This window comes from Urocitellus parryii, chromosome 8, assembly GCF_045843805.1.
Source record: "Urocitellus parryii isolate mUroPar1 chromosome 8, mUroPar1.hap1, whole genome shotgun sequence".
Taxonomy (NCBI): domain Eukaryota; kingdom Metazoa; phylum Chordata; class Mammalia; order Rodentia; family Sciuridae; genus Urocitellus; species Urocitellus parryii.
Genome location: NC_135538.1, coordinates 89,074,278 through 89,362,635, shown reverse-complemented (window position 1 = coordinate 89,362,635; position 288,358 = coordinate 89,074,278).

Genomic DNA, 288,358 nt, shown 5'->3' with positions numbered 1-288,358 from the left:
GTGTGAAAGGGAAAAAAATAATAAAGAAAAAAAGAGGGAGGTAAATATAGATTTAATTATACAGACAAAATGCCATCAATACTCTGCAGAAGACATTGGATTTGATGATAGGGAAAGGAGTCAAGAGCTCAGGAACAGCTGCACAATCAGAGGTGGGAGTCAGGTAGGGTAGAAATGAAGGAAACTAATTCTCTCCTAAAGTTTCTAGAAGCAGTGCTGCTTTACCAACACACTGACCTTCTGCCCAAGGAAATTGATTTTGGCTTTTGAATACTAGAGCTGTAGGATGATAAATCTGTGTTGTTTTAAGCTATTTGTTATAATTAGTTACATCAACAATGCAAACTTAAGGTGGAGTCCTTGCTATCTGTAGGTGAGCAATTTCTTATAAAATTCAGGACAAATTGAAATAATTTATAAAATAAAAGCAAATCATTTACGTTTTTGTATCTCTTTTGGAGGAGGGTTACATTAATCTAAGTGACTGATATTAATAAATAGCTAATACATAGTATATATTCAATAAACCTTTGATAAACTGAAATGGAGTTTAGTTTTTTAATTATATGTATTAAGAAGGGATTCGAATCTCCTTTTCCATAACTTGAATTGGAAATTGAATCATATGTCTGTTGCTTTGAAGTTCTTCAGGTATATATCAGGAAGTAACTTTTTAATTTTATTTTTAGTTGTTGATAGACTTTTATTTTTTATTTATTTGTATGTGGTGCTGAGTATTGAACCCAGTGCCTCACAAATGCCAGGCAAGTGTGCTACTGCTGAGCCACAGCTTCAGCCCCAGGGAAATAATTTAAATGTAACTGATATGATACAAGAAGTTAAAATGCTTTGGGGAATATATATGATCATATCAAACTGACCAAATTTCTAACATTTGTTTTTTCGAGTCTGAAAAATTATCACATCTTTCAATGAATTCCAAAGGAAAGTGCATTTATATTACTGATTTAAGTTTGTGTGCAATCGAAATATATTGATATAAGTGTAGTAAGTTGATATAGACTTGATTCTTATTCTAAGATAAATTATTTTCTTTCTGATCTGATCTACATAAAATACAAAAATACGTAACTAACATGTTTCATGTTAAAAACAATTGACAATTGGACATTTATGTTCAGCAATTGTTTTACTCAGTTATTTTAAGTGTGCAGTTGATTCTGAATAATTTCCTAATTGTGAGACTCCTTTTACAACTACATATTATAGTGAATCTTAAGCTATAAAGATATGAGAAATCTAATGCAATATTAAAATGAAGATTTGTTGGTTTTGATCCTGCAGCTTGTGATGAGAAAGTATGGGTAAAATGGAGAAATCTATATGTAAATAATCTCTCCATATTATCCCTACACAGGTAGTCTCAAACATTTAAGACCCGTGCATTCATAAACAGTTTGCATAACAATTAAGAGACAGTTTGAGTTAGTCATTGTACTCCAATATATTTTGTTTTAGTGAAAAATTTTGTGAACTTCATAATAAATAGTGTTATAATTGGATGAATTTCATTCTTTAAACAATCGAATCTATATTCATAGTCTCCTATATAGACAACTTTATTTGAGAGAGAATTCCCAGGGTGAAACATTAAGGACCATCTGTCATCTTTGCAGAACCTCATAAAACAAGGGGCACTGCAAGTTTTAGTAAATGGATTATGCTACATAAAACACTGAGAAAGCACCTTCATGCATTGAAACACCATACAGTGGATTTTACAGTCTTCTAGTACTAAAAAGTGGTTACTATTATACTACAATCTGCATGATAAACTTTCAGAGACTTGCTGGGAGAAACAAAGTGTCTAGGTGACTACAATGAAAAATCATAATATTCTATTTCAGAGTATATTTAATCACTAGATAAATTATTTAAAATATGCAAAGCTGGATTTAATGGCACATGATTATCATCCCAGCAACATGGAAGGCCAAGGCAGGAATGCAAACAGGAGTGCAAGTCCAGGGTCAGCCTCAGCAAGTTTGAGGACAGCTGAGACAACTTTGTGAGATCCCATCTCAAAATAAAAATGATGAAAAGGCTGAGGCTACAGCTCAGTGATAAATTACCCCTGGTGTTCAATCCTGGTATAACACACACACACACACACACACACACACACACACACACAAACACACACACAAAAATAAATAATAATAATAATTTGAGTATGTGCAGTTCAAATCAAAATAAGAAGCTGTGTAAGAACCAAATTATTATTGGCTTCATCTTAAAATATATATTTCATTGTTTTTGTAGTTAAGATAAAATATTCCTGATGCATAAGCTAGCAATGAATAGAAACTTTGTGGTAAAAAGTAAGAGACAATATTTATTTTCTTCTTACTGTTTTTCAGTCACTGTGCCCAAAATATTTAAGTCACATGACAGAGTTAATATATTAATGAGTGTTCTCTAGAAGAAATGAAACAGTCATGTGCTATGGAACAACATTTCAACCAGTAATAGACTGTGTAGGTGCTGGTGGGCCCATAAAATCATATATTGTAGTAGTGTCAGAGCCATCTTTTCTGTATGAGTATACTCTATGATGTTTGTAAAATGATGAAGTCAACTAATGAGTCATTTCACAGCATATATCCCTATTGTTAACAACACATGGTTGTGTATGTGTGTTGTGTATTGTGTGTGTGTGTGTGTAAGCACACATATCTATATTTTAATATACATACGGATAGAAGTAAATAGAGATTTATTTTATGGAACTGCTTCATTTGGTTGTGGGTCAGGCTATAATCTCCATGGCTTACCATCAGGCTGGGAATTTCCACAGAGGTTGAAAATTGCACTGTTGATCTAAAGACAGTACAAAGACAGATGGATTCTTCTTTGGGAACCTCAGTCTTTTTCTTAGATTCACATCAAAACTGGTTAAGATCTGCTCTCATATGGAGCACAGTCAAAGTCTACCAATTTAGATGTTAAACACATTGGCTACGTAGGCTCATGACAATATCTACAGTAGTATCTGGCCAAATAATTGGGCACCATAACATAGTCAAGCTGAAACAGAAAACTGGTCCTCACAGGTTAACATGATTTTTATTTCATTTTACAGAGGAATGAACTGAAGAAAAGAGAAATTGCAAAGATTTATAATATCATAAAATGTATAAAACATGTCCAGGACTCAATGCCAAGAGGTGGAACACCTGAACACACAGCACACAGATCTCTCTTCAAGAGAAGACTTGATGCACATTTGAGAAATTTGATGAGTGGCACAGTATGGGACAAGCAATTTATGGGTTGTTTTGGATGGAACTGGACTATAGAAAACACTCTCTATGTAGAGGTAATCGTCTTCTCCTGCTCTTCCTCCCTACCCCATTTTGAGTCACCCCCCTTATATCAGAGAAGATATTTGGCATTTGTTTTTTGGGGGGATTGGCTAACTTCACTTAGCATAATCTGCTCTAATGCCATCCATTTCCCTGCAAATTCCATGATATTATATTTTTAGTGCTGAGTAATACTCCATTGTGTATATATGCCACATTTTTTTAATCCATTCATCCATTGAAGGGTATCTAGGTTGGCTCCACAGTCTAGCTATTGTGAATTTTGCTGCTATAAACATTGATGTGTATGATATGTCAAGGTTATTGTACTGTTATATGTAACTAAATAAAACAAATAAAAAATACAAAAAGAAAAGAAAAGAAAACACTCTCACCTTTGCTTGGACAGCCGCATGTGGTGAGTAAGGCATGAATGGAAGGGCTGTGCTATTCGGTCCTATGGAACATTCTGAAGGTCAGTCACCAGTCTCTACCAGCTTCACCGTTTTCTGAGGACTGAACTGAAGTTTGATTTTTTTTCTTTGCCCAAATTGTTTTCTCCTTTTTCGTTCACTTTGTGTGTCTCAAAATTCATCTTAGCATCTTTTTCCAGAAATCGCAGAGGCCATTTTCTCCCATGCATGAGCTCATAAACCACCAGTGATGTATCTTATGCAGCATGTAGTTATAGTCCTCTTTCTATAAATATAAAAATTCGTGGGCATATGTAAAATAATTAAATCTTAATAAACCATGGCAAATTGCCTTATAGCTGCACAAAAAAGAAAGTACATTTGTCAACTTTTTTTTTGAACTTCACCTTGTGTTCCCTGCAATTGTAAAGAACTTGGCATCTGTATCAAGAAAGATAAAAGGCAAGTCAATAAAAGAGCCCATTGCAAGCAGTGGGGCTTTCCAGCAAGACCTGATGTTTCCATTAGTTTTTTCTTTGCTTTGATAAAAAAAAAAAACCTGACAAAAGCAATTTTGGGAGTGAAAGTTTATTTGGGGCTTACAGTTTCAGGGGTCTCAGTCCATAGATGGCTGACTCCACTCCTCTGGACCTGAGATAAACCAGAATATCATGGTGGAAAACTATGGTGGAGGAACGTGGCTCAGGACATGATGGACAGGAAACAGAGGGGTGTCACTCGCCAGATACAAAATAAAGGCATACCCCTGGGACCCACCTTCTCCAGCTATATCCTACCAGTATTCAGTTACCACTCAGTTAATCCCTAAGAGGGGATTAATTCACTGATTGGGTTAAGGCTCTCAAAACCCAATCATTTTACTTCTAAACCTTCTTGTATTGTCTCACAATGAGCTTTTGGAATGCACTTAATATCTAATCTATAACACAAAAAAGAATTTGGGGAAGGGACTAAAACAGAGAAAAAGCTGGATAACACTTAGGGACACATATCTTGCCTTCTTCCTTTCTCCTTCCTTTTTCTCCTCTATCCTGTACTTTCCTATCACTACCATGTAATTGTGATGGAGTTTGGGAAATGTAAATGTACAAGCCAGTTCTGTAAGAAGACAAAACTGGAAGGACTTAGGAAAAAGAAACTAATGATAGGAACACCACTGAGATGTTTAGTGAAGTCAGTGACAAAGACCAAGCTCTATAGCAAACTGCTATTCCTGTCTCTTTCATCATTTTGTCACTACACGATTAGTCAGTTAATCTCAACCCTTCTTATGAACATTTCATCTTATCACAGCATCTCATGACATAAATAACAGAAATAACATAACAGAAATTTCATAACAGAAATCACAATATGTTTTTTCTATGTGTTTGTTCATTGATCAAGTGGACTGGTAACTGTTCTCAAAGAAACCAGGTTTCATTTGTCTTTTTATTCAAATCTGCAAAAATAACATTTTTAAGTTTACTAGATGAAAAATTAGGCAAATTTTTTTTTAAAATTTCATCATAATAATAAGGGAAGCTTGAAAATGTATGTAATCATAGTACAGGTAAAGCAAGTCTAATAAAATTTCCCACTCAAGTGAGAAAAAGTGTCTTGCCCAAAGTTTAACAAACTTTCTCTAGGATATTTGAATATGGTGATGTTTTATGTACATAGAAGTTAAAAAAAAGTTATTTATAGGTGTTATGGTTTGGATATGAGGTATCACCAAAAAGTTCCCATTAATTAATGCAGGAATATTCAAAGGCCAAAGGATTGCATTGTCAGAGATATAACATAAAGAAGCCCTACAAGTCAGAATGGTTGAATGGGCTGGATCATAACTGTAAGCATGTGGGAAGGCTGGAGGAGGTGAGTCATTGAATAGGGGTCCTGGAAGGGCTCTTCTTCCTGAGTCCCCTTCCTCTGTCTCTTCATTTCTCTGTGTTTCTCTCTCTGCATCTCTGTTTCTTTTTGTCAGACCTGGCTATGAGCTGAGCAGTTTTCCTCTACTGGGCCCTTCCCCCCATAATGTGATACCTCAAAGTGAACACAGAGAAGTGAAGGTTGCATCTATGGACTGAGATCTCTTGAAACCATGAGCCCCATATTGACCTTCCCTTCTCTCAGTTGTTGTTCTTAGGCATTTTGGTCACAGTGACCAAAAATCTAACTAAAGCAACAGGAACACTGGGAAAAGAATTAAATACTAAGTAGTTCAGGAAGTATTATGCTATCACTCATGAACATCTTAGGCATCTTTGTTAATAATTATAAGAAAATAACATAAATAAATAAACATAAATTTTGATGAGATGCTTCTACCATTTTGATTTCTTTTCTTTTTTTTTCAGACCCCCCTTTTTTTTAAAAAAAAAAAAAAACAAGGTCATAATTATTAGCACTTTACAATGAAAATGGAAAGTAATTGACATGTGATGTCTCTTCTACCTAACAGTTTAGTAAAACTATTGTGTCTTAAAACTTTAAAACAGACTGGGTGCAGTGGCACACACCTATAATCCAGCAGCTAGGGAGGCTGAGGCAGAAGGATCACCAGTTTAAATGCCAGCTTCAGCAATTTAGCAAGGCTCTAAGTAACTCAAGGACAAAGTGTCTCAAAGTAGAATATAAAAATGGCTAGGGATGTGGCTCAGTAGTCAAGAAAACCTGGGTTCAATCCCCAGTACCAAATAAAATAAAATGATATAAAATAAATTTTTAAAAAGTTTAAATGTGTTTCATGGAAGTTATTAATTAAAGCTAAATGTACTCAACATAAATACACATTTTGATGAGTTCTGATAAGTTCATGCAACAAACAAATTACTACCACGCTTGATATATGAACAATTGTGTCACCCCCCCCCCAAAAAAAAAAGTCCCTTACTTTCTTTCCTAGACCCAGGCTATAAGGGATCTTTCTTTCTTTTTTTTTTTTAAATATATGTTCATGGGTTGGAAAAATTAATACTGCTAAAATGCCCATACTCACAGTGAACTAGCATAACTCCTATCAAAATACTACCTGCATTCTTAGCAGAATTAGAAAAATACAATTATGAAATTTATATAAAACCCCAAAATACCTAAATCACCAAAGCCATTTTAAGCACAAAGGATAAAGTATGAAGGCCATGATTCTACCTGTCTTTAAAACATGCTACAAATATGTAGTAATGAAAACAGCACGGTATTGGCATAAAAACAGACCCATGGATGAAAGAAACAGGATGAGTACCCTAGAAGTAAACCCACACATATACAGTGAACTGATTATTGACAAAGGTGCTAAGAATGTACATTTGAGAAAACACAGTCTTTTAAATCTAATTTAATCTTCCTCCCCCCACTCCTTGATTTCACAATTTTTATTCAACACTTAACTGGCAATTTTAGTTAGGGAAATAAGGCATGAAATGAAATAATGATATCCAGATTTGGAAAAATAAAGAAAAATTATCTCTACTTGCATGTTACATGATTCTATATATAAAAAAATATTAAACCATCTACTAAAAAGCTATTAGAAATTCCAAAGAGCTCAGCAAAATTTAGGGATACAAATCAATATAAAAATTGATTATATTTATATACAATAGCTGTGGAGAGCAGTGATGTATATCATGGCCTGTCTGATTCTCATGGGTGTATTTGCAATGGGAGGTCCCTCTGTGAAGGTGCAATTCAAGATGCCCCATTTGCTATTGTAATGCCATCCAGGTGTAGCTACTTGTAAATGTACCTGACTCTATATGTCAAGACTTTGAGTTCACCACCTTCACTCAGGGATACAGAATTCTGAGCAAAACCATGAGACCCTAATGTCTCTCCAGTCCTGTCTACTTCAGACTGCTTGCTTTGCTGAAACTTTCCCACAATTAACCTTTTGATGATGAAACTATATAATAAACTTGCTGAGCTAGCACTGGAGTCAGTCAAGCCTCACCAAGGCTTGGCTACTCACCTAGTCCTGCTTTTTCTCCCTATGCATGTTTGTCTGTCTCTTCTTTATCCTCCATTACCCTGTGTCTGGTATCTCTTGATACCAGACACAGGGTAATGGAGGGCCCAAAGCAGAATAGAGATGGGGCCTTGGCAGATGGCACCTAAATAGGGACCAGAAAGGCCTTGGCAACTAGCAAGAAGCACTCCAGAAATTAAATCAAAATTTTTATTAAAATAGCATCAAAAGGCTGGGTACAGTGACACATGCTTATAATCCCAGTAGCTTGGGAGGTTGAGGGAGGAGAATCACAAGTTCAAAACTAGCCTCAGCAACTTAGCAAGACCCTCAGATCTTAGTGAAATTTGTCTCCAAATAAAACAAGGAAAAAAAAAGCTGGAGATGTGACTCAGGGGTTAAGTGTCCCTGGGTTCTATTCTTGGTATACCACCCCCCAAAAAGTATAAAAACAACAAAATACTTGAGGATAAATTTACTGCAATAACTTCAAAACTTATGCTCTGAAAACTACACACTATTGTGTAATGAAGTTAAAGATATAAATAAATGGAAATATATGGTACGTTCATCTATCAGACTATTATTAAGATGGAAATACTTCCCAAATTGATATATAGATTTAGTGCTTTTAATCATGCTTTTAAAGTCTTATTTCATTCATATATATATATATATATATATATATATATATATATATATATATATATATGATAGCCACTTTCATCATAAGGTCCTGAATGCAGGACTTCTTTTACATACCAGAGCTAGGTTATTAGGAATTCAGTCCCTTGGGTAGGAGCTGTAAAATTGGTTCATTCAATGTATACATAATGTGCTTTCTGGGAGAACCTGCAGAATTAAACTTTTTGCTGAAGGAGGGGAAAGCAATACAGGCATTGCTCACTCTTCCATTCAGACTTCCTGGGGTCTACTATTTCTCTAACTTGATAATCTCTCAGATGTGGGTTGATGAGAAACCCTACCCTCAGGAGGAGCTAGAAAATTTCGTAATAAATTCCTGTCCATGAAGAAACATGGTTGATTCTCTGCACTCATACTTAGGGATATGTTTGCATGCCTGCTTAAAACCACAGATATGTTCTCTGCAGTCAAGGAAACTTGGCAAGTACAGACTCTTTTGAGTCTTGAAGTTGGGTCAGGGGAAGCCATCAAATTTCAGTCTTCCAGAGTTTTCATGATATAAGGCCCATATCAACTTAGAGAGAAGAACAAAAGTTGTCATGCAATATTTTTTAGGACCCAAACTCTTTGGACCTAAGGAAGAATCTGGGAGTTGGAGGTTCCTTCCTGATTATAAGGCGGTGTATCTTGGTTGGGATTTGTAATGGTGTGAATTGTGGCTTTTCTTACCTGTTTTTATATGGATATTCTCTTATTGTTTTGTGTGTCAAAATCTCTCAACCAGTTCTGAGTTTCTTTTAGAGAAAATTGATCCCTGTGTACATGTTTACTTGGTTCATTTGTGGAGGGATGTAAAGTCAGGAGCTTCTATTCTATCATCTCACTGCCATCCTCAGGCCAGGATTTTATTTGAAACATTTGAGAGATTTTGCTCAAACCAGGGAAAAATCACAAAGTCATGGATTTATAAAACACTACAATTAAAAGAAAAGTGAAGTAGCACTTAATAAAATATTTTATTTGCTTTGTGACAAAACTTGTAAGTTGAGAAAATATGGTATCTTGACCAGTCTTACAGAACAGGAGTGTGAAAGACTGCTTGGAAATATTTTTGCACTCTTGTCAACTACAATGTTTTTTTAAAGTCTTCTGGCTTATAATCACTACTCAAATTTGCCAAAGAAAAATATTAGTACACATTTCCTGTATATTCCAAAATATATATTATCTCATTTATAAAAGGCATACTAACACTTACTCATTTTAAATTTTAACATTTTTAAATTGCTCAGAATGTTTGTACTTTTCTCCCCAGATTACTCATCACTATTCTGTAGGAGGTAGGACTACTTTATATTAAAGTATTATTTAAAATACTTCATGAAAACTCAAAAATGATCGCACAATCACACTTTAAACTGTAAAAATATTTTTATAATCATTAGTGTCTAAAGATTTCAATTCATTTATTCATTTAATGTCTTTTGTCATTTATTACAGGAGAAAAGTTCCTTCACTGTTGATCACTAAAACTTTGCAGTTAGCAAATTTTTCTCACTGCTTAAAAAAAAATCAGACACATTATATTTACTATTCCTATTGTTTCTCTATGATTTGCCTAAAACATTGAATATAGAAATAATCATGAATATTCTTATAGTTTTCACATGTAAATTCAAAATTAATTTTATAATAGATACACTGAGACTATTTTAGTCCTATTATTTATGCATTTGTTTATAGGTAAGAATATGTTTTGTATAGAATAAAATACACATGAATTCTCATTAAAGAAATATTTAGACAACTATGTTGTTTTTATAGTGCTCCTTCTTCTTTACTTACCATTTATTGAATTCATGAATGCTTAGAATTCCTTGATAAGATCCTTTGTCATGTACTGTTCTACGCCCTTTATGTATTTTATTTCACTTAAAAGTTTCAGAAAGCTCTTGGAATATGTACTATTATTATCTTTATTTTACAGATACAATAAAAAGTGTATTATTGGTAATTGACATGTCTAAAATTAGTGATCATTTTACCATGTTGCATCCCATCTTGTAATATCTTCTATAATGTTATATTCTATTACCACTGAATTAATCCCTTATATTTTTACAACTTTTAAAATACTATTTTCTGCATAGTAGAGTGTGCTTCTGATCATGCTCAGAATGTTTGTACTTTTCTCCCCAGATTACTCATCACTATTCTGTAGGAGGTAGGACTACTTTATGTTAAAAATAAGTAAAAATTGAAATTTCAAGTTGTACTTCCAATCTTCTGGAAGACAACCATGTCAGCAAGACAAGGAAAGAATTTATTACATGGTTTTTATTAGATGTATATTTGGAAGAAAATGATTCTTTCTAAAACATCATTCGAATACACTCCATTGCAATTCCACTTACAATGTGATTTTAAACCCAATCGAGACTTATTTAAAATTTAATGTTTAGAAATAAAAGTCATACATTGGAAGGTAAAAACCTCAGGTTATTGCTGGAGCCAAAGCAGCTTAAAAAGACACAGTGATCCTACCTGGGAAAGGTGCCTATGTTGATAAAGGTGGACCATGTTAAATCTGTGGGTGGTTAGGGTTGGAAACCAGCCATTTTACAAAACATTAGAGTCATGGGCTTCTAGACTTTTATAAGACCAGCACTAACTGGTTTACATATTGTCATACATGCATATTTTTATTCTTCAAAAATTATATGCTTACCCATTTTGTTTATGAAGGAATCATCAGACCAATTTTTGATTTGACAGCTTTTGAGATAAATGTCATTGTTCATATGATGTATATATGTATAAATTATGATGTATATGTATAAATTAGGTATATCCATTTATATGTTTATACAAACATATGTATCTATACATAGAGAAAAAGAGATATCTTACATATAGTATACTTTATGAATTAATTGAAAAATGTATTATTTTATTTTCATGAAAACATACTGCCTCTATATTATTCATCCTATCCAACCTATATTAAGTATTTATAAGTATATTTCAAATCTAACTTTGTGAATATCTGAACATACATCCAATATCAAGACTATTCTTAATAAGAAATATTTTGTTTGACAAATACATGCAAAGTTAATAGATACTACTTATATATAACAATGTTTTTTCATCTTCCACTTAAATTACTTACCTTTGTAAAATTTCATATAATATTTTAAAGGAGAAGCTGCTGATCAGAAATATAACTCCAAAAAGGCAATGCATATAGTTGGGATCTAAGATATTTTGATACATAGGACAAGTGGAAATTTTATCTTCAAAAATATTATAAGAATAAGATAGATTCCATAAAGTGTTTAGAGAATTTCCAAAAAACATGGATAGAAGATTTGTGTCATTCTCTATAAAAGTATACATAAAAACTATGGATTGGCAGATCATGAGAAACAATGTATAGGAATGCCTGGTGGCAATAATGAGGAGCCAGATAAAGATTTCAAAATAAAGGAAACAGGAATGTTTTTGCTAAACATTTAAATTTGTCTAAATGAGATGAAACATTCTCAAGATAGAATCAAATTTGACTGCAAACGAGTTACATAGCTATTACAATAAAGAAACAATCACAGAAAGATGTTTAGTAACTGAAATACAAAGAGAACATGAATCATAATAGCCATCCTGGACTCCTACAGTTTCAATGGACATAATTCTAACAAACTAATTTAAGAAAAAAAAAGGAGTTTTTGTTTGTTTTTCCACTCACTAAACTGGAGTGACTAGATGTCATTTTGGTTTCGAGAAATACTGAATCGCTGGAACTCAAAGGATATCAAACAGGTTAGTTGTCCACTTATAAAGTATGTTTGTTTATAGTCGTGTTCATCCAAAATGGAAAATTTTTCAGTGCTGTGAACATGATGGATATCACCAACTATATCCTCCCATCATAACAAAGATTACCAGATAAAAAAGATTTTAATTTTTTTTCTTTGATATTAATAATGTAATGTCATCTGAATTACCTAATATGAATTCCAACCTCTCTTTGTATCAATAACTGAAAATCAAGAAAATGATAGTAGCACAAAAGAATAATGTAGTTAGATCCAAATGTTCTATATACTTGGTATGCATATAAAAAGCAGTTTTATTAAAAAAATTTTTTAAAGCCCCAAATGAATGAATTAAACATAGTTTATATATTTCAAATAAGTAAGAATTCCAGTGAATGGAACCACTCTCTTATTTTTGAGAAAGTTGAATATTGCTCTGTTTTAAAATGAATTTTCAAAATTGTCTATAGAACAGAATCAGGGCACACTAAGTGGAACCAAAAAATTAAGGGGAAAATAAGGGATATTTAAAAACAAGACAAAACACCTTTTTACATTTCTTTTTTGTTTTCCCAGTGATACTAACAATGGAACACAAGTTCTGGAACATGCTAGTTTTCTACCACAAAGCTACATCCACAGTCATCCTTGTTGTTGTTGTTGTTGTTATTATTATTATTATTATTATTATTATTATTATGAGACAGGTCTGCCTTAGTTGTCTAGACTCGCCTTGAACTTCTAATGTTTCATCTTCAGTCTCCTTAGTAGCTGGGATTAAAGGCATGTAACACTATGCCCAGCAAACCAAATATTTTTATTTTTATTATTCCAATCTTTATAGTTTATAATTCTTAAATAAAAGTACACATACTTAATGTTATATTTTTGTTGAGTTTGGACAAATGTGTACAAGCATGACACCAAAGCTATAATCAGATTACTAAACACATCAGTCACCTCTAAAAATGTTCTTGACTTTGTGTGTGTGTGTGTGTGTGTGTGTGTGTGTGTGTGTGTGTACATGATTTGGAGGGAGTCATAAGAGCAATTAAGATGTGATCTATTCTCTTAATAGTTTGAAATGAAAAATATCATATTTTAACTGTAGAAACTATTATGCAGCAGATTATTAGAGCTTATTCATCATACATCACTGAAACTTTATATCTGTTAAGCAAAAATTACCCATTTCCTCATTCTCTATAGCCCCAGATTGTACCATGATACTTTCTGTTCAATGAAGTTTATTCTCTCAAAAGTTCATATATGCAGAATTATGTAGTAGTTCTTCTTTTGTGACTGGCTTGTTTCATTTCACACAAGGTGTTCCAGGTTCATTCATGTGACAAGGTGTCCCAGGTTCATTCATGTGATTTTCTTTATTTTAAGGCTGAATAATATACTATTATATGATTATATGATAAGGCTTCATATGTTTTTTTTTGCATATGGGTATTTAGTTATTGTAGAAACAATTGCTTTTCTATTGTGTATTTTAATATGCTTAAAGACAAATTGACCATATAAAATGATGAATAATGAGTAGGGATAATAATTTGTAATGCAAACATTCTCAACAACAACAAAAAAAAACAGGAAAAGAATTTTTGTCTTATTGAATTCTATCAGAATTAAAGATAAATTTATGCCATTCCTAAATTTTTCCAAAAAATTGAAAATACGGAATACTTTCATAGTCATTTTATGAAATCTGTACTCTGATACTAAAGCAAAAATGACTACTATAATAAAAGAAAAGCATAGGCCAATATCTCTAATGAACATAGACACAAAAAATTTTCCTCAAATATTTGGGATCCTCCAATTCAACAGAACATCAAAACAATTATAGATAATGATCAATCAAAATTTATATCAAGGATTTTATATTTTTCCAAAAAAATTACCAAATGTGATGCAGTACATTGACAGAACAGAGGAAACTCATATGATTATCTCATTATATGTAAGGAAAAGAAACTGAAAGAACCAACACACTTTCGTAATTAAAACACTCAATAAAGTAAAATTAAAAGGAATGAACCACAAGATCACAAATTCTATACAGGACAATTCCACAGCTAATATTATTAGAATGAAAAATTAACAGCTTTTCTTCTACAACCAGGAACAATACCAGGGTGATCTTTCATGCTTCCTCTATTCAACATAGTGCTGTAAATACTAACTATTGTAATTAGGCATGAAATGCAAGTAAAAGGGCTCCAATTTGCAAAGAAAGAAATAAAATCATCTTTTATTCAGATAATACAATATTTTATACAATTTTTTTTTTAAAAATCTAAAGACACCAAACACACACACATACACACACACAAGGAAAAAAAAAACTGACAGAACTAATCCACAATTTCAGGCCCCAAATTAAACATACAAAAATAATTTGCTCTTTTCTTTTTTCCCCGTGAACTTCACAAAAGAAATGAAATTAAGAGAATAAACCTATTTACGATAGTATCAAAAGAATAAAATTCTTATAAATAAACACAGCAGGAATGAGAATAATATGCACACTGAAAAGTACAGAACATTGTTGAAATAAATTGAGAAAGATACAAATAAGTCAAAAGATACCCCATGTTCCTGGATTAGAAGGTTTACTACTGCTTAAATGTCTATATTATCCAAAGCAATCTATAGATTCAATGAAATTTATCACAATCCCAATGGCATTTTTAACAAAAATACACACACACACACACACACAAAAAAAAGTTAAGTTCACATTGAGTTACAAAAGACCCCAAAATAGCCAAAGCAGTGTTTAGAAAGAACACAACTGGGTGCATTACATTGCCTTATTTCAAAATGTGAGCCAAACTCAAAAAGTCAAAAGAGGTGTATATTTTCTCTCACAGGTGAAAGGTGGAGGGGAGAAAAAATGTAGGGGGATTCTCACAAAAAATAGAAAAGACCTCTGTAGAGGAAGGAAGCTGTGACAGGGGAAGGAGAAGGAAAGGAGAACTACTAGGGGATGAAATTGAGCAAATTACATTGCAACATTATGTGCATGTTTACAGCTATGACAACAAATCCAATAAAATAAATTTATAATTATGTTATTAAAACACTATAGTACAAGGAGAAAAATGTAGACCAATGGAACAGAATAGGGAAGTAGCAGATAAAAGACTTTCAAAAGTGGACAATATTCTTGAGAAAAAGTGCTATAATATAAAATTATACAAATAAATAAAATTCCATTATATAGGAATAGGAGATAAATTGAGAACTTGGAACCTAAAAGTTTCTTCTTTCTGGACTTTTTTTTTCTCTTTTTTGTTTTTACAGTGTTGGGAGTTAAACCCAGGGTCTCACACATGCTAGAGAAGCATTCTAATACTCATCTATATCCTAGCTCTATTTATTTATATTTTGATACAGGGTCTTGATGAATTTCCCAGGCAGGCCTGAAATTTGCAATCCTCCTAAATCAGCCTTTTGACGTAGTAGTTTTACAGGCATGTACCCCTATACCTTAATTTTTCTCTTTCTTTTCTTCCCTTCTGTCATTTTTTTCTTTCATAATTCTCTTCTCTTCTCTTCTCTTTTGGTGTTGTATGTCTACCAAGTTACCTTAAATCTCACAATCCTCCTACACTGTTCAAAGTACCTGGAGTTATAGATTTGCGCCACCACACTCAGTTCAATTTTATTTATTATATTATGAGAACATAACAGTTGATTTATGAAAATAAAACATAGGTTACATTTATAGACAGATTGCCAGAATTATGATGTATGAGTCAGAATAATGAAATAGCTCTTAAAAGACTTTATGTTGTATTGTATAAGCTAATCCTTTGTGTGTAATAGCAATGGTATCTCTCTTCTTAAATTATTGCTCCAAATTTATAAACATAGAAAATCAAATTCAGCAAGAACTACACTGTAATTTTTGGAAATTGTAGCATATTTTATTGCTGATAAGATGAAAAACAAACTGGAAAATTTACATTGCCCTAACAACACCAAAAGATCTTTTGAGATATAATGGTTTCTGGAAGTATAATCACGTAGCAGTATCAATGAGTTCAATCTATTTTTGTTTTGTACCAGGAATTGAACCCAGGTGTGCTTCTCCACTGAGCCACATCCCCAATCCTTTTAGAGACAGGGTCTTGCTAAATTGCTAATGCCTTCCTAATCTGCTTAGGTTGTTTTGAACTCCTGATCCTTCTGCCACAGCCCCCAGAGTTGCTAGGTTTATAGGAGTGGGTCACTGTGCCCTGCTCAACGTGCTTTTTTTATAAAAAAAAAAAGATCTGCGCTTTATCACTTGAAAAGTCCTGTCCCTCCATTAAACAGGAGAAGATGATATTTAGCTTTGATGAATTTCATCTTTACTTCTCAGAAATTAAATAAAAGAAAATTAGCTTATTGCTTCTTTAATGAGTTTAAAATCATAATGCCCATTAGTATAAAAACATCAGTGCACACCTTTTGGATTTTTCCTGGTTCATTGTTAAATGTAAATAATTTATATGAATATCACTTATAAAAAACAGAATTGATATTCTCTTGTCTTATAGTAACCTAAAAATATTAAATATTATTTTGTAAAATTAAGATTTTAAAAATGAAAAATATGATTTTAGTAGTTAATAGTAAAACATTTATATATATATATATATATATATATATATATATATATATATATATAAACATTTTGATCATATGGCATTAGGATAGAAGCAAAAGAAATGAGATCAGTCCCAAAGACATAAATTATACATATACACACATGCATTTTCATTTTTCTTTTGGAAGAAATTTGTTAAAATATTCAAGACACTGCTTTTAAATTTTGCTTAGTTTGTGAAATTAATAAATTTAAAACTAAAACTAACTGAATAACAGTTAAAATAATATTTACTGGACTACATTTTATACTTAAATGAGACAAAATAATTTTATTTAACTATATAGATAAACTATCCTTTTTGTATCTTTGCAAAAAGAAGTTACATTTTCTTGATAATAACTTGAACAATTTTGAATTTCTAGTGCAAATATTTTTAATAACAATTTGTCGAACATTTTCCATGTATATTCAGCTATTATTGGTCTCTGTAAAATTATTACAAACAAAATAGAGAGGGGATATGGTCCCTGACAAGAAAACTGATTTAGCACATTGTATACATAACAAAACTAAGTAAAGGATGTTTTAGACTGCATGACAAAACAGAATTAAGAAATTTGCACATATTACTTATTAGTATTATCTAGAATTTGCCCAATCTTAATAAGTAGCTGTCATCTTAAAATTGAGAAAACTAAGACTCCTGGTTACACATGAAGGATTGAAATAATTCATCTCTGTTTTCTTGAAAAGTTCATATGATGTCATAATAATAGGATAAAATTGTATAAATAGATAAAGATGAAATGCACGAATCATATGAAGTGAGTAGTGAAGACGAGAAAAGTCAACACAATTTTGAAGATGAAATTCAGAAAAACAAATGCTAAAGCTATCAAAGTAGGGGATGCTGAATTCTGTATGCCAGTAGGAGAATGTGCCAAGTTGAAGAAAGCCAACTGAAATCAAATATATTTTGAAAGTGTCATGAAACAGAATTATCTGATAGTTTAATTGTGTAAAATAGCAATGAAAGCAGGAGATTTTTATGAAAATAAAATGCAAAGATTATTTAGACTCTCACCTCTCTCTCCAAAATAAGCAGGCAGGAAACCATCTGTCTCACACACAAACTGGAAGACAGAGCTCTATATTCTGCAAAAGCTTAAGGCAAGAGGTTTTTAGACTCACAGACATTAGGGAAGTATAGATTAGGCAAGATTTATTAAAGTTAGGAGAAAAAAATAAAATTTGAATGCTATGAATTGAAACTTGAAGACAACTTATCCAACTCATCTGAAACAACAACCTCAACTGTATTTATATTTATTAGAAAAGGTGTTAGCTGATTCATCTCCAAAAACCTAACTCTGCATAGAATTTCTGGGATTTGGGTTTATCTTTCCAAGCCCACTTTCCATTCAGAGTCACCTAGTGGTATTTGATTATGCTAGTTAGAAAGGTTAGTCAGGATGTTTCTGGGGCCACTGGCTAATTAGATTGTCAAGACTGAGGAGAGATTTCAAAAAATGCAGGTTATTTTTCTATCTTTCTTTTGTTCTTTCTTTCTTTTCAAGTTTCAGTTTCATTTATTCCCCAAATGGAACAGAAGAAAAATATAAAAAGCCACCAAGTGTCTCCCTTCCACCAGAGAAAATGTTACCTTCTGACCCTCCATAGCCAGCTTTATCTTCCTCTTTATTTAATTCCTCTCATCCAGGAGATAAGAATTGTAATCTGACATTTTGAGATGGGTACTGGGTGAAGTGGGTGAAGGACAGGATCCGTTAATTATCTTTGGTATATACCTATATGCATTTTATGATGTTTATTTTGAAAAAAAAATAGATATATATATATTTTCCCCCCCAGGTGGGCAAGTTCTCAAAAGTAATGTATTACCAAAACACTCAAGTTTGAAACACTGGTTGGAGCATGTTCCTTTTCTAAATAATATAATAAATAAATATAGTGTCCACACAGTGTCCATAAACCTATTTAATACAGTAGACTCAACAAATGATAGAGATTTAAAGCACTTCGACTAAGGTCTGCATAGTTGATTTTGAGACTCTCCCATTCATATTGAAGCAACAGGAGAGAATGCTCCAGGACAATAAATATCTCCAAAAAACAAAAAAGGAATAATTATATTATCTGATGTGTTTGCCACATCAAGTAAAAGTAATATGGTTCAATGTCCAACTAACAAGCTAAAAAATGATTCTCAAATATAAACACAAAATTGAAACAAAAAAATATTTCTTCTAGAGGAAACAGTGAGTGTCAGGAGTTTTGAATGAATCATTGCTTTGAGTTGCCCAGAGTCAGAGGCTGACACCTCCCTTGGGAATCTCTGTGTGTAAAGGCACCAAGAAAACCACTCATTTGTATAATGACACCCTATTTAAAGAGAAATTTCATGGTAGCCATGAAGTTTATCAGTTCATGACCTAAGGTTCAGGCACCAGCCACCACTGGCTGGAGAATTATGGGCGCAAGTTGATGTCTGTAATTGGGCTGTTCAAACTTGTGACCTCGGTTCTGTTTTAAAGTAACTTTCTCACAATGAATTTGATGTAAAAACCTATATAATAAACGTTTGGAGCCTATTCATTGTCAGTTCTCCTCCATCAGAGTTCGACTGAACTAGCAGGTCCTGCTGTCTGTATTTCTGTTTGTTCATCTTTTTTTCCAATCCTTTCATCAGCCCTGTTTGGAGAAACTGAGTAAATGGTAGAGCTGGAAGCAATAAGTAAGGTGTTCACAAAAAATATAAATAAACTACATGCTATCACTTACAAACAATAGTTACTTGGTCTAAGTAAGGTATTGATATAACTAAAGACTGAAACATAAATATAACAGAAATTTGGGCAATCAGGAAGTTACAGAGAAAATTTGGAAGTGTGGAAGTGGAGGAGGAAGGCATTTAAAATGTAACATCAGCTGGGCATATGCCTGTAGTCACAGTCTCCAGGGAGCCTGAAATGGGAGAATCTTTTGGGCTTGGTGTTCAAGGTCAGCTCACGCACTATAGCAAGAAACACCCCCACCGCTCCTCCCAAGAAAAGAAAAGGAAAAAAAAAAAAAGAAAGAAAGAAAGAAAGAAAAAACCCAGCAGTACCATCATTGACTGTGTTTAGAAATCAATAGTTAATATATGGAATGAAACTTTTATGCAAAGTAGTATATTATGCTATTTAAGATAGGGAAGTAGATGTGAGAATAAACAACTGCTGGAGTGTAGGTGGGGCTCAGTCTAGTGAGTGTGACTCAGGAGTGAAATGGATTTAGGACAGGGTTTCATGGGTTTATTATATGTCCTGAAAATAGCACTAACTTTTTAACTGTACACATATATACTGGATGAAAATAAACTGAGAACATGGAGATTCAAATATTTAAATAGTCAATTAGAAACAGAAAAACAGAATTCCAGCAAATGCTACATTTAGCCTACTATTTCTTTAGTTATACAAACATTGCTAGGAGAAATTTAAAACCAGGAATAATCATGGTGAAATAAATTTCATGAGGAAAGATACTGAGAATTCCATATATTAGAGCTGTTTTGCCTAATGTAGGATCTGTAAGCCCCATTCCTCTACTTGAGCACTTTAATGTAGCTGTTGGATAAATAAATGATGTGATTATAATAAATGTTACCTATTCATTTTTATGTTTTAGTTGTAATTTAAAATCATAAATCACATATGTAATTCTTACATGTTTCTCATTTTCTATTCTATAGGACAAATCATTTCTATAATTGAAATGAGAATGAACAGAAAAGGAACTTCAATTAAGGAAAACATGTGGACATTGTGTACACAAGGACATAAAGCAGCAAGAATGACACTTTTATCTCTGGAATGAGCTTAATCAGACTAAAACTAAAGGCATCTTTGTGAGAGAAAGAGAATATGGATATAGTATGAAGGCTACAGTGGAAGTGGTAATAAAACACTTAGGCATGAACAACAAAAGACTTCAAGAGATCAGGGACCATAGTATACACTCAATTCATTTGGACGGATATAGAAAGAGTAAAAAGGTAACAAAGGAGATAATGAAAACAAGATGATAATGGGGTTACCTAAGCATTGTGGTGGTGGTGACTGCAGATAAAATAAGAGTGTGGATATGTTAAGATGTCTCAGACCTAACTTTAGGCATATGGCTGTGCTCTGTTGTTTTAAATTTAGCTATGAAGAAAGAACTATATAAGAAAGAAACATTGCAAAAAGACTGAAAACATATTGATGAAAAAAGAAAACAAAACAATGGAACATGATAGTCTTACTATTTTAAAGTTGGTACTCTAAATATACTAGAAATTCTAGAAATTAAGAAATAATAAAAACTGATAACAAATAAAAAAGTTACTCAGTTTTTAATGCATTCTTGATTGCAAACCAATCATTTGTAAAGGAAACTGTAGATATTGTATTGAAAAAAAAAAGAATAGGAGCTGAATTGGGAGACAGGAACTTTGGAATTTCTTTCACAGAACTGACCATTGATATTGTAAAGGCAATCATTTCTTTTTTCTTCTTCTTCTTTTTTTTTTTTTTTTTTTTTTTTGGTATCAGGGATTTTACCCAGGGGCACTTTACCAGTGGGTGACATCCCCAGTCCTTTTTATTTATTTATTTTTTAATTTTTATTTATTCTTTTGAGAGAGAGAGAATGAATTTATATATATATATATATATTTAGTTTTCGGCAGACACAACATCTTTATTTGTATGTGGTGCTGAGGATCGAACCCAGTGCCACGCGCATGCCAGGCGAGCACACTACCACTTGGGCCACATCCCCAGCCCCTATTTATTTTTATTTTTGACAAAGAGTTCCACTAAATTGCTTAGAGCCTTGATAAGTTGCTGAGTCTCTTCTCAAACTTCCAGTCCTCTGGCTTCAGGCTCCAGAGTTTCTGGAATTATAATCATGTGCCACCAGGCCCACTTCAAATGTCATCTATTTTATTAGACACAAAATATGAAAACTAAAGGAGCATTAGCTATAAATGTGCTATAATGTGATCATTCAGGGATGAAATTAATACAAATGAACTTGTCTGATGTGTTAAGCATATTATCATTGTCAACAAAAACCTTAAATAGGGTCCCAGGATTTTGGAATTCTTGGAAACTAACACACCTATAGGTCAAAGGACAAAAACAGAACATTCAAGGACATGCTTCAGTTACTCTATAACAGAAAACAGGCTGGAAAATGATTGATTACTGATCAAGAGGCATTGTCTAATCTTTCCCTAAAATGACCACAATGTATCTTTAAGGTAACTACAAATGAAATTCTTCACAATAGTTTCTTTTTATTTTTATTGCTTTTGTTTAAAATATATATTATTTAATTTATACTAAAACTAATAAATCTAAGCATTACTAGGTTAAGAGGAACTATACAGAAGAAAGGTCAATAAGTGATATGACACTTAAGGTTATGAAAGTGATTTTTAAGTGCTAACAAGGAAAGAGCTATCTCACTTGGATAAAGCTGAAGGTTGGTTCCTTCTCTATTAATGTTACTCTTTGAATAATAGCATTATTACAACTTGATTAATGTCTAAGAGACATATCATTTTAATCTTTTGCGAAGTGCTTTCTTGTCATTCAGCAGTTTTCTCATTCCTATTTTTTCCCTTTGAAACCGTTTCCATATTCCACAGGCTCATTTATTATGTTTATCTTTCTTACTATACATAATTGAATGTAATGGGATGATTTGGCTCATTCTGTGCACGATGTGGTCTCTGCAGGCATGCTTCTCAGTGCATTTTAATATCTTAAAAGAAAACCCTATTACTGCAAGATAACTTTTAGATTAAAATGTAAACATGCCAGTCTATTTCCTTACCTTGTTTAGAATCCCAGGAGTCATAAGACAGGAATTTTAAATATCTGATATGAACATCTTTGAAATAAGCATAATGAACTTTGTGTCAGAGAGAATAAAGCCTCAAATGAGTCTTTTATTTTCTCTGGCCATACAGAGAGGCTACACATAGTTTATTACATTGACTTAATTCACTTTTAGATTTTGGTTAAAGAAAAGAAGATAGAAAACGACTCTTTGGAGGATATGAATGGATTTTAACAAAACTCAATAAATAAGAGGAAGGTAGAAACTGTCAGAAAAGTCAAAATTTTACTGGTCTGCATGTCATTTCTAGAAACTGCTGGCTAAGATATGATAAAAAGTATTATTAATTGGTTAAGAAATTGAATTTAAGGAAAACAGAAAAGACCTCATGAAGTATCATAATGTTAAGGACTAGTTTGTGTTAAATGTAACAATTGGGTCTTTATAAATTTGAATTTAAAGGAGACTTGGAATCGAACTAATTGATGAGATAATGTCTCAAATTCATTTGGAGACTTTTGTACCTGATATTAACATATGTTTCTGTATGACCTGTGTTAGATACACGAAGATTCCTATTGTGAGTGCCTATGGTGCAGGAAATGGTTTCATCTATACATTGCATTTGTGTTTTCAAGAACTGTAGAGAACACTGAACTAGTACAGCAGACTGACATCATGAAGAGGTAAAAGCTGGAGAGAAACCTGAAAGTAAAGGGACAATAAAAGTTTCTACAAGCTGGGAAAAATAAAATCCAAATCCATAAGGATCTATTGATAAGCCATGTGTGTCTGGCATGTTTGACATGCTTGTATGTCTGTTTGTAGGTCCAATTTTGTGAGTTTTGTTGTTCATATTTTCAGAACCACTCAAAGTTAAAGTGAACCTTGACTTTGAGAGAACAAGGATGTGCTAAGGTTACATATTAATAATTTATGTAGCTATAATTATGTTGACCAGAAAATATATACTAAGAATACTTATTTTGTGGGAAATATCCTTTTGAGATACCACCTGGCATTATTGCATCCTGGGATTCTGTTGTCTTTGCTCAAGTCAGAACATGAGATTTCATCGCATTATTTAATTCTCAGATTCTCTGAAAGAACTGAAGACACACCAGCTTCCTACTTTGGGGTAAAAAATCTGGTCTGTATTTCATACCAGAGCTAATTTAAATTAATGCCAACACAGGTAGTGGAAACAATGTTTGTTCTCAGAATTTAGCATGCACCAAATCACCATGAAGGCTTGTAAAACTATATCTTGCTAAGTTCAAATGCTCACAGATTCTAAATTAGTAAGTCTGGGGTGGAGCCTGAGAATTTGAATGAGTAACGTTCTCCCCAATGGTGCTGATATTGCTGGTTGCTGGATCACATTTGGAGGATTAGTTGCATAAGACTTACTATATATGTGGTGAGCATACTAAGAAATTTAGAACATACAATAAAAGTGTAGACCAAATTTATTGGTCTTGATTTATAATTTTTTTAAGTATTTTAGTATGTACTATCTAAGTTGTACAAAATGGACATAAATATACTTATAACTTTCCTGAATACAAGTATGAAACATGATTGTATTAAATCTAAAATTTAATTTCTACTCCCAAAATTTTGTATGATTTTATTAAACCTTCATCATTGGAAGAATTTTAGACATTTGCACATAGAATAAACTTACTTATGGTTACTTACAAAAATCTACAGAATTTCAGAATTGATTCACTGAAAAATTGCAGCATATTACATTTTCATTTGCAGCTAAATATCCTTATTAGAAAAACTATATGAAAAGTTAGGTCACCAGAGTACTTTATAATGGCCACCTTTCCCCACAATAAATAGAGCAATTAATATAACAGAAAACAAATGAAAAAATAACATGATGTTGAAGTTTGTTGCAAGATAAAAATCAATATTATGAATAATATTCTTCCTTTGGGGATATTAATGTTGGAGCTGTGGTTTTAAATGAAGTCATAGTTGACTCAAACCAATATCTGTGACAAATATAACAAAAAAGCAGTAAAATCTGTTAAACCTTAAATTTATAAACCTATACATTTTGTAAAAGTTATTGTTGGAATTTCATTTTTTATTTTTGTTCAGATTGGATATTTATACTTTTATTACTTTTCCTAACAAAAGTATACCATCTTGACTTTCTAAATTTTCCTCTAAATATTATTATCTAAAAAACTTAAATCCGTTTTAAAATACTAAAATACTTAAATAATTTAATATTAAATTGATTAATTTAGTAATTTAGCATTTATACTTTATGTCCAAGGTAAGCTGTAATGGATTTAGAGAAATCAATCAAAGTAGTTTTGTAGTATCATGTATAAACAGAAACACACGACATAAACCTGTAGATTGTATTCCAATAAATTAATAAAAGATTGGATTTGAAAAAATTTCAAATGTCATAAATACACTGAAAATCAAAAAATACCTAAAGCAATACATTCCTGTTGCAGAAATTTGTCCTATTCAATGTCACAAAATTACTTTGTGACATTGGTGTGCTTCCTCCTGAATATCAGTTGACTTTGATAATTACCTCACTCAATAAAATCAAACAAAAACAATGCTAACCCACAAGACTAAGTTTTAAAGATAATATAATTTCTATCTAGCATTTTTGTTTTGTTTCTCTTATTATGTTTCTGTATAATCTTCATCTAATTACTTCATTTTTATGGTATAATTGACATATTCTATTTACTGAACTATTTTCATTATTTTAAATGTCTAAATTATATAGTAAAATGAAAATCATTTTACATGACTCAATTTATATTTTTATTTATGTCAATTTCTGCTAATCTACTTTCATCATGTGAAGTTAAATATATATTATTTGTTTAAAAAATCTTTTGGAAACTCAATTGGAAAATATCATTTTCACTTTTTTAAATGACTCTTGTTTTCCTTAACCAATCCTTCAATCCTTAACACTTTTCTTCAACATAGTACTGGAAATATTAGCCTGGCAAGGAGAAAGGATAATAAAGAAATAAACAGTATCCAAAATGGAAAATAAGAGAATCATGCAGAAAACATGAGCTTCTGAGTAGAAAACCCTAATGTTACACACACACACACACACACACACACACCTGTTAGATTAATAACAGAACAAGAACAACAAAAAAGTATACAAATGTGAGATATATATGAAGAGATGTTTCAACATCACAACTAGCAAGGAGATAAACATCAAAACTACGATGAAATATCTCATCATATTTGTGAGGATAGTGATTATCTTAATAAAAAAGGATAAGTATGGAAAACAATGTTGAAAAATTGATATTTGTATACTATTGATATGAATATGAAATGGTATAATTTATATGGAAATAAGGATGAAGGTTCTTCAGAAAATTAAATTATGATCCAATAGTCTCACTTCTGGCTATATATTCAACAAAGTAAAGTCAGGGACTAAAGGAAATACCTCTCATGTATGTTGTACCATTATTTACAATTGCAAGATATGGGAAAAATTTAAATGCCCAGATTGTTAAATCAGTTAAAAAATTATGTGTGTGTGTGTATAATGTATGTATATATATATGTATACATACACACCCACAGACACAGATGCACTCACACACACACACACACACACACACATACACACTGAAATCTTATTCAACCTTTGAAAAAGGGAAGTTCTACAATATTCAATATCATGAATGGATGTTATGCTAAGTGGAATCAGCTTGTTAGAAAAGATTAATGTTTATTACACACATTGTAGATATGAAACAATCAGTTCAGAGAAAAAAAATAAGGGTATTTTCTAGATATTGGGAAAAGGCAGAAATGGAGACTCCCTATTCAATGGGTACAAAATTTCAGTTATGTTAGAAAATAAATTCTGTAGATCTATTGTATAACATTATGTCTATAGTTGAAAATAAAGTATTATGCATTTTGTTAAGAGGATATATTTCACATTAAGTAGTTCTACCACAATTCTAAAAATTTCATATAAGTTTTATATTTTTATTTTCTAAACAACAAATACAAATAAAATATAAAATCAAGACACATTATGAAAGAGATTGATACTGATATACATTGTTTATCTTAAAAAATATATTTTTTAGATTTTGTTTCTGAAGCTGCTCTATTTAAAATTAATATAGACCAATCAAAGCTTCTTAACCAATTTCACTTTGTCTCAATAACTGTTTCCAATTCATCAAAAAGTACTGTTAATATTTATGTATTATATAATATATCCAAATGCTAGTATTTTGCTTAAAATGTGCTCTATATATCTTATTTCCCCAATATTTTACTTAAATGCACATACATCAATATACATTTTTTCTCATAATAATTTTCTTCTTTTTTAATCTTAATTTTGTTTTACAATTTTTTTTTTTGAGGGGCTGGTACCCGGAATTGAACTCAGGGACACTTGACCATTGAACCTCACATCCCCAGCTCTATTTTGTATTCTATTTAGAGACAAGGTTTCACTGAGTTGCTTAACACCTTGTTTCTGCTGAGGGTGGCTTCAAAATGGGTGATCCTCCTGCCTCAACCTCCCTAGGAGCTACTAGTATTACAGGCATGTGCCACTGGGCCCGGCAAAGATTTTTAATATGTCTGTCTTTTTGAAGAGAGAATTTAACATGTCTTTTTTTTTCCCCTTTTTAATTCACCTCTAAGTTGAACATAATTATTTAAAATTAATTATATATATCTTTTTTGTTATTTGTTCACTTTGTATTTTTTGAGTCATGTGTATTTTTGCTCATATATAATTAAGTCATAATTTCATAGGAGATATATATTTATATTGGTCTGCTAAAATTTTTATATATTATTTAGATATCTTCAAAAATATTGTATTTTCTATATGAATGTAATTATGTATTTTATTATCTGTTGTAAACTACTTTTATTGTGAAAAACTTTATTAATATATTCTACATTTTCCTAATTTCATTTAATATTTTCTCATTTACTTAACTTCAGAAATTTATGTAATTCTTACATATTTTTTATACTGATTTTCACTTCAGTGTTGTTTCAAGTTAAAGACTCATATATTTCTTCATTTAAGAAGAATTCCAGGTAATGTCTGCTTGAATATTGCCTCTGAGATTTTTGGTATTATTTACTTCTGGAACACGTGTGAAATTTGTGTTGAAGTTCACTTTAATGAAACTAACTTAGTTTATTCCAAATAATGGATATCCCAGTAATTGCCTTCCATTTTACTTTATTTTTCAGACTTTCAAGTTATCTGTACATAGATTTCATTTTTATATAATCTTCTGTATTTAAATGGATATAATTATTTCCTTTAAATTTGAGAAACTTAAACACACATTAAAAATCCCTTTTCACATTTTAGTATAATTAGGATTTCCTCAGGGATTTATTCTTCAACTTATTCGCTTTCTTGGAATTGATGTAGTCCCCTCCATTCCAGGTTTTAAATTTTTATCTTCTGACTTTATTATTTCCAGTAATTTATTTTCCTCCTGCTTAATTCTGTTTTAAATAGACTTAAAAATACACTTTTTAATATTTTTGTTACAACTGAAAGCACTGAATATTAAACCTTTCCTCAGTATTTCAAGATATATTTCAAGATGCATATAAGCACATATAAGTGTGTACTTGTGTGTGTGTGTGTGTGTGTTTGTATCTGCATGAAATAAACTTCCTAAAAAGGAATAATGCCCATCTACACATATTTAAACATAGTTTAAAATAAGTAATCATATTCTCTAATCAGAAGAAGCATTGGATATAACTAGCCAATGGGACTCAATTTCTTTGGAAGAAATGCCAATTTAAAGAATAAGAGAAGAGAACCTTGACCAAAAATAAATAAATAAATAAAATTTAAAAGTGGAGTATGTCAAAGTATGTCAAAGCAAAGAGAATATCTGAATAGTGCTTCAAGAAAATCCTCTGCTGCTACCTGGAGGTGGGAACATTAATCAAAGCTAAATATTAATATTCTTTCTTACCTCTACATCTGGAATATTGATTTAGTTTTATTTTTAAAGGTAATGGCATATTCACAAGTTTCATTAAAATTAATTGCTCTTTTCATTTTTAACCTGACTTGTCGAAATTATGATTTCCAAACTATGACTTTTCCACTTGTCATTACTATGAACAAAGAACATGGAAATTTGAGAGTACAGCCAAAGAAAGTCATTTTAAAAAAGAAAGTCATTTATTTATACGTTAAAACAGCTATTTTAAAATATAAAATATTATAAGATATCTCTTTTTACTCACTAATGTATTTTTTTATATATTCATAGTTTAGAATGCTATTTTTACAGTTGATTTAGCTTTAAAAATTTAGTCTGTAATATTGTCAGTGAAATTATCAACCTCTTGGAAATATACAATTTACTTATAGTGAAATAAGTTGTCAATTCCATAAATTTGGATGAAATAAGGCAGTTGAAGTTTGGGAGATATTATTCTCATATTCCTTACTTAAATGTATCTTGCCATTCTCTACTAAAAATTCTTAAGCTCACATTTGCTTCTGTTTACCTCTCTTTCTTTTTCATGGCTAGCCAATCGTCAGACAATATAATGTGTCCTCTAAACATAAAACATCCATTCCTCAAATTCAGTATCAATCAACATCAGTTTGTAACAATCTCTTAAATGGGAAATATTTTTACAATTTTTCTCCTGATTCATTTACCCCTTCAGTCTCAAGCAATATTTAAAATATTTCTAAATCTGAAAACTCTGGTTTCTCAATTAAACCCTAACAGGTTTATTTCCTTCAAATAAAACTGGCCTCCATATTAAGGTAATACATGCTTCATTCCTTTTATTTATATAATCAACACTTTTGTCCTGTTTAGTATGCTTCAGGTACTGTTAAAGAGGTTTTCCTTGTAAATGTAGTATAATTTCCATTTCAACTTCAGAAAACTTAAGGCATGCAGATTGGTCAATAAGTCACATTTACTAAATGTCATGGTCTGCATTTAAATCCAGGTTCTCTGGTTTCAGGATCAGTCCCTTTTAATCATCTTTAGTCCTGCCTTTTTTTATTTGTGCTTCATGAAAAAAAAAATTAGCCACAACCATAATCCAATATTATAGAGTTCCCCACTAGATTATTTATATTTCCTTTTTTTCTAGGTGCCTGTGATCTGTACTTTCTGTTTGGAACATATTGTATACATGAGTGCATATGTATGTGTGTGGTTCTGTATTTTTCTGTATGATTTTTCTCACATTAGAGGACAAATTCAAAAAGGAATTCTCTGAAAATTTAAATGTCAAATGTTTCTCTGCCTCCCTCCCAAGTAAAAAAGATATCAAGTACATATCTTTTTTTTTTTTTTTTTTAACCAGGGATTAAAGCCAAGGATGCTAAGCCATGAGCCACATCTCCAGCTCTTTTTGTTTTCTATTTTGAGACAGTGTCTCACTAAGTTGCTCACAGCCTTGCTGAATTTCTGGGGCTGGCTTCAAACTTCTGATCTCCTGCTGAGATTACAGGCATTTGCCACTGGGCCCAGCTCAAGTACATATCTTTATAAAGAAAAGACAGGATGAGAGAGAAGGAGAGGGATGGAGGAGAATGGACAAGGAAGGAAATAGGAGATTGGGGAATGGGAAAAGGGAAGGGAAGAGGAAATTTTCATGCTCTTATTTAATTCTATGGCAATTATATAGCAAGACACATTCTTTGTGCATGGTTCTCAAAAACAACTACCACTACCACCACCACCACCAACAACAACAACAACAACAAATTTACCACCACCACCACCCCTCAAAAAGGAAAACACTTCACTGTCATAAATTTAGAGTTTAATGAAGGGGACAAACTACAAATTGTGGGCAAGGTAAAAATAAACCAAATGGAGCAGTGCCCAGAGGACTGCCATTCCTTTCTGCATATGTTCTGAGAGGGGAAAAAAATAATTAATTGGAATAGACCTGTGGAACCCTGAGTTGGTAGAATTATCATGCAGCTTAAGGTCACCCTTCCTAGAGTGGTTTAGGGAAATTAACTCCTCAACCTCAACTCCTTTCTTTCTACCATTTCTTCCCAGGACTCTCATTGATTAGAGCCCCTTGAAATCCAGAAAGCAAGGAGACTCCCTGATCTAATGCATATAGCCTAGGAAGACAGCATGAAAGGAACAGTGGAGGATGGGACCACAGGGCAAGATGAAGATTTCTAGAACATATTTCTCACATTAGAGAAGGATATTTCTCAATCATTAAGAGTTCACCAGATAAAAACTTCAAAATAGAACCCACTACATTAATTATGAAATATTCATGCTTAAGATTCATTATGCTGAGTGGAACAGTGTCAAGCTGTACTGCCAAAAGCTAATCCATATCAATTCCAGAAAGACAGCTAAAGTACTTGCAAATATAAGACTCCTTGCTTGAATAATTTAGCTTTTCATTTTATTATTATTATTATTATTATTATTATTAATAGGTATTTGTTTATATTCACTTTTTCCACTTAGGAAATATAAGATTGCAGATCTACATTTTTTTAATGATTTCAACTTGTATATCAGAAAATGAATATGCACCACTATTGATATTTTTTATGTCAATCACTAAACAAATTGTAATGTGGAAATTCAGTTTTGTTATAATATACAAAGCAACTAGTTGGATATTCTTAGCAGTCTATCATTATGGATGTCATTTGTCACAGTTATAGATGATTAAAGTAACTGAAGGAAAAATTAGTGACATTTTGGCCAATTAAAGCAAAACAGATGAAAAGAAAGGATCTCAAGAGTAGCAATTATAAGTTTAGTCATTCCTAGCTTCATTTTTTTCTCTTTAAGTAGTATAAAATTCAAATATTTTTTGTTGTTAGTACAAGCATTGATCCCTGTGTTCTTGTTATGGGTACTGAAATTTTACACAGGCTTGTAACATCTGTGCTCTTTCTTTGGAAGGGATTATTAAAAATGACTATACATGCCAAAGGAGAAAAAATGATATCACTGTGGAAATTTATAATTATCCATGAATCTGATATCACCAATCCAAACTTCACATTTATATGTCTAGCATTATGTAATTTTAGATATCCAAACTGGTAATCTCACACTCAAACAACTAAATATGCTGGATGAAATTATGTATGCATACATGAGCTGGCAAAAGCTAAAGAATCCTCAGAAACTGAATGCAAAATAAAAATTTTAATCCGGAGAGATAAGAAAACAGTTGATTTGTTTCAGGGAAGTTTCCAAATCCTGAGTGACTTCAGCTTCAACTGCCACCTGGTAAGCACAGGAGATGAGGAAAATATGTGCATGTTACACTAAGCAAGACCATAATAAGAGTCTGCACAAACTATTTCTATACTTAGTGATAGAATGAAAAAGAAATAAACCTACACCTGAGACTAAAGTAAAGAAAATTTTCTAAGTTTTCTTTGGCTCTGTCAGGAGGGACAAACATTGTCCCTTGAGAAATAATAAGTACAAACTATATCTCATGCATGTTTGCAGGTTAGACTCACAGACTTATAATAAATGGGTTAGTGTACTAGAGATACCATTCAACAATGGCACAAGCTGTTATAAAATAAAATCATGCTTAAGGGAGGTCTTGTCCTTAAAGATAAAAGAATGAGAACTGGTTCAAGAATGATCAAAGACAGAGGAAATGTGGCACCATGAGTAACAAAAAACTGAATCAATAATAGAATGAGACAGCAATTTCACATGTGAAATTGTCATATATCACAATGAAGCTAAAATGTGGCTTGAAACTTTGTCCCTGAATAAGCTTATGAGTTTGTTTTCCAGAAGATATTCACTAAATGGCCTTGCATCTTGACAGTACTCAAAGGTTATTATTATAGCATATTAGTGAGGAAAAATGAGATGGTAAAATGTAGAAGAATATGGAAAAGAAATCTACACATATCCAAGATCACTTTAGTTCTTAGATAATATATTTTAGGATTATTAAAAATTTTAATGTGTAACACTTTATTATACATGCTATATTTCAGTGTTTTAACCATGCATCTGACATGCCAATCCCCCAAAAAACAAATGCCGAATGTCTTCTCTGATATAAGGGAGGTAACTCAAAATGGGGAAGGGAGGAAGATCATGAGAAGAAAATTACCTCTAGATAGGGAAGAAAGGTGGGAGGGAAAGGAAGGGAGAAAGGGAATTGCATGGAAGAGGGAAGGAGACTCCCTTAATTATACAGAATTCATGTATGACAATGTGAGGGGAAAAAAAATAAGCAGGTCACATTAGATTGGGTAGAGAGAAGTAATGGGAAGGGAGGGGAGGGGAAGGGGAGAATGGAAGGACAGCAGAATAAAATAGACATTATTATTGCTGTGTGTATATACATGACTGCATGACCAATCTAATTCTGCAACCTGTACACTCAGAAAAATGAGAAATTATATCCCATCTGATTCAAATGTATGATATGTCAAGATCATTGTACTGTCATGTGTAACTAATTAAAACAAATTTAAAAAAAGAAATTATACAGTGAAATTGACAGAAACAAAGTTAACTTTTAATTATTCCTTTGTATCAAATTGTCAGTGTTATTATATAATCCCCAAATGATTTTTTTAAATAAGAATGATAATTATGTATCAAATATAAATGTGTATTTATGGTAAAAAAAAGAAATACAAATGTAAACTAGAACACTCACTTTTTAATTCCTTAGTTTCAGCCAGTCATAATTCTTCTGTTTTAAATAAAATATTTGATACATATATGACAATTTCTTCAATATAAAGGTATATTTTAAGTAATGGATTATGATAGAATGAATATCAGTAAACCACTTTCCAATTCAAGCACATGCACATGAACAAACTCTTACACATAATTATCATTCATCTCATAAAATTTCTTCTACCTCAGCAAAGAGACAAATGTTATCCTGAATTTTTATAATTTAAATTTTTGAATGTTTCAAATATATACATTATTGGCAAAATGCATCTATTTTGCTGCTTTACTTGTTTTTAAGCTACAGATACTGCTGTACTGTGTATAATTGCCTTGGACTTATCATTTTAGTTCCTTATTGCATTTTTAAGAATTAGTCCATGGAGTTGTTTGCATCTATAGTTCACTAATTTATTTTGTATATAGTATCCCATAGAATAACTGTATGTGTTACAAATACTTTCTCAGAGTATTTACCTAGTATTTCCATATTTTTGTGAGGATAATTAATGAACATAAGTATATATTATTTACACAACATGCACAATTTTATATATTTATGTATATATATACATATACATATAGATAGATAGATAGATGAGTAACTATTTTGTGATTATTGCTTTTTGTGTCTTGTTAAAGAATATCTCACCTATCCAGAAAATTAAAAATATTTTTTATTATTTTTGTTCTATGAGGTTTAGTATTGCCTTTTATGGGGGGGGGTATCCCTTTGATTTAAAATTTCAATTTTCTTTTATTTGTTCTAATTTGTGATACATGACAGTAGAATACATTTTAACATACCATACAAAAATGGAGTATAATTTCTCATTCTTCTGGCTTTATATGATATAGACTCATACTGGTTTTAGTTATATATGTACATAAGGTAATAATGTCAGATTCATTCTACTATCCTTCCTACCTTCATCACTTTCCTTTCTCTTCATTCTATTCTACCTAATCCAGAGTAACTCCATTCTTTCCTAACCTTCTCTCACCATTTGTGAATTATCATCTGCAAATCAAAGAAAACATTTAGCCTTTAGTTTTTTGGGGACTGGCTTATTTCACTTAGGATTAGTATTGCCTTTTCTTATACATATTTATTCCTCTGTATCTGCTTTTACACATTCCACAATAATATGATGATTTATACTTCGGCATGCATAGTCGTTTTTATGTACATGAAATTATGATTTACATAAAAATCAAGTTTCATCTTTTATTTCAGCACAAAGTCAGGTTTTTGAAATGCATTTATTGAATTGTTCTTACAGTACCCCAAGAAATCCTCAATATCACTTTAGTCATGTAGTACCTATTTGAGCTTGGATCTATTTCTAGGTTTTCTAGTATGTTTTTTTTTTTTTATCTAATTCTTCTATTATTATGTCAATAGAGCTCTAAAGAAAATGATTCTGTTGTATGTTCCCAAGTTCAATAGATATGAGCCTTAAATTCTCCTTCTTTAGAACTTTAACTTATTTAAGAAATCACTTGTTAAACTCCTTTTGAAATTGGTCTTTGATTGGTCTTATTTTGCTCTTTTTTTATTCAGGTAGACTATGTTATATTGACAATATTCCATTTTCATTTTTGAAAAATAAAATCAAGTTCTTCAAAATATATGCAATTAGAATTGTTATATTTCATAATATTTTCATAATATTTTGAATACTTGCAGATGATTGAATCCAAGATAATATATTTTATATTCCCCAAATGCAAGAAAATTTAAACATTTTCAATTTAAGTTACCTATTTCCCAATTTGTACATTGCTATTATGAGGTACTTTAATTATAAACTTCTATGGTCAAGAAATATGTGAAATTTTCATTTTTCCTTTTACATACATATTAATAACTTTATTTGATCTGATTCTTGCATCTCAAACTATTTGTTTTTCTGTGATCTTTTGTTTATTTGTTTATATCTAAGAATATTCTTCAGTTTTTTAATGTCTTCCAGATCAAAACTAACCACATATTTTCTTTATTTTGGAGTTAAGGAGATTATTGTTAGTTATTTCTCCTTATATTTATAATCTCAGAAATGTATTCAAAGTATATCTTATACATAATCTGTTTTATAGCAAATGACCTCCAAAAAGCTGACCAAATTCATAATCATCACACTTCTAATACTTGTAATTTGATTTTGATGAGTTTTCTTAGGAAAAACTGTGTACCTAAGCAGAGAGTTTATGTAAAACACTAACTTTTCCAAATTAATCCTGCTTAATTTCCTGGATATTATGGGACGCCGGAAGAGTATTAGGAAAAGTTAAAATTATTTATTTGTTTATTTATTTTACTATCAAGTTTTTTAAAATGATGGATGAGAGGTTTTTCTTTGCACATTTATTCTTTTGTGTCTCTAATTTTTCATGTTATTGCCTATATTTTAAATGTCTCTTCAAAAAATAGTATTCAATCATCAATTGGTACTGAATCTGAAATTTTAAAAACACAAAAAATTACCTATGGTGGGCATCCATATCCTAAACCTCAGAATTTGTGGATATAATTGGTTACATGGCAAAGTGGATTTAAGGTTGCAGATTGAATTAAGGTTGCTAATCAGCTAATCTTAACATAAGGAGTTTCCTGGGTCATTTGAGGGGGGGGGGCAAAATTTACAAGTGTCCTTTAAGTAGTAGAGGTAGGCAGAAAAGCCAGGGAAGGAAGTATGACAATGGAAGTAAGGTCAGAGTCAAACAATTTTTTTTTATTGGTTGCTCAAGACAATAGAATGATCTTGACATATCATACCCAGTTGTCAATGAATCCAAGCATCCTCCAGATGCTGGAAAAAGAATTGAAGTGAATTCTACCTTGGAGCTTCTAGTGGGGAGTGCAGCCATGCCAGCTCCTCAGTATTAGTTAGTTCAGAGAGACCATACCAGATGTCTGACCTCCAGAATGGTAGAATAATAGGACTATGTTGTTTTCAGCTGCTAAATGAATGGTCATTTTTTTATTAAAACAATAAAACAACTATAATTTCTAAGAAGGAGATTAGCCAACTTGTTCTTTTACTTCTATTCTAACAGCATAAAGAAGACAGACTGGTAAGAAGGTCTATAAGGTCAATTAAGCTTTATTAAACCACTGCTATGTATTTCATGTTTTGTGGTGACAATAAAAATTAAATATATCCAGTTAACACCTACTAAAAATAGAGAAGAAAAGAGAATGTGCATGTATTAAAGCACATTTAAATGTTATAGTAACAAATATGGCTTAAGCAATGAAAGAAGACAGAATAATAATTTTTAACTTGGTAGTGTTTGGTCTATGTGAGAGGGAATGAGAGTAATAAATGTACTGTCGGTCTAATTTAAGTGGAAGAAGAAAGACAGATTGAGCATTTAAACTGGGGGAGTTCAGAGAAGGAAGAGCCATAGAATAGTCACCTGATCAAAAACTCATAAGTCTCCATCATACATAACTTCTCAGAGTTGGGTATACTCAGCCATAGTATAGGTTTGTGTCCACCTGTGTATAGGTATGTATGCAACTGTGTATGGGCATGATTAATCTTTAATATACTAATGCCCAAGTATTTTTTCTCCATTTCCTATCATTTTTCTCAACACTAACTCTCTTATTATGATGCCATTTCACCTCTTACTCAATGCAAACATCATTCATAATACAAAATACAGTCCTTGGACTAATTTTTACAATCATTTCTCCTCTTTACCAGATTGCTTTGCCTTATTGTCATGGGAAATAGACAATCTTTTGTAATTTTTAAAATGATTTTATTGATGAATTTTAATTGTACATAATAGTTGGATTTGTTTTTATGTACACAAATATGCACACAATTGTTGAGTTTATTAATATGTATCTTATGCTTTTGTATGATCTTCAATGAAATGATCTCTAGGTAAAAATTCTTTGTCTTTCATCTCAATACACAGTTTGTAGTTCATACTAGGCATTACAGAAAGTATGGCTTTTGAGAAATCAGAAAACTCAAGGTAGTATTTATTTGTGCATCACAAGAGAGAGAGAGAGTAGTTTATTAAAACCTTTCTCTGTTATTTTGTTCAGGTGAATCTTTTGTTGGATATCCTTCACAAAAGATAGAGTAAGGCTCTAAAACAATTTGAATGATGTTTCCTGTCATTCAAATCATGCACATCACCTTCATTGAGGTAAAAGTATAATGATCTCATTTTCAAGACTAAAGAAAAGTAAATTAATCCTTCATAATTAAGACAGAATCCCAGATTGATTAAAACATTTTTTTTGTAAATTCATTAGGAAAAAAGTGAATTATTGTATTTAAAACAAATTACAGAAATTGTTCTCACTGCTGAATATTGTTAATATAACCTTTGATTTTTGGTTGTTTCTTCTTCCTGCAAAGATTGGAATAGGCGACTAAACCATCCTTTGAAAAAAGAACATTTTATGTAAGTTAAAAATAAGTAGAAGTATCATTTTTATTATATTTGTATCATATTTCATTATGTATTAATCTATTGACAATGCCTTTTGGAGGGTGAAAATTAAAATAATATCTTTGTTTAAACTCCTATAGGTGCTGAAGAGAAATAAACAAAATTATCATGAGATAAGTTCTAAGAAAATTTGAGTATTTCATGGGCATAGTAGAAAAATACACTATTTCAAAAAATATGGAGTAGCCAAGAGGCATACAAGCTAAGGCCAGAAGAAAAGCGAATCCCTATATATTTAAGACATTCTTTCCTTCTCTTCAGAGAATTACATTTTTTAAAACCCCATATATTTTTACAATAATATTCCATGAGCCTCTCCTCTATTTCTTTTGCATCTATTCCACAGTTAATCAGTTCCCTGTAATAATGTTTCCAGGGAAAATGAAGAGGAAATTATGTGCCTGAAAATGATAATAGTAAAAGCAATATAAATTTTCTCTGCCTAAGCAGCATAAATTTCTATAAAAAGAAATAGATTTTCTATAGAACAACAAAAAAAATACAAGAATTGGGAATAGTCTCTGCTTTTCATGTTTTTGTGTCTATTTTTTAAGAAGGTAAGTTATAATGACTACTATAAAATTATTTCAAAAAAAGCACTGTGTACTAAAGGCAAACAGAAACTGGATATTAAATTAGTAATCATATTCTCCATGTTTGTTAAACAGATATGATCATAGACTGGACATTAATTGTGTTTGAATTTTTAAAGATTTCTTCACTGCTAACCAGCATATATTCTTATTAATTTGAGCAGCATAATATAAAGGAGACTTCATAGGTATTTTTGTTATCCATAGAAACTGTAACAATGAAAAAAGAGGTTTATATTACTCCTAAAACAAGACAGTATTTCATATACATCAAAATATTGCAATTTTGTTAGATTTGGTGATTACAAGTGACTTGGGGTTGCTCTCCTTTTGTGAGAGATTGAGTATATTCTATATGTGGGTTAAAAAAAGAATGGAATCTTTTATTATCTGGATACTGATTCTCTTCACCACTTGTTTTATCTTCTCCCCAAGCACAACTTTAGACCTCATTCTCCAGCCTCCTTTTCAGTTAGAGGCCTCCATGTGGCTGAACTGTGTGCAAAGGAAGGAGAATAGAAGTTGGGTCTCACTTCCAGGACCATGTCATAATTTGATGGAAAAAAGCCACATATGGAAATTAGCACTATCATAATATAAAAGAAGCTTTACTTTTGGATAAGCACGTAGAAGAGCATTCCCACCTCATACTGGTTGTGCCAGCTCACTGAGATAGAGGTTTTGATCTATAGCAGCAGCTTAAGACTGTTCCAACTAATACAGGGCTACCCCATGGGATATCACACATTCAGAGTAATACCTTTTTAACAAGCAGTTTTCCAGGTAGAGGTAAAAAAAAGATAAAATCTTTAAGAATTATAAATATATGTAGACTCAAGTTAAATTTTGTGTATATTTTTTTACCCTTGCAAGTAATATTTACGAGCCATAGTAATTTAAAATGTAACCAAATGTAAGCTATTAATAGTAGTTATTTTCATAATGTTTACTGGGGAAGGATGTTTTTCAGAGCACAGAATATTTGTAAATTTAGTATATTGTTAATGTTAGTGGAGTGATCAAATTATCAAATTGCTGTTTCTTTCCTTTTGTTTTTTTGTTACCACATATTGAACTCAGGAGCACTTCACCACTAAGCCATATCTCCAGCTCTATTTTATGTTTTATTTAGAGACAGGGTCTCACTGAATTGCTTAGCACCATGCTTTTGTGAGACTGGATTTGAACTAGTTATCCTCCTGCCTCAGCCTCCTGAGCCACTGGGATTACCACCTGGCAAATCGCTGTTTCTTAATGTAAGAACTTTTAGTTCCATGTGTTTATTTCTCAGTTTTCTTCTTCAGATGTGAAATATAGTGAATCACAAGATGATGTTTTTATATGAATGAATCATTTTGAATTTATACATTTAATAGTGTTTAGTATTATGTTCTGCTACTTCTATTATATGCTCTTGTTTTTTTTTAATCTTTTAGTTTCACAGCTTTCATTTGCTATATTTTCTTTTATTCTGTTTTCCTCAAACAGGTACCCTGTAGGATTACTTCTTGACACAGTAACACTGTGGTTTAATATCAGGAGCAACTCCCAGGGAAAACTTTCATAGCTTCCGGCAACAATTTGAACAATCCATATTTTGAAACTGTATTAAAAAGCTATCTCTCAGGCTTGTTCTAGAACTCAGCCTCTGTAAAGATGTAAGTCATACATCTGAAAGTTTGATCCAATATGTGTTTACTAAGACTTCAATTCTAAAATAAATGTTTTCTTTCATAATATTGGTCAATTATCTCTTGATAAATAAGTACATGAAAAATGAAAAAAATCGATCATTAGAATAAATGAGAATTATTTAGCTTACTATTAGTTGAATGAGGTTTCAGCTTGATGCCAGATGCATTTCTAAATGAGGTTTATGTGATATAAAGTATATTCATGTTTCCTTTAAAATGCTAACCTCTACTCTTTCCTTAAGAAAAAGCAAATATTAAGAATTCTTAATAAAGGAGTCCACTTTCTGTATTTTTCCAATATATTAGGGTTGAAATGAGAAATCATGATTTTAGTTTTTATATCATAGAGCTAGTTAAATTATATTGGAAATAAATTGTTCATATTTAGAAAAGAGATGTGGTGTTGCATGTTACTGAGATTAAGAGAGGTAATTTCCATGTTACTCAGACACAGAGCTTGGGATCTTGTTTCCTTCAGCTGAAGTCTGAAAACTAAAAGGAGTTTTCTCCAGGAACACATGAAATAGGTGACAAGTGTTGACTTCCAGAGTGATCATGACTTTAATTTCTGGAGATCATCCATCCTAGATAGGAAGAAACAGCAATCTGGGGTGGGAGGGAAGAAAAGTATCTGATGAAATATTTAGGCCACTATCGGTGCTTAGAGTCTTATTCCTGTTTGAAATCCTTGCCTTGATAGTTTATTTTTATATCTATCTCAAATGTCTTCTTGGCTTCTATATAATTTTTTTAAAAAGCTACCTGTTTATTCTTTTGAATCTACTTTTAATCATTTGAAAGGCAACATGAATGCTTGATAATGTGCTATAAACTAAAAAGCTAGGTGATGGCAGTTTTATCTGACACTGCACACAACTTTCTCTGAATAAATATTTTACCTTTCAGTACAGCTAAATAATTCAAAACTATATAAAGTAATCGAATACAGCAGCTAATCACTTTCTGTTTTGTTATTCAGAACTTAGTATATCATTCTGTTCATTAATTCCATGCTCTAGAAATGAAATGATGAACAAGTCATATCTGAGGACAGTAGAGAGAGAAGGACAATAATGATTAAATAAGAAGTAAAATGGACAATTGTAAAAACACATAGAAACATTTTAAATAAATAAAAATAGGATAATGTGGGAGTGACTTGAGGAAAGAAAGGTTTCCTTAAATAGGACGAAGTCTAGGGAAAATATATAATTGAATTATATCAGAATTTGATCAACATTAGTTATTATTATTATCATTATTATTTAATTATTTTTGCTCTTAGCCTACATAAAGAGAAATTTATCTATTGGCATTTGGAATATATTTTAAGCACAACATATTTAATGTACATTCTTGATGAAATTAATTACATAAAGCAGAGAGTAATTAATAAAAAATTTTAGAATTATTCCATATTTTAATAGGTTCTTTGTGAATTATATGGTATGTAGAAAAACTGCACATATCTACTATTTTTTATTAAGTACTCAACTCATTAAAACATGGATTCTAAAGTTATTAATGAATCTTCTGGGTAGTTGAACTTCTAGATATGAAAATTAGATTAATGATATTGGGAGGTATTTTGTGTTGTGGGACATTTTCTTGTGTTTTGATGCACATAATTTTCATCAGCTCTCACTGCTGTGCACTGGCCAGATGGATAGCCAGTATTTGAGCTCCCCTGACTCTATTACTATACCACATGTGCCAAAACCCACATGGTTTTACTGTCACTAACATCTATTTACCTGAGTATATTCTTTCTTACATTAAGACTTCTTTTCTATTTGAATCTGAATAATTCTACATAAAATGTCCTGTTTAATTGCAGTTCATATGTGCTAAAGCCAACTTTTCAAGGAAAAGTTTAAATTTTGCTAATGATTAATGGTAGGGCATATTTTGCCAAAGATAAATTTGACCAATGAGGAAAACAAATGAGGTTACTTTTATAATTTGTAAAAATTTCTTAGAATTAATTTGACACCTGATTAAGGATTCAGAAAAACTAAGAGGTTTTCCAAAGTGTAAGGCTAAAAGTCTTGTAACATTTATGCTAAATGATCAGTAGAAAGTGCAAAATAAGGTGGATTGGATTGCACTCTAGGTGGTATAGTTCTTTAACACAGAAACAACTCACTGTTGGTGTAATCAACATGGTCAAATTAATTGAACTTAGTTTTCTAGTTCAACAATTTGATTAAGCTTTCATTGACAGTCCATTTTCACAAAATGCTAAGAACATTACTTTCAAATGTTGACAGTATTACTTAGTCTTGCCTGAACAACATAATAAGAATGCCATATTTCTTTACTGGCTTTCATTTAAGTGAAAATCACACCTCTTGTTTTTCTTTATTTTTTAATAGGGAGTACACTCAAGCATCCTTTATTGTCAAAAATTCATATGAAAGACTGAAAGATGTGACTGCTAAGAAAAGGACTGATCATTCAATGCATGTATGATAGAATCTAAAGTTATTATAATGGCAACTATAGTTCTTCCTGGCCAGAGAAGAGACATTTTTTTCAAACACATGAATTATTGGTAAATCCTTTATACTGGTCGAATAAATATTTCTTTCCTGTAATATGATGCCATAATTTCTTTAATATTAAAAGTAACAATATACACTAATAAAAGAATAATATTGTATTAAAACATGTCTAAAATATTCAAGCTATTAAAAATGTTCCATTTCACTAACAAATACAAACAGTCATAAGTATTTATAATATAGGGAACAATGCAGTGAAAGTAAATAGCTAAGCAAGTAAAATCAGAGAGAAACAAAAATGCGTGTATTTAAAAATCTTAATAGCTCTTGTTGAAAACAAGAGTGGAGATGTGGAGAGTAAGTTTGAACAAAGTAAGCAAAATAAGCTATGATCAAATTACATAACTAGTTTATCTCTTCTGTCATTACAAAAAGCATCATTGAGATATGTATAAATTTATTGTTCAACTGCTTATGAAAGCATTAAATTAGAATGGTCTTTACAGTTTCTTTAGGGTCAAAATTATGTGAGTATTGTACTTACAGCACTTGTTATAGAATACTCATATCCACTGAGTAGGATGTAGAATTACCAAATCAAGTAGTTCCTGTGCCTATTAAATAAATATTTTGTATAAGTAAATGAATCGCTGTAGTCATCATTTCCATACCATTTGTGTAACAGGTATTATTTTCTTGGTAATAGTGGTGAAGATCACTTTTGCTTGTTTTTATCCCAGTGCCAATGTTCCCTTGCCTATCACCTGCTAGTATTCTATTAGCAAAAACTAGATTTGCATGCTGAGCTGCTGACCAAAATAAGGATCTTAATACAATGTGCTCAACACTGACATTTTCTCAACAAGGACATGATATTAACCTCCCATGCAATATAATAGTTCCACCCAATTTCCCAGAATGAGTTCTTAATTTAATTGGTCATTTGAAGTGCATCTATGTAGAAAGAGACTATTGCCTTATTTGAAAGGAGGAAACCACTTATAGATTAAAATTTCTAATGTCAAACAGAAATGTAAGAATAATATCGATGGAACTTGTGAAGGTGAAAAAGAAAATCTTAACTGAAAAGCAAGTTTGTTGAAATGTATCAGCACAAACAAAGGTATAGATTTAACAAATGTGTTTTTAAGAAAGATTCTTAGAGGTTGAGAAGCAGCTTATTTAATTGTAAAATACATTAGTATTTGGAAGAACTTCTCATGGACAAAATTGCAAAAACTAACACTCACTTTATTAAGAGACTGTTTTTAGTACTTTTATTAGAAAAGAAGTACCCTAATGGTGCAACTGCTTCATTAACACACTTAGAAAAAACAAAACTGGAAAAAAGAAGAAAACAAATAATATTCCCAGACCTATTGCAATAATTGGCAGCATTATCATGGATTTCATGTAGTGTATCAAGAATAAGAAGCAATTTTGAATGTACCCTTTCCTTATTATGACCCTTCTTGAATTCTGATGTTCTGATAGCTCATATTTTGGTTTTGGTATTTTCATATTAAAGACTGCATTTTTTAAAGAGAGAGAGGGAGGGAGGGAGGATGGAAGGGAGGGAGAGAGAGAGAAGTTTTTTAATTTGTATTTTTTAATTTTCAGTGGACACAACATTTTTATTTTATTTTTATGTGGTGCTGAGGTTTGCCAGGCGAGCGTGCTACCACTTGAGCCACATCCCCAGCCCCAAAGATTGCATTTTAATAAAAAACTTGAGGCATTTGGTCCTGATTTTTCTAGGAATTATTTATTACATTAGAATATGTGTATGTATATATATATATATAGAGAGAGAGAGAGATGTAGCACATAAAGGAACATACACAAAAGATAAGTACACTGTATCACTGTATTGTGGATATTTGTCCATAATTTAAAATAAAATATGAAGTTTTAAAGATAGGCATCTTTAACTCTTAATTTCTTAAATAATTGTGGATTAAAGTAACTGGCTGTCTTGTTGGACCAACCTAATATTTAGGATTTATTTTACTTTTTTATTAGCACGCAAGACTGCATGTCCTTTTGATCTCATGCTGATATTTCAAAATCTGGAAACAACATGTACTGATCAGATTCAGATAAGTAGCATATCTATCTCTTTATTTCTTCATGGTTGGAGCCATTGAATACCTCTTTTCTCATTCTTCATGCAATATTTATATTGTTGTGGATTATAATCATCCACTCTGCTGTGGAACACTAGAACTTATGCCTTCCATCTGTGTTTTTGTATTATCCAGACTTTTTCTAACCCTCACCCTCTCAAACCTCTAGTAATCACTTTTCTACATTCAGTTCAACATCTCTAGTTTCTGCAAATGGGAGCAAACATGCAGCTCTTTGTCTCTCTGATTTATTTCACTTAATGTCATGCTGTCCTTCAGTTTCATACATTTTCCTCAAATGAAAGTATTTTATTTTTCTTTATAGTTGAATAAGACTCCACTGCTTATATACCACATTTTCTATCCATTCATCCACTGATGGAAACCTAGGTTGATTCTATATCTTAGCTATTGTGAATAGTGTAGGGATATCTTTGATATGTTAATTTAATTTCCTTCAAATATACTAAGAAGTGGGAGAGTTAGAGCATCTGGAAGTTGTTTTTTTTTTTTTTTTTTCTTTTTGAGGAAGCTTTTTACTGTTTTGCATAATGGCTACATTGATTTTACATTTGAATTAACAGCATATGAGACTTTCCATTTCTCTGCATCCTCACTGGAACTTGTTATTTTTATTTTCTTTCTGATAATAGCCATTCTAATTGGGATAAGAGGATATCTCATTGTCTTAATTTGCATTTCCTCAAACATTAACAATATTAAGCATTTTTTCAAATGTCTTTGTCCACTTGTATGTCTTCTTTTCAGACATGTCTATTCAGATCATTTACCCATTATTGATTGAATTATTTTGGTCTTTTGTTGCTGCTGTTGAGTTATTTGAGTTTCTGATATATTCAGGATATTAATGCTTTGTCAGATAAATAGTCTGCAAATATTTTTCTTCCATTCTGTGGGTGGCCTCTTTACTCTGTTGGGTGATTTCTTTGATGTATACAACGTTCTTCATTTGCTGTAATTCCATTTGTCTACTTTTGCTCTGCTATGGAGTTCTTAACACCCCACCCCCAACACACACACCATAATTTTCCATATCAATGTTTTTAAATGTTTTCCCTATGTGTTTGAGGTCTCACACTTATGTTGTCAATTCCCTGTACTTTTTTTTAATAAAATAAGAGAAGCGAATCAAGCTCCAAACTTCTGCATATGTATGCCCAGCACTATTTATTGAAGGTGTCTTCCTTTATATCACTTTCTTTCTGATGTTTGATTGAAAATCACTTGCCTACTGATGTGTACTGGTTTACTTCTAGGATCTCTATTCTGTCCTACTGCCCTATGTTTCTGCTTTTATGACAACATCATGCTGTTTTGGTTTCTTTGGCTCTGTAGCATATCTTTATTTCAAGAATTTTCATGTATCCAGCTTAGTTCTTTTTATTCATCATTGCTTTAGCTTTTCAGGGATCTTAGTGATTCCAATGAATCTTAGGATTATTTGTGTTTGGCTTCGTAAAGAAATGTCATTAGTAATTTAATGAGGGTTATATTGAATCTGTATGTTGCTTTGGGTAGTGTGGACTTAATGCTTATTTTCACAGATGGATTTACTCTACTTCATGTTCTTAAGTCTTAATTTCACTAGCGTCTTCAAAATAGTTATGCAACTCAAATAATGCAAGATGATAAAAATTGAATTTTAAAAATAAACTCAATCTAAAATGAAGTTTTCAAAATCAAAATGTTTAGTCCTTTTCAGCTCTTTTTTCTTTTCTATAATAGAAGTACAACTTTCTAAATCAAGTAATAACACTGTCATATATTTAACATACAATATAAAAAATTTAAACTATTTTTTATTAAGAAAAAATGAAGAAAGGAAAAACATTTACCATGAAAATTGGTTTTTCTAACACATTTGCTTCAAATTTTATTTCATTGCAGGTGGGCTTCGGCTACTCTAGAAATGTTTAAACTTTTCAAACCTGATTATAAACCCAACTTTCTTTCTCTTCTTATTTCTACATCTTTTCCACATAAACTGATTTGCCAGCCATTCTTGCTTTGAATAGAAATGGAATGATTTAGGAGAAATGGAAAGGTAACCAAGTTCACCACTTTTAAAATAATATATCATCTGACTATTTTGACTTAGATCTTTATAATCTCTTAAACATTCTAATTTTTAAAATGATATTATTAGTTAAAATTTAGTTCCTTACTAAATAATTTTCATTGTCTCGTGCTTTTGATATTTAAAAAGTGACCTGTAAATTAGCTATACTAACATTCCATGGTGGTTGTTAAAAATACAAACTCCCAGACTCTAGCTCATAAGTATTAATTTATAATCTATATATTTTTAAGAGCATACCTAAATATTCACCTATACGTTAATGCATGGGACACAAAAATTTTAAATTTGTTTGAAATTCACAAATTTCATGAAAATTATGTAATTTTTGTTATAAAACACATATTCTTATTAAGTAACAAATGTTCATACTTCATAATATCTATATGAATTTGTTTAACCAAGTATATCATAATATAAAAACCAGAAAAAAATTAGCACATTTAAGTAAATCCTGAGCACAATCATACTTGAAAATTAAATAACAGTATATTAAGTGAAATATGCCAACTGCAGAAAGTAAAAACAAAACAAAACAAAGCAAAACAACAACAACAACAACAACAACAACACAGGATCTCAAATATATATGAAATATTAAAAAAAGTCAGACATATAGAAACAGTATAATGATGGTCACTAGAGACATGGGTCAGATGTATGGTAGATTGGGATGTTATTTAAAGGATACAAAATTTTAGTTAGAATAAATTCCATAGATACATTATACAATATGGTAACTATAGTTAATTCAAATGTATTGTACATTTGAAAATTGCACAGAGAGTATAATTTGTCCTCAACACCAATAAAAGTATGAGTTGAGAGAGAGACAGAGAGAAAGGAGAGCTAGAGGAGGGGGGAGAGAGAGGGAGAGAGAGAGAGAGAGAGAGAGAGAGAGAGAGAGAGAGAACTGAAAAAAAATCCTTATATTTTCTAGTATAATTAAAAACTATACTTAAATTCAATATTTATTCTAAAGAAACAGGAATAAAGAAATATATGACCACTTACCATGAACTTTTAATATTTATATTAATGTCATTCTGTATTTTTGTAAATATGAAACATACATGAATGTAGTTAATATGTATATATAAATGGGAGAGACTGAAAATTAGAATGTTTAGTTGTTAGCCAAATTTACTTTGCACTCTTTCTTAATAATACAATCACCAAATTAGGCTATGCCTATAAAACCATCTTCCCAAGCCTTTTGCACACAGCTAAGTGTGATCCAGTTTGGCTAATAGAATCCCAGGGCAACTCTCAGAAAGTATCCTTAAAGAGAAGGCTATCCTTTGTTTCCTTCTCTTTTCATTTATTATTATTTTAATGGGTTAGAAAGTTGAAGAAATCATTAGAATTTCAGCAGATATCTAAGGGTCATAAACTTATAGTGCATAGTGGAAAAGCACTATGAAGGACTTGACAGCAACCCTGGATTGCTGACCTTTGGATTTTTAACAAGGGAGATAATAAAAACACACATCTTTAGCCAATAATAATTGTGTTTTTCTCCTGTATAAAATAAAAACTAATTTTAAAAATAGCATAGAGCTTGACACCTGAAAGTTGCATGCTATCTCTGACAAAACTTAAAATGAGGTGTTGGCCAAAAGAATTGGAATCAACAAAAGAAATGGGATTGCCTCAAACTAAATTGTTTCTCACTGTACAGAAAATAGTTAGTAGATGAAATAAATAACTGGAGAATGGAAAAGTGTAAACTATTTATGTCATGAAGGGTTAATATTGAAAATATGTAAGTAACTTAAAAATCCTAATGACAAAAAATACCCAATTTAAAAATTGGCAAATAATTGAATAGACCTTTCTCAAAAGAAATTCAAATGGTCAACAAATAAACAAAAAAGGTTCAATATCATTAGCTATCAAAGAAATGGAATCAAAACTAAAATGAGATATCTTTGTAACCATTATGGAACAAATTATGAAAGATCTTTCAAGCACTAAAAGTAGACCATGCATATGATTGAAAGTTCCCAAGTCCACATATGTAGATAATCAGAATAAATAATGCCAGCCTGCCAAACACATACTTTCATGTCCATGTTTGTTCCCACACCTGCACCTTTCACAATAGCTGAGCTAGAGAATCAATCTAGGTGATCATCAATGGATGAAAAGATAAGTCAAATTTGGAATATATATACAGTGGCAAGGAATTCAGAAATTATGAATGATATCTTATTTGCAGAAAATGTATGGAACTGGAGGACATTAAATAAACTACATCAGATTAAAAAAAATCACCATATGTTCTCTTTCCCATATGAAGTTTTTAAAAAGTTTATTGGAATGCAGAATAGTGATTATTAGAAATAGGAAAGAAATGAGGTATGGTCATAAAACAGAGGGTGGATTTGATTAGTTTACATTCTATAAATTATTGAAATATTATGTTGAGTCACATTTATAGGTATAGTTAATACATATTAATAAAAAATAAAACTGAATAAAAATGTGATTTTTTTCATGAGTTGCAGAGTAGATCTCAAGGGTTGATCAGTGTTCCTCTCAATTTGACTAATCTTTAGATGGCATGCTTTCTAAATATAAGTTCCTTACTGCCCTCATCTTAAAGCATTTACTCTGAAATAATTTCAGTTGTAAATATTTTTTCTCCCCTTTTGAATTGTAAATATTCTAGAGGTGGGAGGGGAAAGACTGCTTTTAAATATAACTGTTAAGAAAAATGAGTTTTACTCCATGTACATGTAATGTGTCAAAATACACTCTACTGTTATGTTTGTATAAGAAAAACAAATAATTAAAAAAAACTTTTAACAACAAAAAAGAAAGTTAGCTCTCTGATCCTAGAGTATGGGAGTATAGGAGACCAACTTTAATATATAATAATTAGCAAACACAGATGGCCTAGTTGCATTGATATAACTCCCTGCCCATCAACACACTCCTGTCTCCCAATAGTTTTTCATTAGCTCATCTCAGCTTTTAAAAATCTTCTTGTCTTTTTATTTCTGTGATGTTAGATACAATCTTCTTCCTACCGTAGTTTCAAGTCCAATCCCGTTGCGCAAGTTTTTCTTTTATTTGATTCAGATATTGTACTTTTGAAAGTATGTGAATCATATCATGTCTTGGAAAATGTTGGCTAAAAACTTTCACTGCTGATACCTTTGAAAGTTAGATTTGTGTAAAGCTTAATAGAACATTATAAGAAAATTTAGGAAGTTGGTGTAGTTGGCTGCTTTTGACAACTTTATGTAAAATTCTCAATAAACAAGAAGCAGGATTTTGAAAAAAAATATCTCCAACTAGAGATGCCAGTTGTAAGAAGATAAAGGAAGGCTGCTTTGCAAAATATTACAGGTGATAAAGTTTCAAAATTTCAGTTTTACAGAGTTGAAGACTCAAGTACTTCTCTACCTCAAACTGAAATAGTTATAAACAATGGCACTGAAGCAGCAGTCTCAGCAGGAGAATAAATTGATGTACCAATCAAAGGTTATGAGCCCTCCAAATTCTGCAGAGGGCCTTCTCAAGAAGCCTCTATTTAATGGTCATTAAAATGTGGGACAGAGGAAGGTGAACAGACTCACAGAGATCTGAGAAAAAAGATTAACATTTCATATCTGGATGAAATATTTGAAAGTTTATGTACATTGAAAATTAACCAGAAGAAAGTAAAATGGACACATATACCTTTTTAGAGGAAACTGTTATATCAACAGGCTGCAAACTTGGCCTGTAAAAATCAGAAGAAATCTAAAGTAATTCCTAGACTTCTGAAACTGTCATTGGTAGGAAGTGCGCTGTGAAAATTGCTGAGCCCAGGAGATTATATTGTAATCTCCAAAACAACTTCAGATATGGGAAGGGAGAAAAGTGACAAATTAATTTTTATGAGCCTAAATTGGGTGATTTGGGGTATACCTGACAAGGGAAATTATAAGCAGGTATTTCAAATTGTGCTAGGAGAAGGATGTGTTTCCTTGACACATGAAATCTTCACAATTCCTGAGCAGCAAAGTTTGATTCTACAACACATGACTAATAGTGTGTTTTCACATCCTTTGTCTTTCTAAAAACAAAAAAAAGGGGGCAGGGGTTGTTTCTTGAGATAATGTTATCTCTGTTTCATTATCATATTATGTATTTGGGAGAATGTGAAATATCTTCTCAGACTTTGACCTATAAAATGAATTTCAAAATCAAATGGACTTTGGTACATTTTTTTAATTTGGAGAAGTATTCAATATATTTTTCTTCAATACATATGAACATGGTTATTTTTGTAACTAAAGAGGACAACAAGAATAGCACCTGCTAGACTTCACCTAATATCTATTTCTTCCTTTTTACTTGGCAATAAAATCCCTTGTATTTTCATTGAGTATGTGGCTACTCAAAATAAATACTACATTTCCAAGCACCCCCAAAGGCAAAGTATGGTCATATGACTAATTTCTAGCTATGAATTTTTATCATAAATAGTATATGTAATGCCCAAGAAGTATTTTTAAAAAGTAGGTATGAATATTTTCTAATTTTCTCTTTCTTCTATTAAAGCTGTGATATAATGACTAGATATTCAGAATCTCCACTAGATAACACTTAGAAGGGCCACTTAGTAGGCCCTTACAAGGAGAAGCTGAAAGAGAACTGGGGTCTTTGATGAATTTCTGGAAATCCCTCACCAGTTCTGTGCTGCTGAACTATATCTTTATTTTTATGTGAAAATACAAAATCTTGTGTATAAAAGCCAAAGTTAATTGTTGCTCTCTGTTACATGCAGTTAAATGTAATTTCAACAAATAGAATCAGTACCTAATAGCCCGCATCACATATGATATTTCACAATGGAAATATCCAGGACATTTCAATTATATTCAAAATTAGATTAATATTACCTATGATATCTGTTACTTAATATTGTCTAGAAAGTCTAATATAGAATGCAAAAAAAAAATACTACATGGAACAGAAAATGATAGATATGTTTAACATTTAGTGATTTCCAATAAAAGATTTTAAAAGTAGCTATTGCAATGAAAAATGAAACAAGAAAACATAAATTTAACTAAATGATGCCTAATATATATTAAATGCATTAAAAAAATGAAAATTCTTATGGCAGGGGTTGGGAGATTAACATGAAATGTATTGATATCCCCAGAATGTAGAGAATGGCTGCCTCTGAAAATATGGAATTCGTGTACTTTTAAAAAAATGTTTTAAAAAAATTCAGTTAAAAATCATTTTTATAAGTATTCCTTACCTTTGTTAAAAAGGAAAGTAAAACATACTGGTAAGGAACTAGGGTCCTAATTGTATTCAAAAACATTGTGAGTAAACACACAAAACTTCCTCAAAATTCGAATTTAAGCAGAAGACCTTATTATTTGACAGATTAACCTTGTCACTATGCTTTATTGCAATAAAGTTTATTCTATAACCATAACCAATCTATAGAACTTTGTGGTACAGAAAGCTTTTTTTAATAATCTTGAACATAATGAAGAACCATCTCTTACAATTACACAGTGACTCAGTCTTCCTAGGTTTAATAAAATAGTTAATTACTTTATATAACTGAAATTGAAAATTTTGAGTTGACAGATTAAGTGGATTTTCCCAGTGTGCCTTGTAACCTTTCATGTCAACATATGATTTTGGATGAAATTATTGCTTCAGAAAGTTAGGCAGTTTTAATTACATCATAGAACATAAACTTAGATACAGCAAGAACTTTGAAGATTCAGACAATTGCCAACAGACTAATTACAATAAAGATTTTGAAAATGTCTTGCAAGACATGTGAGAATCGTTCTCAGTGTTGTAAATGTTCACATGAAAGTTCTGCTTCTCTTAAAATTTGAGAAATGTTAGTCTTGTGAAAAAAGTTCTTTCAGAATTTGGGAATCCCCCAAAGTAGTGTTTTATTAAAGCTTTATAATTGTTGGGTTCATCACAACAAATGCATACATGCATGGAAATCAATTTCAGTTCATGATCCTTCATTTTCCCTCCCCCTTTCCCATCCCATCCACCCTCTCTTCTCCCATTCTTTTTCCTCTACCCTACAACACATTATTTGCTTGTCTATTGATTCATATTTGATTGGTTAATTTTACCTACACATAAAGGGGAAGTTCCTGTAGCATATTTATATGTGCACATAGAATAATTTTTTAAAAAATTCGTTATGCATTGCCTCCCCTCACCCATTCTTTCACTCTGCCTCTCCCTGTCCTTCTACATTACTGATCTTCCCTTCATCTTCATAATATCCTATCCTTCTCTCCCTTTTCCTTTATTTTTTTTCTCTAAAATTTATTTTCCTATAAATTTTGCATAGGAGAAAAAACATTGAATCTTTGAGTTTCTGAGTCTGCTTATTTCACACAACCTAATATTCTTTATTTTCACTGGCAAGTGCCATAATTTCATTCATTTTTTTAAGATTGAGTATTACTTCATTATATGTGTGTGTCTCACAATTTCTTATTCAATTCATCTGTTGACAGGCATCTGGGTGGATTCCACAATTTAGCTATTGGGAATTATTATGCTATAAATATTGAAGTGGCTGTATTGCTGTAATATGCCAATTTTAGATGTTTTGGAAAAATACCAAAGAGTGGGATAGCTATGTTATATGGTGGTTTCATCCGTAGTTTTTTGAGAAATCCCCATACAGTTTGTCAGAATGGTTGTACTAATTTGCAGTCCCACCAACAATGTACAAGTGTACTTTTTTCCCCCACAACCTAGCCAGCAATTATTATTGTATTCTTGTGTAGTTTTGATTCGTATTTCCCTGATTACTAGAGATATTGAACATTTTTTATGTATTTGCTGACCATTTATGTTTCTTCTTTTGAGATGCTTCTGCTTAGTTCTTTTGCCCATTTGTTATTTTTTTTTATTTTTATTTTTTGGTGTTAAGTTTATTGAGGTATATGCTGAATACTAACACCTTATTGGAGGGGTCGCTGACCAAGATTTTCTCCCATTCTGTAGGTTCTCTCTTCATATTCTTTATTGTATCCTTTGCTGTGTGGAAGTTTTTAGGTTGATGGCATCTCACGTTTTAATTCTTGTTTCTTTTCTTTATATATATATATATATATATATATATATATATATATATATATATATATATACTTTTAGTTTTAGATAGTCACAATACCTTTATTTAATTAATTTATTTTGATGTGGTGCTAAGGATTGAACCCAGTGCCTCATACTTGCAAGGTAAGGCTTCTGCTTCTGAGCTACAATCCCAGCCCTGATTCTTGGTTATTTTCTTGAATTTTGGAGGTTTTGTTAAAGAAGTTGGTGCTAGCAACTTTATGATGGAGTGTTGACTCTATGTTTTTTTCTAGCACTTGTAAAGTTTCTGTCCTAAGTATTTGATCCATTTTGATTTGAGTTTTTTAAAGAGTGAGAGATAGGGGTCTAGTTTCATTTTTCTATAATATAGCTATCAAGTTTTCCCAGTACCATTTTTTTTTAAAGGTTGCCTTTTCTCTACAATTTATTTTTAGCACCTTTGTTAAGAATCAGATGGCTGTGGTTATGTGGATTTGTCTCTCTGTGTCCTATTCCTGAGCAATATTTTTTACTAAATCTTTATCATACATGTGTGCTTTAATAGATCTTTTCAAATAACTGCCAAAGTTAAACTATCGAATCAACTGGTATTTTGAAATATAATAATTATTTAGGAATTAATATTTCTGTGTAAACAAAAGTTTCAACAAAAACTATGTATGTAAAGATAGATTTCTCAGCAGAAGTAGTATGTAATTATTTAAAGGATCTGCCTAGAAATGAGAAAATCATCACAAGATTATTTTCAAACTTGACTTTTTCTTTAGAAAAGTGATATATTTGATCAGGTCATGATTTCTGAGCTCTTCTGTTCCTGATGATTGTATTCTGAATAGGTTTCTTATACTTTTTTGTATTTTGTATTTTTGTATTTTGAGCAGTAAAAAGGTTAGTTTTTCCTTTTTATATAAGCCTAAATGTGTGAGATAGTTTCAACCCTCTTTCAAGGATGCCATTGAATGAGAGGGAATAAAGACTCATTTCCCAAGGTTGTTTTCTTGTCACCAACATTTAAGGAACATCCTCACAGGAAGTTGGAACAAATATATCTGTGAGACTTTATTTCCACCCAAGCAGATTTTTATTTTAACTTTTCCAACAACTCTTTGTAAAGCATGACAGTATTTAGCTATTTCTTTCTTTGAATTATAATTTTCTCAGTCTCTTGCAGTTTACCTTTCATTAATGGGAAGAAACATGAACCTTTAGCAAACCTGAGTCAGTGAGTTTCAAAAGCACCAAAACCAAAACAATGATGCTGACACATCTGTTTTATATTTTCTGTAGTAGAGTCTTTTATGGCTTTCAATTATCACAATTGCCAGTTTGAAACCTGCAATTTAGGTGACAATTAACAAGGATATTTCTGTGTTAATGATGTTGGTTTCAAGGTATTTTTTTCATAATACTTAAAAAGTACAGCCACAGTTTTGTATAAATTTAGGAGTTAAAATAAAACATTTGGATTTATACTTAAAATCTTTTTTTCACAAATATTATTTTAAATCTACTAATAAATGTGTTTGACAAAATTTAATTCAATTATAGAACTAAAAGTATCTTTGTTTAGCAAATACATATTGAGCACCAACTCTGATTTTGATTGCCTGAAAATTGGTATATTGCACCAAGTGAAGTATATAGTATCATTGACATTTTGTGGAATATCAATAAAAGATATATTAGATACAAGTAATAACAAAACATACCTAATTAATTTTGCGGTTTCTCATAATTATCTTGTGAAAAAATGGCATAGTTCTTTTTACTTTTTATTAACCCACTAAATGTACATATCAATGGGAATTTCTGTGATATTTCAATACTTTCATGAAGAGAACATTGATCACACCCATATACCTTTCTTCCATCCTCACCCCACTCATCTCCCCCAGCTGCCTTTTCGGTCCCTAGTGATCACTGTTCTACTTTCAGGTTAACAATTTTTTTTTCTTTTTTATTATCCACAGATGAGAGAGAACATATAATTCTTGTGTTGTTGTGTTTGGCATATTTCAGACAACATGATGATCTCCAGTTCCATCCATTTTTCTTCAACTGACAGAATTTCATTTTCTCCTTGACTGAAAAATACTGCCATATATATATATATATATATATATATATATATATATATATATATGCATATTTTCTTTGTTCACTCATCTATGCATTGATTCTGTATATTACATTGTGTCATAGAAACATTTTAACAATATTAATTCTTCTGATTCATTAATATCTGTAATATTTACACGTTTTGGTGTTTTCTTAAAATTCTTCCTTCAGTGTTCTGTACCTTTCATTGTAGAGGTCTTTCTTCTCCTTAGTTTAGTCCTAGATTTTTATTTGGGGGAGGTATTGCCGCAGCCCGGCTGGCTGGGCAAAATAACCAGGGGGTGACGAACAACTTGTGTATGTTGATACAGCAAGAGTGGGAGCCATTTATTGTAGGACAGGAGAGGTATTTATATATTCCACACAGCTTATCTAATTAACATAAACTAGATACAGCAGTCAACCAATAAGGAATCTCCACACTTAATGGCTCCCTGGCATTACTTCACAAACCACTCCCTCTGGCATTTTGCCAGGCGCCATCCAGACTTGTTTACAGACTCTAACATTTCTCTGGCAAAATGCCAGGCGCCATCCTGACTTGTTTACAGACTCTAACAGGTATTGTGAATAAGACTGATATTTTTATTTCTTTCTCAGAAAATTTTTTATTGGAATAAGGAAAAATACAGATTTTCGTATTTAGAAAATAACTAAGTAATGTTTAAATACAATATCTAAAGTAAGTACTTAGTATTTCTTCAGTAACTTAGTATTTCTTAGTATTAAAGATCATACCTATATTTCTCCTTATACTTCAAGTATACTCTTTATTTCATTATTTTTTATGAAAGAAAACTAAAAACAACTATGCTTTATGATTTTATGTAAACAGTCCCTTTCTTTGCATTGATATTTAGAAATTATTTACATTAAAATATGTTTATTGAAATATTTATTGAATGACCTCTAGAACTTCATTTATCAACTACATACATGTCTGACTCATTTCCCATGTTTAATTAGATACAGAAATAAGAAACAATATTTTAAAGCATTAAATTTATAATAATGTCATTTCACTCATTTGAATTTCCTAATGTCTGTGTTAGAATTCTATATTTTCGCTAGCCCTTATATATAAAGCTACTAGGTTTATTTTCTAGAATATTTTAATACATAGACAACAATGTTACTATACATAAACATAAGTGTGTTTCTTGTAAAAATGAAATTATAATTGTTTAAGTTAACAAATTATATTAAGATTAATATAATATTCATAGTATATAATCCTACTGGTGAAATGCAATTTCTTGATGTCTTAAAGACTTTTCCTTATTTTATCTTCTTTCTCAAAATATTCTGTGCCAGGCATGGTAGCATATTTCTATAATCCCAGCATCTAGGAGGTTGAGACAGGAGGTTCTGGAGTTCAAAGGCAATCTCAGCAAAAATGAAATGCTAAGCAACTCAGTGAGACCCTGTCTCTAAATAAAATACAAAAAAGGGCCAAGGATGTGGCTCAGTGGTGAGTGTTCCTGAATTCAATACTTGGTGTACCCTCAAAAAAAATTCTGATACAGATATCCCAATTAGAAGCAATGGGAGATGTAGTTAAAGTGATTATTTTTTACATTTTCCAAATATATTTAGGAGTTTTTAATACCTCAGTAAAGTCAATGATTTATAATATGATGAAGATATTTTCTCACTCTGCACTTGGATGTTATATATGTTTGTGTCATTTTTGCCTTACGATATTTTAAAACATTATATAATCATATATTGTGTTAGTTTCTTTTTAGAATTCTAGGTTTAAATAATACTTTATGGACTATTTAATTGTTATTCTGAAATTTTACAATAGCATTACTTTCTGAGTTTTTATCCTGTATACAATTGTCTTTGCATCTTATTACATAATTTGGGGAATATATTAAAGTTTTAGAGAAATAATAATGTTATTTAATAAATAATTTTAGACTTTTACTTTTCCTAAGTCTTTTAGTAAGTCTGACGCTGATGACATGATCCTATACCTAGCAGACCCAAAAGGTTCTACCAAGAAACTTCTAGAACTAGTAAATGAATTCAGCAAAGTTACAGGATATAAAATCAACACCCATAAATCAAAGGCATTCCTGTATATCAGTGACAAATCCTCTGAAATGGAAATCACGACAACAACCCATTCACAATATCCTCAAAAAAAAAAAAAATACTTGGGAATCAACCTAGCAAAAGAGGTGAAAGATCTACACAACGAAAATTACAGAACTCTAAAGAGAGAAATAGAAGAAGACCTTAGAAGATGGAAAGATATACCTTGCTCATGGATAGACAGAATTGATATTATTAAAATGGCCATATTACCAAAAGCACTTTACAGGTTCAATGCAATTCTGATCAAAATCCCAACGGCATTCCTTGCAGAATACACAAAATTAAAACTACCTTATATTAGACAAAGGTGCTAAAAGCATGCAATGGAGAAAGGATAGCATCTTCAACAAATGGTGCTGGAAGAACTGGAAATCCATATGCAACAAAATGAAATTGAATCCCTTTCTCTCACCATGCACAAAAGTTAACTCAAAATGGATCAAGGAGCTAGGAATCAAAGCAGAGACTCTGCCTCTAATAGAAGAAAAAGTTGGCCCTAATCTCCATCAAGTGGGGTCAGTCCCCAAATTCCTTAATAGGACACCTATAGCACAAGAGTTAAAATCAAGAATCAACAAATGGGATGAATTCAAACTAAAAAGCTTTTTCTCAGCAAGAGAAATAATATGTGAGGTAAATAGGGAGCCTACATCCTGGGAACAAATTTTTACTCCTCACACTTCAGATAGAGCTCTAAACAAAGAACTCATAAACAACAACAACAACAAAAAAATAGATAACCCAATCAACAAATGGGCCAAGGACCTGAAGAGACACTTCTCAGTGGAGGATATAGAATCAATCAACAATTACAAGAAAAAATACTCACCATCTCTAGCAGTCAGAGAAATGCAAATCAAAACCACCCTAAGATACCATCTCACTCCAGTAAGAATGGCAGCCATTATGAAATCAAACAACAACAAGTGCTGGCAAGGATGCGGGAAAAAGGTAGACTCATACATTGCTGATGGGAATGCAAATTGGTGCGGCCAATTTGGAAAGCAATATGGAGATTCCTTGGAAAGCTGGGAATGGAAAACCATTTTTACCCAGCTATTCTCCTTCTTGGACTATACCCAAAAGACCTAAAAAGAGCATACTATAGGGACACGGCCACATCAATATATTTTTTTTTTTAAAGAGAGAGTGAGAGAGGAGAGAGAGAGAGAGAGAGAGAGAGAGAGAATTTTTAATATTTATTTTTTAGTTCTCGGCGGACACAACATCTTTGTTGGTATGTGGTGCTGAGGATCGAACCCGGGCCGCACGCATGCCAGGCGAGCGCGCTACCGCTTGAGCCACATCCCCAGCCCCCACATCAATATTTATAGCAGCACAATTCACAATAGCTAGACTGTGGAACAAACCTAGATGTATTCAATAGATGTTTGGATTAAAAAAGGTGCCATTTATAAACAATGGAATATTACACAGCACTAAAAATAACAATATCATGGCATTTGCAGGGAAATGGATGGCATTAGAGCAGATTATGCTAAGTGAAGTTAGCCAATCCCTAAAAATAAAATGCCGAATGTCTTCTCTGATATAAGGGGGGTGACTCAAAATGGAGTAGGGAGGAAGAGCATGAGAAGAAGATTACCCCTAAATAGGGAACAGAGGTGGGAGGGAATGGGAGGGAGAAGGGGAATTGCATGGAAGATGGAAGGAGACCCTCATCATTATACAAAATACATGTATGATGATATGAGGGGAAAAATATGTGTCATTAAATTGGGTAGAGAGAGGTAATGGGAGGGGATGGAGAAGCAGGGATAGGAAGGGCAGCAGAATAAAATAGACACTAGTATTGCTGTATGTATATATGTGTCTGTATAACCAATGTGATTCTGCAACCTGTACAATTGGAAAAATGAGAAATTATACCCCATTTGATTCAAAGGTATAATGTCAAGATCCTTGTATTGTCATAGCAACTAATAAAAAAGAAATGATTTTAGATTTTTACTTTTGCTATAAATTTGTAAGTCTGAATAAATTAATTGGATGATGATATTTAAGATCAATGATATACAAATAACTACTGACATTTAAATTTATGGACTGGGTATATGTAATCATGAGTAGTAGCTTTCCTTCAAAGATTTGCCTAGTGGAATTAAATTTGAATTAGCATGTTTTATTCAATTTTTAAGAGATTTCAGAAATACTTAATGAACAACTTTATAACTTTGTATATGAGTATTGTATGATGATGATGATACTGCCAAAAACCCCTTGAAAATTTAAAACCATTATGCCAAAATGATTCTCATACAAAATGCAGTGGAAAGACTATGCTCTTTAATCTTGTGACTTAAAACAATTTTTCTGAAAAATATCTCCTAAACCATATCCAAGGTATTTATGAAATCTATGAATGACAACTCATAAATTCAAAATAAATCTAGATTCAAAAAGACAGCATAAGAAATTCAAGAAAAGTTTTTTTTTTAATTAAAATGGCAAGCTTATTAAATACAATCAACCTATGTTTCCAACGGAAAGTTACTTTTTAAATGTTGAAGTGATCATAGATATTAGACTTTGTTAATTTACTTATCAGTTTATTAATCACACATTTGTATTTTTTCTTTCTTTTTTTTTTTTTTTTTACTTGTTTGCAGTGCTGGAGATTGGACCCAGGGCCTTGTGCATGCCAACCATGTGCTCTATGACTGCTATATACTCCCAGCAAAAAGACCATAAGTCAAACTTTTTTCTGTGTCATTCAGCCTACACACAGTTAATCTTAGTTCATTTTTTTAAATTTTATTTTTTATTGGTTGTTCACAACATTACAAAGCTATTGACATATCATATTTCATACATTAGATTGAAGTGGGTTATGAACTCCCAATTTCACCCCAAATGCAGATTGCAGAATCACATCGGTTACACATCCGCAATTTTACATAATGCCCAATTAGTAATAGTTGTATTCTGCTACCTTTCCTATCCCCTACTATCCCCCCTCCTCTCCCCTCCCATCTTCTCTCTTTACCCCATCTACTGTAATTCATTTCTCTCCTTGTTTATTTTCCCATTCCCCTCATTTGTATATATGGCATTAGCTTTGTTACAGTGATTGGTGTCTTGATGTAGAGGATAATAGAGTCTCAGATGTTGGAAGCATTCAAATTCATAAAAAATATATTGTATGTATGTGCATATTACATACATACTTATATACACACACACATACACACGTGTGTATGTCTTTTTAAGACAGAATTTTGAAAATGCAAAGTAAAATTTACATATTTTGTGTTCTGAGTTGAAAAATGAAAGCTATTTATACTAAAAGAAAGAATAGAAAACTATCAGATTTTTGTTTCTGTTTTCACAGGACAGGGTATTAAACCCAAGGATGCTGTACCATTAATTTTTTTTTTTTTTAATTTCATTTTGAGACAAATTCCCACTAACTTGCTCAGGCTAGACTTGAACAACCAATCATCTTGCCTCAGCCTCATGGGTAGCTAGGATCACAAGCATGTACCAATGTGCTTGGCTATCCAAGGCTGGAAAATGTAAAACCTGAAGTATTAGAAGTAAAATACCTCAGGACATCGGAAGTAATAGGATTGTTTGCTTGATAACTCAAAAGTCTAGGTAACAAAAACCAAAAATAGACAAATAAAAGGACTAAATCAAACTAAAATGTTTTTGCACAATGAAGAAAATAACTTACATAGTGAAGAAACAACTTACAGAATAAGAGAAAATTAAAAACTATACATCTGACAAGGGATTAATAGATTAATGTCCAGAATTTATAAGAAATTAAAATAACAACACAGCAAAAAAAAATTAATCCTATGTAAAAAAATTAATCATAAAGACCTAAATAAATGTTTTTCAAAAGATAACATACAAAGGGCTAACAGGCATATAAAAACATCCTTATCATCACTAATCATCAGGGAAATGCAAATCAAAATCACAGCCAGATATCATTGTAGACACATTAGCATTACTATTAATAAAATGACAAAACATAACTGTTACCAAGGATATGAAGAAAATATAAACTTTATGCACTGTTGAAATGTAAATTAGTACAGCCATTATGGAACACAGTATGGAGTTTCTTCAAAATATGAAGCATACCAAGATGCGGTGGAACAGGCCTATAATCACTATGGCTCAGCCTGGGAGGCTGAGACACTGAGACAGAGATTTTCAAATTCAAAGCCAGCCACAGATAAAAAATGAGGAGCTAAGCAACTCTGTGAGACCCTGTCTCTAAGTAAAATAAAAAATAGGGCTGGGGATATAGCTCAGGGGTGGAGGAGTGCCCCTGAATTCAATCAAAGGTAGCCGCCCTGCCAACCCCCAAAACTATGAAGCATAAAACTACCATTTAGTTTAGCAGTATGATTTATATATATATATATAAACCAAATGAAAGTGTTTTGAAGAGATATCTGTACTCCCAGGTTCAATTAGCACTATTCAACACAGCCAAGATAAGAAATAAAAATAAGTTTCCATGAATGTATGAATGGATAAAGAAAATTTAGTGAAAATACACAAGGGAATGTTGAGAGCCACAGCCAAAGGGGCCCCAGCAAACTTCCAGCTGCCAGCAACCAGCTGCCGGCTGATGATTGGCTCACAGCGGCCCCAGCAACATCTAGCTGATTGGCTCCTCGGCGGTGATGTTCATTGGGCTGTTTCCCTGCCCTTCAGACTACGGAACTGCTCATTGGGGGACTTCTTTGGCTCCGCCCATGCGACCCAGCCAATCGGCCTCAAGAGCAGGAGGATTGTGGGAGGTGGGGAGGTTTGTGTGGGGGAGAGGCTTGTGGAAGCCGGTGGTGGCAGTTGGGCTCTGAGGGTTTCTTTTCCTGAGGAGCTGTTTTGTTTGGCGTTTGTAGTTCTAAAAATAAAGATAGTTTCTTTTGACAAGTGGCTCCTGAATTGTGCCCAGCCAGACTGCGGCATTTGGTGGCTCGTATGGGGAGCGACTGAGGGTAAGTAAACTGCTCGCCCCTGAGGGCAGGGCGAGAGGATGGGTAGCCATTCTAAGTTTCCTCTTTTGTTTTGCTTCATTTTTGTTTTAAGTTGCCTGTCCCTGGAGATGAGTGAGACGGAAGAAAAACCGCTCACGTCTGAGGAACAGATAGGGAGAAAGGACGGATGGACATTTCAGTCCCTGGAGATGAGTGAGACGGAAGAAAAACCGCTCACAACTGAGGAAAAACTATTTGAGTGTGAGGAACAGATAGGGAGAAAGGACGGATGCACATGTCAGGAGGATAGAAAGGCTGATATAATGAATTATTGTTCCAACTTTATTTCATTCTGTCTCGATTTGGTTTGGTGTTATCTTGCTGGGTTGTATTATAGTAGAAATACGGGATCAGCAATTAGTAAAAAACAAACCGAAAGAGTGTTAAGTAAATTGTTAGAGCAAGGAGGCTTCCCAATAAAATCAAGAGCAGTCAGGGCATACGTTGATATAATACAAAAATATAGCCCATGGCTTTTTAAGGAGGAGTTGTTAGATATATCACAATGGAACAATCATGGTGAGGATTTAAAAAGAATAGAAAAGAACAACCCAGACACTCTGCCAGTTGGCACATTGCCATTGTGGACGAACGTATCTGGTTTGCTTAGTCCAAAGCCTTCAGATCAGACAAAGGTAGAGGAAGGAGAAGACATATTGATTCAAGTAAAAGAGGTCTCTCAAGTTAGTCAGAATGAGGAAAAGATTCAAGTACAAGAGAAGGTCTTTCTAGCTAGTGAGACAGAGGAAGGAAGTTTAGAGCAGAAAAAGCCATCAGGGGAAAAGTTACAACAGGAGACTGCTAATAACACCTTCCTATCAGAGAGCGAAAGGCTCCAACCAACAGCACCACCTCTACAGGAGACTGCTACTAACAGCATTCTATCACCAGAGGGCATAAGTGTCCAATCAACAGCACCACCTCCATATGCTAGGAGACTCCCAACCCCCGCAGTTGATAGTTGGGATCCTGAGACAGGATCTCAAGTATGCCCTGTATTTGAGGTAGGAGGGCAGTGAATTTACCAGGGTTTAAATTTCAAATCAGTGAAGGAGCTAAAAGAGGCTGTAACAACCTATGGTCCTCAAGCACCCTTCACTATAAGCTTGGTCGAATCCATTACCAACTTAAACATGACACCAGCAGATTGGGCTAATATTTGTAAAGCTGTGTTAACTGGAGGACAATACCTGTTATGGAAGGTTGCCAATGAGGAATTTTGTAAGGAGACGGCTAGGCGAAATGCAGCAGCTGGTTATCCTCAGAGAAATCTAGATATGTTGTTAGGAAAGGGACTTATGAGGATCGGCTGCAACAACTTGCATATGATCCTGGCGTATACTCACAAATTGCTGTAGAGGCGATTAGGGCATGGAAGACTTTACAAGGACATGGAGGTTTACAAGGTCAATTATCTAAGATAATACAAGGAGCTAATGAACCTTGTGCTGAATTTGTAGATAGGCTTATTCAAACAGCTACCAGAGTTTTTGGGAATACAGAACAAGCAATGCCATTAATAAAACAACTGGCTTATGACCAAGCGAATCGTTGGTGCAGAGATATCATTAGACCATGGAAACAGGAAGATTTAAACACATATATTAAATTATGTAGAGACATTAATGAACAAGAGCAAGTCATGGCAGCTGCATTAAAACAGGCTTTAGATGCCAGAGACATTAATGAACAAGGGCAAATTGTGGCAGCTGCAGTAAAACAGGCTTTAGATGCCAGAGACATTAATGAACAAGGGCAAATTGTGGCAGCTGCAGTAAAACAGGCTTTAGATTCCAGGCCAAGAACATGCTACAATTGTGAACAAACAGGACATTTTAAAAGGAATTGCCCCATAGGAGGAGGGTTTAACAAAACTAGGTATCAAAGGAGTAGAATACCGGGTATTTGCCCACGATGCAGTAGAGGGAGACATTGGGCTAATGAATGCCTTTCTCAAACCACCATAGAGGGTACTCCATTATCAAAAAACGAACAAGGACAAGGTTTTTATCCACAATATCGTGGACAAAGGCATCGGGCTCCATTGCCAAAAAATGGACAGGGGGCCCCAATGCTCCAGGGCCCCAAACCACAAATATACGGAGCACAGGAGGAAACCAGCAACCCCAGCAACCCCATCAGGGTAGTGCCCAGGACATCAGATCCCTCATCAGACAAACCAGCGGGAGCGCAGGGTTGGACATCTGCGCCTCCGCCAGATCAGTACTAACTCCAGAGATGGGAGTTCAAATCATTCCCACAGGGGTGAAAGGACCTCTTCCCAAAGGAACAGTAGGCTTATTATTGGGACACAGCTCTTCTACTCTAAAAGGACTTTTGATAAGTCCTGGGGTAATTGATCCCGATTATGAAGGTGAAATAAAAATTATAGACAGTTCTCCAAAGGGTATATCAGTAATTTCACCAGGAGATAGAATAGCACAGTTATGAATAATACCAAGCCTACATGATAAATTTTCCAGTCATGCTGTAGAAAGAGGTTTCAAGGGATTAGGCTCCACAGGTGTAGATTGGGCTATGCTTTCTTTAAAATTAGATTCTCGCCCCATGCTAAAACTAAATATTCAAGGACATGAATTTAATGGGCTACTGGATACAGGTGCAGACCTTAGCATCATCTCTCATCAAGAATGGCCAAAACATTGGCCATTACAACAAGCCACTCAAACGCTTCGAGGCCTAGGAGTGGCGAATAATCCCGATAGAAGTGCAATGGTATTAGATTGGAAGGATCCTGAAGGATGTGAAGGAACTATACAGCCATATGTATTGGATCATCTTCCTGTAAATTTATGGGGACGAGATGACTTAGATCAATTAGGTTTGACAGTAACAAATAACATCAATCAAAATGCACCCACTATTATGGCTAGACAAGGTTTTAGGAAAGGAAAAAGATTAGAAAAACAAGAACAAGGTATAGCAGCACCAATACAAATAAATCAAGGAACAGACAGACATGGGTTGGATTTTCACAAAGGGCCACTGAGACAATAAAAATTACATGGAAATCAGAAAGACCAGTATGGGTTCCTCAGTGGCCCTTGACTAAAGAAAAGATACAAGTAGCCCATGACCTGGTCAAACAACAATTAGCGGAAGGTCATATACAACCTTCTGTATCTCCCCATAATACTCCCATTTTTGTCATCAAAAAGAAATCTGGTAAATGGAGATTATTGCAAGATTTAAGAGCCATTAATAATGAAATGGTCATTATGGGACCTGCTCAATCGGGGATTCCTCAATTGTCTGCTTTGCCAAAAACTTGGTATGTTTTAGTTATAGATATTAAAGATTGTTTTTTTTCAATTCCAATTCATCCTGAGGATAGTCCAGGTTTTGCATTTACTATCCCTGCACTGAATCATGAAGGTCCTGATCAGAGATATGAATGGAAAGTACTCCCTCAAGGGATGGCTAACAGCCCAACTATGTGTCAAATTTATGTTAACAAAGTAATCCAGCCACTTAGAAATAAAAATTCTGAGCTACAAATATTTCATTATATGGATGATATATTATTAGCACACAAAGCTAAAAACACATTGCTAGAATGTTATGCCACACTTACAAACTTATTAAAAAATTATAATCTAGAGATAGCAATAGATAAAGTACAATTAAATTTTCCAATTATTTATTTGGGAGTTCTATTATCCTCAACCATGGTCCGGCCACCAAAAATTCAAATACGAGTAGATCAACTCAAATCACTTAATGACTTTCAAAAGTTATTAGGAGACATAAATTGGATAAGGCCTTATCTAGGTATTCCAACAGGAGAATTGGGACCTTTATTTGATATCCTAAAAGGTCCATCACATCCAAATTCACCCCGAATGTTAACGCCTGAAGCAAGAAAGGCATTAAAAATTATTGAAACATATATGGAAAATATGCATTTGGATAGAATTGATATAAGGTTGCCTTTATTATTTATTGTACTACCAACAAAAAATATTCCTACAGGAGTATTTTGGCAAGAAGGTCCATTATTATGGATACATTTATCTTATTCTCCTAACACTCTTCTTACTAGGTATCCTGAGGCTGTAGGACAATTAATACTCAAAGTAATAAAAACAGCAAAGGCAGTGTTTGGAATTTCTCCTAATAAAATTATTACTCCATATACTATGAATCAAATTGATGAATTAGCTATTGAGTTAAATAATTGGGCAATAATCATGTGCAAATCTAATGTTTCATTTGATAACCACTTACCATCTAATCCTTTATTGTCTTTTTGGTCATTGCATCCTGTAATTTTTCCAAAAATGACAAGAAAAACACCTATCATGAATGCTCCAAATATATTCACTGATGGATCAAATAATGGTACAGCAGCAATAGTTACACCTGATCAAACTTTTACATTTTTAGTACCCAAACAATCAGCTCAAATGGTAGAGCTTAATGCAGTATTACAAACTTTTGTGATGTTTAAAGATTCTGTATTTAATTTATTTTCTGATAGTCAGTATATAGTTAATGCTATAGTATCCCTTGAAGATGCTGGTAGGATTTCCCCTTCTTCCACTGTTTTCTCTTTGTTTTCCACTATACAAAGTTTAATCTGGGACAGAAAAGATCCATTCTTTATAGGACATATCAGGGCACATACAGGATTGCCTGGAGCCCTTAGTTTGGGCAATGATTTAGCAGATAAAACTACACATGACATACATGTTTTCTCTACACTAGAAGAAGCTATAAATTTTCATAAAAGGTTCCATGTCAATGCTAATACTTTACAAAAGCGTTTTAAAATAACTAAGGAACAAGCTAGACAAATAATAAAACAATGTCAAAATTGTGTGACCTTTTTACCACAAGTTAATCTTGGAGTCAATCCTAGAGGATTGATACCTAACCATATTTGGCAGATGGACGTCACACACTTGCCAGAATTTGGAAAATTAAAATATTTGCATGTTACAGTTGATACTTCTTCTGGATTTTTGATGGGCTCCCTTCATGCCGGAGAAAAAACTAAAGATGTTATAGCTCATTGCTTACAAAATTTTGCCACTGTGGGCATTCCAAAACAGTTAAAAACAGATAATGCCCCTGGTTATACGTCTACTTCTTTTAAACAATTTTGCTCATCATTTGGCATTACTCATATAACAGGAATCCCATACAATCCACAGGGACAAGGCATAGTTGAAAGAGCTCATCAAACTATTAAAATGTACTTATTAAAGCAAAAAGACGGAATTGGGAAGGGGTATATATTCCCCAAAGATAAACTTAAAATAACCCTTTTTACTCTAAACTTTTTAAATTTGGATTCATCAGGACTTAGTGCTGCAGAAAGGCATATGTGTCCAAAAAATGTACATAAGCCCAAGGTACTTTGGAAAGATATTCTAACAGGACAATGGAAAGGTCCTGACCCAGTAATTGTCTGGAGTCGGGGGTCTGTTTGTGTGTTTCCACAGGAAGAACAGCAGCCGATTTGGATTCCAGAGAGATTAACCAAGGTCCTGACCCAGTGATTGTCTGGAGTCGGGGGCCTGTTTGTATGTTTCCACAGGAAGAACAGCAGCCGATTTGGATTCCGGAGAGATTAACTAAAATCCTGACCCAGTGATTGTCTGGAGTCGGGGGTCTGTTTGTGTGTTTCCACAGGGAGAACAGCAGCCAATTTGGATTCCAGAGAGATTAACTAAAGCGAATTCTACAAACCAAAAAGAAGATGATTTGGCTCAAATCAATAATAGCTGATATCCAAAACTCCAATTTGGCTATCCTTACATCTGTGACAGAACCAGGATGCTTTTTTCAATATCTGTTTTATTATTGCCCTTTCCCATATCATGAAGTTCTATTTTGTTTTTTGAGCTCATACAGACCTAGGTTAATGTTTTGCTGATCAGTTCTATTTTTTTTTTGACTATAGAGTTTTTAAACATTGCAATGGAGATTTCACCTGTAAAAAGTTATAAGGTCTTTACTATTATGTTATGTGTTGTATGTATTATATTATGTGTGCACATTTGTGTTTTGTGTTATATGTTTGAATGTACGTATGTCCATATATCATATATGATGAGTGCTCATGAAAAAATGGATCCAAATATTTTTTTTTCACGTGATTTAAGTGGTTTAATTTAAATTGGGTAAATAACTGTTAAGAATTGTTTTAATATGTAAACAAAAAAGGAGGTTAACAGATCTGTTTGTTTACTTTCACCTATCCTTTTCATTATATTTAATAATTCTCTTGAAGATAATGTACATTGTTAAGAAAATTGTTTTCTTTTAGTGCTTTCTGGAATGTTACACAATTATTAATATTAACCATTATTGCCAGTATTGCTATCTTCATCCCAGTGCCGGTGAAGATAATGTAAATTGTTAAGAAAATTGTTTTCTTTTAGTGCTTTCTGGAATGTTACATAATTTTTTTCTTTAGCCATTATTGCCAGAATTCCTATCTTCATCCCTGTGCTGGTGAAGACAAGTATAAAACTAATCTACAGTTTCTGCAATAGCCATCACTGAACCGCTTACAGAACTTGCCTAAACTATGTGTCACTTGTATGCATTGTGAACTCACTTGTATGCATTGTGAACTATCTGTTGGTGCAGCGACTTGTGTTAGTGTTGGAGTATTTTTGCTGATGATGTCATCGGTGGTACAATTTTTCCAACAAGAGCTGTCAATTGGCTTGGTATATCTTCCTCCCTTCTGCTTGTCATGATCGTTCAGCTAAAATTTGGGGGCCAACAGAGGTGAGGCAAAGAACCTCACCCCCCCGCTGGTACCTCTCCACAGGTGTGGCTGTATACTGGACCGGTCCATCCGTCCTTTCTCCCTATCTGTTCCTCAGACGTGAGCGGTTTTTCTTCCGTCTCACTCATCTCCAGGGACAGGCAACTTAAAACAAAAATGAAGCAAAACAAAAGAGGAAACTTAGAATGGCTACCCATCCTCTCGCCCTGCCCTCAGGGGCGAGCAGTTTACTTACCCTCAGTCGCTCCCCATACGAGCCACCAAATGCCGCAGTCTGGCTGGGCACAATTCAGGAGCCACTTGTCAAAAGAAACTAACTTTATTTTTAGAACTACAAACGCCAAACAAAACAGCTCCTCAGGAAAAGAAACCCTCAGAGCCCAACTGCCACCATCGGCTTCCACAAGCCTCTCCCCCACACAAACCTCCCCACCTCCCACAATCCTCCTGCTCTTGAGGCCGATTGGCTGGGTCGCATGGGCGGAGCCAAAGAAGTCCCCCAATGAGCAGTTCCGTAGTCTGAAGGGCAGGGAAACAGCCCAATGAACATCACCGCCGAGGAGCCAATCAGCTAGATGTTGCTGGGGCCGCTGTGAGCCAATCATCAGCTGACAGTCTGAAGGGCAGGGAAACAGACCAATGAACAGCACCGCAGAGGAGCCAATCAGCTAGATGTTGCTGGGGCCGCTGTGAGCCAATCATCAGCTGACAGTCTGAAGGGCAGGGAAACAGACCAATGAACAGCACCGCAGAGGAGCCAATCAGCTAGATGTTGCTGGGGCCGCTGTGAGCCAATCATCAGCCGGCAGCTGGTTGCTGGCAGCTGGAAGTTTGCTGGGGCCCCTTTGGCTGTGGCTCTCAACAAGGGAATACTATTCAATTGTAAAAACATGTAATACTGCCATTTTGACACCATTGGTGTAACTGGATATTATGATGTTAAGTGAAATTAGAGAGGCACAGAAAGACAAGTAAAGCATAATATCATTCATTCATGGAATTTAAAAAAGATGACTTCATAGAAGAGAGTAGAATAATACTTACCAGTGGCTAGAGAGGTGAAGAGGAATGGTAGAGATCTTGGTCAAAAGTTATATAATTACTGTTAGGAGGAATACAAAACATCTAGAATAGGCAAACAAAGAAATTCAAAATTGAAGCCAGGCGCTGTGGCACACACCTGTAATCCCATTGGCTGGATGCTGAGACAGGAGGATTGTAATTTCAAAGACAGCCTCAGCAAATGCAAGGCACTAAAAAACTCAGTGAGACCCTGTCTCAAAAAAAATACAAAATAGGGTTGGGGATTTGACTCAGTGGTCAAGTACCCCTGAGTTTAGTCCCTAGTTCCAAAAAAAAAAAAAGAAAGAAAAAGAAAAAGAAAAAAGAAAGAAAGAAATACAAAATGGATAGGTGATTTCCTGAGGTCAGAGGGTTGTGTGGTAAAGGATAAGTAGGTGGAGTACATAAATGGGGAATTAGTCATCAGTATTATGAAATTTTAGTTTTGGATTGCTGCAGTCTGGCTGCAGCAAAATAACCAGGGGGTGACAAACAACTTGTGTACATTGATACAGCAGGAGTGGGAGTCATTTATTGTAGGACAGGAGGGGTATATATACATTTCACACAGCTTATCTTAATTAACATAAACTAGATACAGCAGTCAACCAATAAGGAATCTCCACACTTAATGGCTCCCTGGCATTACTTCACAAACCACTCCCTCTGCAAAATGCCAGGCGCCATCTTGACTTGTTTACAGACTCTAACATTGAATAATTAAAATGTTTTAAATCTGACTATCATGATAACTTCATAAATCCAACAGCATAACAAGAAACAATTAATTTTATAATTTTGTTACTTATGTTTGTACTATATATCAATTCACCTGTTTTTTAAAAATGAGACAGAGTTTGGATTTTTACCTGAAAGATGTGTCTTCATTCTAAACCCAGAAATGCGCGCGCGCGCGCACACACACACACACATACACACACAAATTACCACAGTGCTGTTATGTCCTGGTGTATTTATTGTCTATGAAATTGACTTGGGGTCATTGAAGAAAATAGAAATGTAGTCACGTAAAAGAAACAAAGACTCAGAATTTAACCTGATTATAAAGAAATAAATTATATGATATAAGCAAAATGAAGATACATCACTTACATCGCTATTTTGAATATTACCACAGAAGCTGAGAGGGTTGAATATCAATCATATATTTAAAAAAAAAAACAAATTGGACTAGGAAAATTTTTACAACACAGGTACAAGAACAAAGACACAAACCCCATTATACAGATTAGCCACAGAATCCTTTTTAAAGGATTTTTCATGCAATATTTATTGTAATTGTAATTTATAACTGTTTACATTATCCATATATTTTATCTTAAATTTTTATTTTTACTCATATGCATCAGATTTTTCCATAGTGTATAAGCACTTTGAGGTTAGAACCATGCACATTGCTATTTCAAGATTTTTTAGTCTTGTCATCATAATGCTGAAGATGCATTAGCCAAGGTCTCACCTTCTAATATGAAATTAGAAGGACTTTCCTTATGGTCCCTTTAAAATCTAAAAACTAATCCTGACAATATTAGCATTATGTGCTCAAAAATCGTAACACTTGCTGATTGATTTTATAACACATATCTTACTTCTTCATATTAAGAATTCTTAAACAAGTCAAATATCTTTTCTTTGGCATTTTGTAAATGCAAGTGCAACAGAGAAAATGAAAAATACATACAGATATTTTTGGAATTTCTATTAAAGTGACATCCTTTTAAAATATGTTGCATTTAAGTCTGTAAAACTTAAACTTCATGTGTTATAATTGAAAGTATTTTTGGTATTCTTCCATGATATATAAGTAGATGTTTAACTTTAAAATTATTATTACTTCTAAATTTGTGACAAAGCTACATATTACTGGGAGTATATTAAAAGATAATAGCTAATGGCTGCTCTTCCAAGATATATTTCCTTGAATGCCTGGTTTTATCTTAACAAGCAAAAAGTCATTTCTTAATATATTCTTTTAAGCTATTTAGATGGGTTTATAATACCTAGCTTATTGAAATACAAAATATTAACAAAAAACGTGTGGAAAAGTACGAGTCCTGTAGAAAATGGAGTTGTTTTTTGTTGACCACAACAAGGTCCAAAAGTTGTTTTGAGACTCTCCCTTCCTGTGCATTAAGTAATAATTTATGATTATTTCAAATATTAGATTTTATTTTAATCTTTGATCTTTACTAAAATGCCTTTAATAGTATAATTTCTCTCTAAATCCTACATGAGACATAGATCATAGGTACTGATATTACGTACCAATTTTCATACTGGAGCACTTAGTTATAAAACTTTTAGACTTTGTTTGCTTTTCAGTTTAAGCTAAGAGTATAAAAAACACCTGAGTGTTCATATAATTTACTGGGAAATATATCCATTATTATACACAATAAAAAGTAGTCAGCAAATATTTTCCCACACTTTAGCATTTGTTTTCAGTCTTTCATTTTGCTTCCGCATCAACAGTTGGAACTCATGATATCAAGCCATGTAGCAAAGCTTTAAGAGTTCAATGTGTAAATGCAGGTTGGTTAGTTAATGCCTAAATCTAATACTCTAGCTGTGATTTTGGACAATTTATTTGCCTTAAATTTGTGTTTCATATGTCTCTAATATGGGAATAATGAGAATAGCTACACTGATGATATACTGAAATTTATTTTTTATGATAGAGTAAATAATAAATATCTGTTATTTTGTATTTGTTTTGATTTTTAATCTTAAAATAAGGTACAAATATAATCAAATAATTGCCTGAAATCTATATTACAGAGAATATTTTATTATCTAATGTTGAGAAAAATCAATAATTATTTAAAAAGCTTATAAAGTGGTTTTAAGACACTGAGATATACACATATTTTTATTTTACATATTTTATAAACTTTCCATGAGCTTATTGAGATTTTTTTTTATGGAAAAACAGGTTATTTCTTTGTTTTGCATTTATCTAATATAAACCAAATTGTTTTTTCTTTGTTTAATGGCTATTTAACAAAAATCAAGTAACCAGGAATTATAAACATACGTGACTTTTCAACCAATATGCTAACAAATTCAAAATGGTCAGTATGAATTTTCCCCTATTTTTATTTTTTTGTAACTAGTAGCAATTATAATCAAAAAGCATAGACATTTTTATAAATGCTGACAGAAGTGCTCACTTAGAAAAAGCATGGCATCTGAGAATTTACGAATGCATGTGTTAACCCAAAAGGTAGTTTGGGCTGAAATAGATGGCACTCAACTATTTCCTGTTAGAAGTAAGAAAATGTGTTAATTGCATTTAATATAGTTTATTGCACTGTAGTCAACACAGGCCATCTGTCCGTAACAGCTGCCTCTTCATGGTTTTAGCAAAGCAAGTAACTGTATATATTTTAAGGGCCGCTCAACTGAACCATGCCAAACAACCTTCATTGAGTTTGTTTTCTTATAAGTATGTGGTAAATAAATTTAAAACAATTATACTGCAATGAATATATTGCATGCCAAATATTCTCCTTGTGTAAGAGTTAACTGTATTTAGCAATGTATATTGTGAGAAATAAACAAAAGATTTTCCATTGACCAAAGACAAAAAAATCAAAAAATACAACTAACTACAGTGATTAATATGTAAGGGAAAATGCTATACAAAACTAGATAAACATGCAAACGTGTCATCTCCTCAAAAACCCACAGATGCCTTGAGATGCAAGTTTTGCTAACCAGACAAACCTTAATGAGTGTTAGTTGATTTATTTTACCATAGTCAATATAGGTTTACTCCAAGGGGAATTTACCTTAGTCAATTTAGGCTTACACCAAGGGGAATTTACCTCAGCAAGTGAGTGAGCAATATTTCTTTTAGAGAAAAGACAGAACAGGGTAAAACACTCATTTAAATACTCATTGAATGCTTTTTTTGTGCCAGATGCTATTATTTTAGAACACCATGTATATCAAAGTGAATAAATTAGATAATAATTAGTGCTCATATAAAAAGGGGTTAGAGGGGAAGGGAGGGGGCATGGGGTAATTAATGATGGTGGAATGTGATGATCATTACTATCCAAAGTACAGGTATGAAGATACGAATGGGTGTGAATATGCTATGTACACAACCAGAGATATGAAAAATTGTGCTCTGTATGTGTAATAAGAATTGTTATGCATTCTGCTGTTGTATATAAATAAAAAATTTACATAAAAAGATACATTCTAATGAGGAAAAGAACAGATACACAAATACAATTGAGTAAAATATGCAGTATGTGAGATGATGTTATGTTTTGTGTACAATGAAACTGACAAGGTAGTGCTGGAGAAGGGATGCAATTTTAATTTGAACAAACACCTGAAGGAGGTGAGGAAATGAATTGAATGAAGATCCCTATAAAGACAGTTCCAAACCAGAAAATTGGAAAACTTTGAGGCTCAACTTGACCTGGATATTCAAAAAGGAATAAAACAGTCTAAGAACACAAATTATAAGAGTCTTAAAGTTAATTGCCTCATGTGTTAGGTAGTCAAATTTCTAAGTTTACAATCAATGCATATTTATTTCATAAACAGAAATACTAAATAGAATGTAATGTTATTCATCCAAATGATTTATAACCCCTGGCCTGCACCAGGGCATATATTACTTTGAAATATTACTGGAACTTTACTGTTTTTCTTTCTTCTTGATAAATAATTAATTGATATTTTGGATCCCTATCTCATTTGATTTCATGGTTATAAAAGAGGACAAGTCAAGATATGTAAAGAATGTCTGGGACACTTTATTCTCGACTAATAAGAATAGAACTGATAGAGTGTGAAAGAGACCAGGGAAAAGAAGCAAAAGATGTTTTATAAAATATTCATACATTCACTTATTCATTTTAACATATTTATTGAGCAACTGTGACATGCCAGTATCATGTTAAACACTGGGATTGTGGTAATTTAAAAAATAAACATGAATTTGTCCTTAAGGTAGTTACATACTATTAAGATATTCATATATTATAGAAAAGGCATCTAAAATTTTGAAAGAGCAATCTATGAGTGTGTGCATGAAGTGGCCATTACTCCACTTGTTTTGAAAATTGGGAAAGACTTTAAAAAATATAAAGGTGTTACAAAAGTTTTCTGGAATAAAAATATTATATTGGTCCAAAAGAGTAATCCAAGAGGCACCATGACCCATACCTGTAATCTCAGAGGCTCAAGAGGCTGAGGCAGAGGATCACAAGTTCAAGCATAGCCTCAGCGATTTAGCAAGGCCCTAAGCCAGTTAGCGAGACCCTGCCTCAAAATAGATGTGGATAAAAAAGGGCTGTGGATGTTCCTTAGTGGTTAAGTGCCCTTAGGTTAATTCCTCATATCAAAAAGAGAGAGAGAGAGAGAGAGAGAGAGAGAGAGAGGGGGGGGGGGGTCGGGGAGAAGAGGGAGAAAGAGAAAAAATAATTAATCAAAAAGGATAAACAATGTTGATCATAACAATATTCCCTGTTCTGAAAGAGGACCACAGGTAGGGGAGAGTCAACATCATTTGTATCTCTGCTAAGCACAGTTGGGGTGAAAAATGAGAATGATAGCTTAATGAAGTAGAAGAGAGAAAATAGAGGCTGCGAACATAGACAACCCCTTTGAGGAGTATTGTGATAAATGGTGTGAAGGAGGCTAGAAGTGAAGGTACCTTAAAAATGAATTCTATTTTAAAGATTAAAGTTACATAACATTTTTTGTTTGTTTGTTTAGGACCTATTTCAGAGAAAATTGATGATAAGGCATAGGTAGCGGTCCAGGAGTAAGTGGATTTAATTACAAAATGAGATGAAAAAGCATTTAGTAGAGATATGGCAGAGTTGGCATTGGGAAACAGCAAGATCTGTCTATCCAGAACACAAAGTATATGGCTTCTGATGCAATTAGGCTCATATATGTAGACAAATCAAGAGTTTCTCTTCTAAATTCTTCAACTTTCTCAGTGAGGAAAAACAGTGTGATTATCAGCTAAGTATGACAATTGATGAGAGGGTACTTAAGGAGAGACACTCTACAAAATAGTTATTGTGTTGTTTGGCCCTCTTGAAGGAAGTTCATTGGGTAAATAATTCTTGTCATGAATCTACAAATGGCTAGTGACCTCCCGGTTATTTGTGCCCAGCCAGACTGCGGCAACTCATCTTGAAGACATTGTGTGACATGAAAATCTCTGAAATTTACATTATTGGACAACTACAATATTCAGGATAAATCCATTTTACATTTAATATTAATAATTTGTTCATAGCACTACACTAAGAAATGATTGTATATCATGTTTTATATCTATTAATGAAAAAACAATATTAATATTTTTTTCATATTAAGTAATCCCCTGTAGTGAACTTCTCACTGCAACCCCTTATGCCTATCTCCTCCCATATTTTATAATTGTATACTCAGCCTGTGCTTAGAAATGTGGGACTTCTGGGGATATATCTCAGTAGTAGAGCTCTTTCCTTTTGACTATCATGCATAAGGCCTTGAGTTCCTTCCCTGGCACTCCCTCCCCATAAAGGACCAAAAGTAAAAGAAAGGGAAATATCATGAAATAAGAATACTCTGATATTGAAGTAAGAAATGATGTAGGCCTTATAATTAATTGGCAACTTAAAAATGTCCACACAATTATCAAGCTGTTATGATCCAAACCCATGAGGTTGACATCATTTTTCCATAGAAACAAAATTTTGCACATTTATATGCAATTTCTACCTGATTTATTATAGTCTGGTTCTCCAATATAGAATAATATTTTCGAAGAATTATCATTGCCTAGAATCTACTCCAAATCGATGTATTTAAAATTCTTGATTTGTGATCCAGTCATCCAATCCACATGTCTTCTCTGTATGTTTGTTTTGTAGCTTTCCAGGGGGATCCTGATGTGTAGACAGAACTGCAGTGTACTACTCTAACAGGGCTTTTCATACTTTCTTCCTATGTATATAAACCACCATGTCTTGTTAAAATTGCAGTCTGTTTCAACAATTCTTGGTGGGACCTGAGATGTTCATTCCTAGCAAGATCTGTCATCATTTACTAGTACTATTTAGGGTTAGTCTCTGACAGAAGGCTTCCTAGTTTACATCACATTTTAAATAAAAATTTGGAAACATCTAATTTGAGAAAAAATATATTTCACATGTGAAACATCTTTTTTTGTGTGTATGTGTTTATGTGTGTTATGAGTGTGAGAAAGAAGAGGAATATGCACTTACAATGCTGATTTTTTTCACGAATCAGTTTGATTTAAATTTATTTTCTGAGAAGAAAATTATCATATTATTATTTTATTCAATTTCTTTTGCAGTGACTTTTATTTTTACTTCCTGAATTGTAATGATGTGGTTTTGACCCCTACTTTTTAAGTTTCCTAATGGCTTATCTATTCCATTAAAAATTTTATTGTAGTTTTTTTATAATATGTAAATATTAGACTTTTGTTAGTTTTCCAAGTTATGAATTTCTAACATTATTTTTCCAACGTATTAGAAACAGTGTTCTGGGGTTGTTTGTTTGTTTGTATTTTTTGGGGGGGATGGCTGGTAGTGCTGGGATTTGAATCATTCTAGGCAAACACTCTACTATTGAACTATATTCCCAACCCTCCTTGTACTAAGTCTATTGTTCCTGTTTCACTAAATTATTATTCCAGAGTTTCTTACACGAAGTTTATAATTTTCCTATAGCATTTTTCAATAACTAATTGATCAAATATTACTTTCTTATAAATATAAGTCTTCTAGATTTATCCACATCATCTTTTTTTAGTCTAAAAAATATAGTATTTAGGGCAAGTCATTATCAGAAATAAAAAAGGAAGAGTAAATGAGAAATCAGAAAGTGACAAGTGTTAGTTTAATCTATTCTTTCCATTAATGTGGTTTGGAAATTATGCAAAGGTAAGTGAAAAGGAGAAATTTTGAATATAGAAAAAAATTATGATTTCGAAAATGAAAAATGAGTTTGTCACTCAGTAGCTAATGAAATGTGGAAAGAGGATACAAATGATGCAAAACAATTGAAATGTATTCTCTAAAAGTACAGTTTATACATCAATCAACAAATGTGTTTGTAAACTTTTAAAAACATTATTTGTGTTAGGAGGGTGGCAAAAGTTTATAGAAGGCATGCCAAGTCAACAAGAGAGTAAACTCAGCTCCACTCACACATTCTTTAAAAAGTGAAACCAGACATGTCATTCAAATTTTTCCAGACAGACAAATATCTCTTCTCTTAGGAAAATGTTGCAAAATTTATTAACTGAACAAAAGTCTTCAAATTCTTATGCAAAGTAGACTGGTACATGCTTATAATCACAGCAATGGGAGTTTGAGGCAGGAGGATGGCAAGTTCAAGACCAGTCTCAGCAATTTAGTGAGTTCTTCTGCAAGTGAGAAAGATCCTGTCTCAAAAGAAAAACAAAAACAAAAACAAAAACAAAAAACTAAACTAAAAATTACTGAAAGTATAGCTCAGTGGTAAATCATTTATGGATTGATGCAATCTATTATACCCCCTCCCAAATATCTTCCAGTATTCTGAATATCATTGTCTAACATTTGATATGTATTCAGTATAATTGTATAATTAGCAAAATCAGATAAGTAGATGCTCAACAGAGACATTATGTTAGCTTTGGTACATTCAGAAATTTTGTATTTTCTTATCATCTCAAAATTACCCTCTATTTTTTTCCCTTAAGATCATCATCAAGAAGAAACCCGATAAAATTAGTAATCCAATCATAGCCTCTTAGTGTCACACAGAATAATTTTTATGTATTCAGAGATTTATTCTGTGCTTTAATTCCATTTCTCATTTTATTGGGATGATAGAAATGTTATTTTTCTCTAAACTATGAACACTTGGGAATTAGAAATTATGATGTGTTTATAACCTTCTCAGTAAACAAGTTGACGATTGGATAGAAAATATGTAATTAACTAAATCCTTACAAGTATTTTAGTAAGAGGGATAAAGGAGGATATTTAATATTAAGGCATTTTAGTAACTCTTTAGGAGTTATGAATAGTAAATATCTTATTAAGATTATTCATTTTTTAACTTAACTGGTTTGGTTCCAATATACTTGTGTTCACATTATAAAATATTATATGTTGAATAATTTGTGAATATTATGTCAGCAAGTGAGTTTTCAGCAAGGAACATGGACATATTTGTAAATCTTTTTTAGGTAAATTGTGTTTCAATTTTGTAACAATGTATTTTGAAAGCAATTTTAGACCTAGATACAAAATGTTCCTTCTTTGAATCTCTGGGCACCTTTGGTTGAACATGTCTTTATATGTACTCACACACATTACTGGCTTGTTAAAAAACTTTCATCACACACTTCCTCACTTCTTTGAAGTTGAATTCATATTTCTCCCTAGATATTCTCAGGCATTCTTGGTTAGGATTATTGGTTATTTATGAATGTATATGGTTACCATAATCCAGTTTCTACCCAAGAATCTATTTCAGTCTTTGTGGTGAGAATAACTTTTCTGATTCTTCTGCTTTTATGTTCTTGATTTCAACTCAGCAACATAAATCGTTATCATACTTTTTAATGTTGTACTATGTGGTTTTATTTTATATGGGATTTTTAACCTGATGTTCTTTATTTTTTAAAATTTTTTCATTAAATGTCTGTCCTTCATTCTCCAATACCCATCTGTTCCCACTGTTTATTTCTAGACTTAAATAGTGAGTGACATCATTATAATTTCTATGGCAACCAACTGCATTGACATTAAAAGATGATACAGCCCTCAGATAGTACAAAAACAGCAGAAGCTTGTGAACTGTTAAAAACAATGTCTTCTGTTCAGGCAAATGTCTTTAATTAAAAAAAAGAAAGAATTTGTTGAAACTCTTCAAAGGTGTGCATAGTTTGAGGGTCTGAAATTCTGATGAGTGAAATAAGTATTTTGTATTCTAAATGTTCTTAACATTTCTACTTGGATATTTTCTCCAAATTCTAAAAGAGAATTCCATTTTACTAAATTTGGAATTTTAAATTGTTAGGGCACACTGTTTTAAAAATATCATTTAAAATTTTAATGTAGTATTTCATGAGATCATTCAGACATTCTGAAGTATTGAATCTGAGGTCATATAAAATTAAGTCCTTATGTTTGTGCACATAAAGGTTTTTATCAGAAACCTAATGGAACAAAATAAGATTCAAAATTCAGAGGGCAGTGATGTGAAACAATGTGTTCTAAGATATATCTAGTAAGTTCTGTGGTGGACTTGTAATTAAGGCCATAATGTGAATGCATGTACACTCACATGCATAAGTGTTAGAGAAAATATCCTGTGAAAACTGATGGGAAATGTGAATAGGAATGTTGAAATGTTAGAATGAAAACATATGTTGCACCACCCAGATCTCCCATGCAGGCATTCCCCCCAAAATTCTGGAAGTGCTTAGTAGATGATCACTCTCAAATCAACATTTGTACAAATATTGACTAAACAGAATGGTCTCATCAAAATGTCACTTTGTGCCCTCTCCCCAACTTGTATTCTATGGCAGGTCTTTGCAAGTATACAAATATTTTCTAATGGAGAAAATGAATACACTTACAAGACCTATAGGAACTATGTAATATGTACCAACACAAGCCCACAGGTTCAAATAGGGCTGAAAGAAGAATAAAAAGCTTATATAAGAAAGAGAAAGAGATTATCAAAATGGTCTTACTCTTTTATGGGATAAGGTTTAACTCTGGAAAAATCCCAAGAAATTGTGCTTTCACACTCTTTTTATGGCCCTTGGAAGCTTGGGGACAGTAATACCTAACATTAAGTGAGAGAAGTACCTTAGGGATCAGTGGAAAAAAGGATCAAAAGATTCAGAGAAAAGAGTGGATATTCTAAGTAATATCTGAAAACTCACAAGCTACATTCTCTGGATGCTAGGTGTACTCTGAGGATTCTGTGTCTATCAAAGCAGTTCACACTAAGCTGAAGAAAGTGGCAACATCACAGGGAAACTCATCACAGTTCAACATGGAATAGGGCCAGCTTTTCATGAGTTCCAGAGAAGGAAAAAGGCTTACAGCAGATAGAAGACATCTAAATGATACTGGTTTAAAAGTAGATATGGTGTCCTACTGAGTCTTGGAACAACAAAAGCCACCTGACTTTGGGACATCTGGTGGATAGGTAGCCAGAGCATCCTGTCATAGACCAACGTCTGTTAAACCCAACAGCATTGCATCTTTTTATAGAAAGGTTGTGCTCAGGATTGAAAATAAGAATGTTCTATATTTGCAAACAAGTTTCATAAGCAGGTGCCCAAGAACCTGGAGCCACCACCCTTCATTGTACTCCCACTCGGCTCATGCATTAAAGGGTGGGTCAACCTCTAACCTATCTGATTGAAGGCAAAAATGATCAGCTTGGGTCAAGAGGTGTTGGCATTGATGAGTACAAATTGAAAATAGTGTAATAGTTTATTATATGGCCCTAAAAAGCAATGACAAGGAACAATGCTCCCAGTGTCAGACCTTTGGATACGGATCCTTCTCATCTACTTTTTGTAAGAAGAGAAGCAGCTGAAGAAAAGAATATGCATATAAAGACTCATAAGTGCCTGGACTGGATGATTAGAGGTGTCGAAGGTGGAAGGACTTCATTATCAGTGACAAGGATATTTGGAAAGATTTAGTATACATACATTTTACAATCTGTGAGGCTCTTTGCATTATATGTTAATTAAGAATCATCTAGGGAAAGGCACTAAGCAATCAGGAAAATAACATGGCTCTACCAGCCAGCGTCTTTCATCAGTGTCCAGTATTGGCGCAATGGCTGCAGCAGTGGAGTTCCCATGGTAGCATGGATGTTAATGATATGTAGAGCCTACAGTTTGGGACTCAGTCAACATTTCTTGCTGAACATTCATCCTGCCAGCAACAGAGACAAAACCTTCTTCCCTGTAAGGCACTACCATTAAGAAGACCTGTCAGGCACTCTAGGCTACTTAATCTTTGGTACCTTAACTTAAATGTACATATGTCCCTGGCATGGATTAGCTCTTGCTACTCTCAGGCTCTTAGCCACTATCAGAGTGCTTATATAGTGTTTGACTTCCTGAAAGGAGAACTCTTCTAACATCTCATCTGACTAAAAACATCCAATTGAGGCTGACACAGTGATGCATTCCTGTAATCCCAGTGACTTAGGAGGTTGATGCAGGAGAATTACAAGTTCAAAGCCAACCTAGAAAATTTAACAAGACCCTGTATCAATATTGAAAGATAAAAAATAAAGACTGTGGTTGTAGCTTAATGGTAGAGCCCCTCTGGGTTCAATCCCCAATACAAAAGAGAGAGATAAAAAGGAGAGAGAGAGAGAGAGAGAGAGAGAGAGAGAGAGAGAGAGAGAGAGAGAGAGAGAGATCCAATTGCAGTTGGTAGCACAGGAAATAAATGCATGGAAACATGGCAGTGAGATCCACCAGTGCTCTGGTCTCAATGTGACTTAAAAACTTATGTGGTGCAACTCAATTCTCAGTATGAGAGTATTTAGAGATAGAACCTCCTGGTGATTAGGCCATAAAAATTATAGCCTCATGAGTGGGACTGATGCCTTATATAAAAGATAAATGGAACTATCTAGGTCATTTTTACCCTTCTGTCCTACTCTAACATGTAAGAATAGCATTAAAGTTGCCAGTTTGAAACAAACAAACAAACAAACCTGCACCAAATCCCAACATGTCTTGATCTTGAACATCTTGTCTTCTAGAACTGTGAGAAATAAATTTCTATTTTTGTTTATGAATTACTGAGTCCTGAGTATCTCCTCATAGAAGCACAAAGTAACTAACAAATGGGTGATATCAAAGTCCTGTCACCCAGTAGCTTCTGACTTGAAAGCATTAGCATTGTCTTTGAGGGGGTAAATGAGTGATGACTTAAGTAGATACTGCCAGCATGGACGGCTATCCCTTAGGATGCTTCCTCCATCCTAAGTCAAAGGGTGCCCAATTGGAAGCAAACTAGTGTCTTGGACTCATTGTAAAAACAGAAGTGTCCCTGCTTACCATCGTACCCTTGCCTGCTTAATTCCTTATATCTGCTTAAGGAATTTGTACCTCTCATTTTGGTTATCTTTATTAGAGGTATTTCTTATTAGAGAGGGATGAACACTCCAGAGGGTAAAATAACTTTCCTAATAACATTGGGAGATGACTTCCATTTAATTAGTTCAGGCTCTCTTTGCTAAAACATTACATGGAAAGAAAAGGAATGTTCTCTTGTCTAGGGTAATTGACCACAATTAACAGGGTATATGACTGCTAAGAAAGTTTGGGAACATGGAGGAAGACATGTGGCTCTTCAGATGATCTTTTAGGGCATCTCTTGGTACTCTTTCATGCATATTTCCCAATAAATGGCCATTATAATGAGCATGATTGGAAATGGACATGGTTTCCAGGGATATAGATCATCAGAAATGATATTCTTGACAATTCATCCACAAAAGCATTAGTCTATGTTAGGAAAAATCTTGAATGAAAGTGTTTTTAAATATCAGTTGATTACTCTGTTCAATGCCAGAGATGAGATAGTTTGGTATAAGATGCAATTTAATCCACTAAAGGTTTTGGAAGTATTCCCAAGAAAGGGGATTAAGCAGAATGTTATTTCATTATTTTGATATATATTGAAAGTTTCATTTTTAAAAGGGCATGGGTAATCCCATGAAAATAAAATAGAGATCACTGGAGTGAAGGAAGCAAGTTGTGGGAGAGGGAGAAGGGACAGAAAAAGGGAACAATAGTAGAATAAAGCTGACCCAAATTGCCTTATGTGTGTATATGTGATGTACATTAATATACCATAGCGGATTTCATCTTTATATATGACTATACTGCATTAATTTAAAAAATAATAAATAAAGAGAGGAAAGACCCCTAAACTAGAGGAAAGAGGATGGCAGAGGGAGGAAAGGATGGAAAGTGGTAATGTTGGTGACTGAACTGGAACTATCTCACTACATCCTTGTATAATTATATCAAAATGAACTTCAATGTTATGTCTAACTACAATGCAATAATATATAATGATAAATTGTTAAGAAAAGGCAATGGCTCTAAGAGACTCAATGACTGAGCCGAAGAAAATCATCTCTAATTCACACATTTCCACCCTTTCTGGTTCAAACATTCATTACCTCAGCTGCTACTTGTGCTGAAAGCAGACAACTCACAACTAACTTGTTCTCTAAGAATTGCTGCCTCTGTAGAGGTCATAGGGCCTCCCCAGGGGAACTGTGTTTTCAGTGATTGGTTTTTAGTGTGGCATAAAGCATGAGCTTCTGTTTCTGGAGAAAGGGTCATGCTAGCCCTAGAGTTCTGCTGCACAGTGACTGAGGCCTTTGTGCAACTGCCTGCCAGTTTAAGTCCTCTCTCTGTGTAATCCTTCTTTCATTCCCTTGCAGAAGTTGATTCCAAGGGCACTTCCCTCCTACACTGAATGAACCTCCTACAAGGAAACTTTGGCAGCCCAATCTAAGAAAAAACGTCTACAAAGTTAAAGTCATTAGAAGAATATGTCATAGTGTAGTGTGCTCTCTATTACCAGAAACAAGCACAGATTATGCTAACTCCAAGTTTTATAACAGAAGAGAATTCTTACATAGGATGAGGATATGATTGCAAGTGTACAATATGTATAAACATGAATTTTATCCATGTTCATATGTGTATGTATATATATGTAATGGACATACAATAAATTGATCTATTTTTCTATTTTCCCATGTGTGTTAAAATAAAAACAACTCATCCCCCAAGCCAAGACCATTCCCTCTTTTTCCAGACAGTAAGCTTGTATTTATTGAAATGAGATGGTAGAATTTTGAAACAAGATTAATTAAATAAATAAAAGAGAAATGATGATTAAATGTAAATTAATAAAACTCAAAAAAAGGTAAAATTTTGTTGAAAATTACATGCATTTTGAAAAACTTTTCATTAGTGTTTTAAATTAAGATTTACATTTTTTTTTTAAATCTCAGATCTCTTATATTGGTGCTACTCTCAGCACTTTTTCTTCCTAAAAGAGTCAGGCCTCCATAAATGTGGTTAACTGCTTGACTAACAAAATAAATTAAACTTTGAAGATGGTAATTTAAACTTCAGTTTATTTGATAGAGGAAACTAATGAAAGGAAGTGAATGAGGACTTTGCAGCAATGTAGGCTGCTTGCTGACTCAAATCTATTTTGCTTTACGTGTTCTGTCCAACTATTTTTTTTCCACATTGTGATATATTTGTGACTGATGGAACTATAGTTTATAATTCCAGATACATAACTACTTATAAAGATCACTTTAAATTTTCTAGCACATGTAACAAACACTATTTTTTTCTGCAAAAATAATTATAACATCATCAGAAAAATCAATAATAAGTGATGCATGTATGTTTCTGGTTTTCTTAAATATCTGTATTATAAATTATTATGTTAAAATAGAAGAATTTTCATTTTTCTGTTCACTATCTAAATTTTATTTGTTGTATTCTTCAAATCCTTCATCTCAAATGAAATGAAACAAATATAATATTTTTCTAAAATATAAAATGTATTTATGTAATTATCATAAATTTATGAGAGAAATAAACAAAATCTCATGTTCTTCTACAAATTCAATGTAATTACTATCAGACTCTTAACAGCATTTTAGCAGAAATAGAAATGCCAATTCTAAGATTCATATGGCATCTCAAAAGTCCCCAAATAGAAAAAAGGGGGAAAAAAACCTGAAACAGAAGACAAAGAACCTACATTTCCTGATTCCAAGTTATGCAAATTACTGTAATCAAAACATCACAGCAGTTGAATAAAGAGAGATCAGTACACCAGTGGATCCACTGGAGCACCCCCAAACTAATTGTTGCATAAATATCAGAAAATTTTGACAGGAGAACCAAGAACATTCAAAGGGTAAAAAGCAATTGCTCCAAAAATTGTCATTAGGAAATGGATGTTCACATGCAAAAAGATAAGATAGACACATGATATAGTCAAGTTCACTCAAAATGAATAAAAAATTCAACTATCATAATTTAAACTAGAAATTTCTTAGATGAAAACACAGAGTAAAAGCCTCATAGTGTTTGATTTGGTGGGAATTATTTAGTTGTGGCTTTAAAGTCCATGTAAGAAGACAAGAACTAGACAAGTGGGATTTCACAATTTTTTAAAAATTGTATCAAAAGATACAATCAAAAGGGTAAAGTGGCAATATACAGAATGAGAGAAAATATTTGCAAATCTCATATCTAATGATCCCAAATAAAGAAGTCCTAAAACTCAATTACAAACAAAAAAAGCATAAATCAGAGCTGAGCAAATAATTTGAACAGACATTTCTTCCAAGAAGATGTATACATGCTTATAAGAATATAAAATAACATTCAATATTACTAAACATTAGGGGAATGTAAATGAAATTTATGATGAAGCTGTTTCATACCTGTTAGGATAGATACTGTCAAAAAAATTGAAAATAACAAGTACTGGTGACTATTGGAATGATTGGAACATTTGGGTATTATTTTGGGGAAATAAAACTGATAAAAATACAGTAGATGACAAAATGTTAGTTGTTAAATAATCAAAAATAAATAAATAAGAGAGTTGCTATTTGTTTTAGTAATTCTGCTTCTAAATATGTCTTCCCAAAGAATTAAGAACAGGGTCTCAAAGAACTAGGTTTTTAAGTATATTCATAGCAATACTATTCCCAACAACTTAATCATCCAAGCAACCAAATGTCTATCAACAGATGACTCAAGGAGGGAAATGTCATACCCACACAGGCACACACAAAAATATACACTAGAATGTTATCCAGTCATAAAGAAGAAGACAATTTCTTGCAAATATTCCAACATGGATGAACCTTGAGAACATATGTTAAGCGAAGTATGAAAGTGGTGAAAAGATAAATACTGTGTGATTCTACTTAGATCAGGTACTTAGAGTTGTCAAAGTAATACAGACAGAAAACAGAATGGGGATCTCCTGGGTAAGGTAGAAGGAAAAAGGAATCATTGTTGAGTGAGTAAAGAATTGGGCATGGATGTTGGTTACAGTTGTACAACTTTATGGATATATTTAATAACATCGAAATGTATTCTTAAAAATGAGGAGGATGATAAATTTTATGCTATGCATATTTTTTTGCACAATGAAAATAATTCAAAATTAGAAAAAAGAGTTAAATTTCACAAGCCTTTTGAGGTCATATGTAATACAATATTGGAGGGGAAAGAACAGGTGGTCCTTCAATTGTTTGCTCTAGAATGAGGTAACATTCTCACTTGCTCCTAATTAGACAGAAGTACATTTTTTTTTCTTAGCTTATTCCCTTTTTCCTTAAGATAAAAATTTCCCTTGAGTTGTGATGTTTTATCAAATGGTTAAAAAATATGCTCTCTGAAAACTTGAAAATCCTTGTGCTAAAATTTGAAAGAATTAGAAACTGAACATCAAATCATACCATCTGTGTTAGAAATTCTATTATGTGCATATAAGGTTTCTTTACAAATTTCTCCTTCCTGTACATGTAGATAACTCACTTTCTGACCATTGACATTTAAGTTGTATGGCTAAATACAAGTAATAAATGCAAACAATACAAATAAATACAGTATAAATAATTACAAATAATAAGTGAGTTACAGTGGTGAATTCCCATCCTGGCTGAATCAGAGAAAAGTCCCTGAATGACTTTCCAGGCTCTTCTTCTTCTTAGTGGATGAGAAAGATAAGAAAGAACTCTTTTTTGAGAAAGTAAATCTCAAAATAGTAGAGTCTCAATCACATTGAAACTGTAGGTGGCTTTTTGGAACATATTTACAGAGTAAATTGCAGTAGATCTGTTCAAGTGATATCATTCTTTACCACATTGTTCTAACCTAATGAATTCTAAATAATAACACACGTGCAAAAAGGAAAATAATTTGGAAAATTAATATTTGATTGAGTCAGATAGCAACAGAAAGACCAGGATTAAAAGTATTATTTTAGAAATATGAACAGAATTTTATGTTTTGGCTTAATTTATTTCTTTCATCTTCTTTCAACCAGAAAGAGAGAAATTAATCAAGAGTTATAACACGTCTTATCCTTTGGGGCTTCTTTCATGTACACCATTATATTTCAAAGGGAGAGATTACTGGACATGAATGAATGTATGGGCCAAATGGGTTTGGGAAAAGTATGTTTTTCATTTTTGTACTGTGTGAAGGGATACCACATGATGACCGGGCATTGGCATGTTGTAGAACAGAACCTCAGCTCTTTATTCCGAGGCAGAGCCACACAAACATGCAAGGAAAACTAAGAAGCAGAGATAAAACAAATCAATAGGACCTGCAGATTTCTATACCATAGATTATTACAGACATGACAAAATTATTATAGACATGACAAATGTATGTGAGTGGCATTAAAGTAGAAGATACAACAGATATGTAAAGGCCTATAGAGTAGAAGAGAAATGTGTCAGGTTGAACTGTCTGACTGCCATGACTTGGGCCCAAATAGAATTGGCAGCATTGGGATCCCATGTGTGGATTAATGTCAAAAACTTGATAAAAATTATGAAATTGGGAGAAAACGGAGCAGACATCCATAAATACTCCTCCAAATAATGCTAGAGTTCAGAGAGAAATTCACAGCATGATTTTAAATTTCTAAGATTCTTCAGGTCTGTGGGTTCAAAATAGAAATTATTGTATTTAAGTTGACTGTGATTCTTAGCTGTGGATCCAATCTTCATTCGCAAAAACAAAGTAAGTGGAAAGAAGACTTACAATTTTGGTTTATAAATATCTGATTTGTCTACAATTTACTTAAAACTAAATATTTAAAATTGTCCAGAGTTTTGTATCCAAAGCACAAGGTTAAAGATGACCAGTTTTGTGTACATCTATTCAAAGAAATATTCTACTATTACTTTATAAATCAAATGGCATGAATCTTAAGAAAAGTAATCTCATTTTAACCATTGAAGAGTCAAGTAAAAAATGGCAAAAATAAGTATGTTAAACTTTATAGATGTTAGGTTTTCCTTCACAACTCCTCCACTCCACCTTTGCAGCACAGAAAAGCAAAACTATAGATAATTCAGAAGCCAGTGAATGAAAATTGGCTGTGTTTCAATAAAATTTTTACTTGGGGAAAAGACCCTGGACAGAATTTGGTAACTAGACCATAGTTTTGCTACCCCCAGTATAGACTACTGCTTAATTTTCCTAAAAATTAAGTTTAAGTTTAAATCATGAATGTATTTTTTTCAATTTATGATTTTAATTTAAAAAATTTTAACATCTTACTTTCATGTGTTTATATATAAAATTTATTTGTTTTTCTCTAGTGACTTAACTAATCTGAATTATTTCTGAAATTTAAATGAAGTGATTTTATGTTTAGGAATCTGGAATGAGTAATGAGTGCATAAATTTTGAAGAGAATTGGAAATTGACAGACAACTGCTTTAAATTGGCAGTTAGAGGAAAATACAACATAAAAGGAAAATGTGTAAAGTTGGAGTACCTTTTGAAATATGTTGCAACTTGTGGATTTGTTTTTTGTTATTAGCAATGCATCTATGTGCTCTTGAATTAATTCTGAGGCAGATATATTATCTCTCTGAAATACTGAAACTAACAAAATTTCAATACATTTCACAATTAAAAGTCTACTGTGCAGAGTGTATTTCTTTTGCACAGTTAACAGCATTCTTAATGAGCTGTTAATGAGCTGTCAATTTCTAATATATCCTAGAGTCAAAGTAGTCACTGAGGATTTCCAGAAGTAGAAAATGTGGAAATACGTTACATTCCGAAAACATGATTAAATGAATCATTCCAACATTTATGATTTCTCTTGTTATGCTTGGTTTTTTAATTACTTCCAAATTAGTACCACGTTTTGAAGACAAGTCCATGATCTAAAATATTTTTGATACATATACAATGTTACTATTCTAACATTTATTATTATTTTAATTATTGTTATTTTTAATTTTAATTTTTATTTATATATGACAGCAGAATGCATTACAATCCTTATAACACATATAGAGCACAATTTTTCATAATTCTGGTTGTATACAAAGTATATTCATGTCAACTCATGTCTTCATACCTGTACTTTGGATAATAATGATCATCACATTCCAACATCATTTCTAACCCCATGCTCCCTCCCTTCCCTTCCAACCCCTCTGCCCTATCTAGAGTTTGTCTATTCCTCCCATGCTCCTGCTCCTTATCTGACTATGAATCAGCCTCCTTATATCAAAGAATACATTCAGCATTTGCATTTTGGGGATTGGCTAACTTCACTTAGCATTATATTCTCTAACTCCATCCATTTAACTGCAAATGCCATGATTTTATTCTATTTTATTGCTGAGTAATTTTCCATTGTGTATATAAACTCAAAAAACTAAGCACCAAAAAAAAAAAAACTAAATAACTCAATCAACAAATGGGCCAAGTACCTGAACAGACACTTCTCAGAAGATGATATACAATCAAACAACAAATATATGAAATAATGTTCATCATCACAAGCAATTAGAGAAATGCAAATCAAAACCACTCTAAGATTTCATCTCACTCCAGTTAGAATGGCAGCTACTTTGAAGACAAACAACAATAAATGTTGGCAAGGATGTGAAGAAATAGCCACACTTATTCGTTGTGGTGGGACTACAAATTGGTGCAGCCAATATGGAAAGCAGTAAAGAGATTTCTTGGAAATTGAGAAAAGAATCACCATTTGACCCATCTATCCCTCTACTTGGTCTATACACAAAGGACTTAAAAACAGCATACGACAGGGACACATCCACATCAATGTTTATAGTAGCACAATTCACAATAGCTAAACTATGAAACCAACCTAGATGCCCTTCAATAGATGAACGGATAAAAAAAAAAGTATGCCATATAAGTATTGTTAAATATTATAGGCCATGGAGCTACTCTTTGCAGGCAATGTAGTCTTGGAATTTATTATATACTGAAAAATATTCTGAGGTGTGTGATTATTTTAATAATGATGAGAGATACTATGATAATATTGTTGAAGGGTAAGCAGTGCTGACTGATAGGGTTTTCCTTTGAGTATCTATAGAAAAACCATATGAAGCAAGTAGAGTAGAATGTATTTTACCTAATTCAGACATGCAAAGAAAAAAAAACAAATATGAGAACATATAAAACTAAATACTCCACATTTTAGAGTAAACTCTGAGGACAAGTAATTCCCCTATGTGTTGGCTAACTTGTAGCATTTATGGAAAATGACAGCTCTTTAATATATTTACTCTCTGGTGTATATAAAGGATACAAGGAAGAGCAGAGCAGGAAGGTAATGTCTCCTTGAGGGAGATGGTCATTTTTGAAGAAGGCAGATTATCCTCTTCACTGCCCAGTATATATACAAAAAACATGATGACCCCAATGCTCAATCCAATCCGTAAATCAGAACTATAGAGAAATAGGCAGGGAGAAATTATAGAGTATAGGATCTGCCAATGAGCCTCAATGCATTTCTACAGTGTAGGCCTATACATACAGGTAACTTCACCTGCCACTCTTGTATCCCACTCAATAGTTTAATTTTGGGGGAAATAACACTCAAGAGCAAAAATGTGCAGGACAGTAGAAGTAAGAGTGAAGAAACCATTTGTTGAAGAAGCTATCTTTTCTCCAATGTATGTTGGCACCTTTGTCTGGTATGAGATAAACTTTATTTTTGTGGGTTTGTCTTTGTGTCTCCTATTATGTTCCATTGGTCTTCTTGCCTGTTTTGGTTCCATATTATGCTGTTTTTGGTAATATAGTTCCATAGTATAATTTTACATATGGTATTATGATGCCTCCTGCTTTACTTTTCTCACTATGAATTTCTTTGACTATTGTGAGCTTATTGTTTTTCCAGATGAATTTCTTTAAAGCTTTTTCTATTCCCATGAAGAATGTCATGAAATTGTGATGGGAATGACATTGAATCTGTGTAGTAATTTTGATACTATAATAATTTTAACAATATTAATTGTGCCTGAGAACATAGAATGTATTTCCATTGTCTAAGGTCTTCCTCAATTTCCTTCTTATTCTGTAATTTTCATTGTAGAAGTCTTTTTCCTCTTTTGATCAATTGATTTCCACATATTTTATTTTTTTGATGTTATAGTGACTGAGGTGATTTTTCTAATTTCTCTTTCAGCTGATTCATCATTGGAGTACAGAAACAGTTAATTTATGAGTGCTAATTTTGTATCCTGTTACTTTACTGATTTCATTTATAAGTTCTAGAATTTTTCTGGTAGAGTTTTTTGATATTCCTCAATGTGAAATCATATCATTGTCAAACAGAGTTAGTTTTAGTTCTTCTTTTCCTATTCATAATCCTTTTATTTAATTCTTTTGCCCAATTGCTCTGGCTAGAGATTTGAGGACTCTGTTGAACAGAAGTGGTGAAAGTGGGCATCCTTGTCTTGTTCTAGATTTTAAAGGAAATCCTTTCTGGTTTTCTCCATTTAGAATGATGTTGGCCTTGGTTTTGTAGTACTTAGCTTTTACACTGTTGAGAAACAATACTGTTATTCCTACGTTTTTCTAGTTATATCATGAATTCATGCTGTGTTTTGTCAAATGCTCTTTCTGCATCTGTTGGGATAATTATGTGGTCTTTAAGTCTATTTATATAATGTCTTACACATATCAATTTCCATATATTGAAACAATCTTGCATTCATGGGATAAAATTCACTTGATCACAATGCCCTATCTTTTTAATGTGTTTTTGTATGTGATTTGTCAGCTTTTTTTATTAAGAATTTTGCATGTATGTTCATCAGTGATATTGGTCTAATGTTTTGTTTCCTTGATGTGTCTTTGTCCGATTTTGGTATTAGGATGATATTGTCTTTATAAAATGAGTTTGTAAAATCTCTCTCCTTTTATATTTCATGCCATAATTTGAGGAGGATTGGTACTAGTTTTATTTTAAAGGTTTGGTAGAACTTGGCTGAGAATCCATCTGGTCCTGGGTTTTTCTTTATCCATAGGCTCTTGATGACTTCTTCAATTTCATTACTTGAAATTGATCTGTTTAAATTTTCTGTATTCTCCTGGTTCAATTTGAGTATGTCATATGTCTTCAGGAATTTATCAGTGTCTTCAAGATTTTCTAGCATATTTGAGTACAGATTTTCAAAATAGCTTCTGATAATCATCTGTATTCCAGTAGTGTCTGTGGTGATGTTTCCATTTTTATCATGGATTTTTATCAGTTATTTGAACTGTTTCTTTCTCTTGGTTAGCTTGGTTAAGGATTTATCAACTTTGTTTATTTTTTCAAAGAACTTCTTTTTGATTCATTGATTTTAAAAATATTGTAATCTCAGTTTCATTGATTTCAGTTTTGATTTTAATTATTTCTTGTGTTCTGCTGATTTTGATGTTGTTTGGTTCTACTTTTTCTAGGTCTTTGAGAAATAATGTTAGATTACTTGGTATATTTCTGCTATGTTAACATATGAGCTCAATGCTATGAACTTCCTAATAGAGCTGCCTTCATAAAATCCAAGAGATTTTTATTTATTTCTAATTATTTTTTTATCTCATCCCTGATTTTTCTCTGCTATAATTAGCATATTAACCTCATGACTGATGCAAATAGCATTTGCTTATCTATTAATGTATTAATACTTTGTGTGTACATGATGCATATATGAAGTGTATCAGAAAAATTAAATTTTGTGTTAGATTTATATAGATTGTATTGAAAATTTTTCAAATTAAAATGCTGCTTTTACAAATGTATTTTCTTAAAATTGAGTAATTTCATGGTATTATAATCTAGTTTTACAATACAGAATGGACTCTAGATATATTATAATGATATGCAAGCATGTCAGAAATGTAAAATCATCAATATGTCTCATAATGTGGATAGAGTAAAGAATTTATTCAGTTAGAGATTGGGTTTTGAATTAGAACTAGTAGATTTAGATTTATGTAGGCATTCTTGTACACAACATAAAGAAGTATTTTTATATAATTATGTATTTTTATGCATTCAGTAATATGTAGAAATTTCTATACATAAAATAAAATGTTCATATACAGATAATTCTCATTACTTTTTTTACACATAAGTAAATTTAACTGCAGAGAGGGGGAAAGTAGATGAATTCTCTCTTTTTAAAACTATTTAATTTTAGCCAGGTATAGTGGCACATGCCTATAATCCCAGATATTTGGGAGGCTGCGGCAGGAGGATTTAAGTTCAAAGCCAGCTTCAGAAAATTAGTGAGACACCCTAAGCAACTTGGCAAAATACTGTCTCTAAATGAAATAGAATAAATGGCTGAGGATGTGGCTCAGTAATTAAATGCCACTGGGTTCAATTCCAAATACCAGATACACATACATTATTAAGGTAAGTTTGTTGAAATGAATTAAATTATTTTTCATTGGGAATTACTTTGACGATACCAAAAAATCCATAGACCTGATGCTAAGAGTCTGCATTTGGTACCTGGTGGTATGGATTATACCAATATACCTCTCTATTGCAATATTGCACATTGCTATATAGTTTCTTGTTAAACTACTGCTTTGTCCCCAGTGAATTAAAAAGAAATCCAAAGGAATACAGTTACATTTTTTTCAGTTTCACAGAGGCAATGATGGTTTGTTTTTATCACATTGCTTACATGTTGCTTAGGCAATCTCATAAAAAATGGCTGAAACTATCTTCCATATAAATTAAACATACCTAACACTCAGAAAAAAAAATGTTAATTTGTGTTCTTGTAAGGATGTTCTTAAAATACGGCAATTATATCATTTTAGAAAGCTGAATCACAAATGTATAAAAAGGAGGTTTGAGAAAATTATTCAAATTCAAAATTCTTGGTGCATATAAACCTTAACTGCATTGAAAAATTATATAGGATAACATAGACTTCAGACATCTCTTTCCCTCACTCAAACACATTGAATGTTCTGATTAAATGCCATAGAATGCTTTAAATATATACTTTATCTCTATAGCAACCAAGGGAATTTCCACATTAGTACTAATTTTACAAATGTAAAAAAGGACACAAAGTAAAGCCACAAAAGTTTGAAGAATATTGAAATGTGGTAGTTTTTTAAAGCAGGGTTATGGCTAATAAACAAGTTATCAACTCATATTAGTGGAGTCAAAAATGTCCTTTCCAGTGTGGAGCTAAAATGACAAGCAAAGACAGATTGTCTCATGTAAAAAGTCTAAGAATAATTTCAGCCTTTGTTCTAGGTATATGTCACATAAATGAGCTACTGTTGCTGAGGTTATGCCAGGTAAAAAGTGTCACTGGTAACAAATGAGAAACTTAGGGACATCACATGCTGATACAGGTCTACACACAAATACAATGTTATTTAAGTGTATTCTGAGATGAGAAAACTACTTAAGTGGAGGAATCAGAGTAAAAAGAGTATCTCATTGAAAAACAAAGTCTGCTGAAGACTCTTACACATTCTAAATTACAAACACAAACAGAAACAAATTCCAAGAGAAGAATCAGCAGATGAAACTACTTGAAATTTGGCACTCAGGAAGCAGGTACCACGTTAACTGAAAGATGCTTTTAAACATATGATTGTGTGTTCAAAAAGTTTAAAGTCAAACTGATAAATCAAGAATGGTACATTAAGCAAAAGCATATGAATTAAAAAAATAAAAATGATGAAAGTATAAAAAATTAACCATTGAAATATATACTACACTATGATAGGAGAAGCTGTAAAGAAATGAAAAGAGGAAACCACCCAAAAATATCAAAAGAGCTAATTTGTAGCCATCAGGAAGTTATGTATGTTTCTTAGATTCTGATGTGATTACTAGAAATAAAATGTAAGGTAATATATAGTATCTGGTATATATTTGATGAATCATTGCAGTTACTACTACCTATTATGATCATGAAAATGTTTTTCAAACAATAAAATGATGATAAGGAAGAATGACAACATTCTACATGAATGTGTAATGATTCCGATTTTAAAAAATTAGTGAAAAAAGGAAGAAAGAAAGAAAAGAAAAAAGGGAGCAGACAAGATTTGGGATAATTGGATAATAATTTTTCAAAATAAATAACATGAAACTTAAGACTGAATAAGAACTAAATTAGACATGTTATATAGTCATAACACAGAATATAAAATTAAAGAGAAAATGGGTTCTATGAGGTACAAAGATATTAAATAAAAATGAATTAGAGTTCATATTAGAATTAGTGTCAAGAAACAATTGAGGGCTGGGAATGTGGCTCAGGCGGTAGCGCGCTCATCTGTCATGCGTGCGGACCGGGTTCGATCCTCAGCACCACATACCAACAAAGATGTTGTGTCCGCCGAGAACTAAGAAAAAATAAATAAATATTAAAAATTCTCTCTTTCTCTCTTTCTCCCTCAAAAAAATAAGAAACAATTGAATGTTTTAATTGATAAAAATATATAACTAAATTATATTAAAATTCTAGTATATTTTAAATTTTATCATTTTTTTCACATTTATGAAAGTATTTACTTAACTGTTAAAGTACTTATTTAACTTTTAGTTCATTTTTTGTAGTTTCCATTTCTCTAAGAAAAACTCCAGAGTTGTATTAGTAATTATTATCTGTGTTTTATAATCCATTATCTGAGGTATCTATGGAAATGATTTTATTGTTTATTGTTTTTGTTTGTTCCTACTCTTTTTTTTTCTTTTCTTTCCAAATGACTGATTTCTTTTGAGTTGAATATTGTACTTGAAAACTTATATATAGAATAAAATTGAGCCCCAGGATTTTACTTTCTTTTGCATGTCCTTTTGTTCCCTCTTGTCTATGCTCAACAGTACAGCAACTGTGGATCATATTGATGGGGTGTCTGTGGAGATTGCCTGAGTAAATGTGCTTTATCTGATTTAGCGTTTTCCAATTTTTTTTTGTTTTGTTTTTAAGGGCTAATTATGAATGATTTTTTGTTAAAGCCAGGATCAGTTAAACAAAGCTTCGTTTTTTATTAACCCGCTAGAAGAACATGAAGATTTAAGAAACAGAAGTTAGGCAGATTCTTTTAAAAGCACAGGGGAGTGAAAACGAGAATGAGATGTTCACATTCCTACACTCTTTGTTCCAGCACAGAAAAAGAGAGAGAAGTTATCTAGTTCAGTGCTCAAATCATTTATACCTTGTAAAAGGACTTATCCAAGGTAGCAGATTAAATAAAAAAAAATATTGAATCTAATGAGTGCCTAAATTCTGAATTACATAAATAGAATACACAGCATTGCTGAATCATGTATGAAAACTCTGGGTGCGCTGATAACGAAGGACTGAGTCTGTGATAACAGGAAGGGCCCCTGGTGTTTGAACTAGATATGAGATGAGCAAGAGTCACCCAAGATGAATTGAGCTGTCTTGCCAGCTAGGTTGACTGTTCTTACCTTTGATACTGAGGTGGTTGATACTTTTCTTCAATACCTCACCTGAAGAAGTTATCCTGTAAAGTTGAGTCCTCACTCATCACCAGCCTTATTTTCTTAAATGTCAAATCACAACACATTCAGGGAAATTGTGCTCTTTTGCTTTAGGTTTGTGTCAGCTTAGCATCTCTGTGATTCAGTGTAGGTATTGGAATTCTAACAGGACAAGTTTCTTGGCCATAAGAGACCTAAATTGTACTGACAGATCCCCGTGTGCAGGGAGCAACCATCTAGAGTTAAGTTGGTACATGAATGTCAAAGTGCAGGACACACAACCCACGAAAATACAATGACTTGCCTTCTCAACAAAGCTCCCCAGTGCCCAGCAGTCTATAGGAATATCTCCTGCACAATAAAAGAAAACATGCTGCACTTTTTATAGTCTCACTTTACATGTGAGTTGTTAAGATCTATTCAGTTGGAGATTTGAGAGAATGCTGTTAGGGCCCTAAAGGGACAAGAAGTTCAGTGACTTGGCAACTTCCACTAAGACCCAGACAACCCATGCAGGTATTGTTAACTTTTATAGAGTCTGTTAGATCAGAGAGCACAAAGGGCTTCCTAGCACTTTTTGGTGGATGAACATAAACTTTTCAGCCACTAGCTATTCTTACTGTGTGCTTATGTGCATGTGCAAAGACTTTGATTAACAACAAAATTTAACACATATTAAATATATAAAAAAATCTAATACATATACACATATGTGTGTATGTGTGTGTGTGTGTGTGTTTGTGTATATATATATATATATATATATATATATATATATACATATATATACATGTAAACACACTCAAAAACACGCACACATAGAATGATAACTCTGATTTTTAAGGGGAATTGTTTTACAATATTGTATGTAGCATGATGTCAGTTTTATATAATATCTACTAAAATCAGATATTCAATCAGATTTACCTCATTAATGAATGAAAACAGAAAAGCCCTTGTTCTCTTTAAATGATCAATTCTTTCTCAAACACAGGATTCCCTTATTATTATCACCCTACTTTTCTTTTCCAGAGAAAAAGTTATGCATGTGAGTGTGTTTTTGGTATATCCAGGATGTTTTAATCATTCCTGAACATGGGATAAAAGTTTTCTCAATAATTTCTAAAAAATAGCATGTGAGAACAAAATGTTTTAAGTTTTTATAAATTTATACTTGACATGGAAATTTTACTTGGTAAAGCACAATAACATAACAACTTTAACCTTATTGCTCTCCTCAAAACTTCTCTTTTGGTAACATGATAACATATATTCCTGCCTTGTGTTCCTCACATATTAGCTCTTTCCACCCACTGCAATCTGGTTTTCATTTCTATATTCCACTAAAATATTCTGGCAAGTATGTAAAATGATCTTGCCGTGGCTGTATCCAAAGACCTCTTAGCTGTCTCCCTGTAACTGCTGCCTGCTTCCTTTCATTCTGTGAACCAGCCTCTGCTTCTTCCTCTCTTCCTGTGCTTGTTCAGACAGCACCAATGATCTTTATTTTCTCACCTGCATGACCTTTTCTGCCTGTCCTTTGTGTATGTTCCTCTTCCTCTACCTGGTCTATTAGTGTTTGTGACCTTCATTCTTCTTTTAATCCTGTTCTCTACCCATCATTTCATCATTCAAAGAGCTACCATTTCATGTACCAGTTAATTTTTAAATTACATTTCCACTGAGCTCTCTCTTGAAAGAGATCTAATTTAATGTACTCACTTCATTATTCCCCCCTCCTCAGCATTTCTAATATTAGTTAATGACACTTTCTTCTCCTGACATGTAAATCAGTACGAAAGAGTAATTTCACTCTTACCCTCTACTCTATGAACACACACTATATTTTTATTTCACTTCATTAACTTTCCTCCCATTCAACAAATTCTCCCCATTCATTCCCGTTGCCATCCCTTACATTAAAGCCACCCAAGCATTCCTTGGATTATGGTGTTGACCTTTGGTTTAGAAGTTACCTTCAATTATACTTCTCTGAAATTCATACAACTTGTAGTGGAGTAACAATGCAAAGACTAATCTGATTTTAAAATTTATTAACTTCAAGTTGAAATTATTCCCTGTTGCTAATTTTAAGAAAAAAAAATGCTCAACTTTTTCTCCAGAATTAATAAGAATCTGTGACTGTCTACCTTTTCAGATTTAACTTCAGGTTGCCCTTTTAAAATCTCATTTTATTTTTCATCATAATTTTTCACCCTGACCAGCTACTGTTGTTTAAAATTCTGCCAGAAGAACCTCTGTATTCTATTCTTCTTCTTCTTCTTCTTCTTCTTTTTTAATTGTCACTTTAGTGGCAGTTCTCCTATAACATAAGAAACTGTTTTTCTGATATTATTTATATGTAGTGTTTGGGCTTGTTTTGTTATGATATTTAAAAGAAAACTATATGAGAAAAGTGTCCCTAAATCCTATGTAGAATACACTTTCAGACATTATTTCATCTGTATTATCAAGGTTGACGAATTTCCACAGGTTAACATATGTTTTTCTCTTATTTTTTTAACTTATTATTTTCATAAAGTCAATCCTGGATCAGTTTTGCATTCTGACTTTTCCTTTCCTTCTGAAACGTAAATAAGAAACTCTAAATGCTATTCTCAGATAACCAGATGACAGGCACAGTCCAGAAATTATAAAATGTAATATTTTCCTCTTTGATTTTCAAATGTACACAACTTCACTTGTGTGTATACACACATACAAAAAAAATATTGTATCTCAAGTTTCATTTTAACCTGGAAGAAGAAAGTCATAATGCCATATGTTGTACTCATAAACAAAAACAACCCATGACAGTCAGAAGACAGATCATGTTAAAACATTCTGTAAGGGATCCTCTACTCTCATTTCTTGATGTTCCATCTTAGAAAAAAATAGGATATACCCCAGTGCATATGTGTATAAATCTAGTAATTTTTTAAAAAAATATGTATTTGTTTTGGTTAGGTATATATGATAACAGCATGCATTATGATTTATTGTACACAATGCATCACAAATTTTCTTTTCTCTGATTTTACAACATGTAGCATTGCACCATATGTGCAGTCATACATATACCTAGGGTAATAATGTCCATCTCATTCCACCAACTTTTCTGTCCCCATATATCCTTCTTCCCCACTTCCCTTTGCCCAAAGTTTCTCCATTTTTCCTATCACCTCCCTCTCCTCCATTATGAATCAGCATCCACGTATCAGAGAGAATATTTGGTCTTTGGTATTTTGAGATTGGCTTACTTCCCTTAGCATGATATTCTCCAACTCCATCCATTTACCTTCAAATGTCATAATTTTATTCTCTTTTAATTCTGAGTAATATTCCATTATGTATATATACCACAGTTTCTTTATCCATTCATCTATTTAAAGGTATCTAGGTTGGTTTTACAGTTTAGTTATAGTGAATTGAGTTGCTATAAACATTGATGTGGCTGCTTTAGTATAGTATTCTGATTTTAGGTATAGACAAAGGAGTAGGATAGCTGGGTCAAATGGTGATTCTATTCCCAGTTTTCCAAGAAATCTGCATATTGCTTTTCAGATTGGTTGCAATAACTTGCACTATCACCAGCAATGAATGTGCCTTTTCCCCCACATCCTCCCCAACACCTATTATTCTTTGTATTGATAACTTGACTGGCATGATATGAAATCTTAGAGCAGTTCAATTTGCATTTCTTTAATTGCTGGAGATATTGAACACTTTTTCATATATTTGCTGATCAATTGTATATCTTCTGTGAAGTGTCTGTTCAGCTCCTCTGCCCATTTATTGATTGGATTGTTTGTTTTTTGGTGTTCCAAGTTTTTTTTTTTTTATTTCTTTTTATATCCTGCAGATTAGTGCTGTATCTGATGATCATGTGGCAAAAATTTGCTCCTAAGCTGTAGGCTCTCTCTTCACCTTATTGTTTCTTTTGTTGAGAAGAAACTTTTTAGTTTGAATCCATACTATTTATTAATTCTTGATTTTATTTCTTGTGCTTTACGGGTCTTGTTAAGGAAGTCGGGCCTAATCCAATGTGATGAAGATTTGGGCTACTTACTCCTCTATTATGAAAAGGGTCTCTGGTCTAATTCCTAGGTCTTTGATCCACATTGAGTTGAATTTTGTGCATGGTGAGAGATAGGGGTTTAGTTTCATTTACCTGCATATGGATTTCCAGTGCTGCCAGCACCATTTGTTAAAGAGGTTATCTTTTCTCCAATTTTATGTTTTTGGCACTTTTGTCAAGTAGGAGATAACTGTATTTATGTGGGTTTGTCTCTGTGTCTTCTATTCTGTACCATTGGTGTACATGTCTATATTGGTGCCAATAACATGACATTTTTTTATTATAGGTTAAGGTCTGGCATTGTGATGCTTCCTTCTACACTTTTCTTGCTAAGGATTGTTTTTGATATTCTGGATCTCTAATTTTTTCCAAATAAATTTAATGATTGCTTTTTCTGTTTCTCTAAGGAATGATGTTGGGATTTTAACTGGGATCATATTGAACCTATACAGTACTTTGGGTAGTATGGCCATTAGACAATATTAATTTTGCCTACCCAAGAGCATGGAGATCTTTCAGTCTTCTAAGATCTTCAATTTCTTTCTTTAGTGTTGTGTAGTTTTCATTGTAGAGTTCTTGGGAATTATTTTTAATTCTAAATGTTATAGAAACAAGGCAAGATTTGTTGAAGATGACTAAACACATGTTAAAAGTTATATATGTATATATTTATATATTAATTTTGTTGTATTGTGTAAACATATGAGGATGAAAAGCTCTGTAAGCTTATGACTCAAAGATAGTCCACTAAATCTAACATAAAAAAGTTTCACTAAATATCAAATTTATATGGGCACATTAAAAAAATCTCTGTGTTATTTATACATACATAGCCATAGATAAAGCACATCTAGCCACAAAACGAAGCAAAAACAATATACTTCTCTTGATGGCTTTCTATCTCCTAATTTTTACAAGTGATACATCTATTTAATTTGTGTTGGGGCTTGGCTATTTTTGATAGTTTCTGAAGTATTCTTAAGTGATGCTAATATATGGAAAGCTTCAAACTCTGGTTCAAGAGAATGGTTCAATTTTGGTTGTGCTGTGTTACTTCCAGGATTTGCATTCCACTTCTATATCTTATGTGGCATCTAGCACCAAGATTTGGTGTCTTTCTGTTAGCTCTCCTCATTTAAGTCTATTAGGTCTGTTCACTAACTTGCCTGTGAAAACACTAAAAATACTTTAAAAGTGTCTTTATATACTGAGCCTGTATCATATATTTTCTATAGAAGGCTTGACTTTCCTTCAATGTTTTTTTTTTTAAACAATAAAGATCAAGTTTAATAGAATTATAAAACTGTCTCTCCATCTTAATCAATCCATCTTTTCATTGATGATCACATTATTTCTGATCATAGCAATCTCTGTGCCCTCCAGGCAAAGGAGGGACAATTCTTCCCAATTTGTATGAAGAGTAATTTCCTGAAAATATTTTCTTCCTGCTTGGGCGCATTTAATTCTCCTATGTTCAGCCATTAAACATTTCCCAGTCCCAGCAACTCAAAGGCATTTCTGTTTAATGAGCTGCTTCCTGATGAATTTTACTCTGTGGAGGTTCTGCAGTTTACCATTGCTCAGTGCATTATAGGAACTTGTAGACTTGTCGTTTTTTTGTTTTTTACAAATCAGTGTAACCTCATACAAAAAATGGAGAGCTGAAAATTTTAAATATAATTTAAATACATTTATAAATTTCATTGAAAGTATACTCTATTTTTTGTTTTCTTCTTTCTCTACTCCATCCTAACTTGTAATATTTTACCATAAAGCAATATTTACAGTAGAGTATGCATATATTTCACACATAAACAATTAGCAATTTTAAAAATTGAACAAATATATGGAAAGCTGACTCAGTAACTGAAGCTTTGATTATTTATCTATTTGCACAAGAATAATATTAACATTCACAAGTAATAGGTATAAGTAATTTTTATATATTGAACAACTTTATTTCTAAATTATACATATTTATAGTGTAATATTAAACCAACTATGTGTCTTGAAATAGAAAATTAAGTGTATTTTACTTCTAAAAATTCAAGAAAATATTTCCCCAGCTATGGTTTCTAACAGTGCTGTCAAGTGATTAAGACAAAAGTCTGAAGATCTGTTTACCCTTCTCAACCAAATAGAATCAAAATAAATCTTTCATAAGTGAAACATTCAAATTATTGTGAATTCTACTGCAAATACAATTTAAAACTTCAACACTTATTCAAAAAATCATGTTTTCAGAGATAAAGCAAATAAAAATTCTGGCAGAGCATTATGAAAACATAATGTATTTCTGAATTAAGTAATATATAAACACAGAAATATACTTCAAATTTTCAAATAGTAATGCTAAAATATTCCTATAAAATCAAAGAGTTGTTATAATTAAAGATGAGAGTTTACTTCTCGTATACAATTCAAAATGATTGAAATAATTTAAGATATGATTTTCTAAAATGAGTATTTCAGTTCAATAAAATAAATTGGTATTCAACGATGAAAGAGCAAAATCAAAAAGGCTCATAAATTTGAATATAAAATGTGAAAACATTCAATAACTATAAAGAGATACGGATACATTTGGAATTTTTTTAAAAATTAAACATTTTAAATTCTAAAAGGAGGCAAAAATACAAATATTTGTAAATATAATTTGGCTGAAATATTTACATGTTTCACTATGAAAAGAATACAGATTTGAGAATAATTTCCACAGCATAATTTTTCTTGATTTTACATTATTGAAAAATCTCATGAACCTTAGATTAAATTATGTGACACAGAAAAATTATATAAAACAAGTTTTAATTTGATTTAAGTATAATAAGAAATTTTAAAGAAAAATTCTAGTAATTTTTGAAATATTAAACTTATAAATAATAAAATACTGAAGAAATCCTCAAGAGAAGTACTGAACCAGTCATAAATCTGATTTGAAAAGTAATAAGTTACATAGATATATCAAGAAAAATTTTAGTGATATTTTAAATGTTTCATTGCAAACTAATGAATTTGTTTTGCTTATTATACCTGATATGTAATTTAATATTTTAAAGTTATGGTACTACATTTTGAAAATAATTTGAAGATATATTTTATAAGTATACCAAAAGTAACATAATTTCAATTTGTTGGCCAGTAATTAATTTAAATTTCATATGAATTTAATGATTTTTAATGCCTCTTTCATTGTCAAAGCTATCACTTTGGGGAAATAATTTAGGGAATCAACAGTTTCAGAATTTGTAATCACAGCAACTTGGAAGCCAGCCCTGTTTCAGCAATGGTGAAGACTCATTTACTTCTGGGTCTCTCATGTTGTCCAGATTACAAACCCCAAAAGAAAGATGCATAAACAAGGGATTGGAATTTACCCTCTTTCCATCTGCTCTTGAATGAATCATTGGCTTCATTCTTATACTTCCTTGCATTTTGATTTATGTTAGATACTCACTAATTTTTTAGTCTTTTGATACTTTTCAAAGATGTACTTTGTGTTGTATTTAGACATGTGCTTTTAAAATTTTCTTCAAATTTTGTCTTGGAGTCACAAGTCTGCCCTTATGTGATATCTTTGCAAGGAAGTTGAAACGAAACCTCAAAAACTGCTCACAAGTTCCCCAGTCTTCTATCTTTTGATATTCCATAATGGTACAGTTTAAACCAGGAACTCATTTCTCTGTCTTCCTTCGAAGAGTTATTTTTAGACAACACTGTCACACTTATATTTAATTGAACATTTCTTTAAACATGGCAATCAGATCTTACTTATGTTTGATTCTACATAAATCTGTACAATATGAACTGATATTCTTGGAAGTTGTAAAATATCCTTTTTAAAATTAAAAATATACAAATTGTGGAGTAAAATATTCCTATGCATAAATCTATTATAAATTAATGAAAATAGCCATGTGTAGTGGCACATACCTTTAATACCAGCTGCTCTGGAGGCTGAGGCAGGAGGATCACAAATTCCAAAGCTAGTCTGAGCAATTTAACAAGGCCCTAAGCAATTCATAGAGATCTGTCTCAAAATGATAAAATGAGAAGGGCTGGGGATGTAGCTTAGTGGTAAAGCACCTTTGGGCTCAATCCCCTGTATCAAAAAAAAAAAAAACTAATTGGAAATTTTCTCCTCTAAGGAGCTTATAAAATAAGTAATTTATTAAAGTAATAAGCCAGTATACAATTTAAATTTTTTCTATTGATTTTAGGTAAGCTGCTCTTCTTATCTTCTTTTAATGAAGTAATAAATATACCACATCAAAGTCCTTTTGAAAAACTTAAGTTTAAATTATGTAGTTTTTTCCCTTTGTCAATGACCTAATTTAGAATTCATCAAACAACTGTTTAGATATACTCTTCCTCAAGTTCTAATATCTAATCAAATAAGACTGATACATTCTTTGCTTCAGGACAGTTAAATAGATAGCTTTGCTATGGAATGGTTAAAATCCATAAATATGATCATGTGTAATATTAATTTGCAAAGGAAGACAAGGAAGCAGTCATCATAAGTATTCAAATATATTTAACTACAACCAGTTTTTCTCTTTTTGAAATAAAAATATCTTATTTTGATGTCTAATTAGAATATCCATCATTATATCAATTAATGTGACACAGAAAGTCTGGGGTTTTACCTGTTTTTAAATGAGCACTCTAATTGGTTAACAGAAGCAAACCCAGAGAGAATCTAGATATAAGGGCTGCCAGAAAGGTGCAATAAAATATTAAACTACTTTAAGAATTTACTTTAAAAGGAAAGTAGGAATAATTAAATGGGAAATTTAGCAAAAAGAAGATGAATGGAAGCTATGTGTAAATGTATCTTGGTGAAATTGCATAGAAATTATTGAAATTGAAACCAAAACACAAAAGCATGTCAAAAAAAACAACTCTAGAAACTATGTATTTAATATATTTAATCGTAGTCCTAGACATAAATAAGTGAACCGTGATGGAAGAAATCCATGAAGAAATAATGCCAAGAAATTTCTATATGTGTTGAAAAGCTTAGAAAAAGTTCAGTGAAATATATATACAAAGAAAATCAAAACTAGGCCTTTGAGAGTCAAACTCCTAAAACCAAAGAAAAAGAGGAAATCTAAAAGCTATCAGAGAAAAAGACACATTACCTAAAGAGAAACAATGATAAGAATGATATATACTTTTAATTAAAAAAAACATGAAACAGTTATCTACAAAGCATTGGAAAATAAAAAGACAGTAACCATCTAGAAATTAATTTGGAATAAAAGTAAAAATGAAAAATATGCACAAAATTTTTTTAAATGGACAAAAGCTGGGAAATTTGTCCTTAAAAGGCCTATACTACTCCAGTACATAAGGTATAAGAGAAATCATACCAGATGGAAGTCTGTATCTACAGGAGGGAATAAAGAATGTCAAACAAGATAAATATATGAGAAAATCTAAAAAAGAACTTAAATTTATCATTATATTCTCTATGTGTGTGTATATATATGTGTATATGTGAGTCATATGTGTATATATGATATATGTCATAATGTAGATATGCTTTCAAAATATTTTGCTAGGGGAAAGGAGCCAGATGCAAATGGTCACATTTTTTTTCTCTATTTTCATGAATTATTCAGAATAGACATAACATGGATTGTTTGTTGCCAGGAACTGAAAGGACATGGAGAATGGGAGAAACTGGTTTATGGGTAAGGGATTTTACTTTGGAATTATGCAAATATTTTGGAAACAGATGGAAATGGTGATTGCACAACATTTTTAATGTCACTGAACTGTAAACTAAAAATCATTCAAAAGAAAAAAAAATGCATTGCACACATGCACATGCACAATTGAAGAAACTGAAAACACTTTAAATATAAAGAAAAATACCTGAATGTAAGTGGATGGGAAAACTATACCATGAAACATTAACAACAATGACAACAACAAAAAAGGTGTGGCTCTATTCAGATTAGAGAAAAAGGCATTTTATCTTATTACAAGGGCAAAGGCATCAAGGACACCGCACCATTTTAAATGCAGATATATATGAAAGAAGCATCTTTGAAATGTGAAACAAAAATAAAGCTAATTTGAAAAATTAATAAATATACAAAATATTTTAATGCCAGTTTCTTAGAAATTAATAGATCATATATTTTTGAAAATTAAGGGTATATACAATTTGGATGGTACTATGAAGCAAAACAATATAATTGACAATGCCAGAATATACATTTTTTTTTGTTCTGGTACAGAGATGAAGTAATACAAAAAAAAATCTGAGCTATAAAATTCTTATTAATAAATTTTGAAGAACTGGGAAAGATACAGAATTTGTTTTGTATCAGGATAATTAATACAGAAATCAATACAAATATAAAATTTAATAATGAAAATTTGGAAATTATGCATATTTCTGCTCCCAATTCTTAGTAACACATCAAAGAAATACAATAAATATTAGAAAATACTTTTCATTGAATAGAAATAACAACATAACATGTAAATGCTCAGTGTTTGTTTACATATATACAGTATATATGTAACCCATTTTTCCATTGTAATGATTTAAAGTGTACAAACCCATGATGGTTACAATGCTATGCAATCACCACCTCTATTCCCACAATATTTACATAATTCTAAAATGAAAACTAAGATCAATAGAGAAAGCAAATTGTGGGAGGAAAAGGTAAGGAAAAGGAACATACTGTGGAATGAAATGAAGCAAATAATGTTATGTGTGAATATGAATATATCACAAAGAATCCCATTACTATATAATTATAATGCACTAATAAAAATGCCAATATATGTAGATATTTATGGATCTTTTGGGGGGAAACAGCTGAAAATTGAACCCAGGGCATTGTGCATGCCAGGCAAACACTCTAAAAACTGAGTTATATCCTCAGCCCCCTAGATATTTATTAATAAACACACAGGTGAATAATAACATATTAAATAGATAAAGGATTAACCAAAGTGAATGTTGAGCAAATGGAGAAATGAATGAGGAAGATATATTTACTAGATTTCTGGATCCCTATTTAATGTGCTTAATCATTTCTAAATATTAACACATATATTAATATTTAGAAATGATTAAGCACGTTAAAATGTTTATGTCATCAGTTCTGATAAAAATTAGTTTGACATATGTTGAAAAAAGTACAACCTATAAAAAGACACAGGAATTTGATACAGCTTTCTCAGTATTAAAGCATTCAACATAAAAAAAAATTACTTTATATAAGGATAATTCTAGGCACACATAGTTTTAGCAGTGATTGCTATTAAATACTCAACAAAGATGCAAAATTTACAAAATAAGAACTTTCAGAAAATGAAAGATTTATGAGTCATGTATAAATAACAAAATATAATAGAAATTACAAAATATTGTAGAAATAATATTCCTCATGAATATAAAAGGTAATTCCTTTTAAATAATAGTAAAACAAATTAACAATTTATAAAAATATGAGATACATTATGCCAAACTGAACTGTATTAAAGATATACAAGTATTTATTTTTCATTAAAAACTCAAACAATGTAATTCACCAAGTTAACAATATGATGAAGTAGGCATCTTACATAGAATAATAATTTAGCATAATTCAGTAGACTTTGATGATCTAAACTATTAGAAAGCAAGAAATACATTCATCTTCTTCAATCTGAGTGGGAACATTTATATTAATCTGATTTCCAACATCATCATATCAACTAAAAAACTAAATGCTTTTCCATAAGATACAAAATAAAATAAACTTTTCCAATTTCGCTACTTCTCACCAACATTATATTATATATAAAAATTGGTGTTAAAATGAAAAGAGGCATAAATTGTATTTTCCAAGATTAAGAAACTGATATTATAAATTAAAAACATTTTATTTCTATAATTAGCAACAAACATTTAGAAACTTAAATTTACAAATGAATATAGAAAAGCATCAATAATTATGAAATCCTAGGAAGTAACCTCACAACAGCAGGTGAGTAGAGTCTAATGGGAAAGCTACAGTACACTGCTGAAATAAATTAAAGCTGAAGAAAACGAAAACCTAAATAAATAGGAAAATGTGCCACAGTCCGGCTGCAGCAAAATAACCTAGAGTTGACAAACAACTTGTGTACATTGATACAGCAGGAGTGGGAGCCATTTATTGTAGGACAAGAGGGGTATATATGTACATTACACACAGCTTATCATAATTAAGATAAACTAGATACAGCAATCAACCAATAAGGAATCTCCACACTTAATGGCTCACTGGAGTTACTTCACAAACCACTCCCTCTTGCAAAATGCCAGGCGCCATCCAGAGTTGTTTACAGACTCTAACATTTCCCCCTTTTGTTTAATTTAAATAACGACCATAGTGGTTCTTGCACAAACACCATAAATAATCTGCTACAAGCAGAAGGGGAGGATACAAAATGCCACAATACCAAGCCAATTGATGGCTCCATGCAAGAAGCCCTTGGAAAAATTATACCAGCAATGACACCGTTAGCAAAGATACCGAGTTACAATTTGTTGTAGATTACAATTTGTTGTCTCAGTCCAGGTAAAGCAGTGTCTCAATATATTAACTCACAGTCCAAGTAAATCACAGTCCAGGTAAGTTCTGCAGGCAGCTAGTTTAAATCACATTCCAGATAAGTTCTTCAGGCAGCTAGCTTGATCCGAAATCTCCTCCGGTTCTCAGCAACACTGGAAATTCTTCCACCCTCGTCCTCACTGGCACTGAGATGAAGGCAGGAACTCCAGCAATGATGCTAAAGAAAATCCTGTAGTATTCCACTAAGAAAACAACCTTCTGAACAATTTAGTACATTATCTCAAGGTTTTTTACATTTGAAATAAGCCTTAATAGTGCTCATTACTCATCAGCCTCCAGGTGTGGGAGAACCATTGTAGCTTAGTTATTGGCATTGAAAATGACCAAACATCAGGAACGCTGGTAATGTCTTCTGCCAGCTGTAGCATCCTGGGCAGCCCCAGATGGCCCTGGGGAGTGTCCCAGACTCAAACTGCCAATGGGCACAGGGAGCAAGAGCCTGCGAGACTGTGCCTCTGGGTCAGGTTTGGATTTGGGCTCTCGCAGTGGCGTCCTGCTCACTGGGGGGGGGGGGAGAGCTGGCTGCCTCTGTTTGGAAAGTCCTTGCTGTGCCATGACCTGCTTGTGCACATGGCAGCTGCTGCAAGGATTCACACACCCTCTGGTAACGCAAAGTATTCAGTAATAGCCTTTTGCTGCAACTTTTTTCCTGATAATCCTTCTTCTTCCGAACTTTCTTTTTCTTTCTGACTAGAGTTCCTGGGCTCTTATAAACACATGCCCTAACTATTCATGGTTCCACTGGGGTGCCTTCTTCCCTTAGTAACTTACTTCTCACCCCTTCCATATTTTCGCCACAAAGACAATACAATACACTTAGACAAAACAAGACACAAACATACTGTATCAATCTTCTCCATTTTCTCAAAATGGCCATTTTTCTCTCACCCTATCTGCCTAGGGACTAGCAGATTTGCTCCCGTCCTATCTAGGGATCGGCAGCTTTTTTTTTTTTGTCACTTACCCAGAGTGTCCCAGGGCTCCCCGTAATAGGACACCATCTGCCACAGTCCGCCTGCAGCAAAATAACCAGAGAGTGACGAACAACTTGTGTACATTGAAACAGCAGGAGTGGGAGCCGTTTATTGTAGGACAGGAGGGGTATTTATACATTCCACACAGCTTATCTTAATTAACATAAACTAGATACAGCAGTCAACCAATAAGGAATCTCCACACTTAATGGCTCACTGGAGTTACTTCACAAACCACTCCCACTGCAAAATGCCAGGCGCCATCTTGACTTGTTTACAGACTCTAACATTTGCAGGCGCCATCCTGACTTGTTTACAGACCCTAACAAAAATGTACCAAATGATTAAGAAATATCCAGTATTATTAATATGAGGCTAAAAGTTCAGTATAATACCAACCAATATCCAAACAGTTTTTTTTTAAAGAAATTAAATTGCTGATCTAAAATTTTATTCCAGAATTTGTATGAATATATATCAAGGTCTTTTGGAATCTACAAAAAAGTGAAAATATGATTTACAATACTTATTTTAATTTTGATTCTAAATCCATTTAGTCAAAACTGTTTCATATGCATGTGAGGATAAATTGATAATCTGACAAGACCAGAACTGAGTGATCACAAATAAACTAAGTATATGACTGCCATTTTCAGCAAAATAACCAACTCAAGGAACTAGAGAAATAAATGTTTTTAAAAAATTACAAAGCAGTGCCCTCCAGAGATCCGGGCTGACTGATCCGCACGGCCTGCCCCTCGGCTACAGAAGGCGGGGCACCACCGGGAAGCGACCAGCAAACAGGGAGAAACGTGGCTTTGGATTCTGTGGAATCCTGCCGGCTGAGCCCCCACTGAGCCCTGGGCTGAGTTCGGGATTCCAGACGGGGAAGGAAGCGGTGTATTTCTATCCCCCACAACGGAAACTCCAACAAGGAAACCAGCAGCCACCATCTTGGAGAGCTGAAGTAACCACCGCCATTCTCCGACAGATTGCAATAATAAAACAGGTGTGTGTTACTCAGCTCATCTCCCATAAAGTGGGGAATTCGCATAAAATCCTTCCTAGGCTTTCCGGGGGATGGATTATCAGAGCGAGCCTGCATAAAGACTCGGGGATAACTAGAGACAACTGACCTTCAACTCCCCCTCCCATCAGCAGCGAAAACAAAACCTGTCTAGCCAGCGCTGGGGGAGGAGCAAGCGGAAGAAATCAAAACAATAGAGTTCCGGGGTTCCCAATAGACACCCACCACACCCAACAAACGGCAGGCCCAGAGTATAGTTTGAACTGCCCAGAGACTCAATCAGGGGAAATCTGGTCTAGCAGGAGAAACCAGGACTAGCAGGAGAAACCAGGGGACTAGAGGCCAGGCCCTCAAGACTGGGCGGCTAGAGATTGCCTGCCCGCTGGCAACAGCTGGCCCGCTCCCCGAGCGCCAGCAACCAGGAGCTGAAACCAACCAGAGACAGTCCAGTCCCACCCACCCCCATTCGGACACCCTGGCAAGGAGCTTGGGGCCAGCCATAGCAGAGAGGTGACGTCACTGGAGCTCGGCCGTCGGAATTCCTTCCTGTCGGAATTCCTTCCCAGCGGAATCCACTTTAGCAGGCATAGTCTACCAACACAAAGGAGAGACAACAGAGATATACAAAACCAAAACAAATCTATTGAAGAGACCAGAAACACAGCAATCAAATAGAGCTGGAAAATAACATGACCATCAAGAAAAAACAAGGGAAAAAAGGAGTACAAACAATGCAGGACAACTTAACTCTACAGGAGGACCTAGAAGCATCAGAAACATGGATAGGGAAAGAACTCAAGGCATACCTAACTCAGATGGAAAGGAATATTAGAGAAGACATGAGGCAGCAAGTCCAAGCAATAAAAGTATATTTTGAAAATGAATTAAACAAACAAATTCAAATGTCAAAGAACGAGTTTTACCAGGAGATAGAGATCTTAAAAAAAATCAAACAGTAATCATAGAAATGCAGGAAACTATAAACCAAATTAAAAACTCAAACAAGAATATTTCAAATAGACTAGATCAAGTAGAAGTCAGAACATCAGATAATGAAGACAAAGTTTATCAACTTGAAAAGAATATAGTCAACACAGAAAAGATGCTTAAATCCCACGAACAATCCATTCAAGAGACATGGAATGTCATAAAAAAAAACAAATTTGAGAGTCATCGGGATAGAAGAAGGCATAGAGATGCAAACCAAAGGAATGGACAACAAATTAAATGAAATAATTCTAGAAAACTTCCCAGAGATGAAAGATGGAATGGATTGCCAAATCCTGGAAGCCTACAGGACCCCAAACATTCAAAACCGTAATAGACCAACTCCAAGACATATAATTATGAAGATAGCCAACATACAGAACAAGGAGAGAATATTAAAAGCTACGAGAGAAAGGAGGTAGATTACATTCAGGGGTAAATCAATTAGGTTAATGACTGATTTTTCATCACAGACATTGAAAACGAGAAGATCCTGGAACAATGCATTTCAAACACTGAAAAATAATGGATTCCAACCAAGAATACTGTATCCAGCAAAATTAAGCTTCAGATTTGACAATGAAATTAGAATCTTTCATGATAAACAAAAGCTAACAGAATTTGCAGCCAGGGTTGGGGATGTGGCTCAAGTCGTAGCGCGCTCGCCTGGCATGCGTGCGGCCCAGGTTCAATCCTCAGCACCACACAAACACAGATGTTATGTCCGCCGAAAACTAAGAAATAAATATTAAAAATTCTCTGTCTCTCTCTCTCTCTCTCTCTCTCTTTAAAAAAAAAAAAAAAGAATTTGCAGCCAGAAAACCAGCACTGCAAAGCATTTTGAGCAAAATATTACAAGAAGAGGAATTGAAAAATTGTGGCCAAAACTAACAGTGGGAGGTATCTCAGTAAAGGGGGAGGAAAATAACCAAAAAGTAAAAACTAGCCAAATTAAAATAAAGAAATAAATAAACATGACTGGAAGTACAAATCATATTTCAATTGTAACCTTAAATGTTAATGGCCTAAACTCACAAGGCTAGTAACCTGGATCAAAAAAAACAAATCCAACAATATGCTGCCTTCAGGAGACTCATATGATAGGAAAAGACATACACAGGCTGAAGGTAAAAGGTTGGAAAAAATCATACCACTCACATGGCCCTCGGAAGCAAGCAGGTGTGCCCATACTCATATTGAATAAAACCAACTTCAAACCTAAGTTAATCAATAGGGATAAAGAAGGACACTATATACTGTTAAAAGGAACCATCCACCAACAAGACATAACAATTATCAATTTGTATATACCAAACAATGGAGGTGCAATGTTCATAAAACAAACTCTCCTCGAGTTCAAGACTCAAATAGATTACAACACAATAATTATGGGTGACTTCAACACACCGCTCTCGCCATTTGACAGATCCTCTAGACAAAAACTGAATAAAGAAACTATAGAACTCAACAGCACAATCAATAACCTAGACTTAACCGACATATATAGAATATATCAACCATCATCAAGTGGATACATGTTCTTCTCAGCAGCACATGGATCCTACTCAAAGATAGACCATATATTATGCCATAGGGCAACTCTTAGTAAATATAAAGGAGTGGAGATAATACCATGCACCATATCTGATCATAATGGAATGAAACTGGAAATCAATGATAAAAGAAGGAAGGAAAAATCCTACATCACATGGAAAATGAGCAATATGCTACTGAATGATCAATGGGTTACAGAAGACATAAAGGAGGAGATAAAAAAATTCTTAGAGACAAATGACAATACACACACAACATACCGGAACCTATGGGACACAATGAAAGCATTTTTAAGAGGAAAATTCATTTCTTGGAGTTCTTTCCTCAAAAAAAGAAAAAAACCAACAAATAAATGAACTCACACTACACCTCAAAAACCTAGAAAAGGAAGAGCAAAACAACAGCAAATGTAGTAGAAGACAAGAAATAATTAAAATTAGAGCAGAAATCCATGAAACTGAAACAAACAAACAAACAAAACACCATTGAAAAAACTGATAAAACTAAAAGTTGGTTCTTTGAAAAAATAAATAAGATTGACAGGCCCTTAGCCATGCTAACGAAGAGAAGAAGAGAGAGAACTCAAATTACTAACATACAGGATGAAAAAGGCAATGTCACAACAGATACTACAGAAATACAGAAGATAATTAGAAAGTATTTTGAAACCATATATTCCAATAAAATAGAAGATAGTGAAGATATGGGTAAATTTCTTAAGTCATACGATCTGCCCAGATTGAGTCAGGAAGACACACACAATTTAAACAGACCAATAACAAAGGAAGATATAGAAGAAGCCATCAAAAGACTACCAACCAAAAAAAGCCCTGGACCAGATGGGTACACAGCGGAGTTCTACAAAACCTTCAAAGAAGAATTAATACCAATACTTTTCAAGCTATTTCAAGAAATAGAAAAAGAAGGAGCTCTTCAAAATTCATTCTATGAGGCCAACATCACCCTGATCCCGAAACCAGACAAAGACACTTCAAAGAAAGAAAACTACAGACCAATATCTCTAATGAACTTGGATGCAAAAATTCTCAATAAAATCCTGGGAAATCAAATACAAAAGCGTATCAAAAAAATTGTGCACCTCGATCAAGTAGGATTCATCCCTGGGATGCAAGGCTGGTTCAACATACGGAAATCAATAAATGCTATTCACCACATCAATAGACTTAAAGACAAGAACCATATGATCATCTCGATAGATGCAGAAAAAGCATTTGACAAAGTACAGCATCCCTTTATGTTCAAAACACTAGAAAAACTGGGGATAACAGGAACTTCCCTTAACATTGCAAAAGCTATATATGCTAAACCTCAGGATAGCATCATCCTAAATGGAGAAAAACTGAAGGCATTCCCTCTAAAATCTGGAACAAGACAGGGATGCCCTCTATCACCACTTCTATTCAATTTAGTTCTTGAAATACTAGCCAGAGCAATTAGACAGACAAAAGAAATTAAAGGCATAAAAATAGGAAAAGAAGAACTTACATTATCGCTATTTGCGGATGACATGATACTATATTTAACAGACCCAAAATGGTTTACAAAGAAACTGCTAGAGTTAATAAATGAATTCAGCAAAGTGGCAGGATATGAAATCAACTGTATAAATCAAAGGCATTCCTGTATATCAGCAACAAAACTTATGAAATGGAAATGAGGAAAATCACTCCATTTACAATATCCTCAAAGAAAATAAGATACTTGGGAATCAACCTAACAAAAAAGTGAAAGATTTATATAATGAAAACTACAGAACCCTAAAGAGAGAGATAGAAGAAGATCTTAGAAGATGGAAAAATGTACCCTGTTCATGGATAGGCAGAACTAACATCATCAAAATGGCGATATTACCCATAGTTCTCTACAGGTCTAATGCGATGCCAATTAAAATCCCAATGGCATTTCTTGTAGAAATAGATAAAGCAATCATGAAATTCATATGGAAAAACAAAAGACTCAGAATAGCAAAAGCAATTCTAAACAGAAGTGTGAATCTGGAGGTATAGCGATACTAGAGTTCAAACTGTGCTACAAAGCAATAGTAACAAAAACAGCGTGGTACTGGTACCAAAACAGGCAGGTGAACCAATGGTACAGAATAGAGGACACAAAAACCAATCCACAAAATTCCAACTTTCTTATATTTGATAAAGGGGCTAAAAACATGCAATGGAGGAAGGATAGCATCTTCAACAAATGGTGCTGGGAAAATTGGAAATCCATATGCAATAAAATGAAACTGAATCCCTTTATCTCACCATGCATAAAAGTTACCTCAAAATGGATTGAGGAGCTAGATATCAAATCAGAGACACTGTGTCTGATAGAAGAAAAAGTTGGCTACGATCTACATACTGTGGGGTCGGGCTCCAAATTCCTTAATAGGAAGCCCATAGCCCAAGAGTTAATAACAAGAATAAAAAAATGGGACTTACTTAAACTAAAAAGTTTTTTCTCAGCAATAGAAACAATTAGAGAGATAAATAGGGAGCCTACATCATGGGAACAAATCTTTACCCCTCACACTTCAGATAGAGCCCTAATATCCAAAGTATACAAAGAACTCAAAAAATTAAACAATAAGATAACAAATAACCCAATCAACAAATGGGCCAAGGACCTGAACAGACACTTCACAGAGGAGGACATACAATCAATCCACAAGTACAGGAGGAAATGCTCACCATCTCTAGCAGTCAGAGAAATGCAAATCAAAACCACCCTAAGGTACCATCTCACTCCAGTAAGATTGGCAGCCATTATGAAGTCAAACAACAATAAGTGTTGGCGAGGATGTGGAGAAAAGGGTACACTTGTATACTGCTGATGGGGCTGAAAATTGGTGAGGCCAATTTGGAAAGCAGTATGGAGATTCCTGGGAAAGCTCGGAATGGATCCACCATTTGACCCAGCTATCGCCCTTCTCGGACTATTCCCTGAGGTACTTAAAAGAGCGTACTATAGGGATACTGCCACAACAATGATCATAGCAGCACAATTCACAATAGCTAGACTGTGGAACCAACCTAGATGCCCTTCAATAGATGAATGGTTAAAAAAATGTGGTATCTATACACAACGGAGTATTACACAGCACTAAAAAATGACAAAATCATAGAATTTGCAGGGAAATGGATGGCATTAGAGCAGATTATGCTAAGCAAAGCTAGCCAATCCTTAAAAAACAAATGCCAAATGTCTTCTTTGATATAAAGAGAGCAACTAAGAACAGAACAGGAAGAAAGAGCATGAGGAAAAGACTAACATTAAACAAAGACGACTGGGTGGAGAGAAAGGGAGAGAGAAGGGAAAGCATATGGAAATGGTAGGAGACCCTCAATGTTACACAAAATTACATATAAGAAGTTGTGAGGGGAAAGGGGGGAACAAGGGAGAGAATTGAACAATAGCAGATGATGTAGAGAGGGAAGATGGGAGGGGAGGGCAGGGGGGATAGTAGGGGATAGGAAAAGTAGCAGAATACAACAGTCACTAATATGCCATTATGTAAAAATGTGAGTGTGTAACCGATGTGATTCTGCAATTTGTATTTGGGGTAAAAATGGGAGTTCATAACCCAATTGAGTCAAATGTATGAAAGATGATATATCATGAGCTTTGTAATGTTTTAAACAACCAATTAAAAAATTATAAAGCAACAGTGTATTTACATGCAAAAAGTGAAGCTCTACCCTCTGTATTCCATATCCAAAACTTACTACAAATGAATTCTAAAATACAAAAATTTTATGTTTAAATACAAAAGCATCATTTCTCTAAACATATAGGTGAACACTTTTGTAGTTTTTAAGAAAATGGTCAATGGGTGTATGGAATGTTTCTCTAGCTTGTTAGGTATCAGAGAAATACCAATCAAATCTTAATGAGATGAAGTATTTTCCTACCATCATAGTGACTTACATAAAGTATGGAGAGAGCACAAATAAACACACACACACATACACACACACACACACACAAATAAGAATAATCCATCATAAAATAAATAAAAAAGAATCTGAAGAATCATTTTACTTAGTATACTATAATAAAAATCTTTCATTTGACACTAGAAAATAGTAATAGAAAATAGACTAGTAGTTGTTAGGAATAAGTGGGAGAGGTGTTGAATAACTGAGAAGTGAAAAAAGTGGTACTTATTTAGTTACACAGTGTTTACCTTTGACAAAAATTATTAAGCTATACTTTTAGAATGTGTTCATTTCCTTGGTATGCACATAGTATGTTTAGCTATTGAGATGGCATAGAATTCCAAAAGGTTAATTTTCTCCTATTTTTGCCATTACATTCTTGCTAAAGTGAAATCAACCAAATTAATAGGGATGTTTATAGGAATTAACAAAAGAATGTTTGAAATACAAAAGGTATTAAAAGAATGGCATTGAAAAAATATGAGACACACTACAGAAAATTCACTGTAGTTCTTGGGCATTAATATGGTTTAGATATGAGGTGTTCCTCAAAAGCTCAGTATTAATGTGGGGATGTTGGGGGTGATTATGTAATCTGTAACATAATGAGTGAATTATTGGATCAATACTTTTAATGGACTAACTGGGAGGTAACTGTAGCTGAAGGAAGATAGGTCACCGGGGATTCTGCCTTGGGGATTATTTATTTTGACCCTGGCTGTTCCTGCTCTCTCTCTGCTTCCTTGTTGCTATGAGCTGAGAAGATTTCCTCTGCCATACCCTTCTGCCATTATGCTCTGCCTCTCCTGGAGCCTAGAATAATGGAATCAGCCAAACGTGGACTTAACCTCTGAAAATCTGAGCTCCAAATAAACACTTTTCCCCCTAAGATGTTCTTGTCAGGTATTTTGGTCAGAGAAATGAAAAATGTTACTAACACGGATGAATAGCATGTAAAAAGGAATCTGTGGGGGAAATGTCTAATAAGTAAAATATCTATTGTACTATATACAATTTATTATTTTAATTACATTAAATGTAGATTGTTGATTCAAAAATGAAAATTGTCAATAAAAAAGGAAGTGTACTGACTAAATTCTCTACCAGTTCTTTAATGTTTTGTATAAGAATAAGAAAGAATAATGATTGTGTCACTGTTATTTTAAGTACTGCTCTTCATATATTAGAACAAAGAATGTCAAATAATTTAATAAACAAAGAATGGTAATTTAAAAAGTGTCCATTAGGTGATATATATAAAGAATTTTTTTTCCAAACAAGTCACAGTATATTCATAAATTAAAACATGACTCATAAATTATGTTGAGGTTATTATTAGGGAAAGGGTTAACCAAAGTGGATGTTGAGCAAATGGAGAAATGAATGAGGAAGATATATTTACTAGATTTCTGGATCCCTATTATGCTAATTTAAAAATATATGAACAATAGTTTTTATTACTTTTATACTTTTTTAATTTATTACTTTTACTGTTACTTTTTTTCATTGTTATGCAATATTCCAACCTACTTTCAGTTTTATTTTATTAATAATAACATGAATATTCACAAACCAATCTTTTTGCTTACATGTGCCAGTTTTCTCTAGGTATGGGCATAGGTGTAAAATTGCTGGGAAAGGATATGCACTTTTTCTAAGCTATGAGATTTTATTAAAGAATTCTCCCAAGCATTAGTAGCAAAGTCATGTCAGTAACATATGTTCTAAGTGTTCTACATTCTAGACAAAATTCTTATGGACAAACATTAATAATTTGATTCTTTTCAATATGATGGTTTTATTGTTATTGTTATTTAATTAATTTACATAATTAGTGAATTTGAACATCTTTCCACATGGCAATCAGTGTTCATATATTTGGGATTATCCTGTTCTAAATTTTTATGAATATAATGGCCTATTGTCTATGTTTATCTTACTTTGATGTATAAAAATTATTCATATATACTCAATTCTCTTTATTCGTTCATGAACTTCAAATATCTTTATCTAGTTTCTAATTTGTGCTTTGATTTTTACAAGGTAATTTTTGATAAAAGTAAAACTGTATAATATCCTTTTGCTCACTTTCTTACTAGATTGTACATCCTTTTTTATTTATACATGGAGAAAATTGTTATAAAATTTTTCTGACACAGAGGATATGAAATACACAATTTAAAAATAATAAAATATGCAATAATCAGTATGGAAATCCCTAAAATATTAAAAATAAAACTATCAGTAAATCCATTTGTCACACTTTTGGTATATATAAAAAACTATTAAAGTAAGCATCACAAAGAGGTGTCTGGACTTCCAAAGTACATTGTAATATTATTCACAATAACCAAATATGGAAAAACTAATACTTTTTTGTCAGAAAAAAATGGATAGGAACTTTCTACAAGCAATGGCATATTATTTATATATTAAGTCCATAATACATTATTCTCTATAGGCACTATGTTGTACAGCAGTATTGTAGCACAGGCTTAGTTGTTCTTAGCAGACTCACAGACCCACCCCCACCCTGCTCACACATGCACACTCACATGTATAGATACACAAAGTAAATGAGTAGTATGAAGAAACTTTTGGAAATGAAGGATGTGCTCATGTGTGCTCATTATTTTGACCATATGGATGATTCCAAGGGCATATGCATATATCACTATTGTTGTGCAAATACTATAAATCCCGTTTCAGCAGTTTTCAGGTTTCTTTATTTAAGACAATTGTCCTTTATTTTATTCTCTTCTCTTTTTTTTTGGGGGGGAAGGGGGTTGATGCTGAAGCCAGGGGTACTGTACCACTAAGATACATCCCTAGTCCTGCTTAATTTTTATTTTGAAACAGGGTCTCACTAAGTTGCTGAGATTAGCCTTAAACTCGGGTACACCTGCCTCAGTCTCTGGAGTGGCTGGAATTACAGGGTTGAAATCCATGCCAGGCATCAAAATAGTCCTTTATCAGATATTTCTTGTAGAAATATTTTCTCCCCTGTCTCATCTATGGCCTCTCTTCTTATTTTCTTGATATTGACATTGACTTTCACAGAAAATAATTTTTTAGTACTAATGAATACTTCCTGATTATCAATTGTTCTTTAGGTTATCATGCCTCTGATGTTGTATCTAAAATGTCATTGCCAAACTCAAGGTCATCTATATTTTCTTCTATATTATCTTCCAGGAGTTCATATATTTTTTTCTTTTATATTTAGATCTGTGATCTATTATGCTTCAATTTTAGAAGGGTTTAGGATCTGTATCTAGATTCACTATTTTGAATATGGATGTCCATTTGTTCCAACACTATTTATTGAAGACTATTTTTTTACTTTATTGATTTATCTTCTCTTTTGTCAAAGACCGTTTAACCATGTTGAGGTAGGTGAATTTTTTAGCTTTCTATTAGTATTTTTTTAAATTTATTTTTCTATTCCTTGAGACAGTTCTGCTCTCACGAACTTTAAATTTACAGTAAGCCCTCACGGTAAGTGGGATTTTTCATTGGGATTATATTGAAACAATTTGGGAAGAATCAACATCTTGAAATGTTTTAACCTTTTATCTATGAACAAGAATTTCTCTCCATTTATTTAATTCTTTCATTCATTTCATTGAAGTGATTTTCATAACATAGAAATTCTACATATTTTGTTAGACTTATAGCTCAGTATTTCATTTTGGATGCTAATGTAAATGGTATTGTGTTTTGAATTTTAAGTTCCATTTGTTCATTGTTGTTATATTGAGAAACAATTGACTTTTGTATGTTTACTTTTTATTCCACAATCTAGACATTATCACTTATTCATTTTAGCATATTTTTATAGAAACTTTTAGATTTTCTATATAAATTATCACATCATTTTAAATAAAACAGTTTTGTTTGTTTCTAATATGTATACCTTCATTTTATTATCTAAAACTTTGTATATAATTTTGAAAATCATTGGTGAGAACAGCACATTCTTATTTTGTGATTTTATGAAAAGTTATTTTTTTTCTCAAAAATAGGTATGATATTAGCTGTAGACTTCTTATACTTAATTCATTATCAAGTTGTAGGAATTCATCCCTAAATTTGCACGAATGATTATGGAATTTTCTCAAATTATTTTCTACAGTTATGGATAATTTTATGTAATTTTTCTTCTTTACTATGTTGATACAATAGACTACAAATTAGTTTTACATGCTTGAAATAAATTTCACTTGTTTTGGTGCTTGTATATTTTTACTTTAAATAGACAAATTAAAGTTGTATACATATATGGAATACAAAATTGTATGGTGTTTAAATATCTGGATTTGATTTGCTAATACTTTGGTGAGGAGTTTTGCAGCTGGGTTTATGAAAGATATTGGTCTGCAGTTTTCTTTCTTTAGGGCTTTGGTAGGATACTTCTCTCTTCTGAATCTCCTTTATGCATACTTGTTTCTAATGTATATATATATATTTTTAAATTTTTATTTTATATACTGGAATTTTCCTGCATTCTTTTATTAGTTTTATTAGCTTTAGTAGTAGTAAATTTCTTCTATACTTACTTTGTTAATAATTTTTGCATGTTAAGCTGTAAAACTTAGTCAAATTATTTTTATGCACCTTTTGATATGATCATTTTATTGTTTTTCTGATAAAGTGGCATATTGCATTAATTGGTTGGCACATATTCAACCATCCTTGCCTTTCAGACATAAATCCCATTTGGTCACTATATATGACATTTTCAGTTTGTAGTTTAATTAGATTTGCTAGAATTTTGCTGAGAATTTTCACATCTATGTTCATTATGTATATTGACTTTTAGTGTTTTATTTTTACAGTGTTTTTCTCTAACTTTGTGTGCAGATAATAGCAGTCTCATAAAATTATTTTTAAGCTAAACATTAAAATAAATATATTTGCTCTCTATAAGATGACAGAAGCTTATAATAAAAATTCCTAAACCATGCTCTTTGCTGTTATTGCTGTTTCTTGTGGAGCAGCAGTGGTAGGTATAGAAGAATTAATATAAATAATGTCTCAAAGAATTATGGTTAAATTAAACAGACTAACATAAGTAAAATTAACAACATTACAGTACCCCTTTTCCTTCTAGTGGGTGGAACATGGCTGAACACAATAAAAATGCAGGCACTCAGAACACATGAAGATAAAGGATCACTTTTGCATCTTATTCCAAAGAGACTTTTTTCCATGAAAATTGGTAATTAAGAGAAATAAATGTGTGATGGAGTCATGACTTTTCTTTTTCCTAGCTTTATCTTATATTCTTTCTTTGTCCTGTTTTCTTTTGGTCCACATTCTTACACTTCAATGTGTGTTCCCACTTGCTTTATCATCCAATTCTATCCAAGAACCTTAGCAGTTAACTCATGAAGTGTTGATTTCAGCTATGCATAAGCATATTGGAGAAGTAAATATTAAAATATCATGCTGAAATTTATGACAACTTTTGGCAGAGTTGTAAATTTTGCATCTCTCAAACTTACATGTCTGTAAAATAAACATATTCATAGAAATACTGGTGAGGTTGAAAATTTTCCCTAGTTACTATGAAAGCAATATTACTAATAATATTTTGAAGTTTAATAGAGTATGAATTCTATTTAATTAGCACAGATTTACTATGACTCTTTGCTATTTTGTAGGAGTTTGATTTAGGATTTTTTCTTAATCTCTCAGAGCTTGGAATATAATATATATAGAATTGGGAATATGATATCACTCTATTTACCTCATAAGATTGTTTCTGTTTGGAGAAATAATACAGGATAAAGCACTTTGCAATCTGCAAAACTAATGCACAAAATAAGCTAAAATGAAATGCAATTTTATTAAGTTCTTTGTTGCTCTATATCTATGCTTTCCATTTATGTAAGGAATAATACATGAATCTAATAGCAGTATACCTTGTTAAAATTATGATTTTTAGACTACACATTTCTCAGTTCAATAAAATATGAAATTTTGAATTGAAGAATGGTATTCCGAACATTTTTCTGGATATTTTTTAATAGGAAGTGTCCAATGATGGCACTTGATTTTTTTATTTTGAAAATATTTCCCTTTGAGAACATACTCAAATGCACCTCATATATGTTGAAATCTAAATAATTATACACACACACACACACACACACATACAAATATATATACTTTAATCTTTATTATTTTAATAGTCAAATTAGTTATATGAATAGGTATATGTAACACATGGCTGTGGTAGAAAGAATGCACTGCATATATATAGTTTTCTATACAATATACAATATACAAAATAGTATATTGTTTTTAAAATACCATAAATTTTTTACATAATTTTTACATATATATAAGATTCTTAATTAGTTTGTGATGATATTTGATTTATTACTTTAATAGAGTAATGAACATTCATATGCAAAGCATCCTGTATTATAAATAATTGAAATAAATAAAACTTAAGAATTATCAGAGATATATGATTTTGTTGGGTACTTCCTCAAAATTATAGATTTTCCAAGTAGCTGTACATTTCCCATGCAAGGGAGGGAAACTTGGCGGCGATCCAACATGGCGGCCGGCGAGGAAGCAGCGATTCCAACGTCTCCACTTTAACGGGATAAGAAAGACCCATCTGAACAGCTGCAGCCTACCTACGGAGGAACTTCTAGCATAATTCCCTTAAGAGGAGAGCAGCCGTGATCTGGTAGGTTTATTGGAAGTGACAGTTTGTCCCAGAGAAGTGGATCTTGGACGGCCACTCGGGCACAGAGGTCTAGTCCCGCAGCCATCAGCTACCCCACTACACAGGTGGCCCCGCGGCGGGTGTAGAAAACAAGTCCCGGAGCCAGCAGCCGCTTTTGCAAGCGGCGGACACCCGGAGCGGCTTGGGCCGCCCCGCCCGAACCGGCAGTCGGCCTCCGCCATCCGGGCTCCTCTAGGAGGCCTAGAGCTGGCTCTGGGAGCAGCCGCCTCTCCCGCCCGGTTCCTAACCACGCGTCCGCAGCTATCCAGCTACCTGGCTCCACAGGTGGCCCCACGGCGGGTGCAAAAGTCAAGTCCCGGAGCCAGCTGCCGCTTTTGTAAGTGGCGGACACCCTGAGTGGCTTGGGCTGCCCAGCCTGAACCGGCAGTCGGCCTCCGCCATCGGGGCTCCCCCAGGAGGCATAGCCTCTCCCGCCCGATTCCTAACCACGCGGCCACAGCTACCCGGCTCCACAGGTGGCACCGCGGCGGGTGCAGAAGTCAAGTCCTGAGGAGGGAAGATGGCAGCGAAGGGAGTGCATCACCCCAGGGCGCCGCGTCACTGAGCGGGAGAAAGATGATGTGAATCGCCTGAAGGCTATCTTGTAGGGAATTTCCAGTGAAATTGAGGTGCTCCAGAATCTAGTGGACAGATTTCCATCATGCGAAGTTCGACTGCGGGAGCTCCATTTCTCCGCACGGAGGGTCGCATAGCCTGATAGGCAATCGCCCCGCGGCTGGAGTCTGTGGCGCACACTGGGGAGCGGCAAGGTGCCGGAGCGGGGGAGCAACGATACCTGCGGCCCACTGGAAAGACAGGCCAGGTAGCTTGCCAGCGTGGTGGACACGTAACACCGAGGCAGTCGCGTCACACTAGTTGGAGTGGGGGTGGAGCAGGGTCGCCGACCGGGTCCGGAGGGGGCTCAGCGACCTGTTGGAGAGGTAGTCAGGTACCCCCATTGGGAGTGGGGGCTGTGCAGAACTGCGACCTACCGGCCTAGAGGCCTGCCAGCGTGGTAGACGCGTCACACCAATTGGAGTGGGGACCCAGCAGAGCCGCCACCCACATCCAGATCAGGACCAACGACCCCAGGGCGTGGTAGTTACGTTACCACAATTGGAGTGGGGGCAGAGCAAAGCGGCCACCCGTGGCCGCAGGGGGGGCAGACCTGCGACCGATCAGCGTGGTAGACAGATCACCCTAATTAGAGGAGGAGCATAGCCACTACCCGCCCTGCAAGGGAGACTCCCCAAATATACAAGAGCAATATAAATAAATAGGGGGTAAATTTCAAAAACACAACAGTTGCACCAAGCAGAAAGAAACGCGAGCAGTATGAAAAGACAAGGAAAGAAAGGACAACAAGCAATGCAGGTCAACTCAACATTAGAAGAGGTAATAGCTGCAACAGATGGAATGTCAGATAAAGAGTTCAGGATATACATGCTTCAGATTATCTGGAGTCTCAAGGAAGACATGAGACAGCAAAATCAGACAATGAAAGATCACATTGACAAACAAATCCAGGAAGTAAAAGATCAATTTCACAGGGAGATAGAGGTTATAAAAAACAAACAAATAGAAATCCTAGAAGTGCAGGAAAAAATAAACCAACTTAAAAACTCAATTGAGAATACTACCAGCAGAGTAGATCACTTAGAAGAGAGAACATCAGACAATGAAGACAAAGTATTTCAACTGGAAAAGAACATAGATAGCTCAGCAAGTCTGCTAAGAAACCATGAGCAGAACATCCAAGAATTATGGGACAATATCAAAAGACCAAATTTAAGAGTCATTGGGATACAGGAAGGCACAGAGCTCCATTCCAAAGGAATAAACAGTCTATTCAGTGAAATAATATGAGAAAACTTCCCAGACTTGAAGAATGAGACAGAATCCCAAATCCTAGAAGCCTACAGGACGCCGAATGTGCAAAATCATAAGAGATCCACACCTAGACACATTATAATGAAGATGTCCAACATACAGAATAAGGAGAGAATTTTAAAAGCTGCAAGAGAAAGAAAGCAGATTACATTTAGGGGTAAACCAATCAGGATAACAGCTGATCTCTCAACACAGACTCTGAAAGCTAGAAGATCCTGGAATAACATATTTCAAACACTGAAAGAAAATGGGTTCCAACCAAGAATCGTGTATCAGTGGAAATTAAGCTTCAGGATAGAAGATGAAATTAAAACCTTCCACGATAAACAAAAGTTAAAAGAATTCGCAGCTAGAAAACCATCTCTTCAAAAAATCCTTGGCAAAACATTACAGGAAGAGGAAATGGAAAATAACAATGAAAACCAACAATGGGAGGTAGGACAGTAAAGGGGGGGAAGTAGTCAAAGAGGATAACAAATCAGGTTTAGTAACATCAATAAATAAATATGGCTAGAAGAACAAACCATATCTCAATAATAACCCTAAATGTTAATCGCTTAAACTCACCACTCAAGAGACACAGGCTAGCAGAATGGATCACAAAACAAGACCCAACAATATGCTGCCTACAGGAGACGCATTTGAAGGATAAGACATACATAGACTGAAGGTGAAAGGTTGGGAAAAATCATACCACTCATATGGACTGCGGAAACAAGCAGGAGTGGCCATACTCATATCTAATAAAATAGATTTTAAGCCAAAGCTAATCAAAAGGGATAAAGAAGGACACGTCATACTGCTCAAGGGAACCGTACACCAACAAGACATAACAATCATAAATATATATGCCCCAAATAATGGTGCAGCTGTGTTCATCAAGCAAACTCTTCTCAAGTTCAAGAGTCTAATAGACCACCATACAATAATCATGGGAGACTTCAACACACCTCTCTCACCACTGGACAGATCTTCCAAACAAAAGTTAAATAAGGAAACTATAGAACTCAATAACACAATTAACAACCTAGACTTAATTGACATATATAGACTATACTACCCAACATGAAGTAGTTACACTTTTTTCTCAGCAGCACATGGAACCTTCTCAAAAATAGACCATATATTATGTCACAGGGCAACTCTTAGACAATATAAAGGGGTAGAGATAATACCATGCATCTTATCTGATCACAATGGAATGAAACTGAAAATCAATGATAAAAGTAGGAAGGAAAAATCAAGCATCACTTGGAGAATGAACAATAGGTTGCTGAATGATCAATGGGTTTTAGAAGACATCAAGGAGAAAATTAAAAACTTCCTAGAGTTAAATGAAAACACAGACACAACATATCGGAATCTATGGGACACATTGAAAGCAGTTCTAAGAGGAAAATTCATTGCTTGGAGTTCATTCCTCAAAAAAAAGAAAAAAACAACAAATAAATGATCTCACACTTCATCTCAAAATCCTAGAAAAAGAAGAGCAAAACAACAGCAAAAGAAGTAGAAGGCAAGAAATAATTAAAATCAGAGCTGAAATTAATGAAATTGAAACAAAAGAAACAATTGAAAAAATTGACAAAACTAAAAGCTGGTTCTTTGAAAAAATAAATAAAATTGAAAGACCCTTAGCCATGCTAACGAAGAGAAGAAGAGAGAGAACCCAAATTACTAGCATACGGGATGAAAAAGGCAATATCACAACAGATTCTTCAGAAATACAGAAGATAATCAGAAATTATTTTGAATCCTTATACTCCAATAAAATAGAAGATAGTGAAGGCATAGATAAATTCCTTAAGTCTTATGATCTGCCCAGATTGAGTCAGGAGGATATAGACAACCTAAACAGACCAATAACAATTGAGGAAATAGAAGAAACCATCAAAAGATTACCAACTAAGAAAAGCCCAGGACCGGATGGGTATACAGCAGAGTTTTACAAAACCTTTAAAGAGGAACTAACACCAATACTTTTCAAGCTATTTCAGGAAATAGAAAAAGAGGGAGAACTTCCAAATTCATTCTACGAGGCCAACATCACCCTGATTCCGAAACCAGACAAAGACACTTCAAAGAAAGAAAACTACAGACCAATATCTCTAATGAACCTTGATGCAAAAATCCTCAATAAAATTCTGGCGAATTGGATTCAAATACATATCAAAAAAATTATACACCATGATCAAGTAGGATTCATCCCTGGGATGCAAGGCTGGTTCAATATACGGAAATCAATAAATGTCATTCACCACATCAATAGACTTAAAAATAAGAACCATATGATCATCTCGATAGATGCAGAGAAAGCATTCGACAAAGTACAGCATCCCTTTATGTTCAAAACCCTAGAAAAATTAGGGATAACTGGATCATACCTCAACATTGTAAAAGCAATCTATGATAAGCCACAGGCCAGCATCATTCTGAATGGAGAAAAATTGAAGGCATTCCCTCTAAGATCTGGTACAAGACAGGGATGCCCTCTCTCACCTCTTCTGTTCAACATAGTCCTCGAAACACTGGCCAGAGCAATTAGGCAGACGAAAGAAATTAAAGGCATAAAAATGGGAAAAGAAGAACTTAAATTATCACTATTTGCAGATGATATGATTCTATACCTAGCAGACCCAAAAGGGTCTACAAAGAAGCTATTAGAGCTAATAAATGAATTCAGCAAAGTGGCAGGATATAAGATCAACACGCATAAATCAAAGGCATTCCTGTATATCAGCGACAAATCCTCTGAAACGGAAATGAGGACAACTACTCCATTCACAATATCCCCCCCAAAAATAAAATACTTGGGAATCAACCTAACAAAAGAGGTGAAAGATTTATTCAATGAAAATTAAAGAACCCTAAAGAAAGACATAGAAGAAGACCTTAGAAGATGGAAAAATATACCCTGCTCATGGATAGGTAGAACTAACATCATCAAAATGGCGATATTACCAAAAGTTCTCTATAAGTTCAATGCAATGCCAATCAAAATCCCAACAGCATATCTTGTAGAAATTGATAAAAGAATCATGAAATTCATATGGAATAATAAAAGACCCAGAATAGCAAAAACAATGCTAAGCAGGAAGTGTGAATCAGGCGGTATAGCGATACCAGACTTCAAACTATACTACAGAGCAATAGTAACAAAAACAGCATGGTACTGGTACCAAAACAGGCAGGTGGACCAATGGTACAGAATAGAGGACACAGTAGCCAATCCACAAAACTACAACTATCTTATATTTGATAAAGGGGCTAAAAGCATGCAATGGAGGAAGGATAGCATCTTCAACAAATGGTGCTGGGAAAACTGGAAATCCATTTGCATCAAAATGAATCTGAATCCCTATCTCTAGCCATGCACAAAAGTTAACTCAAAATGGATCAAGGAGCTTGATATTAAATCAGAGACACAGCATCTGATAGAAGAAAAAGTTGGTTATGATCTACACGCTGTGGGATCGGGCTCCAAATTCCTCAATAGGACACCCATAGGGGTAGAGTTAACAACTAGAATCAACAAATGGGACTTACTCAAACTAAAAAGTTTTTTCTCAGCAAAAGAAACAATAAGAGAGATAAACAGGGAGCCTACATCCTGGGAACAAATCTTTACTCCACACACTTCAGATAGAGCCCTAATAACCAGAATATACAAAGAACTCAAAAAATTAGACAATAAGATAACAAATAACCCAATCAATAAATGGGCCAAGGACCTGAACAGACACTTCTCAGAGGAGGACATACAATCAATCAACAAGTACATGAAAAAATGCTCACCATCGCTAGCAGTCAGAGAAATGCAAATCAAAACTACCCTAAGATACCATCTCACTCCAGTAAGATTGGCAGCCATTAGGAAGTCAAACAACAATAAGTGCTGGAGAGGATGCGGGGAAAAGGGCACTCTTGTTCATTGCTGGTGGGACTGCAAATTGGTGCAGCCAATTTGGAAAGCAGTATGGAGATTTCTCGGAAAGCTGGGAATGGAACCACCATTTGACCCAGGTATTCCCCTTCTTGGTCTATTCCCTAAAGCCCTAACAAGAGCATGCTACAGGGACACTGCTACATCCATGTTCATAGCAGCTCAATTCAAGATAGCAAGACTGTGGAACCAGCCTAGATGCCCTTCAATAGATGAATGGATAAAAAAATGTGGCATTTATACACTATGGAGTATTACTCTGCATTAAAAAATGACAAAATCATAGAATTTGGAGGGAAATGGATGGCATTAGAGCAGATTATGCTAAGTGAAGCTAGTCAATCTTTAAAAAACAAATACCAAATGACTCCTTTGATATAAGGGGAGGAAACAAGGACAGGGTAGGGACGAAGAGCTTGAGAAGAAGATTTACATTAAACAGGGATGAGAGGTGGGAGGGAAAGGGAGTGAGAAGGGAAATTGCATGGAAATGGAAGGCGATCCTCAGGGTTATACAAAATGACATATAAGAGGAAAGGAGGGGTAAGACAAGATAATACAAATGGAAGAAATGATTTACAGTGGAAGGGGTAGAGAGAGAGAAGGGGAGGGGAGGGGAGGGGAGGGGGGATAGTGGAGAATAGGACAGACAGCAGAATACATCAGACACTAGAAAGGCAATATGTCAATCAATGGAAGGGTAACTGATGTGATACAGCAATCTGTATACAGGGTAAAAGCGGGAGTTCATAACCCACTTGAATCAAACCGTGTAATATGATGTTTTAAGAACTATGTAATGTTATGAACGACCAATTAAAAAAAAAAAAAACAAGGGAGGGAAACTTGTCCTTTGGAAGGACACACAGTTGTAATCTTCATTTGCTCCTTCTCAGTAGTTTTGATCATTATCCTTTGCTGTGACTTACAGTCTCCTCAGAACATACAATATAGTTATAGCCACCTCATGATGTGCTGCAATACTAGGCAGCCACGCGGCTTAAAGGATAGGAAATCTGAAAGTATTCTTTTTTTTTTCTTCCTTTCTTTTTATTTTTAGGTAACTTATTCTTTTATTTTTACACTAATATGTGTACTTTTTTATTAATTCCTGCACATAACACAGTTTGATCAGACTCAGTCCACTTTACTTCTCTTTACCCGCCTGTCTCCCTCCCACTTCTCTCCCTCCTCTATCCCAATGGTTTCCCTTCTGCATTCATGACATCCTTTCTGTCCCATGTATCTTCCTCATATGAGAGAAAACATTGAAAATTTAAAATTGTTAAATCTAATAGTTTCTCTCAACTGTTTTTATAAATACATTTTTTCTAAATCCAGATGCTACCTTGATATGTCACATGGGTAAGTTCTTACCACCTTTCTGTACTATCAATACTACTAATAATTAGTAAATAACTGCATTATTATGAGGATTTTCAATTGAGTGTTTTACCAGTTCCAATCTAGAGTAGTTTCCTTTATATCCACTATGTGTAGAAAGGCTTCTTCCACACAGTTAATTACCTCATTTATTTCCCAAATTTATTTCTAAAAATATGTTCTGATCAAGAATAAAAATAAAAATAAAAAAGTATCTTTATGGAAACTGAATGAAATTTATTATTCTATTGTGCTTGTGGCTGCAGCCAAGAATTTTAAATTTCTGTAATAGGAATGAGAAAAATAAATACAGTGCACTTACTTCTAATTTGTTATTGCTGAGTTTTATATTACTATACAATTATATATTTGGATGTTGCACACTAAATGAAAAGTAATCATTAAATAAAAACTAGCTCACCAGCACAAATCTCAGCAAGATTGAAAATATTATTTAACTATTTCAACATGGGTAACTATTCTTATGGAGTTATTGCTCCTGCCAATTTCATATTGACATATATATGTCTGTTATATAAAACTAGTAAAAAACATTTAATTACACGTCTTTTAATAGTATTTCACCTTTCATTCCATGAATTGTCAAAATCTTTAGAGTACTGAACAAGAACAGACTTGAATATAGATTTTGTCTGATATGGAGTTTTTGAACTATTTTTTCCTATATGCATTCAATAAAAAATAGATTAAGTGTTAGAACTTTCAAAGGTTCTTATACAGAATCGAAATAAGAACTGTCCCCTCCCAGATCCTTTTGTGGTCAATAGAATCTCCCTTGCTAATACATCTAGATATTGGCTGATATCTGCCAGGAGAGCAGTTAAACTCTTAGAGCAGCTTCTCACTGGGGCTATGATTTTAGAGTTACTGTGTAATGGAGTGTATTACCATTTACCATATGATGAGATAGCCTGCCTGTCAGCCAGGGAGCTGTTTAAAGTTATATATAGGTCAAATGAGCCAAAAAGAGCAAAGGAAGATCAAGAATATTGAGCATCTCAAAAATGAAACCATCAAAACATTTCGGGCACCAACTAATTTCTTCCAATGTTTATCTTTAAACTATTGAAGGAATTGATTGTGAATTGTTGAATGTATTAGGAGAAATGTATTTCAAGGGCATTCATTTCTCCCCATGAATCATCCATATGTTGTATATATCCTTTTTCTATGATTTGTTTTGTGTATAACTATTCTTCCTTACAGTAAATGTGTCCTAATATTTCCAATTTCCACTTCTTGGACCAAATTATGTTTATGTCATAGTTTCTTTTCCCTGAGTTTTTTTCTTAGCTAAAACACCATTCATTTACCATTCACTGTTTAAAGATGCTAAATAGATTATGTTAAATGATAAAAAGGAAAATACTCTGTGTCTTTCCAAAGGCACCTTCAATATTAAGAACATTGTACTAAGTTGCAAACATAATTATGTTTAATATGTAAGTACCTGAAGATTTTACCACAGACATATATAATTTTTGTTATTGTATCGAGAAAGTAACTGGGACTTTTAAGAATTATATTTAAAATTTCATTAATTCTAGACAATATGAGCACTGATATTAAAGATATTGTAAGAATGTATGTATTTAGAGATTTTTAAAAAATATTTTTAAATACTTTTATTTTACTTTCATGTGGTGCTGAGGATCAAACCCAGGGCCTCCCACATGCTAGGTGAGAGCTCTACCTCTGAGCCACAACTCCATCCCTCATATTTAGAGATTTTAATTTACCTTATTATAATGAATAATTAATGTGACTTTTATGTATGGTTATATATCTTACTCTAGTGTTAACTAACTCCATCCATTTACCTGCAAATGCCATGATTTTATTCTCTTTTTTTGCTGAGTAACATTTCATTTTGTATACATGCCACATTACAATTATTTTATGTTAGACAAAGGTGCCAAAAACATAAACTGGAGAAAAAGATAGCCTCTTTAACAAATTGTGCTGGGAAAACTGGAAATTCATATGCAACAAAATGAAATTTAACCCCTATCTCTCACTATGCACAAAACTCAACTGAAAATGTATCAGAGATTTAGGAATAAAACCAGAGACTCTGTGTCTAATAGAAGAAAAAGTAGCCCTTATCCTCCATCATGTGGGATTAGGCCCCAACTTCCTGAATAGGACTCCTGTGGCACAAGAATAAAAATCAAGTGTCAATGAATGGGATGGACTCAAACTAAAAAGTTTCTCCTCAGCAAAAGAAACAATCAATGAGGGTAAAAAAGAAAGCCTACATCTTGGGAGCAAATCTTTACCTCTCACATATCAGATAGGACATTAATCTCTAGGTATATAAAAAACTCAAAAACAACAAAACACAACAACAACAAATAATCCAATAAGTAAACGGGCCAAGGACCTGAAGAGACACTTCTCAGAAGATCATGTATAATCAATCAACAAATACATAAAAAAATGTTCATCATCAGTAGCAATTAGAGAAATGCAAATCAAAACCACTGGAAGATTTCATCTCACTCCAGCCAGAACAGCAGCTATTATGCATACAAACAACAACAAATCTTGGAAAGGATGTGGGGGAAAAGGTACACTCATTCACTGCTGGTCGGACTGCAAATTGGTCAGCCAATATGGAAAGTAATATGGAGATAGCTTGGAAAATTGGAAATGGAACCACCATTTGACCCAGCTATTCTACTCCAAGGTCTATACCCAAAGGACTTAAAAACAGTATACTACAGGGACACATCCACATCAATGTTTATAGCAGCACAATTCACAATAACTAGGACAGTCTTCATAGCTAAAATATATGATAGTGGAAGAGAGTTTTGCTTGGAAGAAGTTCTTTCTTTTCTCTCTACCATCATTTATCTTTTCCTCTTAAGAATACCAGACTTTGGGGCTGGGGATGTGGCTCAAGCGGTAGTGCGCTTGCCTGGCTTGTGCGCGGCACTGGGTTCAATCTTCAGCACCACACACAAATAAAAATGTTGTGTCTGCCAAAAACTAAAAAAATTTCTGCTCTCTCTCTCTCTCTCTCTCTCTCTCTCTCTCTCTCTCTCTCTCTCTCTCTTTCTCTCTCCTTAAACAAAAGAATACCAGACTTTGTCTTTGTTGAGAAATATTTCTATGATTTTCGTAAGACAGGAAACATTTCTTAATTGTACAATCCTGTGATATGCACTGAAAAGTTAATAAGCACAAGCATCTGTTTTAAACTGTCTAAGCCAGACACAGTGGCACACATCTGTAATCTCAGCGACTCAGAAGGCTGAAGCAAGTGAATTGTAAATTTGACATCAGCCTATGCAACTGAGTGAGGTTGTGCTTCCAAAGAAAAACAATTAAAAGTTCTGGGGGTGTAGCTCAGTGGTAGAGTATCACTAGGTTCTCAGTACTTAAAACAAAACAAAACAAAAAATCTAAACTCATTCAAATTTGAGAATAAGCTATTTTGAGGTTTGATAGGAAGCATACATTCCTTCATTAGGTATGAAAAATAAAAGAAATATTCTAGGTTTTTGGAGTATGAAAGGGTTACACAATTGTGGAAATGTGGGAAAAGAAAGATTAGAACATCATTTCAAATGTAAGTCACTCAGGAATTGAAAAAGTGGGAAAGAAGTCATTGATTATCCCTTCAATTGCTAATAGCACTGAGGAAATATGTGGTCTTCACAGCAGGTTGATCTGAAGCTGTTGACAATGCTTCTGTCAACTGATGGCTGATCTCATACAATCACTGGCTATGTTTGCTTGCTTCTTGTCAGAGTAATGGGAACAGAGATAATGCTAAACCAATCACAAATAAAGATACAGGAGAAATTGAGATACATGGGAAGGTTAGCATTGGTTCTAATTCACAGGTGAACTAGAAATGTGTTTGAGAAATGGCAAGGAAAGTTGAGAAGATGAGTAAATCATATATACAGAGCAAATATTAGACATCCAAGTAACATTGGTGAGTGTAAAAATGTGTCCAGAATTATGCTATGCTGTATACATAGATACATCCTTTATTTAACAAATATATAGCAATTTCTAAATGTCAGGGACATTGATTACATATTCTTACTTCTCCTTTAAATGAGTAATGGAGATCACACAGTAAATAACTTGCTAGAGTTTGCAGAGCTAGTTTAGAACATAGGAAAGATTCAGACCCAGGCAATTTGGCTCCAACAATCATGCTGGATATTGTTCATTATAGTACCTCCTGCTCTGTTTCTATATTATCCATATGATGAGAAAGATACTCATTTTGATTTGTTAATTAAGGAAATTGATGCCCAGAGATGTTAAGTCACTTACTCAATAATTCATATAACTAGTGATGTTTGTATTTTGACTTAACTTTCAGTTGCAGGATTTGGCCACCAATTAATCACAGAAAACAAGTAAAGAACAAATTTGAAAATAAATGTAATATAACCAATGAATCTCACTAACTATATAACTATGTAGTTATATGTAATGTAATAATGAAAATAAAAAAGAATTATTTAAAAATAATTTTTAAATTGTCTTACCAAAGAGATGTGAAGAATAATGATATCACTGAAGAAAATAATGTAGTAAAGCAGAGGAACAAACCTGACAAAATTGTATTCATATTGGCATGGGTGACTTTGAAGCAATAATAGGATATTTAAGTGGAAATTTTTAATATTCAGTTACACAAAAGAAATAGAAGCCAGAATGTTATGTTTGAATCTGGAAAAAATATTAGTTCATTATTTGGTTAGAGGTAGTATTTTTAATTGTTCTATTTACATATCATGGATGACTTTCTCCCAAAGGTAAAAGAACTGGTGTAGTGCATCTGAAGCCTTATCCAAGGCCTGAATATTAGTGCAAGCTTGGCAGGAGTCTTACCCTTGTGATGACCTAAGAACTTTTTTTTTTTTTTGGTAGTGGGAATTGAACCCAGGGATACTTAAACAATGAGACACATCCCCTTTCCCTCTCCCCACCTTATTTTGGGGAATGGGGCGACTGGGTATCAATAAATTGTTTAAGGCTTTGCTAAATTGCTGAGGCTGGTTTTGACTTTCCAATCCTATTGCCTCAAACTTCCAAACCCTGGGATTATAATCCTGGCAAGAACTTTTGAACTAGATTCAGGGAATAAGGGATAGACTTTCTTACCTGGAATTCTAGAAATAGGATAGATTGATTTATGTGAGAGGCAGGGAGAAGGGAAAGGAGAGAAGGAGACCATACCATCCTAGAAGGAGGACCTGGCCTTGAAATATCCTGTTGCTGCCTGTCAACTCCAGAATGACTCTTCCTTGGCTAGCTCTAGCAGTGGCTAAGCCCTAAATTGGCCTCTTCTTCAAGCACTTCCTCTCAGGAACAGAAGTGCCAAATCCTAAGGCTGGGCTGTTCTCTTAATTATGAAAATAAGGGATTAAAGTTGTGCACTTCTATTTTTACATTCAGACTCACTGTTTAAGAAGCTTGACTGGTCCATGCTAGCTAGCATCCCTCATTTACATAAGTTCCACCAATCACCTCTACTGGGCCATCAGAACTGTCTTTAAAAACTCCCAAATAACAGCCAATAGTACCCTCTCTTGGTACCTTTCGAATCTGCAGGAATCTTACTCATCTTCAAATAAATCTTGCTATTCTTCCTTGTCTTGGATCTCATTCTTTCAATTTGTGAAACAAAGAACCCACATGAAACCATACTCCATTTTACATTATGAATCCACCATGTTATATTCCATGTGGGTCAAATCAGAAAGAATGGAATCTTCCGAAAATAATAAAACAATACTGTACAACTTCACACTCCTGTAATCCTTAATCATTCCCTAGATGACCACATATTCGTCTATTTTTTATATTTCATTAATTTTGTATGTTTTAAATTAATGAATCACTCTCTCTATATTTTTAGTTCATTATAATTATATATTTTAGTGGAGTTCATAATAATTAATTTATATATGCACATAACATTATTTATTCTAGTTCATTTTCCAATATTTACCCTTTTCCCCCCATCCACCCTCCCACAACCTGCTGCTTCTACTCTATGAATTTGGTATTGTATCCACAAAGTGTATATGTGTGTGTGTGTGTGTGTGTGTGTGTGTGTGTGTTCAAGGATGAGGGAGAAAGAAAGGGAGAGGGAAAGGAAAAGTACTGGGGCATAAAATTGACCAAATAATATTACATTCAGGTATGAATATGTCACAATGAATGTTACATTTAAATATAATTGTAAATCAACATATATTTATTTTTAGGTTTTTTTATGGCAGTTACTGAATCCAGGTCCTGTACAACCTGCTAGGCAAGTGCTCTACCACTGAACTCTTGGCCATGATTTTAAAAATTGTTCTCCCATCTTCTTTATTTTCATTGATACAACTTTTATACTTAAACTTAATGAAAATAATTTGTGACATATTCTCATGCTATTTAGTGAATGTTTCTCCCAGTCCATTAGCCTAGTAGGAACATATGATCCCTTATTACTCTATGAATGATAATTGAGCATTCTTCAGACTAGCCTGTTCAAGGAAATTCAGACTTGGGATTTAGAACATTCCTCATTCCTTAAGGTCTTCTGGATCATCAGTCACTAAAATATATAGTATATCATTTAATGACTTAGTTTTTTTTTATATTTATTGAAAATTTAGAAAATAGAGATAAAATCAAATTAGTCTACCATTATTTTGGGTCAACTAATGTAATATTCAACTCTGACTTAGGTAGTGACACCTAGTCCATCATTAATTCTCATGTTTCTTTGAAATCTTGTTTAAGTCTGCTAATCTGTATTCAGTTCTATCATTCTCTACTCACTTACCACCTACTCAGTTACCTAAACAAAGAATCCAATATCATTGTGCTTCCTTCTTTTATCACTTTCGATTACTGTTAATCATCACAGCCCATACATTCTATCAGCTTTATGGGTTTCCTTATATTCCCTATGAATAACCTAGGCTAAGCTACCATTACGCTTTATTTATGAACGACAACTGAAATGTCTTCATTATTTACTTTTAATCCATCCCCTCTCCAATTGATTTCTACACTGCATACATAATTATACTCTCAAGTACAAGTGTATCTTATCATTTTTCAGTTTCACACCCTTGATTTTCTTTCTAATGCCTGCAGCAAGGGTCAACAAACTTGTTCTGTAAATCGTAAGATAATAAATATTTTAGGCTTCATAGGAGATATGGTCTTAGTCACAACAGATCAATCCTAATGCTGTAGCACATATTAAATCATAGACCATATGTAATATTTAACCCAATGAATGTGGCTGGTATTTGGTTAAAATTTATTTACAAATACAAGTGGAAGGCATGATTTAGCTCATGGTTTTTGGTTTCCCTACCAGTTGCTTTGAAGTTTCTATTACACTGGTCATTCTTTCATATGTTCTTTCCCCAATATGGAACATTATGCCTGAATCAAATTCATATTATATATATATATATATATATATACATTTTTTTTCCTTTTTTATTTTTTAAAATAAGTATTGTGTCTGTATCACATTTTTCCATATTTTTCTTAATACATTATAGTTGTACATAATGGTGGCATTTGTTGTTACATATTCTTACATGCATACAATATAATTTGGCCAGTAACATTCCCCAGAACTTCTGCTTTCCCTCTGTATCACATTCTTAAACAAGTTATGTAAACTTTCTATGTCTGTTTTGCTTGTATAGGAAATAAGAATATAATAGTGGCTCTCTTACAAGATATTATAAACTTGTAAAGACTTAAAAGTAGACAGTGTTTAGAGCAGTGCCCAGCACATAAGTGCTAAATAATGGGTTATTTTCATAAGTTTCCCTATTTCTGTGAAACTATAAACACTAGAAGATAGATGTATATGTCTTCAGCTCATTACCTTATTTCCAAGATACATCCCACAAAATGTATACTATAAATATTTTGTAAATGAAAAAAAATTATATTCATTATTAAATCATTATACAAATTGCTTCTTCTCTTTACATTTTACCTATTCAATTTATTGTTTCCTTGACCGTTGTCTATTAAATTCTCTAGCATCTAGAATATAAACTCTAAGAGGGCAAAGACTTCAGCATTCAAAACTGTATGCAACACAGTAGTTGATATGGATAATCATGTTCTAATATAATTCTTATGATAAAGCCCATTCTGTAACTCTGAGGTTCTTGGTGATGTGGCCACTGAATTCCACCTAAGCTTAATCTTTCGAATTGTGTGTGTGTGTGTGTGTGTGTGTGTGTGTGTGTGAAACACACTGAAATATTTGCAGTTCACACTAAAGTTCTGATAGAAGCAGTTCATACTCTCTTCTGCTATGCATACACATGGGCTCTTTCCCTGTTCTGGAACATCTCTCCCTCCATTGCATTACACATACAACTAAAACAATCAAATCTCTAATACAAGGAATATACAGAATATTTCTCAACCACAAAAAAACTAGATCAGGTACCACTCTATGTTTCTGTAGCAAAACAAATTGTGCTTACATTTCTGTATTCCCCACTAAATTGAGCTTTTCTTTGTTAGGGATCACATTTTTTTTATAATTATGTCCCAAGAATTTAACATAGTGACTTACAAAGAATAAATATTCAGCATCTATTTAATGAATAAATCAAAGTAAATATTTATTGAATATATAGTAGATTATTTAGTGTAACAAATGACAAATCACCATACCGCATTTAAGGAATCTATAATTTGGTTTATGATTTGAGATATAAAGTATATTATCTACATTGTATCAATATTAATTTTTATTGATATGAAGCTAATGTCATCCCAAAAACTTAGAAATGATATTATTCCTCTAGAATGTAGAAAGGTGGTACTTGTACTTATTAGATGATTAGTTCACCTGAATTTATAAAACTCACAAGTTTAAGTAGTCATTTTCATGAGGAACTATAATGCTGATTTGTCTACTTTAAGCAGATTGTAGATGTTATTTTACACCGGAGATATACTCTTCCTGGTTAATATTTTACTAGTCATTTTTATTATGCTCTCACTTTACATTAGAGAAAATTTTTATCTGTTAGAGTGATTTTTATGTGACATTCTAAGCTTAACTGGTCTCTTGCTCTTCAGAGATATGGAAGGAAAACAACCTTCTAAAATACACAATAAATTCTTATTGAAATTTATTTTTTATTATCTTTACCACAGCTTCTCCTCTAACTTCTTGACATGCTTCTGTGGATACCAGATAGCTTAGGTATGATGAGTCTGGTTAGGTGAGAAGTTTACAGAAATTTGATACAGCTGAAAATGTCTTAATTGTGTCATTTTGAATTAAAACTTTCTTTAATTGTATAAAAATGTATTTTAAAAGAATATAGTATGTATCTCAAATAATTGTTCAGGCATCAAAAGCATCTTCAATTAATCTGTTTATTCCTCTTTTCCTAAAATTAGTGAAAAATGGTAATATGTATGTAATTTTTTGTTATTTAATATTTTTTATTTGTAATAAAAATAAAACCAAATGTATATGTTTGTATATATATATATATATATATATATAAACTTTATTCCATTTCACTTAATATTTTATTTAATTTACTTTATCTTCACTTTCTCTGTCTCTGTGACCCTATTCTCTCTCTTTCAGTCCTTAGGTTAAGTTTTGTATTTTGTGGCATTTTGCCCTCAAAACATCATTTGCAAATTTCTCAGAATACAATGTTTTTCTCAAAATCATAGTATAGTTATTTTTCTGTAAATTTATTATTGATTCCAAATTTTATTTGATATAATAGTCATACTTCAGTTTTTCAAAAGATGCTACAATGTTCTTGACAATTTTTGTTCTCCAATACAGAATTTAGTGTAGACATAGGCAGTTAGTTTTCATGTTACTTAGTTTACTTTAATCTGGGACATTTTCAAAGTCATTCTTTGTCTTTCATAAAATTGATATATTTCAAAGAGCATTATTGCCTTCCCCTTTAAAAAATAGAACTTTTCCTTTAATTTGCATTTGTCTAATATTTTCCTCATAATTGTAATCAAGTTATAATAGGTATTATTGGCTGGATTATAATCAGTGCTGTTTGTCCTCAGGAATTTACATTTAAATGCATAATATGTCTGTCATGTCTGGTTGGTGATGTTTATTCTGATTAGCTTATCAAGATATTGTCTGATTTCTTCTCCATATTTATACGCTCTATTTTACCTTTGCACTAATTAGCAGTCTGTGGAATAACACTGTAAAAATATGCAAATAACTTGTTCCTCATAATAATTTCCTCATAATTATACTATCCACTGATGATTTTTGTTTTGTCCACTTTTAATATGACAACTACAAAACGCTGGTTTCTCAACTTTACATTATCTATCTCCTGCAGCTACATATTCACATTCTTATTTACTGATTTGTTTTTAAATAATAAATTTCATATTTTAATAGCTTATAACTTATTGACGTATTAAACTATTTTTTGCATCTCATAGTGTTTCAGATTTTCTCAACAAAATGCTTCACATTATTGCTATTATTAATTCTTTATTTTCTGGCATAAAACATCTATATTTATCTTGTATGATCCCTGAACCTAGAAGAGACATTTACTTTTGGATTCTCTGTTTTGTTTTTTTGCTTTGTGTGTGTGTGTGTGTGTGTGTAGAATAGTATTAGTAACCAATATTCAGATATTAAATGTGATTATTATTATTGGAATACTATTTGTCTTGATCTTTTGGGGTTAAATAGTATCTGCATACAGAGAGCTAAAAACTATCTGCATACACACACACACACACACTATATATATATATATATATATATATATATATATATATATATACATATATAAACACATGTATACAGTACATAAATATATATTGCTTAAACCAGTGCACATATACCCCTACATACACACATTCATGTGTAAAATACACCTGAATAAAATTATGCAAATAAATATTTTATAAATTGTGAGTGTAAAATAGGGCCTTTAGTTCCAATTCACCACTATGTGGTCCGTTTTACCTTTCTCCTCTACATATTTGTCATGTGTTCTTCATTGGTAATTACCTTCACTCCTAATATAAACACATAAAAAATTTTGTCCAGTCTTAAATATGACTAAAATTGTTTCAAATATTTCCATACCATGATTAAAATAAATTTTCTAAAAACAATTGAAAATTAGTTTGCAATTTTCACTCTCCATTATAATACATTGTATATTGTCAAATATCATTTTCACACAATATATATGCATATACAAATACATTATCCTATGTTTTCCCTTTTACACAAATGGTAAATATTCTTACACATATTTAGCATTAATTTTCCTTCATGCTATTTCCTAGAAATAATAACACAATAATTGTTGTATATTCAGTTTTCATAGCTAAATATTCTACTTGTACATTATGAGTTGTATCTTCCAGATTTTATCCATCCGAAGCCTATTATTTCTTCCAATATTTTATGACTATAATAATTCTCCAAAGAATTATGCAGGTGGGATTTTGTGTTGCTGGTATTGTATCTGCAAGACATACTCCTAGGAATGGGATTGCTGAGCTGAAAGGCAAAAACCAGGCAGTATCCTCTCCAAAAGGATCACATCACTCTTCATTTCCATCAGAGTTGTAATGCCCTATTTCTTAAATCCTTGCCAATTGTTAGGCTTCTGATGTGGTGCCAGTCCCATGAGTGATAAATGAGATTGCAGGGTACTTTTAATTGCATTTCACTCAGTATGAGAGAAGCTGAACATCCTTTCATATGTTTAAGAGCCATTTTATAACTATAAGAATTGCTTTTTTATATTTTTCCCATTTCTAAGAGATTTTGTGAACTTTTATCTCAATTTAATAGTTATTTATATATTGAGGATAGTAATTGTGCTATATATTGTAAATATTTTCAATTGGTTTGTTATTTGTTGTTTGATATTGTTTCTGGATCTTTCCACTATGGTATATTTTTCTTCATTTTTGATCAATCAGTATTTTCTGTTGATCACATTTGAATTTTGTGGTTAAAAAAAACATTTTAATTTTTCCACATTTTTTTGAAACTTTGTGTGTGTGAGTGTGTGTGTGTGTGTGTGTGTATGTGTGTGTGTGAATGATCCATTTATAGTCTATTCTTGAGTGTGGTGTGAGAAGTTTTAGCTTTTTCAAAAATTACTCAGCAGTCACAATGTCATTAATTTGCCAAAACTTATCTTTGTCTCAGTGATTTGAGGCATAACTGTTGTCATAATTGTATTTTTTCTGTAATTAGGCTATTTCCAAATTATCTTTCCAATTTCTTTGATTTTTCTATTTTTAGACCTGTTTAGATTAATTAGAGTGGATTTGTTTTGATATCTGATAAGACTAATTTCCCTTTGTTGATCTTCCTGTTGACTGTTTTACTGGATATTCTTATATCACACTTTTTAAAGTTTGTTAAAATTATGAAATATTACTTTTATTTGTACTATCTATAATGTCTATACATCTCTTCATTATTGTTAATTCTTAGAGTACTTCCAAAAAATCCCAATATAAACTAAGCCTAAACAGTTTACACTTTTTTTAAAGAGAGAGAGAGAGAGAGAGAGAGAGAGAGAGAGAGAGATAGAGAGAATTTTAATATTTATTTTTCAGTTCTCAGCGGATAGAACATCTTTGTTTGTATGTGGTGCTGAGGATCGAACCCGGGCCGCATGCAAGCCAGGCGAGCACGCTACCGCTTGAGCCACATCCCCAGCCCCAGTTTACACTTTTATTGTCCCATTCATAATATGTACCAACATGCCAATTATATATTTTTAATTATATATATCCCATTCATAATATGTATCAACATGTCAATTATATATGATTCTCCTGAGACATTTATTTAACATCTTGCAACAACATGTGACACTTGATGGAGGAACATTAGATACACAGAACAGAACATGGAAGGCACTATACATGGTTGATAACCTTGCCTATAAGTACATATGTTGAAATAGAATAATAATTTAATAGATAATTTAGAGCCTTTGAAATAAGTAGTAAACTTTCAATAACAAGTAATACAAAGAGTTAATGAGCTCTTTTGTAAGATTTACAGAATAAAACTTTCTCTAACTTACATGAAAAAATATTCATGAAGAAAGAGTAGGGAATGGGTCATAACTCCCTACTGAGTTGATGAATATCTGTGAAGTTATGGTGGATAGCCTGAAGAGTGAAATGAGGTATGAAATAGTTATTGCCATCACCAGGGATTCCCAATGCAGTGCTATGCTATCAGCATCCTTTCCCAATTCACCATGGTTACTCTGACACATGTTAATAATGCAGTGTTTTAAAGTAGAACTCTGTATAAAAGATCATTAAAGTATCAATGACAAAAATACAATCGTTGGGGCTGGGGTTGTGGCTCAGAGGTAGAGTGTTTGCCTCTCACATGTGAGGCACTGGGTTCGATCCTCAGCACCACATAAAAATGAAAAAAACAAAATAAAGATATTGTGCCAATGTATAGCTAAAAATATTTTAAAAAATACAATCTTTGATGGAAAATAGGTTAAACAGGAGAAAAAACTTAGCTTGGAATAAATATAATCAAAGTAAATTATTGTATGTAATCATTGTTGCAGAGATTACCCTTTGCTTGTATAACACAGGTATAACTCTTTCATTTATATTTGTCTCTGTTCTTTATAGAAAGATCATTATAGAAAATTATAGACAGTCATTATAGAAAGTCATTATAGAAAGTCATCCACTTAAAAAAATACTGGAAAAGTATTCCTTTGTAATCATTGCAAGTTGTTTCCCAGAATTATGTGATTAGATGAAACATATCTCATTCACTTGTCCTTGCCAAATTCTATTCAGTAACTTTCATTATTTCCGCCATATGGTAAGGAAGGTCAACAGTTTTTAACTCATGCTGTTTAATACTTATCATTCATATTTTTAATATGACATATCTTAGCATATGTCAGATTTAGCAATTGAACCGATCCTGACATTGTTCCAATGCTAATGCCCTGTTCTCCATAAATTACTGTTTGATAAGTATTAATGATATGTAATATTTATAAATTATCTCAATAGTGGTATTTGTTTAAAATTCTTTGAACTTTTGAAAGAGAAGTTGCTATACTTCCAGTAATTCATAGCAAATAGGATAGACTATTCAATTTCTAAGTAAACCCAGTGAAATACAAATAATTAATAGGTTTATATTAAAGATGGAAAAGTGCATCCACAGTTAAAATCTAATTATAAAGATCGATTATCAGATAAGAAATGGTTTGAGATCTTAAGTAACATACTGGAAATTCAAGACTTGGGGATTTCTAATCTTCCATTGAGAGAAGTTAGAAATTAAGCATAGTGAAGAATAAATTTTCTTGTAAATTTCATGTGTTCACATTATAGTCCTTAGAAATCAAGCAAATTAATGCCTTCAGAGTATTGGATGACTTATCTATATACCTAATATCTTGAAAAGTTTCAGAAATGGTTATTTTATTTCAGTTTCCTGGCACAGATAAATGTGTTTCATCAACACGGGCAAACAATAAATGTTTAGCATAATTTTTTGTATAGTATACATTCATTAATTAACTAATAATTAACAATTTATAAAAGTTATCCTATATACCTCAAAACCTGAATAGGGGAAAAACCATATTAAAAAAAGCATGAAGGAAGACATTTGAACTAACGTGAATAAATTTCTGTGTTTTAAAAGTGTTTTAAAAGGAGTGTGTGTGTGTGTGTGTGTGTGTGTCACACACGTGTGCATGCATATATACATGAATGAGTGCTTTTTACATTCTGAACTAATATAACTTTGGTTAGAGCTCTTTGTTTAAAGGGTGCCTGAAAGACCAATTGGTTTAAAAAGAAATGATAGAATAGGACTGGAATTTGTGCTGAATAAATTACTGATAGCTATATTCACATAGTTTTTTGTCTTAAATTGATTATTCTGTCAGGCAATTATCTCATTTCCCTCAAAGTTAAACAAAACAAATGACAAATGTCTGCTTAATTAGATAGTAAAATAATCCACAAAGCAGTAGAATTGACTTAATTCTTTTGCACAGAAGGAGTAATTCAGTAATTGGCAGATTAAAAGATTTAGGAATTTCCTTTAGGGGTAATAGTGTACGTGTATCTATAGGTCAGTTTTATATGACTAAAAGGATTGGACTAGTTGGACATGGTGGTGGATACCTGTAATCCCAGTGATTTTGAAGCTGAGGCATGAGGATTATAAGTTCAAAGCCACCCTTAGCAATTTAGTGAGGCCTTAAGCAACTTTTTGAGACCCTGTCTTAAAATAAATAAAATAAAATAAAATATAAAGGGCTGGAGAAGTAGCTCACTGGTTAAGAACACCCCTGGGTTCAATACCGGTGCCAAAAAAAAAAATTAGAATTAGAATATGGCCAATGAAATGGGCCATCTTGGATTTCCATAAGTGGTTTTAAACAATCTAAATATGTTGATAATGGATAGAGTAACCAAAAGAGTGCATCTGCCAAAACAACTGGTAACAGGTAGAGTAGAAAAATGATCAAATGGATCTGATAACTTATTATTTCAGTTGTTTCAGTCATTTATTTCTTACATTTGGTCTAGGAAGTAGATTATGCATTGGGAGACTCAGGTTCATTAACTCTTAAACACTTTAGGGTATAAAAATTACAGTTCTTCATTTCTTATGACAAAATTTAATAAAGAACAGAAATTAACACAACGTTTATCAATTCTCATGACAAGGATGAAATATAAATGGGGCTGCAAAAGGTTTCTTAGTAATTAGAGTCTTCAGAATTTAATTTAATATTATTCTCTATTTTACATGCCTATATATAAAATCATATTACTTATTAGATTTTTATGAATTATTATATAATGTATTTATTTTTATGCTTATTAACATTCTTTAATTTAATTTTCCTTCTAAGACTTCCTGTCACCATACTGCAAAACAGTATGCATAAACAGTTATAAACATTGAATTAAAAATGAGGAAAGCAAGAAACTGAAGTATTGGGAAAAGGTAAAGGATAACATTGTCTACTTCAACTTTAGAAAGATGATGGAATCAAGAATCCTGACAGATCCAATAGTGTTGCATTAAAATAATGTTTAATTTATTAATAATGCCTTAAAATATTTTATATTGCCAAAAATTCAACACAAGGACATTTCTGGAATTTGTCTTATCTTCTAAAAGTATTAGAAAACACTTAAATACATACATAATCACAAAACATCTTTGATTTTGTAAGAGGTATGGTTGGGTAATAAGTTTGAAAAAATGTAATTTTTCATGTAAAAATAACTTTCGTAACTATTAGTAAATTTATGAAGCATTATGTTCTGCCAATAAGAACAAAATCTAAATCAATACATATTTCAGGGTTTTGAATGATTACATTTACTATTCAAAAAATATTTGATTTGAAAATCAATCATTTCCTAGATTACTGTATAGTAACCATAAATTCAAATTTTGAAGTAATTATTACCCCTTTTATGCAAACTGATTTCTTTGTCATGTAGCCATTATAAATATAATTATGTGAGTTTTTTTAAAAGTAATCAACATTGAATGCATATCATATATTAAAAAATTTCAAAGTTACTCTACATTAGGATGTAGAGTTCTGCTAAGTTTCACAATATTATATAATCCAATTTAATCAGGGCAAAACATATTTCTAAGGTCTTCCATTAATTAAATCAGACTTGGGTGGCTGCCTCTCAGAGAGAAATTTCTAATGCTTTATGGTTTTTCTAAAATTGTAAATATTCGGGCTTTTGAAGGTCCGGTTATATTCTCAGGTAAAAAGAAACTCATTTAATCAAAGTTTCTAATCATCAAGACAAGAAAAACACAAGATACTTACTTATCCTGTTAAGGATACTGCTTCAAAAATACTTTTACTTTGATAAGAAGTAAAAAGAAAGATTAATAAAAATAGTGAAGTAATGGAAAAAATAGGAATTAAAATTAATAAAGAAATTTGGAATGAAGAAAGTAAGGAAGATTAATAAAATAACAGACTAATTATAAGAGAAATTAGGCACAATTTCTAAACTTACTTTACTAATCTTATAACTAATAATAACTAATAACTAACCTTACTTAGTTTGTGAGGGAGAAAATAACCATAATACCTACAGTTGTTGTAGTCTTTTGGTAAGCATGACAAGGGCAGGGAAACTTGAAACCTTACATCCAGAAACAAGGGGAAAGAAAGCATGATATGGAAATCAGTTTTTTAAAATAAATTTTCAATAAATATAATTTCTCAATGAATGACACCTAAATTAGATGACCAAACAAGACTTTTGAGAGCATAAGAAACCAATAAATATTTTTTTAATGTTTTCATTGATTTTAACATAAACTCTCCAGCACACATTCATGGCTTGACTACAAAACTATATATGACCAATATGTCTTGCATATTCCTTCTTGCATATATCCCCCTCCAACCTCAGGCTATACAGATACACATCCTTTTCTATCATTATTTTTATTCTGTCCTCAACTGGAAATATTCTCTATTTTGGCCTTGTTCATACTTTTATTTTTCTACAAAGGTAGCCAAATTTATTTTGCACTTATGATATAGTATCTTCCTAATGCTCTTGGTTTACATGTAGTTATACATTGATATTACTTTTCCTTTTGAATTTAAATCTAGAGTGCATTAAGTGATCTTTTAAAAATCCAGATGTTTTATCTTATATTTTTGTTTCTCACAATGTCTATTTCTGTGCAGTAATTGTGAGGATAAGGAAAATAGCCATGTTAGCAAATACTTGCACTTAACACACTTTCAAGCCCTACTAAGAGCCTTACATATAATCACTACATTTTAAACTCACTTCATACAAGCTAGCATCATTATTAGTGCTATCATATTTCAAGTCATATTAGCCATCTGCTTTAAGTTATAGAGTCTATCAAAATTTGAGATTTTATTTATCTGTTATAAAAGATCAAGCTTAAATGAGATGTTTTAGAAGAAAATATTTTAGTGGTTGATCAGAGCATGACCTACAGGTAGATCCAATGGACATTTTAGCCACTAAGTAGTCCTTTGATAGGACTTAATTCATATGCACTCTCTGATGCACAATTCCCTCAACTCTTAAATGTGAAAAAGTAATTCTTTCTTCATGAACCTACAACAAAAGAATGTGGGATTATACAGGCAACTCTTCAGATATTTTATTTTATCTATCTATCTATCATCTATCTATCTATCTATCTATCTATCTATCTATTTATTGGTACTTGGAACTGAACCTAGCGTTGCTTAATTTCTGAGCCACATCCCCAACCCTTTCAATATTTTATTTTGAGACTAGCTGTTAGAGTCTGTAAACAAGTCAGGATGGCGCCTGACAAAATGCCAGAGGGAGTGGTTTGTGAAGTAACGCCAGGAGCCATTAAGTGTGGAGATTCCTTATTGGTTGACTGCTGTATCTAGTTTATGTTAATTAGATAAGCTGTGTGGAATATATAAATACCTCTGTTGTCCTACAATAAAGGGCTCCCACTCCTGCTGTATCAATCTACACAAGTTGCTCGTCCCCCCCCCCTCCACCCCCGGCTATTTTGCTGCAGCCAGACTGCGGCCACTAGCTAAGTTGCTAAAGGGCTCACTAAGGTGCTGAGGCTGGCTTTAAACTCATAGGATCCTCCAGCTTCAGCCTCCTGAGTGCTGGAATTTCAGGCATGCACCATCACAGGCGGCCAAATATTTTAGATAAAGGGATATATTCCATAAATTATGCTTCTTCTTATTGTTGATAATGTGATCATTTTCAAAATTTCCCTCTTTCTAGAGAATCGAAGGTAACTGTAAGGACAAATGAGGGGAACTGAAGGTAAAAGAGAAAATATGTATATTTTTATATATTTTCAAATAGAACCACTCTTTTAAAATTATTTTATATAATTATTTTTAAATTGGCATATTTCCAAAATAAAAACAAGTATAGAGGGGTTGGGGTTATAATTCAGTAATAGAGTGCTTGCCTCACACATGAGAAGCACTAGGATCGATCCTCAGCTCCATATTAAAAAAAAAAACCAAACATATTTTTAAAAGCATTCAAAAAACAAGTATACAAATTACTGCAAGACATATACATTAATACTCCACCAAGTTTCCTCAGATTGCCAAGTTTAATTTTGAGTAAGTGTAATAAAAAAAATAATCCATCTTAAAGATACAATTGATGCCTATTCAAGCCTTTCCCCAGTCCTCCCCAGAGTTAACCATACACATAATTCACATTTTATCTTTTACTGATGTTTATACTTTAGCTACATATATAAATTTGTATAATGTATTTAAATATATCCATTAAAATATTCATCACTTTATGATTGAAAAAATATCTGTTTAAGAATGGAAGTAAAATATATATATGACAAGATATTTTCCAACAATTCTTCAAAACTTGTGTAATAATAGCATCCTCCATCAGTGTAGGAAGGCCCCTAACTTCCCATATTACATCATATTTTGTAATTTAAACTTCATTTTGTCAATATGTTGGGTTTGAAACGTTATCAAGTTGTGGTAAGACATTTGAATTTATGTTTATTTAAGATACTGATTGCATTATATTTATTTTAAGTTGAGGAACTCAAATTCATAGGTTTCTTTCTGACTTTTTTCCTGTTAATGACTTACTTATGAAAGCTAATTATTGGCACTCCCCAGAATATCCATGACATTTCTCTAGCTCTGTTTATTTTCCAATATTTAGACTATTTTAGTATTAATCCCTAGTTTCCTCAAACTCAACCACCAAACTCAAGCACGGATTTTAACTTGACTTCTTATTTCACAAAAATCAATTCAACTCACATAGGAACGTTTATAAAGAAGTGAATCAGCCTTCCTTACTTAACTGCACCCATGTCTGTTTTCTTTTATCTCTTGTTTTCATGAGTGACCCATCTACATCCTCAGGGATTACTGATGCTTGCACTGTGCACTGTATCCCATTCCCCATCCCCTTCTCTAGCGGTACTCCTGAAGTTGCTTTTTTCATCTTCTGTTTTATGTTTTAATCAGAGTTTCTGTATACTAGATTGTTGTCATCAGTATAAAAACGTTGTTAATCACATTCTCCCTGGGTCATGGATTCTCTTTGAGTTACCATTTCATTTCTAAGCTCCCCATAATTAGCCAAAATACCCTGAAGTAATTATCTATATTTGATTCTGTGGTTTTGTAAATAATATTTTCTCAATGAACTTGAAAAATCCATCCCACTGAAATAATATTTAGCACTTTCACTTCTCTTCTTAATATTGCCATATTGATGGATACAACTATCTTCAGTGTATTTTCTCTCAAAGGAGTTATTTACTAATGGTGATATTTAGCTCTTTGAAACCTCAGCTTTATTCCCTAGGTTATTTTCATGTTTTACAAACTGTTTCTTATATATTCAGAAGAATTTCATCATTTTCCCTTTAAATGTTGTAATAATATATCTTTGTTCTCTAATTGTATTCCTGATTTGCAATTTGAAGTACAATAACACGGTGACTATTCTAAATTTTATTCTTAATCTTTGAGTCTAGACTAAGACACCAAGCTGTTTTTGTAACATATTCATTTGGATTTTTAATAAACATTTCAGATGTAATACTTCCAAGAAAAAAAAAAACTTGACTATTTTCAAACTTTGTTTTCCTCCAAATTACATTATGTGAATAAATTTACCACTTGTTGTTTTTGGATCCTATTGTTCAGACACATGAAACTTCTCTTGGGATTTTAGTTAAAGCTTAACTGAGTTTTAAATGAGCATTAATATTTTCAAAATAAACATGTTCCAAAGTTTCATTATTTTGTGAATTAAACAATCTACAAATTCAAGACAAAATAAAAGAAATTGATTAACACAAAAAAACTTAAAGCATGTAAAATCTAAAACTAAAAAAAGACTAAGAAACAGTGAAAATGCATTTTTAAATAAAATTAAACTAATGTCGATTTTTAAAAACTCTAATTTATAAACACTGGAGATAAAGGTAATAACATGTTTCTTAAACAAAGCAAATATTAATATCAGGATGTTAATATAAAACACAACTAATAAAATACTTTGTCTAAGCATATAGATAAAATTGGAAATTAAATAATTAGAATAAAATATGATTATAATGATAAAGAACATTTAAATTTAACATTTGGTACAAAGACTTTAAAACATATAAAGAAAACAAGTCATTTATTTAAAATTTAAAATCAGAAGAAAAATGTATATGTATGTGCATACATCACCTGATGAGAATCCTAAAAATCTTCTAATTGCCACAGAATAGGTACCAAATCACTGTAGAAAATAGAATAATGTAAAAGCATTAGTGATGCTAATTTTCTTTGTATTTAAATAGTCTTTGAATAATGATATTCTCTTGACATCTTAACATCTCATTAAAGAGATTGTGCATTCCTTTTGTTTGAAACTCTGTGCCTTCCTCTATCCCAACAACTCTTAGATTTGGTGTTTTGATGCTGTTCCATCATTCCTGGATGTTCTCTTCATTATTTCTTACTATCTTCACTGGTGTGATCAACTTTTTTTTTTTCCAGATTTTATACTTTGTCTTCATTATCTGATGTTCTTTCTTCCAAGTGATCTAGTTTGTTAGTTATGTTTTCTATTGAGATTTTTATTTGGGTTATCCTATCCCTCATTTCAAGGGTTCAGTCCATGGGTTCTGTTATTGTAGTATCCAGGTTTGTTTGAGGCATTTTCCTCTCTTGTTTTTTTATGTTTCATCTTGGACCTGGGTCCTGCAGAAGTTGGTAAGGACAGATCTGGTCCAGGGTTGAGCTCTCTTGGTAGTCTGCTGGTCTGAAGGGGCAGTCCTGTGCTGGAGGCTGAGCTCTGGTGGCGGGAGGGACAAGGCCTATTTTGAGTCTATTTCTTGTGCAGACCAGTGTGGGGGATCTGGGCCAGGCCTACTCTCCCTCTATAGTCTGCTGGTCCAAAGAGGAGGGCCCATGAGGAGGTTGGACTCTGATGGGTGTCTGCTGGTAGTAGGATGGATGGGGCCTTTGATAGTTACAAATCCTTTTATGGTAAAAGTTTATCTTTTAGCTGTGATTATTTTCCTAGTTATTATTAGTTTTCCCTTCTTAGTCATTGGTATCTAAAACTCTTTCCAAAATTTCCTTTATATTAGTCACAATTTACCTAAGTTTCCCTTTGATTTTTGTTTGCTACAGTTAACACTTGACTATTAATGTTGCTTCTAACTCATACTATGCTGGTGTTACACAATCCCACTCCTGTAATAGACATCTTTTATGCTATAATTTGAATCCTACAATTTTTATTATAAATTTGGTAGAAAAAAAACAGATAAGTAATATATTCTTATGGCAAAAAATACTAATAGAAGTACTAATAAAATTCTGATTATACTAGAAATAAATGGCAGTAGAACTAATAGTAAAAAAATGGTAAAAAATAATGGCAGTCATAAGAATAAATTTATATTTCTGTCTTTGATCAGACACAGCAAAAGCTATTATAAACTTTTCTCCTCCTAATTCTACCAACTATTCACACTGAAACATCTAAATTTTAGTTTAGGTCCAGAGACAAAGATAACTCCCAATTAATCTATTTAACAAATCATACTATTGGGTTAATGAAGATTTGAACAATTTTAGTAAGGGAATTTCTGATTTAAGGAATTGCTTTGTAGAAAATATCATTACTCAAAAGTCTCCCATAGCAAGGCTGTTAATGTAAAGGACTATGTACCCCCAGACAATGCATGATGAGATTATGTAAGAATCATTCTCAATCTATTTTTAATAATCCTGTCTTTAAGGAAAGTATAAAATTAGAAAGAAAATCATAAACATTGTTTTGAGGGTCATTTTGATGATGATTGTCTTGAAGATATTTTGATGATGATTATAATTCAATGTGTGACAATAAAATTGGTCAAAGTACATTTCTGGTAAAGATACAAAATAAAAATATATATTCTTCTAGGAAACTGAAAAAAATATGAATTTATGTATGTTAAGATATATTTAATCATACAAGATAGGTGCATATACATACTACATATAACTATATTTAAAACATAAATATGCTCTGCTCACATTTTAAGACAGAAAAAGTATTTGCTCTAAATTCCTTTCACCTGTGAATTTCTTACTAAATTTACTTATGTGCTGTATTGCCTAGGCATTAGGTAAGGCACTTCTTAGAGCAATGAGATTTTTACTCCTGCTGATGCCCTTTTCACCAACCTTCATGCTTAGCTGTCTGGAATCTTTACTTTTCACCTACGCTCTCTCCACAAAGCTCCTTGCTGCTTCCCAGTAATTGAGCTCAATCACACAGAGCATCCTTATCCTCCTGACTTTGCACCACATAATACTTCTAGGCTGCTTTGCAATTGTTCATGAGCTTAGAAGGAACACAGAGAAATACATTCTTATAAATATAATAATCATCAGCATAAAACATTTTTCTGGGATTTTTAGTCCTAGAGATAAGTTTTCTGTATTCCAGATAGGTGTTCCTGCATATATTAAATTACCTGCTCAAGTTTGCTCAATTACATTTTTATGATTGTAATTTTATTTAGCTTTTGAATAGCAAAATGAAAATAAATTAAAAACACAACTAGTTGGAAATTCAAGGTAGATTTAACACGTTGATTAGAAAGTCCTAATCAAAAACAAAAATGAATAGTTTGAAACATAGTAGCAATTTAAATAGTTAAAATACAGTCAGTAAAAAAAAAATCACTAAAGTAATTTTGCTCCATACAGAATTAAAGATAATTTGAATAAAACATTAACTCACTACCCCTAAGTATCTGTATCTTGTATACATGAGTACACCAAGTTAAAGAATATTTTATCTATGGTATATCAAATTATGTTTGATTAGTATTCAAATTATTATGATAAAATATTTAAATGCTAAAATTTTGGGGATCATTGGAGTAATACCCAATAATTTACTTCTGGGAAGATTCAGATAAATGAATTATTTAAAAATTGCTCAAATTTCAAGTTATATAGTGCACTTCTAAATATATTGGAATCAATAACCTTCAATATTCTTAAATAAATGATGTGAAGTTCAGATGTGATATGTTTGCATACAAGCATCAAATGACCTCAATCTTTCTCCTAATGTTTGTGAAGTTCTTTTAAAAGACTTCATTTTACAGTGAACAAAGATGTTGTCCAAATGTACAAAGACTTTTTTTTCTATAAAGATTTAGAAAAAGAGTTTCCCAGTATTAGTTTATTTTGTTATCTTTTTGCCCCAATGATATGTGTATTGTCTTTTGCTCCAATATGGCAACAAGCAGCAGTGTCATTTTAGCACTGTTTGTGACCCAAAATGGGAATTAGTAGAACATGCATGTTCCTGCTTTGAAGACACCAGATACATCACCAGGCTCTTGAAATCATAGTTCTCTAATCACTGCTAATCAAGTTACATTGTTTTACTTTAAATTTTGTGGTAAAGTTTGCAACCTAGTTGTGTTTGCTGGCACTATTATGTGGTTGTTTCAAACAGGAAAGATATAATTCTAGGAATGCTAAATAATTTTTATCTAAAGAACTTTAAGTAGTAGGAGTTAAACACCATGACTGCCTGTGTTAAAAGATAAATTAGAACTTGAGGTTTCATGAAAATAAAGAAATTAAGAGAATTTTAGGTGAAATATTAACATTTAATATTGTTGCAATGTCCCTTTCATACCTATTTGCTTATCCTATGTGATTTTTTTCTGAAATATTAGATAACCTGACCTATGTTTTTAAATGTTAATTTGGATGGAAAATGATAACTTTTTTCTCACACAGTTGATGCTCAAAATTAAATGACAAGGGAAAGGATTAGAACTTAACAACTAGCAACAATCAAGGACAGTGGTTTCAACTCATTGTTGGTACGGTATAGGATACCAATGCTATGAAAAGGGGAGAAATTAAAGATGCATATTCTCTTCTGAGACCACAGGAAAGACACATAACAATAGCAATAAGAGTTGGTTCTTTACATTTTTAGGAGAAAATAAAGATTTTTTTCTGCTTTGTATCCACAGTAATTTGCAAACTACAAGTTTATTTATTTTGAGATAAACTATTGCCTGTGAAATTTTATTGAGAAACTGTCCAGAGAAAAAATGCATTTTAAGGAAGTAAAGGATAAAGATTGGCAAGAGCAAGAAGGTACTAGTATGTGGTTCTAGGGGAGGATTCAGCCAATTATACTGGGCACTTACGATCTAGGATGAGTATTCCAAGTTGTCTCAAATTGATGAAAGGCAGCTGGACTTTGAATTCCTGAATCTCTGGACACTGGTTGAATGCTAGATATGAAGGTAATTTTGGAAGAGTGGATTCTTCTGATAAAGCAATTCCAACTGACAATCAAAGCTATATTCCATCAATTGCCAAATTTCCTAGCAGCTGGGACATGTGTTTGCCCCGAAGAAGGGTTTGGATAGAACATTGCATTATATGCAGTACAAAATATGCATATTAAGAGGTGATAAATCCTTCTGAGAAAAGAATAAAGCAGGTTAGAAGAGTCAGGCTGTGGTGTCAAAATTGTTTTATGATCCGTGCAGCATAAACGCTGCACATAAGTACAAAAATACATAGCTCCTCCCCACAACAGATAACGTTACCAAATATTGGATAGCTCCTGCTATGGAGTTCAACTTCTGCTTTATACTTTTTTATCAAACTTCTCAAAATTAATTAGATAGAAATATGGTATCATGAAATATCCAGAGCACAGCTTCTTAAGGATGTGGTGTTTTCTTTTTGCATTGCTTTGTTAAAGTATGTCTTACAAGTCTTTATTTGTTGATGTCTAACTCATCCTCTGAATTTTGTTTTCCAACAAATGTTCATAAGAATTTTTCTGAAATTAAAATGCATCACATTGTTGAAAATGTGCTTTTTGATGTTAGGCTTGTTTTGAATTCTATATAACCAGTGTAGTATTAGATAGGAGCTTAACATTTAAACTTCCCATTTTTTTTCTTTGTAAATAATGACAATGTTTATTGCACAGGGCTGTTTTAATAATAAGACAAAAACAGTAATACTAAATGCTTACCAGAATCCATCACACAAACTAAGCCATCATTAAACTACATATTTATAGTAGTGGTGGTGATAAAGCAGGAAGAGCTGTAGCAATAACAGCAAGATTGTCTTCATTCGGCACACCCCACTGTTCCTCATAGCTTTTATGTAGATAAGTTTACCCTAAAGAAACTGAATTAAACTGATGAACCATACATAGTTTTAAAAATTTACCTAATGTTAAAATACTGAGTACTAACATTTGGCAGATTTTTTTAACACCCATTTCTGTGAGTTTGGTAAATTTTTATTTATGCATACAAGTTTTTAATTCAGTTTATTTATTATATTGACTTGTGATCTGAGCTTGATTAATCCCACCAAATGGTTAGCACAGGTTATATAAAGTGCAAAAACAAATACACATGGAAGATCTCAGGTAGCAAATTTAAATGTGAGCAAGACAGGTGATGCATGCATGTTGCCATGGCAACTCCCTAAGAAGACTTTATTCCAGTGCTTAGCACCACAACCAAAGAAAATTTCCTTTTTAAACCAACCATTCTGTGATAGAGGCACCCATGGAGCCTATCATTTGAATTTAAGGAATCCAAAAAAATAAAAAAAGAATTTGCCTTCTCTGGCGAAATCCCTACTTCATTTCCTGAAAAAGAAATGAAGTGGTTCCTATGAATGATTTATTTTGAACAAGTCAGTGCAATATAAATGGAATAATCTTTTAAAAATGAAGATACCCTGGGCAGTAGTAATCTGTTGAAGCAAAAATGAAGTGGTAAGTAGGCCTTTTCTCTGTAGTCCATTAGGGGCCAGAGGAACTAATGACCGAATCTAACAGAAAACTGTATATTTCAGACCACCTGCAGACTTTGAAAGCCAAGTGAAATGTAGCTTATGAAGTTAAAAAACTACATTTAGTCAATTTAGTGAGAATTATAATTTTGAACTTAAATTACTTTCCCTTTGCTAGGCCCTAAAGAAGCCATTCCCTAATTTATAGTGACTGTGATTTCCTCTGAACTAGTCAATCAATAGAACAATTACTTTTAATATTTTTGATGATTGCTATACAATTGGCCAAAAAAGTTCCTCTTGGCCACAGGTCTTGTATTAGTTATTTTTATATGTTGGTGAAAATATAATCGATATTACAAACATATTTGCATTAATGTTTTAATTTAGAATTTTAAGACATGTAAAATATTTGCAGTGTTGAATAAATAACTAAATAAAATGTCAAAAGGCACCTATATTGTGAACAGTTATTTTTTTTAATTAATTTAATATTTGCATTTGAACTCACTCCTGTTTTAATTACATCTTGTGCACCAAACTGCTCCATTGTGTTCAGAAGGGAACCTGTGGGCTTGAGAGTTTGTTTGTTTGTTTATTTGTTTGTTTCAATAGTTGACAGTTTTCTAGACACATAAAAAAAAAACGAATCATGTCCTTTTTTGACATAAGGCAAAGGAACAGTTGAGAAGGCACAGGTCCCTCATTAGATGACATTCCTGTGTCTGTTCTAGGAAGTCATTTACTAAATACATGAACTAAGCAGTAAGACCTGACTTAAAAAATAAATTGATTCATATTAAGGGTAAGACTAAAGGATGTAAAATATTGGATTTTGGTACAAAGGTCCTGATGGCAGAGAAAACACATTTAAACCTAGAAGAGTTTTCTAATCCTGTGAAAACAAACTGCTTCATAGATTAAAGAGATCCACTCTAAGTAAGTTACCATCAAGAAGCACAATGATCATCTCAAGATAATGAGTCCTGTAATAGGTACAGCATCTGTGCCAGCACCTAGTATGGAAGAAATCTGGAGGTAGGAATATAGAACTTAATGATATTAACAAAGTATTTGATTTTTGCATCATGTGTATAGACAGCTCATTTATGTCACCATGGTCACTTTCTTCACAATATTATTCCAGCACAATGGGAATTGTCTATTGTCAACAGGTCTGATATTTTGTTACTGTGATTAGTTAGTTAGTTAGTTAGTTAGTTCCTATTCTATTTGCCTTTAACTCCTGACTACTTTCATATATTCATTCATATGTTTTCTTTAGACCTTCTTGATATTGGGAATCTTATTTTTTGTCTCCTTCAAAAATTCTGTAACCCCACAATTTACCTTGGTTCATTAGTCAATGATTGACAGGTGCACTACTTGAAGTTCTGCTCATCTGGAGGGCATTCCCTTGCCAGTATCTTTCAACATCTCTCCTCAATGAGTCTTTAGTGAAGTTATTATCTATTTTTGAAAAAAGCATCCCTCAAATGTGCCAACTCTACCATAATCCATGTTCAGACATTTTCTCTATATTCAGCTGATGATATTGGAATAGCTATCATATCTTTTGGTATGAGCTGAGAGAAGGCACTGGGGCAGCAATAGAATAAAGGAATCTGGGCTTCCTGATTGTGAAAATCACATATGATCTTTGTTTTTGCTTGTGTCCCTGTTCTTGTGACTCAATGAGTTGACAGTACATAACTCATAAAGTATAACACAAGTGTCATGATCATATGATATCCTATATTCAGGATTTATGCCTCTACAAGGGCTCAGTAGGTTGCCAAAAATTATTTGCCAAAAGATTTTTAATTTTCTGCCAGAAAGGCAGAAAAATTCTACATAAATCTGGAATCTGCATTATTATTCCTTTACTGGAATGTATCAAAAATTTCACAAAGCTGCTCCCCTGATACCACCCTGCTGTGCAACTCTACCTCCAACACCAAGTTTAAAGCCATTTTTCATAGCAATGCAGATCTACTACACAGGAAACCATTTCCCAGTTTGAGGCCTATTCTAAGCTAGTAGGCTGTTTAAGTACCCAGTACGTGATCCAGAGCATTATTCTGAAAAGTGAAGTACACTTCCTTTATAATCTAAAGATCCTCACTGCTAATCATGCTATTTTATTTGGTGTAGATGGTGCAAACTGTGATAACATTTATTTTGCAAAAGATATCCTAGTATACTCCTTAACATTAGCTGACAAATTGTTCGAAGTTCCAGATCTATGACTTTGTACCTGGAGTGCTGAATCTTCTCAAAGTCTTTTGGAAGCAAACCAACTTTTGTTAATCCTATCCAATCAACCTAATGACCCTAATGTGGGTCAGTGTAATGTTCTCAGAGTTGTAAAGACACCACAGGTCTCTTTTAACTGTCTGAAAATATAGGAGATACATAGACCTGAATAGAAATTTAAAAAATATTTCATTTTTCTTAAATATATACATGAACTGGCCTTAATACTCTAATTTTGGGGGGTAGATATAAGTACACTTGCAAAATCTTTAAGCAGTAATATCATTTTATCCTTCTTCCTAATAGTCACAGATTGACTAAAATTAAAATACAATAGTGATTAGACTGGACATTTAATCAATAACAAATATTCACCAACCTAATATTGTGAAAAATTTGTGCCAAAACCAAATCCAATACCGTGATATTCAACAGTCTGTAAATTTTGCTCTTATATCCAGAAATAAATATCAAGTTGAAGAAAAATATTAAGTTAATGATATATTTAAAATATAAGCTCATGTGTATTAATACTAATATATTTATGCATATATATGCATGGAGGAGTGGTCAACGTTAGAATTATTGAGAAATTTTCAAATAAAATGACACATTTCCAACTTTGGCTTGGAGCTTCTGCACAACAAAGGAAACAATAAAAGAGTGAAGTGATGATCTAACCTACAGAATGGGAGAAAATATTTGCCAACTATTCATCTGGCAAAGGATTAATTTCTAGAATATATATGGAACTTAGAAAACTTAACAACAAAACTAGTAACTAGTTAAAATGGGCAAATGATCGGATTATACTCTTCTTAAAAGAAGAAATACAAATGGGGGTGCTCGGGTTGTGGCTCAGTGGTAAAGAGATCACCTAGCATGTGTGAGGCATGACATTTGATTATCAGCACCACATATGAATTAACTAACTAATTAAAGGTCCATTGACAGCTAAAAATATTTTTAAAAAGAAATATAAATGGTAACAGATATACTAAAGAAGGCTCAATATCACTAGCCATTTGGGAAGGGCAAATCAAAAATCCAATGAGATTTCATCTCATCCCAGTTAGAAAGACTATTATGAAAATTAATAAACAGTAGTGCTGGTAAGTTTTTTTTTCCTTTAATATCTTTATTTATTACTTTTATGTGGTGCTGAGGATTGAACCCAGTGCCTCATGCATTCTAGGCAAGCACTCTACCACTGAGCCACAACCACAGCCTTAAGTGCTGGTAAGTTTTTAAAGAACAGGAAACTCTCATGTCATGTTGGTAATAAAATTACTAGAGCCACTAAAGAAAATAGTATGCAGGGTCCTCAAAACACTAAAGATGACATTTGAGGAAATGTATGTGAATGTAAAATACCTATCTGATTGGCTGACTGTTCTTTAAATTACAATAAAACAATATAAATTAAATTTAGACAAAAATAAAGTTGATAACAAAACTTAAAAATAAATAATTTGATTAATCAAAAATAGAACTATCATATGAATGAGCTATTCATATATAGCTATCTTTCTATATATCAAAAAAACCCAAAATAAGTACACCAAAGAGATAACTGCACCCCAGATTATTTTGTGGCAAAAATCATGGTAGCTAAGATATTCAGTCTACATAGGTGCTCATTTATGACAGATGGAAAAAAAACACTTTTCATATTTATGTATATGTATGTGTGTATATATATATACACAACACACAAACACACACTGGAATATTATTGGGTCATAAAGAATAGTGAAGTCCTGTCCTTTGAAACAACACTGATGAAACTGGAGGTCACGATTTTGAATGAAATGAGTCATACAAAGAAAGACAAGTATCACATGTTCTCTCTCATAAAACAGTAAAAATCGGCCTGGGTATAGAATAGTGATTAAGGGTTTCGACGATGGTTAACAGGAGACTGCATTTAACCAGCACATGCTGGATGCATGGGGTACGTAGCACATTAAACTCATCAACACATACAATTAGCATAGGCTAGTCAAAATAAAATATTTAAAAAGAAAAAAAATCTGAGAGACAAGAATGCCAATTCAGACAGAGAAAATATTTCAGTAGTATTGCTAAAGTGAAGCAATTTATATAGTTAGCCAACAATTATCTGGCAACCTATGTATCGCACACTATATATTTATAAGGTGTTGGGAAATATTAAAATACATATTTTACATATATGATAAAATTTAGCCCTCTTAATGACTTTGAAAGTTATTTTATGTCTTTCATATATAAATGAAATAAAATATTTTTGAGAGCTCAATTAACTATTATTTTATAAGAGCAAAAATGTTCTAAAAAAATTGGGGTATACATCTTTCATTACATACCATTTTTTGTCACTAAATTCATGATGTATAATATTTTAATTAAAAATTTGTTTTAATTGCCTCAAGAAATATTGATTGCCAATGAAATGCAGAATACATGAGGATAAATACTATATTTTTTAATGGTTACCCATGATTAATCTTAGGAAGGATATTAAGTTTGTTTCACCTTTGTCTATTACATTTTATATCATTTTTTGTTTGTTTTTTGGTAGAATACTAAATCCAATGAAGATAAAAGTGATTATTTTATACAAGCCAAATAAAATGTAACACTTCTAAATGAAAAGCAATGAATTAAATGTAGTAGAGGTAGATTTAATAACAGAATATTAGACTAGAGAAATTAAAATAATGGGTGTTTTATCTATCTGGTATTTTAAATATCAGAATTCCTTCTTTCTGAATGACAATCTAATTCAATGAGTTCCTAGTGATGATAGTAAATGCCATGAATCATAGAAACATGCCATTTTTTCACCATAATTGTAGATATTTTCAAAGAAGTTCAGAATTTATTCAAATACCTTAAAACATATTTTTACCAAAATATATTAATATCTTCACATTTGGTAAGTTAGAAATAGGTATACTTTACAAAATTAATGTGTATATCATTAAAAGTCTTCAACCCAAAGGATTTTTTAAATGAATTAATGATCAAATACCTACCTTTTCTAATTCAAAAATGACTATTTAACAAAAAAATGAAAGTGAGATTACTTCTCTGTCTTGGGAGATAGTAGTAACTGCTTCAATTGTGTACAGTTCCTACTTTGCTGAAATTTCAATATATAATATTAATAATTATAGTTCTTTCTCCAGAAACAATAGTTTATTCTCTGCTAAAAATTTTCAATACTTAACTATTAAAATTTTCATATTTTCTATTTGAAAATAGTTTTTGTCAACAATTTTGCATATTCAATGTGTAAAATGTGATTTGTTGTTGTGCATATATTATGTAATAATTACATGATGAAATTAATCAACACATTCATTACCATCCATGCTGCATATTAACTCTCCAGAATTTGCAGATCTTATAACAATGCAGTTTGACCAATCTTTCTCATTATCCACTCCCCATGATGCTGGTAACCAACCACAAGTCTACTCTCTGAGTCTGACATTTTTAGATTCCACAAATATGTGAAATCATAAAAGATTTGTCTTCCTATGACTGGCTTTTTTTCGTTAGTGTAATACCTTTCAGGTTCATTCACATTGTCAGAAATGACAGATTTCCTTCTGGTTAACAGCTGAATTATATTTCATTATAGATATAAATCACATTTCTCTCATCCATTCATCTGCTAATGACAGTTTTATTCCATATATATGATTTTGGAATAAATAATGCTGCAATAGTATAGATATTGAAAAACTTCTTCAAGGTACTGACTTAATTTCCTTTACACACATGCCAGATATTGGATTGCTGAATTACTTGGCAGATCTACTCTCAAATTTTTGAGAAACATTCATTCTATTACCTATATTGGCTCACCATTTTACATTCTCATTAGTAGTATAAAGGGTCCTATTCTCTCAACACTTTGTCAAACTCTTATTATATATTTTGGCTTTGTTTATTATTTTTGTAATAGTTATTCTAATAGGTTTGACGTGGTATCTCATTATAGTTTTGATATGCATTTCTTTGATAATTAGTGATTTTTCATACACTCCTTGACCATTTGTGTATATGTTTTTGTAAGTTTATTCAAATCTTAGGCTTTTTGGAAGAGTTCCTTTTTTGTTTTTCTATTGATTTCTGTGAGTTTTGGATATTGACAACTTATAAAGTTACATGGTTTCAAATATTGTTTTTTTCTGTTTTGAAGCTTATTATTATTATTTTTATTTCATTGTTCTTTTCTTTGCTGTGCAGAAGTTTTATAATCTGTGTAGTTCTATTGTTTATTTTTGCTTTTGGTACCATATCAAACACACACCCCGCCTCCCCCCCGACACACACACATATATACACAGTTTGCCAAGAGCAATTTCAAATTTTCCTTAGTTCTCTTCAAAATGTTGTGGATTTAGATCATTTATTTTTAATAGTCTTTTGTCAATTTAGAGATAGTGTTCATGCTTGTATAAGACAAAGGTCTACTTTCATTTTTTCCATTGTGCATGTCCAAATTTCCAACAGTGTTAATAGAAGAGATATTATTTTCCCCACTTTTATTTTAGGTAACCTTGTTAAAAATTAGTTGCTCATTTTGGGACATGTTTATTTTTGTTCTGTTGCTCTGTGTCAGTTTTTATGTTAATATCATTCTGCATTTATTACTGTAGCTTTGTAATTTAATTTTATATGAGGGAGTGTGATACCTATAGCTCTATTTTTCTTTTCAATTGCTTTGGCTATTTATGAACATTTGTGATTTCATGTAAATTTTAACTTTTTTTTTCAATTTTGTGAAATATGTTGTTATGGTTTGGGGCTGCAATGACCCTGAAAACTTCATGTGGCAATGCAGGTATGTTCAGAGGTGAAATGAACAGATTATAAAAGTTGTAATTTAATCAGTGGATTAACCCATCAGATGGATTAATAAATTCAGTGGATTACTGGGTCATAACTGTAGGCAGGTTTGGGTTTGGTTGGAGGAAGGAAATTATTGTGGGCATGCCCTTAGTGGTTATATTTTGTCTCTGGCTCCTTGTACTCTTTCTCCCTCTTCTTCGCCTCTCTCTCTCCCTCTCCTCCCTGGTTGGCATGATCTGATAGGTTACTATTACCATGCCATTCTTCCATGATATTATGCATTGTCCTGTGCTCAGGGCAATGCAATTGTCCAACAATCTGAAACCATGAGCCTAAAATGAAGTTTTTCTTATCTAAATTGTTCTTGTCTGGCAGTTTGATCGGTGAAAAAATGTTGACCCAAATGTCCTTGTAGTTTTATAAGAATTGCATTGACTTTGTTAGGTTGCTTAGGGCAATATGGATATTTTAACATACAAATTCTGTAAAACTCAGAAAAAAATTATTCTACCAAAATAACACCAACAACAAACTAAAAATACTTATAAATGATTTTATTTCTAACAACAGCAGGAAATATAAAATGCATAGGAATAAATTTAAGCAAGGAAAGTAATAACTGTACAATGAAAAGTATCTGTGATGATGATCATTATCATTTACTGTGCTTCTCAGAACAATCTTATTAGGATTGCATTTTTGTTATTCTATTTTACAGATGATGTGATTAAATATCCAGCCTACTATTGCACTACTAGTAAATGAGGGTCCTTTAACCAACCCCAAAATACTAATGTCAGAGCTATTACTTCAATAAGGTGCTCTTTCTCTGAAACTTCAATCACTATGCTGAAAACAGGAATGTTTTTGTATAAACACACACACACATGCTCACACATGCACACAAATATGTATGCATATATTTCATTTATCATGAATGTCACTGTCCTAAAATATATAATTCATTAATGATTAACATGTTCACAAGGTTTTGGAACTATCATCAGTCTCTAATATGTAAATATTTTCAACATCCCCTTACTCCTCAAAAAAAAAAAAAAACTGAATAAATTACCAGTTACTCCTTATTCCAATTTCCTACAGACTGCATAAAGCACTAACCTGATTTTGATCCTTATACTTTTGCTGATTCTGGACACTTCTTTTAAATTTAATCCGCAAAATAGAAACTAATTTCTTAGGAGTATTGTATTTAGCATAATATTTTCAAGACTCTTTCATATTTTGTCATGTATCAAGTTTCCATGTCTTTTTACTGCTAATTAGAATACTGTTAGGTGGATATATCATATTTTCTATTATATATCTCCATATATATATATATATATATATATATATATATATATATATATACATGATTGATAAATATTTAGGCTGGTTTCACTCTAGGTATATTAAAAATAAGGTTTCTGTAAACAATAGGATTGCATTTTGTGTATAAGTATAGGATTGCAAGTTGTGTATTAGCAATTTTCAATTATTTGGGATGTATATAATTATTACATTTTGGAATCATATGACAACTTGATGTATAGCTTTTCAAAAATTGTAAAATTGTTTCAGAGAGGATGAGTATATCATATTTCCATCAGAATCCTGAGAGGTATAATTTCTACATATTTTGACAACACTTATCATTCTTTTTAATAATATTTGTGTCAATGGTGAAAAACTTGTAGTTTGTGTGCTTTATATTTGTGATTCCTTTTTTTAATTAAAAAAATAGTTGTAGATGAACACAATACCTTTATATTGTTTATTTATTTTTATGTGGTGCTGAGGATTGAACCCTGTGCCTCAGAGGTATAAGGTCAATATGCTACTGCTGAGCCACAATCCAAGCCGCTAGATTTGGGATTCTAAAATGACTAATGATAGTAACCTTTTTGTGTGTTTATTAACTATTTCTTTATCTTCTTTAGAAAAGCACCTATTCAAAATCCTTGTGCATTTTTAGAAGTAGGCTTTATTTGTTTAAAAATATTTTTGATCAACATAAATTTTAAGTAGGAATTAAACAGTAAATCCATTTTACCTCCCCCCCACCAAATGTATAACTCGCCCTATGCACATTATGTAGACTGTGCACCCTAGCAACATGCTTGGTAAAATTGATAATCTTGAAATAGTATATCATTACCACTAACAGTCCATAAAATACATGTAGTTATCTGTTAGTGTTATACATCTAATATATTTCAAAAAGATATGTAACATATTTATACCATTAAGTGTATCAAATGGTATTTTTACCATCCTGAAAATCCTCTTTGCTCCACCTATTCAATTTTCCCTTCCCCTACACCTGGGAAACTGCAGATGTTTTTATTGTCTCTGTATTTTTTACTTTTACAGAATGTTACATGTTTGGGATCATACAATATGTATTCTTCAATGATTCACTTATTTTGCTTATTATACACATCAAAAATTTCTCAATATCTTTTCATGCATTACTAGGTCATTTTATTTAGGTGATAAGATTTCCTTTTTCATTGCCCTGCAGCTTATTTATACTTTCACCTACTTAACAACATCTTTGTTGTTTCCAGTTCTAAAGCAGCAATCTGTTGACAATTTGGAATAAAATTGCTATAAATATCTGTGTACAGGTTTCTGTATACTTAAGCTTTTAATTCATTTGGACAAACACCAAGGAGTTTGACTATTGCACTGTATTTATTGTAAGAAAAGTTTAGTTTTGTATGAAACTGCCAAATTGTGTTCCAAATTGGCTGTACTATTTTGCATCCCCACCAACAATGAATGAGAATCCCTGTTGTTAAACATTCTGCCCACCATTTGTTGTCACTTTTTTCGTATATTTTAGCCATTCTATACTTATATGTATAATGTAAACATATATTTGTATTTCATTGTTTATATTTTGCATTTCCTTAATGACATATATTGTTGAGATTCTTTAAATGGTTGTCATCTATATATCTTCTGCTCAGATAATTTTTGTTCATCATTAATAAAGTTTCTCATTTTCTTGTTATATTTAAGAATTCTTTGTATATATTTGCACAATAGACCTTTATTAGATGTGTATTGAAAATATTTCCTATCAGTTGGAGGCTTTTCTTCTCTCTTGATATTGTCTTTCATAAAGCAAACATTTTAATTTTAAAAGAAGTCCATTTTTGGGTAATTTAATTTTATTGCAGGTTCATACAATTGTAGAATTTTTTTTTTTTAGTTTTGTGAAGAATGTGATTAGTTGTTTGATAGGGATTGCAGTGAATAATGTTGATTATTTTGCATACAATGGACATTTAAACAATAGTAAATTTTCAAATCCATGAAGATATTTTTCATTTGTGTGAGTGTTCTCTTCAGCACCTTTCTTCAATATTTTATAGCTTTTTTTCTAGACATATTTCACTTCTTTATTTCAGTTCATTCAAAAGCATAGGAGAAATTCTTCAGGTCATTGTAATGGGCAAGAATTTTTTTTTTCTTGGAGAAGACTCAGAAAACACAGTATACAAAAGCCAAAACATATACATGGAATTATGCCAAACCAAAATCTGCACTGTGAAAGAAACAAACTCATAGAGTTAAAGGACAACCTATGAAACTGGAAAAATATTTCCAAACTATGTATCTAACAAAAAATTCTGTATGCAGAATGTATAAGGAATCCCAAAGCCTCTACAGTTAAAAAGAAAACAACTCATTTCAAAAAATGGGCAACAGATATAAACAGACATTTCTCAAAAGACAAATAGATATATGAGAAAAGGCTCAATATTATTAATCATCCAGAAGATGTAAATGAAACCACACAAGCGTCATCTCACTCCAGTAAATACTATTATCAAAATGACAAAAGGTTTTATACTAGTGAAAGATATGGAAAAATTGGAACCTTTGCACACTGATGATGGGAGTACAACTTAGTACAAAAAAATAGAGCCAGTATTATATAGGTTCCTCAGAAAATTACAAAGAGAACTATCATGTTACCCAATAATCCCACTCCTTGTCATTATCCAAAGGGAATAAAATAGGTGTGTCAAAGAGACATCTGTATCATCATGTTTACTGGTGCACTACTTAAAATAGCCGAGAAATGGAAACATTCTAAGTGTCCATTACCTGAGGAAGAAATAAAGAAAATATGTTGCATGTACACAGTGGGATGATATTAAATGTAAATAGAAATGAAATTCTATCATTTGCAACAAAATGGTTGAAGCTATGCACTACAGACTGACAAGTATCACATTATTTCATACATACTAAGATGTCAAAACATTTGATTTCACAGATGTTGGGGGCGACAATATTGGTCAAATATTGAAATTGAACAAATTATGCTATGAACGTCTATGTCTATCTCACAGTGAATTCAATTTTTATGTATAACTATAGTGCACCAATTTAGAAATGAATTAATACAAGAAAAATCACTAGACTAGGAGATCAGAAGAAGAGAATAGAGGAGGTATTATAATGGATCAAATGATGTTGTATGCATTTAAAAATATGTCAAAATGAATAAACATCCGAATAAATTGCACCAACATTTTAATAATCTGAACTACAAGAGAAAAAAAAAACCTTTAAGCTTACTATTTATCAGAAAAGTAATTCAATTTAAAATGGGATTCTACACTCACTAAAGTTTTATACCTTGGGAAGTCAATACTTAGTATTATCTAGAAAGTTGGGAAAAAAAGGAAAGTATAAAGCTATCAGAATGCAAAGTTGTGTAATGAGTCAGAAAGTCAACCTGGAATTACCTAGCAAGTAGAGCATAACCCAACAATTCATTTCAAAAATATCCCCAAAGACATGTTTTTCATTTACTCTAGAAATGCACAAGTTTTCTGAGTTTGTAATAATCAACAATCATGTTTAAGTTATATATATCTTACGTTTGTTAAAATACTATAATGTTTGATACATAGTTAGCTTTAAAATGCTAATATGGTATTAATAATCATTTCTATATTATTTAAAACATAAATACCAGAACTCATAAAGCTACATGTACATCATAAGTAAATATAATTTATACTGATATATTCATACAATGAGTACAATATAGCAGTTAAAATGAATGCACAGTAATTGAATACAAAGATTAATAAAAAATAAATGTATATATGTATATATAATATGTATAAAGAAGATAATTAAAATATCATGATGCAAGGTTTTATATATGTGCAAAATTATAAATAGAAGGATGACAATATCTCACATGAAACTAAGAAAGGGTATTCACTCCCAAGGGAAAAGGAAGAAATATAAATAAAAATTTATTTTATATTTCAAAATCACCACGATATAGATTATATTCTATTAGGCTCAGTGATGTCTATGGAAATTTATTTGATTGAAATGATTATCTATAATATTAAAGGGTTTTATAAGTATTAAAGTACATTTTAAAAGAAAAATATTTCTAACATTAGAGGAAAAATTAAAATCTAAGCATATGAGTAAAGGTTTATTGTAATTAATCTGTGAATCTACTTTTATCTATTTTGCTTTATCAAGTGGAACACTGTCATCCTTAAACTTGTTTTGGTATGTTAGACACCTTTCTGTTAGTGTAACAAAAACCTGGGATAATTAATTTTTAAAAAGAAAAATTTATTTTGGTTCATTTTTTGGGGGGCTTTAGACTGTGGTCAAACAGACTCATTTGGGGTGTATGGTGAGACAGTATATGGTGATGGAAATCATAGAGAGCAGAATCTTAACATATGGCTTGGATGAGAGGAAGGAAGAAACTGGGTTCCTGCTATTCCATATTCCATAGGAGGTTCCTTCCCCAGTGACCTAAAACCTCTCCATACACCTCACTCTTAAAGATTCCAACTTTCTCTGTCAAGTGAAGACAAAGCCTTTGGGGGGAAATGCCAGCTAAAAAATGCAGCAACTGCCAATCATATAACATATTATTCATAAAGCTGTTGTGGCATCAAAAAAACTTTACTAAATTAAGACAATGAAAACAATCTAATTTAGAGATATTTTAGGATAGAGTAATAAGATTTGAAATGACAAAATGCAGTTGTTATTATTTTAATGTTAAAATAATAACAAATTATGTAACTTGATATTTTAGGAAACAAAATTATTTTTAAAATAATCAATGAATTATTTGGAGGGAAACAATAATAGCTCTGTTATGGTTTAGATGTGAGGTGTCTCCCCAAAGCTCATGTGTGAGAAAATGCAAGAAGATTCAGAGAAGTGATTGGGTTATCAGAACCTTAATCAAATAATTGAATTGATCACCTAATGAGATTAATTTAGTGGTAGATGCAGGCAGGTGAGGTGTGACTGGAGGAGGTGGAGCATTGGGGGCTTGGCTTTACGGTATATATTTGTATCTAGCAAGTGGAGATCTCTGACTCTCTGCTTCCTGATCATTATGTAAGCTGCTTTTCTCTGCTATACTCTTTCACCATGATGTTCTGCCTCATCTGGAGCCATGAGGAATGGAACCTGCTATGTACTGAGACCTTTGAAACTGTGAGCCCCCAAATAAACTTTTCTTCCCCTACAGTTGTGCTGGTTGAGTCCTTTATTCACAGCAGCCTAAAAGCTAACTAAAACAAGTTTTGAGGGGAATTGGCTATTTGATCCTTCAACAAAGTCTAAAAGATGATATATTTTTCAATTGATAAAGTCAACTTATACATATTTTGTAATATTTTGTGCATATTTAAAATGTATATAAATATACATATATTCAAAAACATCTGTAATTTTACAAGCTATGAAGTTGTTCATGTACTTGACCTCCTCCATGTGCAAAGTGGAAACAAATATAAGCTAGTCATTCTCCTTCATGGCTAAGTAGAACTCTTATCATGTATATACTACCTTTTCTTTACCCATTGGAATACAGGTAATACTGAAGTATGCTGATATCATCTCTTATCAGTCATAATATTTTCATATACATATTAATTTAATGTATTTACATTTTCAATATCTTATTGAAATTTTAGTATAAATTTGAAAGAATAGTTAAAATATTTTCAGGGAAAGAAGATCAAAAAGTGTAAACCACACATAAGTACAGAAGATTCTTAATGGCAAGGTTAGCCTTTTAATCAAATAATATCTATGAACACACAAATATACATACTTAAACACAGGATCTCAGTTATGACCTATACAAAAGCTACAGTTGGACATAGCAAAACTAAGAATACTGTCACACTTTAAATCTCATTGTTCATCAAAAAATCTCATAGATATTATAAAATGTTCTGTAAAATTGCATAGTTTTGTCATTCTTGTCTTCTGTAAAACATATTATATTTGGTTCTATTAAACTTCTTCAGCATTAAATCCAACCCATTTCATGGTACTTGGTTGCTGACAGCAGTGTTACACCATTATTTTACTTAGTTATTTTTTTCCCTTGTCATCGCTTTATCAGTTTGAGTCAGAACTTATTCTTCTTTTTCTTTTTCAGCATTAATACTGGAATAGATTTGTAAATTTCCTTTCTCTCTCCTTCCATCACTCCACATGACTTATATCTTGCTTTCATCAAAGAAGAACCTACATTCTTATAAATAAAGAGAACGGGTGTCCTACAGAAGTTGCCTTTTACTAAATGTAAATAATAATCTGGTTGGTCGAGCATTCTCAAAAGTTTATGCTGACAGTTCTTATATCATTCACTTTCATCAATACCTTTCTACTGTCATTCATATCTAAATCTCTGAATTTTCTAGTTTCAGGGAATAGATCAAATACCAGCTTAGCCTTTTTCTTCAGACTGCATAGTGATTGCCTTGATATCTAAGGGATGGTCATATATATATTTATACTTACTTACTGCTTGACCTATTTGTAAGTCATATGGAGATCTCTGCTTGTGAAATGGAAATAAGTATTTTTTCTTAATAAGCAAGGAACTTTCCTTTATCTCTGTACACATGGTTGATTTCTCCAAATATGCCCTACGTTTCTAGTTCAGTTTTCCTGGTACTTGTGAGCTTAAGATCCACAAGACCATTTTAGGCAGGATATGCAAGGAAAGGACATATATCCATCAATATTGAATATGCTATCCAAGTGGGATTTGGTGCCTGTGGTAAGCACAATAGCTATAATTCATTTCTCTTACTTCTAGTAATAGCTTTTTGGTTTTCTTAGATATTCTGGCATCTTTTCTACAGAAGCCCTTCTGAGAGTAAGAATAGCATTTCAAAACTGAGTGAATTCACAGTTTCTACTTTCTTCATTCCTGAGTCATTAGGTGTATACACAAAGTTATCCATCTCAGAAATACTAAATACCTCCAATGTTCCTCAGAAAAATCCTGGTCAGTATTATTTTTCTGCTTTTAAGTTTCTATCTACTCCTTTCAGTCCAGTTTAAATAGTACAATGTATTTTATGTTGACATCCTTAATGCTCTTATGTGGATTGTGGCTTCTTTGTGCACATACTATTATTTATGTCCTGAGAAAGTCTACATAAAATTGAAATTGAAATAGTGGATGAAATTAATGGTTCAAATATTTGGATAATTCCAATATTATTTAATTAGTAGATCATTTTTCAGTGGTTCAAATATTATATGCCTAAACTTAGTCCAAAGGCATTCAACTTTTTCACTTCCCTTATCTTCCTGAGAAACATATATTCTTGACCACTCATAATGGCCTTCCTATTTACATAGTTTTCTCTTTTCATTCTTTAATGTATTATCTATGCTTTTTTCCTCTATAATGATTACTGTTAATAGACAAGACATTTTTCTGAGCTTAATTAAATTAAGATGTGAAATTGGATCTTGATAGGCATAACTGTAAAATCTATCTCCATTTTCTTTCCATCTCAAAGAAATAAGATTTTTATGTAGAGAGAATGTGAATTAACATTGTTGTTTCTTTGCCCACCTTTCTGGTACTGACAATTCCTCTTACCATTTTTGAAAAGCACTAAGGAAACAAGTGTGATAAAATATTTTATGGAGACAGATGCTTATAGTTCTTTAACCAATTAAGATCAAACAAAACTAGTATTTTATTTTTTTCCCAATCATGGAAAAAAGTCAAGTTAATTTTTTCTACAGAAACTATGCCACAAACCTTTTGCTGAGACGATCAGTGTAAAACACCTGGCTTCCTGTTATTGGGTTGAGCCTCAATGGCATCTCCTGAAACAGTTCTTACCTATTTTTTACTGTATATATATGAATAGATCTTTATTATTTCTCTACCACATATCAAGATTTAATTTTAATTATATTATTTTATCATCATGTTTTTACCTAAGAAAACTTTCATGAGCTAAGGCCTGGTCAATACACTCTCAGAAACTAGTACAGTGCTTTCACAGAGGAGGCAGCCAAATAGCAGCTTGTTCAATGGAGAAACAAGATTCATCTGCATTTTCAAAATAAAAGTAAGATGTTATCCTGTAAATAGTCAAAAAATACTGAATCTGAGATATATGTATGTGATGTACAAAATACTATGAACATAAGCCATATACACATAAGTATATATGTATATGTATATATGTGGTGTGTCTATGTGTGTGTGAATGTAGTACATATATAATTTACACAGAAATGATCCCTTTAACATCTTTCTGATCATCATTGTCTATAAAATAGACTATTGAGAGAGTTTCCTCACTTTCAAGAAATAGATTCTTTAGATCTGAAAATGACTCACTGATAAGTTAATCAAATTGCATACTTGTTACATTCATTTCTAAATAATAACTACTTTCTAATTTTTATAAGGTTTATATTAGACAAGCATATGAAATGTCTGTAGAAATTTATTCTAAAATAACTTCAAGCTATAGATTATGCTGTTCACCAACACTTAATTATTTTACAGAATTAAATATTGTATACCATAGACTTTGAATTTAATTATTTATCCAGATGAACCACTGAGGAGCATTGTCTCATACAAACATTTATTATAAATGGAATGTTTCACATATCCAGATGAGACATTGAAACAAATTTGAAATGTGTTTGTAATATCAACATTTCCAAGTTAACAGCAAGTAAATAAGAATCATTGTCAAGTTTGTTGTGGAAGTTTTCTTTGGTTTAATGAAATCATAAAGAGTAAGACAAATTCCAGGCCTAATTATCAGAAATATTTATTTTCCCTGAATCATCACACACTGTTTTAACAATATTGATTATAGGAAACATACTTTATACAGACTAGCATTTAGGGTCTGATACTAAATAAGTGCTCTGCATGTTGCTAAGAAGTAAGGATTTCCACTTATGAATTAACTAAAAGAATAAACAGAATGTGTTAGTTCATTATATTTTCCAGAGTGATTTATACTTTTATGTATGCTTCAAGTTGACTTTCATTTAATTTCAGATATTTTATAAGTGCATATGTATTTATGTGTATTTCTTTGTGCTCCAGGAGTATATTTCAGTTTTTAAAATACAGTATACAGCAGTATTTAAAAGTGATGTAATCTTTGAAAAACAATTTCATGTTTCCCAATTTAATTATCATCATCTGCAAAATGGGGATAATATTGTTAATAATCACCTGGCTGAATTATGCTAAGATGATGTTTCAATGAGTTATAGAATAACAAAAGTCTCTACTACACAGAACATATAATACGTACTGATATCTATTTAGAAATAAAATTTCAATTACAGTTTCTGATTGTATGAAGTGTGATTTATAAATCAACATGAATAATAGAATAAATGAATATGCAATGTTTTCATAATAAGTAATTCACTTGCCCAATGGTTTTTAACATAGAGTACAGCAAATGATCAATAAATGTGTTGATTAAAATCCAGATTTTCATAATTGCCTTTATTGAAGCTGAGTGTTCAAATGGGGTGAGATGGAGACTTCTATATTTTAAAAAATCAATAGGCTAGTTCAATGCACATGACATGAACATAAACACAAAAAATAAGCAATTTGGTTTTATGGGTCTTTTATTTCCCAGGGATATAGTCCTCATCACATTACAGTTCATGTATGGTTGTAATATCTACTATATGGATTTATTTAACACTCTGCATGTTTACAGAAAAAAAAGAGATCAACTTGTATTGGTGGCATTAAAAAAAACCTCCAATTAGAGATGAAAATTTTAAAAAATAAAAGAAATTTCAATTAGTTAATAAATTGATCAATGAGAGAGAAGGAAAAAAATATAGATAAGTGACAAGAATATGGTACAGTATGAATAATGATGGTATAAATAAGTGTGTGTGTTTTATAGCTTGGCATACATACATATGTATATGCATATGTGTCCACTTGTTAGGTATGCATACAAGACATATATACAGATTAAATAAAATAATGGAATATGATTTAATATGGTATGACAGATTGAATAGGCTTAAGTCTTCAAATTTTTATGTTAGTTAGCTATTAGTTTCATTCAAATAAAAGATTGTGTATCAAGTTTAAGGTAATATATTTTAAAACCAAAGAAAAGATAACCAAATCCTGTGAAAGAAAGTAAGAAAGATAGGAATGGAAGTAATTAAAGATAATCTATTCACATAGATTCTCTGAAGCTCTAATCCATTCTTTTAGAAATAAAATCTAGTTTTCCTTTTAAGATATAGTTAATGGCATGAGCAAAACATTCAAGAAATATGGGATAATATAAAAAGACCAAATTTAAGAGTTATTAGGATAAGAGAAATGCATAGAGTTTCAAACCAAAGGAATGAGCAATCTATTCAATGAAATAATCAAAGAATATTTTCCAAATATGAATAATTAATTGGAAAACCATACACAAGAGGCATACACCAAATGTACAAAATCACCATAGATCCACGCCCAGGCACATTATAATTAAAATGCCTAACATACAGAATAAGGATAGAATCTTAAAGCCACAAGAGAAAGAAATCAGATTACATAAGGAGAGGGGGGGACCAATTAGGATACCTGTACAGGTTTCAACACAGATCCTGAAAGCTAGGAGATCCTGGAACAACATACACCAAGTTCTGAAAGAAAATGATTACAACAAAAAAATCTTATATCCAGCAAAATTAAGCTTTAGATTTGTTGATGAATAAAAACCTTCCATGATGAACAAAAGTTAAAAGGATTTACAGCTAGAAAGCTGGTACTACAATACATCCTTGGCAAAATATTCTATTAGGAGGAAATGAAAAACAACAATGAAAATCCACAGATGGAGATATTACACTAAAGGGAAATCTAATCAGATGAGAAACCAAGTCAAGTTAAATATCAAAAATAAACAAAAATGGCTGCAAATACATATCATGTCTCAATAATAACCCTGAATGTTAATGGCCTACACTCACCAATCAAAAGATATAGACTGGTAGATTAGATTAAAAAATAAAAAACAATATGCTGCCTCCAAGTGACTCATCTCATAAGAAAAGACATACACAGGTTGGAGGTGAAAGGTTGGGAAAAAACATACACTCACATGGACTGAAAAAGCAAGCAAGAGTTTCTGTCCTCATACCAAATAGAGTAGGCTTAAAGCCAAAGTTAATTAAAAGAGATAAAGAAGGACCATTCATACTGTTCTAGGGAACCATATATCAACAAGACATAACAATCATAAATATATATGCCCCAAACAATAAAACATCTACTTTCATCAAATGAACTCTAGTCAAGTTAAGAATCTAATAAATCACAACACAATATATCTGGGTGAATTTACATACCTCTTTCACTACTGGGTAGATCTTCCAAACAAAAGCTAAACAAAGATACAATAGAACTGAATAAAACAATCAATAACTTAGGCTTAACTGAGATATATAGAATATTTCATCCATCAATACGTGAATACACTTTGTTTTCAGGAGCACATGGATCCTTCTCTAAAATAGACCATATATTAAACCACAAAGTGACTCTTTTTTTAATTATTGGTTGTTCAAAACATTACAAAGCTCTTGACATATCATATTTCATACTTTAGATTCAAGTGGGTTATGAACTCCCATTTTTACCCCATATACAGATTGCAGAATCCCATCAGTTACACATCCACATTTTTACATAATGCCATATTAGTATCTCTTGTATTCTGCTACCTTTCCTATCCTCTACTATCCCCCCTCCCCTCCCCTCCCATCTTCCTATCCCATCTGCTGTAATTTAATTCTCTCCCTTGTTTTTTTTTTCCCTTTCTCCTCACAACCTCTTATATGTAATTTTGTATAACAATGAGGGTGACTCTTAAAAAATACAGAAATGTAGAGATTCTACCTTGCATTCTATCAGATCATAATGGAATAAAATTAGAAATCAATGATAAAATAAAAAATACAAGCTACACCAACACCTGGAGACTAAATAATATGCTACTGAATTGGTTTCAAAAGACATCAAAGAAGAAGTTAAAACAATTCTTAGAGATAAATGAGAACACTGATGCAACATATCAAAATCTCTGGGACACTATGAAGGCAGTTCTAAGAGGAAAGTTCATTGCATGGAGTAAATTCCTTAAAAGAAGAAAAAGTCAACAAATACATGACCTAGCATTACATCTAAAAACCCTAGAAATACAAGAACAAATCAACACAAAAACAGTAGAAAACAGGAAATAATTAAAATTAGAGCTGAAATCAATCAAATTGAAATAACAGAATCAATTGAAAAAATTGACAGAACAAAAAGTTAGTTCTTTGAAAGAATAAATAAAATTGATAAAACTTTAGCCATGCTAATGAAGAGATGGAGAGAGAAAACTAAAATTACTAACATCCATGATGAAAAAGGAAATATCATGGCAGACACTACAGAAATACAGAGGTAATTAGAAATTATGTTGAAAATTTGTGTTCCAATAAAATATAAAATATTGGAGGCATTGACAAATTTCTAGAGTCATATGACTTGCCCAAATTGAATCAGGATGATATACATAATTTAAACTGATCAATTTTATGCAAGTAAATAGAGGATGCCATCAGAAGCCTATCAACTAAGAAAACTGCTGAACCAGAGAGATACACAGCTGAGTTCTACAAGACCTTTAAGGAAGAACTAATGCCAATACTTCTAAATTATTCCATGAAATAGAAAAAGAGGAAACACTTTCAAATTCATCCTATGAGGCCAATATCATCCTAATTCCAAAACGAGGCAAAGACACATCAAAGAAAGAAAACTTTAGACCAATATCTCTAATGAACATAGATGTAAAAATTCTCAATAAAATTCTGGGAAATTGAATACAAAACATATCAAAAAGATAGTGCACCACAATCAAGAGGAGTTCATCCTAGGGATGCAAGGTTGGTTCAACATACAGAAATCAATAAATGTAATTCATCACATTAATAATCTTAAAGATATGATTGATATGATCATCTCTACAGATGCAGAATAAGCATTTGACAAAATAGAGCACCCTATCATGTTCAAAACACTAGAAAAACTAGGAATAAAGCATACTTATCTCAACATTGTAAAAACTATCTATGCTAAGCCCAGGCCAACACCATTCCAAATGAGAGCATTTCCTCTAAAAATTGGAACAAGACAAGGATGCCCTCTTTTACCACTTCTTTTTAACATAGTTCTTGAAACTAGCCTGAGAAATTAGACAGACATAAGAAATTAAAGGGATTCAGATGAGAAAAGAAGAACTCAAATTAACACAATTTGTTGATAATATGATTGTGTACATAAAAGACCCCAAAAATTCCACCAGGAAACTTCTAGAACTAGTGAATGAATTTGACAAGGTAACAGAATATAAAATACAAGATTAAAACACATAAATCAAAGGCTTTTCTGTGTATCAGTAACAAATTCTCCGAAAGGGAACCAAAGAAAACCACACCATTTACAATGGCCTAAAAAAAAAAAAAAAAAAAAAAAAAGACTTGGGATCAAAAAAAAAAAAAAAAAGAGGTGCAAAATCTCTACAACAAAAACTACAGATGACTAAAAAAAGAAATTAAAGAAAACATTAGAAGATAGAGAGATCTCCCTTGTTCTTGGATAGGCAGAATTAATATTTATCAAAATGACCATAATACCAAAAGCACTATAAAGATTTAATGCAATTTCAATCAAAATACCAATGACATTCCTCATAGAAATAGAAAAATCAGTCATGAAAATTATCTGGGAAAATAAGAGACCCAGAATAGCTAAATTAATCCTTAGCAAGAAGAATGAAGCAGGTGGAATAACTATAGCAGACCTTAAACAGAGCTATCATAAAAAAATGGCATGGTATTGGCATCCAAATAGACTTGTAGACCAATGGTACAGAATACAGAACACAGAAAAAAAAAACCACATAAATATAGTTATCTTATATTAGACAAAGATGCCAAAACATTATTGGAAAAAAGATGGCCCTCTTCAACATACAGTGCTGGGAAAACTGGAAATTCATATGCAGAAAAAAAAAAGAAAGAAATTAAACCCCTATCTCTCACCATGTGCAGAACTAAACACAACGTGGATTAAGGACCTAGGAATTAAACTAGAGACCCTGCACCTAATAGAGTAAAAAGTAGGCCCAAGTCTCCATCATGTAGGATTAGGTCCCAATTTTTCTTAATAAGCGTTCTGTAGTGTAAGAATTAAAATTGAGAATCAATAAATGAGATAGATTCAAACTCAAAAGCTTTTTCTCAGCAAAAGAAACAATCAGTGAAGCGAATAGAGAGCCTACAGAATGGGATCAAATTTTTACCACACACATATCAGATAGAACACTAATCTCTAGGATATATAAAGAACTCAAAAATCTTAACATTAATCCAGTCAATAAATGGGCCAAGGACTTAAAGAGACACTTCTCAGAAGATGATATACAATCAATCAACAAATATATGAAAAAAAATGTTCAACATCTCTAACAACTAGAGAAATGCAAGTCAAAACTACTCTAAGATTTCATCTTCTCCAGTCAGAATAGCCGATATTAAGAATACTAAGCACAATAAGTTTGGGCGAGGATGTGGGGAAAAAGACACACTGTTACATTGCTGGTAGTACTGAAAAATGTTGCATCCAATATAGAAAGCACTATGGAGATTTCTTGGAAAACTGGAAATGGAACCCCTATTTGATCCAGCTATCCCACTCCTGGGTTTATACCAAAAGGACTTAAAAACAGCCTACTACTATTGGGGCTGGGGATGTGGCTCAAGTGGTAATGCGCTCACCTGGCATGCGCGGGGTGCTGGGTTCCATCCTCAGCACCACATAAAAATAAAATAAAGATGTTGTATTCACAGAAAACTGAAAAATAAATAGTAAAAAAATTCTCTCTCTCTCTCTCTCTCTCTCTCTCTCTCTCTCTCTCTCTCTTTCTCTCTCTCCTCTCTGTCTCTCTTTAAAAAAAAAAAAGAAATTATAAAAAAACTCAGCCTACTACAAGAACACAGCTACATCAATATTTACAGCTGCACATTTCACAATAGCTAAATTGTGGATCCAATGTAGATACCATTCAGTAAACGCTTGGATAAAGAAAATGTGGTACATATACAGAATGGAATATTACTCATCATTAAAAGAGAATAAAATCATGGCATTTATAGGTAAATGGGTGGAGTTAGAGAAGATAATGGTAAGTGAAGTTAGCCAATCCCCAAAAAACCAAATGCTGAATGTTCTCTCTGATATAAGGATGCTGATTCATTATGGGGATAAGGGGTGGAGCATGAGAGGAATATATGAACTTTAGATAGGGCAAAGGGAAGTGGGGTTATGGGGATAGGAAAGACAGTGGAAGAGCCAGACATCATTACCCTATGTATGTGTATGGAAACACAAATGGTGTGCTCTACTTTGTGTTCAACCAGACATAAAAAATTTTGCTCTATTTGTGTAATATGAATTTAATTGCATTCTGCTCTCATATATAGCTAATTAAAATAAATAAAATTTAAAAATTAAAAAAAATAGAAATTGGCTTAACAAAACAATAAGATATAGTTAATGGGAAGAAAGACATGAATGGGAGCTTCAAATCTTTGGTTTCTTTATTGAGTTCTGATTATAGGAATGTTCAGAACCAGTGGTCTGGTTATATGGAGATAAATACCGGTCCTGAATTCTTTATACTAGTTAAAATAATTAATAATGGTAGATATCTCATTTAATCAACAAATAAATATTCATCACATACCAAGAGCTAGTTATTTTTTCAGACTCACTGTGACAATGATGGAAAACATGCAAAATGTATCAATATACACACATACATTTTCATACACTTGCATTATATTAATAAGAAATGAATTTAAAATAGTGCAAATAATTTATAAAGAGTATTACTGGTCTTAACTAACTAGGATATATCCTAAGAACATATGAAATTATTTTAATACTACTTGTGAAAGTATTTTTCAATTCACTTAAAATATGTAGAAATTTATAGAGGTTTGGTGGGTAGCTCAGTGGTAGAGTACTTGCCTACCATTTGTAAGGTTCTTGGGTTTGGGCCCCAGAAACACACACACACACACACAAAATTATAGTACATATTTGAAAATGATTTTATTTATGTTTAATTAAAATATATCCAAATGCACAGGAAATAATTTTTGATGATCTGTATGTAATCTTCATCATAATCAAAATATAGAAATTTCTATTCCACTTGAATTGTGTCCAATGTCAGTTTTGAAGTCAAACAACACTAGTTCTATTTATCACCATTGATCAGTTTTAGCTTTACTTATAACTCCATAAAATGATGAACACATAAATTGATTCATTTTATATATATATATATATATATATATATATATATATACATATGTATATGTGTTTCATATATGTATGCCTTTATATGCAGATGCACACATATATATGCATATATGCACACTTCTGCTTTTGTACATATCATTAGTCATTCATCAGCAAGGATACAGTATCTTTCATTATAATAATACGCTGCAATTTGTTAATTCACTGACATATTGGTGGACATCTAGGCTATTTTCTATGTTATCTTTTATTAATAAACTTGCTAATAACTTTCTCATAATTTCTCTTTATATAAAATTTTATCTTTGAATAAATACAGAGGAGTAAAATTCTGCATTATGATTAAAGCTTGATATTTTCTGTGTTCTTAGCCATACACACACACACACACACACACACACGTTTTTATAAAATGCCTGTTCAAAATTATCAGCCTCTTTATATTACTTTTTAAATTTCATTAATTGTATATATTATAGATACTAAAACAGCAATTTGAATTTTTGGTGGCAAATAACTTCTAGATATATTGAAATTTTATATTTCTATCATGAGCATTTTTGGCTCTTTATACAAAGAAAACTATATAAATATGTTTGAAAACCAAAAAATTAAAAATGTAAAATAATGTTATTATGTGACCTGGAAATCAAATTTTTGTAAGCTTCAAAAAATATTTTTAAGGATTCCCTAGTACCTAGTTTGGAGTTACAACATCGACTTAATGGCAAAAGACTCATTTTGATCTGATATGCAAGTCTGGTTAAGAAGTTAATTCAAATTATCATATTATGCTTTTTTTCCCCTCAGGATTTTTTAGATTTTTAACAGATCTTATTTGAGGAAAAAATTAACTTTTCTGTGAAATTAAGCTGAAAATACATATAGTCTCCATAAACACACAGCACCTCTGCATCTATAACCCCCAACCATCATCTTTATGTACTGTTACAACTATAAAACCAACACTAATATATTATTATCACCCAAACTTCATAATTTACTTTAGGATTCTCTCTTGGTTTTGCTATCGCTGTGTCTTTGCTTTATCTTCTTCCATTTGAAGTGCTTCTCCTGACAGTACATCAGATCCTGAAACCCCTATATACTGTTACAACTTAATGGTCAATACATTCCTAAAAACTCCTGGAGGTGATCTCTGTATACTCCTTCATTTTAATATTAACAGGGTATGCAACTGTCACACCATGATGTAATCAGCTGTGAAAATTAGCAGCAGTTAAAAACATAACTATGTATATTCAATTCTTTCCTAATGAAAACCATCTTATTGCTTCCTGGGTGTTCAGTTAAAGATCAAATGATCTTAAAGAAGTAGGGAGAAAAGTGTAAATGCTTTAGGACAATCTGACTTCCTCGTGAATGTATCTGTGTGTATACTGATGAAAAATTGGCATGGATTCTAAACCTTAGAAATGGTATATTAATTTCAGAAAAAAATGTTTTAAAAACTGCTATGGTAGAAAACAAAAACAACATCAACAGAAACAAGACACTAAGCAGTAAAATGTATATTTACTCTGAAATAATCATTTTGAGGGCTTTTTGTAGATATTTACAAAGGAATAAATTGCCTACCTGGAATACAATGATATTATATAAGAGGCATGTTAGCTTGTTTTTGTGTAGTTAGCAACAGATTGTATTTAGTTATGATATGTCTTTATGCCAGTGATATTGCTTTGGAATAATTCTAGTGATGTAGTACTTACCAGGACATTTTAAAATAGCTTTCCACAAGTGATATCATTAGGGAAACCTGACATAAAAAGATATTATGGGTAAAAGAAGTCAAATGAGGGGATTTTGATAATATTTAAATATTTTCATAGGAAAAATAGGTTGTATTTAAGCAATGAAGAAATATTTTAAAAGAGGAACTATAATTTCTGAATAGCATGTGATGGTATATCTCAAACAGTTCCACAGTTGAAATTTTATTTAGAAGCCATACAATAATCATGATCTCAGATAAAGAATATTGAGTACATTAAATGCCTGTTGATTTCATTGTGAAATTTTAGAAAAACTTAAAATATAAGTGCTTATACTAAGAATAAAACAAATAAAGGTATAGCAAATTATAAAAATTTTCCTCTAGTCAAAATCAAGCTGAATGCACATTAAATTCCACAAATCATTATAAAAATTCCCAACAAATAAAAATTCTAAATATTGCAGAATATTCTGTTTTTTTCCCATGCCCCTCCACAGTTTTTCAAAGAACATGTTTTAATTTCCATGTAGCTTATTATTGTCCTAAATTGTGTCCCACTAGCTTCAATAAATTCATATAATTTTCTCTTTAGGAACAGATTGTTTACCACAGAATTTAAAGCATACTTTATAACTGTACTTTTTTCAAATATATAGTTAACATCAATCTTTCAAGGTTTTTCTCCTGCTGTGTTTGTATCACATTTGACAGACAGAATTATATAGGGACCATAGCAAGTTAGGGGGTCTATTATAATGCAGTTTCATTTCATATTAAAACTTTCTAAAAGAAAGCTAATATGACTCTTTCTTTGTAGTACCTATAAAGCAGTTAAAGTTTTTTTTTTAGTTTCCTACCATATTTATATTTCATCTACATCTTAGTCATATAATTGTTTTCTTTTCTTTAAAAATGATTTGCAATTATAAAGACTTTCTGCAACTCTTCAGATTGTTCTGAGACTGTGGCAAATTATACTCATTGTTCCATCAGTCCAACATTTTGAAAGAAAAGGGTGAAATGGTGTTAGCAGATTTTGGCAAATGTATTATTCAGGAAAGGTTACTGAACTGCTTCTAGCTGAGCCAGAATACCCAGTCTTGTTCTGTCTTGTAAAAACAAAAGCATACACGAAGATTTCCCAATTGTACTCCACAAGTTTGCTGAACCCACACAGAATGTAGCACTTGCTCAGAATTATTCCTAATGATTCCCTCCACAGCCAGACCGGAAACCTAAAACTCTTTAATATTCTAGCCTCATTATTCTCATTTTCTATAATTTAACAACTTCTCATATTATTCTTAATGGAAAAGTCATGCAATATTGAGCAGTAACTGCTGTTAATTTCCTGCTGTATATCATTTGCATTTTTTGTTGCTGGTGGAGAGTAATTAACATGCTCTAATTATCATACTGATTGTCTTTTTTAGCTTATGAGAATATAGTCATCTCAACCCTCGTTGATCTTACAATAGTGTATTTTATTGTTTCCAATAATAGTATCCTGGGATATACAAGACAAATTTTTACAGGAAAATTGTATGATTCTGCAGTAGCAGGTTTTCTAAATGGTTCAATTTAGAACAAAGTAATGTAACTTTTTATAGTTCCTATCAAAAAACATGCAATCTTATTTCTGTGGCAGGACAATGCTATCTTTTTTTTTTTTTTTTACAAAGTGAATTGCAGTTATATTGCATTATTATCACACAGAAAATGTTTTCTTGTATTCTATTCAGATTTTATCTTTTATTCCTTCATACTTTTAAAGATTCATGCTTACAATTTTGCCATGAATATACCTATAAGCAATAATATAGAAGTTACCTTGCAGGGATTTCTGTAATGTAGATTTTTTTCCATCCAGAATACTATTTTTCTTTATTTAAAATATTAACCATCACATTTCTAAAATTAGCAACTAAACTTCATGAAACACTATGAAGACAGAATTAAAATGAAGAAAATAATTCTGTTTTTTTAAATAGTATAAAACTATTGGCAAAATTCAACTCACATGTTATGCCTGAACAGACTTTGAGAATAGATAGCTTGCTGCCTTAATAAGGGCTAGCAAATAAATCATTAGGTGAAAGGAATATTCCAGGACTAACTGGTGCTTATCACAGTTTTGAACAAATAATACTTGTAATTAAGTCTTTATTTAAATTCTAATATATTAGAAATTACCCCCGCCACACACACACAGGGCTTTATTTCCTCTCTCTGATAAATGGGTATAAGAATATCATCTACCTTAATTGTTGTTTTAAGCATTACAATTACTACATCAGGTACTCAGTATATTTTTGATTGCCTTGGGTAATAAGTTTCACTTTAAAAATTGGTTAGCAATAACATTGTAGAAATAAGTTTTGGGTGGAAATAATCTAGCTTGGGAATGATTGAATCCTGGATATTAGCTGCATCATGAAAATATATTTGCTTCTGATTTTTGGCTCAACTTTGCTGGGCTCCATGTATTGGTTTTATTCTTGGTTTGCAGAGAGTCCCAGTTTGACTGAAGCATTCTAGCTTCATATTCTTTCAAATCCTAAACCAAATTTGCCTTTAAGTTTTAAAAAAGAAGGAGAAGGAGGAAGAGGAGGAAAGAAAATCAACAATGATTCCATGTTAATCAGAATAATATGACTTATATCACATATGCAACCTAAATTAATTATAACCAAACTTATTTAAAAGTAGAACACATGCTATATTCTATATGTAGAGGTGAATTCCCAATGAAACCACATGTCCTAAGGATGGGTGAAATTTCAAATTTCAAGTGAAAAGTATGGACCATTGCCAGATGTATGGTAAACAGATGCTAGAGATCAAAATATAAATCAATAAGATGAACTAAAACCAAATGATAAAAATGTATTTGATATAAATGCTATTGAAATAGTTTAGTTTTACTCTGACCTAAAAGAAAACCAAACATTTACATAAAATATAAACTGGAGTAACCCATACAAACTATCAGAATCTCAAGCTTTTCATGAGTAAGAAACATCAACAATAATTTCTTCAAAATGTTTTTGTGTCATAACAGAAAAGATAGCTATATAATGCTTAGTTTAATATTTAACAGAGTATTAAATGGCAGATAAGGGGATAGGAAAGGTAGCAGAATGCAATAGTCACTAATTTGCCATTGTGTAAAATTGTGAGTATGTAACAGATGTGATTCTGCAATTTGTAGTTGCGGTGAAAGCGGGAGTTCAGAACCCAATTGAGTCAATTGTATGAAAGATGATATATCATGAGCTCTGTAATGTTTTGAACAATCAATAAAAAAAATTATACAAAAATTATAAAACAGCCTGGTGTGGTGGCGCACAACTATAATCCAAAGAGCTAGGGAATCTGAGGCAGAAGAATCAGAAGTTCAGTGCCAACCTCAGGAAAAGTGAGGTACTAAGTAACTCAGTGAGACCCTGTATCTAAATAAAATACAAAATAGGGCTGGGGATGTGCTTAGTAGCTGAGTGCTCCAGAGTTCAATCCCCATTTCCCCCCCGCCAAATAATCATAAAATAAAGTAAGTACCCCAAAACATTTGAAATTTTAGTAATAGATATTGGTACATAAATTTTATTTTAGTTGTACAGTGTAAAACAAGCAATAATTTTTAAAAAGCTTGGAAAATGAATGAAGCTCTAAATGAGGGTTAAATGGTTAAAGGAAAATATAAACCATAGAAAACTTAATATTATACAAGATATTTAAAGACAGAAAAATATGGGGCAGAACATTTTTTAAATATGTGAAATCATTTTTAAACAAATAGAAAGCACTTAAGAAGCAAGCAAACAAACAAAAAGCAAATACTTTCCCCTACAGTCTTGCAATTATATTCTATCACCCCCATTTACAGAGATTACTGTAGCGCTGTCTGCCAAGGCAGAAATGTGGTTTGAAGATTCTCATAACCAACATCACAGACCAAATTCTACAGAAATTGTAGATGGGTGATTTGGAACTGAAACACAACTTAAAAGCTGGCATATGTAATTGAGTACAAATAAACACATTTAAAAATGAGACAAAAGTACAAATAATGGAAACCAGACTACAAATTGATGATATATTTAAAGTGCTAAAAAAAAAACAACATTGAATCACAATTTTTATCCCTAAAACTATTCCTTGTGTGTTAAGAGTAAACAAACAATTTTTTAACAGATAAAATACGACAGAATTCCCAATACACTCTCTCTCTCTCTCTCTCTCTCTCTCTCTCTCACTTGAACTTTCTTGACTGAAAGAAAGACTGTAAAATCAGGTTTAAGAACATTTTTGGTTTGTGGTTACTATAATCAATTCATACAGAGTTGCACTGCATGTACCCTAGCATGTTAATAAAGTTATTTGAGGGAGAAGTGGCTAGAATTTTGAATTAAAACATAGAAGTCAAATAATCAATGGACTATTCTGATTTGGAATTTTTTTTTCTGAAAGAATTAAAACACTCTGGACAATTTTAGGATGACGCATTTAATTTTGTTATGTTCTGGAGCTAAATAGGAGATACTGGTGTCAATTAAAATCTTATTTTTCTCTTCACAAGTATTTTTCATAATATTTTCCCTAATATTTTTGTTTTCTTTTTTAATTCTTTTTTTTAGTAAATTACATTGAAACATAATATTTGAGTTAGTTTGGACATAACCAAATGGGATAAAAATTTTGAACATAACAAGCATGGGATAAAATTTTTCTACTGCAGTCCATAATACTTAATCTTTTCCTCCTTTTCTCCCTCCACCTGTTCCCCTTTGTCTGCTTTACTGGTCTTACATCTATTTGTTTATAATTTATTTTTAAATCACTGTATTATAGATAAACATAAAGGTAAAGTTCACTTTGGATATTCATATATGTATATAACATTACTTTGCAAATTTCATTCCAAAATTTCTCCCTTTTTCTGATCCTCTTCTCTTGCCCTCAATCTATTTTCTCTATGCTACTAATCTTCCTAGATAAAATAATAGACACTTCTCCATTGGAGAAATACAAATCATAACAAAAATAGGGAAAAAATGTTCATCATCTCCAGCAATGAGGGAAATGCAAATGAAAACTGCATTAAAAATTCATCTCACTTCAGTCAGAATGGCAATTATTAGGAAAACAAATAATAATTAATGTTGGTGAGTATGAGGGGAAATAGGTACACTCATATATTATTGGTGAGAGTGCAAATTAGTACAACCATTTGAAAAGTACTATAGAGATTCCTCAAAAGGCTAGGAATCGAACCACCTATCCCCAAAAGAACAAAAATCAGCACACTATACTGACACATCAATGTTCATAGAAGACAAAGTCATAATAAAGAAGTTGTGCAAACTGTCCAGATGCCTGTCAACAGATGATTGAATAAGAAAAAATGTGGTGCATGCGTGTGTGTGTGCGTACACACACACACACACACACACACACACACATATAATGGAGTTTCACTTAGCCATAAAGATTCATGAAATTATGACTTTTGTTGATAAATGTATGGAGTTACAGAATGTAAGTGAAATCATCCAGAATCAGAAATTCAAGGATCAAATATTTCCATAGCGATTTTAAAATTATGATGTTTATGAGATTTGACCTAAAGTTGTGTTGCTTATAGCACCCCATCACTTCTTCAACTATTTCAAAAGTGTGTTGATCAAGCTCCCTGTATATAGTTTCTGTGATATTTTGTTGTTGCTGTTTCTGTTGTATATCTCCAATTTCATTTTACTATGTTCTGATAAGATGCAAGGAATTCTGTCATTTTCTTATTTGCTAAGACTTGCTTTGTGATATAAAATATAGTCTATTTTGGAAAAAAATTCCAAGAGGACTTGCAAAGAAGATGTATTCTGATAATGTTGAATGAAATAATCTATAAATATCTGTTAAGTCTATTTGATTTATTATATTATTTGGTCTCAAGGGTCTATAGCTAATTTGTGTCTGAGTGACCTCTATATTGAGAAAAATAGATCAGTTACTATCTCCCAGTATTGCTGGATTGTAATACATTTGAGCCTAGAAGTGTTTATGCTATATAATTAGGAGCACTTATGTTTGGGGAATAAATGTTTACTATTGTTATAACTACTTCACTTTAACAGTATAAAATGACCTTTTTCTCTTCTGATTAATTTTGGCCTGACGCCAGGTTTTTTTGAACATGAAAGCAACTACTCCTTGCTTTTGGGTTCCACAGGTTTCAGTAAATGCACATTATTTTCAAGACTATGTTTTGGAGTTGCTCTGGGTGTGTCAGCATCATCAATTCACCTTAACACAGCTTTGTATCTTTCTGCAATATTGAAGCCAATGGCACACTGTGTGCAACTTAGACAGATAGGACACAGATTTAGAGAACAAAGGTCAGCTTCCTCCAAGTGGTTAGAGCCATGTGTTAGGAATGTGCTGTCTCCTTCCTTTACTGCACTGATCTCCCTTCTGTTTTCACGGAATGTTTTCCATTTCTCTCCGCTTATTTTATTTTTTTAGATTTAAAGTATGAGAAAAATAATCTCATCTCTGACTTTCTGAGTCTAGCTTATTTCATTTAGCATGATGTTTTCTAGTTCAATCTATTTTTTTAAGGATGAGTAAAACTCTAATATATGCATGTCACATTTTCTTTCTTCATTCATCTGTTGACCTGACTGTTATAAGCTGTACTGCTATAACATTGATTTGTCTATCAATATGGTATGTTGATCTTAGAAGTTTTTGATAAATACCTGGGAGTGTGATGGCTGTGTTATATGGTAGTTCCATTACCAGTCTTTGGAGAAATCACCATAGTGCTTTCCAAAGAGGTGGAAACTAATGTGCAATCTCATGGAAAATGTTATTTCTCACATCCATGCCAGGATTTGTTAATATTTAAGGTCTTGATTATTACTATTCTGACTGGAGTAAGATGAATTCGCAATGTATTTTTGAATTTTATTTCCCTGATTGCTACTGTTGTTAAACATATTTTCATATACTTATTGGCCATATGTATTTCTCCTTTTCAGAAATATCTGTTCTGTCTTATGCCCATTTATTCATTATATTATTTGGTTTTGTTTGTTCATTTTAGTTGGTGTTTAGTTTTTTGTGTTCTTTATTTATTTTGGAGGCTAATCTTCTGTCAGTGGAGTAGCTGGAAAAAAAGTTTTCCCATCCTGTAGGCTTGCTATTTATAATCTTAATTGTTTCATTTGCTACACAGAATCTTTTAAATTTAATGCCATTTCTTCTATGAATTTTTGTCTTTTTATCTTGGGCTTTAGTGGTTTTATAAATGAAATTGTGCCTTTACCAATATATTGTATTTTAAGTTTTTGCTTTCTTCTACCACTGCAAAATTTCTGGTCTAATTTCCAGGTCTTTGATCCCCTTTCAGTTGAATCTTATTCAGGGTTAAAGAGACAGAAATGTAGTTTCATTCTTCTACAATGAATATTCAAATGGTTCATAGAACCACTTTTTAAAAATGTCACTTTTTAAAAATGTTTTGGCACCATACATTGGCACAATACATCAAGTATCATGTGACTATATCTATGTGTATTTGTCTCTGTATATTCTATACCATTCTACATTTGTTTTAATGCCTATACCATATTGTGTTTATTGTGATAGTTCTGTAGTAGAATTTCAGATAAGATATCATTTTGAAATTCAACTTTTTAAATTCTTTATACAGTATTTAGTTCACTTTCTTATCTGTGGATTGTTTCTGGAGTGTTATAAATTTTGGAGTTGTTTTTTTTTTTTGTCCTCATGATTTCTGAGGTCCTAAGTTTGTGCATCTATTGTAATGGATTCCTCTTCCTCTTTTCTGTGTGAACACTCCTGGATGGGGGATATATCTTAGCTTCAACACATTTGATCATCATAATCATTGTTAAGGTCAACCTGCAATTCCACTTTAAGAGGAGAAAGTAACAACCAGTAATAGCATTGAGAACAAACCATGTATCTACAGATGCAAAAAAGTTATTACTAGTGATCTGTATAACTCTACTAGCCAAAAGAAAAGTGGATAATAAATAATATTGAATAGACTAAAAGTATTTAATATTCATGACAGTATACTAACATGAGTTGGAAGAAGGGATAAAATATTTAAAAAGTAGGCAAAATAATGAATAAAAAAGGAAAAAAAAAGGAGAAAAGGAGATAGAGGATATAAAAAAGAAAAAAAATGAAGAAAAGAGGAAAGAAAGGGAGAAAAGAAAGAAAAGACATCAACAGAGGATAAAATTAATTGACAAAATATATACACTTAGGTAAAACTCTAATAAAAACACAATATGAAGGAAGACAATAAGAATCTGTTTATACCAAACACTTACTATAATAACTCATGAAGTAATTTGGTTTTCTTGATTAAATTTTTTAAATGGAGACGTTTCTTTCTAGGAATACTATTTTAGAATCTCCCCATCATGAAGAAATTTGTGTAGCACAAATACATGTTGGTTGTTTGTTTTCAGCTCTGACTCACATTGGCCAAATTTGTCAGGGGACTCTGTATGCTGATCTCCATCCCTGGCATGGCTATCAGCATCTATTGTGGAAGCAAGTTTGTCTCAAGGTAAACTTCATCTTCAAAATTATTTCGTTCTTGTGACCAAGGGGAAAAGATGTACCAAAGTGTCTCTGGAGGGGCCATAGGCCAGCCTTCTCATCTGTAAAGCCTTTATATTGAATCAGATGTCAATCCTTAATCTGAAAGCCCCAGTTTGTATGCTAGTGGAGGACAAGCCAATATATCCTCCAGATTTTCCTGGGCATGGTAGAGGTTGTGGTGGTTCTGTGATAGGGTTTCATGGAGTCCCCTAACTCCACCCCACGATTTCAGTCCCACCCACTGTCAGCCACACTCCTTAAGGAGGGTTCAGTTTGGTTATTTTAAATAAAAACACCTTTCATTGTTTTGTTTTTGTTTTTGTTTTACCCTATGGGTTGTTTGGCCAGCAGTCTTATTTCTACATCCGGATTAATTTACAGCATGCAAATACATGGATATAGCGAAAAATAAATGTAGGTGGCTAGAAAAGCAAGCATACCAAGAAAAAGAGAAAAATGAAATAAAAAAATAGAAAGCAAAATGTGAAAAACAAAATATAAACCTTAGGAATTTCTAGTCTCTCACTCAGTTATTCCCAATAGTCTTTTCAAAGGATTACCACTTTTCTACTTTCACTACCTTTTCTGGAGAGTGCTGTTACTTTTTCCTCTAGTGGTTCAGCTTGCTGTATTTGAATTTATTTTGTGCTTAGATTGTGAATCTGTAAATCCCATTTATCTTAAATTCAGTGGGAGAATTTATTTCTACTCATTGAAAGGGTGGTACCCTCCCCCACAGAGCCACTGAATCCCCATCACTGCAGCAGTCTATTTCTTTCATTAATTCTCTATTTATTCTTGAAATTGATGTTTTGGTTTTCATCAAGGTGCTAGTTCTGCTGGCATTTCCACACTGCCTTCCTACCTCAACACACTGCTATAGAACTATATCGTTTTAGTTCTTTCTTGAAGAGCTTTTATGATATTGTGGGTTCCTCTGATCTATAGTTTTTCCTCCACATGGAGCTATTTAGTATTTTAAATTTATTTTTAACTGGTATTTAAAAGCCATGAAATTGTATATGTTCATAGAATACCACATGATGTTTTGAAAGTGTATGTATATTGTACTATGTTCAAATCAGGGTAAGCATACCTATTCCCTCAAAAACTTACTGTTTCTTTGTGTTTAAGACAGTCAAAAAAAGCTTTTCTTCTACAATTTTGAAAAAATGCAGTATATTATTATTATAATTAATAGTCACCCTTCTGTGACTCAACACACCAGAATGTCTTGGCCTTTTGTCTGTAACTTATTCCTCACTGACCGAATTTTATCAATCCTACCATCCCTGTAAAAACCCCAACTTTTTGTACTCTTAATATGGGTTTAAATTCATCAGATTTTTGTAAAGTATTGGTAAGGAGGTTTAAAACACTTGAAGTTTATTTATTCCCTTTGACTCATTAATCTCACTTAAAAAATGCTATTAATTTATTTTAAATATTAAATAATTTTCCCAAAGGAAGCAATAAGAAATATATTTAAAACATTAGATAAGCCAGTTAGGTAAGGTAGTACATACCTGTAATTCCAGCTGCTGGGGGTGTTAAAGCAAGAAGATTACAAGTTCAAGGCCAGCTTCGTTAATTTAACAAGGCCACAATCAATCCAGCAAGATTCTGTCTGAAAATTTTAAAAAAGGAGGAGCTTGGAATGTGGTTACATGCAGCTGGGCTCTATCCCTAGTACCAAAAAATATATACAATAAAAATTCTAAATTAATTACTTTACATAGTATTAGCAATTGCATGATTTGAAACTTATATTTTCATTTATGATCTATTTAGACTTTAAGAATTGAAAGTTTATTGACAATTTTCTTTAGGATCTTTAGAAAGTGGCTGCCACTATGGAATCATTGCTAAGTAAATTTTGTAAATTACCATGTTAAACACAAATGATAACATTAGATATTTTAAAAATGATATTTTTTTTGATATGAAAAGTCATATAACCATAAAACCTAATTATCAAAACTGTAATTATTTTGACCATGAAAACTTATTTCAATTCTGCATTACACATCAGAGTTCCTCAGGAATGTTATTATACTCTAAAGTTTATATTCTGTTTTAAGCAAGAACTAAATATTTTTTAAATTTTAATAATATAAAGCCATACTTTAAAACACCTATAACCCTAAACCAATACACAAAAGGAAAATAACTTTGACTAGCAATAATGTTCAACATGCCATATAAATGCTTGTAAGTACTCCCCAAACTACAATTTTAGACAGCTAAGAAACCTTCTAAGTCTGCTAAAGATGGTCATAATTTTGAAAAAAAAAATCTTAAGAAAAAATAGAAATTATAATTTATATTCCAATACTGAGTTGATAAATAGACTTTTGAAAATCTCATGAAAAAATGTTTGGTTTTCTAACATTTTAATGCAGTCAGTTAAAACTAACAAACTATAGATTGAATTACAGAGTATCTTCATAATATGTATTTCCTAATAAATCCAATAGCTAATGTTTTAAATGGCTGTCTGTTATCATATATCGACTGTCAACAGTGTCTTTATGAAGTTTGTGTTTCTCATTCATCAAATTGGGACAGTGAGAAGGTTGCTGTCCTCCTACCACAAATAAAAGAGCTCCCTCTGCCAGGAAAACTAATTAGGCACACAGTGACTGCCTGATTACTTGGCTCTAGCACTACTGTGCTTCCTCACAGGGTCCTTCTGAAACTAAAGCATTTCTACCAACTGCGGCTTTAACTTTCATTAAAGTGTTAGGAAAAGACATAGGGGGTCAAACCACGAAATAACTCACTGCATTGTTCCTAACCATTTCTTGACAATATGCCTCATGTATTTATTACTAATAAGTGCTTTAAAAATATACCCCAAATCAATCATCTATGAATTCATCTAAACTTTTCTTCTTCCACTACGTTTTAAGCCTGTGTGAACATGGAGGGTATAAGATTTTCATTAATAAATTTGCCATATATTTCTGTCACACAATGCTTTGAAATACATCTCATCAAGCAATTTCAAAGATTTTTTTTTAATCCAGATCTACATCTAATCTCTAAGGCAAATTCATCTTTTTTTTTATGACTATGGATTCTTCATGGAGAGATTAGGGATATAATATATGCCCAGCACAGTGCCCACAAAACATTAGCCACAAGACAAATTTAGTTTTGTTTGTTGGTTCCTATACTTTCCCTGAAACTAATTCTTCCAATCCTTAAGACATTTCTTCTACTTCAAGGTTGTGGAGTTAAATTGTTCAGTCTCTATGAAGTCACATTTACCTCTGATGTTATTAGGTTTAGATATTGAGTACTGTCATCTTCTATCTGAATTTCAATATCACCTTCTCATTGGCTTCTTTATGTTTGTGTTCATTCCCTTAAGAGACTGACCTCAATATGGTGGTGAGAGTGCTGAAAAACAACAACAAAGCAAAAAGAAGAAAAAGAAATGAGTTAGTTCTTTTACTTCTCCTCTGAACTCCATTGGTTTATCATCTATGATAGAAAACTACAGACTCCATATCCTCACTCCTTGCCCCGTGTCACACATTAATTGATTACTCTTTTGGCTTCAGCCATCCTGAATCCTTTGCTTCTTTCTTTTACTTTCCTCCTAGCCTCCCTTTCCTCCTGTTTTGAATGAAAAGTACACAGTACTACTACTTCTCCAGGATCTTTACAAAAAGGACTTCCCTGTACCATCTTAGAACAAATTTCATCTAAGTTGTGTCCTATATCAGATTACCCAAAGAGAAAGAGAATGTCTTACAACATCTCCATATTTTCTTAGTAAGCAACAATATTTTATATATGTGGAAATGTAGACTACATTCATACAAAGTGATGTATAGAACACTTGAGATAAATACTTCTTTTTACTTTTGTAATTAAACCTCTTGAGGCTTAATTTAATTAATTAAACCTAAGAGACTGAATGCTTTGAATCCTAACACAAAATATGGGCAAAAATCATTGAAAGTAAAAGTGAACATGAAGCCACAATTAGATAGGCAGTCAGTGTAAACAGGTAAATTGAGTCAGGACGGGTCAAGGAGACCAATTTTGAGTGAGTCTGGGAAGTTAGAGACTGTCTCCTGAGGGATCTTATCAAGTACCTGCCCCCCCCCCCAACCTGTTGCCAAGGTAACCTGTCCCAGGAAATTCCCCTCCCTACAGGGAGCTATAAGGTTGTTAACAAGTCCTTGACTACTCCATCCTGCCCTTCCCCCTTCCCCCTTCAGTCCCCCTGTTTCCCACCTTCTGGCCCTCCCACCAAGCATTCCTGGGCCTACTCACCTATGCAGGAGGGAGAAAGATAAGGGGGGAAAGTCAGGAGAACAAAGGAAGCCTAGGACATCTAAAAAGGGCAGAACACCTTGCTTCTTGGTATACCTGGATACCAGCTAAGGCCTCCTTCTCCCTAGCGGGAGAAGTCTATGTTACCCCTTTTAAAATAAACCCTGGTTCCTATGCTTGCGAAAGCATGCTTCTCTAATGTTCAAACTTCAATATGTGGGGAAGCAGGACTCATCACTGATAACCGGCGGTATCAAATATATTTTTCTTTTTTTTTCAGATTTGGGGTGCCCTTGTAGTTTTAATTACTTTGTGTATTTGAACCATGGAATGTTGACTACACATGTTTAAGTTAATTTCTCTTTATTAAATCATAACATTTTTGCAAATTTAGTATTTCCCAGTATTCAAATAAGAGGAAAAATAGGGAAATTATTTTAGTAAAACAGTCTTTTAAGGGAGTTTGTGAAATATTATCTCTGTTAGAGTGCATCCTGAAGACAGGGAAAGCACAGTGCTTGCCAAAATGCTGGGAACCATTATACCAAGCATTTTGGCAAGCACTTTAGAATTAATTTTACCTGGAACAAAGGACATATATTGTTTTAAGGATGGAATGGTTTTATAACTGGATAATACATGGTTAAGAAATACCTAATAAATAGCCTGCACAGGAAAAACTTCAGTGTCACTCTTCACTGTGCATTCAGAAAATCCTAGAAGTAGACACAATAGTGAGAAATATCACCATGTGTGCTCCCAAATTCACACACTATGAGAATTTTATTTTTGGTCATTTTTTGTTTGTTTGTTTGTTTTGCTTCATTTTTTTTAAGATTTCTTTTTCCAGGAAAATCTAAGTAAATTGAGTTTTTAAACATTATTTTTTAATGAAAAAAATAGCAAATATCTGCTTTATGATAGCCAGTGTTCACATACTGTACAATGATAGAGTTAACTCCTATTGTCACAATATTCATCAAATTCTTTTACAAAAAGGCAAATGGTATCAAATAAGGACAACAGTAAGACATTTCATTTTTTTTCCCACAAAATAAACAATATTTGCTTTTCAAGTTTTAAGAAAAATATTGTTCTTTTTCTTCAAGTTTTCCCCAAAGAAAAATTCTGATGAATTTCTCATATAAAATTATATCAGGTTCCAATATAAAAACCAACAATATCCAAAAGAAACTGACATGGATTGAAAGATATCTGTGTTATATAGAGAGTAGTGATAAACCTCAGTGCCCCAACAGCTCCAAAGAGTGCAGCTAAGTGGTACAGAATTAGGTGTTACAACTAATTTTGTTTAACATTCTAAGCAGCATTTAGATGTAGTGAATAACAAATTAATTTTGTTTACAGTGAGCATGATATTGTACAATCTTTTGAGGATTTTTATACTCAGAGAAAGTGAGTTATGTTCCTCAAAATCATTTAAAAATTCTATATGTATATATGTTTTATGTGTTTATCAAAACTATTTAAAATGTATAATGATTCTGGGAAATTTTATTTAAAAGACATAAAAAAGCTGCATTCTTAAAATTTATGATTTGTTTATACCACAATAAAAAATTACAATAAATAAAACATTTTGATTTAAAAAAATCCCACTTTTATATAAGAAAAAACGATCAATGCCTATTATGTACATAATTTGACATTTTACACTGTACATCATAAATGTGTATAAACAAATATGTTTTAATCAAACATTTAAAAAGTTTTTAAAAAGATGTTTCAAATTATCTTATCAAACTCCATATGTTTGTATAATCAAATTAATACTTAAAAACAAAACAGAAATCCAGCAATAAGATAAAGGACTTAAAATAAGAACTTCTGTTGTCCTTAACTACGATGTAGTTGGTTATGCAACCCTTAATTTCTTACAATACTATGGGGTTATTAAAAATCAATTGCTGAAAAAAAAAAAACAAATATGGGGGAAAAAAGCTACATTTACTTAAAATTTATAAATGCATATTAGAACTTAAGTACTTCATCAGAGAATCTGTTTTTTGTTTGTTTGTTTGTTTTTGCAGAGGTATAATTTGATGAAGGCTTAAAATTACATCATTATTTTCTATATATTCTACACAACAGATCATCCAATAACCTAGAGGTATCATGTGCTCAGATATTCTCATAAACTGCAAATAAATTGAGGTAACATAAAAACAAATATTTACATTTATTTTATAGACCCCATACAAACACGTCTAAGACCAAAATGTGATTAAAATACCTAAAATGATAATACTATATAAGGCAATATGGAATGATCAAATTTGCTTTTTGACATGACTTGATTACTATCCTGGAAGAGGGCATAAGAGAGGAACCATCAGAAACCCAGGATAAGTAGCCCACTGCTGTAGATAAATGTGCCTCTGGCATCTTTGGGAACTGCAACTGACTGGGTCAAAGGCACACACCTCCTCTGGGTAACTTCATAGGAAGTGCCAATCAGTGTCATCTGTGTACACCAGCTGCATAGTATGTCATCCTGCATTAAGGTTAGAACTTGCAGCTATCCTTCTACTGAGCAAATCAGGATCTGTCTTTTCAATTTGCAGGTGAAATTTGATCCAGTTTTTAGAAGCAAAGTATCACATTGATAGTTGATAATGGATTGAACTGAAGCATTCTTTCCTAGATTTCTTAAAGAGTGAGATATGCATCAAGCTATTAAAAGTGACACTTGATTACATTGGACTTCTGGGTCATAACAAAGAAAAGATGAATAGAGGATAAAGCAATTCTTTGAAAAATGAGAAGAGAATGAAGAGAGTCTATGATATAATTTATTTTTCAATTATCATAGCATTCAACCCCTATTTTTGGTGAAGTAAAAAATGAATAAAATTCTTCATGTGCTGTCTTGTAAAGAGCATAGGTGCATGTGATCATGAAGAAAGTAGAGCAGAGGTATTGAAATGTCATGTTCTTTAAACAGACAGTCTGGATTCAAATTGCAGAGTCAGAATTTAATAGCCATGAGATGTTTGATAAAATCAATATGCTGTCTGTGCTTCAGGATTATCATCTGAAGTATCACATGGCAATAATTTGTATATATTTGTAATATTTCTGTAAACATTAACCAGCACATGACAAATGCTTAGAATTGTTGCACACATAAGAATACAAAGATTGTTAATTGTACATAATTTCAAAGTGCTGTTCTTCAATTTCTTTTAATCATGTCTGCATTCAGCAAATATATTTCTTGTAAGAGCAACACCTGGAAATGTTACACTGGAATTATCTTTAAAACATTAATTTGTATTAAATTACATGACTTTTCCACACTACTACTCTAGAGTTTTCTGTTTGGTGTATATATATATATATATATATATATATATATATATATATTTTTTTTTTTTTAATGGAGAACACTACCATACATATTTTTTCAACTTTTTTTACTGCGTGCGCTCACGCGCGCGCGTGCGCACACACGCGCGCACACACACACACACACACACACACTCAGTCACTGATTCATAGACCTATTTTATATTCCTCATATTAAATTGTCTCTTCTATTCCTACTTTGGACCAAACTCTTCCCTTCATCTTTGCTTTCCCTCCTAAAATTTTAGGCTCTGTCCTTCCTTAATATTGAACTTAGCCAACAGTGCTTTTTGGAATTTTTTTTTTTTTAAGCTCCAGAATTTAGAGGTTGAGTTAAGTGTTTCTAATGTTCTGTCTGCATGCGTATTCTGACATATAAGTTAATATCCATGGATTAGACAATTTACATTCACTCATAATCACAAAGTTCCTCTTAAAAACTATTTTCCTGAAGCAAAATTCAAAGAGAGAAAAATCATGAACTAGTTTTAAAAATGTAGGAAATCAGCCTGCACATTTTGGAGTGTACAGGAGAAAAGTTGTGTTTTCTAAACCATTTTATTTCTGATAAACTACTTATAACTTTGAATTGGTAGAAAAACATAGTCTGATAATAAATAAGGTTTCCGTTAAAAGGCAATTTCCACAAACCTAAATGAAGTAAGAATAGGATGAAACACATTATGGAGAAACATAAGGAACTGGAAAACAGCAAAACAATCCAGACAAACTATTAAAATGCTTTATTTAACCATCAGTGAAAAGTGTTCTCAAGAAGGACTAGATATGTGAAATTTTATAACTTCTATAGATCATTTATAGTCTGTTGTACAGAGTTTTTATTTAATTGCATCATAAAACGTATATAATTTAAGAAAAAGCAAGTGTTTTATGTGATAATATGTGGTTTTTATTGTTTTGAACTAGAAATATGTTCAATAGTAAGTAGTCCTACTATCAGATTAGGAGTTAAAGACAAATTTCATTGTGATAGTAGATTCTAGAACCAATTTATTCTCTGCAAAACTATCCAATAGCTTAGATGAGGAAGTTATTTTGACTTAAATATCTGAACTAGTTCATCATGAGTGATATAGCAAGAATTTCATTACTTAAAATAGAGATCCTGTGGTTTTCTGATTCAGTTATTATTATAAGTTATATTAAAACCTTTATGGGCAATAGGGAAACTTTATTTAATGTCATTTTGATTTAAATTTCTGTATCGATATTTTTACAGTGGTGATTTGGAGCCTCAATTATATGTTGGCTTATATGTTTAGAAGAAAATTTTGGACACAACTAGTAAAATGATATATTTCACAAAATAATCTGTAGAAGATATCAATTACATCACTGCCTAAGTAATAGTATGTAGATACGATTTGCTGTAAAAATAGAATTTGAGCATTCCAGCTGCTTCAGAAAAAATATTAAAATCTATGGTATTCATCAAATCTTTGTTTCAAAGTGTTAGATTTTGAGAAGGATTGACCCTATGTACAGTAAATAATAAGAGTGTATAACTAGATCAAGCTGCATCATGAAGATCATCAGTGAACTTTATATGTAACCACATCATTTTCCCTCTTTGCAGAGCTAATTTTCTTATATATCAATTGAGATTTCGCCTATATATTTATTCATGAGATCTTATTTTTAAACTTACCAATATAATTTCTTACTAATTTATTTGAAATATATTATTGAAAGTATAACTTCATACATCCTGTCAATTCATTGCAAGCTGGCAGTCTGTAGTATATATTGTCTATATTGACATAGACAAAATTGAAATAAAACCATCCAAAACTTGGCAACCAGAAGAAGAAATAGGAGGCTTTGTAGGGTGCCGCAGTCTGTCTGGGCACAATTCAGGAGCCACTTGTCAAAAGAAACTAACTTTATTTTTAGAACTACAAACTCCAAACAAAACAGCTCCTCAGGAAAAAAACCCTCAGAGCCCAACTGCCACCACCGGCTTCCACAAGCCTCTCCCCCACACCAAACTCACCACCTCCCACAATCCTCCTGCTCTTGAGGCCGATTGGCTGGGTCGTGTGGGCAGAGCCAAAGAAGTCCCCCAATGAGCAGCTCCGTGGTCTGAAAGGGCAGGGAAACAGCCCAATGAGCAGCTCTGTGGAGGAGCCAATCAGCTAGATGTTGCTGGGGCCTCTGTGAGCCAATCATCAGCTGGCAGTCTGAAGGGCAGGGAAACAGCCCAATGAACATCACCACAGAGGAGCCAATCAGCTAGATGTTGCTGGGGCCACTGTGAGCCAATCATCAGCCGGCAGCTGGAAGTTTGCTGGCAGCTGGAAGTTTGCTGGGGCCCCTTTGGCTGTGGCTCTCAAAAGTAGGGCATGTTGGTAGATAGATGTATTACTTATTACAATGATAAATGACAGAAAGATTTCTTTCTCTTCCCTTCATAATATAAGAAAATTTTAGCATGCATTCAAATTCATGAGGAGCTATACTGGAGTACCATGTTGGGCCATACAAAGAATGATTATATAGATCATCCACTAATTTCTCAATCAGTAAAACACCTCTATTTTCCTTAGGAAGACTGTATGTGGTTTGAAGAGGGAAAATAACTTCCAGGTAACAGGTTTTTTTAATCATTTTTAATTGCTCATGGGTGTGCACATAACACATAACTCATCTGAAATCCTGGCCAGGATATTATTTTACTTAAAATCAAAGAAAAATTTTCAATTCCTTGCCAGTGATGGACATGTGAGGCTCTCTATCTGTCAGTGGCAATTCTCCTTCTACACAAACATGGTCTGCAGTGTAAAAGAATGAATTGGAGAAAAAAAAAAAGCAGAGGCAAATGTAAATATAGATTGTTCTGACAGTCTTTGAGGGTTCAGCTTCAGGGGCCCATTAAACCCAGGTTCTTCTCTAATTGTGCTGTTATTCAGTATATGAGCCAATACATTTGTATTTTTATGCATATTTTAATTTCATTGCTATTATTCACAAAGAAGAAAGTCCTAAATCTGTATGTGTTTGTCAATGTTTTGTCACTGAAAAAAAGTACATGAAACATCAACTTATTTTGACTCCTGTGTTTTGACCTATCAGTCTATCATTGGTTGGCTCCAAAGATTTGATGCTTTGTGCCTGTGTGGTACCTCATGGCAAGAGCATGTTGTGAAACAAAATTGTTCTACTGGTGGAAGGAAAGAGACAAGACAGGGAGGAAGGGTATGCCCACAATGAAATCTACCACTAGGTGGCACTTCAAGTTTCACCACTTCTCATTTCTGCCAGGCTGGTCACTAAGCCTTTGACATATGATGTTTGGAGGACATCCTGATTCCAAGCTATTTGCAAGACAGAGATTTCTAACCTCTGTTTTACAAATGGTAGGAATTCAATATGTACCTAATGAATAAGGTGATTACAAACAGAAAAATATTTTAGCAAGGAGAATCCAGATGCCTCAAAGAAAATAAAATAAGTAATGAAGTATGTGGATTTGGAAGGCAAGTGACAGCTGTCAGTGCCAGTTAACAAGAGTTTCAATAATACCTCATTTGTATAAAATAATATCAAAATACATTTCTAAGAAGAGTTTGTATGGGATTCTACAAAACTTGTGCTGGAATCCTGCATTAAACACCTACAGGATATATAAATTGGGAAAGTTACTTAACATTTTTAATCTTTTATATTTTTATCTGTAAAGTAGGAATAATAAAAGAAACTGTTATAGTTGATTTTGAGATTTATTTGATAATGAATTAAAACACTTAATGAAGTGCCAACTTCTAAAACATGGTTCATTATTATTATTGCAATAAATGCAAACATAAAAAATTATTTTATGTGCTGCAAACTCTAAAAATAAAGAATGAATTTTCAAACAGCTCTATTTTTTTTCAAACTAAGAGTTAACATCACAATTTAATAAGTTGTTTCATATTGGTATTTTTCTGCATGTTATGTACATATAAAATGTATAAAAGAAACCCACATAAATTCTATTTGTTACTGAACTAATATTTTAGATTCCTGCATTAAATAAAATCTTTATGAATATATTATGTATACAATATATATATGATATATGATATATAATATACATAATATTTTCTTTCTAGGTGAACTTAATTTAATGAGATAATAGGAATAACAATTATTTATGATTCTTAAAAACAAAACAATAAAATAACACATACATTCATATGTGGAGATAATTATTTCAAGGAATTGACCCAGAGGATTGCAGTAATGGCCAAATCCAAAATCCTTAGGGACGGCTAGTTGGCTGGAAATTCAGATAAGATTTGATGCTGCACATAGCATATGAGGCTTACAAGAAAGTTGGGAACTTCCAAACTCCCACAGGGTTTCTGCTTTTTTGTTTTGTTTGTTTGTTTGTTGTTTGTTGTTGTTGTTGCAGGTTCAGCCCTGAATTTCTTCATTCAGAAACCTCAGTCTTTTAAGGCTTTCAATTAATTGGGTGAGGCCCACCTGCATTATGGAGAATAATCAATTGTACCCAGTCTGCAACTTTAAATATTAATTATATTTTTATAAAAAATATTTTCACACAAACATCTATGTTAATATTTTGCCAAGTAACTGGACACAATAGCCTTTAAAAAGGAAAGATATAATTAAGCAAAAAAAGCACTCAACCATAAAATCTGTTCTATACATCAAAGTTTTGGTATTTGTTTCTCAATTTGTATTTCTAAATTCTAAGGTTAAGTCTCAATTTTCCAGGCATCCCCATCAGACAACAGAACTATCTTAGGAAGCTCCTTTAACATCTTCCAGTATAGAGCAGCTGCCAATGTACTTTAGCCTAAGACAGGAAGACTTACCTATGACACTAAGTGCAATCCTTAAGTGTTGTGAGAGATTTAAAAATCCATGTTGCTCATTACCACCTTGTTTAGTGGTTTGCCTATTTTTAAAAACAATAGATATTTTGCCAGTCTAGCAGAAAGACTTCCAACTGTTTCAAACATATAGTCATTGATAGATATGACTAGTACTGCCTTAGAAAAAAGAACTGTGACAGAGTTAAAAACAAAATGATGAAGGAAAGTTGTTTCATTTTGTTCCTGTCCCTTAAAACTCAACTACAAGCCTCACTTTCAGCAACATATTCTAATAATTAAAGAAGATTGTGAGCAACATAAACATTCAATTTTATCAGTTTTAATCACAGCTTAAGTTAAAAAAATCTTCCTATATATCCTAATATGCAGGTAAGTTGAATGTTCTTTTTTACCAGGTCATTATTTTAGCTATGATCAATTGAAAATCTTCTTTTGCATTGCAAGTGTGAAAGAATGTGTGTGAAGTTGTAATTGTTTTTAATATTTTAAAAACAAATGAAAATAATTCAGAAAAAATAAATTTATGACCTACTATAATTTCTTCCTCCAATTCAATACATTAAAAGTGAACTAATTATCTTTCACAGTAAAACTAATTTTCTATCTTGATTCTTTGCTGTAGTTAATGCTAGAACATGAAATGAATTATTGGTTAATTTATGACTTCAATTGAGATTAAAATTATCAAAACTTCCTGCATGTGTTAGATTTCTTGAAGCTCTACATTCAAGCCCATAAGTAATGATAAAAATGCATTTCCAACGTCTCATTATAAATGCGAAACTTAAAATAACAATACATGTCCATCTCTGTGTGTGTGTGTATATATATATATTTGCTAATTGCAAAATAGTAAAAAACATAAGGCTCTATATGGTAAGTAAATACCTATGACATTTTTTAAATCTAGCCAAAAATTTTTTTGGTAATATTCATAAGATTCAGAAGTTAATTTAAAATATTGCTCTGTGAAGGAATACAGTGTTAAGCTGTCCATAAACATTAGACATTTTAGAATAAACAAATCTATGTATCTTGTTGTTTTCTTCTTCTACTTTGCCTTCTGCTTACATTTTTTCCCTTCTCCTTCTTCTCCTTTTTAACACGGGGTTTCTAGTGTGTGTGTGTGTGTGTGTGTGTGTGTGTGTGTGTGTGTATTTGTTTGCCCAACTAGAATATTTTCCAGATACTTCTCAGGCAAACTAACTGCTCCTCAAGCCTTAGAACCCCATCAACTTTCTTCTCAGATAATTTTTTTTGCATGCATTACATCTCTGAGAACTAAAAGTACCAAAAATGTCATTTTGTATATACACTTTAAGCTAGTAAATTGACACTAATAAGAAATATATCATTCCCATGAAATATCTACTTGGGTTTTTTGACTGAAATCATCCTTGCACCTTCTATTTGGTTAATAATGAGAACTGAAGAAAACATTTACTCTTTAAAATGTCTATAGCAATTATTTGTGCAATTCATTTGGTATTTAGTTTTCTGTTGTTTCAATTGTTATCTAATACCTTGTATTCATTTATTTATTGCTCTGTAACAAATTTCTACAAATTTATTGAATTCAAATGAAAGCAATTCACTCTTTATCTATTTCCATGGCTAAGGAAACTGATTTTACTGAATTTTCCACATAGGTTTCAAAAGGCTGCAATAAAAATGCTGATAAGTGTTTGAACTCATCTGAGGTTTGGGGACCTCTTTCAAAGTCACTCAGGTTGTTGATAGACGTTTTTTTTTTTTTTTTTTTCCTTTTTTTTTGTGTGTGTGTGTGCTGTGTGATTGAGGTTTTCAGATTCTGGTAGTTACGTTGCTAAATCTATGTTTAGGAACATTCTGAGGAAAGAAAGAAAGGAAGGAAGGAAGGAAGGAAGGAAGGAAGGAAGGAAGGAAGGAAGGAAGGAAGGAAGGGAGGGACGGACACTAATTGTCAGGAAGCTCCCATAGACAGTTCACAAAAAGATATTTCTTTTCTTTCTGGGCATCCTTGACTGTGCCTTTCTGACTGTTTGCCTTCTTCTCTGTACTTAGTTTCTTAGTTCAGAATCACCCATGATCATCTTTATTTAGAGTAAACCAATGAGTAATTAATTTTCACCCAATCTGTATCCTATTCTGTTGGTAGAATGAGCCCATATTCAAGGAGAGGTAAAAACACAAGGTGTGTACACAAAGGATTGGGGAACCTGAGCCCATCTAATAATTTTTCCCACCCTAGGATACTATTGATACTTCTATTACTTCTACATTCACAAGTGTAATTTTTATCTATTCTGGATTTGGTAAATCATAGGCAATAAAAGAGAATGTTTCATTACCATGGATTCCTTTTGTAAGTGAAGTATTTTGTTACAAGTTGACTGTAGGTTTTCTTGATTATATGTTGAATGAAGAGATACATGTATGTATATGTACAAAGACACAAATGCTTATAAAACATACTTTTTCCTGATGACATGGAAATCACAAAAACAATTGAGGAGAAAGAAGGGAATAACAGAAGTGGGATGAAGGGGAGAGAAGGTAATGGTGGCAGATGAGATCAACGTATGTTGTATGCATGAACAATTATGCCACAATAAACCCATTATTCTGTGTATTTAAAATACAATAATAAAAGTTTAAAAGATTACTTTTAACATAACATACCTTAGTATTATACTTATCTGCATAATATCATCAGTTAAAAATTCAAATATTGTATTCTATTATTTTTTATTTCTAGAAAATAGTTCCTTATTAAATGAATTCTTATATTTTTAATTACACCAGATAACCAGGTTTGTGTCCTTATTGATTCACTCTTAACCTACTTTCACATCATCTAACATACTGTGAACTTATACTATATGTAAGGCATTGAAATAGCTGTTAAGCTACAAAATACAAGTTCCCAGAAATATATTTCCAGGTAGATGATAAGCACGCATTAATTTTTCTATGTATCAACTAATGTGTTATTATATCTAAGAGAAAAAGACAACAAATGATAAATGTCAAATAATTGGAAAAAGTAATTGAGCACTATAGAAATTAGAGAATTGATGCATACCTTTTGTTTCTTGCCTGTCCTTTGTCACTTCATCAGTCAAGTACCTGATGAGATTTACAACATTTATTATAAAGAGGCTTTTCCTTTTCGGTTGAGTTAAATTCAATTTTCTTCATATTTTTTCCTATTTTATTGAAATATATACTAGTATGACTTGAGTTTATCATGAATAAGTAAGTATTCTGTGCTTTCTTTCTCAGTGTCATTGTGTTTTTTTTTCCTTAGAGCCAAAACATTGGAGGCTTATGAGATGAATTTCCTCATCTTTAATACACACAATAAAAAGTATTCAATTTTTTATTTTCATTGTTATCCATCTGCACTGGAGTAGTAAGTGGATTCTTTGAATGACATTGCAAAGAAAGTTGTATTTGTTATATACTCTTTAAAGTGGAGTCAAAAAATAATTTAGAATATAAGATACTTTGCCTTCTGACATATAACATTATTAAGATAATCCAGCAAGCATCACTCTAATTTTTTTCATCCATCATTTTATTGCTCATGAACGTGGATATTGTCCAAGAGAAGGTCAAGAACATACATTCCAAAGTCTGAGTAATTCTGTATTTTACTCTTTTCATGAATACTGACATAAACTATAATTTTTTATATATGGCAAATCAGTCCATGAATAGGAAATGCATAATTCTGAAATAATAATCATTGAAAAATCTCCCATTATCCACTTATCTCAGAAGCAACCAAAAAATGTAATAAAAAAGGCAGAAATAGTCAAAACATATAAGTAAAATTATAAAGGTTGGGCACTGATGTGAACCATTCTAAAAAGGTAGAAGTTATGTCATATTTTACCCCTCTCTAAAGACATCACCTTAAGTTTTCAAGTTCTTTGGGATAACACAGTTGGATTTATCACAATGGCCACCTGCATGCTTTCTCTGTAGGAATTAATGGCCTTTATCTTGCAGAGGTCAATAGTTCTAGATTATGTTTTTTCCCTTTGAATTTGTTTTGTATAATTGTTTCATGGGAACTCTGCCAGTTATTAGAATTACTTTGCATTTCACAAATACATCATTTTAATGCAAATGATAAAATGCATAAAAATCAAAAAAATATTGCTTAGACTTACTTTTGTGAGCAATATGTTCTGGTGAATATATTTTCAATGGAGAATGCAATATCAGACTAAGCCTTTCACCTATATACCAGCTGGTAGATTCCATTTACAAATATGGCTTTTGGATCTCTTTTATTATATCCAAAAAAACAGTAGCTTTAGAGAGTTTCAAGTTCTTTTTTCTCTATAAAAAAAGTGAAAATTTTTGCTGAACTAATTCCATAAAATGACATTGAATTTCTTCCTATCTGAAGAAGTCATGGATTTAAATAACAGATAGCTAAGATACTTTTATCCATTTGTCTCTTGATGGGCACCTAGATTCATTCCGTAATTTGGCTATTATGGATTGTGCTGTCATAAGCAGTATGCAAAATGAACCCCACTGTTATGTAAAAAAAAATAACACACTAAAACACTAAAAGTGTATAAATTCAAAAGATACTTTTATCATTTTAATATTTATTTTAGTTTCTATGCAGTATTATTTAAAATTATTATAACATAGCACTTATTTTGATATTTTATTATTCTACTTTCATATATATATATATTGTAGTAACTATGACTGGTTAAGACAAATTTTAGGGCTTGAATTGGTATGGTTTCAAAGATTGGGAAAGGTCTCCCATCATTTTCTGTGTCTATTGTTTATATAACATGGAATTATTTGTGCCTGCAACACAGATGTGAAATGTTCTGGCATTTAGACAGTTTTAAATCCATTTTTAATTTTTTCTTTCAGACAACGTTTTTCAATTACCTTCTATTCACAAGTTCCATAAAATAAAATTTGAATTTCATATTTTTCTTAGAGAAACATCTGTTTCACAATGTTCTCATATTTGATGGCATAAAAAAACAGTCAAGATATCAAGTCAATATGAGACAATCTTCATATACCTGGTTATATTTTAAGTCATATCTGTAATGTATATTTTTCTTTTGTTCAACTTTTCAAGAGCTTTTAGGAAATAAGTCTATTAAAATAAACTTACTTGTGTATTTATCTTTCCTAAATACACAAGTAGTAATTCTTAAATGATATTAAGCTTAGTATTCTCCAGGCATACATTGTTATATGTTTTATATATACATAAATTGAAGATTTAATTATTTTTCTTTTTTTCTACAACAATAGAATTTTAGACAATATAGTAACTTCCAGTAGATCTTTTACTTCATATCATGGACTTTTACATGTTTGTTACTACATGTTATTATATTTATTTTCTACATGTCTTTCTTTGTAGTTTTATCCCTCTTTGCTGTTGAAATTTAGAATTTCCTTTAATATATTTTTAAGGGCCATTAGGTGGAATCCCACCAGCCAAGCCCACACGGACCCTTGGGCCGAGCACGGGATCTCAGAAGGGGAAGGAAGCGGTACAGTCCCATCCCCCACAGCGGACACTCCACCGAGGCAGTCAGTGGCCACCATCCGGGAAAGCTGAAGGATACACCGCCACTCTCCTTCAGAGTGCAACATCAAAACAGGTCGGTGTCATTCAGCTCACCCCCCGGACAGCGGGAATTCGCATAAAATCTCTCCTAGGCTTGCCGGGAGAGGGAGTATCAAGCTGAGCCTCCATAAAGACTAGGGGGAAACCAGAGACACCTGACCTCCAACCCCTCCTCCCAGTAGCAGCCAAAAGGAAACCTGGCTAGCCAGCGCTGGGGGAGGGGCAAGCAGAAAAAATCAAAGTGATAGAGTGCCAGGGATCCCAGCAGCCTGCAGCAGGGCCCCGGAGATCCAGGCCAACTGATTCGCGTGGCCTGCCCTGCGGCTACAGAAGGCGTGGCGCCTCAGTGAAGCCATTAATTAGCAAGCAGGGAGGTTAGGGAAGGCCATTAGGTGGAATCCCACCAGCCAAGCCCACACGGACCCTTGGGCCGAGCACGGGATCTCAGAAGGGGAAGGAAGTGGTACAGTCCCATCCCCCACAGTGGACACTCCACCGAGGCAGTCAGCGGCCACCATCCGGGAAAGCTGAAGGATACACCGCCACTCTCCTTCAGAGTGCAACATCAAAACAGCGGACACTCCACCGAGGCAGTCAGCGGCCACCATCCGGGAAAGCTGAAGAATACACCACCACTCTCCAACAGCTTGCAACATCAAAACAGCCAGCAGCAGGACCCCGGAGATCCAGGCCAACTGATTCGCGCTGCCTGCCCTGCAGCTACAAAAGGCGTGGCGCCTCAGAGAAGCCATTAATTAGCAAGCAGGGAGGTTAGGGACTGCCATTAGGTGGAATCCCGCCAGCCAAGCCCACCGCCCACGCCCGGAACAGGCCCAGCGACCTGCCAGCATTGTAGTCACGACACCCCAATTGGAATAGGGACAGAGCAGAGCCGCCTTCCACTCCTGGAACAGGCCCAGAGAGCCGCCAGCGTGGTAGACACGTCACCCCAATTGGAGTAGGGGCACAGCCGCCGCCCGCACCTGCAAGGGAGACTTTTCAAGTATACAAGAGCAACATAAATAAATAGGGGGTAAATTTCAAAACATAACAGTTGCACCAAGCAGAAAGAAACGCGAGCAGTATGAAAAGACAAGGAAAGAAAGGACCACAAGCAATGCAGGTCAACTCAACTTTAGAAGAGGTAATAGCTGCAACAGATGGAATATCAGATAAAGAGTTCAGGATATATATGCTTCAGATGATCTGGAGTCTCAAGGAAGACATGAGACAGCAAAATCAGACAATGAAAGATCACATTGACAAACAAATCCAGGAAGTAAAAGATCAATTTCACAGGGAGATAGAGGTAATAAAAAACAAACAAATTGAAAGAATCATGAAATTCATATGGAATAATAAAAGACCCAGAATAGCAAAAACAATACTAAGCAGGAAGTGTGAATCAGGCGGTATAGCGATACTAGACTTCAAACTGTACTACAGAGCAATAGTAACAAAAACAGCATGGTACTGGTACCAAAACAGGCGGGTGGACCAATGGTACAGAATAGAGGACACAGTAACCAATCCACAAAACTACAACTATCTTATATTTGATAAAGGGGCTAAAAGCATGCAATGGAGGAAGGATAGCATCTTCAACAAATGGTGCTGGGAAAACTGGAAATCCATTTGCACCAAAATGAATCTGAATCCCTATCTCTCGCCATGCACAAAAGTTAACTCAAAATGGATCAAGGAGCTTGATATTAAATCAGAGACACGGCATCTGATAGAAGAAAAAGTTGGTTATGATCTACACGCTGTGGGATCGGGCTCCAAATTCCTCAATAGGACACCCATAGCGCTAGAGTTAACAACTAGAATCAACAAATGGGACTTACTCAAACTAAAAAGTTTTTTCTCAGCAAAAGAAACAATAAGAGAGATAAACAGGGAGCCTACATCCTGGGAACAAATCTTTACTCCACACACTTCAGATAGAGCCCTAATAACCAGAATATATAAAGAACTCAAAAAATTAGACAATAAGATAACAAATAACCCAATCAATAAATGGGCCAAGGACCTGAACAGACACTTCTCAGAGGAGGACATACAATCAATCAACAAGTACATGAAAAAATGCTCACCATCGCTAGCAGTCAGAGAAATGCAAATCAAAACTACCCTAAGATACCATCTCACTCCAGTAAGACTGGCAGCCATTAGGAAGTCAAACAACAATAAGTGCTGGAGAGGATGCAGGGAAAAGGGCACTCTTGTTCATTGCTGGTGGGACTGCAAATTGGTGCAGCCAATTTGGAAAGCAGTATGGAGATTTCTCGGAAAGCTGGGAATGGAACCACCATTTGACCCAGCTATTCCCCTTCTCGGTCTATTCCCTAAAGACCTAATAAGAGCATGCTACAGGGACACTGCTACATCGAGGTTCATAGCAGCTCAATTCACGATAGCAAGACTGTGGAACCAGCCTAGATGCCCTTCAATAGATGAATGGATAAAAAAAATGTGGCATTTATACACTATGGAGTATTACTCTGCATTAAAAAATGACAAAATCATAGAATTTGGAGGGAAATGGATGGCATTAGAGCAGATTATGCTAAGTGAAGCTAGTCAATCTTTAAAAAACAAATACCAAATGACTCCTTTGATATAAGGGGTGTAAACAAGGACAGGGTAGGGACGAAGAGCTTGAGAAGAATATTTACAGTAAACAGGGATGAGAGGTGGGAGGGAAAGGGAGTGAGAAGGGAAATTGCATGGAAATGGAAGGCGATCCTCAGGGTTATACAAAATGTCATATAAGAGGAAAGGAGGGGTAAGACAAGAGAATACAAATGGAAGAAATGATTTACAGTAGAAGGGGTAGAGAGAGAAAAGGGGAGGGGAGGGGAGGGGAGGGGAGGGGGGATAGTAGAGAATAGGACAGACAGCAGAATACATCAGACACTAGAAAGGCAATATGTCAATCAATGGAAGGGTAACTGATGTGATACAGCAATTTGTATACGGGGTAAAAGCAGGAGTTCATAATCCACTTGAATCAAACCGTGTAATATGATGTATTAAGAACTATGTAATGTTATGAATGACCAATAAAAAAATATATATATATTTTTAAGTTTCCATAATAGTGTAAGCTATTTAAAATTTTTAAATATACTTCACTAATTTAAATGTAATTTTTCTTTGGTTTTTATTTTTTTTTTTTATTTTTTTTTTTTTATCTTTAGTATGTCTTTTTTTTTTTTTTTTTTTTTATTGGTCGTTCATAACATTACATAGTTCTTAATACATCATATTACACGGTTTGATTCAAGTGGATTATGAACTCCCACTTTTACCCCGTATACAAATTGCTGTATCACATCAGTTACCCTTCCATTGATTGACATATTGCCTTTCTAGTGTCTGATGTATTCTGCTGTCTGTCCTATTGTCTACTATCCCCCCTCCCCTCCCCTCCCCTCCCCTCCCCTTTTCTCTCTCTACCCCTTCTACTGTAAATCATGTCTTCCATTTGTATTCTCTTGACTTACCCCTCCTTACCTCTTATATGACATTTTGTATAACCCTGAGGATCGCCTTCCATTTCCATGCAATTTCCCTTCTCACTCCCTTTCCCTCCCACCTCTCATCCCTGTTTACTGTAAATATTCTTCTCAAGCTCTTCGTCCCTACCCTGTCCTTGTTTACACCCCTTATATCAAAGGAGTCATTTGGTATTTGTTTTTTAAAGATTGACTAGCTTCACTTAGCATAATCTGCTCTAATGCCATCCATTTCCCTCCAAATTCTATAATTTTGTCATTTTTTAATGCAGAGTAATACTCCATAGTGTATAAATGCCACATTTTTTTTATCCATTCATCTATTGAAGGGCATCTAGGCTGGTTCCACAGTCTTGCTATCGTGAATTGAGCTGCTATGAACATCGATGTAGCAGTGTCCCTGTAGCATGCTCTTGTTAGGGCTTTAGGGAATAGACCGAGAAGGAGAATAGCTGGGTCAAATGGTGGTTCCATTCCCAGCTTTCCGAGAAATCTCCATACTGCTTTCCAAATTGGCTGCACCAATTTGCAGTCCCACCAGCAATGAACAAGAGTGCCCTTTTCCCCGCATCCTCTCCAGCACTTATTGTTGTTTGACTTCCTAAAGGCTGCCAGTCTTACTGGAGTGAGATGGTATCTTAGGGTAGTTTTGATTTGCATTTCTCTGACTGCTAGCGATGGTGAGCATTTTTTCATGTACTTGTTGATTGATTGTATGTCCTCCTCTGAGAAGTGTCTGTTCAGGTCCTTGGCCCATTTATTGATTGGGTTATTTGTTATCTTATTGTCTAATTTTTTGAGTTCTTTGTATATTCTGGTTATTAGGGCTCTATCTGAAGTGTGTGGAGTAAAGATTTGTTCCCAGGATGTAGGCTCCCTATTTATCTCTCTTATTGTTTCTTTTGCTGAGAAAAAACTTTTTAGTTTGAGTAAGTCCCATTTGTTGATTCTATTTGTTAACTCTAGCGCTATGGGTGTCCTGTTGAGGAATTTGGAGCCCGATCCCACAGCGTGTAGATCATAACCAACTTTTTCTTCTATCAGATGCCGTGTCTCAGATTTAATATCAAGCTCCTTGATCCATTTTGAGTTAACTTTTGTGCACGGCGAGAGATAGGGATTCAGATTCATTTTGGTGCAAATGGATTTCCAGTTTTCCCAGCACCATTTGTTGAAGATGCTATCCTTCCTCCATTGCATGCTTTTAGCCCCTTTATCAAAAATAAGATAGTTGTAGTTTTGTGGATTGGTTGCTGTGTCCTCTATTCTGTACCATTGGTCCACCCGCCTGTTTTGGTACCAGTACCATGCTGTTTTTGTTACTATTGCTCTGTAGTATAGTTTGAAGTCTGGTATCGCTATACCGCCTGATTCACACTTCCTGCTTAGTATTGTTTTTGCTATTCTGGGTCTTTTATTATTCCATATGAATTTCATGATTCTTTTATCTATTTCTACAAGATATGCTGTTGGGATTTTGATTGGCATTGCATTGAACTTATAGAGAACTTTTGGTAATATCGCCATTTTGATGATGTTAGTTCTGCCTATCCATGAGCAGGGTATGTTTTTCCATCTTCTAAGGTCTTCTTCTATGTCTTTCTTTAGGGTTCTGTAATTTTCATTGTATAAATCTTTCACCTCTTTTGTTAGGTTGATTCCCAAGTATTTTATTTTTTGGGGGGATATTGTGAATGGAGTAGTTGTCCTCATTTCCGTTTCAGAGGATTTGTCGCTCATATACAGGAACGCCTTTGATTTATGCGTGTTGATCTTATATCCTGCCACTTTGCTGAATTCATTTATTAGCTCTAATAGCTTCTTTGTAGACCCTTTTGGGTCTGCTAGGTATAGAATCATATCATCTGCAAATAGTGATAATTTAAGTTCTTCTTTTCCTATTTTTATGCCTTTAATTTCTTTTGACTGTCTAATTGCTCTGGCCAGTGTTTCGAGGACTATGTTGAACAGAAGTGGTGAGAGAGGGCATCCCTGTCTTGTACCAGATCTTAGAGGGAATGCCTTCAATTTTTCTCCATTCAGAATGATGCTGGCCTGTGGCTTATCATATATTGCTTTTACAATGTTGAGGTATGATCCTGTTATCCCTAATTTTTCTAGCGTTTTGAACATAAAGGGATGCTGTACTTTGTCAAATGCTTTTTCTGCATCTATTGAGATGATCATATGGTTCTTATTTTTAAGTCTATTGATGTGGTGAATAACATTTATTGATTTCCGTATATTAAACCAGCCTTGCATCCCAGGGATGAATCCTACTTGATCATGATGTATAATTTTTTTGATATGTATTTGAATCCGATTCGCCAGAATTTTATTGAGGATTTTTGCGTCAAGGTTCATTAGAGATATTGGTCTGTAGTTTTCCTTCTTTGATGTGTCTTTGTCTGGTTTCGGAATCAGGGTGATGTTGGCCTCGTAGAATGAATTTGGAAGTTCTCCCTCTTTTTCTATTTCCTGAAATAGCTTGAAAAGTATTGGTGTTAGTTCCTCTTTAAAGGTTTTGTAAAACTCTGCTGTATACCCATCCGGTCCTGGGCTTTTCTTAGTTGGTAGTCTTTTGATGGTTTCTTCTATTTCCTCTATTGTTATTGGTCTGTTTAGGTTGTCTATATCCTCCTGGCTCAATCTGGGCAGATCATAGGACTCAAGGAATTTATCTATGCCTTCACTATCTTCTATTTTATTGGAGTATAAGGATTCAAAGTAATTTCTGATTATCTTCTGTATTTCTGAAGTGTCTGTTGTGATATTGTCTTTTTCATCCCGTATGCTAGTAATTTGGGTTCTCTCTCTTCTTCTCTTCGTTAGCATGGCTAAGGGTCTGTCAATTTTATTTATTTTTTCAAAGAACCAGCTTTTAGTTTTGTCAATTTTTTCAATTGTTTCTTTTGTTTCAATTTCATTAATTTCAGCTCTGATTTTAATTATTTCTTGCCTTCTACTTCTTTTGCTGTTGTTTTGCTCTTCTTTTTCTAGGATTTTGAGATGAAGTATGAGATCATTTATTTGTTGGTTTTTTCTTTTTTTGAGGAATGAACTCCAAGCAATGAATTTTCCTCTTAGAACTGCTTTCAATGTGTCCCATAGATTCCGATATGTTGTGTCTGTGTTTTCATTTAACTCTAGGAATTTTTTAATTTCCTCCTTGATGTCTTCTAAAACCCATTGATCACTCAGCAACCTATTGTTCATTCTCCAGGTGATGCTTGCTTTTTCCTTTCTTCTTTTATCATTGATTTTCAGTTTCATTCCATTATGATCAGATAAGATGCATGGTATTATCTCTACCCCTTTGTATTGTCTAAGAGTTGCCCTGTGACATAGTATATGGTCTATTTTTGAGAAGGTTCCATGTGCTGCTGAGAAAAAAGTGTAGCTACTTGATGTTGGGTGGTATAGTCTGTATATGTCAATTAAGTCTAGGTTGTTAATTGTGTTATTGAGTTCTATAGTTTCCTTATTTAACTTTTGTTTGGAAGATCTGTCCAGTGGTGAGAGAGGTGTGTTGAAGTCTCCCATGATTATTGTATGTTGGTCTATTAGACTCTTGAACTTGAGAAGAGTTTGCTTGATGAATACAGCTGCACCATTATTTGGGGCATATATATTTATGATTGTTATGTCTTGTTGGTGTATGGTTCCCTTGAGCAGTATGAAGTGTCCTTCTATATCCCTTTTGATTAGCTTTGGCTTGAAATCTATTTTATTAGATATGAGTATGGACACTCCTGCTTGTTTCCGCGGTCCATATGAGTGATATGATTTTTCCCAACCTTTCACCTTCAGTCTATGTATATCTTTTCCTATCAAATGCGTCTCCTGTAGACAGCATATTGTTGGGTCTTGTTTTTTGATCCATTCTACCAGCCTATGTCTCTTAATTGGTGAGTTTAAGCCATTAACATTTAGGGTTATTATTGAGATATGGTTTGTTCTTCTATCCATATTTGTTTATTGATGTTACTAAACCTGATTTGTTATCCTCTTAGACTACTTTCCCCCCTTTACTGTCCTACCTCCCATTGTTGGTTTTCAATGTTGTTTTCCATTTCCTCTTCCTGTAATGTTTTGCCAAGGATTTTTTGAAGAGATGGTTTTCTAGCTGCGAATTCTTTTAACTTTTGTTTATTGTGGAAGGTTTTAATTTCATCTTCTAACCTGAAGCTTAATTTCGCCGGATACACGATTCTTGGTTGGAGCCCATTGTCTTTCAGTGTTTGAAATATGTTATTCCAGGATCTTCTAGCTTTCAGAGTCTGTGTTGAGAGATCAGCTGTTATCCTGATTGGTTTACCCCTAAATGTAATCTGCTTTCTTTCTCTTGCAGCTTTTAAAATTCTCTCCTTATTCTGTATGTTGGACATCTTCATTATAATGTGTCTAGGTGTGGATCTCTTATGATTTTGCACGTTCGGCGTCCTGTAGGCTTCTAGGATTTGGGATTCTGTCTCAATCTTCAATTCTGGGAAGTTTTCTCGTATTATTTCACTGAATAGACTGTTTATTCCTTTGGAATGGAGCTCTGTGCCTTCCTGTATCCCAATGACTCTTAAATTTGGTCTTTTGATATTGTCCCATAATTCTTGGATGTTCTGCTCATGGTTTCTTAGCAGACTTGCTGAGCTGTCTATGTTCTTTTCCAGTTGAAATACTTTGTCTTCATTGTCTGATGTTCTCTCTTCTAAGTGATCTACTCTGCTGGTAGTATTCTCAATTGAGTTTTTAAGTTGGTTTATTGTTTCCTGCATTTCTAGAATTTCAATTTGTTTGTTTTTTATTACCTCTATCTCCCTGTGAAATTGATCTTTTACTTCCTGGATTTGTTTGTCAATGTGATCTTTCATTGTCTGATTTTGCTGTCTCATGTCTTCCTTGAGACTCCAGATCATCTGAAGCATATATATCCTGAACTCTTTATCTGATATTCCATCTGTTGCAGCTATTACCTCTTCTAAAGTTGAGTTGACCTGCATTGCTTGTGGACCTTTCTTTCCTTGTCTTTTCATACTGCTCGCGTTTCTTTCTGCTTGGTGCAACTGTTGTGTTTTGAAATTTACCCCCTATTTATTTATGTTGCTCTTGTATACTTGAAAAGTCTCCCTTGCAGGTGCAGGCGGCGGCTGTGCCCCTACTCCAATTGGGGTGACGTGTCTACCACGCTGGCGGCTCTCTGGGCCTGTTCCAGGAGTGGAAGGCGGCTCTGCTCTGTCCCTATTCCAATTGGGGTGTCGTGACTACAATGCTGGCAGATCGCTGGGCCTGTTCCGGGCGTGGGCGGTGGGCTTGGCTGGCGGGATTCCACCTAATGGCAGTCCCTAACCTCCCTGCTTGCTAATTAATGGCTTCTCTGAGGCGCCACGCCTTCTGTAGCTGCGGGGCAGGCCGCGCGAATCAGTTGGCCTGGATCTCCGGGGTCCTGCTGCTGGCTGTTTTGATGTTGCAAGCTGTTGGAGAGTGGTGGTGTATTCTTCAGCTTTCCCGGATGGTGTCCACTGACTGCCTGGATGGAGTGTCCGCTGTTTTGATGTTGCACTCTGAAGGAGAGTGGCGGTGTATCCTTCAGCTTTCCCGGATGCTGGCCGCTGACTGCCTCGGTGGAGTGTCCGCTGTGGGGGATGGGACTGTACCGCTTCCTTCCCCTTCTGAGAACCCGTGCTCGGCCCAAGGGTCCGTGTGGGCTTGGCTGGTGGGATTCCACCTAATGGCCTTCCCTAACCTCCCTGCTTGCCAATTAATGGCTTCACTGAGGCGCCACGCCTTCTGTAGCCACAGGGCAGGCCACGCGAATCAGTTGGCCTGGATCTCCGGGGCCCTGCTGCAGGCTGCTGGGATCCCTGGCACTCTATCACTTTGATTTTTTCTGCTTGCCCCTCCCCCAGCGCTGGCTAGCCAGGTTTCCTTTTGGCTGCTACTGGGAGGAGGGGTTGGAGGTCAGGTGTCTCTGGTTTCCCCCTGGCCTGTATGGAGGCTCAGCTTGATACTCCCTCTCCCGGCAAGCCTAGGAGAGATTTTATGCGAATTCCCGCTGTCTGGGGGGTGAGCTGAATGACACCGACCTGTTTTGATGTTGCACTCTGAAGGAGAGTGGTGGTGTATCCTTCAGCTTTCCCGGATGCTGGCCGCTGACTGTCTCGGCGGGGTGTCCGCTGTGGGGGATGGGACTGTACCGCTTCCTTCCCCTTCTGAGAACCCGTGCTCGGCCCAAGGGTCCGTGTGGGCTTGGCTGGTGGGATTCCACCTAATGGCCTTCCCTAACCTCCCTGCTTGCCAATTAATGGCTTCACTGAGGCGCCACGCCTTCTGTAGCCGCAGGGCAGGCCACGCGAATCAGTTGGCCTGGTTCTCCGGGCCCTGCTGCAGGCTGCTGGGATCCCTGGCACTCTATCACTTTGATTTTTTCTGCTTGCCCCTCCCCCAGTGCTGGCTAGCCAGGTTTCCTTTTGGCTGCTACTGGGAGGAGGGGTTGGAGGTCAGGTGTCTCTGGTTTCCCCCTGGCCTGTATGGAGGCTCAGCTTGATACTCCCTCTCCCGGCAAGCCTAGTAGAGATTTTATGCGAATTCCCACTGTCTGGGGGGTGAGCTGAATGACACCGACCTGTTTTGATGTCGCACTCTGAAGGAGAGTGGCGGTGTATCCTTCAGCTTTCCCGGATGCTGGCCGCTGACTGCCTCGGCGGGGTGTCCGCTGTGGGGGATGGGACTGTACCGCTTCCTTCCCCTTCTGAGAACCCGTGCTCGGCCCAAGGGTCCGTGTGGGCTTGGCTGGTGGGATTCCACCTAATGGCCTTCCCTAACCTCCCTGCTTGCCAATTAATGGCTTCACTGAGGCGCCACGCCTTCTGTAGCCGCAGGGCAGGCCACGCGAATCAGTTGGCCTGGCTCTCCGGGCCCTGCTGCAGGCTGCTGGGATCCCTGGCACTCTATCACTTTGATTTTTTCTGCTTGCCCCTCCCCCAGCGCTGGCTAGCCAGGTTTCCTTTTGGCTGCTACTGGGAGGAGGGGTTGGAGGTCAGGTGTCTCTGGTTTCCCCCTAGACTGTATGGAGGATCAGCTTGATACTCCCTCTCCCGGCAAGCCTAGGAGAGATTTTATGCGAATTCCCGCTGTCTGGGGGGTGAGCTGAATGACACCGACCTGTTTTGATGTCGCACTCTGAAGGAGAGTGGTGGTGTATCCTTCAGCTTTCCCGGATGCTGGCCGCTGACTGCCTCGGCGGGGTGTCCGCTGTGGGGGATGGGACTGTACCGCTTCCTTCCCCTTCTGAGAACCCGTGCTCGGCCCAAGGGTCCGTGTGGGCTTGGCTGGTGGGATTCCACCTAATGGCCTTCCCTAACCTCCCTGCTTGCCAATTAATGGCTTCACTGAGGCGCCACGCCTTCTGTAGCCGCAGGGCAGGCCACGCGAATCAGTTGGCCTGGTTCTCCGGGCCCTGCTGCAGGCTGCTGGGATCCCTGGCACTCTATCACTTTGATTTTTTCTGCTTGCCCCTCCCCCAGCGCTGGCTAGCCAGGTTTCCTTTTGGCTGCTACTGGGAGGAGGGGTTGGAGGTCAGGTGTCTCTGGTTTCCCCCTGGCCTGTATGGAGGCTCAGCTTGATACTCCCTCTCCCGGCAAGCCTAGGAGAGATTTTATGCGAATTCCCGCTGTCTGGGGGGTGAGCTGAGTGACACCGACCTGTTTTGATGTCGCACTCTGAAGGAGAGTGGCGGTGTATCCTTCAGCTTTCCCGGATGCTGGCCGCTGACTGCCTCGGCGGGGTGTCCGCTGTGGGGGATGGGACTGTACCGCTTCCTTCCCCTTCTGAGAACCCGTGCTCGGCCCAAGGGTCCGTGTGGGCTTGGCTGGTGGGATTCCACCTAATGGCCTTCCCTAACCTCCCTGCTTGCCAATTAATGGCTTCACTGAGGCGCCACGCCTTCTGTAGCCGCAGGGCAGGCCACGCGAATCAGTTGGCCTGGCTCTCCGGGCCCTGCTGCAGGCTGCTGGGATCCCTGGCACTCTATCACTTTGATTTTTTCTGCTTGCCCCTCCCCCAGCGCTGGCTAGCCAGGTTTCCTTTTGGCTGCTACTGGGAGGAGGGGTTGGAGGTCAGGTGTCTCTGGTTTCCCCCTAGACTGTATGGAGGTTCAGCTTGATACTCCCTCTCCCGGCAAGCCTAGGAGAGATTTTATGCGAATTCCCGCTGTCTGGGGGGTGAGCTGAGTGACACCGACCTGTTTTGATGTCGCACTCTGAAGGAGAGTGGCGGTGTATCCTTCAGCTTTCCCGGATGCTGGCCGCTGACTGCCTCGGCGGGGTGTCCGCTGTGGGGGATGGGACTGTACCGCTTCCTTCCCCTTCTGAGAACCCGTGCTCGGCCCAAGGGTCCGTGTGGGCTTGGCTGGTGGGATTCCACCTAATGGCCTTCCCTAACCTCCCTGCTTGCCAATTAATGGCTTCACTGAGGCGCCACGCCTTCTGTAGCCGCAGGGCAGGCCACGCGAATCAGTTGGCCTGGCTCTCCGGGCCCTGCTGCAGGCTGCTGGGATCCCTGGCACTCTATCACTTTGATTTTTTCTGCTTGCCCCTCCCCCAGCGCTGGCTAGCCAGGTTTCCTTTTGGCTGCTACTGGGAGGAGGGGTTGGAGGTCAGGTGTCTCTGGTTTCCCCCTAGACTGTATGGAGGTTCAGCTTGATACTCCCTCTCCCGGCAAGCCTAGGAGAGATTTTATGCGAATTCCCGCTGTCTGGGGGGTGAGCTGAATGACACCGACCTGTTTTGATGTCGCACTCTGAAGGAGAGTGGTGGTGTATCCTTCAGCTTTCCCGGATGCTGGCCGCTGACTGCCTCGGCAGGGTGTCCGCTGTGGGGGATGGGACTGTACCGCTTCCTTCCCCTTCTGAGAACCCGTGCTCGGCCCAAGGGTCCGTGTGGGCTTGGCTGGTGGGATTCCACCTAATGGCCTTCCCTAACCTCCCTGCTTGCCAATTAATGGCTTCACTGAGGCGCCACGCCTTCTGTAGCCGCAGGGCAGGCCACGCGAATCAGTTGGCCTGGCTCTCCGGGCCCTGCTGCAGGCTGCTGGGATCCCTGGCACTCTATCACTTTGATTTTTTCTGCTTGCCCCTCCCCCAGCGCTGGCTAGCCAGGTTTCCTTTTGGCTGCTACTGGGAGGAGGGGTTGGAGGTCAGGTGTCTCTGGTTTCCCCCTAGACTGTATGGAGGTTCAGCTTGATACTCCCTCTCCCGGCAAGCCTAGGAGAGATTTTATGCGAATTCCCGCTGTCTGGGGGGTGAGCTGAGTGACACCGACCTGTTTTGATGTCGCACTCTGAAGGAGAGTGGCGGTGTATCCTTCAGCTTTCCCGGATGCTGGCCGCTGACTGCCTCGGCGGGGTGTCCGCTGTGGGGGATGGGACTGTACCGCTTCCTTCCCCTTCTGAGAACCCGTGCTCGGCCCAAGGGTCCGTGTGGGCTTGGCTGGTGGGATTCCACCTAATGGCCTTCCCTAACCTCCCTGCTTGCCAATTAATGGCTTCACTGAGGCGCCACGCCTTCTGTAGCCGCAGGGCAGGCCACGCGAATCAGTTGGCCTGGCTCTCTGGGCCCTGCTGCAGGCTGCTGGGATCCCTGGCACTCTATCTTTCTTTGGTTTTTAAAGAGATCATTGTCTATTATGCAGTTTTATTAGAATACTTGAATCTTGTAGTGTATGTTTGTGTGTGATTTAGAATATGATCTAGATTGAGAAATTTTCATGATATTTGTGCACATGAGTGTGTAGAGACATAGAAAGAGATCATAACATTTTCAGGAGTACATTCAGATGATAGCAAAAGAGTGCTACTCATTTGAATATTCATTGAAATAGAAAATTAAAATTCTGGTACTTTTACTATTTGTCAGTGCTTTAATTAGTACCATTAATATCCTTCAAATGCCCTCATGTTGGAGTCTTGATCACCAGAGAGGTGATAGAGGGAGGTGGTGAAAACTTTAAGAGGTATAGTAAAGTAGGTAGTCTTTAGATTGTTGAGGGAATGCCCTGAGGGATTCTGTGTGAACCCAGCCTCTTTTCATAATCTGGTTTGATCCCTGGTTATGAGATGAGAAGTTTTACTTCACTAAATGCTCCCACCATGATCAATTGTCTCACTACAGTAGAAACAGGACCAACTAATCATAGACTTATTCCTTCAAAGTTGTGAGCTAAAATTAATATTTCTCTTTCTACCTTGTCATCTAAGACACATAGTGAAAGTAATTTAAATAACACATTGATAAACTTTTAATCCCTGTGATGTAAGACCTAGGTATTAATGTATTTTACTTATCAGTGAACTTAGACTCTGAAGGAAAGCTTTGGACTCTCCTGCACTAGATCTTCTTTCTTTTGGGATTTGAGTCTGATTAAAGAGTAATAAGGACTTTCTTTCCATTCAGAGAAATAGGATTTTTGTGACTTTTGTGAGGAATAAGAGTCTGAAATGATAAGGTCATCTTAGCCTAGCTTTTATGAGAATTACACATTTCCTTTACCTTTTTCTCAGAGGCAACAGCTATTATTTGAGAAGTCTAAACAACCTGAAGATATAATTGTGTTAGTCTAAAATAGGCAGAAGAAAAAGCTTTTAAAAAAATCTTAAAAAGGAGAGAATAGACAAGATTGACTAGGAGAGAGACTGACCATGCCTGGTCAGTCCCTAGCTATTCCAGTGCCCAGAGATAACAGTCCTACCAGCTGTGGTCACTGACATAATGGGGAAGAGATAAGCCATCTCTTTCATCTGGTGACCCACATAACTGTGAGACTTAATAATGATTTGCACCATTTGCATCATTGTTTGTTAGGCAGCAGTAGGTAAGGTCCTTTTTCTTGCTATTTCTCATGCATTGGAAAGCATATATTGTGTTCTTTTTTGGTAATTTTTCATATTAAAAACAAATTTAACACAATTTATTTACTTATTCTTATTTATTCTGCTATTTATTTTCATAAATATAAATGCAAAACGATAAAATCAGAATCAAGTATCAGTATGCTTTTTAACTTAAATGCATGTATAGATGTTGTTGTATTAATTTTTTAAGGTTTAAAATTCTGTTGACCTAGATTTCTTTTTAAATGTTAATATTTGGATTTTATTTTATTGCTTAATCCTCTGATATACTTCACATGTTTGTTTTATTTATGTATCTTATCTTTATCTACATCACTTATATTATGCTTATAAGTGCCCCCTACTTCAAAATTATATTTATATCCTTACCGATTAAATGACTAGTTGGAAAGAAATAAATTACTGAGTTTTTTATATTTTTAAAGTAAAGCTCCAAAGTTTTACCTATATATGTTGGCACTTACTGTGGAAGGAGGAAATACACTATGTTTCTAATTTTTTTTCCTTATCAATTATTTTATTTTGGATTTTGGATATGTATATCATACTGACTTTTTATAAAGAGAAGATAAATTAAGACATAAATATTCTTAAATTAATTAACACTTTTTAATTTTTTTTATTAAAAATCAAATCATGTAAATCATTTTACTTAAAACTCAAATCATTATATTAGAATGTTTCACATTACTTTTTTCCCTGTTCTCTTAATTTTTCAATTCTATCCTGTACAAATAGACAGGTTTTTAAACCATCTCTGATTTTTTTTTTCCTCTATCTTTATCTACTTGTGATATTCTCTGAAGTTTGATGTTAGGGAAATTTCCTATATTTATTTTTTACTTTATCATATTGATTTTCTGCAGCATAAAAACCATTGGGCCCTGCATGTTGTAGTTCTAATTCACTGTGTAGGTTATTCATATCAATAAAGTTTATGAATCTGTAAAAAGAAACTTAACTTTCAGTACCTTGAAAATTTGAATTTAAATTTCTTTAAAATTCACCTTTTTTTTTTTTTTGTCTTGGGACACTGCTATTTATTCAACATATGATGATACATCATTTAGTTCACATTATAAGCTATAAATCTATCCATTCCTAGTAAGAGTCAACATCAAATTCAAGCTGAGGTTGTTCTGTTAGGTGTAATGTATTGGTATATGTTTTAGTCCAGATCTCTGAGACAGGTAAAAAAATTCATTTTTAAATGTACTTTAAAGACTTCCACATCCAAAATGTGAAGCTGTGAATCAGGGAGAGTAGAAAAGGGAGGGAATTGGAAATAGAAGCAGAGTCAGTCCCAGCAGGAGTCCTGCCTTCTGTCTAAGTGTGTGTCTTTAGTGATTGGTGCAGCAGCCAAGAGTCAGCCTCTTAGGGTCCCTGGTGTTTCTCTGGAATATCTCACTTCCTTAAGAGCCAACCATGGCATATCCCTGTTTTTGCCTGGCAGAACCATCTTCTCAGTGAGGGCTTTAAGTCCTAGCCAAGAACAAATCTTGCCAAATATAATCTTCTTATTTTGGCTTCAAGCAACAATAATGCTTCTTCAGTGACATTGCCAAGGTTGAAAATTCACTCCCAGTTGTCCCATTGTTCATCTTACTAAATACTAGTGGCATTATGTTGGGATCGATCTGGCACACTTTCCAGATCTGCAGTGAGTCACTAATTTGTTATTATTTAAAGATGTCCCAATATATTCTACATAACAATTACTTGATGTTCCTGACACAGAGGAAACCCTTCTTAATTTCAAATATCAATCAGAGTTTTCCCCCATTTTTTTAATTATATTTTTTACTTCAGTTGAAGACATGGATAGAACTGACTGAGGAACAATTAGATTGAAGCCATGTAAAGGTTTTCATCTCAATAATATCAGTTCTCCATTTTATAATAAATATTCTTATTAGGTCTTTAAGAAGTGAAATTGTCTTCTATTTGTAAATTAAACAGAACAAGGAAAACTTCCTCAAACTATAGCAGTAGTTTCTGACAGAAGATACCTTTAGTGTAAACTAACAAATAGGCACATGTTCAAATTGGAAAGGTATTAAAAAGTCATGTTGTATGTCAGACAAACTGTATATGCTATCTTGATTCTTCATTTCCAAATCCCAGTTAAAGTAACAAATCTCTGTAGGTATACCTAATGAATTACTTAGAGTGTGAATAAGTGTGTTATTTTTATCTATTTGGCAAATCATCATAATCAGTGTCTACTTGGTTTACCATGATAGACATTTAGAAACTGATGGAGTTATAATTCAAAGTTTATATCAGAGAGGATGAGAGAGAGAGACAGAGAGATTCGGCATATGAAATTGCATAGCTAAGGTTTCATCTGATAACAAGAGTGCTCAGTCCAGAGGATCAAATGTGGGCTCTGTCTATCTCAGGGTCTGCTGGATTGACTTCAGAAGTGATACAGTCTAGCACCTAAAACATCTGATAGATGTTGTTCTTATGAACATCACTCATAACAGCATTATCTTTAGCATAATACTGTGTTACATCTGAAAGTGTTTTACTTGTTGTGAAAAGCACATCACAGAGTTGTTTCATTCAACTATAATTTAGTGATCACTTGTAAGGGGTCAGATAATGAGTCAGGTACCATTAAACAAACAAACATACAAAAGGAATAAGACACCATCTTTGTTCTTAAACCTGTCTGTGTTTCAGAAATATGGAATCTAGCACTAATAATAGCTAATTAGTAAACATGATATGTTAGAGAATGAAAATGACATATTATACATAAAATGACACAATTTACTTAGAATCTATGTGATAAAATAATTTGGTACACCTACTATTCTCCTTAATTCAATGAAAACTCTATAAAAGAATTCATACTGAGCTCTGTGGTTATTGAAGGTTATAGGGTTATGGAATTCTAAAGAAAAGTTAATGTGTAGCTTTTATGTTTTTAATAGAGCTTTTTCTGATACAGCAGGTAATAATAACTACATCTTAAAAAGCTTACAGTGAGTCAGTCTGTTGGTTTCTATTGGATGCATACTTCTCCCACAGTGATTTTCCAGGTTCTGGATTTGTGTTCTTTTATAAAATTTATTCAAAGACACTACCTTTGAGGAACAATCAGCTCCACCAAGTTTCCAGCACTGCCTGGGGCATTTTGCTCCTTTTTTTTAGTTACTATAAAGAGCTGAACTTCTAGATGTAAAGATGGTTGATTAAAATGCTAAGCCCAAATTAAAGTAACAAGTAAGACCTTACTACAATAGCAAAAGCAAGAGAGAAGTACAAGTTTTGAACACCACCGATGTCCCATTATTCATCATGGAATAGCACTGTTTTGGGATCTAGTGGATCAGAATGGTTGTGAAAATCTTGTCACTGCCAAGGGAGTCTTTCAAAAAGTCTCCTGCTGTTCCATGCATCTGGGTCTGAGGGAGGGAAAAGAGTGGAAAAAAACTGGATACTGAGTCTTAGTAGAAAAAAAAGAACATTTAGGGTACCCTCACCATCTCCATAATAATAGGTCTGTACAAAGGATATTGGAAAAGGCCTCAACCTAAGATCACCATAACATAGCAAGACTTGGATTAGCAACACAGCTATACTTGGGAAAACACCACACCAAGGAGGCTGAAGGCTCCTTGAGATGACAATGTACTAGATATGCACAAAGTCTGTAAAGAGAAGGAAGGCTACCTCAGGAAGCCCCCATGTAAAACTCTTATAATTGTCTTGAGTCAGATTCCTCACTTATTTAAAAGGGAAGACTTTAAAATCCTCCTTTTTTTTTTTTTTTCTTTTCTGGTTTCCTCCTGTTTTTGATATTTTATTTAATTTATTTACTTTTTATATTTATTTTTTTAGGTAGGTATAGATGGACACAACACAATGCCTTTATTTTTATGTGGTGCTGAGGATCGAACCCAGGCCTCGCCCATGCTAGGGGAGCGCTGTACTGCTGAGCCACAATCACAGCCTCTGCTTTTGATATTTTAAACATAACTTGACTTGGAAATTTACTTATGGGACTATACTGTATTATTTTATTCCCTGGTCTTCTTCAGCGTTCATCAGTGTTCCTTATGTATCTTTGATTTTATCTTTGGGGATCTTTTTCCATTGTATACAATTCCTCCATTTTTTTTTCAGTCACTGCCTAATATCAATTACAAAAAAATGCATATTTCTTGCTTAGAGTATCTTTCTGTATTGAATAGTTAATTCCAACTTCCATTAGACTGTATTTTCTAGTGTACTAAATGAACTTTCAACTTGACTCAGCAATAATTATCTCATTATCTCCTAAATAACATTTTTCTATATGAATTCCCTTGTGAATGGTTCATGTCATTTTCCAGGGCCTCTTAAGCTAAGAACATCAGAAACATTATTGGTTAATATTTTGGCCAACTATCATATCCATTAGTCACCAGTCTGCTGAATATGTTTATCAAATGATTCTTGATTCCCGGTTTCCACTAATTTCTTCTCTTTCTCCCCACTTTCAATCCTTCTTCCTTTTTAAATCTAACAATGGCATCTTTTCAAAATGTTTTCTTTAAAATCATTTCAGACTTAAAATTTATCTCTCTCTTGTGTCCGCGATATATATAATTTAAAGTAATTCTAATTTTTAATTTTCACTTCTAAAATTCTCACTAAAAAATTAAGTTTTTAAATTTTATTTTCTGTCAGATTTTGTGAGGTATACCTTTGCACAAACTCATTTTGTGACCAAGAAATTCCTTCTTCTTTTTTTTTTTTTTTTCTCCACCAGTCAACCCTTAGTAGCCATAAGCTCAAATACTGCCTGGGAAAGTATGAAGGCTCAGTTCTCCTTAGGCTCTAGGTAAACCTCACTGTGATAATAGTCATCACATCATTCTCTAATTACATGTTCTAATGCAATAATTATTTTAATAGATTTAAAGGCTGGGCTTTTTGCATTTGTTATTGTATACCGGCCCTAGCTATATATCTGAGACCTCAAAACAACCAATATGTTGTTTATTATAAAGGAATATTAAATTCAAAATAATTTTGATGGTGGAACACTGACATACAAAGAAAAGTATAGAAAATATTGACATATATCAGTAATAATTACCTTGTGCCAAAATATATTTTACCCTCTTTCACAGTTAATGTTTCCTTCTACTGTCATATGAAAAGCATTTAAATATTCACATTTACCTGCATAGTACCAAAAAGTATATAGAATGGTCTCAATGAGTTCCCTTTTATCTAGAAAATTAAAATTTAAGATATATGTTTTATCCTGGAATTTACATAATTTGTCAAAAAGTCATAAGAATTTGTCTTAATATTTTAAATATTCCAAATTTATTTTTGCCAAAGTTAATTTGTATATACACTGAAGCTTAAAAGTCAACTTGTGTTTTTATAAATATAACTTACTTTGTTTTACCTAATGTTAAAATACAAAATGTTTAAAATATAAATAAATATACTGCAAATATATCTGATTTTTAAATATCAAAATTGTTATGTAACAATGCACCATTACATGTTAATAAAATGTAAAGTTTTTTAATTATAATAAGTTATTAAAAAAGCTACAATTTTAAAGCTGAGGCATCTTAGTCAACCTGGTCCTTATCACCTGAAATGTTTAAACAGCTAATATTGCAGCATGCAAATTAGCATCAAGTGTAAATTTTCAGGAATACAGTCTTTAAAATGTAATAAAATGGTCCATTAATGAAGAAACCTTTAAGTAAATCACAATTTCTATTCCCTTATCAAAACTCTCATGATTTATAATATTTAAATTATTAAAAATCTGTTAAGAATGTACTAACTTTAATTGCTTATGAATCTAAGGTTAAATTTAGTTGATTCGATAGCTCAACAGTTTAGAATATTAGAAAGTACACAGAATTTGAGTTATAACTGCATGGGTACAGGTTAGTCTTCCACTTATTAATGGTTTCACCTATGTATAACTACATAACCTCCTTGACACTACTCATATGAAGTCCATATACATGAAGTAAATATACTCATATATAAGTACATATGCATACATATATGTATAGGTGTGTGTGTATATATGTACATATATATAAAATTTATTTAGTTTATGTATATGAACTTCACTTGAGTAATGTCAAGGAGGTTATGTATATATATAGCATGTGTGTGTGTGTATATATACATGTATATATATACATATATATAATTATGTATATAAACATAGTTAAGTATACATATAGCATGTGTATATATAAACATATATATACACACACATATACATATATAGTACTATGCTAATTCTATTCAAATATTAGGTATCTTCAGGGGAACTGAAATATTACCATTTTACATGATGGTAATGATGGACAAGTAAATATGATGAATAAAAAAATAAAAAAATAAAAGCAAAGACAGTGCATAATAGAAATTTTTGGTGGGCATCATATAATCAAAGACAGAGAATTATAAAGTAAATTAGACTATGTGAATTGCATGACACCTTCTATCCAACATAAACATGCTAGTTAAATAAGTAAAAAGATAAATGAATTCACTAATTAGAAATTAAATCAATGCTGCCAATACTACACTATTTTTTTTCCTCAAAATTGGTAGTCTGTGTTAAATTTTATTGTCATATAGGTTTTTCACTCCTGACTCCAAATGTATAAATTTGTGCAAAATTTTAATCTTTATATCCCATAATTTCTAGTTACATAAAATTGGTATCAGAGAAAGGTGGGAGAATTTCCAGAAAATATAAGGAATACCAACAGAGTAGAGGAAGAGGATTGAGAAGGACAGTAGAGGGAAGGGCAGGGGAATTACTGAAGAAGGAAATCTACCAAATTATACTATGTCCATTTATGGGTAGACCACTCTCTATACGTATGTATATAATTATTATATATAATTATAATGCACTTATTAAAATGATAACAACAATAATAGAAGGGAGATCAGTTCTATATAGCAAGGAGATCAAGGGAAAGGAGAAGAGGAAGAGGGAGGTACTGAGAAATGAGATTGATCAAATTATGTGTATGTATAAATGGCATAATGCATCCCACTATTATGTGTAATTGTAATGCACCAATAAAAAAATTAGGATATAAAAACAGGCCTTTACTTAGGAACTAATTGGGTAATGTCCAAAACCAATTACTTAAATGAATGTTTCCTCTACAGCAATATCTCACAAGTGATAGAAATACTAACGGTATTATTTTAGCTACTTCTTCATTATCATCACTAGTATATAGTATAAATAATGGAAACTTTGTATTTATAATCTCTTACAGAGAGATATTGCTCTAAGATTTAATACATCATCTATTTTTCCAATAACTAATAAAAATTACATTTTTATCAACAAGCAAAGAAAATTATGTTTGAAATTTTTTAATATTTTTATCTGAGATACCAGATCAGTAACAGGAGGCACTTGTGTTTAAATTGTTGGACAGATATTTTCAATGATCATACTCTTTTAACTTCATTGACCTGGAATAAAATTATAAATATGTTATTGCTTGTTAGTATATGCAGTCAAAACTAAAAGTACTTCATTATTTGTGCATTCTATAATACTCATCATTTTGCTTTGCTATAAATGTTGCATTATCTAATATTAATAATTTGTACTCTACAATGTTTTTAATATGACCATAATAATTTTTTGTACCAGTGATTGAACTCAGAGGCACTCCACCACTGAGCCACATCCCAAGCCCTATTTTCCATTTTATTTAGAAACAGGGTCTCACTGAGTTGCTTAGTGCCTCATTTTTCCTGAGGCTAATTTTGAACATAAAATCTTCCTGCCTCAGCCTTCCTCTGGGATTACAGGCATGTACACCACACCTGGAAATCAAATGGTTTTTAATATATTATTTTAATTAAATTTATTTAACTGGTACATAAAAAAATAAAAGTCTACAAATTAATGCAATTTCTTGTGACATTTTAATGCATGGGTAAATTGCATAATCAGGCTAAACATGTCTATTTCCTCAAAAATTTACATTTCCTTATGGTGCAGTCATTCAAAATTCTTTCTTCCAACTATTTAAGACATAAAGTGCTTAATTGCTGTCTATATTCACCCTATAGTGCAATAATGTTCTAGAAATTCTTCCTCCAGTTTAACTGCAATTTAATACATTGAGCAATCTTTCCCCATCCCACCCCTACTCTGCTAAGCCTCTGGCAACCAATAGTCTACTGTCAATTTCCATAAAAGCTACTATTTTATATTCCAAATATGAATGCAATCATGTGCTACTTTCTATTTTGTGCTTGGCTTATTTCACTTAACATAATGATCTTCACTTCAATCCATGTTGTTGCAAATGAAAGGAACCCTTTCTTTTTATTGCTGAATGGTATTCCACTGTGTATGCAAATATTTTTCTTATCCATTGATGAGTTGAGGGATATTTAAGTTGTTTTCATTTCTTGGCTATTGATATGGTATTGCAGCAATCTCTTTGACATATTCATTTTATTTCTATTGAATATATAACCAGCGGTGCAATTGCTGTATCATACAATAGTTCCATTTTTAATTTTTAGGGAGAACTGCCACACTGTGTATAATGGCTTGTAGTAATTTACGTTCACACTAGCATTGTGCAATAGTTACTATTTCTCCACATTTTTACTGGCATTTGTCATCTTAAGTAATTTTGATAATGGTCATTCTTGCTAGGATAAGTTATTATCTCAATGAGAATTTGATTTCCTTTTTCTGATGATTAGTGAAGTTGTACTTATATACCTACTGGCATTTGTATATGTCTTCTTTTGATAAATATCTATTGCTCATCTTTAAATCAGGTTATTTATTTTTCTATTTATTTTATTTTAGTTTTGCTCTTTATATATTCTGGATATTAATTATCAATAAGATATATAGCTTACAAATATTTTCCCCTATTCTATACAGAGTCTTTTGAACAATTTCTTCCTTTGCTGTGCAAAACCTCTGAAGTTTGATGCGATTCTACTTGTCTATATTGTGCTTTTGTATCCTGTGCTTTCAGGGTCTTGTTCAAAGAAACTGCCCATTCCAATATCCTGCATTTCTGCTCTGGTTTTCTCTAGTAGTTTTATCATTTGGGTTCTTATATTTAAGTCCTTCATTGCAATTGATGAGTTTCCTAACTGGTAAGCAGTAAGCTTCTAGATTCATTCTTAGCCATGTGGATACCCAATTTTCTCTGTACCATTGATTTAAAAGACTTTTCTATCTCGGATGAGTTTTTCTTAGTATCTTTGTTGAAAATCAGTTAGCTTTAGATCCATGACTTAATTTCTAAGCTTTCTAATTCTGTTCTGTTAACATGTCTGTTTTTGTGTTAATGTCACATTGTCATGTTGTTTTGATTGTTATAGTTTTGGAGTAGTTTTGAAATAAGGCAGTGTACTGTTTTTTTTTTTTTTTCTTTTTTTGTTAATGGCTTTGGCTCTTTGTGTTATTTTTTTTCTTTGTCTCTTTGTGTTTTTCTTTCTTTGTCTCTCTGTGTGTTTATGTATGTGTGTGGACATATATGTGTGTGGGGGGTGTTATTCCATACACATTTTAGAATTCTTTTTTTCTAATTCTATGAAGAATTGTTCTCATGATTTGATAGAGATTGCATTATATCTACAAATTGCTTTGGGACAGAGGGAGATCTTAAAAATATTGATTCATCCAGTCAGTGAATGTGGGATGCTGTTTCATTTGTTGTGTATTTTACTTTTTTCATCAGTTGTTTATGGGTTTTATTGTGAAAGTCTTTCACATTTTGCTTAAATGTATTTCTAGATATTTTATTTGGTAGCTATAGAAAATGTGATTTATTTCTCAATTTCAACTGTAGATAATTTGCTGTAGGTGTGTAGCAGTGCTACTGATTCTTGCATGTTTATTTTGTATCCTACAACTTTCTGATTTTATTTACTATTTCAGACTGTTTCTCTCAGTGTAGTCTTTTGGATTTTCTATTTACAAGATCATATCATCTTCAAACAGTGACAATTTGACTTCTTTTTCAACAACTTGCATTTCTCCCCGCCCCCCCCCCCCCCGGATTTCTGGGGCTAGGACTTTCAGCTTTATGTAGAATACAAGTGATAGAAGTTGACATACTTGTTTTACTCTAGGTATCATTGAGTTCTCAGCTTTTCTCCCTTGATATAACAGTGGTGGTTGACTTAATTTAAATGATGTTTATTGTGTTGTAGTATGATTCTTCTCTAACAAGTTTTGTAGAGCTTTTATCATGAAGAAATGTTAAAATTTATCAAATGTCTTTTTTTTTGCATCATTGAGATGATCAGTATTTTTGTTCTTTCATTCTGTTCATGATATATTTTCTCTTTCTTTTAAAACTTCAGTTTATTTGAGGGATGAGCATCCTGTAAACATCAGTTGTATTGTTGTTTAGTCTGTTTTCTCCAATGAGTTTCTCCTCTTGTCTTTTTTTGGGAGGGGGTATTATTTTTAAACTTTTTTTTTAATTTGAGAATTGAAGATTCACAGTGAGTTGTAATAAATATAAATAAGTGGAGAAATCCCATGACCTTTCACAATTTGCCTTAATAATAGCATTTTGCCAAATATATATTAATATGCTTTTACAACCTAGATATTGTCAATGAGATAGCCAAACTAAAGAGTGATACAGAACATTGTCATCATCATATAAATTCCATATCACCCATTCATAGCCACCCCAAGTACCCCATCCCGATTTCTCAGTAATTACTGGCCAACATATATATGTATGACCTCTCTATAATTTTGTCATTTCAGCAATGTTATTTTTCAGGCCCTAAAATACTTATCTGATATGACTTTTCTGTACTTATTAATTATATGGTTTTGAATAGTATGATTAGGATTCAAATGTCAATTACATTTATTGAGGATTAGGGAAATGCATGCTTCTTCATTTTCACAGAAACAAGTTGATTCTTCTGATTTTTTTGTATTGAAATATATGTATATTTTAACATTCACTTATCACATTTTTAATGAATAAGAACCCTTAATCCTACGGAACTACGAGAAATATTCCAAATTTATGTTTTGTTTCTGTGTCATGATTGTAAATGTCTTTTTTTCTTTTTTTTATACCCCAGAAGACAAAATTGATTATGTTTTTTACTTATGAGTTTTATTTTCTGTTTTTTTTTTTTTTAAATTTTGGGGGTTATATAGTTAAAAGGGAAGTTCTTTGAATACCATCAAATCATTTCAAAATTTCAATTTATATTAAGGGACAAAAAATAACACAATTAGTATACAACATCATAGATTTCTATTATTGGGTGAACATTTTTTTTCTTTTTCACTTGGATGAATCAAATGAGAGAAAATATTCTAATATTCTGCTTCCAGTATGTTGCCTTATCTTCATTTATTAACTAGTGTTAGGATGGCCTTAGGCCTGAGCCTAAGCAACTCCATTTTAAAAACTTTCCTTTGAAACCTACAGTCTCACCAGTCAATACCCACAGATCCCTCCAGTATGGCCTCAAATAAGTTACTTCCCCTCACCCTGGGAGAAGACCAGGGAGACCACCAGACCAGATGTTTCTGACCCCAGGATAAATGATGTCATTGAGGCATCTAGTGATAGATGATAAGGATTGAAAGGGGTGTCAAAAACCCCCCAAACTTAGTATAAATGATACAGCAAATGAACAGGGATTCAGCCAGCCAAAACAAGGATGCACTCGAGCTGGAGAACCTGATGAGGACCTGACATCCCATCACTTGTCATCATTTCCTGAGCCTCTGCGTGATCATCACCACTCTCAAACTCTGCTGCTTCATCTGAACCTTGGTGAGAGCCGAAACTTGTCCCTATGACCCTCTCCTCAACCTGTCATCCCCTCCATGCCAGGAAAAGCCTGCCTTGGTTCCATACCTGATCACCGAAATCTGAGTGAGTGTGCATCTGCTGGACATAAAGTCTAAGGTTTAAGAATTTTGAAATTAGCATGCAGAGGGAATGTCTGTCATTAGACTATCATGATTAAGTGTGTTTTGCAGTGCTTAGAATTACTCTAGAATTGTTTGCTGTGAATTGGTTATGCCTATTGCAGTGCCTAGCATTAAGGATTGCCATTTTCTTGATTAAGAACCTATAGAGTGAAATTGTATTGAGTAATTTGAGTGAATAATACATTGAAATGGGCAGAAGCGCATGGGCATTCTTTATTTCTCCCCTCAACTGCATACATCGAAATTTTGCCCCCTCAGGACAACAAGTAAATTGGAGATTCTCTAATTTTGATATATATTATGAAGTATGTATATGATTGTATGTTATTAAGTGGTCTCATTCTGAACACTCTCATCTAGATATACCTGAAATTCCCCAAATCAGAAACTCTTGATTGTCACTCTTAGATAGTAAAATCTCGTTTTGTTTTGTTTTCCAACCCCCCAATTACTGATATATAATAGACAAAAAGTGTATACATTTTTAGTACATGACATAGTATTTTTATAAATATTTATATTATGAAATGATCACTATAACAAAGCCATACACATCATGTCATATAATTCCCCCTTTCAGTGTAGGTGATAAGAACATTTAAGATCTACTTTCTTTTTTTTTATTTAATTTTTTTTCAAATTTAATTCAGTAAGTTAGTTTATTCTTTTACTTCCATGGACTTGAATTCTTTTATTTCCAACAGAAAATGCAACATGGAGATCCACTAATTTCAATGTCATTATTAAAATGTTTGGGAAAACATTCATTTTTAGAGAAATATTTATAATATATAGCATTTACTATATATCTCCCATAATCTCTCTTCCCAGATAATTTTTATTTGTTCTTTTTAGATATCTATGACAGTAGAGCATATCTTAACAAATTCATGGAGTATAACTTTTTCCTGTTAAGATACTATTCTTATTTTTGTACATTATTTGGAGTTTCACTGATTGTAGGAAAGTGATGTCTGATTCTTTCTACTGTCTTTCCTAATCCCACCCACCATCCCTTTCCTTCATTCCTTTTTGTCTAATATAGTGAGCTTCTATTCTTCCCTCCCCCTGTCTTATTACATATTAGCATCCAAATATCAGAGAGAACATTTACTTTGGGGATTTTTTGGGATTGGCTTATTTCACTTGGCATGATAGTCTCCAGTTTCATCCATTTAACAAAAATGTCATGATTTCATTCTTCTTTATGGTTGAATAACATTGTATTGTGTATACATACCACACTTCTTTCTTTAACCATTCATTTGTTGAAGGGAACCTAGGTTGTATATATATATATATATATATATATATATATATATATATATATATATCACTCTAGTCAGAATGGCAATTATCAAGAATATAATAAATGTTGACAGGGATGTGGGGGGGAAGTTTCACTCATACAATACTGGTAAGAATGCAAATTGTTGCAACCACTATGGAAAACAGTATGGATATGAGTTAGAAAATTTGAAATGAACCACTATTTGACCCAATTATCCCACTCCTTGATATTTACCCAAAGGAGAAAATCATCATATACAGTGACACAGCTGCTTTGATGCTTATGGCAGCTCAATTCACAATAGCTAATATCTGCTTTCTTAGTAAATTCAAAGTATAAAGTCTAATTTTATTAACTAGAGTTACCACATTATACACCAAATCTCTAGAATTACTAATCATGTACAATGAAACTTTGTTGTTAGGTACAATATAGGGGTGTACCTTGGGAAAGCAAAGAGTGTTCCCTTCCAATGGTCATTCAACATGCAAATTTCTGAGCCATTTTGATTATTTGTACTAAAAATTTGCTTAAGTCTTTATGTTTATCATTTATAGTGTTATTGGTCCTTTTCCTAGATATTTGGTGTGGATTTAGAAATAAACAGAGAAAAAGTGCTTATGACAGAGCTAAATTCAAACAATTTTTGGGTAAACAGCCAGTTATTTTTGATAGCATTTTAAACAGACTTTTCCCTGTTAGTATGGATTTAATAGTTAATTTTTGTTTATTTGATTTGGACTGTTGTCTTTATGTACCTTAGACTATTTTTTTCTCATTAGCATTTCAAAGTTCATAGATGATGTAAATTTATCCTAGGTTACATGTATAGATATTTTATACTGCAGTGTTATAAGAACTTGAAATTATTTCTTCTGGAATTATATATAATCTCACTATAGCACTGACATTTCAATATCAATCTAGATGATGTTCAAAATAAGATATATTGGGCCTTCATCTTATTTCCTCTTTTCAGTTGAATATTTCCAATAGCCTTTTTGATTCTTCCAACATTAGATTAATTTACAGAGCTATACATCATTTTCTTTACATTATACTATTTGAATTATAAAATAACAAGCATATTAGAAAGAGAGAATGCTTTTTCTTGTACAATTTTGACTTCTCCTCCACTATTTCTCTAAGAGTTTGATATATCAGAGTACCTATGTTGATAATTGCTCAAATTTCCTATTCTTTATTTGTATTTGAAAATTTCATCTCAAGTATCAGCAGATAATTTTTCCCATCTGTGCCTTCTTACCATCACATGAAGAGTATTTCCTGGGGGTACTTTGGCTTCCTTAGTACTTATAATCAAAGTCTTTCAAGTCCCAGATACCTCTGAATTTCTCCACTTAACATATGCATGGAAGTTTGTCAATCCTTTACTGGCAAGATTTAGAAGATGAAAGTAGCTGAATTACTCTTCACATTATTCTCCCTTCAGATAGATTATTTTTAGTTAATTGAAAATCCTAAGCCTGTTATGCAATGTTTGAAATATTTAAGTGGACAATGTTGACCTCAATGTTACCACTGCATACATTGCATATATTTCAGCTTGCAGTAAATAATATTTTATAAGTGCTTGAAAGTATTTTAGAAACTATTGTTTTAAAGATTGTATGGGAATAAAGACTGGTTTCTATATGATATAATGATTTTCCTTGCCACAAAACCCTTCCCTAAAAAACAACACATATCCAATTATCTTTATATAGGGAAACAAAGGCTTTGATACTATTTAAATACTACCCATCTTTAAAAACATCAATATTTGTATTTCTGACAAGCTATTTTGTTGTCATATGTCAATATGTACTTTTCATATTTTGCAGATTTGAAAATACTTCATAGTTCATGGTGTACATTGTGGAAAATGTGCAAGCTATTTACTTCCACCATTTTATGAATTCTCACCATTATTCTTGTATAACAGACTCTCAGGAATGCCCTAATGATCTTGTATGCTTCCCTCTGTGAAACATCATTTTTTTCTTGATCTTGGCTCATAGATCTCATTCACTTTGCTTCCTTTCCTGACTTATTCAAACCAGAAGTCATTAATGGAATCAAATAAGATTGGAATCTGTACCTTATAGGAGGTGCAGTGGAATTACAGTGTCCTAAAGCAGAGTGTTGGAGATCAAAGCTAGTCAGAAGAGAACCCATTAAGGAAGATGAAATGACTTGGGCTATTGGAACCTGAGCAGAGAGAGGACATACATGTAAAATGAAGGTGTGGTAGAAATTTGGATTGTGGTAGAATATTTTTCATGCACAAATAAATAAGGAATATTCATTAAATACAGAGGATTGATTAAATACACAATGTAGAAGTAGGTAGCTAAAATGAAATGAGGGCAGTTAGGCAAGGAAAATAAATGAATGGCAGATAGATGGGACAGGATCATACAAAACTATGTTTATTCATTTAGGAATGTTTAGAAAATCCTAAAAAAAGTCCCCTCCTAAAAAAACCCCAGTTCATCAAGTTTTCAGGATAAAATATCAATATACATGGGAAAATAATATTTTGCTTAGTTGGCCTGAGAACACACACACACACACACACACACACACACAGGGAAAGAAATATAAATACATGTAGAATCTGTCCTCAAATCAAATACCTACTATCCACATCACATTTTGTAATTATTACACAGAAAAGAATATCTAAGACTTCATGGAGAATGAGTGATTCTTAGAAAAGCATGTAAAGGATTATTTTATCAATTTCTCACAAATTGGCATGTGAAATTTTGATGCCAGTTTTGTTGATATGCAGATGAATTTGTAAAGTCTTCATATATTTAGTCTCTTGAGTCATAAATAAGCAATGTCTTTTCATTTGGGTACAGTTTAAATTCTGAAACATGCTTTGTGGTTATCATCTACATATTGTACTGCTCTTGTTTCATTTATTTTTTAGCTAATTCTTTATATTATTATTTTGATGCTCCTCTATTCTTAAATTCATTTTGTAATGTGTAAAACCAGTATATCGATACACAGCTTTTTATTTTATTGTACCATCCTGCAAACTTACTAAACTAGTTTAATAATTCAAAAGATTTTTTAGAGGTGAGAGATCATTTGGAGTCACTAATTTTAAGAGAACACATTTTGTGAATAAAAACATTTTACATCTTTCTTCATAATAGATGTTATTTATTTATTTATTTATTTACTTGTCTGTCTTATCTGAAACTCTAGTAGAATGGTGAAAAAAAATTTAGAGTGAATATACTAGTCCTGTCTATAATCTCATAGGGAAAATATACAATCTTTAATCAATAAATATGATAATACCTATGAGGAGTTGAAGAAGTCCTTCATCTGACGAAATACTTTCTAGAGATTTTTCTATATGGATATAAGACTATAAGCCACATATTCAAAAGCATCATAAATTCTAAACAAGAGAAATTTTAAGAAAATAAGCATAATTTTTAAAAATCAGTGAAAATAAACACTTAAAGTAACATTTAAATAAAACATATAATATTATTTTTCCATGTATATTGATATTTTATCTTGAAAAATTGATGAACTGGGTTATTAATTCTAATAGTGATTTTTATTTGTTTTTTAGGAGAGGGTATTTCTTAGGATTTTCGAAGCATTCCCAAATGAATAAACATAGTATTATATATATATATATCTGTTTATTCTGATTACATTATTCCCCTTAAGAATTATCCTTAAATCCTTTGGTTATAGATATATACATACACACACACACACACACAATATAATGGACTTAAAATATATGACTTTGCAACAAGGAGTTCTTCATGAGAAAAAGAAGCCTTCCTCATCAAAATGAAATAAAAATTAAATTATAAATCAAGATGCACCAACAACAAACCTCCACCAAAAATACTGATATAATGTTTTTTTTTTTAAAAAGCAAAATCTTGCCAAGTAAATTTCAAAGAAAGGGGAAAAATAGAATTATAAAAAGTATTTATGTGTAAATATAAATAATCATTGATCTCATAAAATGAGTGATATTTTGTGGATTGTTTTATCTTTAGAGAAAGGTGAAATATATAAAAACAACATCACTACATCATGTAAGTGGAGAAAAAAGTCCCATGTATGTCAAAATTTTTAATAAAATAGTCTATAATGAATATGTGCAACATCTCTAGTAATTAGAGAAATACAATTAAAAATGACTCTAAGATTTCATTTCATGCCAGTCAGACTGGCAGTTATCAAAAATACAAATAACAATAAATGTTGGCAAGGATGTGGGGAAAAGGCACACTCACACATTGCTGGTGAGACCAAAAATTGGTGTAACCAATCTGGAAAACCGTATGGAGTTTCCTTAGGAAACTTGTAATGGAAACACCATTTTATGCAGCTATCCCACCCCTCGGTCTGTACCAAAAGGACTTAAAATCAGCATACTACAGGGATGCAGCCACATAAATATTTATAACAGCTCAATTCACATTAACTAACCTGTGGAACAAACCTAGATGCCCTTCAACAGATGAACGAATAAAGAAATTGTGGTATATGTACACAATGGAATATATTCAACATTAATAGAGAATTAAATCATGGCATTTGCATGTAAATGAATGGAGTTGGAGAATATTATGCTAAGTGAAGTTAGCAAATTCCAAAAAAGCAACAACAATGGCATAAATGTTCTCTCTGGTAAGTGAATGTTAATCCATAATATAGGGGGGTATGGGGAAAATGTAGAAACTTTGATTGGGCAAAGGGGAGGGAGGGGTGAGAATAGGACATCGGGGCAAGAAAGATGGTGTAATGAGATAGACATTATACTAGGTACATGTATGACTGACTGCACGTATGGTTCAGTGCTACATCATGTACAACCAGAGAAATGAAAAGTTTGCTATAATTGTGTACAATTAATCAAAATGCATTCTGCTGTCATGTATACCTAATTAAAATAAATTAATTAATTAATTTTAAAAAGTCTATGAAGTATTTTTTTAAAGAGGGACAAGCTATAAAACAGGTTAAAGAGACAAAATTAAGATTCTAAGTCAATTTTTATGATATCCAAAATGAAATGCAAATTGATTTCCTCATATACTGTTATGGTTTGGATATGAGCTGTCCCCCAAATGCTCCTTGTGAATGTAGGAATGTTTAGGGGTAAAACAAATATATTCTGAGAACTGTGACATAATCAGTAGATTATTTCATTTGATAGAATAAAATTTTGAATGCACTAACTAGGTGATAAGTACCGCCAGGTAGGGTGTGGCCAGAGGAGGTAGAGAACTGTGCACATGACTTTGGTATTGTATTTTGTCCCTGGCACCTCACTTGCTCTACTTGTTCCTTGCATTAGCTAAGCAACTTTCCTTTGCCATGCTCTTCTGTCATGATGCTTCACCTCATCCCAGTGCAATGATCAACTGGCCATGAACTGAATCTTTTAAACTGGAAGCCCAAAATAAAATTTTCCTCCTTAAGTTGTTCTTGTGATGTACTTTGGTCACAGTGACACAAGCTGAATAATACACAAACTTTAGCCCATTAACCTAACTAAATTTAACATAAAGTCTAGATCAATATGGGGAAAATAAAGCAGCAATTTTCTAGAATATGGTACAGAAAAATATCCTCATTGCTTTTGGTTAGGAAAAAAGTTATTTAAGGAAGATACCAAAAGATTTCACCAAGAAGAAAAGACTGATGAAGAAACTATTTTGATTTTGATAAAAAATTTTCAAAAGACAAAGCAAAAAAGAATTTTACACAGCATGTGATATACATGATGCATTTGTGTATATGTGTGTATACACACACACACACACACATATTGCAGAACAACTAATATAACAGGTTAAAAAAGAAAGAGACTATCTAAATGGTCAACATGCTCTCACAAAGCCTGGGCAACCTCATTAGTAAAAAGAAAAGTAAATTTAAAACTGAAATTCATTACCAGTAACCACATACTGTGGTGGCTAAAATTAGCAATATTACCTATTAAGTATTGGTAAAGGTATGAGTAGTGAGAATTCTCACCAATTCCTGGAGATAGTGAAAATTAGTATGGTTTTTTGATCCATTGCTTAACAGGGCTAACTGAAGGTGAATATAATTGAGTTTACTTTGATTTACTACCAGTGGATATGTACAAATAATGTAGTATAGAAAATAATTGTATATCATTTATATGCATGTAGTTAAATGTGCACACCTAAAATATGTAGGTGTCATATCACTCTATAAACTTGTTCACAGCACCATTATTTATTATTCATCATATCTGATCCTTCAAAAAATCTAAATATATTTTGAGTCACATAAAAAATAATGTACTCATATGATGAAATAATACATAAAAAATAAGCCGAATAAATTTTTGTAATAGAAATATGTTGTTATTTCATTGGATAAATATCACAAATATAATATTGAATTCAAGAAAGCAGACACTAATATAAACATATTATGTGAATACATTTATGAAAAGTGCAAAACAACCTAGTTCATTTGTGTTTTAATTATTTTTATTATTGCTGTGCCCAAAATACTCAACTAGAACAACTTAGAGGAGGAAAAGTTTGTTTGGTGCTCACAATATCAGAGCTTTCAGTTCATAAATAGTGGACTCCATTGTTCTGGCCCAAAGCAAGATGAACCCAGCTGGGGAAGACTCAGGGCAACAAAGAAACAGACAGGTGGGCAAGGAAAATGCACCCTTCCTGGGCACACCTTCAGTGACTCACAGTGACTCACATCCTCCAGTCATGCCCTACACTAACCTCCCAGTCTTTCCATTCAAATGAGATAGAATGATTGTGCATTAAGTTTCAGTCTCATAATCCAATCAATTAAATTCCTAATATTCCTGCATTCACACAGAATCTTTTGGGGAACATCTCATACCTAAATCATAACCATCCATGATGTCAGAAATCAGTGGTTACCTTTCTAAACTAATGAGGAGGTAAGGAATAGATGGGAAACATCAAATTTTGGATATTTTTGGTGTGTGTGTGTGTGTGTGTGTTTGTGTGTGTGTGTTTTCTATCTTAAACTTGGTTGTTATTCTCATGTGTAAGATTAACTAAATTATTGAATTACTAACATACAAACTATGCATTTGTCTATTCGTAAGTTTTACCTAAATAAAAACTTTAAAATAAGCATAATTAATAACAGTGTTTTAAATGTACATAGCAGAAGAAAAGTTACATAGGATTTCTTGCCCCTGTCATAAAGAGCATGTTTTTGCATAATCATGTACCATTTTTAATTTATTTTTTTCTGGCAACTATAATATCCACTTTCCCCTTTCTTTGGCAATAGTACCATGTTAAAAATCATTTATTACTATGGTAGTTGACAACAGCCAGATTAAATGCAGGCAATCATGTTAAATTTTAAATTCTGGATACACAATGAACAATTGTAGTATAATTTTAATTGATAATTTTTCACTGATAAATTTTAAATTCTCCTAAAAATTAAATTTATTATTACTATATTTAGGTAAATTTGGCAATTATAACACCAGTAGTTGTACTTTAATCAAAGTGAAGATCAGATAAAAAAAGGGATTTCTTGGGACAAAATACAAAATATTTCATACATCTGCAGAAATATCTGATAAATATTTCTGATTTTCTACACATGTGCTAATGGATTGAAGAGAAATATATTTATTTAGTTTGCGTAAATAAATCAGATAAATTATGAGCTTTGACCCAATAAGTATCTTCCACAATATTTTATGTTATTTTTCATTCTCTTTCTCTCTCTTTTTCTTTCTTTTTGTACTGCAGATTGCACGGTGGGGCACTTACAATAGAGCTACATTTCTAGCCTATATGTATTTTTTTATATAAGATCTTGTTCAGTTGCTAAGTCTGACCATTAACTTGGAATCCTCCAGCCTCAGCCACCAGAGTTGCTGAGAATACAGGTGTGTACCACCACATCACACTTCTTTCACTGTATTTTAAAAGCTGAATTTAAGATTGCAATATCAAAACAAATATAAGAGAATTGTTCAGTAATGACAAGATGCTAAGAGTAGTTTGCAAATAATGTGATTCTGCAATATATATTTCATTACACTTCCAATTTTTTAAACAACTTGTTTTTTTCTCTTCTAAATTATAATGTTTTAAAGTTGTTTTCTACAACTACAATTCATTTATATTGGTCTTAAATGAAATAGAGCAAAAAAGGTTTATTGGCATTGATCATCAGATAACTGAAGAGAAACATTGCAGCAAGAACAATTATTCATCTGAACTTAAATAAATGAACTATTGACTTTCTAAATAGCGAAGTAGTGCAGAAACTACTATTAGTAACAAAATTGAAAGCTCTTTCATAAAAGACCCTAAAATTATATGAAAATATTTAGATGGACAGAGACAAGCACAGAAATGAGAAGAGATGGTGAAATGGTTCATTCTCTGAGAGGCAAGGGTCTGGAATTGATGCTAGACAATTACAGGGGGAATGAGTAAAAGATCAACTTTAAATGTGATAAAAGTCTAAATCATTCCATTTTGGGATGTGGATAGTAGGGAATTTCTGATTCACAATCACAGGAGTGGGGTTCTAGGGTATAATTCAGACCTCAAAGTACATAAGAGAGAGAGTGCAGAAAAAAGTTCAGATAAAAAAACAAACAGTTCATTGAAGAATATATTTAGTGGGCCAGTGATTTACAAAGCAAGCAGCTGGTACTATGGAAGTAGAAATGTTAAAGTGCCATCTTTTCATCAAAAAGGCTTTATCTAGTAGGAGGGACATAATTTGTAGAATACTAATAAAATGCCATAATATATAATTAGCTTATACAGTAAACCATGAAGAAAACAATCGAAGTCATATTTGACCAATTCATTTTTTATTAGGGATGTTTACATTCCCTTGGTGTGGAGAAATAGGCCCAATATTATCTACTATTTTCTCTCAATAAGTACCTTAATATTGAGTTTTGATTCTTTTCTTACTTGGATCTCTCCTCACAATCATTACTTTCTTTTGCCATTACCAATTTCTATTTCAAAATTTCTACAGCCTCCATACTATTTTATTCCAATTTGGGCATGCTTAAAGGCATCATGATTCTAATCTCCTTGAAGAGAAGAACTTTCATAAGATACTGTGTATTATAATGCAAATGTTCATAATGATGAACTAAATTCTTGCAAACCATAGACCAATGTAACAGAACAGAGGAAACAGAAATAAATCCACCCATGTTTAATTACCTGATTTTCAACAAAGTTGTCAAAAACAAAAATTGGAGAAATAACAACCTCTTCAACAAATGGTGCTGGCAAAACTGGATATCCTTATGTAGAAGACTGGAACTAGGACCCTATCTTCTCACTTTGTATAGAAATTAACTAAAATGGATTGAAGTCCTTAATATAAGACCTGAAAAATTTAAACTACTAGAAAGATTGTCACATTCAACAATTTCCTAAATAGGGCTCCAATAGCTCAGGAAGTAAAACTTAAAAACAAAATTGAGAAATGGGACTACTTCAAATTAATTTTTTTTGCTACTATGCTAAGTGAAATAAGCCAGTCTTCCCAAATCCAAAATCCAATGCTTTATCTGATATGTGGAATTTAATCCAAAATAAGGAAGGGGCAGTGGAAAACAGAAGATCAGAGGAGTAATCAAAGGGAAATGGACAGAGGAAGAGAGTGGAATGAATCTGACCTAACTTTCTTTTGTGCATATGTAAAGATACCACAGTGATTCTTAACACTGTGTACATCTACAAGACACTAATTTTAATATATATATATATATATATATATATATATATATATGTTTATATATATGTATATATAATAGAAAGAACAATAGAATAGAGGAAAGGGAACAGGTGGTGGGAAGAGGGGAAGGAAGGGCAGGGGAAATACTGGGGACTGACATAGAACAAATTACATACCATGCTTTTATAATTATGCCCTAGTGTATTATATTGTATGTACAACTAAAAAGAACAAATAAGAATAATTTTTAAAAATATTTTTCTTTATAACAAAACAATCAACAGAATGAAGATAAAACCTTCAGTTCACTTCAAGAATGGTAGAAAATCTTTCCAGTTGTTCATCTGAAAGATAATTAATATCCAAAATATATAAAGAAAAATATGAAAATGAAAGAACAAGTGTTCCAATAAAAATAGGTAAATGGTCTGAATAGACACTTCTCAAAAGAAGAAATACAAATGGATAATAAATATATAAAAAATTCTTATCTTAGAATGGATAAATGATCTGGATAGACACATCTCAAAAGAGGAAATACAAATCGATAATAAATATATATATACAAAAGCTTAATAGCTCAGTCATCAGGGAAATGCAAATAAAGACTACATTAAGATCCCATCTCACCACAGTCAGAATGGCTACTATTTAGGGGGCCGGGGATCTGGAAAGCTGTGGAGAAAAAGGAACTTTAAACACTGTGGCGGGATTGTGAATTAGTAGAGTTTCAATGGAAGACAAAATTAAGGTTCCTTAAAAAGTTTAAAAAATAAAGTACATCCTACCACATGATTCAGCTATACCACCTCTAGGTATATGTCCAAAGAAATAAAGTTAGCAAGCAAAAGAGTTCATGAAATACCCATGTTTATTGCAGTACTCGTCATACTAGTCAAGATGGAATCAGAATGGGTGCCTGTCAGCATTGAGTGGAAATAAACACACACACACACACACACACACACACACACACACACACACACACATATACTGACACATATACACACACACAAAAAAAAACACAGTGAAGGGTATTTGGGTCATAAAGAAAAATAAAATAATGCCATTTGAAGGAAAATGTTGGAATTAGACAACATGATGAGAGAAATAAGCAAGACACAAAAAAGAAATATCACACATTCTCTTACATATGTAAAAAGAAAAAATATGTTTCAAAAGTATGAAAGTAGATAGACTATTAGGGAATGGAAGGAGAACCAGGGATAGGAAAAGATGAGAGAATGAGATGATCAAAGACATGATAAATACATGATTTATGCATGTATGAACTGTCACAAGGAAACCCATTGATTTGTACAATTAATATGTGGTAGTAAAATAAGTAAGTTCTGACCAATAATATTTTAATTTCAAGAAATCCATGCTTATTTCCTCATACCATTCAGATTTTTTTTTTGTTAACCTTACACTTAGGCAGAAGTGGCATTTGAAGATAATATACTTCAGTATCTGCTTGTCTGTTGTGCCACAATGTGAAACTCTTAAAACACATTTTTATAAATTCAGATGTTAAGGAACTGATTAAAATATAATGCACATAACCACTGGATCTGAAGGTAAATCCCTCATTAAACACACTAATATTCTGAGGAAAATTATATGAATATTCACAATAAATGGGATATATAAGAGCTGTAAATTGCTTCAGGTCAATTCGGTATCACTTGAGTTTTGGCCCCAAAGTTATGGAGTATATCTTGTTTTCAATGTTTATTTAGTATAAGTGATTTTGGATCTGTACATACATTTTATTTTTTGTAAATGATTGTCTCTGTGCTACAGTCTCTTTAGGGGAGCAATTCTTCCTTTAATAAAAGGGTTAAATTATTTTTTGAGAAATCTGAGTGTCAGATTCTAGTAAATAGCCCAAGCTCACATAACAGGTAAGAGTCAAAGATAAAGAACATTGAGTGTCTCTGGGTTTCTGGTATCTTCTCTTAACTTCCAAGGTGTACTCAAGGGCACTGGGCTAGACAACTCTCTCTATTTTCTATTCCATGAGGAAAATTGCATGAAAAACAGCATTGCTTATTTGCCTTTTCTCACTATATACCAATGTTTAGTACCAAATGATTCTGTTTTTAGGTAGCTCTTATAAAGATATTTTATATTTGTACTAAATAATTTATGGCAGAAAACTCACTGTTAATACTTACCAAGAATAATTGTTTTATTTTCAAAGCAACTTGGTGACAAGGACAATAGTAGGACTACACATTTGTGCAATGATATTTTTAGTTCTTCTGTAACATAAAATGTCCATAAAACAATTTGTAAAATATGTAATTTTAGTAATATAATTAAAATACAGATAATTTCACAGATTAAATATTTGGGCTTTTGAAATGACCCTTATTGTAATCTTATTATTTTTAATGTTCCTTATACTCTCATATTTATCTACAGAATTAAAATGCATTTCACATCACATTGTCTCTACCTGCTTGGCTCTACAATGCTTATATTTATGCTTCTTTAAACCTCTAGTTATAAAACTTCCACAAGAATGTTACATTTGTGTTTCAAATTGTATATCAAATAAAGATATTACCTCAACATTTTAGAAATAAAACTTTACAAAGACTAGGTAACTATCCCCAAGGAGTTTATTGATTAAAAATAACAACTAGGTGGCTATTTTATCTACACAGAATTAGTGGAAGTTTTAGTGTTTCATATTGATTGGACTGAAGTAAATTTGTGTATATATATATTTGAGATAAATACCAACTCTGATAAATCTTAAATTATTCACTTCATGAATTATATTTTTGGAAATAAAAACTCATGATACTTTTAGTTGAGGAAAATAAATGTCTTATCTGGAGCTTGGTCCCAAACAAAGGCAACTTGAGTTATTCATTGAGTGGGCTTTGCCAAGTTTCATTTCCATTGGTAGTGTGTCCCATCACTAGACACACACATTTCAGGAACAAGGAAACCTTATGCAAATGTGGACGTTTTCATGTAGCTTGGAACAAAAAAATCATGTCCTGTGATGTAGAAGAACCAATGATCATACATTTTTTTCAGGTATAGTGACTAAAATATTTTAAAAATAACAGGACTTCTGTCCCTGTAGTGATAGCCTATCAGAGGCTGATGAGTAACCAAAAGTATAGAAACATGTGATTGGGTGACTCGATATTATTGGCCCATGGTTATAGCCTACTGTGAATCAATCGATGTTCAGGCTTAAGTCATTTTTTGAGAAGAAAGATTCAACTTTCACTAACCCAGCTATCATCTAAAAGATATAGTTTTTTCCTCATATATAAGTAAAGCTATTTTGGGGGCACTGGGGTGGAAGAAATATATCAAAAGTGAAAAAAAAAAGTACACTGTTGCTGACAACTCTAATGGGTTTTGATAAAAGTTTATGTTCACATCTTGTCAATGGTGGTACTTCTTTCCTTGGTTGTCCAAATTGAGCTTGACAAAACTCCTTGGTGTCCCATAACAAATCTCACAAATAACATTTTTTTCCCCTACCTTTCTTCAGCATCTACATGACTATTCTAAATTAGTGAAAATATTTTGCAGTGAATTCAGAAGATCTGTATATCCTCCTCTACCTAGTTCTCTTATCTCAATTTCATAGGAATACTACAAGCAGCTCTGTTCCCAATGGAACCTGGAGGAAATTGACAATAATGTTGAGGAAATAGTTCCTCCATGTAATTAGATTGGTTTTATATCCATCATTCAATAATTCAACTAATAAATGTTTTGAACACTAACCAGCACTGTTCTATGTTATGGTGATGTATCTTTAGAAAATTTTTAAAAAAAGAACACTTTTTAAAAACTTCTTGTCTTTATGAAATTTGCATTGTTGTTATCATAAATAAAACAACCAAGTTAATGATTGCTTAGCATAGTTAAATTCTTTAGCTATTATTTTCACTATGCGTAGTGTCCCAAAATAATGATAGTTAATCTCATTAAATAATGGCTAATTAACAAGATTTTAAATTGGTACATTTCTGGGAAGCCCCTTGGAATATAAAGCAATAAACAAGTAGAGGGACAATGTTCCCATTTGGCAAAAAATAATTTTTTCCCTTAATGAAACTGATATTTTCAGAATTATTGTGGAGATAAATTTGTTAAACTAGTGCTTCAGGGAATTTCAGGTTTCTTGTAATGCTTGTAAAATCAATTCTTTTATATTATTCAGGGCATGAAGCAAGTTCAAGTTTAGAATTTTATTTTTGTCAGGGTAACCTACTTTTCAAAAGCTAAGTTTTGTTTCTTTCTTCTGACTTATAAAATAAGAGTCAAGTATTATCTTCCCAAATGGGTATAAGATACCAAATATCAATATTTACCTTCAACTTGTAGATTAGGGCAAATATTTGAAAATTAAAGAAACTTGTTTAAAGTAATAAAATGAAAATATACGCTTAAAATAATTATTTGTAAAATATATTTGGATAACATGCGGTATCAGATTTATCTCCAAAATTTTTTTCAGATAATGGAAAAATCAGTAAAAATACTAGAAACAAATACAGATACAAACTTTTAAAATTTTTCTTTATTTAGTTGTAGATAAACATCAGACCTTTATTTTATTTATTTATTTTTATATGGTGCTAAAGACTGAATCCAGTGTTTCACACATGTTAGGCAACGTTTCCCCCACTGAGCTACAACTCTTAGCCCCAGATACAAATTTTAAGTAATTCGTTATATTATGTTTGGAGGAGTAATGTGATTTTTAACTAGATTTGCTCTTCAGAAATCATTCAATCTAAACATTCCTAAAAGGAGAACAGAATAAATGTATTTTATAACCCCAAATTATTAGGAAAGACAACTCTCACCCAAAATTAAGAAAGGATCTTTGTGTTATTTTTTATTGGTGGATCATAATTACATTTAATGGTGGGATTCACTATGCTATATTCATACATGCACATAACAATTTGATCAACCTCATTTCCTAACACCTTTTCTTTTCCTCTCTTTCTTTCTCCCTCCAATTTGCTTGCTATACTTTACCAAGTTCTCTTTTGTTTATTATAATTATTATTACTCAGCTAGTTCATCAAAATTATATATAAATATACATATATATGAGATTCATTGTAGTGTATTTAAACATGTACACAGATTAATTTGATAGATTTTAATACCCAGTATTTACCCATAATTTCTTTTCCCAAAAGAGGTTTTTTATGTTACTTAAAATTCAAGGTAAAAATAAAGATTAATTTTATTTTCTATGTCTTGATACAATTATCTTCTAAACTCTATGATTCCAAGACAAAAAAAAATAGAGGTGCTATTTATTGATATGTCAATTAACTTTCTAATATTCCTATGAATTGGCAAGTTAGGATACAGTGCAAAATCTATTTGCATTATTTTTATTTTTAATACAGAAATAATTTATAGTATGCAGTTTTAATGAATCATTATATTGAATTGGTATGGTTATGTCGTTTCCTGTGGCTCTACCAATGGGCAGTGCTTCTCAATCATTATGTGTACATGATCCACCTGTCACCTAGGAAGAGGGCAGACAGAGAAAGTGCAAAAGAGAGAGAGAGAGAGAGAGAGAGAGAGAGAGAGAGAGAGAGAAAGAGAGAGAAAAAGGAATCCCACAAAGCTTTCAACCATTTTAAATTGTCATTTTCTGGATATAGTGTTTACATAGGTATTGTAAACTTTTAATTGTTTTAATTATTTTCCAATTTCTGAGAAAGTTCTGGAAGTTCATGTTTCTTTTTTTTTTTAATGTTACTGTGGAAGAACAGATGCTAGAGCTGTCTACTCTATCCTTTTCACAGACATCAACAACTATTTTTAATACCCTATTTAAAATTTTAAGGACATATGAACTATTAAAATTTACATCATGTATATAAGAAAAATATTAAGTAAAATTAAATATATTTAATGTACAAGCAAATATTTAGCATTCATGAGTAAATTTTAGATAGAAAAACTAAATATTCCTAATATAGGAAAAAAATGTTACTACTTCCTCAGGCTCCCATGTGCCCCTCCTTGATCATATTCTAGACTCTAAAGAGGTAGAAATTTTTGGGTTTTAGTTTACCTCCTTTATCCATCATTTATCATTTTTCACAAATGTAAATAATCCTAAATATCATATAATATGCATTAACATAGATGAATCTCAGAAAATCATGTTGAATCAGTATAGGAGTCCCTGAAACATACACGAAGCATAACAAGCAAGAGGATCCTCCTATATATAACTTTTTCTATTATTTTATTTTTGATTACTATGCTTTTATGTTTTATGGTGTTTCTTAAAGGCCCCATACAGTTATGTTTCTTTTTTTATCCAGTCTTAAAAGCTTTGATCTTTTAGAAATAGTATAATTCATTTTCATAATTGTGATTACTGATATGTTTGATAAATCTTTTGCCTCATATGCTCATTTTAGCATTATTCTACTTTTCCTGGCTTTCATTTATTTTTTTTGCTAGTATACCAGTGGTATTTGTGTCTCCATGATTTTTAACAAGTTGGAAATTATACAAATTGTGGTAATCCATGAAATTTAATACATATATAATGAAATCAAGAATTAGCTGAAACCTTTACCCTCATCCTGAAAATTAAGCCAGCAGATATAATATGCTTTATAGATCATCCTTAATCTTAACCTTTATTTTTTTGATTTAGAATATTATTCTTTTAAAACCACAAATTTTGATTAGGTTACTATAGCAAATTGTATTGCTTTTGTAAACTAAAAAATAAAAAAAAAGAAAAAGAAAAAAAAAGCTGCATATCCATGGAATTCAGGAAACGTGGGTATCTAAGAATAAATAGAATACATATAGTAGGAATTCTTTCATCTTCCTAATACTTCCTTTATAATAAGATTTTATATAGCTGTGATAGTATTAAATGCTCTCTTTGTGACAGCAGTTTATCCTTAAACATGATCCCTGGATCCAGAATGCATCATTATAACATGAAAGAAATTGTTACATTGGTAGCTGACATAAAGAGCACCCTCAATATATCCATGTTTTAAACATAGGTTATTCAGTTTTTATTTATTTCATTTCTTAATATTTATTGAATGATATTCTCCTCTCCATTTCTACTCTGCTGCTTTAGTTCAGATATTATTTCAATAGACACTACCTTTTATTTATAACTCTAGTGAGTTTTTCCTCTACTCTGAATATCACATTGCTTTACAGATATGTTTTTTTTCTAAAATGAAATATTCACAACACATTCAATTACTTAAAAATCCATAATAATTTCCTAAAACCTTTAGGCTTTAAATAGGTAACAATTCAACTAGATAAGCAAAAAAATATAGGGCACTTTATTATGAAGTCTGAAACTAACTTTCCATTTGCTCCTCAAGATCCATCCCATGAAATGTTACTTCAGTCATGGAAAACATCGTTACTTGCTGTGTCAAAAGTCCACATTCTTTCAACTACGTGTGTGTGTTTTGCTATTATATGTTTCTTTTGGGTCTTCATTAGTAAATTCATTCTTTAGTTCCACAGAATTAATCCTAAATCTCTAAAACTTTCTTCTTCAATTTTCAAGACAGAGTTAATGAATGTTTTGTGTTGACACACAAAATTTTACACATATACTAATACTGCAACATTCCTATACATAAAATTATTTTGTTTATTACTTATTTATCTAATAACAAGTGTACCAACTAATGACTAAAGATGTAAACACAACTGGAAATAATAGATAGGGAAAACTAAAACTTTTACAGTAATGAATTTGGGCACACAAATAAGTTGTAACTGACATGAATAGAAAATTTCCAAATAGTTTATATGCATATAAACATGTAAATATATTAGTATTTAATACATGCATATATGCATATATGTGTGTTTATATGTAAAAATGACATTCTTGTATAGTATTATAAATGGAATTCAAAGTTTATTATTCTCAGTTTTTACTTCATTCATGATGACATAAAGATATTTTTATTTTGATGACTCAAACTCCCTGCCCTTGTGTACTTGCTATATTATAGTGATTTTACTTAGTGACTTAAATGATTATTGACCTTCACATAGAATCACTATCCTAATGAATAAAAGCAAGAGAAAAACACATCATTCCTAAAAATAAAAAGCTAAAACTCAATTAAAAACTAAAAAGTTGACTAACTTTTGATATATCCTGTTGGTGTGGAGTCTGTTATCCTGGTTTCTTTGTACTTACTGATAAAAATAATTGAGGACCCTAATTAGAATTCAAGACTAGAAATCTGAAATTATTTTGGTGAATTTATTGAAGTTATCAATCATACATCTATCATGTTAACATGAATAATATAATTTATTATATAAAATTATCTTTTTAAAACAATAAAATTAGTATAAAGCAGCTTTATTCTATGTTTCCAAATGTAGACATTAAAAATATGTTTATCTTAAAAGTAAACAACCAGATTTTCATCTGCTTCTGCCTTTAATTTATCATGGCCTAGTCTAAAGGATACACTCAGAAAGGGACAGACAGATAATGTACCATATATATTAATTTTCAGCTTGCAGGGCAATCAAAAGTGTTTAGAAGCCCAGGGAATACTGGAACTTGGATACTAGCGTGGAGTCATATATAGGAAACACTTTGTTTTTGTTCTTGATGGTAAAGTCTCTTTGTGTTTTCCAGGTTTGTCTTAAACTCTTGAGATCAAGTACCACTCTCACATAGCCAAGAAAACAGGCACACCATCATACCTAACTTGATTAAAGAATTTGTAAAAACAAATCTGGAGAATTGTCCCCCTAAAAGTCAAAGGCTATTTTCAATTATATGCATATGTATATCTTCTCTCCCACTACAATGTGAACATTTTGCTTTTATTCATTTTGGGTCTACAAAATTAAGTTGATTCTAAATTACTATTTAATTCATAAATTTTATTTTTTACCATTTTTGCAAAACAATGAATTAAAATGATGTAGCTATTTATAATTATTGTGATTTTATAATGTCTAAATGGTCAACAGATGGAAAATGTAAAGTGTTAGAGTACTTCTCACTGACTATTGCTAAAAACGGAAAAAAAATACATTTTCTTCCAAATTTTTACATTCCTTTTCTAGAAAGGAAAAATAAACAAGCAGACAAACTTAGCTCATCCAAGCTCAGATTAATGGAAATGGTCCCAGTGATTTGGCTCTAATAATTACATTCTATTTTCCTAATATTTCTCTAATTCAATCCCCAATATTTCACCTTTTCACCTTTTCTCCCACCCCCTCCTTCCTTCCCATCTACTCTTCTGTTTTATTTTTAACAGCTGTTCAACAGGTCTTAAATGGCCATACTCCTCTGTTAAGTGGTAGTGCTTTCTGAGATGGGTAAATTTAATAATGCCTCCATCAGTGATACAAATATTTTGCAGCTTCTTGGAATAACAAATAAGTTTTGGTTCTAAATCAGGTGATAGATACTACTCTGGGCCTTCTTAAGACTGTGAGCCTCTGAGAAAGGAAAAGCAGGACCGATGTCTTCAATATTCAGATATTATTTGTAAGTAACAAATTTTGAGATATTGTAATATGGGGATGATGATATCAAGAAAAACATGAAGAGTATGCATTAGAAAAAATGAAATGTATGATTGTGAAGAAGGTATACTTTCTTCTTGTTGAGAATAGATAATTGAGAATCTTCAATATAATTAAATCTACTATGTCTTAAATGCCATTTGTCAGGTAAGACAAACTATCAATTATTTTATTTTTATTTTTTTTTTATTTTTCATGAGTGACCTGACAGTCGCATTTGATGATAGTGTTATCTGTAATGCTCATAATATCTTTTCAATGTGTAAATAACTTTTCCAAATTCAGCTGAAATATTACCTTCTATTTATACACTTTTTCATTATCTCCAACTCTATTTCCAGTGAATATAGGACACAGCTTATCTCCCCTGAAAATTTCTAAAACATTTAATGTACATTCTATTGGTATGCTTTGGATATCTTCTGTGGTTATAATTGATCATAAAAGAGCTATGTTTGAATCCAATAATCTATATATAATATGATGCTTATTTATATTCACATATATATATTTGCATATGTGTTTATGTACATGCCACCTATCAAATGGAAGAAAAGAGGTCATTGATTTTGGTATCATAGGATGATTCATAAGTCTGTATAGCACCTCCTAGAGTAACTTGCTTTAAAAAGATGTTCATAGAATAGGGCTGTAGCTCAAGTGGCCAAGCACTTGCCTAGCATGTGAGAGGCACTGGGTTCAATCCTTAGCACCACATAAAAATAAACAAATAAAATAAAGCATGCTACTCATCTACAACTACAAAAAATTAAAATAAAAGATGTTCATTAAATATTAATCAATTAAACAGATTACTTTGGAAATATAATCATGTGTCACATAGTGATATTTTCATCCACAAAAATCACATATACAACAGTGCCCTCATAAGATTACTAATGATGGAGGTAAAAAATTTCTATTACCCAGTGACAAGGTAGCTGTAATAATATCACAGCATGATGTGTTAGTAACAGGTTTTTGGTGGCACTGGTATAAAAATGCCATCCATAGAAAAGCATAATACATACAATTATGTGTAGTATATTATACTTGAAAATAATCAACTCACACTGTTTAATGTATCTAATGATTTGTAGTCTTTGATACTGTTTTTGAATATACTCCTTCCACTTCTAATAAAAATAATTATTGTAAAACAGTACAATGTCTTATGCCAGAAACTTCATCCCTCTAGTGGTCAACTAGTCTTGACTACAACAAGATGCCACATCAAGTGATTAATGGGTACCATGTTGATATCTGTGAATTAACTTTAGGATGTTCATACAACAGTAATGTTGCCTACCAACTTGTTTCAGAAAACCTGTTCTTGCCATTAAGCAATGTGTGACTGTACATATTACCAAAGAATGACCTTAAGACCCAAGAAGTAGAAAAATATTATAGTTTTATAATATAGAAGCTACCTAAATATTTAAGGTGAAGAACCACATTGTTAATCTTACTGAATATTTTAGCATTGCAAAGATGATTTATGATTTACTCAGCCCAACTCCCATATTCATGACTATCTACTTTTGGAAAAATGGAAAAATAATGCTTGGAGAAAAGCCAATAAGTAGAAGCAGCAAGGTTTTCCTTCTAATCTTATTTGCATGACTATGTCATCTGACTCACAAAATGCTTCTGTAGAAACTCCACAATACCTGTTGAGAACTCATAGTTGTATCTATTTTAATGCTGAAGCAAACTATCAAGGTTTCACTTTTAAGTTCAATTAAGAAAAAGAAATCTTATTTGAGACAAATTACACAATAGATGCATGGAGGAAGTGCTGTCTTGTTTCAATCTCAATCTCTTTCAAATTACTTCAGAATTTCTTTTAGATGAAATTCACTGTTTAATTCTATTTTTTCTTTGTTCTCATAAGTGTAGAGTATTATCTAACTTGGAGTAATGGAAAGATTTATGAATTATTTTCCATTCATCAATCTGAAATAGGTTGTAAACACAACTTTGTTGAGCACTTTGCCTGTATTTCACATAAACTATGCCTTAATCTGGCACCTGATAAAATTACATCACTATAATTTAGATGCAAAACAAAGTTCACCACATTTAACATTCATATCATGTAGATACACGGTTTTTCTCAATATTTTGGACTTTTAGATAATAGAATAAACGAAATGACAACACTAAAATTGGTTTTCAATGTGTGACATTCCTATAGCATGTGTGTAGTTAAAATATTTTAAAATAATAAAACTGAAAATGGTAAAAACAGAGTGATTATAATAGTATAGACTTAACAGCAAACATATGTAGTTTTCAGTATTCTGCTAAAATTTTATATATATATATATATATATATATATATATATATATATATATATATAAAGTAAACAAGGAAGAGCTTAAAAATTACTAAAACCTATTTACATTCTACATTTACATTCTACATCTACTAGCCAGAAAATTTATTTTAAGCCATTCGAATTTCTGGTTATCACTAATATCCCTAGTTATGGGAAAAAATAACACAAAAAGTATGTTTCAGGTTTGGTACATATGCTTCATAAATACTACACAAACTCTGGATTCCCTTCTAGAGACTGTGACTCTTATCATTTATTCTATCTTTTTTTCTGACTAGTAAAAGCATGGCCACTTGTAGGCAATGATGACTTTATGGTATAGCGACATAGGACCCACTTTTCAGAGTCCTCTCTTCAACCTTACATTTATTCATTCACTTAGGTGCTTTGACTATCATGTGAATAATAAAAGTAAATCTAAAACTGAGGTTTTACCAAACAACTTCTATCTTCTAGGTTTCCCATTTTTCCAAATGTTTCTACCATACACCTTGTTGGTCAAGCTATTCTCTTTCTCCCTTTGTCTTTCTGGTGGTCTTGACCTTTCAGTTTTATTTTTAATTTCTTAATCACTTGACTTTTCTCCCTATCCTTGTTCCAAGTACAACCAATCTATATCAGATTCAGAAGGATTGATATAATTATAATTGGTATAATTAGAAATTACCCAAATTTTGATAAATTGTTAGGGTTTTTTTTCCCCCACATGCTAGTCTGTTATCTAGACTGTAGTCTATTATATGGAGGAGCTGCTGCTGCATGTCTGCATCAGTAAATCAAAATGGGTGAGATTATAGAGTTTGTGGAATCCTTCTGGGGGAAAAGTTTGCTTTTCCTAAATGTGAATTTCCAAATGTATTTTTTAAAATAATGAAGTTTTTGCAAAATAATATTAATATTTAAGATACTATGCTTCAAACCACATTTTATAAAATTATCTAGTGTTTAGGACAAAGATAAATCAGTTGCATCACAGATGAGGGGAGAAACAATACATGAAAGATATTCATATGATATATCAAAAGGTATAGCTGGGTATAGTAGCTCTGTAATCCCACTTACTTTGGAGACTGAAGCAGGATCATCAGGTAGAGGCTTGCTTGGGCAACTTAAGGAGACCTTGTCTAAAAATAAAAATAAAAAGATGTATCTCAGTAGTACAGTACCTGCCTAGCATGAATGAAACCTTGGGTGTATCCACAGTATCAAAAAGAAATACAAAGCAATAATTCTTTGAGAATTTTTAACTAGGCAGCTGGCAATGATACAAGAAAATTTAGGGATAACTTGAAAATTAGTTCTTTGTACATTAAACTTATAGTGTGAAATTGAAGAAACAATATTTCTACTAAGAATAAATATCTTATGACCTCTGAATACCATTTTGAAATATTTAATTCATTGAGAAATAAAAAAATACTGTGACTAGGACTAATAAATCAGCAGTAACAAAAGCCAAGTTCTTTCCATATTATTTCAGTATATGTTGAATTTGATATTAGAAATATGCAATGAATGTTTAGTGTAGTTGATTTGCATGCATTTGGAGTAATATTGATTAAAAACATATCTATTGGATATAAAAAGTTCAATAATATTTTTAAAAGATATTGAGCATTCAAGAAATGGGAAATAACACCTTGAGATCTCATCGTACATTGTGTGATGTGAATTTTTGCAGTGAAATAATTATAAATATGATTCTGTAAATCATGTTTCTTTGTACTTTGTTGTGACATTATTAAAATACACTTTTCAAATTTGATATTTGGGAACACAATTATTCTAGACCCATTTTTCTATATGAATTTTGGGATTTGAACAAAATAATATCTAGGATATTTTTACGATTACTCATTTATTTATTAAGGCATTCATTCCTCATTTACTGAAGTCCTACTATATGCACAAAACATTATTACTCCTTTAGGATGAAAGATGATTAAGCTTAGTCTCTGTTCCTCAGCACTAACAATTGGATGCAGGAAACTGATATAAAGACAGATAATTTCCTCCAATTGAACCAAAGGTGGTAAGAAAAGCATTAACAATCTCATGAGAAATCACTGGAGGGAACTGAAAGTCATTTAAAATACATGATGTATGTGGTGATTTTGAAGACGAATTAAGCTATACATCTGGTTTTCCATTAATAGAAATATTTGATTGTATCTTTTTATACTGGTAAGTTATGTAGTACCCGATCTACTAACCACTGTTATGTATCATTGTTGGAAGATATGAGGACAAAATTTAAATAAGTCAATCCAATTATTTTGCATGGAATTCACTAGTGAAATATGAGATTCAGTAGGCCTTTGCAATAATTGCATCAGAAAAATGAAAAGGAAATATTAAAGCAAAAAAGAAAGGAATCACTAGAAAAAAATAGATTAATTTCAAATAAATTTCCTTAAAGTTTTTCTTTAAATATATGTGATGAATGCTATATAAGAGATTATTAACCTTTCTTTACTTATTTAATGGATATTTACTGACTACCTGCTGAATCACAATATATAATACTTGTAGGAAAATTAAACTTTTGTCCTGATGGTCTAATAAAGCAATAGTGGAAATGAAGAGAATAATTAGAGTATAAACCAAATTGGTTTTGACATATAGACTTTAAGATAGGTGAATTTTATTGAAATCACTGGTATTAATAGACAGTAAATAAGACATGAATGAACAGAGATTTCCTTACTTTACTTCATCTTGGCAGCTCAAAGTCAAAATATAACCAGAGATATTAAGGTGGTGTGTCAGAATACTTCTGTAATGGGAAATGACACTTGTGAAAGCAGTTATGCATATTCATTATCTGAATCATATCTTTTTACTTTTTCTTCATTCACTGAATGAAGATATCTTGAATTAATTTAAAACCATCATTATAGCAGGGTCAAATCTAGATATGAAGCTGATTCAAGGTTTTGCTATATCTGTACATGAATTGAAGAACACAATTATGAACTGAGTGAGATATATGCTGCTTTCCCAGTACTAATTACAACATAGAAAGGTAGTATATTTTACCTTTGTTTTATAATTTTTAAATTTTCGGTGTTCTTTATGCTTAGTTAACTTATTTATCCTTATTTAATTTATTTTAAATGAGAGATAAAATATAAAATTGTACACATATATGGGGTATCATATGTTGTTTCAATATAGGTGTATGCATTATTGCAATGATTAAATAAGGTTAGGTGTATCTATGTCTCCAAATATTTACCCTTTCTTTGTAGTGAAAACTTTGAAAATCCTTTCTTTTAGTTTTTCTTTTGAAATTTATAGTTCATTATCATCATATGTAATCAGCCCTCTCTACAAGACCTCACCAGACCTTCTTACATTTTTTTGAAGAGGGTACCAGAAATTGAACTATGGGTACTCAACCATTGAGCCACATTCCAGCCTTATTTTGTATTTTATTTAGAGACAGGGTCTCACTGAGTTGCTTAGCACCTTGCCATTGCTGAGGCTGGCTTTGAACTTGTGAGGCTCCTGCCTCAACTTCCAGAGCTGCTGGGATTGTAGGCATGCACCACCACACCCAGCCAGAACTCCTTACTTTTCAATAATATCTTAGTACCCATTCCTTAACATGTTACTCTGCCCAACCTCTGGTTAGTGTTGGTAGCAATGACTGAATTATGGTTCTTGAACTGTCCTGTGACAGAGGTGATGCCTCTCTTGGGAACTCTCAGTTTGAAGGCATGGATTTGTGACTGCCAGGTTGCTATGGTTACACCCTGTTCAATAAGAAGTTAAATAGCCATAGAGCTATTCAGTTCTTGACCTTAGGGTTCAGATGCCAGCTGCTGAAGGTAGAAAATTATGAGTGCAAGCTGATAATCATAATTGGGCTGCTCATACTCATGATCTTGGTTCTGCTTACTTTGAAGAAACTTTCTCAAAATTAATCCTTTTGAAGTTAAAACCTATACAATAAGTGTGCTGAGCTTCCTTGTTATCACTATTTTCTTATCAAGGTTTAGTGATCCATTAAGCTCCACTTTTGTCTCTATTTGTGTGTCTGTTTGTCTTTTCTACCCTCACTGCCCTGTCAGTATGTCTGATGGAGACACATTATATCAGTTTTTGTTTGTCTAGTACTGTCTTTACCTCCATTTCTAAATGATAATTTCACTGGGTACAGTATTTTCTAATGACAGATGTTTAGTTTTCTTCAACCATCACACCTTTAGCAATGAAAATTTAATTGTACTCTCTCCTGGTCTTAAAGAGTTCTTAAATATTCGTGAGACAGATTGGGATGCTCTTATACTCTATTTGTCTCTCTTCTGTTGCAGCTTTTAGAGTCTGATCTCAATCTTTCACGTTTGAGAATTTGATTAAGATATTTGGGGAGATAGACTAGGGTGAGATAAATCTGACTGGTAACTGTTGAACTCTTTGTGCCTAGATATTTCTATCTTTCTCTAGATTTAGGAAGTTTTTATTATTTCATTGACTAACTATTCTACCCCTTTACCATTTTCAAAATTTCCTGCAAGCTTACTTCTTCCTCTTCATTTTCACCTGCAACTGCATTCAAATAGCCTGTTTTTGAACACACTAATATTTTTTTTCTGTTGGATCTGTTCTGAGATTGATAACTTATGTCACATTTACAATTTCACATAGTATGTTTGTCAGCTCAAAGATTTCTCTTCTATTTTTTAATGTTGTTTTCATCTCTTTGTAAAGTTTCTGTATTAATGTATTGAATCATCTCTGTATGTTTTCTTGATATCTGTTGACTTCTTTAAAGAGTTATTTTAAATTTTCATCTTTTTTTTAGATAGAGACTCTTTTGACTCTCCAGACTGGTCTTCAACTTGGGGCAGTCACAAGCAATCTTTCTACCCATCCTCCAAGTTCTTTTGACTATACCTCCATGTATGGTTAGATCTCTCATTTTTACCACTAGGTGAATTCTTGATTTCTAAAACTGCTTCATGTGCATTGATGTGCAATGTCAACTGTGCACTGAAGGGTTAGGTATTTATTCCAGCTTTCATCAGGTTTGTGTGTCCGTCTTTCCAGAAATTCAAATCTGATCATTTATTCTGAGTCTGTAGTTACTTCCATTATTTCAGTAATAGATGGTGTCCTAAGTCCAAGTTTGCTGAAAATATCTGTTGTGTCATCATTATTTTGGCACTAGGGAGCAATCAAAGCCCATGATTATCTGAAACCCATACTGTGTATTGTTCAACAGAAACTGGGGGATACCTTAGAACATCCTTGGAGCTAGAATAAGCCAAAGCCTCATGCAATGTCACTGGTTTGTGATCATACATTGCAGGATTTTCTCTAGATGTGGGCAAAATCACTCTAGAGGGGCCAGTTCTAGACTCCTATGCTACAGCTGTGATCAAAAATGCCATAAATCTATGTCACACTCTGAGCCAGAGCACACTGAATGCAGTACAGCAATATGATGCAATCAAAACACACTGCTATGGATTACCTGTTACTAAAATGGGTTCATGACCTGAGACTACTACAATCACTCACTCCCTGTGATACAATCTGGAATAAAAATCTGGCAGACTGGGACCATGTGTCTCTACCTGGAACTGGAACTATTCTATAGTTTTCCCCAAAGGCGCTGTCCTAGATATGAGGGTTCTTTAAAGATTACTCAGTATTAGATTTCACTAGGTTGTAGTGGCAATTCAGTGAGAAGTCCTTTCCTTACTTCCTTGTCCTACTTGCAGTAAATGGAGTTGTGCTTCATGCTATGCTGCCCATGGTTGAAGAAAGGATGACAGAGAAATCTCTTGGCCACCAATGCCAACATTAATCTGGGTTAAACCTAAATCTCACAGATCCAGAGACCTGTGTAATTAAGGTCGTGATTGTGCTGCATTCCCATTTCAAGGCCTGAAAATTATTTGGATAAAAAGTGGAATGTGTCTACCAATGTGTAGGTTTTGATTTGTGCTAAGGTAAGTCTAAAAGCTTTCTCAAGTTCTGTCTTGGTTACAGAGACCACTGGTTTCCAGCTGGTGCTGGGTATTACTGTGGTGAGGTGAGCATGACACTGAGTTTCAAAACAAAGTCTGGTTTTTCTGGCCTTGCTTATCTGTGGGCAGAGTCACACCCCACCTCCCACTTTGCTTCAGCATGTTGCTGGGAGAGTGGCTTATACAGTCACTTAGACACTTGCTGACATGATTCCAATAATTCAGTGTAATAGTACTAGCCTGGGGACAAATTTTCTGGCATTATACATCATTGTGGCATGCCTGGTACTTGGTTATAAGTCTAAGACCTGGACTCAATTCCTTCTTCCTTTCCTAAGCATGAGGTATCTCTTTTCATGTTGCTTGAAATTGGGGCAGTAGTGGCATTGGCAACTCTGTCCTTCCTGTCTTCTTTAATGCATGTTTTCTTATTATTATATTAAAACCTGACACTGTGGCTTCTCTTCTGCTCTCCATATCCCTCATTGTGGTAATATAGTGTGTGACTAACTTTTCAAATTTATTAGTAAAAATTTTCAGTTTATCTCTTTGAGATGAGCACTATTCAATCAACATTGCCTATATATTTTATAATACAGTAAACGTTTTCTTGCTTTCTTTAAATAGAATAATCTCCCATTAAGCTTTCTTCAATAGAGACTTCGAGTAATCTTAACAAATTTAAACTTCCATAATACCTGGAGGAAATATTGAAGTATGTGGGTCTTTTTTGCCTAACACTGAATAATCCTAAATGGGTTTGAACACTGTGATTTCTAAGTGTGTTTCTGTTCCTTTTAAAATCTACTTGTGCAAAGTCATTTTTTTTTCCACTAACTACTCCTCTCTGTGTGTTTTTTAAGCTTAAAAGGATGTAAATTGTCTATTGAATTAACAATGGATTGCAGAAGACATCAAAGAGGAGATTAAAAAATTCTTAGAGGGAAATGAGAACACTAATAGAACATATTAAAAATCTCTGGGACACTATGAAGGCATGAAAGTTCATTGCATGGAGTTCATTACTTAAAAGAAGAAAAAGTCAACAAATAAATGACTTAACATTACATCTCAATGCCCTAGAAAAAGAAGAACAAATCAACACCAAAAGCAATAGAAGATAGAAAATAATAAAAATCAGAGCCCAACTCAATGAAATTGAAACTGAAGAAACAATTGAAAAAACAACACAAGAAACAAAACAAAAAATTGATTCTTTGAAAAAAATAAATAAAATTGATAAACACTTAGCCATGCTAACAAAGAGAAAGACATAGAAAACTCAATTTACTAACATCTATGATTAAAAAGGAAATATCATGATGGACACTACAGATATACAGAAGATAATTAGAAATTATTTTGAAAATTTGTACTCCAAGAAAATAGAAAATATGGAAGGCACTGGCAAATTTCTGTAATCATGAATTGCCCAAACTGAAACAGGATGATATACATAAATTAAACAGATCAATTTCAAACAATGAAATAGAAGACACCATCAGAAGCCTACCAAAAAAAAAAAAAATCCAGAACTAGATGGATACACAGCTGAGTTCTACAAGACCTTCAAAGAAGAACTAATACCAATACTCCTCAAATTACTCCATGAAATACAAAAAGAGAAAACACTTCCAAACTCATTCTATGAGGCGAATATCACCCTGATTCAAACCCAGACAGAGACACATCAAAGAAAGAAATCTTCAGACCAATATCTCTAATGAAAATAGGTTCAAAAATTCTCAATAAAATTCTGGCAAATAGAATACAAAACATAATAAAAAGATAATGTAGCACAATCAAGTGGGGTCCATCCCAGGGATGCAAGGTTGGTTCTACATATAGAAATCAATAAATATAATTTATCACATCAACGGACTTAAAGATAAGAATCATATGATCATCTCAATAGATGCAGAAAAAGCATTTGACAAAATACAGCACTGTTTCATGTTCAAAATACTAGAAAAGATAGGGGTCACAGGAATATATCTCAACATTGCAAAAGCTATCTATGCTAAGCCCAAGGCCAACATCATTCTAAATGGAGAAGAATTTAAAGCATTCCCTCTAAAAACCAGAACAAGACAAGGGATGCCCTCTTTCATCACTTCTATTTAACATATTCCTTGAAAATCTAGCAAGAGAAATTGGACAGACAAAAGAAATTAAATGGGTACAGATAGGAAATGAAGAGCTCAAATTATCACTATTTTCCAATAATATGATTCTATACCTAGAGAATCCAAAAATATCCTTCCAGAAAACTTTTAGAACTAATAAATGAATTCAGCAAAGTAGTAGGATATAAAATCAATACCATAAATCAAAGGCATTTCTGTGCATCAGTAACAAATCCTGTGAAAGGGAAATGAGGAAAACTACTCCATTTACAATAGCTTCAAAAAAAAAATACTGGGGAATCAATGAAAGAACAGAAAGACCTCTACAATGAAAACCACAGAACACTAGATAAAGAAACTAAAGAAGACCTTAGAAGATAGAGAGGTACGATAACCAAAAGTCAATTAGGTGGGCTCAGAATTAACTGCCGGGTGACGAACAACTTCTGTACATTGATACAGCAGGAGTAGGAGCCATTTATTGTAGGACAGGAATGGTATATATACATTCCACACAGCTTATCTTAATTAACATAAAATAGATACAGCAGTCAACCAAAAAGGAATCTCCACACTTAATGTATCACTGGCATTACTTCACAAACCACTCCCTCTGGCAAATGCCAGGCGCCATCCTGACTTGTTTACAGACTCTAACAGGGGTTTCTGGTAGTCATTTTCTTTTGCTTCTTAGAGATATTTTTTCTGTAATAATTTTAGGTTTCTGGCTTTATCCCAGGTAATACATATTTTCAAATATTTTAGTTACATGTAAATAGATATTACTATGTTAAAATTAGTGAATTTTATAAGTGCCAGTAAATTCTACATTCTACAAACAATATATTCCACAGAATAGAGATAAAAAGTACTATATATATATATATATATATATATATATATATATATATATATATATATTTTAATTGGAATATGTGGGTTTCATGATATTTCCCTGTTAATTACGTTTATCTGAAGCCAACTCTAGATGAATTATGTTACAAAAAATACAGTATACAACAAACTAGCTAAGAGTATTAAATAATCATTTCTAGAATATGTACTTATGTGTATTTGTTCATATATATATATATACACATATAATTCTTACATATGTAATACAAAAGTGGAAGTGATTTATTACTCATGTAAAACTACATAAGGCAAATTCTGCTTGCAATGATGAGTCAGCTTCACATTGATCACCTCATGTCATGTTTTGTTTCAATTGTGATCCTCATGGATCTTCATTCAGTATTGCTAATACCTCAAGGATCAAACTCAATGTTGATAATACATAAAATCTATTATCAGCTCAGAGTCATTTCTGCAAATAATGGTTTGAATATGAGATTACAGATAAATCATTCACTCAAGTGTTTCATTTTCCTGTTTGTCACTGTGCAATTAACTACCCCCAAAGAGTTTTACACCAGCAAATTTTAATAGCCCCATACAATGAATTAAATTTACAATGTTTTTGATCACATAAATAAAAAGGTACTCATTTTTTAATGAGTAACACTTTCATGCCAATTTTTATTAAAAAATAATGAATTCATTTGTTAAGGAGAAAAAGGGTGTGGGATTAGATGAATTTATGAAAGCTTAATACCTGGTGATATGATGTATCTGTAAATGGCAATGAATTTCTTTACTCTTTGAATTAAAATTCAGTTGAGTTTGTAGGAAATATACTCAAAATGAAATCTTAATTAATACTTATTGCTATATTTCAAAATGAAATCTTAATTAATACTTATTACTATATTTCAAAGTAAAATTGTCTTACTATAATCACATTAAAATATTATGTTTTTATTTTCAATTGAAGTCATCATTTTTTAATACATGAACTTAATTTAATCTTGATGAAATGGCTGATTTTTACCCTTGCTCAAATTGTGCCTTTTTAAGATTACTAGAGATTATACTGTCAAATAATAACTGCTAAGAACTTATTTCCTATAACTTCCATCCCTGTCACATTATTTTCTACTTTATTCAGAATTTCTGATTCTATCTTGGTTAAAGATAAATGAACTAGAAGTAATATGTAACAAGAGAGAAAAAATTGGAGTAGGGTGGATTTCAGAACAGCATTCTCTAAAGCCAGGTTACAGAAATTCTTTGATCACTTATAATAGAAAGCATTCTTCAAACCAAACCTAAGAAATGTGTTGCAACAGCCCCACAAGTTCCATGGGAATTAAGTTTCAGAAAATGCTAAGTAAAGTCAACAGTAAATCACACTGTGAAACAAAAGCTGTGACTTTGAAAACATTTTCTGTGTTAAACTTCTACCTCCCATGTGTTTGTAGTATGAATTTGCCTTCATTTTTTTAAAATGGCAGTTTCAGCAGTGAAAACATATAGATAAAAACATCCTTTTCACCTTTCTTCAAAAGAACAATAAAATCTTTTCCTTCTGAAAATAACTATAGTGCATTATGTATGCATTATATGCGTATGGTTTGATTTTGATATTAGAATGAAGAGAAAAATGGCAATTGAGCAAAGGTCTAAAACATTCATGTAGAACATGCAAGGTCATGCTTATAAGCAGTATTGTCACCAAGAAAAATAATTCAACATACCTACCTTTACAGGTAAGTTGTCTTTGTCCAATTCTCTTATATTAAATCACTTAGCCCAGTTTAATATATTTGAAAAAGTTACTATTTGAATAAATAGTATGGTTGTGGTTACCAGAGAATGGTGTAGACTGCCAGTGATACCTGTGTGTGTGTGTATGTGTGTGTGTTAAGATAGATATCTAGAATCTATGCATATATATATGTGTATGTATAAACGTATGCATACAAGTACACATGTATATGTGTATATATGTATACAGATATATTTGTATATCAATATGTATACACATATATAAACACACAAAATAACAGTTATTCTGTGGTATTGAGGTGGAATTTGTTTCAGGATGCCTTTCATACAGAAATGCACAGATGTTCATATCACTTATACAATGGGTTAAAATTTGCATATAATGTTATGCACATTTCCCTGTATACTTTAAATGAGTTTAGATTACCTATATTACTCATGCAATATAAATGCTAGGCAAAAAGTTGTTTGACTTCATTGTTTAGATAATAATAACAAGAAAAATCTTCTGTATGTTGTCACAGTCTGGCTGGGCACAATTCAGGAGCCACTTGTCAAAAGAAACAAACTTTATTTTTAGAACACACACACCAAACTACACAGCTCCTCAGGAAAAACCTTCAGAGCCCAACTGCCACCACCGGCTTCCCACAAGCCTCTCAACCTCCCCCACTCCTCCTGCTCTTGAGGCTGATTGGCTGGGTCACGTGGGCAGAGCCCAAAAATGTCTCCCAGTGAGCAGTTCCCTGGTCTGAAAGGGCGGGGAAAAAGCCCAATGAGCATCACCGCAGAGGAGCCAATCAGTTGGCAGCCAGAAGTTTGCTGGGGCCGCTGTGAGCCAATCATCAGCTGGCAGCTGGAAGTTTGCTGGCAGCTGGAAGTTTGCTGGCGCGCCTTTCGGCTGTGGCTCTCAACAGTGTGTGTTCCATGCAGATGATTATTGGCCTACTTAACATAAAATCTGCATTTGGTTGATCTTAGAGGCAAAACTCATGGACACTGAAGACTGGTGTGTGTGTGGTGGGGGGGGTTAGGAAGAGAGATGATGAAAAAAAATCTATGGAAACTGTTTCCTACTATTTGTTACCATATCTGAAAAAGATCTTGAGTTTAGTTTTTTTTAAAGAAAACAAAATCTCTTCTATCATATTTAAGGATGATAGACTAATGAAAAGCCATGTTCCTATCAATATCAATTTACTCACATTTTGGAGTAATCTTGAAATGATTAATTCTATTACTATCTGTTTTGAAGTGAGAAATATGTTAAAATGAATTTGATAAGCCTTATTTACTATAACAGATGTTGAGAAAAGATTTTCCTAATTTTAGAGTATTATTTATTTATAGCTTCAAATTAAATATTAATGCCTTTTCCCACAACTTTCTTCTACATTTAGGAAGAAAATTCTCACTTTTAATATAGTTAATTCTTTTTTTTTTTGTTGTTGTTGTTGTTTTGTTTTGTTTGCAGTGCCAAGAATCAAACCCAGATCCTTTCACATACTAGGCAAGCACTCTATCACTGAACTATGTCTCCAGCCTTTAAGGTTAGTTCTTTGCTCAGATTTATGAATGTGAGTATGCCTGTGTACCTGAATATAAGATCCAAAACAGAAATAAAAGCAATCATTCCATATACTGATAATATAATTTCCTCAAATAACGTTTACCTACATTTATTTTAAAGTTTCCATCATACATATTTCATTATAGATCATATAAAGATAATTGAAGTTTAAGTGAAACATGGATAGTAAAAATGGTGTACAGGATTCTTAGGGATTTCATAAATAGAAATGACAAACTCTACCTAAAACTGATACCATTACAATGAAAGTATAGTTTAAACTAAAGCTTTCAAGGGAAGTTTGAGTTTCATTAGGTATGGGTATTTGAAGGGTGAAATAGACAAAATAATAGAATTTATAGAAAGTCACTGAGACATAAAAATATATGACATTACAAAATGTGTATGATAATATGGCTGTAGCCTAAGGAATGCACAGTGGATGGAGAAAAAAGGGAGAAGATGATATGAAAGTGGAAGGATGCCATCCATCTATTTTAATTCTCAGTGTTAACCTGTATACACAATTCAAGGAGTTTAAACTTCATATATCCAATGAATGAGTACTTTTGGAATTGTTTAATGGGAAAAGAATTGGGCAACCTTTGAATAAAATTTCTTAAAGGAGGATATGGTAGTACAGCATATTCACATTGTTAGAGGATACCTGTGAAAGCAATCATGGGTCTTGGAGAATCATTAAAAAAAAAAAAAAAAACTTTTTCACATTATTCAGATAGACAGCAATAAAATTGAATAACTGGAGGAGTGAATAGGAGTCCAGCGCAGCTAACAGTAAATAAACTGTTGGTGTTTTTGTTTCTAATTGCTGACTAAATTAGTAACGAATTTTACTGTTTTGTTTGTTCTTCATATATATGAGGGAAAAATGTAGGCTATCTATGAAAGTTAAATTCTGGTGTATAATAAAAAATCACAAGGTTAAAATCATGTTCCTAAATATCTACATATCTAAATTTGACTGAAATGTGCTATATCTTAACAAGATTCATTCTATATTGAACATGTTTGGTTTTTATTTGTGCATTATAGTAATACATAATAGTCGGGTTTATTCTGACATAATTATACATACATGGAATATTTAGGGAAAATTTTTTAGGGAAAATTAGTGTTTCAAAAAAGGAATAGTACCCATAGTTCTTATAATAGCCTTTCTAAAAAGAAATAGTGAAATCCCAACAGGAAGGAAACACATATTCTTCAACATATACACTCCTGAAATAGAGAGATTGCATCCAGTGAATAAGTTATCTTGTCAACTCATAAATGCTAATAAAATGTGTAATCAATATTTTGTTTGGAAAAAATCCATTTTTGAGCAGAGTAGCTCAAAAGTAAGTTAGGTTAAATGTTATGATTAAATACTATTCTAAATGTATTTTAATTATTTTCAATAATATAAACATACTTAAATTCCATTTCTCATGAAGTATACTTTTATGGTGACTGCCTTATTTATGACTTTATCTTTTCCAAATTGTTGAATGATGGGTAGAAAATCACCATTAAAACTATAATTATTTTTATGTGTTAGTACATTATAGTTATCCTTAATATTCTGGTTTATCAGACATAATCATGCAAGCACCTAATTTGCTCCATTTCAGTTCCTAGTACTTCATATTTTCCTCCCCTCCTAGCTCTTCCTGCTCCCCTTTGTCTACTCTACTGATCTTTCCTCTATTTATTTATATGTTTAAATTATGCTTTATAGGTATACACAAAGGTGGAATTCGCCATGTTGTGTTCATATATGTACATAGTATAATTTGGTCCATTTTATTCCACTGTTCTTCCATTTCTTTTAATGTAAGGTAACTCTAGCCAAAAAAAAAAAAAAAAAAAAAAAAACTGTTAAGAGTAGAACAATGATATCATTTAGTTTCTGGGACAAATTCAGTGACTTTTAAAATACAAATCAATATCATTTTTTAGTAAGCTCTTTTTATATCAGAAAATACACACAAATATTTTATGAACTCCAGAGGAATTGTGAATGTGTTTAAATACAGAAAATATAGGACAGTAAATTTAGGGTCAACATGTTTCTTTTTTTTTTATTTGACTATTAATTTGCAGCTTTAAAATTCAAAACCAATCTTTGGGTTTTTTTCTAGCACCTAAATTTCTGATGCATTACATTGATGAACTTTTGGTCTCAGAATTTAGACATAAAAAATAATATTAAGCTGGTGTCATGTTTTTGTTTTCAAAAGAGGTACACTATTTTTATCTCCTCAATATGCAGTGCTTCTCAACTCTGTCTTGATACTAGGAGGCTACATTAACTTTGAATTAGGTCCCAACATGTTTGGCTTGCATATACATTGGCATAAATCAAATGATCGCAATTTCCAGTTCTTAGTTGCAAATTTCCCATAAAGTTTATAATATGTGCTGCCAAATTTATTTTACATTACACAAATGCACCTCTAATGAAACAACAGTGAAAATTGAGGAGAAAAGAGCACCAGCTTGGAAAACAGCAGATTTTATTAGTAATGTTGGCATTTTCACCTGCCATCTATGCCACAATGTAGTTTTGCATACGCCACAGAATTTTTTAAATTGTTTAAAATATACTGGAAAAGGAAAAGCGTCATCATACTTGTAAAGTCAGCACCTTTAATTCAATTCAGCAGATATTTATTGATCATCATTTTATGGAAAATATTTTGTTGAATGTGAACCTTTAATGATAAAGATTCCATGAACAAGAGACTTTTAATGAGAACAAAGTGGATAGATAATAGATATTTGAGATAGAATAAATTATTTAAGATAAAGTAAGCTAAAATGTTATGTGATCATAATGGATTTAGTCAGTGTTTTGCTATTTTCTTCTTAGATACATATAAGTAATATTGAAATATTTTAGCCTCTGGATCTAGAACTATATTGCTTACATGAGTTTACTAACATGCAAAACAAATTCAACTCACAATTTGAATCAGTGAGGAGATACTAATAGTAATCTTATAGTCATCTTCATTGCATTAAAATCACATTACAAAAATTAGTGTAGAAACTCTGCTTTCAGAATTATATGGCTTCCTCTAGACTACTTGCTTCAGACTTTTTTATTAATTGTAGCTGTGACTATGCAAACTGTTTTGCAGAAGTTTCTTCTCTGAAGTCACCCCACATTATCCTATGTGATAAAATATGTATCTAGCTAACACTCATTTTTTAAAATCATATTTACACACTATATTTTAAGGAGAGTCATTCTCTAATGAATTTGCAGATATAAATTAGTTTACTTTGATACTCAATTGTACAATAATTCTATAGGGACAGAAACTTGGCAGAAATAATCATATTTTGCTTAATTCTTTTTTTTCCCAATTGCAATTGCATTCTTTGATACAGTATTCTGAAACTTATAAAATGGCTTCACTTTATAATGTCCATCTACAATTCTTCATCATGTATTCTCCACTTCTTTTTGGAATTTAGATACTGTGTTGTGGCAATGGAAATAAATTGCAAATTATTTCTGCCAACAAATGATTTTCCACTGGATTCTGGAATTTTTTTTTTTTTTTTTGGATGGGGGCATACCAGGGATTGAACCCAGGGTGTTTAATCACTGAGCAGTATCCCTAACTCTTTTTGTATTTTATTTAGAGACAGGGTCTCACTGAACTGCTTAGCTCCTTGCCATTGCTGAGGCTGGCTTTGAACTTGTGTTCCTCCTATCTCAACCTTCTTAGCCACTGGGATTATAGGTGTGTGTCACTATGCTGGGCTGGATTCTGGATTCTTATTGGTATCTTTAGTTTCTCTGTCTGTAATATTATTCTTTCCATACACTATACTGAAGTCCTCTGCAAATCTCTCATATTTTTTTCTACATTGCTAAATTCATAGAGCTATTGTAATATCTCATATTTACAGAAGAATAAGAAAGATTTGGCTAACATCGATAGTATGAAGGCTGCATAGGAGATAAGAGGAATAGAGATGGATAATTCTCCAGAAATGTCTTCTTCCCTGTGACAACACATGATAGTTGGACTGTTCTGATAACTTTCCATGTCTTAAGGACTTACTCTTAAAGTTTTAAGTGTGACTTATCTAATATGTAAAAGAAACAGTGATTTTTTTATCTAATATGTAAAAAAAACTCATTTTGATTAATGAAAACTTTTTTTAGCAAGTTATAGAAAAATTATTACTAAAAATTTGTGAACTGTGGCAACATAGCATTTTGTTAGAATATGAACATATCAGATGACAGAGCCATGGTTATCATAAAATTAGTAATAATAAAAAACCTTGGAATCTTATAAAACAGAATGTGCTTACAAAATTTAAATTACATAACTTTTGAAATATTTGTTTATTGATCAATACACTGATTCAGTTATGTTGGTCACCCTATGAAACTATTGTATTAAAATATACATAAAAATAAATATCTTAATTAAAATCAAATTAGCATATTTGGAAGAAAATATAGATGCATATCGCCATAAGGGCCTATATTTAGACCATATTAAAATTAATATTAAGTAATAAGAAAATATAATACAAATGCGACACAAATGAAGATATACAAATGAATAATTACAGTGTAAAATGTAATCAAAATCACAGAAATGAAAATACCATTATGAGATTCCAATTTACAATAACCTGAATAACCTGATTTTTAAAAATAAAATCAAAAAGAGAACAAAACCTTGAAATTTTCAAATGTTTGCAAGGATAGCTAGCAAGTAGAACATGTAAATTACTGGAAGGAGCATAAGGGAAGAGAGAAATAATGGAATAATGTTAGATAATTTTTAAATATGTAAATTTTACAGTAATATACATATGCACACAAATACTTAGAATTTTGCTCTTCCACTTTTATGAATGTACTCAAGATAAATGAATGCATATATTAAGAAGCAATGTTTATGAAAAGATTCTCTCAAAATTGTTCAAATCTGAAAACCACCAAATGTTTCTTAACAAGATCATAATTTAAGAAAAAACAAACACCAAAATGTAGTATATGAGGAAACTTTCTATGATTCATATAAATGTTCTATATCTTAATCACAGTTGTAATTACATGATAATTAAATTTGTCCATAGTAATCATATTGTCCACTAAAATTGTTGTGCAATAACATAGATAATTTTAGTGTATTCTTTGATTATCAGATGATACACACCCGTCATGTAATTTCATATATATGATACTACATAATAATACATATCCATTATATATTGTAGTGTATATAATTTACAATGAAATTTTTATGATTATATGAACATTTATATTCAATAAATAGAATAATCATTCATTTTAATCTTCCTGGAAGTAGACACCAAGTTGGGATTAGAGATATAAAACTATATTGAAGGAGTACATGGGAAGATATGGAGCATATGGAGAACAAGAGTTCTCTGTAGTTCAGTTATGGGAGGACAAAAGGCTTAGAAAGGCAGTCTCAAACAGCATCATAGTAAAGAAGGTTTCAGTCAGATGGATGTGGAATCCCTAAGACACGGTTTTCTTAAGAGAAATCCAAGGCTCCTCCTGCCTCAGTTCCTGCTTTTTCAGTCTGGTTTATTCCACTTTCTTTGAAGCAAGGTATCATACATAAATAACCATTGATCTGTCTGGGAAAGGACAACAGTAACCATCTCAGAATACCTCTGCTGTTCTACACCAGAAAATTGTCTGAAATCTGGTAAATGAGTAAGAAATGGTGATTTTAATTAGGAGCCCTCCTCCTCCAGCCAGAAATCATTTTTATTCTTACCTTTTTAAGTTATAGATGTTAAGCAGCAACCTTGACTACCCATCTATTTTGCCTCCAGGATCATCATCTTTGAGGTCTGTCAGAATGATTAATTCCACGTCTTGAAAAAGTGCCTCCAAATCAATCTCATTTTATATACTGGGATTCTTCATCAACAACACTTAAAATGTAGTTCCTTCATTTCTGTTCTTGTTCCTGATGCACATGCACATGAATTGTCACAGCTGATTCCTACTGTGTTCTCTTTACTCTTTCATCAGACCCAGGACATTCCCAGCCAAGTTATACTCTTACTTAGCCATAGCTATTGTTCTGGAATTAAAGATGGTGAGGGCCATGCTCATTTCAGTGTGAAGAAAAGGAGTGCTCAGAGTCTTCCATTGCAGTAAAAGTGTTCAGCTTTCTAGAGCAAGAATCACCACCACTGATAGTGCTGGGAGTTCAGAGATCGGGAGAGCCAATATTTTCAGGTTTATCATCCTGATGATGTGTTTACATTTCATGTGTAAGAGTTCCAGTTTTTCTCGACAAGGGTCCTCCAGCCTAACATGTGTTTCAGATGGGGATTCAAATAATTGTCTTTGGCATTCTGAGACTATAATATTTTCATGCTACTGCTTAGTGATACCCACTCTTCTTCTGTAGAATACAATGACCTTTTCATAAGCTACCAAAGAGGCCCTCTGCTGCACACTTAGCTTTTTATGAAGTACCATAAATCTCATACTAGTTCTAGGCATGGCCTCCATGATTTAACAGCACCAGTTTGCCACAGTCTGGCTGGGCACAAATCACGAGCCACTGAAGCAGGAACAAACTTTATTTTTTTACTGCAAGAAAAAACCTCACACACACTCCTGGGGAATACTCCCGAAAGCCACGAGGCTCCTGCAGGAACCCTCAGCCGGAATTATCTCCCAGGGAAATCCCTCCTCCTGCACTTCGCCAACCAATGGGAACTCCCGGGGAATCCCCGTGAGAACTAAAAATAGCGCAAGAACTCAAAAATAGCGCTAGAACTCAAAAGCAGCGGCAGAGGCGGATATTAACACCTTGCCTGTCAATCAATACTGTTGGCAAAATACCAGGGGCCATACAGACTTGGCTGTGGCTCTCAGCACCAGTTAATTCTGCTTTTGTAGGCAATCTTCCTGTACGCCTTTCAATTTCCTGAATGTTCAGTCTTGAATTAATGAATTTATAAATTTGCTTAAAAAGGTAAACACTTATCAAATTTTCTCTGATCATTATTATTTTGAATAATTTTCCATTTTTTCTACTATACTAATTATACACCTCCAATTTTATTTTGTCCTGGTGTAAATTATAAAATAATCCAATTCAAAATAGGAGAGCATACAAATTTTTCTTTCCACAATTTGATAAATGCCAAGGCAAAATTATAGAATTTAAAAATTAAATCTTATACATTTAAAATTTAAATAACTCTGTTGTGGACTTCGTTTTTTAGGGATAAATTTCAGTATCTTCCCATTTGCAATATTTTACTTAATTAATTATAAGTTTAGTTAAATAATAACAAATCAAAATATTGGTTTGGGATTGAGTATTTGAGCATTTTTTATTTTTTTTTTAATTTTTATTTTAGTTATAGGTGGACACACTATCCTTATTTTTTTTATGTGGTCCTGAGGATCGAACCCAGTGCCTTATGCTAGGCATGCACTCTACCTCTGAGCCACAACCCCAGCCCGTATTTGAACATTTTGATTAAAGATTTCTACTACCTTTTAAGCCAAAATTTAGAATATTGTTTAATTAAAATTGTAATTATCATTGTAGATTACTTAGTTAATATTATAAGGAAGTTTTGAAAGGTTCAAATTGTTTGGAAATTCAGTAAATTTTAGTGAGTCAAAAGATAAAGCATACCAGATTCTGATGCACTTTTGTAATTCTAGAAACTCAGGAGGCTAAAACTGGAGAATAGCAAGTTTGAGGACATATTCAGCATTGAGTGAGATGCAAAATAAAAAAAAAATGAAAAGGGCAGGGATATAGTTCAGTGGTAGAACACCTCTGGTTGTAATCCCTAATACCACACTCTCTCACACAAACACATACTCACACACACAAAGATAAAGCACATTCCAACATGTCAGATGTTTTCTATTCCACATAATGTTTGCCACAAAATTTTGTAGTTCATTGACTCAGTACATATGAGTTTACAAATTTAATAATTTGAGCATCTATTTTTTGTCAGGCTTGTTTTAGATGCAATTTTCAACTATGTATGTTGCATAATCCAATCTGACTATATTTCCAATCCATAGTTTCTTACCAAGAAAGGAATTTGTAAAAAATATTGTGCTCTTCCAAGATTTATATTCAGTGCATTCATGTTAACAACAGGGAAACAAATGATATTTTCTTCAATATTATTTTTTAACTGAGTTTACAAGAGCAATAAATCAAAGTCAGCTGTTTGCTAATGAATTCCCAAGTTTTACTTTGATTTGAAATTCCCACCAGATCATTATCTGGGTCTCTTCTTCTTCTAAGACTAAGAAAAACTTAGATTTTTTGCTATTTTCCCAAATTAGACTTTTTTTTTTTTTGGTCTCCTTCCCATGCTTAACTAATAGAGTGAATTTGATCACTATGTTCTAATGGTCTTATATTTATCTTTTTTCTCTTATAGTCTCCAGAAAATTGGTAAATTTAAATATCAAAATAAATTGTGAATTTTAATGTTTTTACTGGCTTGACAATAGCCAAAGAACACTGAATATTATTTTCCCAGTACATATTTAATCAGCTTCAGTTTATAGAGGTTGACTGGAGTATATTTTTTACCTAAAGACACATCTTTCTTACACAAGGATATGAGAAAAGATTTTATCATCAATCCATACACTATTCTCAATAAACAAATGAGTGTGCATTTTACTTGCTAAACTCCCAAGATATACTCTAATAATTTCTCAAGGGAAGAAACAATTGTGAATAAGTGTTGTAACAATTTAATCGGTACTTTGGGCAGTGACTGCACTCCAGGTAAAGAAAGCCATAACCCTTACTTTTAGGTTGATTTCATCTGTGTCCATAGCTCAAAGCCTTTTTAGCCACAGTGAGGGCCCATGTCTTCAAAAATGGAGTTCTATCTAGAATTTAGACCAGTGTAGGTAGGTTCAGGATGAGTGAATCTACCACGTTTTTCATCAGTATGGCAGACATTGGAATCTGGGCTAAGAACTGTTTAAAAATAATGAGTTGAGTTTTAGAGAAAGGATCAAATTAAAATAATTCTAATATGAGTTATTAAAATGTTTCATTTTCAAATAAGTTAGCATTCATTTGAATATTATTCTGAACATAACAATTACAAACATTTTAAACTATGATAACTGTATCTTGGTCAAGACAATTCATATTTGGGATGAAATCAAACAAAAAGGGCCCTTCTTCCTTCCATGATCAAATTAGAATTTGTATAAGTCTCTTTCTATTCCAGCTTAGGAAAAAATACTAGGAGGAGGAATTGAATTTCTAAATTAAAAATCCCCAGTGACCAAGGAACCATGGAATGTAGTTTTTTCCACAATGAATTGAAGATGTTAACTTTATGAATTAAATAGGAGAACTTAGAGTCAGAAAATAAATATTGAAAAATAATATTTCTGTGTACAAACAAGTATTGCAACTCTAAATATCTATTCCCATTTAAAGGATCAGGTGTCTTTAATTCTAAAATTCCTAAGTTTGAAAAATAACTCATCTATTCATTAATTATTATGTAACCAAAACCCAAAATATTAATCTCAATTTCAGAAATCCTATAGTGTGAAAATGAAAAGGTATATAATTGAGGAAATGTAGCACAGCCTTAAAAAAATTCCAAAAAAAGAAATTCACCTCTTAAAAAAAACTATAATCATTGTTAATTTTATGGTAAAGGTAATTATAACAATATTCTTATTAAAACTACATTTAACACTAAATATATTTAGCAAATTTTCAATTATCAATTACTTTAACTTGAGACAATCTGATCAATTTAACTTTAAAGTCATGTTGAAATGCAATAGAATATTTTCTCTGTACTTACTTTGACTACTGCTGAATTGAATTCACTAACATAATAATCATTTATTTATTACATTTTTGGTCAATGAACGCACATGTGATTCATAACTTGTATATGATATTTTATTATCTCTTTTTGCTATCTTAACTCATCTCTGAGATTTGTAACATAGAATTTAAGCACTTTGTCTAAGTATTAAAAAATTGTAAATAATCTTTATGTCACTCAAAACCACTGCTAATTGTATTGTACTCTACTATTCTTTGCTTCCATTTTTCTTTTCTTTCTTAAGAAAAAAAAATTAAAATATCAACAAAAAGCAAATATCTGCCCTAAAGTGCTGTGATTTTACACAATCTGAAATTCTTGTTTTATGCAAAAGATAGTAATACAGTTTGATGACATGCTTAGTAGTATGGGTAATATCCAATGAAATAAAAAGAAAATTTTATTCTGAGATTTAAAATGACACATAAGTGTTGAGCTTTTAAAAACTTGTTGATTAAAGTGATTATACCTGGCTGGGGATGTGGCTCAGTGGCATAGTGCTTGCCTTGCACATGTAAGGCACTGGGTTTGATCTTCGGCATTATGTAAAAATAAACAAACAAAATAAAGATATTGTGCCCATGTATAACTAAAAAGCATATTAAAATAAAGTGATTATACCAAACTGCGCTTCTTAGTTTCATAAAAATGTGAATTAAAAGAGAAGATGAACTGGTCAAAACACATGCATTATACCCCAAATTAATATTTTAAGTTCAGTTTTAGCAAGACTGATCAATTTAGCATCTCTTTATTAACACTGGAATTCTGTATTTGAAAGTCATATGTCAACATTTCTAATTTTCTTTTCCTTGGCTCTTTACAGTAGTTTCCTTGAGTCTTTCATCTCAATATACTACATACACATACATTCACACACATATTACAATATGATTAGTTAAGGTTAAGAAACTCATCAGGCCACTTTATAATTTTATTCACCTATAAGTGATATGACCCCATTTTTCCACTAAAAAATGTGAAACATTCTGTGTCAACATGCTTTTATCAGTTGCATAGTACTATTTATTTTCAAATTGCTTGACCACTTTGTTTTATACAAATCATTCAATTCTTTCTAACATGACTATCCCCCAAAGATAGCATTTCTTTTTTGTAAAATCACAAGAATGTAGATTTTAAGTATACTTACCACAAAAATTAAAATTGGAAGTATATGAATTAATGAGTATGTTAGCTTAATTGAACTATTCTGAAATGTAAATCTATTTCAAAACTACATGTTGCACACGATAAATATATCCAAAATATGTGTCAACTAAAAAATACTCAGAATTTTAGAATTGCTTGTTAATAGTGGTATGTCTTGCTAATGTTATTAATTATTCCACAAAATTAAGTCCTATATCTCTAAATCCACTGCTCTTAAACTAAATCTCATTTCTTGTTTTTAGGGAGTAGTGAAAACTCTGAATTTATTTGCATTTATGACTTTTGAATGTATGTGTAATAGGACTCTTACCAGTTTCTCTGGTTTTCCCTGAATCACCAGGGATCATCTCCACCCAACTTACTACCAGCCATGTACCTTCACCACTTACAGAATGGGAAGAAATGCCCTTCCCAAATCCCATAAGTATGGTCTGCTTTCTATTATCTCTCAATGACAGAGCCTGGTTTCCTAGCCTTTTCTTGCCTAAAATGGAGCCTAAAGCACAAGGGCAATATACTATTATTTCATTGAGAAAATGAATCCTAGAAAGCAGTTCTGAGAAACAAGGATTATAACCTCTTCCATCATTTATGGGAATACGGTGCCAGTGAATCCGACCACCCTACGGTTATGTCTCTCCCCACCTCTACTGCCTTCACATAAATGCTTGTAAAGAGCACTATGGTTCAACAGCCCCTGTCCACATCTTGACCCTAGACCCCAGAATTGTTCAAATGAAATACCAAATTTATGCTACCCTTTCAAAGGGATTTTAAAATATGTTAAATTCTCTTTAGATATGTATTGCTTAATGCAGTTGCTAGTAGTCATGGGTAACTCTTCAATTTAAGTTCATTAAAGTTAAAGTCAGTCCCACCATCACTCTAAAACATTGCACCTCCTCAGCAGCCACACATGCTTTTACTATCCTTGCATAAAGTTATATTTGACAGTGCTAATTGAGATTCTGCTCACTACTTTGAAACTTTAAAATCATAACCCTTAATGTTTTATTTTTGGACTACATTTTTCATCTTTCTTCATTTTCAACTGCCTATTAGTACATCATAGCTTGTATTTTATGATAAGTCTAGGTTCTGAATTCTTCCTAATGCTTTTAATCTTCTAGGTTTCAGTTGATTTCACATGACTTCTCAAATTAGACTTGGGTTTGCAATCAGAAACTATATCTTTCATTGATTCAATTCTTCATTTATTGCCATATATTTTATCAACTTTTCTCCCAGAATTATTAAATCAATTCAGCAGGTTAACCAATATTTATTGATAGCATACTCTACCCTCGATAATGAACTAGTTAAAGATGCAGTGGCCAATAAGACATATGAAACCCCCCACTGTCATACAAGTTAAAAGACAGTGAGTATAAATATATA